The 216596-nt window shown below is 46.1% G+C and overlaps 3 protein-coding genes and 1 pseudogene across 4 annotated transcripts; 1 reads left to right on the forward strand and 3 right to left on the reverse strand.

Moving 5' to 3' along the window:
• The first annotated feature begins 26996 nt into the window (after positions 1-26996).
• On the forward strand, positions 26997-109690 carry MCF2 (MCF.2 cell line derived transforming sequence). Its single transcript, XM_063141603.1, has 30 exons — positions 26997-27004; positions 37875-37943; positions 38601-38715; positions 43549-43639; positions 52339-52458; positions 53474-53590; positions 53928-54081; positions 54605-54725; positions 56431-56545; positions 56724-56843; positions 57408-57599; positions 57999-58190; positions 59325-59496; positions 64267-64355; positions 65854-65942; positions 66356-66422; positions 67624-67739; positions 67827-67896; positions 69166-69258; positions 71414-71506; positions 72295-72420; positions 73790-74011; positions 83162-83254; positions 84659-84737; positions 85062-85125; positions 86333-86439; positions 89515-89627; positions 90850-90962; positions 104900-105000; positions 108486-109690. The coding sequence occupies exons 2-30, from the start codon at positions 37919-37921 to the stop codon at positions 108524-108526; spliced, it is 3210 nt and encodes a 1069-aa protein (XP_062997673.1). The 5' UTR covers positions 26997-27004; positions 37875-37918; the 3' UTR covers positions 108527-109690.
• A 966-nt stretch (positions 109691-110656) lies between these two features.
• F9 (coagulation factor IX) lies at positions 110657-124167 on the reverse strand. Of its 2 annotated transcripts, XM_063141910.1 has the most exons (8): positions 124026-124166; positions 122632-122795; positions 121763-121787; positions 120769-120882; positions 119749-119877; positions 118149-118372; positions 112378-112492; positions 110657-111685 (listed from the first exon to the last, which is right to left on the reverse strand). In XM_063141910.1, the coding sequence occupies exons 1-8, from the start codon at positions 124090-124092 to the stop codon at positions 111141-111143; spliced, it is 1383 nt and encodes a 460-aa protein (XP_062997980.1). In that variant the 5' UTR covers positions 124093-124166; the 3' UTR covers positions 110657-111140. The 2 variants fall into 2 exon arrangements, with proteins under 2 accessions (XP_062997980.1, XP_062997981.1); XM_063141911.1 differs by lacking the exon at positions 119749-119877 and having other exon boundaries at positions 124026-124167.
• A 2482-nt stretch (positions 124168-126649) lies between these two features.
• On the reverse strand, positions 126650-141729 carry LOC134409264 (coagulation factor IX-like). The gene is made up of 10 exons (XM_063141909.1): positions 141677-141729; positions 141121-141153; positions 140191-140309; positions 138859-139022; positions 137526-137550; positions 135909-136022; positions 132709-132837; positions 130363-130562; positions 128458-128572; positions 126650-128113 (listed from the first exon to the last, which is right to left on the reverse strand). Coding segments are annotated over exons 2-10 (1413 nt in total). The 5' UTR covers positions 141123-141153; positions 141677-141729; the 3' UTR covers positions 126650-127568.
• A 74069-nt stretch (positions 141730-215798) lies between these two features.
• Positions 215799-215960, reverse strand: LOC134409415 (U2 spliceosomal RNA; annotated as a pseudogene).
• Positions 215961-216596: the final 636 nt, after the last annotated feature.

Consider the following 216596-nt stretch of genomic DNA (forward strand, 5'->3'; position numbering starts at 1 on the left):
TCCACTTTCCACAAACAGCACTTGAAAGTTTTGCAAACCATTCCATGGCTCAGCCATAAATTTGAACCATGTTCTGTTGCTATAATGACTTTTCCTTTTTTACTTCACCCTGCTGTTCCCGTAACAAGAATGTGGGTCTTTGAAATACACACATACATATTTCTCTCTCCTGATCCGTCCCATCAGGAATACTTAAGGAGTGGGTGGATAATTGAAAGACTTCCTTTTGGCCTCCACTTCCATTGCAAACACTGAGGGCAATGCAATGAAATGCTTGTTCCCCAATTAAGCATGGGTGGAACTTTCCCCCCCTAAAAGTTGGCAAGATGCACAAAATTCTGACCGTTTTAAGAATGTGTTCTTTTCTATGGCTTGCTCCTTACCTCTGTCTTCAAATCACAGTCGGACTGAGCATGTACTCACCTTTGGAACAGTGTCCTTGGGCCATGTAAAAATATTTACAGCACGTTTTCAGCCTCGTCTTAACTTGTGCTTCTAAGGGGCTGTTCACCTCCTTTGGATGCTTTCACCTTCTAATGTTTTCATCGTTGATTAGGCCTAGTCAGTGAAGGATGCAAGCCATGTGTTATTAACCCAGTTCGCTCTCTTCCCATTCAAAAACTGTGGACTTCTGTTAGGCAGTGAGTAAGTGGGAAATCCATCCCTGTGGGTTGTCAGCCCTGCCTTACTTGGGAGGAGACCTTGCCTGGTGTGTGAAGGCAAGAGGAAGACACAATTCTTAAATGTTGGCTTCTCCTTCTCCCAAGCCTGGTGCCTGTTAACAGCCAATAAACACATTGTGTCCTGAAGGTGACCCCTGTAAAACTTTTACACTGACATCTAACACCCCCTCCCCCCAAAAAGTCGTTTTGCATGTGCAACGAATGCATGTTCTCAGCTGCGTGCATCTCACTGGCGCGCATGCATGTACATGCTTTGGCCACCATGTAAGATGCGAAGCGGCTTTTAGGTGCATGTGGGGTTTTCCTACCGATGTGTTAAGACGCAAGGCACTTCCTGGGTGTGTGTGGAAGCTCCAGGAGGAACTGTTGCAATCAGAAATCGAGCTGTAGGCCTCAATTCAACGGGAGCTTCTATGTGAGCCCTAGCCTGAAGTTACCCACAAGTAGGCAATTCCAGAATGGTGGGCCATGCATGGACCCATTAGAATATTTCAGTAGCCATTGTAAGCCGGAAAAGTGGCCACCATTTTGGATGGCTTTAAAAGGGGATTGGACAAATTCATGTAAGAGAAGGCCATCAATGGCTACTGGTCCTGATGGCTAGATGCTACCACCAGTATCAGAGGCAGTATGCCTATGTAGACCAGATGTTGGGGAACATGGGTGGGAGGGTGCTGCTGCACTCATGTCCTGCCTGTGGGTTTCCTGTGGGTAGCTGGTTGGCCACTGTGTGAACAGACTGCTGGACTAGGTAGACCTTTGGTCGGATCCTGCAGGGTCTTATGTTCTAAGTGAGAAGGGGTACACCAGACCAGTCTTAGAATTTGCACATTTCGTTGAAACGTGGCCCATAGACTGCTTCTTCATTTGCATCAATGCTCATTGTTAAAGCCCTTTCGCCATGCGCCTCCCCCCTCGATTTAGAAAACAGGGCAAAGAGATTGAATGCCATTTCCACGAGGCCTACCAATTTCATGCCTGAAAGTCTTGCTGGAAGCTACGGGGGAAGCGTGGCTGGCACTGAACCACGTCTCCCTGGCAGCATCTTGTGTAAGAAATGCATGACGTGACATTATTGTGTTTGCTTTTTCCCTGCCGTACTTCGTGGGTTGATACGTGCAGCGGGCGGCGAAATGCCCAGCGTGCTGATAACATGTTGCACTTTGTTGGTTTTTGAACTGCCAATGCAGCCGCTATGTTTTCCTTGCAACATCCAGTTAAGCCTTAAAAGGTGCTAAATCATAACTTTCTTTTTAATGCCTTGTTCAGTCAGTGTTTACATGATTTCCCACCCACCCCCCAAAACGAATGTTAGAATGATGTATTCTGGCTTTCTCCACCTCCAGGCTTGTGGCTTAACGTTGATGATCAAGAAACACTTCTGAACACTTACTTTCATTTAGAGATATGTGTCATTTTTCTGATTATTTTTTTCTGGAGGGTGGGGCAACTTTTTGTTCAAATTGAGTATGGAGATTAAAAAAAAAAACTCCCCCCAGAAAACTGGGCCAGAAATATGGTTTGTTTTTGGACAAGATTGCCAAACTCACACCTGTGAACAGGATGTGAATATGCATTGTTGTTATTATTTGCTTTTAAAAAGAACAAACCAGCTCTTCCCTTTTGCTCTTACTCAAGCACTGGGGGGCGGGGAGAGAGAGAGAACAAAGGGATTAATCCCCACAAATGTGATGTACACCTAGCAATTTGAGATTTATAAAGGCTTGGAGAAAGGGGAGAAAAATCCACTCAACGAAGTACGGTGTCCATTGGGTAACTTCCAGCTATTCCTTAACCACGTCGTCGTTTTGCATCAGCCTGGGCTGTATTTTTGCTGTGTCCCATTTTGTAGGACTAAAGGCAAAATCCTATGCATGTTTAGAAAGAAAAGGATGTGGAATCCTTTGCATGTTTAGACAGCATGGCTGGCTTGGGAATGCTGGGAATTATAGGACATTCTTTTCCACCTAAACACGCATAGGATTGTGCCCTAAAGATGGGTCAAATGGCAACTGAAATGGCGGCACGCAAACATGATGTCAACCACACTCATCCTAGGAAAAGCTGTTAAAAAAATAAAGAGGGGAGCAGTTGGTTTCCTTGAGATCCCATTGAAATTAATGGGGACTTGAGCTTGGCCTACTACACAGGTAGGAAATTGTGATCCAAACTGGGCTGTATCATTGCAGACGGAAGATGGAGAACCTTACGTCTGAATGCTCCTTCATGGGAGTAGACGGACGCACTGCGCTTATATAAAAAATAAGTGTCCAGGATGGGAGGAAATAACCGACACAGGCTAACGTGCTATTTTTCTCTCTATTCTTTTTCAAGGCAAAAGGAAATACTCAATCTGACATGGTACAGTCCAGGAGTAGATTTACCATATGATGCCCTCTTTGCATAGACTAACTAGGCCTAAACCACTACAAACTGGTATCTCCACTCCATCCTCTTTTGCTTGATGGTTCCCCTGCTCCTTTCCCCAAAGCGATAAAATAATTCCTAGAGGATTGTATTCTGTGATCTGGAACGAACGACGACGCAATTCCACTTTGCACCCACGCCACGCCGCTCCAAAGACCCCGGTGTCAACCGTGTAAAGCTCTTCTAATTCAGCAGTGGCAGAACTTCTTAAAAATACATTTTGTAAATATGGGGGGAGGGGGAAGCCGAGGAGGGTGTAAATTATATACAGATTTTAAGATGCATTTTTCAGCTTCTTGCAAAAGCCGGCCGGACTGCGTTCTTAATTTTTATCACTTCAACTGCAATTTTCTACGTTCATGTTGCTTTATATAATGACGATGGAATGTGAATGTTATCTTTTATGAATGCAACTTGCCCTTTTTTTCATTACAAACAAAAACTTTTTTGTTTTGAAATAATCAATAAACTTTGGTATGTTCTGATTAGATATTGTTCTGATTGGATAAATCTGTGGTCTCTCCGCTTGTGGTTGCTAGCTCAGACGTGTGGTTAGTTTATGACACACAGGCGTGTGAATATCCACTTGTCAACAGCTAGTAAAAATCGCTTCAAGGTAGGGAAGCATTTCCAAAACACTCTGTGTGTGTGTGTGTGTGAGAGAGAGAGAGAGAGAGAGAGTGTGTGAGAGAGAGAGAGAGAGAGAGAGAATGCAAGCAAGCTAACCCATTTCTCTTAGGCTGCAGTGGCTTTGGGGCTGTATTTGCAAGATGGCAAAAAACACAATGTTTTATTTACAGAAGTTGTGTGTTACTTTATTCCATGTACGTGGCTTTCAAAGCAGCTTATGCGCATGAAACAATAACATCCTGAACACAATATTTACATGCACAGGCAGGATTCAATAGTGCAAGGTATAGCTTGCAAGACGCAAATAAAATCAAGTTTCAATAAAACAGGAAGGGCGTAACCCTATCAATTGCACCCTTCCTGCTCGGAAGCTTTTGAACTTTGAGAATTGAGTATGCCCTGCCAGGCTGAAGCTGGCAGGATGGGAGAAGCGGTGGAGGTGATTTGGAGGACCTCTATGTCCTCCAAATATTTTCACTAGACAGGCTTTTTAGCCCTTCCAGCAAAGGAGGGGGGAGGAGGAGGTAAGAGGATAGCTGTATTCTGGCCTCTACAGTCTCCTCTTCTTACTGCTCACCGAAACACCCCCTTTTCCCCCCTTTCAAAAGTCAAGCATTCAACCTTGGAAAGGCAACCAGTGTGGTTCACTCTGGTCCCCTCTTACAAGGTTGGAGCACTGTTCCCCAACCTCAGAGTGGTTGTGTGAGCAATCACGTAGTCCCTGGGACACTCGCTTTCTGTCACCTCATTTACAAAATTCACAGCAAAACACACATTTCCAAAATTCAAAGCAAAACATATAAAATGTGATACAGTGGGCCTAGGCCATCTTTTCAGTGTCCTATGGGAACAGTTATGCCAGTGCCAAAACCTAGGAGTAACACTTCCTGGTACACCTGTTGTCTCTCTCCCCTTATGCCTCATGTTTCAAATTTGGCCACCTGGTACAAGTCCACTACTAATTTTGATAATAGAAGGGGGGAATCTTCCCCCATTCCAGTTGAAAAAGAACAAAATAATAATAATGTCTATAATAAAATGAGAATCTTCCCTTGGAAAAATGAAGGCAGTGTTTTGCCTGTCAGACCTGTGCACTTCTTATCTTAAAAAGACAAAGTGTAATTCTACAACCCACGCTGAACGTAAGAGAACAGACTGAGTGCCTTTTCCAACCTTTTTTGATTTGAAAAGGCAGCTTGTATGGAAATTGAACAAAGGTGCAGTGTACAGTTGCATTCCCTACCAACACACACACACACACACACACTGTGCTGAAAATTCCTTCCACATTTTCTTTGACCAGCCTCATTCAATTTCATAGAAAAGAAACTGCTTTTGGGGGGAAATGTTCAAAGGAAAAGATTTTGGGGGAGAAATTATCACTGCTTGGGTTTGGGTTTCTTACGCTCACCTGATTTATGAAATGGCCAGGGAGTGTGTGTGTGAGTGTCCAGTCTTTCATGGTACAGTCATCTCAGGCAATTTCCCACACTTCAGTTTAAGCCATGAGAAAATAACATGAGATAACTCCTCTTCCGTGGGTTTTTTCGGGTCAAGAAGTTCAGGCAGTCATGGAGGCTACCAAATAATGCGGAGACGTGATTGAAGGGAAGAACGGGGATGGGCACCCACATAGGTTGACCATATGAAAAGAGGACTGGGCTCCTGTATCTTTAACAGTTGTATTGAAAAGGAAATTTCAGCAGGTGTCATTTGTATACGTGGAGAACCTGGTGAAATTCCCTCTTCATCACAACAGTGAAAGCTGCAGGAGCCCTGTCCTCTTTTAAATCTGGTCACTCTAGTATGGTTCCTGAAGCTTTAACTGCTGTCATGAAGATGGAATTTCACCAGGTTCCCCATATATACAAAAGGCACCTGCTTTTCTATGCAATTATTAAAGATACAGGACCCCTGTCCTCACCCTACACCCTCAGGCACCACACAATGATAAGGTAAGCTCAAAACCATCAGCAAAATGGTAGTAGTGAAGAAGAAGAAGAAAACCTTAAGGGGAAAAGGAAGAAGTCCTGCTACCACCACTCCTAATGGTAACTCCACTCTGAGAAACCATTGAGGAATTTCTCATCCCCCTGGAGAAATTTGTGAAACTCATATATAGGGTGAAGAATTTTGAGGAGCCAGTTGTGCACAAGTGTAATGTATACATCATAATTGAAATTGAAAAAATAGTGACTTCTGTGTGTTTGCTTAGTTCATTTTATTGTACTTTGACTCTCTTATCCCTGGAGCTCAATGCAATGAAATCTACTTCTGGAAGAAGAAGAAAATGTATAGGATTACTCCCTTATGTCTGGAATTCTTAGTGTCTCCCCCACTCCAATCCTTAGCCCTTAATCTCTCTCTCTTCTCACCCCCACCCCCAAACTTCCATGCCCCCTTTCAAGAAAAACCTCTGCTACAAATCACCCAGGAAATGCACCACTCACTCACAGTAACAGAAGAGAAGCAAAAGTCATGGGTTCCCTCCATCTAGAGCCTTCAGCTACAGAAGGGGTCCATTCTCCCTGCCCATACATTGAGCTAAAGGGGATTAAGGACTGGGAGCATTGCTCAGTAGTTAAAGCATCTACTTTGCATGAGAAAAACAGCTTTGGAAGATCCAGTCCTCCACAACTTTATTTTATTATATATATGCTATAGGGATGTGCTCCGCTCCGATTAGGAGCGTAGAAGCAGTAGCGGATTGGCCTGCTCCGCCTTACCCAGAGGCGGAGTAGGAGCGGACCGTGGACCCCCTAGAAGCAAGGCGAAGAGAAGCGACCATTTTTTGGAGCTCCGAGTTCAGGCGGAGCGCTCCGGTCGCCATCTTGAAAACATTTCGCCATAGGATTGCATTGCGGCAAATAATCGCGCATAACTACGATGTTTTTGAAGCTATCGCTCTGGAAATTCTTGTGCTCAGAGAGTCGTGGATGGGGGTCATTTTGAGACCACTCTCACCTCTCTGCGTTGTCCGTGTCGCGTGCTATATTTTTTTGAAAATCGGGTCAACCGCGCGGCTCAAACTGCGTTTCGGCTTTTCGCCCATAGGATTGCATTGAGGGAAAGAATCAGGGATAACTGGGGGGGGGTTTAAGCTATCATTCTGAAAATTCTTGTGCACAGAGAGTCGTGGATGGGGGTCATTTTGAGACTACTCTCAACTTTCTGCGTGCTGTGGTTCACGTGCAATATTTTGTTAAAAATCGGGGTTTGGGTTTTTTTATTTATTTTTTTATTTTTTTGGAAGCGATGACAGGCACATTCAACTCCCAATCCTGATGAGAATTGATCTCCTCAGAAAGCATCCTCCTCCAATCCCAGCGTTGGAGGGGGGACTAAGGCAGACCCACCCTGAGAACTTTCTGTTTTGTGTCTCTTTGTGGGTTGGCGTTCGTGGAGGGAACACTTACTTAGCTAGTGCTCCTGCTTTGGACTTTGGAGATAGATTAGGATAGGTTTAGTTTGGCGCGTGTGTGTGTTTGTTTGCTTCTTTCTGACTTGTAGCTTAGTTTGCCCTGTGTTTTCCCCTTACTTTGATTTAATATAAACTTTATTTTTGAATTTTGGAGTGTGTGGTTGGGTTGGTTGCCCCCCCCCTTCCCTGTATTAAAGCCTGACTGTTCTGCTTTTGTGAAAGCTTTCTTTTGAAAGCATACACACACTTTTTGTCCCATTTCCCTACATTTATATTCTTAAACATATTTTATTATATTCTTTCACATAGTCTATTAGTATATATTCTCATACATATTATATTAGTAGTATTCATATTTTGTTCTTCTTATAGTAGTGGTTGGTTCTTTTCCCCCCTCCCCTCTCTTAAATCCTGATTGTGTTTCCTTCTATCTTCTATATACCAAATATACCAAAAAAATTTGATTCTCTTTTTCTTCTCTGTGTAACTTCGACGGAGTGGGCTGCTTTTGTCAAGTTCAACAGGCAGCCACAGATTGAGCATTTTGGGGAAAGCATACGCACACCATTTCCCTATTCTTAAACATATTATTATTATATTCTTTTACATAGTCTTAGTAGTCTATTAGTATACATTCTCATACATATTAGTAGTATTCATATTTTGTTCTTCTTATAGTAGTGGTTGGTTCTTTTCCCCCCTCCCCTCTCTTAAATCCTGATTGTGTTTCCTTCTATCTTCTATATACCAAATATACCAAAAAAAATTGATTCTCTTTTTCTTCTCTGTGTAACTTCGACGGAGTGGGCTGCTTTTGTCAAGTTCAACAGGCAGCCACAGATTGAGCATTTTGGGGAAAGCATACGCACACCATTTCCCTATTCTTAAACATATTATTATTATATTCTTTTACATAGTCTTAGTAGTCTATTAGTATACATTCTCATACATATTAGTAGTATTCAAATTTTGTTCTTCTTATAGTAGTGGTTGGTTCTTTTCCCCCCTCCCCTCTCTTAAATCCTGATTGTGTTTCCTTCTATCTTCTATATACCAAATATACCAAAAAAATTTGATTCTCTTTTTCTTCTCTGTGTAACTTCGACGGAGTGGGCTGCTTTTGTCAAGTTCAACAGGCAGCCACAGATTGAGCATTTTGGGGAAAGCATACGCACACCATTTCCCTATTCTTAAACATATTATTATTATATTCTTTTACATAGGCTTAGTAGTCTATTAGTATACATTCTCATACATAGTAGTATTCATATTTTGTTCTTGTTATAGTAGTGGTTGTCCCATTTCTTGTCCCATTTCCCTACATTTATTAGTAATATTCTTAAACATATTATTATATTCTTGTAGATATTCTTAGTAGTATATATATATATATATATATATATATATATATATTAGTATATTCTCATACATATTAGTAGTAGTATATTTTATTGTTCTTGTCCCATTTCCCTACATTTAAACATATTATATTCTTCTTATACATATTCTTAGTAGTACCTTATACATAGTATTAGTAGTATTAATATTTTGTTAGTCATCATGAAAAGAGGAAGCAGGCGTGCTGAAAGCAGCAAGGCTCAGTCTGCCAGCAGTAAGCAGGCTTCCTCTCCTCCTGTGAAACTCAAACGGGCAACTCCTTGGCTGACTGCTCCAAAACAGAAGCAGGACAAGCAGCAGGCAGAGCCACTCTCTTCTGCAACTTGTGCCCGGCGTTCTCTTTTTGAGGGTGGGAATGGGAAAAGTGCCCGTTTGCAAGAGGCACGTGGCAGCAGTGCCATTAGAGGAGGAGGAGTATCCCCAACTCCTTCATTCTCCTTTCAGCCCACGAGCCCGCTGATGGACCTAGACGAGGTCCTCAGCACAGTGGAGGGGGGGGAGGAGGAGGAGGCGGTGGGCCTCCAGGATGTGGGGGCTGAGGAGGAGCAGCAGCAGGCCGAGGCTCTCTCCCCAGTCTCATCCCACACCCCTGTTTCTGTGGCAACACCAGAGAGCTCAGGCGGGCAATTGGTGGTGTCACCACGGAAACGAAAGACAAGCATCGTGTGGGACCACTTTGAGTTGGGAGCGGATCCCCGCTTTGCTGTCTGTCGCCACTGCAAACTCAGCCTAAGCAGGGGTTCATCGACAGGGCATTATGGAACCAGCAGCATGAAGATGCATCTTAAGAGGCAGCACCAGTCGGTCTTGCTGGGGAAAGAGGCGGGCAAGGCGACTGGTTCCAGGGGAAAGCCGAAGGCGGCTGCTGCTGCTGCTGCTGGCACTTCCAGTCTCAGCTCTCCATCTCCCATCCCCACAAGGGTTAGGCAGGCAACCCTGCCGGAAATGGGGTGGGGGAAGTATGGAACCACAAGATGGCGTTTTCCAACGCCCTCCCAGATCACCACGTCAATCGGTGAGATGGTGGCGTTGGACGACCAGCCATTCAGCCTCGTCGACAACGCAGGCTTCAAGAGGCTGATGGCGCTTGTGGTGCCATACTATAAGCTGCCGTGTCGCACCACCCTGAGCAGGCGGGTGGTGTCTTCCCTGTACCGTTCCTGCAGGGAGTTAGTGCTGGGTCGTCTGTGCCAGGCAGAGGCACGGATGGTGCACTTCACCTCGGACATTTGGTCCAGCGAGGGCGGAGTGCACGCTTACCTGTCCCTGACGGCACACTGGTGGGCAGCCGTGGGGCAGGAAGGATCCAGCACTACAGGGACTGGCAAGGAGGGCTACTGCTGGGCCCTCCTCCACACGCAAGTGATGGACCAGTCCCACACGGCAGCGGAGATTACGGAGGCCATGAACCGCATGGTGGATGGGTGGCTAGCTGGGCAGAAGGTCACCCGCGGTTACATGGTCACGGACGGGGAAGCCAACATGGTGAAGGCGGTGCGCGACGGCGGATTCGAGGGCGCCCATCCAAACCGACAGGGTCCACATGTTGGCAGCCATGTGCGACCCTCGTGTGAAGGATGGGCTTTGTGGGCCAAATAGCAGGCAGCACTGGGTGGAAACGCTGGTGGGCGAAGTGCGGGCGGCATGGGCCAAGAGGGTGGGGCAGAGTGAGGCAGAGGAGCAGGCCACCCCTCCCCGCAGCAGCACCAGCAGCACCAGCAGCAGCCTCACCTGCATCCCTCCCAGCAGCAGCACAGGCGAGGGGTATTGGGAAGAGGCTCTGCACACCGTGTTTGGGCAGAGACCCTCCCCAGCCACCAGCCAGGATGACGCTGCAACCACCGTGCAGCGTTACCTGTCAGAGCCCATCGAGGACTCCTCCATGGACCCCCTGGCCTACTGGTCATCCCGTTTTCAGATTTGGCCGGACCTGGCGCGGGTGGCCATGGATCGACTCAGCTGCCCACCCACCAGTGTTCCAAGCGAGAGGGTGTTCTCTATGGCGGGCGACATAGTGACCCCTCACCGCTCTCGCTTGGAGCCGGACTTGGTGGAGCAGCTGGTCTTTCTGAAGGGCAATCTCCCCCTGCTGGGATACCCCACCCTCAAGCCCTCGTGGGAGTGACAGGCAGGCTCCCTTTAATTCCACCCCTCCTTGGGTTGGCAGGCACACTACAGTTCAGGCAGGCTGGTTTTTTCTTTTTATTATTATTTTAATTATATTTTTCTTATTCTTATTCTTATTCTTATTCTTATTCTTATTATTTAGTGGCTGTGTTACAGTTCACAACATCAACTCTGAATCATTACATTCGTCTCTGTAGGCACTAGGCAGAGTTTGTCACCGTGCGTGTGTGTGACTGACTGTGAGGGCAAAGCACCGCACTTGAGTTCATTTCATTTCTGTGGCGTCCGGTACAGCTTAGTCAACTCATCCGGATAGTTTTCCACCCAGTTCCAAAAGACTCCATTTATTTATTTATTTATTTAATTAATTACATTTATATACCGCCCCACAGCAGAAGCTCTCTGGGCGGTTTACAACCGTTTGTCCATGATTGACTGCACGTGTTTAGGTGAGGTGCAAGCAGGGGGCAAGGCAATGCCTGGCACCACCACCACTAGCCAGGCTGCCTCTCTCCAGCAGTCCACGGGTCGCCCTTTGGAGTGCCCTGGGAGTGGAAGACGTACTCCCTGATCCAGAAGTATGGTTTTGAGAAGTAAGCTGTCACTTCAACTCATGAGCCTCTGTGCAAAAGCTGTCCTTGTGTGTGTGGTTGTGAGTGTTACTGCAGCTGCCTGTCTCGCTGCGAAAATGAAACAGGCAAGTCCTCGCCTTTGAGAAGCAACCTTTCACTTGAACTCATGGAAGTCATTGACTTCAGCACAGCCACCACTACATAGAGGCTGTGGTCCTCTGGATGACTCGATCAGTGTGCTGATTTTGAGAAGCAACCTTTCACTGAAACTCATTCACTTCCCCAATTGAGGGTGAGGGAGGTTAAACTCCAGCAGTCCACGGGTCGCCCTTTAGATAGCTCGGGGATCAAATGGAGTCCTTGATCTGTGTGCTGATTTTGAGGAGCAACCTTTCACTGAAACTCATTCACTTCCCCTATGTGCTTCCACCGATCGCCCGTACCACAGCCACTAGCAAAGCCACTACAGTGGATGCTCTCTTCTCTCTCACTCCTCAGTCTCATCCTCTTCCTCTTCCCCTTCTGCTGTAACCCGTCTTTGAGAAGCAAGCTGTCACTTCAACTGACTGCATAGGGACAGTTTAAGTTTCCTCCTGAGAAGTGAGCACTCACTTCAACTCATGGACTTCCCCAATTGCGGCTGGTACTCCAACAGTCCACCGAACGCCCATAGCACAGCCACTTAGTGCATAGGGACAGTTTACGTTTCCTCCTGAGAAGTGAGCACTCACTTCAACTCATGGACTTCCCCAATTGCGGCTGGTACTCCAGGTGTCCACCGAATGCCCATAGCACAGCCACTTAGTGCATAGGGACAGTTTAAGTTTAATGAGAAGTGAGCTCTCACTTCGACTCATGACAGCCATTGACTTCCCCAATTGAGGGAGCTACTCCAGTAGTCCACCGAACTCCCATAGCACAGCCACTTAGTGCATAGGGACAGTTTAAGTTTCCTCCTGAGAAGTGAGCTTTCACTTCGACTCATGACAGCCGTTGACTTTACCAGCCACTTTGTGTGGGATGCTGTGGTCCTCCAGGATGTGGGGATAAGTAGCAGTCGCTGGTCGAGCTTCTCTCCCCAGTCTCATATGGAGCAATTTTGAGCTCTCACTTCAACTTCAAGTTCAGACACTTGAGCACAGCCCCTACGGTGGAGGCACAGCTGGCCGTGCCTCTCTCCCCAACCACTGACTGCATAGGGACAGTTTAAGTTTCCTCCTGAGAAGTGAGCACTCACTTCGACTCATGACAGCCATTGACTTCACCACAGCCACTTCTCGGTGGATGCTTTGTTCCACCAGGATGTGGGTGAGGAGGATTAGTTGCAGCAGCTGGTCGAGCGTCTCTCCCCAGTCTCGCAATTCAAGTTATCTGAGAAGTGAGCTCTCGCTTCGACTCCAAGTTCAGACACTTGAGCACAGCCCCTACGGTCGAGGCGCAGCTGGCCGTGCCTCTCTCCCCAACCACTGTCTGCATAGGGACAGTTTACGTTTCCTCCTGAGAAGTGAGCACTCACTTCAACTCATGACAGCCATTGACTTCACCACAGCCACTACTGTGGATGCTGTGGTCCTCCAGGATGTGGGTGAGGATTAGTAGCAGAAGCTGGTCCAGCTTCTCTCCCCGGTCTCGTCCCACCCCTCTTCCGCTGTAACCCTGTCTTTGAGAAGCAAGCTGTCACTTCAACTCATGGACTTCCCCTATGTGCGGGTGGTACTCCAGGTGTCCACCGATCGCCCATACCACAGCCACTTAGTGTGTACGGACAGTTTAATTTTCCTGAGAAGTGAGCACTCACTTCAACTCATGGACTTCCCCAATTGCGGCTGGTACTCCAACAGTCCACCGAACGCCCATAGCACAGCCACTTAGTGCATAGGGACAGTTTAAGTTTAATGAGAAGTGAGCTCTCACTTCGACTCATGACAGCCATTGACTTCCCCAATTGAGGGAGCTACTCCAGTAGTCCACCGAACTCCCATAGCACAGCCACTTAGTGCATAGGGACAGTTTAAGTTTAATGAGAAGTGAGCTCTCACTTCGACTCATGACAGCCATTGACTTCCCCAATTGAGGGAGCTACTCCAGTAGTCCACCGAACTCCCATAGCACAGCCACTTAGTGCATAGGGACAGTTTAAGTTTCCTCCTGAGAAGTGAGCTTTCACTTCGACTCATGACAGCTGTTGACTTTACCAGCCACTTTGTGTGGGATGCTGTGGTCCTCCAGGATGTGGGGATAAGTAGCAGTCGCTAGTCGAGCTTCTCTCCCCAGTCTCATATGGAGCAATTTTGAGCTCTCACTTCAACTTCAAGTTCAGACACTTGAGCACAGCCCCTACGGTGGAGGCACAGCTGGCCGTGCCTCTCTCCCCAACCACTGACTGCATAGGGACAGTTTAAGTTTCCTCCTGAGAAGTGAGCACTCACTTCGACTCATGACAGCCATTGACTTCACCACAGCCACTACTGCGGATGCTGTGGTCCTCCAGGATGTGGGTGAGGATTAGTCGCAGCAGCTGGTCCAGCTCCTCTCCCTGGTCTCGTCCCACCCCTCTTCCGCTGTAACGCCCTCTTTGAGAAGCAAGCTGTCACTGAAACTCATGAAAGCCATAGACTTCCGAAGCAACCTTTCACTTCAACTCATTGACTTCCCCTTTGAGAAAAAGCTAAGCTCCAGTAATGCACCGTTTTTCCGTGGGACAGCTCTCTTTCGAGAAGCTGCACTGCATATGCAGCAGTGCCATGGCTTTGAGAAGCCGAGACCCATCCCAGCCACCGGGAACCGGAGGAAAACTCCAGCAGTCCACGGGTCACCCTTTAGATAGCTCGGGGATCAAATGGAGTCCTTGATCTGTGTGCTGATTTTGAGAAGCAACCTTTCACTGAAACTCATTCACTTCCCCAATTGCGGCTGGTACTCCAACAGTCCACCGAACTCCCATAGCACAGCCACTGACTGCATAGGGACAGTTTAAGTTTCCTCCTGAGAAGTGAGCACTCACTTCGACTCATGACAGCCATTGACTTCACCACAGCCACTTCTTGGTGGATGCTTTGTTCCACCAGGATGTGGGTGAGGAGGATTAGTTGCAGCAGCTGGTCGAGCGTCTCTCCCCAGTCTCGCAATTCAAGTTATCTGAGAAGTGAGCTTTCACTTCGACTCATGGACTTCCCCTATGTGCGGGTGGTACTCCAGCAGTCGACCGATCGCCCATACCACAGCCACTTAGTGTGTACGGACAGTTTAATTTTCCTGAGAAGTGAGCACTCACTTCAACTCATGACAGCCATTGACTTCACCACAGCCACTTTGTGTGGGATGCTGTGGTCCTCCAGGATGTGGGGATTAGTAGCAGTCACTGGTCGAGCTTCTCTCCCCGGTCTCGTCCCACCCCTCTTCCGCTGTAACGCCCTCTTTGAGAAGCAAGCTGTCACTGAAACTCATGAAAGCCATAGACTTCCGAAGCAACCTTTCACTTCAACTCATTGACTTCCCCTTTGAGAAAAAGCTAAGCTCCAGTAATGCACCGTTTGTCCGTGGGACAGCTCTCTTATGAGAAGCTGCACTGCATATGCAGCAGTGCCATGGCTTTGAGAAGCCGAGACCCATCCCAGCCACCGGGAACCTGAGGAAAACTCCAGCAGTCCACGGGTCGCCCTTTAGATAGCTCGGGGATCAAATGGAGTCCTTGATCTGTGTGCTGATTTTGAGAAGCAACCTTTCACTGAAACTCATTCACTTCCCCAATTGCGGCTGGTACTCCAACAGTCCACCGAACTCCCATAGCACAGCCACTTAGTGCATAGGGACAGTTTAAGTTTCCTCCTGAGAAGTGAGCACTCACTTCGACTCATGACAGCCATTGACTTCACCACAGCCACTTTGTGTGGGATGCTGTGGTCCTCCAGGATGTGGGGATTAGTAGCAGTCACTGGTCGAGCTTCTCTCCCCGGTCTCGTCCCACCCCTCTTCCGCTGTAACCCTGTCTTTGAGAAGCAAGCTGTCACTTCAACTCATGGACTTCCCCTATGTGCGGGTGGTACTCCAGCAGTCGACCGATCGCCCATACCACAGCCACTTAGTGTGTACGGACAGTTTAATTTTCCTGAGAAGTGAGCACTCACTTCAACTCATGACAGCCATTGACTTCACCACAGCCACTTTGTGTGGGATGCTGTGGTCCTCCAGGATGTGGGGATTAGTAGCAGTCACTGGTCGAGCTTCTCTCCCCGGTCTCGTCCCACCCCTCTTCCGCTGTAACCCTGTCTTTGAGAAGCAAGCTGTCACTTCAACTCATGGACTTCCCCTATGTGCGGGTGGTACTCCAGCAGTCGACCGATCGCCCATACCACAGCCACTTAGTGTGTACGGACAGTTTAATTTTCCTGAGAAGTGAGCACTCACTTCAACTCATGACAGCCATTGACTTCACCACAGCCACTTTGTGTGGGATGCTGTGGTCCTCCAGGATGTGGGGATTAGTAGCAGTCACTGGTCGAGCTTCTCTCCCCGGTCTCATCCCACCCCTCTTCCGCTGTAACCCTGTCTTTGAGAAGCAAGCTGTCACTTCAACTCATGGACTTCCCCTCAGAGAAAAAGCTAAGCTCCAGCAGTCCACCGATCTCCCGTAGCACAGCCACTACGTTTCCTGAGAAGTGAGCTCTCACTTCAACTCGTCTTGTAGTGCGCCCGCCGAGTTGAGCACAGCCACTACAGTGGAGGCGCCTGCCCGCCTGCCTGGGAGCCGTCCTTGTGAGGTAGCTGGATCTGCTGGGACTGACTCCCCCACAGATCTATGGCTTACTTGTGCAAGGTACCAGCTTTTCTGGGCCCACCAACCCATGCCTGCCTGCCTGTCTGCCCGCCTCCCCCGGGGTGCTGCTGTGGTGGGGCATCTGCCAGGACTGACTCCTCGCCTGCTCTGCCCGCCTGGTGCCTGGGAGATGGGCTTTGCGGTTCGTGCCCAGCACCCTCCGGCACGCTTGCTCCCAGTCGTCCTCCTCTGTGCCCCTCAAGGCGTAACTGCTGGCTTAGAAAGAAAGAACCAGCCATCTTTGCCTCACTTTGCGCCCACTTATGGGTTGGTTTGCTATGCGTTAGTGCTCAAGCCATCCTTGCGGCACTACAATGCATGCTGCCTGCCTGCTTTCCCTCCCTTCTCCCCTTCCCGCCTTGCAGCGATGGTGTATGTGTCTTGCTTTGACTCAGGGGAGAAGTCCTTCCTGCGCTCACTTAGACTTTATCAAGTTCAATAATCCCTTTTTCAAATGTGCCAGAAGATTTAGGGTTATCTCGTGGCATGTTGGGATTGCCTTGGAACTGGCCCCATTGAGCTGTCTGCAATTGCAACTTTAAATCCCTGACATACTGGAGTGTTCAAATTTCAAAAGTTCCCCTAACATCAGGGGATGATGGGATTGCCTTGAAACTTGGTGTCCATGGGGACACATGGGTAAGCTGTCATGGGACCAAAGGATAGGTTTCTAACGTGCAAATTGACATAGTTGTAGAATGGGACTTGATTTGGGGTGAGTTAAAAAGTTTAAGCCGCGCCAAAAATCAGGGGATGATGGGATTTGCTTGCAACTTGGCGTGCATGTGGACACATGGATAAGCTCTCATGGTGCCGAGTTTGAGGTTTCTAACATGCAAATTGACAGAGCTATCCCAAGGGGTGTGAATGGGGTGCCCGATTTTCATAAATTCCCCAAAAATCAGGGGATGATGGGATTGCCTTGAAACTTGGCGTCCATGTGGACACGTGGATAAGCTATCATGGTGCCGACTTTGGGGTTTCAAACATGCAAATTGACGTAGTTGTAGAATGGGACAATTTGGGGTGAGTTAAGCCATGCCAAAAATCAGGGGATGATGGGATTTGCTTGCAACTTGGCGTGCATGTGGACACATGGATAAGCTCTCATGGTGCCGAGTTTGAGGTTTCTAACATGCAAATTGACGGAGCTATCCCAAGGGGTGTGAATGGGGTGCCCGATTTTCAAAAATTCGCCAAAAATCAGGGGATGATGGGATTGCCTTGAAACTTGGCGTGCATGTGGACACGTGGATAAGCTATCATGGTGCTGAGTTTGAGGTTTCTAACGTGCAAATTGACGGAGCTATCTAAAGGGGTGTGAATTAGGGTTATGGGTGGTGCGTTAGAGGGTAGAGCCGCGCCAAAAATCAGGGGATGATGGGATTTGCTTGCAACTTGGCGTGCATGTGGACACATGGATAAGCTGCCCTGGTGCCGAGTTTGAGGTTTCTAACATGCAAATTGACGGAGCTATCCCAAGGGGTGTGAATGGGGTGCCCGATTTTCAAAAATTCGCCAAAAATCAGGGGATGATGGGATTGCCTTGAAACTTGGCGTGTGTGTGTATACGCCCATGAGGTGTCATGGTGCCAAACGTGAGGTTTCTAACTTCAACGGAAAAAAAGTTGTTTACTTTTTTAGCTTTCAATGCAACCCTATGGGGGGCAAAAACGGAGCTCCGGATCCGGATCCGGAGCTCCGAGCGGAGCGGAGCGGAAGTGGGCGGAGCGGGGGCGGAGCGGAGCGACCCGCTCCGGAAAATGGCGGATCTGCAAGTGAAGCTGAGCGGAGGGTCCGTGCACACCCCTAGTTTTTATGCTTTTCTTTTAAAAAATTGTATATCGATTTTTAATGTTCAGTCTTTTTAATCTAATATTTTTAATCTTTATAAACTGCCCAGAGAGCTTCAGCTATGCGGTGGTATATAAATGTTAACCTTACTAACCTTAGTTAACTTTACTAACTGTTGGATATGTGCTTTAATTGTTTTAAACGTTAGCTTTTTTTATGCTTTCATTTTTAAAATTTGTATATCAATTTTTAATGTTCAGTCTTTTTAATCTTTGTAAACTGCCCAGAGAGCTTCGGCTATGGGGCGGTATATAAATAAAATAAATAATAATAAAATGTTATTAATAATAATAAATGCCAGCCCATCATGCACAAGGCATACCTGTAATTGGAGTGCCTGCCTATCTCGGGCAAAAGAAGGGTAGAAGGCATACCAGTTTGAACAAAACATCACCAAAGAAAATAAACAAACTTTGGTACAGAGATATATAGATTTTGCAGCTAAGAATCTAGTGCCTGGATTTGCTTCCCTCCCCCTTTCCCCCTCCCCCCTCCCCCATCCCAATCCCCCTTTCCTTCTGTGTCATGTTTTTTAGATTGTAAGCCTGTGGGCAGGGACTGTCTTAAGAAATATTTTTGTAAGCTGCCTTGAGAGCCTTTTTGGCTAAAGGGTAGGATAAAAGTGCTTAAATAAATAAAGGATCAAATATAATCCATCCCAGTATGAAACTCCTTTATGCTACCAGTACAATGGCACATTTCAAAATTTCATACATATTCAATGACAAGAACCCGTAGGAGATTACCCAAACAGCAAAAGTTATTTTGGATTACTTGATTGGCACTAATTATGGGAAAGTTTTAAGAGGTAGAACACTGCACAAGATTTTGGGCTTCCAAATCCTTGGGGGGATCCGCACGTCGCTCCCAGAGCGCTTCTATGCGACCCCAGTGCAGCCCGAAAATGATAGTCTGACTTCCCTGTAAAAGAAATAACGAAGAGCCGTCCATGCCGCCACCGACGACGAGGAGGAGGAGAGCTCTCCACCGGCGAGGAGAGCTCGGCAAAAGAAGGTGGGGTGAAGAGCGGAAGAAGCTCTCTACCCCGCCTTCTTTTGCCGAGCTCTCCTCGCCGGCGGAGAGCTCTCCTCGGCGGCGGCGGCGGCGGCATGGACGGCTCTTCGTCGTTTCTTTTACAGGGAAGTCAGACTATCGTTTTCGGGCTGCACTGGGGTCGCATAGAAGCGCTCTGGGAGCGACGTGCGGATCCCCCCCTTGTCTACTCTCCTTTGACCATAATGTGATCCCACTTGCTGAGCCCACTCCCTTGTACCTGGCTCCAAAAAATGCAAATAGTCTCTTTTGCAAATGCTCTACATCAAGTCCATAACATTCCACGCTCGCTTACTAAATTTGAGAAAGCTTGCCTGACTTATTCTAGAAAGGTTAAAGGGGGAGCTTCTGATATATATCACATGATGTTGAATTGTCAATTCCCAGATAAGGGAGGGTTAAAAATGATTTGGGAACATGATCTGTGCACCAGTTTCACTGAAGGTGAATGGAAAAGCTTATGGCAATCAGCACCCTATAAAACAATATTAGTAAAAGTTAAAGAACTCACTCTGAAAATCACTCACAGGTGGTATATCACCCCTGTTAGACTGCACCATATTAGTGGTAATATATCCCCACTCTGTTGGCGTGGTTGTTCAGTTCCTGGCACTTATATTCATCTTTGGTGGGAATGTCAACAGGTCAAAACTTTTTGGTCAAGTGTTTTCCAAACCATTACAAACATTATTCATGTTGAAGTAGAAACTGATCCAGCACTGGCTCTACTTTCTATTTTTAGGAATGCCAATAGAAACATTATTCCCAAAGCCTTGGTCACCCATTTGCTGGTTGCAGCCAGGTGGGAAATTGCCCAATTCTGGAAAAGCGACAGACCTTTTGACCATCAACGCTGGTTTGATAAGATTTGGAAACTAGCTTTAAATTAGGGGTGTGCACGGACCCTCCACTCCGCCCCGGGGGCTGATCCAAAAATTTTGGATCAGCCTGCTCCGCTCCGCGCCGCTCCACCCATACTCCACACCTCTTCGCCGCGGAGCTCCGGCTCCGAATTGGAGCTCCGCAGTGGAGGGGAGTGGCGCCAGGTAAGGCTGGGAAAGGAGGGCAGGGGGGGTTTACCAGGCCCTGCCGCCATCGCCGCCCGTGCAGCGACGGTGGCAGAGCCCGGTAAGGGACCAAGGGGAAGGGGGGCCTTACCTGCCTCCGTCCACAGTCCGTCGGCTTCTTCAATTGAGCCCGCGGTTCAACCAGGAAGTCTGGGCCACAAGTGCGGCCTAGACTTCCTGGTTGAACCGCGGGCTCAATTGAAGAAGCCAACGGACCGCGGATGGACGCAGGTAAGAGAGAGGAGGGGGGGTTACTGGGCCCTGCCACTGTCGCCACATGGGCGACAGCAGCAGGGCCCGGTAAACCCCACTTACCTTTCCAACGGAGCTCCGGATCGAGGCGAAGGATCCACCTTCACTTCGATCCTCTTCGCCACACTCCGCCGGCCCCCCAATCCTCTTCGCCTCCGCCTTAAGGGCAGGCGAACCCCCCCGCTCCGCTTCTAATTCGCCGGTCCGATTAGAAGCGGAGCACATCCCTACTTTAAATGATAAGTTGACACAACAGAGCAGGTTAGCAAGAGGAGAAACAACATCAGACACATTTGTGGAAAACTGGTTGGACTTTTTCACATTTATTAATATGAATCCTGGCGAACCTAGACCCCCAATGACTCAGGAATCCTTTTGATCAGACGTTCTAACTTAACCTGCATCTTTTTCTGTACCAAGTGCTTATTGAAGGAATGAACACCCATGCTTTTTTATAGTGGTGCTGTGGGAACATTTATATTGTTGAGTGTTTTCTTTTACTCTGTGTGTTTATTGTATTTGTCCTTACTTGAAAATCAATAAAATTGGTATTTTTAAAAAAAAGATAAAACAATGTTATTTTTAAAAACTTCATTCAAGTTTCAGGTAGACACTTCCTGCAATTGGAGGCTTTAAGCTAGAGATGGTTAGCAAATACAAAGACCTCTTTATTAGTAGCACTGTTGGTTCTTTCTCTTTTACTGCCTTGTTTCAAAAGCAGTTACACACTGACAGATAATGGTATAATAAGTAAACCCAATGTAGCAAAATGCCATAAAGATTACAACCAAATAATAGATCTCCCTCTTCTGTTATATGGTATTCCAGAAGGTGCAGAGCATATTCCTCTACCAGTATATTTTTCTAAAACATATGCTAAGGTGAGAAATTGTCAACCTATCCAGGGTCTCTATTGGCTATGTGGACCATGGGCATATAAGAACCGGCCATAGAACTATTGCCTCGTCCCAGTACACACACCAGTTTAACAGCAGACATATAAATAACCGTAGAAAGATAAAACCTAACATGAATATTCATGGGGTAGTGGCCAAGCCCAGGCTGGCTACCATTTTGCAAAGCAACGGTCTCCAACCGCCGCCGTGGCTCCTGAGTGATGCGTTGGCAGGGCCAACAGGGCAGGCCAATGGTGCTCGCGACCGGCCAGAGGAGCGGGGGTCTTTGGGGTTAAAATTTACAGGGTTCCATAGGGGGTATTCAACATATCCTGTATGTGCATACATCTGTTTACAGACACATCTACAAATGCACATGCCGTAGGCAAGCCCCTTCTGTGCATGCATTAAATGCTGTTTATTTCATAGAATAGTAGAGTTGGAAGAGGCGTACAAGGCCATCGAGTCCAACCCCCTGCTCAATGCAGGAATCCACCCTAAAGCATCCCTGACAGATGGTTGTTCAGCTGCCTCTTGAAGTCCTCTAGTGTGGGAGAGCCCACAACCTCCCTAGGTAACTGGTTCCATTGCTGTACTGCTCTAACACTCAGGCAGTTTTTCCTGATGTCCAGCTGGAATCTGGCTTCCTGTAACTTCAGCCCATTATTCTGTGTCCCGCACTCTGGGATGATCGAGAAGAGATCCTGGCCCTCCTCTGCAGGACAACCTTTTAAGTATTTGAAGAGTGCTGTTCCTTGCACTGCAAGTTTTGAGGCTTCACCCTGGCTCAGAAATGGTTTCTTTGTGTCAGCTCTGTTTTTGGACTTGGAGCCAAACTTGATGTGACGTTGGAAGTCTGTGACTGGTTCTTCCAATGTCCTTTTTTTTTTTTTTAGGATTGAAAGCGCTCATGGTAGAGGGGAGATTTAGAAAAATAGTGATCTGCTGCGTTGCCTCGCAGTTTGCTGGAAGGGGGTGAAATGGGTGTGTTTGCTTTCCCTCTGAGAGCACCTCGTCCCAATTTCGCCCCATTAGAGCAAACTGTCAGGGGCTTAGAAGACGTATCCCCCCTTTGAGATTTTGATCAGTGCTGTTGTGCTGGGGGGGGGGGGAGTTAACCCATTTCCCCTGCCATGTTGTCAACCAATACCAGCCTCCCCAATCTCAAAGGTATTATTAACCATGAAGCAAGGGGATTGGCAGGTATTTACACAGATTTTATTCTTTAATTCTATATCCTGTTTTATCGTGAGATATTTTATAGTTTTGATCGTTGCGAGATGCCCAGAAAGCTTCAGCTATTGGCCAGTATAGAAGTGTAATAAACAAATAACAAATGAATGCAAAATCATTTCCAGAATCAAGTGGTTGTTTTCTTTATTTTCACTTGAGAAAACTTTGATTCTTGACCCTGCTGAGAAATGGATGTAAAACTTTCCGAAGGGATGTGACTGCGTTGCCCTCTACTGGCAGGCCGCACATCCAGTGAAAATAAGGCCACTGCTCATCACATGGAATCCTGGGAGTTGTAGTCCAACATCTGGATTGCACCAGGTTGGCAAAGACTGATGCAGATAGAACAAATTGTAATTTGGGAGCTTCAGAGCCAGGGCAGGGAAAATAATACATGACAACCCCCATTAATGGTTTACAAAAATGTCAACTGCTGTGGGCATTTCTTGGAATGTGTGCTCCGCTTTAGGGAAAATGCAACTTCACTAGATGCTGCTTTTTTCTCATCAAAGTACTAAAGAGTGGGGTGAAGCTGCATCCTGGAAAAATTCTCCCTTTCTGTGCAGCTCATTACAGCCAGACTGGAAGCATGCTTTCTCAGAATGAAGTCCAGCAGATGTCAATGGGTCTAACTTACTCATACGAGTGTTTAAGATGCCAGCTTGAAACATAACTTAAAAGAAAATCCAAAAGGGAGTCTTTACCGCATGTTAGAGAAATTAAAAATGGAGGCTGTGTTGTACCTGAAGGAACTGAAAAATGGAGTTTGTTACGTTGAACTACGTATGTGAAATCATAATGGAGCTCTGTGTAGAAACAATGCCAACATTTGCATCCAAAATAACTTTGCTTGAAGTAGATGGGAATTTTTTTTAAAAGCCCAATAAAAAAGAGAATCTAGCCCTCGTCCAACCAGACTAAAGCAAAACAAGAGTCCTCAATTACTAGGAAAAGAGCTCTTGTTTAGAGTGACCATATGAAAAGAAAGGCAGGGCTCCTGTATCTTTAACAGTTGTATAGAAAAAGGAATTTTAGCAGGTGTCATTTGTATACATGCAGCACCTGGTAAAATTCCCTTTTCATCATAACAGTTAAAGCTGCAGGAGCCCTGCCCTCTTATGTATCTGCTCAAGAGGGTGGGGCTCCTGCAGCTTTAACTGTTGTGATGAAGAGGGAATTTCACCAGGTGCTGCATGCATGCATGCAAATGACACCTGCTATCTGTTAAACCTACCGGAGGCCTATCCTCCTTTCCATAGGGTCACCCTAGACACTCAGGACTCTGTGGGGCAGATCCAGGAAATAGATTCGGAGCTGCCACGCCCTAGCAGGCTTCCATAACTGTCACCAGCCAGGTCAATTTATGATGTGCTCATTTTGCTGGGTCACAACTTATATGGGCATCTAGGAGAGTCCTGCTAGATTGGGACAAAAGCATCCTGCTTCCAGCCGGGGGTTTCCATGATGCCCACAGGTAGGGCCTTGGAGCACCATCAGACGAGCATTTTATTGCATGCTCATTACTGGGCACTCACGGATTTCCATGGGCCCCTCTCACGACGACATCTGCCTCCTGCCCCTTCTAGCCTTCTTGGTGCCACCAAAAAACACTGCAATAAGTCTGACTTATTCGCAATCATCTCTGTGCTAAGGGAGGAGCAACAATAGAAACGTACCTCAGAAGAGCTGTTCCCTTTTGAGGCAGGTGCCAATCACATGGATATTTTAAAACTATCCACAGCCCTAGACAAACTGGGGGACACCAGGGCCGATGCCCTCAGAGCCATGAACTCTGAAATGGGGCCAGTAAGGAAATCATTCCTACAAAATAGAACAGTGGAGGGAGCCCAGTGGAACTTTTTAGGATCACTATGGAATTAAATAGTTTGGGGAAGAAGATACTCATGTATGGAGCTATAGCAACAAGGGAGAGGGCCTTTTCAGTGGTGGCCCCCCAATTATAGAACGATCTCCCCAATGAGGCTTGCCTGGCACCCACCTTGTTGTCTTTTCAGCACCGGGTCAAGGCTTTTCTCTTCTCCCAGGCATTTAACAGCATATGCTGAGTTTCCCCCCCTTTTCTTTACTGACCCCAGAATAGTAGTTTTTACATAGATATTGTCTGTTTTTATGGTTTTAAATTTTGTATATTGTTTTTAGGCCAGGATCTCTTCTCGATCCTCCTAGAGTGCAGGACACGGAATAATGGACTCAAGTTAAAGGAAGCCAGATTCCGGCTGGACATCAGGAAAAACTTCCTGACTGTTAGAGCAGTGCGACAATGGAATCAGTTACCTAGGGAGGTTGCGGGCTCTCCCACACTAGAGGCCTTCAAGAGGCAGCTGGACAAGCATCTATCGGGGATGCTTTAGGGTGGATTCCTGCATTGAGCAGGGGGTTGGACTCGATGGCCTTGTAGGCCCCTTTCAACTCTGCTATTCTATGATTCTGTAAACCACCCAGAAATCTTTGACTATGGGGTAATAGAGACATGTAATAAATAATTATAATGATAATAAAGAAGCAGGAATGGCTGGAGCAGAAGGTTGTTGCCTTGGTGTGTCATATTATTCTACCCCTTCAATAGATGAAAACATAGCCCATGGACGCTTTCATCTTGTCACCAAGAATGTAGATGTTACTGGGGACAGATGAGATACTTCAAAGGGAACTAGTCAAAGTTCTGCTCTACTGTCCACCTTCAAAGGTGTGGTTGTCTGGGATGCAAAATTGGGTTTGTTTTACAACACTCAGGTAATGCATCTTCCTCCTTGGTTCCCTCCCTTTTAAGCTATAGACATTCTGTTAAGATAGGTTGGGCAGAGCAACACAAGTTGAAATTATGTCCAGGGAAGGAGGTACGCTGTGGCCACCCTGGCAGATTGACTGCCATGTCTTCCGCATGGGAAGGGAGAAGGGAAGCATGGTGTCAGATAATACAGAAGGTAGGGTGGTCTCTGGCCTGCCCTTTTTGCCATGGCCAGCCATCTGCTGCCATTTTTTCACCTCCTCCACTCATTCTGCTCCTGTCTTCACCCCTGTTCTCGTCCAGCACCTGCACCTGAAATCTAGCAGTGGCCTTCTAGAAGCTGCTCAGTCACTGGTAGAATGGAGCCAGAGCTGGCTCTTGGCCGACATTATTTGGTTTTGCTGTCAAAAGAGGAGTCTTAATTTTTTTATTATTTTTATTTTTGCTGAAGGGCTGGGGAGCTATACCCTGTTTCAAAGGAATTTTAAAATGCACTTACTCTTTTTGCAAGTTGCTCAACAAGTTGTGTTAAACAAACCCAGGGAATCTGAGCTAGCAGACAAGAGAATACTTTTTAATAACTATGGTTATTGTTTATAATAACATTAATTAATAATACTTTTAAAAAGCGGGGAGGGGTTAGACTAGCAGAGGTCTCCAACCGTTTTGGGTGAGTGGGCACATCTGGAATTTTTGAGAGAATGTTCTAGGTGCTGCTCTCACAAAATGCCTACGATGCCAGCTACAAAACACTTATTTCCTAGAAAGCGAACTAGGAGGCAAAACACCCCTGCTAAAGCTGCAGAAGCCTTGCCCTCCTTTGTAGGGAGACCAGCTACAAAATAGGGCAGGGCTCCTGCAGTTTTAACTGTTGCGATGAGGAGGGAATTTCACCAGGTGCTGCAGGCATACAAGTGGCACCTGCTGAAATTCCCTTTTCTATACAACAGGAGCCCTGTCCTCCTTTCCATATGGTCACCCTACTTCTATGGGTGACCATATACTATAAACTCGTGTTTAGGGGCTTGATTGTTTCGGATTCCTCTCCCCCCCCTCCCGTTTCGTCTTCCTCCTCCTCTCTTTGCCACCTTTACTCTCTCTGTGTTAACCAAGAGCCTTATAATTCAGACATGACGCCAGAGACGCGTGATTAGGGTCCTCCCGGCCTCTCTGCTGCTAAGGAGCACCCGCCAGAGGGTGCGCTGGGAACGAGCGGGTGCTTAATCCGGCGCTCCCGGGGCCTTTTTCCGACGGAACCTGTCCCCTTGAGGGCAGAGGCGGGCCGGGAGGCGAATCCCGCATCTCGGGCGCCGCGTCTGAGTTGACCCCAGACGCTGGGGGGGGGGGGCTCGGGGGGGCTCGCCACCCACGGCTGAAGCTCCCCAAGCTTCCGGGCCCGTGCGCCCTGCTCGCCCGGGGCGCGCCGGTCGGTCCGTTGCGCGCAATGCCGTCGGGGGAGCGGGAGCCGCCGCGCGGCGCCAGGCGGGGAGCCCGTTCTCGCTCCTGGAAGGCGACAGGAGGAGGCGGAGGGACGGAGGGAGAGAGCGAGAGAGGGCGGGTGAGCGGGCAGGCGGAACTGGAGCCGGCAGCGGCCCGGGTAGGCAGAGCTGCCCGACGGAGGCGGCGTGTGGGCACCGCCGCCGCCGCCGCCGCCGCCTCCTCCTCCGGCCGGCAGTAGCCGCCAGCTCGAGGCCGGCCATGGCCCTGGACGCGCCCTGGCCGGCGCTGCGCCTGCCGCCGCGGAGCCGCATCTCGGAGGCGGAGATGGAGCGCTACTACCAGCTGCTGCGCGCCGCCGCGAGGGGCCGAGTCCTTGGCCGCCGCCGGTAAGTCAGGCGCCGGGAGCGCAGCCCGCAGCCGCCCGGGGCTCGGGCCGAGGCTGCTGCAATGCAGCCCCGGGACCCGGCGGGGAGGGCGAAGGGAGAGGCCGAGCAGGACGTCCCCCAGGGCCGGGATGGCAACGGCCGGGACGCCTCCGTTAAGACGGGCCAGGAGGAGGAGGCGATCGCAGGTCGTCGTTAGGAGGGGATAAGAAAGCACATCCGGGCTGCTTTGGGCTCCGAGCACCCCCACGTCCACGCACACACCGTGGACACCCCACCGTCCCACCCCTCTCGCGGTACGATGGGCTGCCTGCAAACCGCGAGATACCAGGGTGGGTGTTCCGTGCAGACTTAAAGGTTGCCAACTGACCGGGCGAAACACCCGTCCGGGTGTGCGGTTGTTTATTAAGGAGAGGTTGGAGATCTGCAGAAAGCTGTTCAGGTGCGCGCAGAGGGCTTCCCTCTCCCTCCCCGTGAAGGGAGGCAATGACACCAACCGCACCGAGCAGGATAAAACACTTTGGGGACATTTTGAAAACTGCGTATGGAGTGTGTGGAGAGTGTCCTGGGCCCCAGTAGCTGTCAAAACTGTTATGAACCGTTTTAAAGCAGTAGTGCAGATCCTGCCCAGGATTTGCTGCTAAAACTGGCAGATCAGGTCAAGGCAGGGCTGGTTGAGACGTTGGCAGTGCCAGATGCAGAAGGAGAAAGTGCACAGGCTCTGGTGTCTTCGCGAGGGAAAACCGTCTTTATGGAATCCACGGAGGGTGGCGAGAAAAGTAGAGGCTCCCCTAAACGTTGGGGCCTAAAAGTCATCACTGTTCCTTCTCCCCATGTAGTATTAATTAAAATAAATAGTTAAATGCTGATAAATAATGCATCACGTTGCCTACATATCGGTTTAATTGAAAATAATAATAAATACATAAGACGCATTGTGCTTTTTTTTTAAAGGAATGTTTAAGTTTCCAAAATAAGTCAGCATTTCATCCCTGGACTGTCAACTATAGTTGCATCACCTCCCACCCACCTCTCACACACTCCAAAGTGGTCCACAGCTACAAATATCTCAGGACTTTTCTTTCACATCTGGGTTGCCAACGGGCAGGCAGATTTGGCCGAGAGGCTGTTAGCTGCTGACCCCATTATCTAATTCCAATGTTTGTGTTGATGTTTTACTACACTTTTCAAATAATCTCCATTAGATTGGCAAATTTGGAAGTCCCCTGCTTCTTCCTTTCTGTAGCAATACCGGTGAGATTGCGCCACATGCTCTGAGCCGTGTATGTGGATCAGTGCTGGTTCTCACATGCAAGACGTTGCCTGATCTTGCGCTCTGGGTAAAACATGCTTCTTCCCCACTCCCACCTTTTAGCTGTTTCTCAACTTCAAATAAACAGAGTTCCACTGCAGCCAGGAATCCTGATAAAGCCATGAAATGAATAAAACATCTCCCCAACCCAAACAGTAGTAAACTGGTAGCAAATTTTGGGGGCTAAGAAGGTGGATTGAGCCATCGGAATTGACAGGGCATTGTTTCTTAGCAGGTGGTGGAAACAGGTGTTGCAGAGAGAGGGATGCAAATTGCTGAATGGAAGGGATTAGTGCTTGCCAATTTTGCTGTCGACAGAGCTGTGCTCAGTTTTCCCAAATAGCAATTGTGGTGGTAGTGTCTGGACTGTACCACTTCAAACTGCAAGTGGTGGTTGTTTTGATGGAACATCCCCTCCGTGCGCCAGCCGCCCTGCACGGGACAGTCAGCAGTGTTCAAATTCAGAGGCTGGTGACTATCCAGATAGGGTCACGTCCTAAATGATGGTAAACAAAAGATGGCCTGTTTATATTGTCTTTATGAGGGATAGATAAAACTTGGATATTGACAAATACAATTGCTTTCCCTTGTTATAGTCTGATCAAGGGGGTGAAATTTACCAATTTATTCACCCTAGCCTTTGTCATGGGCATCATTTTATATCCCTGTTAATTTTTGAAAATCTGTATTTTGATGGATGTTAAGATGCCTTTATGGCTATTAAAACCAGGAAAGCAAAGCACAAATGCCTGCAACACTTACTGTCAATACTACTGTGTCTAAAATCACGTCAAGATCCTGTTGCATGTTGAGGGTGTGAAAAGTTTCTATGCCATATGGAGTATCCCACATGTGTGTGTGTGTTTGGACATTATATTGACCCTTCTTTGGATTCCCACTCTACTTTTTTTGTGTATTGATTTGCAAAGCACTCTCTATGGGAGATCATGTAGAATATTTTTTAAAACTAATTTTAAAACTAATTAAAAAATAAAAGGAACGTAGGGGTGTTGAACCTCAAGGCCAGGGGCCAAATCCACCTTAGTCCAGCTAATCAGATGATCACACCCCTTTCCCGTTTGGTGTTTCCTCTGTTTTTGTATGTTACTGGCAGAAAGAGCTTAAAATATGCTGGTCTTTTAGCCACACCCATTTTGCCTTTGGCTCCGTCCACTATTGGAATGCAGCCCTGGAGAAATGGAATTCCCAAAATGGAATTCAGCCTTTGGGCTGAACGAGGTTCAACAACATTGGCGTAGTAGAGCATCCATGTTCAGGGGCAGTATACCAGGTTGCTGCAGGAGGGAATCAGTCATGGAACTCTATGGCCTTCAAGCCCTGTCTGTGAGCTCCCCTGAGACATCTGTCTGGTGACTGCCAGTAACATGCGATCAACAGGAAATCGTGCAATAGCCGCCCTTAACAATGGCCGTTCCTACACCTGCCTTTTCCCCCAGGATCATCCCTGGATCAATCCTGTGCATCTAAATGCCACACAGGGGATCCCGGGAGCAAGCAGGGATGATCCCTTTATTTTCCTGGGATAACTCTTAGGTGTGGAAAAAGGAAAGGAACCTCTTGTGCAAGCACTTGAGTCATTGCTGACACCCAGAGGGACGCCTGCTTTCGCTGACGTTTTCTTGGCAGACTTCATAGCGGGGTGGTTTGCCGTTGCCTTCCCCAGTTGCGGCTACTTTACCCCCAGCTAGCTGGGTACTCATTTTACCGACCTGGGAAGGATGGAAGGCTGAGTCGACCTGAGCTGGCTGAGAACCAGCTTCCGCTGGGATCAAACTCAGGCCGTGGGGAGTTTCGGCTGCAGTAACTGCCGCTTACCACTCTGTGCCACAGGAGGCTCTTAGGTGTAGAAAGGGCCTGTGTTGTGTAAAGCTGTTAAAAGTGATTGTAGGCTTACTAGAGATGGGGCCTCCTCGGCTGTGGAACACTGTCTTTGGTAGCTTAGGGTCCTGGTGAAGGCCATTTTATTGCCCTGAGCTTTTAATGGATAATATTATCTTGCTGTTTTTATTACTGCTTAGCTTTTTTAAAAAATAGCACCTCCTTGTTGCACGGCTGGGCTTCTAAAACACTTCTCTGTGATCGTTCTTGTTCTGGGTTTTAATTGGCTCTTTTGATTACCGCTCACAACTCTGGAATTCTATCTTTGTCCCCCAAAGTAGGCTAGGAATGTTTTAAACCCGTCAGTGAAACGAGCGCCCCAGTAGGAGTGTGTGGAATCCAATGTTAGACTTCCTCGTACAGAAATGGGTCCCTTTGCACATAGGATTCCTGGTGGTGCCCCCTTCCCAGCTTTCTACGCCTCCCCTCCCCAATTGCACTCCTGTGCTCTGTGTCATCTTCCTGCACCACCCCGGTGCCAATTATTTTACCCAAAGCACATAGCTGCGCCTCCCATTAAATATAGATACCTCAGATGCTGTTTCAGGGCTCTCTGAATATAGGGCAACTGTCTCCTAAGAGGCTTTGGGCACTTTTACCAGTACCTGCTTTGTGTGTTTCTCAATACTGAAGGAGAGAGAGAGAGAGAGAGGCAGATGGAGAAAGCCACATGGGGCAGTTAAAATACTACATACGTGTCACATTAGCTACAATCATAATTCCACACTTCATCGTGCTAATTGTTTGCTGTAATTTTTTTTTTAAAAAAACATTCTTTTTTTAAAGGTGACAGCAGGCGTGTGTGGGAGGAAGGCAATTTGAGGCTAGGGGGGAAATATTTCAGTTTCCTTGGCCCTGTTTAGCTGCTTTTATTGCTAATCTGTGCTATGATGAACGGCGAGCAGTGAGGTTTACAGGAATACGTGCCTCGTTTTATCCTTGCTTGCCTGTCCTACCTGTGCTGATTTTGACCTTTAAAGGTCACTGGTTTTGACCTATAAAGCTTTACATGGCTCAGGATCGCAATTTATTTATTTATTTAATTTATTTATTTATTACATTTTTATACCGCCCAATAGCCGAAGCTCTCTGGGCGGTTCCCAAAGATTAAAACCATAATAAAACAACCAACATGTTAAAAGCACAATTACAAAATACAGTATAAAAAGCACAACCAGGATAAAACCACGCAGCAAAATTGATATAAGATTAAAATACCTGAGGAAGCACCTCTCTCAGCATGCACTTACCCAGACACTACAATCAACACTGGAGGCCTTCCTCCAAATGCCACCTCCAAGGGAGGCTCAGGAGGTGGCAACAGGGGAGAGGGTCTCCTTATTGGTGGCCCCCTGGGTTATGGAATGATCTTCCCACTGAAGTCTGCCTGGAGCCAACACTGTCAACTTCTTAGCTCCAGGTTACAACTCTCCTCGACTTCCAGGCATGTGGCAGCATATGAGAGGTTTTTAATCAGGTTATGAGATATTGTTTGGATATGTACATGTGTCTGCTCTATTTATATGTTTTTATCTTTTGCATAATACTGTATGTCTAAGGTTTTAATCATTGTAAGCTGTTCAGAGAACTTTGGGCGGTTATAGAAATGTAATAAATGAAAGGACATGGCAGAGATTGAACGTAGGACTTTCTGTGTGCAACGCGTGAGCACTATGGCTGAACTATGGCTCTTGAAATCCTAGGCAGAGCTGTGGTTTTAAATTCAGAGATCCCACCTTAGCTCTGGTGTAGCTTGGTTGGCGTAACTTTGGGAATGCTTTCGCAAAGAGACACAAGTTCCTTACTTTCTGCGTCTGCGCAACAGTGTCGCAGTGACCTACTTTGCGCATGTCCCCATCTTAATGCTCTCGGACATGAATGACGCATTGCTGCCCCCATCCACTGCGGAAATCCCTTCTGTGGTTTTGTGTAACCCGAACCAAGAGTCCCCATGTGTTCGGGCATTTAGTCTGCGATGAAAGGTATCCTGAATGGTTTTGGGGATCGCTCACAGCGTCCAGCCATGCAGGCTTGAGAACAGTGCTTTACCAAAGGCCTCTTAATGATTTCTAGCCTGTGTGGTGGGATTTGAACGGAGGACTTTTCTGGCTCATGCTCAGCAGCTCTGCTACACCGCCTCCCTGCTTCTGCTAGAAAATGCCCTGCTTAGCGCAAACGTTCTCCTCTGCTAGGTGCTGGTGCCTGGTCACGGATCAGCTATCCTCAATTGAATCCTCGTATCGCTTCATTCTCCAGCTGTCACCTTTTTCTTTTGTGCTTGGCTTTTTCCGCCCGTGGTGCTGTATTGTTAGGAGTGTGCTCACATTTCCGCTTCATATATACTCTGTCCTGGCATGATGAAATGGAAATGTACCCTTTCACGGAGGAGAAAACCCCTTGGAAATGCAGATAGTCAAGGCAAATGCAGATAGTTATTCCTTGAGCATGCGTTATCCATCCAGGTTCAAAAAAGGGTGTGTGGGAAAATATGGGGTTTCCCTCCTCAGGGCGAAATAGAGATCCCAGTCCATTCTACCCCGGAGTATCCTAATAGCAAACTCATTCTCTCCTGTCATGAACCTACCCACACTTTCGACTAGTTAAAGTTTAGAAGTTTATGTAGCCAAAATGTTGCTATCCATGCACAAGAGGGAAGCATGGACAGGCCCAGGGGAATCCCCACGCTTTTGCAGAAGCGCAAAACATCTTTAGGAAAACCAAACAAAAAATTAGGGGAGAGTCAGAACCCCCCAACAGTGCCGTGCGTGAGGACTGAGTGTACTCAGTGGCTGTTGGAGCCCTCCGCCCCTGGGAAAGGGCCTGGCTAGCGCAGAACAGAATAGGTACATTTGACGTATTTTATTTAAGAGATGTTCCAAGTGTGGCTGTTATTATCCAGCTAAAACAAACCCAAAATGCATGCTCACCGTACAATTTATTTATTTATTTATTAAATTTATATACCACCCCATAGCCGAAGCTCTCTGGGCAGTTTACAAAAGTTAAAATCATCTTCTTGGCTCACCGCTCTGACCATGTTACTCCACTGCTGAAATCTCTTCATTGGCTTCCAATTCACTTCAGAATCCAATATAAACTTCTCCTGTTGACCTACAAAGCTTTTCACTGTCTAGCTCCTTCCTATCTCTCCTCACATCTCACACTATTGCCCCACTCGTGTTCTTCGCTCCTCTGATGCCATGTTTCTCGCCTGCTCAAGGGTCTCCACTTCCCTTGCCTGGCTTCGTCCATTTTCTTCTGCTGCCCCTTATGCCTGGAACGCTCTTCCAGAACATTTGAGAACTACAAGTTCAATCGCAGCTTTTAAAGCTCAGCTAAAAACTTTTCTTTTTCCTAAAGCTTTTAAAACTTGATTTTGTTCTGACTTTATACTGTTAGTTTTACCCTACCCAGTGCCTGTTTACCCTACCCTGTGCCTGTTTGCATTCTCTTCCCCTCCTTATTGTTTTATTATGATTTTATTAGAATGTAAGCCTATGCGGCAGGGTCTTGCTATTTACTGTTTTATTCTGTACAGCACCATGTACATTGATGGTGCTATATAAATAAATAATAATAATAATAATAATAATAATAATAATTTAAAAAAGTGCACATTAAAAAAGTATACAAAATTTAAAACCATCAAAAATATAAAAATAACAGTATAAAACAACAGTATCCATTTAAACAACAACGGTTCTAGGGACCATTAAAAAACAAACAAACTTAGCATATGTTGTTAAATGCTGTGAAATGCCTAGGAGAAAAGTTTTGACCTGGTGCTGAAAAGATAGCAATGTTGGCGCCAGGTGAGCCTCATCGGGGAGATCATTCCATAATTGGGGGGCCACCATCGAAAAGCCCTCTCCCTTGTTGCCATCCTCCGAGCTTCCCTTGGAGTAGGCACTCGGAGGAGGACCTTAGATGCTGTATACATGCCTGCCCAGAAGTATGCCCTGCTGTTGTAAGGGGGTATAGGATTGCAGGGTAAGACTGCAATCCTATATAGACATGTACCTGGGGGGTATTGCCCACTGCAGTCAGTGAGGCTTGGCAACTCAGACATATGGATAGGATTGCCCTGATAGGATGGCACCCTGATAGGATTGTGCAACAGAGAAGAATCTTCAATGACCTTAAATTATCCTCTGTTTTAAAGCAGCAGAGTGGCTGGATTTATCCACCATTAAAGCATTAGTAGCTTGGGGCTGTGAAGAAAGATCTGTAATTATGTTTTCCCCATTCGTCAAATTCTCTAATGGTTTTTCAGCCTTAAGGAGGCTGATTCTTAATTACAGCCAGTCGGACGGGATTTTCCTTAGTGGCAAAGATGAAGCCACTTCTTCGGTTTGAAAGAATAGCATTGATACAGCTTGTGGTTTAGGAGGAAAGAAGTCACGAAGAATGAGAGAGGTTATAAGTGTTGTGTGACTTATCCTTGCTGCAAGACAAAATAGTTGGCAGTGGATTACTGGCTACAGTGTTGGACTGGGAATCCGGAGATCCGGATTCTAGTCCCCACTCGGCCATGGAAGCTTACTGGGTGACTTTGGGCCAGTCACAGACTCTCTGCCCAACCTCCCTCACAGGGTTGTTGTTATGAGGATAAAATGGAGAGGAGGAGGAGGATTATGTATGCCGCCTTGGGTTCCTTGGAGGAAAAAAGGTGGGATATAAATGCAATAATAAATAAATAACTCAGGCCGTATATGGTTGCTAGAAAATCCATTTTCATCCAGCTACTATGTGAATTGCGACTCAACTCAGAGGGAATAGGGAAGCTTGATGGATTGGGAAATTATATTAGTGTCCCTGCTAGTGAAAAACTCCTGACACTTCATCCCAGTCAGAGCCCTGTTTCTGCTACACCGCTGAGTTTAGTAGCACTTCCAAGTTCCACTTAACTAATATCTTTTTCAGAAGGCCGGGCTGGAGGTTGGCCCTGGGCTTAGATTTCCCTTGCCTTTCCCTTGTCATCTTTCAGCATCTGCAAACTGGCCATGAGTAAAACACCGGCATCTCCTTCAGCCTTTTCCCCACCCACCCACCTCAGCCCTGGGTTTGCACAGTAGCATCTCAGCTCTTTGAGAACATCCCCTCCCCTCCCTGGCCCTTATTTACATGAAATACGATTGGGATTGTGCTCGGCAAAGAACACTTGATTGGTATCGCGAAGAGTAATGAGTTTTCCGGCAGGTGCGTGGCGCGCCCACTGTGTGCTGATGGCGTCGGCCGTTCCGAAAGGAGAGCCCAGGGCCAACCTCCATCTCTCCCTTCTTAAAAAGAAGTTAATTAAGGCACACAATGTGACTCTGACTCAAACTAATGCTGTAATTGTTGACTGGCCTGTCCTTACCCCAGCCTTGCAGATGAGAACCCAGACTCAATTTTCCAGCCCTCAAAAAATTATTTGAACCAGGCTGTCGGGCCTGCAGGAAGTGAAGTAATTTGTGGCCAGTGGAGGCTGGTGGCTGTGATGACAGCGGGATGGCGAATCCACTGTGGGTTTCAGTCAGAAGCTGTCAGGACTCTGAAGGAGTTATTCAAGGTGCTGAACCCGTTTTGGGGTTAGGGTTGAGCACTTTAGGGTTTCAATTTGTAGTGTGTGATTCAGTTAAAATGCGCATGTGAAATGTGCCTTTCGAGTAAACACAAGGGTCAAATGATGGAGGAGGGAGACTTGGGGTTACTTGTCTTCGGGAGGATACTTGCCCTTCCTCTTCTATCCTGCGGACCACCTAAGCTGAGAGTGTAGTGTGAAGTCATTGGTTTTTGTTGCATGTTGTTTAAATCCTAGACCAGATACAACACTTTGAAAGTGGTTTGAAAACGGTCTGGGCCCCAATAGTTGTCCATACTGTTATAAACCATTATAAAGCAGTAGTGTAGATCCTACCTTAATGTGTTTTAAAATCCTAATCTAGTAGTTCCCTAAAGTACCATTCTCCTCCCCCCACCTACACAAACACACACACACATAACTAATTTACAAACCCTTAGCTAAGTGGCTTTCAAAATTATCTAGGGCACCATGTGGGTCCTTAATCAGAAGAGCATTAATAGTGCACTGTTAGATGGATATTAGGTTTGTTCTGGAGTGTGCACCAAGGCTCACCAATGCCAGTCTCTCTCCACATACACACAAACACTCCACACACCCCTCCAGGACAGTACTGGGCATGTTAGAGGGCCCAGTTACTTAAAATGTAGCAAAGGTGACGCCCAGTAGACCAAAATCATTGACCCGCGTGGATTGCATATGCATTCTGGAACATGCCCCAGCGACCTCTCCGACAAGCCCAGCAGAGAGGTGGACATGGAAAGCATTTCTGGAAGCTTGAAACAGCTGACTTCAGCTCTCCTAGTCTAGTTCAAGTCGAACTGTTGGGTGTGCACTTTTGTCAGTTTGGCTTTGGCCAAACTTTCTGCCATAACATTAAAACTAAAGTATTGACCAGCTTTAGAATGAAGTCTTGGACTGGAAAGGTTATTGGAGCACAGATGATAGCTTGTCAACTGATTTTCAGGATGATGATGATGATGATGCTTTGGTGTATAATCATTCAGCTTTGTGTTGTCTGTTGGAGAGTGTCCAGTAACTGTTCATTTTCCCCTTAGCCTCTGCAGTGGAGGATAATTAATATGGTGAGCTGTTCCCACACAGCCAGAAAAGTAGCTTTTGTATAGAAGAGTGTGGTTGGCTTGCTGTGCACTGGGAACCATTCATACCCAATATCATAAATATTGCTAGATTGTACCAGGTAATAATGACAGCCCATGGTGATTTTAATGCCCTGATAGTTATGTGCAACCTCCAGTATCCAAGGCAATAAGCCTGTGTGCACCAGTTGCTGGGGAACATGGTTGGGAGGGTGCTGTTGCACCATGTCCCGCTTTGTTGGTCCCTGGTCGACAGCTGGTTGGCCACTGTGTGAACAGAGTGCTGGACTAGATGGACCCTCAGTCTGATCCAGCAGGGCTTTCTTATGTTCTTAATTGAGAAAATGTGTAGTAGTGTGTAGAGGGATGCCAATTCTCAAATACTTTTGTTTAACCAGGTATTGAGATCATAGATTTGGAAATAAGGACACCAGCTTGAATTATGTTCATGGCCATGAAGCTTCTGATACTGATTGGCTGGTCTGGTGTGATGTCATGGAATGTTCAGCTTCTCTGAAAACAAAGAAGCTTGCAGTCCAGCTTCTTTGAGAGAAGGGGAGATAGCCAGTTTGGCTGGGATTATAACTTCACAAAGGGGGTGGTTGTGAACTGAGAAGTGATTCTGGGATATGGGAAAACTAAGGGAATCCAGAGGCAAGGGGGCTGAAGGAATGGTGCGGTTTAGGCAATGGGCTGAGGAAAAGGAAGAAGATGGGTAAATTGAGAATGAGGTTCGAAATTGAAGGCAGAGGAGAGGAGGAACTAAAGAAAGAAATCTCCACTGTGCTTAAACTCCATGGTGCTAAAGATGAGGGATGAGTGTAATGTTGGAAGTGGTGTAATGCTAGAGAGATTGTTTGCATCAAGAGGGCTAAAGAAAGGGAAAAGCAGGCAAGTGAGGCAACCATGAGTGGCTGGAGGCTTAGAGTTGGAGAAGACATTACGGCAGTGAATTGCACACTGATTAATGTATGCATTTCATGTTGCTTTGTTTGCTAGAGTCAGCCCTCCCAAGCCGTGCAAGGGACATCGCCGATGACTTGATGAAAAAGTTTGCATTTCTTTCTGGTAAGGATGGTCTACTTTCCTTTGTTCTCCACTGCAAAACCTGTAAGGTAGCCACTTATGCATCAGTACAAAAACAATAGGATGGCAAAAAAATGGATGCTGATTTGTGTACAAATTGCATTACGCTGATTGATATGTACGGATGCACGTTTAGAAAGAATGGCGTACATTTAAATAGGAATGCAGTTCATCTCACTAGAGTGGGGAAGACGAGGTGACCACTGGAGTACCTGTGCTGAGATTATGCACATTGTACACAAATCAGTGCCCACTTTATGATTCTTTATCTGTAAGCTGGACTTGGACTGGATAGCCTGGCAAACAGAGGACACTTTCAGATACAGCACTGTCCCCTGAAAAGTAGGGCACATGACCATACCCTAGGAAAAACTGGATATGAATAGACACAGTTAATGTCTGTTCATATAGCCAAGTTGTAAGGACCAGAGATGGCTGTGCAGAGTGAGACCCAAGCAGAATCCAAACCCACAACAATTACCAACACCATTGGAAAGAGCTGTTTTGAGCTCTGTTGCAAGCACATGTGTATAGTGTAGTTAAACTACTGGATTGGGGATTCTACTCATACTGCCCCTATCTCTCTCTCTCTCTCTCTCTCTGTGTGTGTGTGTGTCTCTCTCTCTTTGTGTCACCTAGGTGGCCGAGGAAAAGACAATGGCTGGATCATAACACTTCCTGAAAATTCCCATTTCAACCAAATGCCGGAAGAGGCTGTGACGAAAGTTTTAACATACTTAACTTGGATCCCAAGGTACAGTTCTTGCCTTAGGGTTCACACCAAGCAGGTATCGAGCTGTGATGTAATCTTGGCATTCTGCAACAGGGACTAGCTTCCAAACTGGTTCTGAGTGAAAGGCAAAATATATAGAAGACCCAGGTTGCTCATCACAATGGCTAGGTAGAAAGCATTGCTTGTGGAGTCTTTTTCAGAATCATATTCCTATTGAGGTCTTAGGTCAATCTCGGGCTCTCAGCCTAACCTACCTCAAAGGGTTGTTGTGAGGGTACGTGAAGTGGAGTGGGGCCATGCATACCACTATGAGCTACTTGGAGAAGAAGCAAGATAAAAATCAGACTGATTACCAAAGTAAGGAACAAGCTGCATAGAAAAGCGTTCTGATTTAATAGAAGGCAACCTCATTTGCAGTTGTTTTGTGTGTGTGTGTGTGTGTGTGTGTGTGTGTGTTAAAATTGACTTGTGGTATTAATTTGCATCATGACAGTGGACTGTATTTCAATACAGAACAGGCACTGAGGCATCCGTGCTGTGGGATGTTGAGCTGTGGGAGTTATCCCTTCACACTCTTGAAGCACCTCAAATTGGGAAAAGGCAGCCAAAAATGTAACAGGAACTGCCTAGCCATTTTCACTGTGGACTAGAAACTTGGCAAAGGGAGAGGGGGTCATTTAAAAATGAATCCCAGGTTTCTGTGCCAATCTACCTGAATTGTGTGTGAGATTTAAAACTCACACACAAAAACATACCTGACTGTACAAATAGCAGCATATGGTTTGCTCATTAATTTCTTTTGCAGATACATTTGTTCCCAAGCTCATAATTAAAAGTAAACACTGGTTTGTTTAACTTACCTTTGTGTAAACTTACAGCCTGTGCCTCTAGGAAGTAAGAATAACCCAAGGGAGCCCCCCCCCCCCCCGGAAATGCAGCCAGTTGAATAATGGTGATCAAACTACCGATACGACACAACAGAGCCATCTTGCTTGATACCTGCCGGGGTGATGTATATCAAATGTAGAAAGGAGGTGATCAGGTCTGTGTTCTGGGTGAGGATTTATGAGCCATCTGCTTCTGCTTTCCACATAGCTAGTCAAGGAGTAGAGTGATTCCTGTTGTGAGTCCAAACATTTTGGTAGGCACTGGGACAGGATCTGCATTGAAACAGTTACCTAGGGAGGTTGTGGGCTCTCCCACACTGGAGGCCTTCAAGAGGCAGCTGGACAAGCATCTGTCAGGGATGCTTTAGGGTGGATTCCTGCATTGAGCAGGGGGTTGGACTCGATGGCCTTGTAGGCCCCTTCCAACTCTGCTATTCTATGATTCTATGAAACCCAAGACTGAATACCCCAAATTCAGTATTTGGAGCTTAGCTATTCATATATAACTCAAGCACTGATTTTCCCCGATATCTTTGAATACCTGTTTTGATATCCTGTCTTGCTGCATCCAGATCTTCACACGTGGTTTCTCTCTGTTGTCTAAGATCGCCAGTTGGCCCATGTGGACTTGGCAAGGGGGTTGGGTGGGCATCGGCGTTAGGCAACTTTCCTGCAATTAATCATCATGCAACATTGGCCAGGCACGTCTGTGCGGACAGTTTTGCTAGGGGAGACGGAGTGTTTGCACTTTTTGTTTCAGCTGTTGGGCGGATAGTAGGACAATTAGCCCAGAACACACACGCACCCAACAACCAAGCAAGGTCCCTCAAAGCCATTGCCTGCTTTCAGGGGATCCTGTAATGGTGTCCAGCCATTTCCTTGAAAGGTTTGCAAGCTATAAATCAGCGGTTTCTTTCCAGGGTCAGTCCAAAGTTCCAGAGGGGTTAAAAATAAGGGCTTTAGGAATACAGGAATTTGCCTGATACTGAGTCAGACCCTGGGTCCATCTAGCCCAGGATTGTTGACACGGACTGGCAGCAGTGGCTCACCAGGGTTTCAGGCAGGATTTTTTCCTTGCCCTACCTGGAGATGTCGTGGATCGAACCGGAGACGTTTTGCATGCAACACAGGTGCTCTAATGCTCATCTGTGGCCTCTTACCACAAAAGTTAACCTGGGTACTGTGTTTGGAGGAAAACTCCTTCCGCTCCACCCCTGCTGGCATTGCCAGCATGCACACCCAAGGCAAGAGCAGCCATCCTTCCACCACACCCTAGGGCAGCCTTCCTCAACCTGGGGCACTCCAGATGTGTTGGACTACAACTCCCAGAATGCCCCAGCCAGCTGGCTGGGGCATTCTGAGAGATGCAGTCCAACACATCTGGAGCGCCCGAGGTTGAGGAAGGCTGCCCTAGAGAGACAGGGTGGCAACAGAGCAAAATCCATGGGAGCGGCCATCCAGATATTTACAAAGAAAGATTCCCCATCCAGCATCCTGGTGGCCTTTTAACCAGAGAGCTGTATTTCTCCTCCCGGCAGGGTAGTGATTAATACAGGGGAAATCTAGGAAGGAACAGGGCTAGCACCAAGGGTCGGCATGGCCATGCACCTGCTGAGGGCCCACACTCCAGGAGGGGCCCACTGATAAAAAGCCCCCTGGAACTGATCTTCTCCATTGCTTGTTCACCTACCTCTCGGTCCGGCTCAAATGATGGAGGTGGTGAGGAGGAGGAGCAGGAGATGCCACAGCCTCCTTGCTGATGGTCTCTCTGCCTGTCAAGCAAGCAATTGGCAGCAATGATGGAAAGAGGAGGAGGAGGAGGAGGAGGAGGAGGAGGAGCTGGTGACCATTGCGCTGTGAAGGAAGACTCACTGAGGGAGGTGCCCCATGGGGGGCGTCTTGCCCTATGGTCCTCTAGAACCCGAAGCTGACACTGTGAAGGAACACAGGCAGCTGCTTTATACCAGAGCAGACGATTTGGCCATCTAGCCCCAGTGTTGCCTGCTCTGACCGGCAGCAGCTGTCCAAGGTTTCGGGCAAAGATTGTCCCCCTTATTTGCTACCTCATCTTTATTCACTGGAGATTTGGAGGGGTTGAACCAAGACCTTTTCCGTGTGGGCCGGGTGCTTTGCTTCTGAGCCATGGAACCCTCTACAAAGGAAGATGGCAATTTGTTTGTCTATTTCTCTTCCCGACCTGACTTTCCTCTCTTACCATGCACTCTTGTTAAAAATTATTTTACGTATTTATTTTTGTGCTTTGCCCATCTCAGAGAAGGTGAGCTTCTCACCTAGATAGGAACAGAAGGGATGAGCGAGATTTCTGCAAATAAGCTCTGGGGATCTGCACTTGGACGCTGTCCACGCTCTTGCCTTGTGCTTGTGCCCTAGCCATCGATCCGCTCACGACCTGCTTGTGACTCCCTTTCTTCTCCTCCTTGCTCACACTCTATCTTGTAAATCATTGCGAGCCTGTGTGCTCTCTTCTGTTTTGCCATCGTGCGCACACACGGGCGTGCACACACACATGTGGTCCTTTCAGTTCTATGCTTCTGCTGGAGCTTTGATCTAAGGAAACGAAAGATGTGGAGTGGATTGCCTAAAACTTGCAGTACTCTATGGAATTGGAAGCCTGATCTCCAAGCAATATTCTTAGTGAAGTGTACCCAGAATAGCCCTTCCCTTGATTGTTTCATGAGGAAATTGGGAACAGTTTTCTCTGAATTATAGTTCCGTTGAAAGTGAGTAATTGAGTTGGGCAGGGCTTGGGTGGGTGTGTATATATATGTGCGTATGTTATTAGATGGTGCATGTGATGTTCTTAGTTTCACTGGGAGAGCCAAGCCCCATGCTACAGGGAGAGGCAATATTTATTTATTTATTTATTATGTTTCTGTAACACTACACCACCAACAGCCAGACCTCTCTGGATGGTTCACAACCATTCAAGCCATAAATCACAACATGATAAAATATAACGTAAAAGTTCAAAGCTACAGTATAAAACAATAATAATAATAATAATAATAATAATAATAATAATAATAATGCCAAATAGAACCTAGCCACAGTGCAAAGACTTTTAAAAAACACAGCAACAAATTGAAAACAACTGAAACTACAACACTAAAATGCTTGGGAAAATGGAAACGTCTTCACCTAGTGTGGAAAAGAACACAACTCTGGAAGCTCATTCGTGCAAATGCCCTCAGAAGTCAACCCAATGAATGGTTTTCCAGCCAGCTGGCCCAAACTCTAACTAGGGACGTACAAAAAACGAAGGACAAAATGTCCATTGAAAGCCAGGGGAGCCAACTGAGGGTTCATAGGAAATAATAACAACATCAGAAGTGCCCTGATGCTGGATCAGACCAAGGTCCATCCTGTCCGGCATTCTGTTCACACAGGGGCCAACCAGCAGCCCACAAGACCCAACAAGCAGGACATGAGTGCAATAGCACACTCCTACCCATGTTCCCCAGCAACTGGTGTACATAGGCGTGCTGTCTCTGATACTGGAGGTAGCTTTTAGCCATCAGGACTAGTAGCCTTTGATAGCCTTCACCTCCAGGGATTTGTCCAATGCCCTTTTAAAGCCATCGAAATTGGTGGCCATCACTACACTGCGTAGTAGTGAATTTTATCCTTCAACTAAGTGCTGTGTGAAGAAGTCCTTCCTCCTGTCTGTCCTGAATCTCCTACCGATCAGCATGGTTGGATGACCCCCATTGAGTTCTAGTGTTGTGAGAGAGGGAGAAAAATGTACAAAACTATTTATGGTGTGGAGGAAATGGAGAGGGAGATGTTTTTCTCCCTCTCTCATAATACTAGAAGCCAAGGGTTCTAATCCGACAAAGCCTTTTCTCTAGAAGGGACAGGAATAATTTGGTTTGATTTTCGCACTTGAATGTGGTTGTGAACAGTGCGGTGTCATTCCCTACCTTTCTGCTCTTTTCTCACATTTTAGCCAACACAAATCCGACAGCAAGTTTATCCTCATCCTGGACAGACGGCTGGATACGTGGACGTCAGTCAAAATGACTCTCCAAAGAATAGCAGTAAGTCCTTTTCCTAGAATCATAGAATAGCAGAGTTGGAAGGGGCCTATAAGGCCATCGAGTCCTACCCCCTGCTCAATGCAGGAATCCACCCTACACCATCCCTGACAGATGGCTGTCCAGCTGCCTCTTGAAGGCCTCCAGTGTGGGAGAGCCCAGAGTTTTGCTGCTGCTGGGAGCATAGGAATGTGACTTATACCCAGTGGTGTAGTGGAAGCACGGCTTGCAGGATCAAAGCACCAAGGCTTTTTTGATTAGCAGGGATGATGAGGCCTCTGCTAGGCTTCCCTGTCTTCCCTGTTCCTTCTGAACTTAGCTGCATGGTATTGTTTCCTGTTTTAATGCAAAGTATTTTGGGACAGCCTGGAAATAAATAGGCCGTTATGACCCATCAGCTCTACAAAAGGCCTGCTTGGCTGAAAACAAAAACTGCTAGAACTGGCTTGTTGAGGCTAGAACTGGTTTGTTGACATGCAGTTGCCTGCCTTTTCAGACTCCTCAGGGGCATGGCTATGGCGTCTATCATGAAAAAGCACCTGCACTCCAAAATTTACCAGTGGAGGCTGGCAGCTTTGATTTCAGCGGGGCTGTGAATCCATTCTGGGTTTTAGTCAGAACCAGCCAGAAGTCTAAAAGTGGCTGGGCTGGGTGCGGACTGGGCCTGAGCTTGGATTTTGGGCAGGGATGGTCAAGATGGGATCGGAAACGAAAGAGGCAGGAGGAAGCTTCGTAAGTTAAGGTACCAGCTGGTTGGGAAAGGAGACCTGGCTGGTTCTTGTGCTGATTTAACAGCAGTTTGAGCTGCCAAATTTTGCAGGTGAAGCTTAAATGGCACGGAGGCAGGTGTTACCTCCCACTAATGGCTGTATATCAGGAAGTGAGGCAGGTGGCTACTAGGAGCAGGGCCTTCTCCGCTGTGGCACCCCAGCTGCAAAACGCTCCCCAGAGAGGTCCGCCTGGCGCCTATACTGTATTTTTTGCGTCGCCAGCTGAAGACCTTTTTATTCTCTCAGTATTTTAACACTTAATTTTAACTTAAATTTAAATTTTACTGTTCTGACTCTGTATTTTAATCTTATATCAATTTTTGCTGCGTGGTTTTATCCTGGTTGTGCTTTTTATACTGTATTTTGTATTTGTGCTTTTAACCTGTTGGTTGTTTTATTATGGTTTTAATTTTTGTGAACTGCCCAGAGAGCTTCGGCTATTGGGTGGTATTAAAATGTAATAAATAAATAAATAAATAAATAAGGAAGCTGTTCAGGGCACAAAGCACAAAGCACAGCCAATGCTAAAACCTTAATTCAAGTCGCTGGTTCTAACTTCTTAGAAGTCTTCGCAGCCTGAGACACCTCCCAAGTACAACCCAAAACTTCCCCCTCCTTCACCTGGCTAAGCTAAAAGCTACGAAAGGCTTTGGATGCGCCTCGTGTCCAGCAGCCATCCACTGCTTGCTCATTTGCATTGGGCATCCTTAGGCGTTCAGATGTCCCAACAATCGAACGGTGCCCTCGCGTTGATTGCTCCTATGGGCGAACACAGTGACTGGAAACAAATGTGCCTTCAATCTTCTGCATTCCACCTTAAAAAATACACAGCTGTTCTTGGCCACAGAGCGTCTTTCTCTCTCTCTCTCTCTCCTTCTTGCCGGGTAGCACAGCCAACGGCCATTCACGACTTTGGCACCCGTGCCTTCTCTGCTCTAGCCAGACTAGGACCAGATTATCTGCCAGCCAGTTTGAGTTGGGGATTAGTGGATTATGGGAACATGTGTAACCCGTGGAACTGATACGGGCAAGGACTTCCCCTGTCTCCTGGGCAGCGATGCTTCTGCTGCTGCAGCCTCTGCCTCCGCCACGGTACCAGGAGAAGCTGCTGTGCAGGCAGCCGGCCACCCCTGGCGATTTTTAAGCACCTCATGAGACACGGGTCCTATTTCACCGATGCCGCATTGACATTTGGGCAAGGGAACGGCTTCCTGCGTGCAAGGGAGATGGCTGAAGCGAGTCCCCCAAGAGTCAAGATGAGGGGCCGAAGGAATGCGGTAAGGGCTCCGTTTGCCTGCAGTCTTTTTTTTTTTTTCCTTCTTCTTCTTGGCAAAGGAGATTCTAAGTTCAGATGCTGTCTTGATGCAGCAGCAGCAGCGAGACAGGGAGAAGGACCGTGGCAGTGCAGTGTTCTAGGACAAACTGCTGAACGCAGCGCTTAGGAACGAGACACGCACGCAACACACAGAGACAACGTTCTTTGCATTTGACATTTTGATGCATTTTCAGTAATCATCCAAACAGCTTGTCAGCATTGATATAGTGAGGTTGGCATCAGATTTAAATAGAGCACCTTTGGGAATATGCTTCTCTCTCTCTCTCCCTCTCTCTCTCTCTCTCTCTCTCTGTGTGTGTGTGTGTGTGTGTGTGTGTGTGAGAGAGAGATGGGAGACTTCAGAATCCCTTTATTCCATCAGTCTCTTGAAGGCTGAGAGAAATAAATCAAACACAAATGTTTCATTCTTTTGGAAGCCTTAAACATAAAATAAAATAGGCCAGGCTTTTACAGCTACAAGCTACTGCAAAAATGCCAGCTGCATGCAGGCCCTTCAACTGTCCGTGCCATTTACCAGGGACAGTCCCATTCCCCCCCCCCCCTTGAAAACCTGCCGCCTCTATTTTTATTTTTATTTTTTGCCTTTCAGGGTATCCTTTTTAACACATCAGGTCACCTGCACAGATGTCTTTTCCCCCTGGGCATCTCTGGAAGTTAAATCAGGTCATTCTAATGCACATGCGTGGACACGCCATGCCAGCACGTTGTCCCCACCCCCTCAAAAAACCCCAACAACCTTCAGCTGCCTAGTCAGATAGTAAATGCTACTGAATGTTTCAGTTGCAAGTATTCCACAAGTGCAGGCAGACCCACTCTGTGAGATAGAACCTGTTATATGAGGTGTGTTGTTTTTGGAGGGAGGGGGGCAGGAGAGCCCTTTCTAAAACACATTGTCTGTTTTAGAACAGGTGGTGCAAGGCAGATGACTGCAGAGTGAGGTGAGGCTTGGCAGGTGAAGGGGCTTTGGGACTGTGTGCGTTGGCGAGCGAGGGAGCCGGCCTGCTGTTTTTGGTTGGAGACCAGGGGAGCTGCCAGCAGCTGTCTTTCCTGCTTTAGAAAGGTTGATTGTACAGCTTCTTGAAGAACGAGGCAGAGGGGGCACGAATTGTTCACCCTCTCAGGTGGCAGAGACATTCCTTTCCTGGGGAAGTTAACTTCTGCAGCAGCCTCCTGCTTGGAGTGTGAGTCCTCCCAAAGGGGAAGCCACGAACTTCAGGATCCGTGGTAAAACAGTTTGCACCTGTGATGGTGGCAAACTTTCTTTGATGAGTCCTCCCCCTCTGCCCTGCTGCCCTGAAATCCATCCTAATCCTTTGGGAAGGTAGCTCCAGTCCTGGTTCTGTCCTAGACCACACCAATATTTGGCACAGAAGGCTGATAGGAAGAAGAGAACATTCAACCTTTTGCGCGCCTCTCAGGGAGTTCTGATTTAAGGTGAATCGGACCCCAAAGAGTCCGATCTTTTACCTCTTCTCTCCAATTTTATAAGAATTCAAGAAGAGCCCTGCTGGGTAGGGCTGAAGACCCACCCCGAGATCCCGTTTCCCACAGTGGCTACAACCCAGCCCAAATTTAAGCATTTTTAAAGTCCTGCTGATCTCAATATACGAAGGTGAAGCAACTTTCTCCTACCAGTAGCAATTCCGAGCCCAATTCAAGGTGCTGGTTTTAACCTATAAAGTCTTACACAGTTTGGGACCACAATACCTGACGGAACGCCTCTCCCGACATGATCCTACCTGCTCACTGCACTCTACATCTAAGGTCCTCCTCCGAGTGCCTACTCCGAGGGAAGCTCGGAGGATGGCAACAAGGGAGAGGGCCTTTTCAGTGGTGGCCCCCCAATTATGGAATGATCTCCCTGATGAGGCTCGCCTAGCGCCAACATTGTTATCTTTTCAGCGCCAGGTCACGACCTGTCTCTTCTCCCAGGCATTTAACAGCATTTAACAACATATGCTAAGTTTTTTTTTTTTTTTAAAGCACCCCAGAACTGTTGTTGTTTAAAATGGATACTGTTTATACTGTTCTTTTTATATTTTTTGATGGTTTTAAATTTTGTATACTTTTTAATGTCCACTGTTTTTTAACTTTAGTAAACCGCCCAGAGATATTCCGCTATGGGGCGGTATATAAATTTAATAAAATAAAATAAATAAATAAATAAAAAATGTGATTTTAAAATGGCCAAGTTTATCCAAATCCCCCCACATGTGTACATCTGCATTACAGGGAGCTTCCCTTCTTTTCCCGGTGTCTCTTTTCCATAGGCCAGTGGTGTGGGCGGGGTGTGTGTGTTCAAGGGAGGCAAATCCAGAACCCCTGGGTCAAATAGATCTAGTTTGGTGGTGTCTCTTTAGATCTTGGCTGAAGGTTTCAGGTATGCATTATTAGAAAGGGGCGTGTGGGTCATAGGAACTCAGGAAATTGCTTTATGCTATGAGAGTCATCACACAAGTGTTTTATAGCCTGCTCGTTGCTGGCTGCTTACGGATGTTTGCAGGTCCTTTGGATGATGCTGTCCACCTCCCGTGTGTCTCCTGCTCCTTCTGTTCCATTTTCTGCAACAAAATAAGACCCGAAAAATCCTTTTTTATGATATTGTAGTGAAACTTGCCAGAAAAGCAGCCCAATAAAAGCACCCTCTGAATGGGCAACACTGTCGTTGCTGCTGCTGCTTTCTTCCCCGTGTGAAGAAAGAGGAAGTTGCTCGTCCCTATTGTGAGACCGAAAAGCGACGGTAGAGAAACACGATTCCACCCCCCCCATCTGATGATGCTCAGAGTCAGAGCATTTGTCCATCTAGCCCAATATTGTCCACACTAACTGGCAGCAGCCTCTCTTCAGGGTTTCAGGCAGGAGTTTTCCTAACTGTTGGAGAAGTCGGGGATTGAACCTCAGACCTTCTGGATGCCAAGCAACCACTGTGCCACTGAACCACTCCAACACCTTGTTGTTGTTCACATAGAAAGCTCCCTTCTATAGCATCAGACCAGGGGTCCACCTAGCCCAATATTGCCAACACTAATTGGCAGCAATTCCCCACCATTTCAGGCAGGAGAATTTCCTGCCCTATCTGGAGGTGCCAGGAATCGAACCTGCAACCTTTCACTTGCAAAGCTCTACCACTGAGCTTGCCAGCCTTCCTCTTGAACCCCTTCCTAGCACCAGTACTACAGAAAGCAGACAGGACCCCCTATTAGGGCCTCTACCAGAGCAACTGTTCTGCAGGGCAACGGATCTGAATGTGTTTCATTGCTTATGTAAGGATAGGAGGCAAGGTATTAAACACACACAAAAGCTACTTCCGTTCCCCCCCACCCCCTTGCTGGCTCCAGTGGCAAATTTAAGGTAGTAAGGATTGAATTCAATGAGTAGCAACCAAAATGAGGATGCCCGGGCCTTTTTGGGTGGGCAGTGAAGACTAATCTTATTAGGTTTCTCCTTCTCAGAAACCTAGCCCTAATAAATAAAAGGTTGATGCAATTTAAATGTAATTGCATTCATACATGCAATGAATTTTATTTGCGCCTGAAGGTGGCCACACACAGATGAGGCTGCTGCACTGCTTTCTGCTGTGGCTCTGATTCATTAGGGTGGCCCTGGGCTCCCTTTTTACAGTCCTCTATTTCAAGGCATCCTGTATTTGAAGTGTTGTCCCAAACAAGGCCAATTTAAAGAGAAGGAAACATTAGAACTGTTTCCCATTAGCTGTTTGCACCTGGACAGGCAGGTGGAGGTACCATCTCCTGCACTATGGTGATATTTCTTTATTTCTAAATAAATTAAAATTTATTTCTAAATCTTTGGCTCAGTTCAGGCAACACGTTTCTCTGCGCAGTGGGGAAACTCCACTCAACAGTTGTGTTTTTAAGGGGTACTCCTGACACAACATGTTCTAACTCCACCGTTGTGTGACTGTGGACTCCTGTGGAGTTGAGTAAAAGGCGATGTGATGTTTGATTGACAGCTCCTCCACTTTCTGTCCTCCCCCAGTCCTCCTGATGGTGTCCCATGAGCCGTTGCTGCAAAAAACCCTCAATCCTGGTGGCTCTCCTAGAGCAGCATTTGTTCCTTTCGCCACTCTTGCCAGAGGACTCTGTAGCCAGTGGGAAAAGTCAATGCAACAGAAAACTCCACGGAGCCCTCCGCACAACATGCAATACAATGGTTGTGCAGGAACTGTCCTCTATACAGTGTGGATATACTTGCCCTGATGGTTGTGTGCTATCTCCAGTATTCGAGACAGTAAGGTTGCATGCACCAGTTACTGTGGAACATGGGTGGGAGGGTGCTGTTGCACCATGTCCTGCTTTGTTGGTCCCTGGCCGATGACTGGGTGGCCACTGCGTGAACAGAGTGCTGAACTAGATAGACCCTTGGTCTGATCCAGCATCAGGGCACTTCTTATATTCTTATACAGCATGGAGTGTTGTCTAAAAAAAACCTCCACCGTGGGGTGGAGTTTTCCCTCCAGACAACACATTTCTCAACGGTGGTGTAAAAATCATCACTGAGAAATGTGTTGTCCGAACTCAGCCCATCTTTGTGTATAAATTAGCACATACAAATTTTATGTAAATAGCGTCCTCTCTTTTTTTGGGAATTCAAATGTGGCCACCCTCTGATCTTTACCCACATTTGAACTGAGTGTGATTGGAGCTTTCATTCTCTCCCAATCCAGGGATGTGACACAGAATGGTGAGTCACCCACAAACACAGCCAGAAGATTCCTCTGAGCTTGGATCATTCTTTCATTTATGCGCCCTCTATGAGTTAACCTTTTTTGGGAGCAGGAGTAGAGCTTGCCCCGAACTTTAATTTAGAGCGGCGGCAACAGAAAGAGAAATATTACAAACAGAAAGGGGAGCTGCTGAAGCATCTTTTTTAGACTCAGGAATAAACCACGCATTCCTGAGAATGGCAAACGGCTTGTGCTTTTATATCGTATTTTATATCACGTTTTTATACTGTTTGTTTTATACTTTGAATGTTTTTCACTTTTGTGAACTTCCCAGGGAGCTTCAGCTATTGGGCGGTATATACGTAAATGCAATAAATAAATAAACCCATGATGCAAAATGGGATGGACCTGGCTTAGGATACACATTTTCCGTTGCCCCTGGATGTCCAATGATGGTTATGTGCTACCTCTAGAATCAGATTCAGTAAGCCTGTGTACACCAGTTGCTGGGGAACATGGGTGGGAAGGTGCTGTTGCACCATGTCCTACTTTGTGGGTCCCTGGTCGACAGCTGGTTGGCCACTGTGTGAACAGAGTGCTGGACTAGATGGACCCTTGGTCTGATCCAGCATCAGGGCTCTTCTGATGTTCTTAAACATATTATTGAGGGTTATCAATGGGTGTGAGGTTTACTGGTTTCGATTTTGGGCCGATATTATCCCACGCGATTGAGCAGCTTGCTCTGGTTAGAAGAGCCAACCCTTGGTCCCTGGCAGAATTCCCCTTGCTTAAATTGGGCCAAGAGTTTGGCAATCAATTTGCTTTCCTTCATCATTTTAAGCCTATGTTAAAAATAGCTTTTGGGAACATACCACGTTTAGGTGGCCACGTCTTGGCCTGTGGAACAATGTGTAAAACGCTACATTCACACCAAATTTCTTCAGGGGGAAGAGAAATTTTACAACAGTTCCTCACAGGTAGAGCTCACCATTGGCAGGGGTTGCAGTTTTTGTCATAAGCAGGGTTTTTGTGGGGGAGGGGCAGGGGTTGCGCTGCAACATTGCGCAGAAAAATGGCTGACATTGTGCATCATTAATGTTGTAAGGAGAAAGTGCCAAAGAAACTAGATACTCTTGTCTGTACCAAAATCCTTTATCTCTGTTGTATCTTGAACGGAAGAAGTCTGGAACTAGAGTGTTACAAGAGTACTGCCTGCACCAGTCCCGGGTCTTCTCCTCTGCTCTCTCACAATGGCATTTCGTATTGTGTTGCGGGCTCTTTGGAGATTCCCGTTGCGTTGAGTTGACTTTACCCACTGGCTACAGAGTTCCCTGGCAAGAGCGGCAAAAGGAGCGATTGCCGCTCTAGGAGAGCCGCTGGGATTGTTGTTTTTCAGCAATGGCTGATGGGATACCATCAGGAGGACCAGGGGAGGAGAGAGGGTGGAAGAAGTGTCAATCAAACATCACAATAGATTTTATTCAACTCCACGGTAGCCCACAGTCACACAACGTTGGAGTTAGAACATGTTGTTTGGGGAGTGCCCGACTAAAACCCTCAACCATTGTGTGACTGTGGGAGTCAGTGTGATGTAGTGGCTAAAGTGTCCGACTGGGAGTTGGGAGATCTGGGTTCTAGTCCCCACTCGGCCATGAAAACTCACTGGGTGACTTTGGGCCAGTCACAGACTCTCAGCCCAACCCACCTCACAGGGTTGTTGTTGTGAGGATAACATGGAGAGGAGGAGGATTATGTACACTGCCTTGGGTTCCTTGGAGGAAAAAAGGCGGGATATAAACACAATGATAAATAAATAACACCACTGAGTGGAGTTTTCACACTGCGTGGACGAACATGTTGTCTGAACTGAGCCCCCCTCTCTCTCTCTCTCTCTCTCCCTGTTAACTTATAGGCCTCTTTCCCTGGCAACCTGCACCTTGTGATGGTCCTGCGCCCCACTGGATTTTTCCAGCGCACTTTTACCGACATTGGATTTCGGTTTAGCCAAGAGGACTTCCTACTCAAACTGCCGGTATGACACCTGCCACCTTTTCCTGCATAACCCTTTTGTTCTTGGTAGCTTCACCTGTGTGGGTTGGTCATTCCAGGGCAGGCTCAGCCATAATGCACTTTAACTACGATCAGTGCAAAGGATGCTTTGCCACCACTGAGTCTTCTGTGAGTGTCAGGTGATGCTACGGGGGAAAAGAAAGCAGTGGTTTCTGACTGAAACCCAGAGCGGATTCACTGCTCCACTGGCATCGGAGTCACCAGCCTCCACTGAAAGAACAGCAGCGTCACTATGCATTGTGGAACTCATTATTTCATAGAATCATAGAATAGTAGAGTTGGAAGGGGCCTATAAGGCCATCGAGTCCACCCCCCTGCTCAATGCAGGAATCCACCCTAAAGCATACCTGACAGACGGTTGTTCAGCTGCCTCTTGAATGCTTCTAGTGTGGGAGAGCCCACAACCTCCCTAGGTAACTGGTTCCATTGTTGTACTGCTGTAACAGGAAGTTTTTCCTGACGTCCTGCTGGAATCTGGCTTCCTGTCACTTCAGCCCGTTATTCCATGTCCTGCACTCTGGGAGGATCGAGAAGAGATCCTGGCCCTCCTCTGTGTGACAACCTTTCAAGTATTTGAAGAGTGCTATCATGTCTCCCCTCCATCTTTAAAAAGATCCAGCAGATATTTGTCTGAAGCAGAGGTGGCTGGTAACGGATGAACCCACGTGGTAATGGAAGCAGTCCAGATGTCCTGGGGACTGGATCTCCTGCTATGCTGTCTTTTTGCAGGGTGCCCTGCCTCCTCCTTTATAGAATCATAGAATAGTAGAATTGGAAGGGGTCTATAAGGCCATTGAGTCCAACCTCCATGAGGTCTCTCCATGGTCCTGGTCAGGCTGAACCCTTATACTAAATCAATGCATTTCCAGGTGTATTCAAGGGCTCCTGTTGGATCAAGTTTCTAGTCCTGTGGATACCAAAATCTGTTTGCTCTGCAGGAATAAGCAATGAGACTATTCTATTTTTCTCTCCTCCAGGTTGTCATGCTGAGTTCGGTCAGTGACTTACTGACGTACATCGACGAAAAGCAATTGACGCCTGAATTTGGGGGCACTTTGGAGTACTGCCATAGTGAATGGGTCATCTTCAGGACGGTACGTCCCTCTCATGTGATATGTGCCATTGATATTTTTGTGTAACTTCGCCTGGGTGATGAGGTTCATATGGTTACCCTCCGGTGTGAATGTGATTGCACATGATTAGAGTGGGAAGTCAGGGGTGGGCGTGTCACTAGATTAAGTTTATGTTCCTTGTTGTATATCAGGGTTTAAATTTTTGTTAAATGCCCAGAGAGCATTGGCTATTGAGTGGTATAGAAGTGTCATGAATGAATGAATAGATATTCACAATCCTTTCCTTGGTGTCGCTTTTACTGAGCTTCAGCACTAGCCTAAGTTCTGAGTTGATGAAGGAAAACCTGCTTCTTCCCAGGCTATAGAAAGTTTTGCCCTAACTGTGAAGGAAATTGCCCAGATGCTGCAGTCCTTTGGCATGGAGCTGGCGGAAACGGACCTGCCAGATGACACCTATTCGATTGAGCGGATTGTGGCCCTGCGCACGGAGAAATACTACCAGCTGAAGGCAAGTTGCATCAGAACCTTTCGCCATTCCTGGGACAGCGTAAAGAAGGTGTACCCAATTTCATGCCAATACTGGAAGTCCACTGCTCCAACGTCCCTGATAGGTGGCCATTGAGCATCTCTTTTGAGCATCTCCTTAAAATCTGTCCCCCTGCAGCTGTGGAGGCTGGTGGCTTTGATGTCCGTAAGACAGTGAATCTGCTACAGGCTTCAGTCAGACTCTAAAGGAGAGATTCATTGTGTGAAACCTGGAGTGGATTCATTGCCCCACAGACATCGGAGCCACCAACCTCCACTGAGACAGGGGTACAGAACCTCAGGCCCGGGTGTGTGTGTGCAAATTTGGGTCAATCTGGGGTCCAAGACAGTTTTCTGGGGGGTTCCCAGATAGACACCCCCATACACATCTTGAGGGCACCTGGTTAGAGGCAGGTGGGTACAGTCATTGGGATCCCAGGGTACTTTGTCAAGAGGTGAGGCATTAATCATCCATTAATCATGCAGAGTTTTGCTCTTTTTCACAGGAAGATATTACGGCTGTCACCAAAGAGGGCAACATGCTTTTGGGTAGTTTGGAAGAGCCAGACATGGATGAAGCCAGTGAAGAGCAACCGCCGGAGAGGTCTGGGGACTGGGAGACCGTCAACCGGTGAGCGTGTTGAGGGTCATACTTTGTTTTTACACCAGGGAGACTGATACATAGTCTCTCTCTCTCTCTCTCTCTCTCCCCGTCTCTCATCCATCCATCCATTCTTTGGTTCATTCATTCTCCCTTGTCTCTCTTGCATGCACACCCACCCACCCACACCCACCTACCCACCCACCTACACGTCCATTCACACCAACATAGACACAGAGAAGGACATAAACAACTACCCTCACCCCAAATCATTAATGCACCATTTTGTATTCTCTCTCTCTCTCTCTTTCCCCCTCCCTCCCTCCCTCCCTCCCTCTCTCTCTCTCTCTCTCTCTCTCTCTCTCTCTCTCTCACACACACACACACACACACACACAGAGAGAGAGAGTGTAGATATAAATGAAGCTGGCGCTGTCTCAAAACCAGCTCATATTACTCCCATCTCCTTTCTTCACTGGTGGAACTGAGGTCTTGTACCTTGTAAAACAGGTATGCAGATTCTCAGCCCTCTGGGGCTCCCAAGTTGACCCTCTAGCTTTAAGCTACAATATGCTACAATATTGGGACCAGGATACGTGAGAGAGCGCCTTCTCCCCTACCAGCCTGCCCAGTCACTGAGGTCATCCGAGGGCCTGCTCCTGGTGGTTCCACCTAGACCCATCCTCCGATTGGAGCCCACCAGGGGAAGAGCCTTCAGCATGGTGCCCCCCCTCCTACGGAATTCCCTGCCTCTGGAGGTCAGGCAGGCACCCGCTTTGTATTCCTTCTGGTGCCTCCTGACAATGTCATTTTTCCAGGAAGCCTTCTCTTAATGACCAGCCATGGTTTATTTTGCTCTTTGTTGCTTTTAAATCGACTTTTAACATGTTTTTGTTCCATTTTATTTTGTCCACTGCTCCAAAATTCTGAATGGGGAGCGGGATATAAATATTGTAAATAAATAATCTATATGCTGGTACTTGGGGGATTCTTGGTCCTGCTCTCTTTGTCTTCAGCCCCAACCAATGCTGGAATGCGGCCCCGGAAGCTTCCTTCGGCCCTTGGACTGGAGTAGGTTCTGTGCCCTGCATTATGGCCCCTTCTCCAGCTGTTTCCCACGACACGCCAGCTGCTCCTGCATTCTTTGAAATGTGCAGATAAATGTCTAGGAAACTTTTACTGGAAATGGATATTGATTTGTTTGAGCCGATCTGGGAGCCTTTTGATTAAAGAGCAGGGTAAAAATGCTTTGAATTAATTCATTAAGTTGTAAATTCCAGGCCAAATACTTTGGAAGTTGGGTTATATCAAAGCCTGAGCTGGAACACTTATTTATTTATTATAGTTTGAATCTGCCCAATTACAGAAGTTCCCTGGGTGGATTATATATGGCTAAAAAAAAATAAAACCCATTACTAAAAACAAAACAGCGGGCCCATTCAGACAACACGCTAACCATGGTTAGGCCTCTAACCCTTTTGCAGCAAATGGTTAGTGAGCAGGTATAAACCGTGGTTATGTAGCCATGGTTTGGAATGGTTCATATGGCATGCTAAGTCATAATGTTTAGCTTAAAATGCTCAACCGCCATGGCTTAGCATGTCATCTGAACAGGGTCAGCACAAAACAAACAAGTGGAATGTTGCGAATTTGTCCCATATTAGAGTTTTTGTCATTGCAAAAGTGTTGTGGAGAGCATCGTTTAAACTAAAAACTCTCTTCCTCTTGGGAAAAGGCTGCTCGCACAGTTGTATGAGATGGAAGCAGCTTTCGATGGATTCTGGGAGAAACATCAGCTGAAGATGGAGCAATATTTGCAGCTGTGGAAATTTGAGCAGCACTTTCAAGAGGTGAGATGTGGCAGCGGTCACTTCAGCCTTTCTAAGCAACTGCATCAGATTATTTTCAACAGATAAAAAAACACGCAACCTTGTTTCTTGCTTATCTGCACCTTGTTTCTGTAAGCTCTGACTTTCAGTGATGTTGGGTCCCCTCCTGTGTTTTTTTCTAAATGTATCCTCCTTTTAGCTCAGCAAAGCCATTGAATTTTTAATGGACCGGCAAGGAGAACTTCCCGATACCGGAGATAACATCTCTCAAGTAAAACAGAGGCTCTCAGACCTGGATAACTTGGACAACATGTCACAGGTGAGGCTCTTTTCCAACCTAATGGTGTGAAACACCCATCCCTACCTGGCTGGAGTAATCCAGATGCTCAGAGTGACCTCATTCAGACAACATGACAAGCCAGAGTACCAGTTGGGTGTGGGTTAAGAACATAAGAAGAGCCCTACTGGATCAGACCAAGGGTCCATTTAGTCCAGCACTCTGTTCACACAGTGGCCAACCAGCTCTCAACCAAGGACCCACAAGCAGGACATGTACCCTCTGGCCCATGTTCCCTGGCTACTGGTGTGCATAGGCATACTGCCTCTGGTACTGGAGGTAGCACATAGCCATTAGGGCTAGTAGCCACTGGTAGCCTTCTCCTCCAGAGATTTATCCAACCCACTCTTGTGGCCATCACTGTATCATGTGGCAACGAATTCCATAGTTGAACTATGCACTATGTGACGAAGCCCTTCCTTTTACCTGTCCTGGATGTTCAGAATGGCTGCCTGCAGAATGTATTGTTTTGAAAGAACCCTCGGGGTCCTTTCCTCTCCCAGTGCCCAGTTTACCAGCTGCTCCTCTTTTTCTTTTCTATTAAAGGATGTGTCAGGGAAGGCTCAAGTGGTGATCCTTCATGGGCACCAGCTGGCAGCCAACCACCATTATGCCCTCAACCTGATCTGCCAGCAATGTAATGAGCTGCGGCACCATTCAGACGTCTTGCTGGAGGAGATCAAAAGGAAACACAACCGGCTCCAGAAGACCTTGGACCTCCTCACCTCCCTACAGCAGGTAATTTCCATGAGCCTTCACCTAGTCCTCCCATGTCTTCCAAGCTTGACATCGGTAACAGATTGTGGGGAGCTCCGTTGCTGCCTGCAGATTGCCGGTTGGCTGTCATCTTGGGGTAGATGATTCAGTTCATGGATCTCTTCGCTGGAGACTGATGGATCCAATTTCGGTGGTGCTGTGAATCCATTCTGGGTTTCATTCGGAACCAGCCAAACCCCTAAGGCAGCTATCCAAGGTGCTGAACCTGTTTTGGGGGTAGGGTTCAGCACCTTGGATAGGTCCTCCAGAGTTCTGGCTTGTTATGACTAAAACCCAGAACAAATTCACAGCCGTACCACCATCACAGTGATCAGCTTCCACTGGATCTCTTTCTTCTCGTGTTGTTGTTTTTTCCATCAGGCCCTGGAATGCTGCGACGAAGGCGCGTATCTTCTAGCCAACCAGCCGATGGATAAATGCCAGTCCCGGGAAGGTGCCCAGAGAGCTCTCCAAGACATCGAGAAGTTCCTCGAGAGCTCTGCGTTGCATTTGGATGCCAATCCTCAGGCCCTGTACTCTGACTTTGAGCTCATTTTAACGCCTGAACTCAAGGTAGGCTCATGGAAGAGCAACCAAAGTCATGACGGCTACGTGGTACCTTAAAGACTTAACAGATTTATTCTGGCATAAAATTTATTCTGACTCTGTCCATTTCGTCAGATGCATGCTGCTGCAAGTTTCTTTGTCGTTTTTGTTGCAACAGACTAGCACGGCTACATCCTGATGTGAAGAGCTCCAGAGAGGTGTCTGTTAACATTGGACCCAACAATCTGTCGATTACAGGGACTTTAACTCAACCTTGTTAGTCTAGATGAGAGGTCATGAATTGGGTTTGTTTCCGTCTATAAGGAGCAGCTTCCAAATTTTGGGGAAGGAAATCTGGACAAACACTTGGTGATTCAGTGGAAAGAAGAGCACTGGTAGTAACATAGTTGCTCAAAGTATTTAAGCAGGTCTAGGATTCACTTGAAGGGTGAAGACAGACAGAACATTTTAAGGGCTCATTTGGGCAGACCCTCACCTCGCTTGATATAGATGTACCTTTTGTTGTGTCACGGTGAGCTCTCAAAAACTTGCTTTGTTAATTCCCAGCATAGATAGTTTGGACTAAGGAAAAGCCAGTTGGGGAAGGCACCTCTTAATCAGTACTGATGGTCTCACCGACAAAACTTTCTACCTTCCAATAATTGAAATGGAAAGTAGGGGGAAGTGAAAGATGGATCCACAATTAAACATATGTGTGGTGCTTCTGTCCTTAGCATCTCCAGGTAGTGCTGGGAAAGAGTCCTGCCTGAAACCCCAAGAGCAGCCTTCCTCAACCTGGGGGCACTCCAGATGTGTTGGACTGCATCTCCCAGAATGCCCCAGTTGTAGTCCAACACATCTGGAGCGCCCCAGGTTGAGGAAGGCTGCCCTAGAGAGAAGCTGCAAGGTGATATTGATGTTATTGCCAGTGCAGACGATATTGACAATATAGACAGACCAGTGGTTGGACTCATTCTAAGGCAGCTTCCTCTGTTTGGGGGCTTGAGCCACTAGGAGACCTCTCTTGTGCAATGAGGACCTGCCTTCGCCTCGTGCCAAACTCAATTTCTCAGGAGCCAGGCCTGAGAAAACCACAGAAAAGTCTCTGATAGCTGATGACAACGGCATTTGGTTACGGTAGTATCCTTTTGGGATCCGCAGGCCCGGATCCAGACCGTCCAGATCAAGCTCGAGAATGTGCGCAGCATGTTCGAGAACAGACAAGCGTGCTTCAAAAAGCTAACGGACAAGCAAGTGCGCCCTGTACAACTGGTAGCCCCACGTCCAGAGACCCTGCCCCGGTCGAAATCCCCGCTGTTTTCTCCAAAACATGGTAACATGCTTTTAAGTTACATCATCCAGAAATGTTTGTGAGTGATCCCTTGGGGAAATGAGTATGAGAACGGGCTTTTGCGTGAGAGATGGAGGCGGGCTGTGGGACATGACAGCTGCGATGGAGGGTGCCTGTTGCCCAGTATTCGTGACATCACCAGGGTCTTTCCCTCCTCTTCACTCCCTGGAGCTATTTTTCAGTACCCTGCAACCACTTCTGAAATGACCAGTGTTGATCATTGTCGAGTTCTCTTGTGACCCCTTTTCTACAGTATAGAGATTATCCCTTCTGCAACCTGTGCTGCTCATTTTTATTGCATCTTCAGTATCTGCCTGTTTAAAACCAGCCATGTGTGAACAATCGTATCTCAGCTTAAAAAGCCAAGACATGAATGAGCCTTTTGTCTGCCCACACAACTCCTTTACTGCTACTCCCTTCGCAACGCAGTCAAACCAGGAAGCCTCGAATCAGCTATAGATTCCCATTTATTTCAAACTGGGAAATGATGTTTACCAGCTTCGGAACAGGTCAGGATATTAAACCATGGTTTGAACTTGGTTTACTATTCTGGCTTATCCTGATGATGGTAACCATCATTTCCTAGTTTGGATGAAATGGTTGCTAATCCACTGTGGTAGATTTCGATCAAGGGTAGGGGACTTCTTTTGGCCTCTTTCAGCTTCTCAATTTCAGAGATGCTTTCAATCTTTTTTAGAATAGGGGGAGAACTGGAATAGCTGGAAAACCACCCAACAATTGGAAGTTGGGTGAAAGGTAGTGGGACCAGAAGAAAGGAATTTATTCATCTGGGGAACCCTGGAAGGCCAAATTGGGACCACAGAAGGTCTGTATTTGACCCACGACCCTGAGGTTCTCCCCCCTGATTTAGAGGCTTCCTGGTTTGCTTGCTTGTGCCGAAGAGGGGCTGTATGTACAGGAGAAAGACTCACAGGGGTTATAGTCCGACATATCTGAAAAGCACTAGATTGGGGAAGGCCATGCTGGCCTCAGCTTGGCTGCTGTATCTGCCAGTAGCTGTCCAGAGATGCCAGGGATGGCAAATGACGACAAAGATGGCGCCAAGCCTGAAGACCAACTCCTACGAGAAAAGGTTGGAGGAGTTGGGTACATCTAGCCTGGGGAAGAGACAACGAAAAGGTGATATATGGTTTGCCACCTACAGATATTGAAAGGGTCGTCACATGGATGATGGAGCAAATTGGTTTCCTGGTACTCCAGAGGGAAGGACCCAAAGGGACAGGTTCAAATTAGAAGAAGGCAGGGACTGAGGCAGAGCATTAGGCAGAATGGCTTGGTGGTATGAGCTTTTCAACCGCAGAAAAGGTGGACTCTCTTTCCTTGGAGGTTTTTAAGCAGAGGCTAGTTGGGCATCCATCAGGAATGCTGCACTCCTGGATCTTCTGCGTTGGTGGTGCATTGGGCTAGATGATCTTTGAGGTCCCTTCCAACTCTGTGCTTCTAGGATGTTCTGCATGCGAAGGAGGTGTTTTTTGCAGCAGACTCCGGCTTCTCTGCAAGAGACAAAGCGATGATTATCTGACCCCCATAGTCCTGTTCTTAAATTCTGTGTCCTCTGCCATCTCTCCAGCACTGTGTTCTTCTCCCCTCCGTTTCTGGCAGCTTGTTTCTTTCTAATACTGTTGTCCGACTTCAATGAGTCCTGTGGGAATAGTAACGTGTAACCATTTTATTTTTGCAACAGCACAGTTTGAAGATGAGGCACCTTCTCTTCATATCTGTTTGCATTCCTCTGCATCCGTTTTTCTCCCTACATCCTTTGCCCATTACTTCATCAAAGGTGCTTCTTCTCTATAAATGATATTCAAACACTAACCTTTTAACAAACAAAACAATGCTAATGCAATTTAGATACTTTTCCTTTGTGCCAAAGGGACGTCTCCTATCTATCTGAAAAGCTCTTTTGGTTGCTTTTCCCTGATTTTGTAGGTATTATAGTGGTTGGAGTGGGGTGGAGGTGAGACATTTAACCTTTATACTTACTCCCCGGTCTGCCTCCATCCTATCTTGGATTTCTTTGTTATTATTTTATTATTATTTATTACATTTATATCCTGCCTTTTTTCCTCCAAGGAACCCAAGGCAGTGTACATAATCCTCCTCCCTTCCACATTATCCTCACAACAACAACCCTGTGAGGTAGGCTGGGCTGAGAGTCTGTGACTGGCCCAAAGTCACCCAGTGGGTTTCCATGGCCAAGTGGGGACTAGAACCCGGGTCTCCCAACTCCCAGTCCAACACCTGAGCCACTACACCACACTGGCTCTCGTATGTACAATATGTTGAAGTGATGCCACTATTATTAACAATTTATTTACTATTACTTTTATATCCTGCCTATAAACCCAGGAAAAATCAGGGGGAAATTCTGTTCCTCCACCCTAGGGATTTTTTGGAAAAAATGGGGGGTTGTCCTCATTTTTCTTATTGTTTAATCATTTTTCCCCAGGGGGTTTCTGGGCCTTCACATCTCTAAGTCTAGCCCAGGTGAAGGAAGACTGTTTTATACAGTCGAATTCCCAAATATTCCCCCGAGGCACCTCTTCCCATATCAAGAGCCTCTCACCCCCGGGCCTTTGGTTTCTCCCTTTCAGGAGGTAAATGTGTCAGTTGGCGGGACCAGGGACTTTTCGGTGGTGACTCTGAAGTTGTAGAGTGCTAAATCCTTATGCTCCCCCCCCCCCCCCATGGTCTCCTTTTATAGGCAGGTGATAACATTTTCATCTATCAGCTATTTGCAGTTACGTGTACTTTTGGTGAGGGGGGGGATTGGTAATAGTTTCTATTTATTTTATTTATTACATTGTATCCCACCTTTTTTCCTCCAAGGAACCCAAGGTGGCGTACATAATCTTCCTCACAACAACAACCCTGTGAGGTAGGGTTGTGCTGAGAGTCTGTGACTGGCCCAAAGTCACCCAGTGGGTTTCCATGGCCTAGTGGGGACTAGAACTTGGATCTCCCGGCTCCCAGTCCAACACTCTAACCACTACACCACACGGGTTTTATGTTATTTTCAATGTTTGTTTTTCCTGTTTTGTGTAGAATCCCCCCCCTATTTTTGTTTTCATTTTTCTGTGGTCATAAATGGTCTTGTCAGACGTTGACATCAATTGTTATAGAGAACCCTCCTCTGAAAACCCACCCCCCACCCCCGGCTTTATTTACCAAGATTAAATGACAATGAAAGAGGGCCTTCACCGTGGTGGCCTCCTACCATCAGAAGGCACCTATGAAACGCTCTAAACTCGTGCCACTTTTGATGTGTGTGTTTTCATGCCAGATGAAGTCCTTTCCCCCCCCCCTCCTCAGGTCTCCAAGCATCTAATTTAGTTGATTTTAACTGTCATTTATTTTATGGATTTGTATCAGATCCAGCTGCCCTGATTTCTTTTCCTGTTCCTTTTGAATTAATGTTACTTCTTATTTACTTATTATTATCCATTTGTTTGTTCATATTTCTATTAATTTTGTATTCGCTATTATGAATTTGACTGGTTGCTAGCTGCCCTGGGAGTTTTTAAACTCAAGGCTGGCAGACAACCACTTCAAATAAATAACATCTTAAGTAGGGTGACCATATGAAAAGGAGGACAGGGCTCCTGTATCTTTAACAGTTACATAGGAAAGGGAATTTCAGCAGGTGTCATTTGTATGCATGTCGCACCTGGTGAAATTCCCTCTTCATCACAACAGTTAAAGCTGCAGGAGCTATACTGCAGCTATACTGTGACCAGATTTAAAAGAGGGCAGGGCACCTGCAGCTTTAACTGGTGTGATGAAGAGGGAATTTCACCAGATTCCCCATATATACAAATGACACCTGCTGAAATTCCCTTTTCTAGGCAACTGTTAAAGATACAGGAGCCCTGTCCGCCTTTTCATATGGTCACCTTATCTTAAGAGCACAATCCTATGTGTCTTTAGACAGAAAAAAAGCCCTACAATTCCCAGTATGGGTGTCTGGGGAATGCTGACAATTGTAGGGCCTTCCCCTCACCCCTATTTAAACATGCATAGGATTGTGCCCTAAGTCAATAAATGCTAGCCCGGCACCAGAATGGTATGTTTGGTGTAGGGTAGACATTGGCCAAAAGGTTTTATACAGTAAATCCCATTACCTCGTACTCATGATCAAGACCAGAAATTTCATTTCCCTGACCAAGTGAGACACTTCCTGGTAGGTGACATTATTGCTCTGTGTCATTACGCTTTGTTAAAATGTCTCAGCTTTTGTTCATTTCAGTTACAGATTAGCACTGTGAAATAATGCTTTTTGTTTCCTAAACAATATTTATTTTTATGCTGATATTTATTACAAATAATATATTTGTGGTTACGACAGTTGTTTCTTTCTTCAGAAGTTCTGTCTGTTAAAAAAATACATTGATTTGATGCCAGTGTTAACAAACTGAATATACCCACTTTTTAAAATGGGTAGTTTCATGTGGTTGAAAGGGCATTATTATTATTATTATTATTATTATTATTATTATTATTATTATTATTATTGCTATGTACAGCTACAGAAGATAATTTTAAATGGATACTGTTGTTTTTATGTTTTTGATGGTTTTAAATTTTGTATAGTTTTTTTTTTAATGTTTACTGTTTTAAACTTTTGTGAACCACCCAGAGTGCTTCGGTTATGGGGCGATATATAAATGTAATAAATAAACAAACAAATAAATAAATAATCTTGCCCTTTTCCCCCTTTTGTTTATGTCCAAGGTGTAGATTTTAATTCCAGTTTGAAATTTTCATTTGATATCTCGCTGCCTGGGAAGAAAACGTCAAGGAAATCTCAAAGCTCACGTAAGGTAGGTAAATAATTAAAACAATATGAAATACAAGTGGGACCTCCAACGGAAAAAAACTAAGTGTAGATTGTTGCTGTTCAGAGTGCCAGCCATCCGCTCCCTTTTCCAGAATACTCCATTTCCCCTCCCCTGACCAGACTCTGAACATTCCATGGCCACTGAGCACAGTCGCTCCTCATTGTACTGTTTTGAGTATTTAGAGCTTTTTTCTAAAGTTTTATTATATTTCTGTAAATCTGGGCATTCCACCAGGACCATGGATTCCTCCCTCTTATGCACGGGTGATGCTATTTTGTGTTGTGCCATTTTGACCCATGGAGAATGGGTTTACTGGGTTAGAACATAGGACTGCCCTCAAATCCTTCCTGAAACTGTACCTTTCCACGCACCCTTTGGAACAAGGGTAGGTGGCCATCAGATGTTGTTGGACTACAGCTCGCATAATCCCTGATCATTGGTCATTGGAAAGGGCTGATGGGAGTTGTAGTCCATCTGGAAGGCTCTAGGTTGCCTACCCCTGCTTTGGAATAACCACTTTGTCCTCCTATCCCACTGCAACCAACCCTAAGGACATGTCATTGCAAGAAATGCATAGATCCAGTTTGGATGTAATGCTAAACGATGGTTTAGTACTATGTGAACCAACCTGGGTTAACCTTTGGCTCACAAGCTTCACCTTCGACTTTCCTCTGGTGCAGTTGTAAGGAAGGGACTGGACAAAGCTATGTCTCAGTGTAAACAAACAGCAGTTAGTTTTTATGTCCAAATGGGAAACAACCGTTCAAATCAATGGTGGTTTCTTGAAACAAGCCAGGATTAGAAAACCATGATTTTTTTTTTTAAAAAAAATCATGGCTTGTTTTATTAATAAACCGTAGTTTGAATTAAATCATGCAACTGGTGCTTCCAGTCTCTTATGCCTGCATCAGAGGAGGGGAGAGTGAATGTGCCTGTGTGTATGTAGCATTAAGTGTGGCTTAGAGTTGCATACTCTTCCCCCTTTTATACCTGTCTCCATTTCGCTTCTGTTTCTCTATTGCCTCTCTTCTGTCAGGTTTAGATTGTAAACCCTTTGGGGACAGGCTTAGATCTTCTTGTTTCTTTCTAAAGCACCATGCACATTGTGGCTGCTATTCATAGAATCATAGAATAGTAGAGTTGGAAGGGGTCTATAAGGCCATGGAGTCCAACCCCCTGCTCAATGCAGGAATCCACCCTAAAGCATCCCTGACAGATGGTTGTCCAGCTGCCTCTTGAAGGCCTCTTGTCTGGGAGAGCCCACAACCACCCTAGGTAACTGGTTCCATTGTCGTACTGCTCTAACAGTCAGGAAGTTTTTCCTGATGTCCAGCCGGAATCTGGCTTCCTGTAACTTGAGCCCATTATTCCGTGTCCTGCACTTTGGGAGGATCGAGAAGATTATTCAAATAATAGATCTTAATAATAATAAAAGACATTCTATGACATCTCTTTTGAACATGTACTGTTTTCTTTCCAGATTGAAGTAATGCACGATTATCAAGAGAAAAGGAATTCCTTGCAGTACTGCATTACAGAAAGTGAGGACAGTTTAGACGTATTGAAAAGGCGAGTTTCTTTTCCAGGCGCTTTGTCTCCATTGGATTGTTTAATTTGGAAAGAAAAGCGAGATCATTCTGCAAACAAACAAACAAACACATCAGCATTGATTGGGGAAACTTCTTTGTTCCGTTCACTTAAGATATTTGAAAAATTGTACCTAACTGGGCAGTAATTGTTAGATCTCAATATCACCAAAATTTACTCTGTTCATTGAAAATTAGTAATAATCAGGTATTGCTCTCACACTTCAATCATCAGGACTAGCACCTTTTATGGGTCATCTTCTTCTGAATGCTGAGATATTTACAAAGCTGGATCCTGCTGCCAGGAGCACATAGTGCTGCTGTTCCGTCTTCCTGCCGAATCATTACCTAACCTCAACCATGATCGATGTTCCTTTTTTTCTTTCTTTCCTTTAGCCATGTGATAAATGAGCTAATAGAAACGGAGCGGGTGTATGTGGAGGAGCTGTTCACCATTCTGATGGTGAGTGTGCCTTCATTTCCTCTTCCTGTTCCCCAAGAAGGAGAAGATTATTGATGACCATTAGGCGTGATGGCTAAATGGATCCCTTGTGTTCAGAGTAGGGAAGTACAGGTTTTATAAAATCCATTCTGACTGTGTTTCAGGTACCTTTCATTCTGCTGTCCTCTCACTGGCAGAATTGGATTCCCCCCCCCAGTTTCCCAAATTTGCCGAAATTCGCATTTGCACAAATTCAGACTTGCGAAAATGTGCACCCCTCCCCACAAATGTGCTGATCTTCCCAAAATGTGCATTTTCATGCTTTAGCCTATGGGAGAAATACACATTTTTGGCCAGTGCTTTTTTTTTAAAAAAAAAAAATTGCAGGTATTTTTCTACAATAAAAAAATTTGCGTAAAATTCTGGAAAGAAAGAAACAGCCTGATGACTCCATGTGACTCTGGAAAAGTCGGTTCGCTGCATAATCTGTGGGTTGGATTCATAGAAATGCAAATTCATTCGATTCCATTGTAGATTTCTCAAACTTTCTAGTTCACTGGCAGCATATAATAATAATAACAACAACAACAACAATAATAATATATTTCTTACCCACGTCTCCCTCTGGATTGAAACGGGGGGAAAACATTAAAAACGACAATACAATACATATAACTGGTTAAAAGAGCATATAAAACCGATACAATATTAAAATAACAATCACAACATCTTAAAATTCTTAGGTTTAAAATTCATCTTGGTAGGCCTGACGGAAGAGACTAGTCTTTATGGCTGTCTTAAACTTAGAGAGAATATTGTGACGAATCTCCTCCGGCAGGCCATTCCACCGTCTGGGAGCAACAGAAGAGAAAGTCCTCTGGGTAATGGTTGTCAGCCTAATTTTGGCTGACTGTAGTGAATTCTCCCCAGAGGACCTGAGTGTGTGGGGCGGATTGTACGGGAGAAGGCAATCCCACAGGTAACTTGGACCCAAACCATGTAGGGCTTTAAAGGTAATAACCAACACTTTATACTTCACCCGGAAACTAATTGGCAGCCAGTGAAGTGATTTTAAAGTAGGTATGCCACTGAATACATGTCGGCTACCCTGTGGCATATGGATGCTAGAGTAGACCAACCTGCAGAAGGTCCCCAGGAAGGTCCCCAACGGGGCGCAAGCGAAATGCACATAATGCTAACTTCGGTGGTGCTGTTGGCACAGGGCTACAGAGCGGAGATGGACAACCCCACGATGGCCTTCCTCTTGCCGCCCCTCTTGCAAAACCACAAAGACGTCCTCTTTGGGAACATGCCCCAGATTTACGACTTCCACAACAAGTACGTTGCCATCCAAATCGGAACGCTTGGTTTTTGTTCCCCGACCTCTCGCCTCCAACGGGAGCTCACAGCCTCCTTTTCTTGCAGGATTTTCCTCCACCATCTGGAGAGCTGCCTTGAAGCACCAGAGAGAGTTGGATACTGTTTCTTGGAAAGGGTTAGTAGACACTTTCTTTGAGCTGTGAAGCCTGCTGGCTCCAGAATTTATTTATTTTTTTGCGGGGGGAGGGGAAGTCTTGGGCTCCCTCTAACTTAGAAGCGGTGGGATAAGCAGACTGATAATTCTTCTTAAATGCTCTGAACAAAGTGGAAATTGTAATACTGTTAGGGCCCTATACTAGGAGTGGGCGAACTACTCCTAGTCCAGTTTGTGCTCTGCTCACTGGACTCCTGCCAGCGCCTGCATTTGGGGCGAGGCCCCAGTTGGTCCATGGGTGCCCGATGAGAACCCGCGTCTTTTTTTTTCCTTTTTCTTTTTTGTCCAAAAGCTGCAATTTTTGCAAATTCGTGGCTGGGAATATTTATGGAAATCACCTTAAGTTTGCATTAAAATGCAGGTGTAAAGGGCCATTTACACCTGCAGTGTTGCTCAAATCACAGTATCTATGGCCGAAATTTTGCTCAAATAGTGATTTCCGTAAATATTCCCAGCCATGAATTCATGCAAATCCCAATTTGCACACACAAAAAAGTGGCAAAAGTGTGAGCTTGTCTGAGTCAGCAGATGCCAAGTTGAGTCAGCTCAGGGTTTTGCAAGCTGGTGTCCAGCTGAGCTGGCAAAAACTCACCAAGCTTCACCCCCAAAACAGATTCCTTCAACATCCCTAACATACGCTAGTCCCATAGCCCTGGCAAATGCCCAACCATGCCACCCTCTGGAGCCAGCCATTGAGCTGCATTTATAGCAGTTCCTTTCACTCCAGATCCTCTGGGTTTCGAGAATGAAATGGAAACCAAAAGGGCTAGTTGAAGCGCCATTGTAATGATGTCAAACTTCTTGTTGTTTATTTGTTCAGTTCCAACTCTTCATGACTTCATGGACTAGCCCATGCCAGAACTTTCTGTCGGCCGTCGCCACCCCTAGCTCCCCCAAGGTCAAGTCTGTCACCTCCAGAATGTCAAACTACCTGGATTTGAAAGAATGTCAAACTACAAAGACTGATATCTAAATGGCTTGGCAGAGATAGGCAGGGGAGAGGCAGAGAAGAACGAGGGCTGGAAGTCAAAAGTATGGAGATCCAGGAGGACCATGGCAAACGCTGTTTTCCTTGGCCTGGTGGAGATTGCAGTGCTGTGAGATAGATTTATTGAACTGGGGAAGAGATATAGTAAAAGATAAGACTTCTGTGCAGATACGATAAATTGGCTTGGGGACTTTAGTAAGGGAGCATTTCACATTATTGTTATTGTTATTATTTTCCTGCAGCGGGAGGATTTTCAAATGTATGAGAAATACTGCCAGAATAAGCCGCGGTCAGAATCTCTGTGGAGGCAGTATGCAGAAAGCCTCTTCTTTCAGGTATTTTTTTTTATTACTACAGTAGTAAGTGAAAATTACTCTTTTTAATAGGGGTTTGCACAGACCCCCCAATCCGCTTCGTGGCCCGATCCGGAAAATCCAGATCGGGCCCGATCCTCTTAGCGCTGTTCTGCCCGTCTCCCGCTCTGCTCTGTGGAGCGAGATCCGGCTTCGCCGCTGTCACTATATGGACAGCGGCGGCGACGCAAGAGAAACCACCCACCCACCCCGCCCCCTTACCTTCCTCCATCGCGGGATTCAATTAAGGCCCCGGTTGAAGCCGGAAGAGGCCCAGCTTCAACCGGGGCCTCAATTGAAGCCGGCAACAGAGGAAGGTAAGCGTCCCTCCTCCTTGCTCCCTTACCTGGCGCCACCGCTGCTGCATGGATGGCGCCGCCGCCGCCGCCAGGTAGGCCAGGCCCCGGCCCCTGCCCCAGCGCCCGCCCCCTTACCTTCCTCCATCGCGGGATTCAATTGAGGCCCCGGTTGAAGCCGGAAGAGGCCTCGGCCTTCACTTCCAGCTTCAACCGGGGCCTCAATTGAAGCCAGTGACGGAGGAAGGTAAGCGTCCCTCCTCCCTGCTCCCTTACCTGGTGCTGCCGCTGCAGCAGCTGCATGGATGGCAGCGCCGGCGGCGCCAGATTAGTCCCCCTCCCCCCCACTTACCTTCAGGCGAAGCTCTGGATTGGGGTGATCCTCTTTGCCTCGATCCGCAGCCCCCCTGACTCTCTTCGCCTCCACCTTAAGGGTAGGCGAAGCCCCCCGCTCCGCTCCTGCTTCTCCGGTTCGAGGAGAAGCGGAGCACATCCCTACTTTTTAACATGGTTTTTTTTAGGTTGATTTGGGGTGTGGGGAGCTGAAATTTGGATATAGGCATGAAACAGTTCAGAGGTGTGCGGCTTCTTCTGGCACACCAAAAATATATCGTGAATTGGAGAGCTCTTTCTCCAAAATTTTGCACATTATTTGAATATGTTTACTTGTGTGCCATTTTCATTTAGTCAAGTCCAAGAGAATGGAGAATATAGATGGCCTAGGAAAAAGATCCTGACACATAGATTTACAAATCACAAGCTGAAACTGTATCTACGGACATAAGAACTCTAATAATAATAATAATAATAATAATAATAATAATAATAATAATGTTATTTCTTACCCGTATCTCCGTTTGGTTGATACGGGTAAGGAGACTATGACCTGACCCACACATAACACTGATCTATGGTTTAATTAACCCATGGGTTGTTGAATTTTGGGTTGTTGTGATGGGTGAAGCCATATGTAGTAACAAATCATGGTTTGTTAACCATGATCAACCCAGGAAAGAACCAATGGTTTTATTTGTTTGCTTGTTTATTTATTTGCAAATTTTCCTGGCTGCCTTTCAGGACAGACGCCCTCCCAAGGCAAAATGGCAATAAAACACATAAAAAACAGATTTATATAAAAATATAAAGTTAGAATATAATAAGAAATAGCAATAACAACAACAATGTTGGGTTATAAACCCTGGATTGTTTAAACCATATATGTAATTATGTGTGAACCCCAAACCGCAGGATGTCCATGGATTGTTTCACCACGCTACATAGTTGGTGATCAAGAGCAGTCTAAACACCCAGCCACTCTCCATACTGGTGCTACAGAAGTACAAAGACGTTAGGGATACAGGGAGGGTGAAGGAGGAAGGAAACAAACAACCCGAGGATTGAAAAAATAAACTGCAGTTTATTTGATCGTCTGCCAGATGGAGCCAGGACAGGACAACAAACCATGAGTTAACAATGAGTTAAATAAACCATGAGATTGTGTTATGTGCAAACAAGGTCTGTTTGTCCATCCCGCCCGGTATGTCTGCTGAAACAACATCTGGCAGGTGTTTTAATCACCTGTTACCTGTTCCTTTTAACAGAAGATACCAGGAATTGAACAGGAGACTTTATGCATATAAAGCATCACAGCTAGCAAGCAATCCTTTTTGTTGTTTTCTTTAGCTGCCCATTCTTGCTTTATGCTGTGCTTGGAGAATTTGGGCATATGATGGATTGAATTTTAAATCATCTCTGCCTGCTGTAAGGTTTACGTGTTGTGAATGTAATCTGTTAAAAAGCCTACACTATGCATTGTATTTTGTTTTTCTGCCGTGTTGCAGGAGTGCCAAAGGAAACTAGAGCACAAGCTGGGCTTGGATTCCTATTTGCTCAAACCCGTGCAACGGTTAACAAAGTACCAGCTACTTCTGAAGGTATTCACACCGTTCACAGATGTAAATCGGTCTACGCCACATTCATATTTCAGCAGTAATTCCAATCTGCTGGACTGTGTCATATTGGAATGAATCATAGAATCATAGAATAGCAGAGTTGGAAGGGGCCTACAAGGCCATCGAGTCCAACCCCCTGCTCAGTGCAGGAATCCACCCTAAAGCATCCCTGACAGATGGTTGTCCAGCTGCCATTCAAATTCTGCCCCACATCATATATTCCCTGTGGGGGCAAGTTGGCATGCCAAATGGAAAGGAGTCCAGCCTTGAGTTTAACATTCCTAGCAAAGAAGACTTGTGTGCCTGGGGCAGTCTCCACCAACATAATGCCCTTCAGAGGTTTTGAATTGCAATTCCCATGATCTCTGACAAGGGCCAATTCATGGAGGATAAGACTACCAATGGTTATATGCCACCTCCAGTATCAGGGACAGTATGTCTATTTACACCAATTGCTGGGGAACATGGGCGAGAGGGTGCTATTTTGTTCATCAGCGTCTGGTTGGTGCTGTGGATACAGAATGCGGGAGTAGATTAACCTTTGATATGATCCAACATGGCTCTTCTTATGTTCCCACGTCCCTTATTTTCTTGACTGCCCACTTGATGACTGGCAACTGAAGCTCTGAATGGACTCAATTTGTAAGAATGTGGGGTCGTGTTGCCAGCAGGCAGCTCTTTGGCACTGCAGGCAGCAAGAGGTCAAATTCGACTCTGCCAACCGGCCCGAGTGTAGATCCATCCTGACTTTGCGATCCCTTGATTTGTAGGAACTGCTGAAGTACAGCACAAGTTGCGAAGGTGTTCAGGAGCTCCGAGAGGCTGTGGTTGCCATGCTGGATTTGCTGAAGTCAGTCAACGACTCCATGCACCAGATTTCGATAACCGGTTATGAGGTAAGTATTTTAGATTGGGGAGGGAGGTAGAGATGGGATGGTATAGTAGAAATATGTCTCAGCATAGTTCCTTTAAGAGAGAATAGATCTCAGTCAGGAGTGAGGAACTGTGACCTGTCTGATGTTGTGGAATTGCTGTCAGTCCCAGCCAGCAGGGCCAACGATGGGATATGGAGTCACACAACATCTGGAGGGCCACCGGTTTTTCATCATTGATCTTAGTCAGGGGTGTTGAACCTCTTCCAGCCATTTCTTCCATTTTGGAGAAGCTCTCACGGTGGGGAGGTGAGTGGGGCTGTCAGGAAAAGGGGCAGAAGCAAAATATAAAAAATGCTAGCCTATTTTAGTTTAAACGTCTTACTGCCAATAACGAAGCCTTAACCATTTCAGCCTTTTAGAATGGAGAAGAACTGCACAAGCTAGAAAACCACCGAAAGACTGGTGGTTGGAGCCAGGGGGAAGGGCCTATGGGGAACCCCAGAGGACTGTATCAGGACCACAGATGGGCCAGAGTGGTGGCTGGTGGCTCCAATTTCAGTGGGGCTGAGAATCCAATCTTGGTTCCAGTCAAAACCATCCAGAGCTCTAATAGGAGCACTGTCCAAGGTGCTGAATCTGTCTGGATAGGCTTCAGAACTTTGGACAGCTCCTTTAGTTCTGACTGACTGAAACCCAGAGCAGAAATTTATTTATGTATTTATTTAGAGTATTTTTATCCCGCACCTCAGCCAAAAGGCTCTCAGAGCGGCTTGCAATGTATCAATAAAGAAGACAGTCCCTACCCTCAGGCTTACATTCTAAAAAAAGACATGACACACAAGGAAAAGTGGATGGGGAGGGAAGAGGGAGAAAATAAAAAGAAATTAAGGAGACTGTTTAGGCTGGTGGGAAGGCCCTGCTCCGTCCTCTCATCTCCCAATGGAGGGGCAAACCAACAGCTCCTTCTTCTTCCCCACAAGGTGAAGATGTTAGCCCTGGGGGCAGGGGTCCAACTGAAGTAGGCTCTGATGGTCCCTGCCTGCTCCAGTCTCCCTCCCAAATCAGAACTACTAGCCTCCACTGCCCCTGGGCCTGATGTGTGACACACCTGGTCTAGCTTTATTAATGGCTGTGAATCTCCTTGTGCAGTGGAAGTCTACCCAGGCTGAGGAAGCTATTTGTGTCTGTGCCAATCACTGTTGTGTCTATCACTATTGTTCGCGCATCACCATGTTTATTGCATTACATTTTGTACTCTGCTACTCTTTTCGTTGTTGTTTTCAAATTGTTTTTATCCTGAAAGTTGCTCTTAGACCCTTTGTCATTGGGTGGCTTATAAAGACCCCAAATAAGTAAAGCAACCCAATGAATAGTTCTTGTTTATTCTCAGGGCGACATCGGCGAACTTGGCAAAGTGCTGATGCAAGGCTCTTTCAGCGTGTGGACGGGCCATCGCAAAGGCCCCACGAAGATGAAGGACCTAGCCAGGTTCAAGCCCATGCAGCGGCACCTCTTCCTGTACGAGAAAGCGCTGGTGTTCTGCAAAAAGAGGGAGGAGCACAGTGACAGCTATGAGAAAACCTCCTCGTATAGTTTTAAGCACTTCTTGAAAGTAAGGAAAAGCTCAGCGTTTTACATCACCTTGACTTTCCACATCTGCGTTTCATTTTTAACTGGGGGGTAAACACCGGCTACAGACAGTGATGGAGTGGTGAATTTGGAAGTGCGTGCGCTCATCGTGATGCTCCACGCATCATTGCCACTTCCCTTTAAAAAGAAAAGACACTCTTCCTTAAATTAATTGGGATGATAGTATTTCCAATTGTGTTGTCTCGGGGGTCAGATAGGGATGTATGAGAAATTCATTTCTGTTTGTTTTCGATCAGGATTTTACTCAGTTCACACTGTCTGAACTGAACACAGGCTTGGCCACAGTCCACGGTTGAAGTCTGTCCATTTGTGAGCTTGCAATGTGATTTGCGGGGACACACACACACCCCTCCAAAAATGTGTTCAACAGCATGCTGATGTTTGAAACATGCACAACAGCAGTGAGTGAAGAAGTCATAGATTTCAAAAATGTACACAATGGCTGTGTACATTCGGAAATCTATGCACAGAAATGCACATGGATTTTGTTGCAGAAAGAAAAACAAAACCAAGCTCACAATCTTACTTGATTCGGAACGAGCTTGGAGACGGCGTTTGAAGCCACGTCCCTACTGTCAGCCATGTCTCCTTTGTAACAGAGAGCCAGTGTGGCGTAGTGGCTAAAGTGTCGGACTAGGAGTCGGGAGATCCGGGTTCTAGTCCCCACTCAGCCATGAAAACCCAGTGGGTGACTTTGGGCCAGTCACAGACTCTCAGCCCAACCCACCTCACAGGGTTGTTGTTGTGAGGATAACATGGAGGGGAGGACGATTATGTACACTGCCTTGGGTTCCTTGAAGGAAAAAAGGCGGGATATAAATGCAATAAATAAATAAATAATAATGAGTCAGCTCAGATCTCCCACTTGCTTCAGGCAAAACAAGATGTGATCAGGGAGAAGTGCCTCTCCATCCCAAACAAACCCACCCCAATACATACACCCACACGCAGGCTAGTGAGGCCTATAGAGCATTTTTTCTAATGACAGTAGCACAGGAGGGGTATTTTTTTCTTTGTTGGGATTGTAGCAGGGGAGGGGAGGGTTAACGCCATCTTCCCCAAATTGGCGCCTTCCAGCTTTGTTCGACCATGACTCCCCCGGCCAACACAATCAATGGCCCTTTGCTGGGAATGATGGAAATTGTAGTCCAAGCCATCTGGCGGGCTGCCGCTTGGGAAAGATTGGGTTAAACTCTTGTCCTCACATTCACAGACTGCAAGAATGAAGCCCCAGACCAAGGGAAAGGAGGTCTCCATGGTCCTTTTTCGGTCGCCCTGCAGCCCCACTGCTAGATAGGAGCCCAGATTACTTCAGTTCATCTGCTAAGTCCAACATGACAGTCACTTTTTGGATCGAGAACAGCACCAGGCTTAACAGAGATAAAAGGATCTGTTGTGAACAATTTTCCTCCTTTTTTATTATTAGTATTTTCCATGCATCCAGTGAAGGAAACAATGTTTCCTTCAGAGGCACCCAGCTGACGGTATGGCGTGTATGCCCAGCAGTGCCTGGAAACCGATTTTGCAGAAACAAAACATAATTTGCGAACAGCTTCCAATTTCCTGAGGCCATCTTTCATAGCTGGTGAAAACTCTGCCAAAAAAACAGAAGAAGAAAAATGAGCCAAGAACAGAAGGTTTGCCCAGGAGTCCTCATTTGCTTAATGCCTCAGCCCATCTGACCGTATTGTTCTATGCACATTGAGGATACAGGGTGTTTTATTACTAAGAACAATAGGAACTGCAAATGGAACATCTATTTATAAACAGCTTATTCATATTGATAAGGGGACCGGTTTATCTGGGTTTTTTGCTCCTCCACCCAGATCTGTAAAGGCACATCATAACTTGTAGATGTAACAATCAGGGCTTTGTGCAGGTGGCCTCTTGAAATTCTCCACCCTATTTGGGGCAAAGAAATTGGGTGTGTGCGGATGGGGGATTTCACTGAATTTCTCCAGGGGGTGGAGAAATTCTCTTAACCATCTCTCGCAGGTAGGGCTCACTGTTTATTTATTTCATTTTATTTTATTTTATGGATTGATTGATTGCATTTTTATACCGCCCAATAGCCCAAGCTCTCTCGGCGGTTGACAGGGTTGCAGCCAAGCTTCTTTCTTTCTCTTTTTTGTGGTAAGGTCTTTTGGTTTTGTGTGTGTGCCTCCGCTGCAAGTGGCAACAGCATCAGCTATATCGGTAGAGGGGCCCGTTTTGCACCCACCGCAATCTAGTGTTGAGGGGGGCGGTGTTGTGTCCAGCACCAGAGAGGTAGTGGATCTCATACTGTGCCAAAATCCATCCTCCAGTTTCCTGACTTTTTTCTTCCCCCATGCAAGAGGCTTCCCTAGTCCTGCCTCAGACTCAGAGTATCCATTTGGTTTGTGTCGTGTTTTTGAGCTTGGTGCTGTGCATGTGTTTTCTTTCTATTAGACACCTCTCCATTGCTTTGCAGGCCTCCAAGCTTCCTGCACTTCCTGATCTGAAAACAAGCCTATGAGGGGGATGATGTTTTCCCCTAGGCTTTAAGTGAAGTGGGGGAAACTGAGGAGGCAGCAGGTGGGGTTGTCCATTGCCGGAAAATCCAGCTGTTTTTGGGCTTGCCAGATTTCTACGTTACCTTTGGCTCAGCTTCCATTTGTGAGCCGAGCCGTGGGTTTCCCCCCAAATCCAGGAAAATTTTCCATTTTTTAAAACAACAACAACGTGTAAATAAAAGTTTCTACAAATTACAGCCATGATTTGAAATGAGCCATGATGTATATTCATGTGGTTTGATTGGCTGCAGGTGCTGATGGTTCATCCAGGTTCCCTCATTGAGGTTTGGCCTGATCCTGACTGGTTCTGGCTCAGTTTCTAAGTGGTTTATATATATATATATATATATATATATATATATATTTATTTTTCTACAATACTTAAACATACACATTTACATTCTCACATAAAACAACAACAACAACATACTACATAATGTTGAAATGTTGAATACATAATATCTTATCTAAATAACATAATCAAGATTATTGATTATTGTTTTACTATGATTTTATTAGATTGTAAGCCTATGCGGCAGGGTCTTGCTATTTACTGTTTTACTCTGTACAGCACCATGTACATTGATGGTGCTATATAAATAATTAATAATAATAATAATAATAATAATAATAATAATAATAATAATAACATACAAGTGCACCCCCCACCTCGGGATCTCATTCCTGATTCCAAAATCTCATACTTTCTTCTGCTGGTGGTTTCCCACTTCCTTTAAAGAACACAAATATTAGGAACTGTTTCCAAATTCCTTCAAAATCATTTGATTTAGCTATACCTCTTCTCCATTTAATATTACATGTCAATTTATCATTAATAGCTATATCCCATACTTCTTTATACCATTCTTCAATAGAATATTCCCCTTGAATCTTCCAGTTCCTAGCTACAATCAACCTTGCTGCAGTCAGCAAATTCGTTATCAATTCCTTGATTTCCTTTTTACATTTAAAATCTTCAAATAGTGACAGTAATGCAACATTTGGTGTTCGTTCTATCTTCATTTCCACAATTTCTTCAATCTCCAAAAACACCATCTTCCAAATTTTTTGAACATAGTTGCATTCCCACCACATATGTAAATACGTTCCTTTACCCCCACATCCTCTCCAACAGTTTGCTGATTGCTGATTATTTATCTTGTTCAATCTAACCAGAGTTAGGTACCACCTCCATTTAATTTTAAAATAATTCTCTTTTATTCTTACTGACATATTTCTCAACGCCCTTTGTTTCCATAGTCCCTCCCAGCCCTGTTGTCCTATTTGTACATTCAAATCTGTCTCCCAAACCATTTTACCTGAATTATCCATCAACCCTTTCTCCACCAGTATTCTATATATTTCACTCACCAACCCTTTTAATACTGTTCTTTTCTCCCTATCATTTTCTTTCTTGACTATTAATTCCTCAAACTTCGTCAATTCTCTACAATCTCCGTTATCTCTTACCCACTTTTTGGTCCACTGTTCTAATTGCCAATAATTTAACCAAGTTAATTTTTTATCTTTAAGGACCTCTTCCATATCCTCTCTTGTATTCATTCCTCTTAACCATTCCCTTAATTTCATTTTATTTTTTTCTATTAAAACTTTACTTAATCTACGCTTTAATTCCTCCAGGAAATTCTTTAACATTATTACCGGTGACAAAGGGGAGCTGCTCGGAAGCAGCTCCCCTTTATATTTACTCCAAATTTCCCAGTGAGACCTCAAAAACGGGTTATCTATACTTTCTATCCATTTTTTTTCCCTTCCCTAAAAAATACATTTTCCAAATTAATCTCTATATTACTTGTAGTTTTATCCTTCATCCAATCTAATTCTCCTATTCCTATAATTGCCTCCACAATATGTCTTAATCTGTTAGCTACATAATATAATTTAATATTTGGGAGACCCAATCCCCCCTTTTTTTTTACTTAGATACCATTTACTTTTATTTACCCTAGCTTTTCTATCACCATTACAATAATTATTTATGATACTCTGCCAACTTTTTATCTCTAATTCTGAAATTTTTATTGGTAGCATCCTAAACACAAAATTAATCTTTGCTAAAATCTTCATTTTTATTAATGCTATTCTTCCAAACCAGGATAAATTTAATCTTTTATATTTTTCCAATTTTGCTAAAATCTTTTTTTTAAACACATTTAAATTCTCTTTCTCTAAACTCTCTAACTTCTGCGTAATTTTTATTCCCAAATATCTAATCTGATTCTTAACTCTCATTTCTCTTCCCTTTTCTTCCCAATCCTTCTCTTCCTTTTTAGTATAATTAAACAACATCATTTCTGATTTGGACCAGTTTATTCTTAACCCAGTAATATCCTCAAATTCTCTCAGTTGCTGTTTAATTCTCCCCATCTTTTCTATTGGATTTTTAATGGTCAGCAGCGTGTCATCTGCAAACATATTCAGTTTAATTTTTTTCATACTACCTATTCCTTCAATCTCCTCATCTTCTCGTATTGCATTCGCCAATAATTTCGCCAATTTTTGTGAACCGCCCAGAGAGCTTCGGCTATGGGCGGTATAAAAATGTAATAAATAAATAAATAAATAAATAATTCCATTACCATTACAAATAGGACCGGCAAGAGTGGACATCCTTGCCTTGTCCCTCTGGCTAGTCATATCTTATCCATCACACCATCATTCACTACCACTACAGCTGTATTTTGAGAGTACAACTGTTCTATTATAGCTTTAAATTTATTTCCAAATCCCATTTTATTTAAAACCGTCTTTAAAGCTTGCCAGCTCAAACAGTCAAAAGCCTTGAAAATATCCAATGCCAGAATTCCCGCTTTAACCTTAAACTTATTTATCACCTGTATTACATTTAAAACTCTTCCCACTAAATTAGGCATCTGTCTACCTGCTACAAATCCACATTGATCCTCCCCTATGTATTCATTTATAAATTTGTTAAACCGCCTTGCTAAAATAGTTGAAAAAATCTTAGCATCTTGGTTTATTAATGAAATAGGTCTATATGAATCAGGGACAGTCAAATCTTTGTCTGGTTTTGGTATTAAAATTATTAATAAATGTTCCCATGATTCTGGTGTTCTTTCTCCTTCCAATATGGAGTTGTACAGCTTCAATAATTTCGGTACTAAAAAAGTTTTTAAAACCTTATAATATTCTGAGCCTAAACCATCTACCCCCGGTGATTTACCCACTTTCAGATTCTCAATTACTTCTTCTACTTCTCTTTGAGTTATTACCTTTTCCATTAACTCTTTATGTTCTATTTTTATTCCCTTCTTTATATACCTTTCTATATAAGCTTCCAACTTCTGTTTTTGAGTAAACTTTCCCTTATACAATTCTTGATAAAATTCTTGAATTTTTTTTATTTTACCCTTCATTGTATGACAATAATTCCCTTGTTTATCCTTCAATATTCCTATCCCATTCCTGGCTTTTTCCTTTTGTGTGAGTCTGGCAAGCAATCTAGAATTTCTATCGCTGTTTTCAAAATACTCCCTTTTCATATATATTAATTTTTTCTGAACTTCCTCTAAATTTAAATTTTCTAATTGCTTTTTCTTTGCTTGTATTTCTATTAATTTATATTTATTTTTAAATTGCCAATAATCTTTCTCCAATTTCTTAATCTCTTCCTCCAATTTTTCCTGCTCTGCTATTTGTTGCCTCCTTAAATTGCACATTTCTCTAATACATATCCCTCTTGTTACTGCCTTCATGGTATCCCAAACTACTGCCCTTATCATTCCTCCCTTCTTATTAATTTCCCAAATCTCTGACAGTTCTCTTTGCATTTTTCTACCACTTTATTATACTTCAAAAGTTTTGTGTTTAATTTCCACCTAAACGCTTCTTTATAATTCTTCCTAACTGTGAACTCTAAACTTAGCAATGCATGGTCTGTTACCTTTATTACCCCTGTTTCCATTTTACATACCTTACTTGCAAACTCTTTTGAAACAAATATATAATCTATTCTAGAGTATGTATGATGAACTGAGTAGTAGTAAGAGAAGCCAGGGTTCACCCCATTCAGTAAACGCCAGCAATCTACATAATCTTTTTCTTTTACTAATTTATTTAGTATAGTAATATTATTTCTCTTTTCCAGATTCGTGGGGTTTGACCTATCCACTCTATTATCCATTACCATATTAAAGTCCCCAGCTAAAATAAGATGCCCCTCCCTAAACTCCTCTATTTCTTTAAATAATTCCAAATAAAACTCTCTGTGTCTCTCATTGGGGGCGTAAACATTGACTAATGTATATTGTTCATTTTCAATTTGTCCCTTTATCATAAGATATCTACCATTATCATCCTTTTTTATAGTTTTTAATATAAATCCACTTTTTTTGAAATCAAAATTGCCACTCCATTTTTTTTTATGTCCCCAATGACTTTTCATAATAGACTGACCACTTTGTCCGTATTTCATTTACGCCGTCAAATTTTTGGTGTGTTTCTTGCATCATAATAATATCAGATCTTTCTTTATTTAACATTTGTTCTATTCTCCTCCTTTTCACGACTGCCCCCAGACCTTTAACATTGAGCGTTGATACTTTAATTTTTTTATCCATATTTACTCTTTTGATTCTTCTTCTGATCCCGTGTGCTCTGCAACTCATAAACATAAACAACAAAAAACACAAACCCTAAACCCCCCTTCAACTCCCTTCCTCCCACCCTATTAAACCCCCCCAGTCTCCCATCCCACCCCCCACTGCATTCCCCCCACCATATCCCCGTGAGTCTACCACTCTGGCCATTAACTACCTTAAGGGAGGGGGGGAGGCGGAGCTCCACCTGAGCGGCAAGATCTCTATACTTAACAGCTTTATGTATTATTTTCTCATAAACCATTCCACATTTTACCCCATCCCAGATGCCCCCGCTTCAGCTCCGTTTCCAGCTTCAGCTCCAAGACTTGCTTCCTTAAGTAACCCCAGACTCTTCAGCAACTCCTTGCCTTGATCCAAAGAGGTTACTCTGTATTGGCTCCCACCATATGAAAACTTTAAGAAAACAGGGTAACCCCAAGCATATTTTATTGCGTTTCTTGTTAACGTTTCAGTTATTTGCTTAACACTGAGTCTCCATTGGAGTGTTTGCTGACAGAGATCATTGAATACTTGCACTGCTTTGCCTTTATACTTTGTCATGGCCATGGACCTCAATTTCTTCATCACTTGCTCCTTTTTATAATAACTGCCAAATTTCACAAGAATGTCTCTGATTGCTCCTCTGTAATTTGCTCCTCCCACCCTATGGATCCTTTCCAGGTCACAGTCTTTTATATCAAGATCAGGCATCATATCATTGAACCATTTCAAAATTGTTTTTCTCAACTCCTCTGCTGGTTCTTCAACAAAAAATTTAATTCATACGTTGGAATTAAAAATACCAACGTACGGGGGTGGGGGGCAGAGCTGGACGCCATGATGGGTAAGATTTCTCCCTGAAAGACTCCCGTACGGGGGGATCTGAAACTTAATTATCTCATTTAAAAGGCATGGGTCGTTAATGAAAATGAAGGAAAATGACTATGATTGCTAAGTGAGGGTGAAAATCTTGTTTTTGGAAGCAGAATCAGTATAAGGAGTGAGAAAAGCAGCCCGGTTTCCGGCTGTAAATTAGTCAGACAGAACGGAGGGGGGAGCGATGAAAATGAAACTGGCTTTGTGAATGTTAAAGCTCTTCCGTCTCCCAGTCTGATAAAGCACGGTGATTTACACTCCTTATCTGAGAAGAATGTCTAATTGGCAGTAAATTCACCCTTTAAAAAGCATCGAAGGAGGAAGTGTTTATCTGCATAGAAAAAGAGACGGTGCGGATTGTATACGGGACATTAAGTGAGAGTTAAAAATAGATCCATGCCGATCGTTAGAATTTTTTTTAAAAAAAAACCCTGGGAAGGCTACCTAGCAGAGATTACGTCCCTCTAATCATAATTTGGCCCGTCTTGAGAAAGTGTCTACAGAAGAAGTTACACAAAGTAGCGGGAGCGAAAGTGAGAGCGACGGATCTGTCAAGATGGCGGAGAAATCTGGCACGGTGCCAACTTCAACTACAATGGAAGATTTGAAGAGGCTGATTTTGGACAGTACAGCAACATTGAGTAAAAAGATGGATGAAAATGCAAAGAAAGCAGATAAGAGGATGGGGGTGCTCGCAGACAAGATTGCCCAGAATGACAGAGCTATAAAGATGCTAGATGTTGAAGTAAAATCACTGGAGAAAAGGCAGGATACCTTTGAAAAAGGTTGTGAGGTGAAGTTCCAAGATCAAGAATTAAAGCTGATCCAGTTGCAGGATCAGGACCGAGTTTCTAAGTGGTATTGCAGCAGACACTTATTTGTGACTGAAGCTGTTGTTTTGTACCAAAACGTTTCATGTTTTATAATCTGATCACATATGTACATGTTTTAAACATTTTGAAGCTAAGTAATTTCACTTTTTTTTAAAAAAAAAATATGATTTATAAGTTTTGAGTGCTGTACTATGCCAATCACATCACCTGAATGTCAGTTGATTCTTGGTTTTTTTATTCTTTCCAGATGAATGCTGTTGGCATCACTGAAAATGTGAAAGGAGACCATCGGAAGTTTGAGATCTGGTACAGTGGCCGGGAAGAAGTCTACGTTGTCCAGGTTGGCTTAATTTTATACCGCCCAAGAGTGTAAGAATTGCCCCATTCAATCAGAGTGTGGCTCCATCGAGTTAAATTGTTCTCGCTCAAACACGCTGGAACGCGTTCAGAGGAGGGCAACCAGGATGATCAGGGGTCTGGAAACAAAGCCCTATGAGGAGAGACTGAAACAACTGGGCATGTTTAGCCTGGAGAAGAGAAGATTGAGGGGAGACATGATAGCACTCTTCAAATACTTGAAAGGTTGTCACACAGAGGACGGCCAGGATCTCTTCTCGATCCTCCCAGAGTGCAGGACACGGAATAACGGGCTCAAGTTAAAAGAAGCCAGATTCCAGCTGGACATCTGGAAAAATTTCCTGACTGTTAGAGCAGTACAACAATGGAACCAGTTACCTAGGGAGGTGGTGGGCTCTCCCACACTAGAGGCATTCAGGAGGCAGCAGGACAACCATCTGTCAGGTATGCTTTAGGGTGGATTCCTGCATTGAGCAGGGGGTTGGACTTGATGGCCTTGTAGGCCCCTTCCAACTCTGCTATTCTACTATTCTATGAAAGCCCATCCTGATGTCTTGGGAAGATCCCAAGTAAGCTACAAGGTCACACCCATGCCTGTTGTTTGCACTTCTAAGACAAATCCTGCTGGATCAGCCTAGGGATGTATGAGAATTTCATTTTTTCCCCTTGCAGAACATGTCGTATTCAAAGCTCATCCACTCAGAGAGCCACCATTTTGTGTAAAAATGGCTGCTCGGGCTTTCCTAGGAAAGTAATGTTATAAAAATGGTGGCCATAAAGGGGCCATTTATGCAACATTATAGATAGGGACCTGGCTTGGTCAGCAATGGACAAAACCGGGTGTAGGGGAGGAGTTTGCCCATCCCTTGCTGTGCTTGGCTGGCCACACCAAAGAGCCACCCTGTGCAGAGAATTTCAGAACATGGAGTAGCCATCAAGAACGCCCTCTCTCATGTTCCCTACGAACATGCCTCCAAAGGCGGAGGGACTGCGAGGAGGGCTTCTCCTGAGGTTCATAAAACCTGGCTAGTGGCTACTGTAAAAAACACACACTCATACATACACACACACACGCACACACACACACACACACACACACACACAGTAGTGATAGGTCAATGTTTCTTTGTGCGTGTGTGTTTTTGGTAATGTTTTGACCTTGCTGTTCATTGGAATAAGGTTCCCAGAGTAGCTTACAGATGTCAGTAATAAGACATTTTTTAAAAGTCGTGACCCAAAGGAAAAGGGTTTTTGGGCAGAGGGGATTTTGATGATCCCAAGTGAACTTGGATGAGTTGGGGTCTCTTTCAACGTTCGGTAGTGTAGAAGCCATGTTCTTGATCCAGAAGGAGCCACTGGTCTTCAGACAAGTTCTCTCTTCTGTCAGGCTCAAACCGTCGATCTGAAGATGGCCTGGCTCAATGAGATCAGAAAGATTTTGTTCAAGCAGCAGGAACTTATCAAAGGTACGTTGGGGGCTTCCAGGCTTGGCTTTGGTTGAGCCTTTTGCAGTTCCCTGTTGAGAATGGGGCCAGCCCATTGGGTTTCCCCGAGGAAATAGTGTAGTCAACAGTAATCTAGAGATACAATTGGTCTGAACAGATATAAGGCAGATTTCTAGGCTAGGTACATGTCCGTGATCCAGTTTCCTTGCTGGATCAGGCAAGGATCCTTTTAGCCCAGGATTCCACTTTCAGAGTTAGAGGTCTAACATTCCCCACCTCCTAGTTTTATGAGCACCTGACAAATGGAAGGTATAAATTTAACACAATTTTCCATCATACTCACAGTTGAGAAGCAGCCACCACCTTCGTGTACAGACCAGATCCATCTTTCTCCTCCACTGAACGATGGGTAAGTTGGCCAACCCAAAATGGTGATTCCTCCCCAGCCCTTCTTGGTTGAGAATGTGGCAACAGTATATACAAAGGTTAAGCAATATGGTGCCAATGTGCCTCCTGGGCACTTTTCTTGGTGCCCACCAAGGTCCCCAACTTCTCCTGCTTTTGTTTTTAATTAATACATTTCCTTACCAGCAGCTTGGGTTGCTGTGGAATAGAATTCTGTTCATGCTGAATGTTGTGGGTTCAAAGGAGTTGTTGTCTCTGTATGTGTGAATGAGTGAGTGTGAGGCTCGGACCTTACCTCTGCCTTTACTCAGTCTTTTGGGAAGGTTACTTGTTCTTTGCCATGCCTCCCATGGCAGCCATTTTGTGGTGGTGCCAGGAAGTTTCTCAAATGGCCAGATGTGCCCACAGCCCCGAAAAGTTGCCTACACCCCATATATACCGCTCTTAAGACAGTTATGTGCTTAATTAAAGGTAATGACATTTGTTTGGGTAATGTCGCAACAGTGCGATATGGCTGCAAGAAAGGCAAATGCTATTTTGGGCTGCATTAATAGAAGTATAGCTTCCAAATCACGTGAGGTACTGGTTCCTCTCTATTTGGCCCTGGTTAGGCCTCATCTACAGTATTGTGTCCAGTTCTGGGCTCCACAATTCAAGAAGGATGCAGACAAGCTGGAGTGTGTTCAGAAGAGGGCAACCAGGATGATCAGGGGTCTAGAAACAAAGCCCTATGAAGAGAGACTGAAAGAACTGGGCATGTTTAGCCTGGAGAAGAGAAGATTGAGGGGAGACATGATAGCACTCTTCAAATACTTAAAAGGTTGTCACACAGAGGAGGGCCAGGATCTCTTCTCGATCCTCCCAGAGTGCAGGACACGGAACAACGGGCTCAAGTTAAAGGAAGCCAGATTCCGGCTGGACATCAGGAAAAACTTCCTGACTGTTAGAGCAGTGCGACGGTGGAATCAGTTACCTAGGGAGGTTGTGGGCTCTCCCACACTGGAGGCCTTCAAGAGGCAGCTGGACAACCATCTGTCAGGGATGCTTTAGGGTGGGTTCCTGCATTGAGCAGGGGGTTGGACTAGATGGCCTTATAGGCCCCTTCCAACTCTGCTATTCTATGATTCTATGATTCTATGTAGGGGTGTGTGGTCATAGCTTGGTAGGTTTCATTTCCTCTGATTCTCTTTATGGACCTTATGTATTTTCAGGAAACAACCAAGAGCCTCTGTAAGCTCAGAGGAGAATGATTCTGAGCGTACCAGCCCTGTAGCTTTGGACAGCATTGCTTCCTCACCGCAGAACAAACCAAGCAGGCGTAAGTGCAACTTAATAGTACCTATATTTACAGTTTTCTGTGTGCTTCCCTGGGTTGGGACATTGCTAGGCCTGTGCCCATGGGACCCAAATCTATCTATTTATTTATTTATTTATTACATTTTTATACTGCCCAATAGCCGAAGCTCTCTGGGCAGTTCACAAAAATTAAAACCATCATAAAACAACCAACAGTCTAAAAACACAAATACAAAATACAGTATAAAAAGCACAACCAGGATAAAACCACGCAGCAGAAATTGATATACGATTAAAATACAGAGTTAGAGCAGTAAAATTTAAATTTGTTAAAATTAAGTGCTAAAATACTGAGAGGATAAAAAGTAGGGGTGTGATCTGCTCCGATTAGGAGCGTAGAAGCAGTAGCGGATTGGCCTGCTCCGCCTTACCCAGAGGCGGAGTAGGAGCGGACCGCGGACCCCCTAGAAGCAAGGCGAAGAGAAGCGGCCATTTTTCGGAGCTCCTACTTCAGGCGGAGCGCTCCGGTCGCCATCTTGAAAACATTTCACCATAGGATTGCATTGCGGCAAATAATCGCGCATAACTACGTTCTTTTTGAAGCTATCGTTCTAGAAATTCTTGCGCTCAGAGAGTCGTGGATGGGGGTCATTTTGAGACCACTCTCACCTCTCTGCGTTGTCTGGGTCGCGTGCTATATTTTTGTGAAAATCGGGTCAACCGCGCGGCTCAAACGGCGTTTTCGGCTTTTCGCCCATAGGATTGCATTGAGGGAAAGACTCGGGCATAACTGGGTTGGTTTTTAAGCTATCATTCTGAAAATTCTTGTGCACAGACAGTCGTGGATGCGGGTCATTTTGAGACTACTCTCAACTTTCTGCGTTGTCCGGGTCGCGCGCTAAAAGTTTTTAAAAAATCGGCGGGAAAAATACCTTTTTCAAAGGGCTGAGGGGCAGAGTCAGCTCCCGGTCATGATCACATGATCCCAAAGTTAGAGGAGGGCATAGGCAAAACGGGTAACTTGGGATTCTGGGAAACTTCTCTTTCTTCATCTGAACGGGCTTTTCCCAATGTTTTTTAAAACAGTAGCCCCACCAAATGCACAAACACAACCTGAAATCATATACTAAGCCAAGAATAAGAGATAGAAACACAGCACTGCTCCCCACCCTAACCTTGGTGAACAACTGAATAGATGTGGTGCAAGGGAATGAGCTCCCCTAGGGCATCTCATCGTGGACGTGCCCCCACTCTCTCCTGCACTGGAAGGCCATTAGAGCCTTCCAAAGAGAGTAAAACGGTGGAGCAATGCCTATCATGAGTCGAAGTGAGCGTTTACTTCTCAGTGGTGGAGCAATGCCTGTTATGAGTTGAAGTGAGCGTTTTACTTCTTCTCAGAGCTGTTGGTGGCTGTCTTGAACTGGCAGCTACTTCCCCCTCCCCCGGGCACGTCCCCCTATTGCTGGTAAAAGACAGATATAGCCTTTTTTAAAAAATTCTTCTTGCTGTTTATTGAGCAACACTGCTGCTTTTAATTCCACCCCTCCTTTGTTTATTTATTGATTTATTCCATTTTATATGCATTACTGGCTTATCCTTGGCTCACTTCCATATGCCCCCAGAAATGCCAGCTGCATGCCTGCCTGCCTTCCCTCCCTCCTCCCCTGCCCACCTCGCAGGGATGTTGTGTGTGGGGTGCTCGATTTTCAAAAATTTGCTAAAAATCAGGGGATGATGGGATTGCTTTGAAACTTGGCGTGCGTGTGTATATCCCCATGAGGTGTCATGGTGCCAAACATGAGGTTTCTAACTTGAACAGAAAAAAAGTTGTATAATTTCTTAGCTTTCAATGCAAGCCTATGGGGGGGGGGGAAACGGAGCTCCGGATCCGGATCCGGAGCTCCGGGCGGAGCGGAGCGGAAGTGGGCAGAGCGGGGGCGGGGCGGAGCGGCCCGATCCGGAAAATGGCGGATCTGCAAGTGAAGCGGAGCGGGGGGTCCGTGCACACCCCTAATAAAAAGGTCTTCAGCTGGCGACAAAAGGAGTACAGTGTAGGCGCCAGGCGGACCTCTCTGGGGAGCTCATTCCACAGCCGGGGTGCCACAGCGGAGAAAGCCCTCCTCCTAGTAGCCACCTGCCTCACTTCCTGCCTTCTATTCCACAGTGTGTCCCTTGATGCCAAAAGGAAGAGTTTTTTCCTCAGCTTATTTACCATGCAGGAAGCAATTTCCAAGGGAGATCCCAGTATTATAGAGATAATACCCAGGAATTGCTCCCATCCTGCTATGCATGCAGGGTTGTTTCTGCATAAACTCCTTTGAAACAGGATGCCCCTGTGTGAATAGCCAGTGACACGTTTTTCTCCCTTTCTCAAAATACTAGAACCCAATGGGGTCACAACCCATGAAGCTGATTGGTGGGAGACTCAGGAGAAATAAAAGGAAGGACTTCTTCACACAGCGCAGAGTTAAACTATGGAACACACTACCGCAAGATGTAGTGATGGCCATCAATTTGGATGGCTTTAAAAGGGGGTTGGATAAATTCCTGGAGGAGAAGGCTATCCATGGCTACTAGCCCTGGGGATTGTGTGCCATCTCCGGTTTTCGAGGCAGTAAGCCTGTGTGCAGCAGTTGCTGGGGAACATGGGTGGGAGGATGCTGTGCTTTGTTGGTCCCTGGCCGACGGTTGGTTGGCCACTGTGTGAACAGAATGCTGGACTAGATGGATCCTCGGTCTGATCCAACACCAGGGCTCTTATGTTCTTATCAGATATGGGGTACATGTACTGGGTTGTGGGAGGTAAAATGCAAACTCACTCCTTCTCCTACAACATTATAGGGCAGTGATTAGAGACGATATTGTCCAACCTGGCCCCTTATTGTTGGCCTTCACCTGGAAGCCAAAGGAAAGGCATGATTTTTGACAGCCCTTCATCAAACAACCAAAGCACACAAAACTGCCTCCTCCTAGCCACTACACCCCTTCATGCAGCTGAGCTATTTCCAGGTTCAAGAGCTCCCCACTTGGAAAGGAAACTCCCTGCCTTGGGAAAGCCAGCTGTTTTGGACCATCATTGTCTCTCATTTCCATGCAGCTTGGCCAGGAATGTCCCATTCTTTGGAAATCTGCGAAGGTCTCGGCGACTGGTCCAGCCACAACTACTTCTCAACATGCTCTGACACCGAAGAAGAAGACGGGAATCAGCTGGTGAGTCGAAGGATTGAGAACCTGCTACAGATGCGCAAGAAGTGGATTGTGAATGGATTCACATTGGGAGTGAATTGTTCACTCCTGTGATCTGCTCTGTGGACGTGGGCGGGGGGCTTTCCTTCTAAAGCCTGCTGCCTATGGAACTTACAAGATGTGATGGTGGTGGCTTAAAAAAGGGGATTTGAGAAACTCATGGTGTGGGAGGAAGGGGAGACATTTATCTATGGCTGTTAGGTCCATGTTCAGGGGGAACATGCCACCGCATACCAGTTGTTGGGGGCAACAGTGGAGTAGACTTCCATGCCCTTTTTTATGGACTTCCTGAAGGCATCTACTTGGCTTCTGTGGGAGGCAGGATGCTAGACTAGGTTGGACTCTTCATCTCATCCAGTGGCGTTCTTCCTACATCCTTAAACCATCCCATGTGGATGTCTCCATCACAATCTCAGTTCCAGTCAGATGGGTGGTTTGTGTGTGGTAACTTTGGCACTTCGCCCATCTGCACTGGATCATTTTGTTCTAACTTTTTGGTCCTTCTTTGATCTCTCTTTCTGCTCCTTCCCATGTAAGCTCCTTCCTACCATCAAGTAATTTCTGTTTCTCATCCCCACCCCATCAACATACTGAAATAATTTTAAAACATCAGATTTTGGAGCCAGAGAAACCCAAGTGCTCCAGCCCGCTCCTGACCAGTGCTTTCCAAACTTGGGCACTGGTAAGAAAACTTGGCCCAATTCCTGCTCAGGAGTGTTACTGTTGTTGTTAATAGTAGTAGTCATAGCACTACTACTACTAGTAGTAAGTAGTAGCCGAAAAAAGACTCTCAGAGCAGCTTTCAAAGATTAATGTCAATATATTCCCTGCTCTCAGGCTTACATTGTAGAAGGCAAAAATGGGGATTGGGAAGGAGGAGGAAAAAGCAAATTTAGGAGGCACGTGTTCTTCGTTACAAAGACCTTATAGGTGTTCTTTCTGGCAGGGAAGGGCGAAGCCAGCTCCCTGCAGCTGTTTCTGCTCTGGCCATTGTATGGAGCCAGGTTGGTTTCCCCCTTGCTGGGATGTTCTTCTACCTGGGATTTGGAAAGGGGTCGGTGGTGGTGTGTCTTCTTCTTTTCCTTTTTTTGGTGGTGGTGGGGGAGGTGTGTTGGCATACTGGGAGACCAGCGTTGCTCTTTGCCAATGATTGGCCTAACCCATCAATGTCTCCTTTATGTTGCAGTCCCCAGGGAAATATAAGGCCTTAGCCGATTGCAAGAAGAGGGATTCAGAGGAGTTGCTGGTGAAGAACGGGGATGTGATTCAGCTGTTGCATGAAGATGGAGAGGGACAGTGGTAGGTGCTCCAGAAGGTCTTCTCTCTTTTTTTGTACAAGGAGCAAAGAAATAGCAATGGAAGCCATAAGACTCTGGTAGTCTGTTGATAGTCCTGTGTGATAGCTAGATAGATAGATAGATAGATAGATAGCAAAGCTGGTGTTAGGGGCAGGCATGGTTGAGCACCTGTCAAGGGCCTACACTCTAGCAGATGCTCCTGGACTTGCTCATCCTCTTCACCATTATAACCTGCTTGTTCACCTGCCTCTCACATTGGCCCAGACAATGAGAAAGAGGAACCACAGATTCCACTACCTACTTGCTAAATGGCTTTCTGCCTATCGCGCAAACAAGTGGTAGCCATGCTGCTACCACAGAGTATCAGGATCCATAGAAGCTGTTGACAGTGGTGGTGAAAAGGTGGGTGTGATGTCACTGACCTTTACACTAGGCCCATTGCATAAACCCGTCTCAGGCCAAGCGCCACCACTTGAAACTGGTTCCTGACTTGGAGCTAAGCAGAAGCAGGGAAGAGCAGCTGGCCCAGCTCAAGTAGGAGCTATAAAAGTAAGCCAGATTCCCAGGGAGCGAGCAAACAGGGAGCGAGCTAACAGGAAGAGCAAACAGGAGTTTGACAGGGGGAGTGTAGGGGAAGAGGAGACCAAGGAAAGGGGAAGAAGAGAAGCCTCAAGGAAACCCAGGAGGCTGCCAATTCAAAGAGGCCGTGTGCTTGCCATGTGCTCCTGAGTGCTGAGTGAGAGGTCGGTGTCTATAGTTGCTGCAGGAGCTGAAGGGGGAGTGGCCTGATTGTCAGTTGGACTCAGCAATCAGTGCCTAATTGCTGTTGATTGTTGTTGATTGTTGTTGGCATTTCAGTGACCTCATTCTGGTTCCTGACTTGGAGCTAAGCAGAAGCAGGGAAGAGCAGCTGGCCCAGCTCAAGTAGGAGCTATAAAAGTAAGCCAGATTCCCAGGGAGCGAGTGAACAGGGAGCGAGCTAACAGGAAGAGCAAACAGGAGTTTGACAGGGGGAGTGTAGGGGAAGAGGAGACCAAGGAAAGGGGAAGAAGAGAAGCCTCAAGGAAACCCAGGAGGCTGCCAATTCAAAGAGGCCGTGTGCTTGCCATGTGCTCCTGAGTGCTGAGTGAGAGGTCGGTGTCTATAGTTGCTGCAGGAGCTGAAGGGGGAGTGGCCTGATTGTCAGTTGGACTCAGCAATCAGTGCCTAATTGCTGTTGATTGTTGTTGATTGTTGTTGGCATTTCAGTGACCTCATTCTGGTTCCTGACTTGGAGCTAAGCAGAAGCAGGGAAGAGCAGCTGGCCCAGCTCAAGTAGGAGCTATAAAAGTAAGCCAGATTCCCAGGGAGCGAGCGAACAGGGAGCGAGCGAACAGGAAGAGCAAACAGGAGTTTGACAGGGGGAGTGTAGGGGAAGAGGAGACCAAGGAAAGGGGAAGAAGAGAAGCCTCAAGGAAACCCAGGAGGCTGCCAATTCAAAGAGGCCATGTGCTTGCCATGTGCTCCTGAGTGCTGAGTGAGAGGTCGGTGTCTATAGTTGCTGCAGGAGCTGAAGGGGGAGTGGCCTGATTGTCAGTTGGACTCAACAATCAGTGCCTAATTGCTGTTGATTGTTGTTGATTGTTGTTGGCATTTCAGTGACCTCATTCTGGTTCCTGACTTGGAGCTAAGCAGAAGCAGGGAAGAGCAGCTGGCCCAGCTCAAGTAGGAGCTATAAAAGTAAGCCAGATTCCCAGGGAGCGAGCAAACAGGGAGCGAGCTAACAGGAAGAGCAAACAGGAGTTTGACAGGGGGAGTGTAGGGGAAGAGGAGACCAAGGAAAGGGGAAGAAGAGAAGCCTCAAGGAAACCCAGGAGGCTGCCAATTCAAAGAGGCCTTGTGCTTGCCATGTGCTCCTGAGTGCTGAGTGAGAGGTCGGTGTCTATAGTTGCTGCAGGAGCTGAAGGGGGAGTGGCCTGATTGTCAGTTGGACTCAGCAATCAGTGCCTAATTGCTGTTGATTGTTGTTGATTGTTGTTGGCATTTCAGTGACCTCATTCTGGTTCCTGACTTGGAGCTAAGCAGAAGCAGGGAAGAGCAGCTGGCCCAGCTCAAGTAGGAGCTATAAAAGTAAGCCAGATTCCCAGGGAGCGAGTGAACAGGGAGCGAGCTAACAGGAAGAGCAAACAGGAGTTTGACAGGGGGAGTGTAGGGGAAGAGGAGACCAAGGAAAGGGGAAGAAGAGAAGCCTCAAGGAAACCCAGGAGGCTGCCAATTCAAAGAGGCCATGTGCTTGCCATGTGCTCCTGAGTGCTGAGTGAGAGGTCGGTGTCTATAGTTGCTGCAGGAGCTGAAGGGGGAGTGGCCTGATTGTCAGTTGGACTCAACAATCAGTGCCTAATTGCTGTTGATTGTTGTTGATTGTTGTTGGCATTTCAGTGACCTCATTCTGGTTCCTGACTTGGAGCTAAGCAGAAGCAGGGAAGAGCAGCTGGCCCAGCTCAAGTAGGAGCTATAAAAGTAAGCCAGATTCCCAGGGAGCGAGCAAACAGGGAGCGAGCTAACAGGAAGAGCAAACAGGAGTTTGACAGGGGGAGTGTAGGGGAAGAGGAGACCAAGGAAAGGGGAAGAAGAGAAGCCTCAAGGAAACCCAGGAGGCTGCCAATTCAAAGAGGCCTTGTGCTTGCCATGTGCTCCTGAGTGCTGAGTGAGAGGTCGGTGTCTATAGTTGCTGCAGGAGCTGAAGGGGGAGTGGCCTGATTGTCAGTTGGACTCAACAATCAGTGCCTAATTGCTGTTGATTGTTGTTGATTGTTGTTGGCATTTCAGTGACCTCATTCTGGTTCCTGACTTGGAGCTAAGCAGAAGCAGGGAAGAGCAGCTGGCCCAGCTCAAGTAGGAGCTATAAAAGTAAGCCAGATTCCCAGGGAGCGAGCGAACAGGGAGCGAGCTAACAGGAAGAGCAAACAGGAGTTTGACAGGGGAGGTCAAGGGGGAGGCCTCTTAAAAAATAAATAAAATAATAAAAAAATAATAAAAAATAAAAATAAAAAAGAGGTGGGGAAAAAAAAAGAAGAAAATCATAAAGAGAAAAACCCCCCACAAAACCACCACCAAACAAAAGCAAAAAAAACCCAGAAGATTACTTTCCCTTAAGACATCCTCATAAAGTTGTGTACCTTCAGAGAGGACACAACAAAGCAAAGGCAATTCTGCTATAATCAAAAAGGAAAAAAACCAAAGCAGAAATCGACAATATGGATGGAAAGGAGTCCCTAGAGGTGGTGACCTGCAAAGGGTGTGCAATGTTCGTGTTTCTGCCTGAGCTCAACATGGCGTATACCTGCAACAAGTGCAAGCTGGTGGCACTTTTGGAAGAAAAAGTGAGGGGACTTGAGCAGCGAGTGTCCACCCTCCAAGGAATAAGAGAAGTCGAGGAGTTCTTAGACCGAACGGTGGAACTGCAACAGCAACAAGAAGCACATGAGATTGAAGAACAACAGCCAGCTGAAGCAGAAGTGGAGTATGCTGAGGGGAGGAAAGCCAATGAAGAGGAAACTCCTTGGAAAAGAGTGACAGTGTTAGGATTGCACCCGAGGAAGCCTCCTCAGATGAAGAGGAGGCAAACTTACAAGTAGTAGAGGGTGTCTCCTCCCCCACAGCCAGACCAGAGACCGGTGCACAGTTGGAAGGGAGTCGTGCAATGGAGGAGGATGCAGGCCCCGTGGAGGAGCCACGGGTCAGTCAGTCAATCCCTCTGCCTGCCTCTCCTGAGGCTGAGTCAGAGACGGAGGTGGTTCGACCACCCAGCCCCCGCGAAAGGAGACGTAGGAAAAGGGCAGAACAAAGGCAGGGGATCAGGCGAAGTACGCGCCTGCAGAACAGGCATGGAGAAAACGCTGAGCTGTAGTAAGGGGAATGAGGCACAGCTGGGAGCTGGGTGGGGTCATGCTGGCAGGGCTTGAAAAGGGGAAATCTGACCGCTGGTCCACTGTAGCAAACACCTTTCGTTCCTCCGGTTGCTACTGTGCCCCACGCCTTACCGTTTGTCTGTGACTTTGGTTTCCTGACCTGGACTGGCTTGATTGACTCTGCTTGAACGTTTATCCCTGGCATTTTGGACGACTGACTTGGCTCTTGATATCGGACTGGACTTGACCTTCGCTTGCTCTTGGCTCCTTGACCCCAGCACCCTCTGTTTGGTTCTTCGACCCGGATCGGTAGGCTTGCACTTCAGAACTTGTCTCTGGCTAGAACTATTGGACTTTACTTAAAGGACTGTGTTTTTCTTAAACTGCAGCAGTTCCCTCCTGCATTCTTGGCCAGAGATTTATGGCTGGGTAATTGGCAATAAAACACTAAAGCAATAAAGCATTCAGCAGAACGCCCTGACTCGTGGCTGGTCATTGAAAGAGTGTTTGCTACCCGGAAAAAAAAAAATGGAGGAGGCAGTTGCAGATGAAAACCAAGTCTTAAGGCAGCAAATTAACCAGCTGGCTGCAGTGGTGACGGCTTTGCAAACACAGCTATCGCAGATACAGCAACAACCCCCTGCACCTCCTCCAGCTTTGGCACCTTCCCGTAAGTGTCCTATTGCCCCACCGGAGAAGTTTGACGGCTCACCAGACAACTTTGCAGCCTTTCTGGCACAATGTGAGTTATACATGCAGCTGCGGCCCCAGGACTTTCCTACAGCTCAAGTTCAGGTGGGGTTCGTGATAAGCCTGCTGACGGATGCTGCAGCTAAATGGGCAACTCCTCTGCTATTGCAAAAGAGCCCACTACTCCAAGACTATAGGGAGTTTGTTAAAGAATTTCGGGCTGCATATGAGGACCCGCAAATGGCAGAAACTGCCAATAGGAGAATCCGGCGCCTCCACCAGGGCCAGGATACTGTTGCCACCTATGCCAGTGCATTCAGGTTACTAGCCCAGGATCTCACCTGGAATGAAGCAGCCTTGATGGACCAGTTTCAGGAAGGGTTGCACGAGGAAGTCCTGGATGAACTGGCAAGAGTGGATCGGCCTGGGACTTTGAAGGCACTTATCCAGTTGTGTCTGCGCATTGATGGGCGCCTAGAAAGCCGTAGGGTGGCAAAACGATCCCACCCACCCCGAGCAGCCACCCCTGCACCTAGTTTCCAGTTTGGGGAAGAGGAGCCTATGCAGCTGGGTGGAGCCCGACCCCGCCTCACGATGCAAGAAAAGGAGAGGTGGCGACGGGGAGGCCTGTGCCTCTACTGTGGCCAAGAGGGGCATTTTGCACGAACCTGCCCTGCCAAAGGGCCACGCCCCATGGTGTCGGGAAACCGGCAACCCCAGCCCTAAAGGGAGTCCTAGGACTGGGGCAGGGATGCGGCCCATCATCGGAGACTCCACCTCGCCACTCCTGTCAGCCACTGGCTCTGCCGGTGACTGTGTGTCAGCTAGACCAATGCCCAGTTCAGACCATGGCCATGGTGGATTCAGGGGCCTCCAGCACATTCATGGACATGGGGTTTGTGCAGCAGCAGGGGTTTCAAGTGTACCCACTTGCCATGCCCCTCAATATTGAGACAATTGATGGGAGGCCTTTGGCGTCAGGTTTGGTGACGCATGAGACCGAGCCCTTGTGGGTGGAGATCCAGGGACACCAGGAGCAGATTCGGTTTCTGGTGGCAGCCATAGCTCATTTTCCGGTGGTCCTTGGAATGACATGGTTGACGTTACATGACCCCCGCATTTCTTGGCCCCGGGGGGAAGTCGTCTTTGCATCAGACTACTGCAGTTGTCATTGTTGGCCGGGGACAGTGAGTGCCGTTCTCGAAGGACCTTGGGGGGACCCGCTTGAGGGGCTGCCGGCCAAGTACCGGGACTTTGCAGACGTGTTCGATAAAAAGGAGGCAGATCACCTGCCACCCCATCGGCCATACGATTGCACCATTGACTTGCTTCCTGGGACCCGGATACCGGCAGGCCGGATTTACGCCCTGTCTGAACCGGAGTTGGCCGCCCTTCGAGACTTCTTGGAGAAGAACCTGAAACGGGGGTTCATTCGGCCGTCTACCGCCCCAGCAGCTGCACCTGTCCTCTTCGTGAAGAAGAAGTGTGGTGAACTGAGGCTCTGCAATGACTTTAGAGCTCTTAACCAGATTACCTGCCGGAACCGCTACCCGCTGCCGCTCATCCCAGAACTCCTGGAACGGCTGCGTCACGCCACCATCTACACCAAACTAGAGCTACGGGGAGCTTATAATTTGGTGCGTGTACGAGCGGGGGATGAGTGGAAGACCTCGTTTCAGACCAGGTACGGCCAATTTGAATATACTGTCATGCCCTTCGGGTTGTGTAATGCGCCCGCAATATTTCAGCACTTTATGAACGATATATTCCGAGATTATCTAGACCGTTTTGTCATTGTCTACCTTGATGACATTTTGATCTATTCAGTTAGTCCCCGGGCTCACGAATCTCATGTGCGAGCAGTGTTGCAACGATTGCGGGAACACCATCTATACGCCAAATTGGAAAAATGTGCTTTTGATTTGGATATGGTGGACTTTCTGGGGCACCGGATATCGCCAAAAGGCGTAGAGATGGACTCTGCAAAGGTGTTGGCCATCGAGTCCTGGCAACCTCCTCGGAATGTAAAGGAGGTCCAGCGTTTTTTGGGGTTTGCCAACTATTACCGCCGTTTCATTCCTGAGTTTGCCCAGGTGGCAGCCCCAATCACGGACTTGCTACGCGGAAAAAGAAAGTTCCAGTGGGGTCCAGAAGCTCAGCAAGCATTTCAATGCCTGAAGGGCCGGTTCACCGCGAAACCCATCTTACAGCACCCGAATCAGCAGACCCCATTTGTGGTAGAGGCAGATGCATCGGATGTGGCTGTTGGGGCAGTTCTGTTGCAGACGGTGGGGAAGGGGGAGACCCTTTTACCTTGTGCGTTTCATTCCCGCAAACTGACCCCGGCGGAGCAGAAATACACAATTTGGGAAAAGGAACTGCTTGCCATCAAGGACGCGTTTGAAACCTGGCGTCATCTACTGGAGGGGGCCCGGTACCCTGTAGAAGTGCGGACAGACCACCGGAATCTGGAGCATTTACAAACATCACGAAAACTGAATCAGCGTCAGATCCGGTGGGCTCTTTTTTTCTCACGGTTCCACTTCAAGGTGACATATATCCCCAGCACTCAGAATAGGCAGGCGGATGCCCTCTCTAGGAAACCGGAGCATGCCGGTTCCCGGCAAGAGGATCCCGCTTCAACTGTGTTACAACCTGAAAACTTCCTGGCGGCCCTATTGCCACCTACACTGCTTCCTCAACTGCAACAACAACAGGGACAAGATCAGTTTGCTCAAGCGCGGCTACGGGAAGTGGTCGGGGCAGGGGCAAAGCACTCATTGCCTTTTTCAGTGCGGGATGGCATCCTGATACACCGGAACCAGATGTATATACCCCCAGGACCGCTGCGGGCACAGATCCTGCACCAATGCCATGATAGTAAGCCAGCGGGGCACTTTGGGCTGTACAAAACCCTTCACCTCCTAACCCGGGAGTTTTGGTGGCCGAGGGTGCATGCAGATGTGGAGCAGTATGTACAGTCCTGTGCAACGTGCCGCAGGGCAAAGCATCAGACAGGGAGGCCCGCGGGACTGTTGCACCCCTTACCCACACCATCGGGACCCTGGAAGGTCGTGTCCCTTGATTTTATTACGGACTTGCCCTCGTCAGAGGGGCATACCACCATTCTGGTGGTGGTGGACCTGTTCTCCAAAATGGCCCATTTTATCCCATGCACGGGCACCCCGACAGCCAAGGCTGCGGCAGAATTGTTCATTCGGCGCATATTCTGTTTGCATGGTTTGCCGGAAGGAATAGTGTCGGATAGAGGGTCTCAATTCACGTCCCGTTTCTGGCAGAGCCTGTTTCGTCTACTGGAGGTGAAGTTACACCTCTCCTCGGCTTTCCACCCACAGTCAGATGGGCAAACGGAGCGCACTAATGCCACCTTGGAGCAATATCTGCGCTGTTATGTGAATTTTCAGCAGGACGATTGGGTGGGGCTTCTACCACTTGCGGAGTTTGCATACAATAATTCGCCCCACGCATCCACACTGCAGACGCCATTTTTTGCAAATTATGGGTATCACCCCTCATTCTTTCCCTCATCAGTGGCCGCCTCCACAGTACCAGCAGCTGATAACTTCATACAGGAGCTGCAAGCTGTCCATGCCGTGTTGAGGGAACAGTTGGATCGGGCGAAGCAGGCTTATAAGCAAGGGGCAGACAGTAGGCGGCAGGAAGGGCCGGTATTGAAAGTAGGGGATCAAGCATGGCTCTCCACCCGGCACCTCCCAGTATCGCAACCCAGCCGGAAGTTGGCACCCCGGTTTATTGGTCCATACCGGATCATTGCCCAGATCAATCCAGTGGCATTTCGCCTGCAACTTCCACCCTCAATGCACATCCATCCTGTGTTTCATCGTGCATTGTTGGCACCGGTGGTACCAGGACACCCACTTCGAATCCAAAAGAGGCTACCACCTCCAGTGATGGTGGAAGGGGAAGAGGAATATGAGGTGGCAGGGATCCTGGATTCTAGACGTCACAGGGGACATCTGCAGTACCTGGTGGACTGGAAAGGGTATGGGCCAGAGGAGCGGTCTTGGGAAAATGCTACTCAGGTTCATGCCCCAGACTTAGTCTGCCAGTTTCACCGCCGGTACCCAAGGAAACCACAGCCCCATGGGTTTTTGGGGGGGACCTTGAGGGGGGGAATAGTGTTAGGATTGCACCCGAGGAAGCCTCCTCAGATGAAGAGGAGGCAAACTTACAAGTAGTAGAGGGTGTCTCCTCCCCCACTGCCAGACCAGAGACCGGTGCACAGTTGGAAGGGAGTCGTGCAATGGAGGAGGATGCAGGCCCCGTGGAGGAGCCACGGGTCAGTCAGTCAATCCCTCTGCCTGCCTCTCCTGAGGCTGAGTCAGAGACGGAGGTGGTTCGACCACCCAGCCCCCGCGAAAGGAGACGTAGGAAAAGGGCAGAACAAAGGCAGGGGATCAGGCGAAGTACGCGCTTGCAGAACAGGCATGGAGAAAACGCTGAGCTGTAGTAAGGGGAATGAGGCACAGCTGGGAGCTGGGTGGGGTCATGCTGGCAGGGCTTGAAAAGGGGAAATCTGACCGCTGGTCCACTGTAGCAAGCACCTTTCGTTCCTCCGGTTGCTACTGTGCCCCACGCCTTACCGTTTGTCTGTGACTTTGGTTTCCTGACCTGGACTGGCTTGATTGACTCTGCTTGAACGTTTATCCCTGGCATTTTGGACGACTGACTTGGCTCTTGATATCGGACTGGACTTGACCTTCGCTTGCTCTTGGCTCCTTGACCCCAGCACCCTCTGTTTGGTTCTTCAACCCGGATCGGTAGGCTTGCACTTCAGAACTTGTCTCTGGCTAGAACTATTGGACTTTACTTAAAGGACTGTGTTTTTCTTAAACTGCAGCAGTTCCCTCCTGCATTCTTGGCCAGAGATTTATGGCTGGGTAATTGGCAATAAAACACTAAAGCAATAAAGCATTCAGCAGAACGCCCTGACTCGTGGCTGGTCATTGAAAGACAATTAGGAGAGGAGGAATTAGAAGGCGTTCTGCACCGGTGGGGCCATTGGAGTTAAGCAACCGCTTTCAGCTTCTGGAGAATGAGACTGAAGGACAGTTTGCAGAGGAGGAAGTACAGGAGACACCATGCAACAGTGACCAAGGGACAGAAGGTAGGTCAACCAAGAAGAAGAGAAGAGTAGTCGTTGTGGGAGACTCTCTGCTGCGTGGGATTGAAACCCAAGTATGTCGTGAAGACCCATGGACTCGCCAGGTGTGCTGTCTCCCTGGAGCACAGATTAGAGATGTGACTGAAAGGTTACCGAAGCTCATAAAGACAACGGACACATACCCCTTTCTTCTCATCCATGTGGGAACAAATGATGTCGCCAAGCAGAGCTATGAAGAAATCATTTCAGACTTTGAAGTTCTGGGAAGGAAACTGAAGAACTTTGGGGCCCAGGTAGTTTTCTCATCCATCCTCCCAGTTCTTGGAAGAGGATTAGAAAGGGAAAGAAAAATACTCCGGATGAACGACTGGCTTCGAAGGTGGTGCCGTCGTGAGAGCTTTGGATTCTGGGACCACGGGCTACGCTACTTGGAACATGGACTGCTGGCAAGGGATGGGTTGCACCTCACAAGGGCTGGAAAGAATGAGTTCGGCCACAGCATGAAGAACTTCATCAGGAGGGCTTTAAACTGAATCTTACGGGGGTGGGAGACGTAAATTTTGAGGCAACAATGGATGAAGGCCAATGCACCACAGTACAGAGAACAGCTCCAACAGTGTCCCAAAATAGTGTCTGCAACAAGGTAGGAACAAAGCCAGACTATAAAACACATGGTCTTCGATGTCTATATACTAATGCCCAGAGCATGGGAAACAAACAGAATGAACTTGAACTCTTATTACATGAAGGCAAATACGACTTGATAGGTATAACTGAAACTTGGTGGGATGACTCCCATGACTGGAATATAGCAATTGAAGGATATAACTTGTTCAAAAAGAACAGAAGAAATAGAAAGGGAGGTGGAGTTGCACTATATGTTAAAAATACCTATCCCTGCACAGAAATACAGGCGGATGAGATTGGGAGCCCCGTCGAGAGCGTCTGGATTAAAATAAATGGGGCTAGGAATAAAAAGAATATGATAATCGGAGTCTACTACCGACCACCCAATCAAGGAGAAGACGAGGACGAAACTTTTGAGAAACAAATTACTAAACTTAACAAGGCATGATCAGTTACTTTTATTACCCCCATTTCCATTTTACAAATCCTCGTTGCAAAGTCTTTTGAAACAAATATATGATCTATCCTGGAGTATGTATGGTGAACTGGGGAAAAGTATGAGAATCCAGGCCTATTCCCGTTAAGTAAGCGCCACGAATCTAAATAATCATTTTCTTTTACTAATGGTGGAAGGAACTAGAGGATCGGCAATCCTTGACTTGTTATTGACCAATAGGGATGACTTAGTGGATAAAGTGGCAGTTACAGGAACTCTGGGGGAAAGTGACCACGTCATACTTGAATTCTTGATTATGAAGGAGACAAAAGTCGAGCGTAGCCATACACGTACTCTGGATTTTAGGAAAGCTGATTTTAATAAACTCAGAACTATAATAAGTAAGGTCCCGTGGCAAGGGAGCCTAAAGAGAAAAGGAGTGCAGGATGGGTGGGAGTATCTAAAAAATGAAATTTTAAAGGCACAGTTACAAACAATTCCAACAAGGAGAAAAGATAGAAGACAACAGAGGAAACCAATGTGGCTCCACAAAAAGCTTATTGATGAACTGAAAACAAAAAGGGATACATATAGGAAGTGGAAGGAAGGCCAGGCTACAAAAGAAGAGTACAGACAAGTGGCGCAGAAGTGCCGAAATGGCGTCAGGAAGGCTAAAGCTGTGAATGAGCTGAGATTAGCGAGGGATGCTAAAAGCAATAAAAAGGCTTTCTTCAGATACGTGAGTAGTAAAAGACAGAGGAAAGAAATGGTGGTTCAGCTGCTTAATGAGGATGGCAAATTGATAACAGATGACAAAGAAAAGGCTGAAGTGCTCAATTCCTACTTTGCCTCGGTCTTCTCCCAAAAGCGGGTCTATGACCCCCCTGGAAAAAGTGAAGCAGAAGTTGAGGGGGCAGGATTGCAGTTTGAGATTGATAAACAAATGGTCAAAGAACACCTAATTTCCTTGAATGAGTTCAAATCTCCAGGGCCCGATGAACTGCATCCAAGAGTAATGAAGGAGCTAGCGGAAGAACTCTCAGAACCTTTGTCTATTATCTTTGCAAAATCATGGAAGACGGGTGAGGTGCCGGACGACTGGAGGAGGGCTAACGTTGTCCCTATCTTCAAAAAGGGCAAAAAGGAGGAACCTGGGAACTACAGACCAGTCAGTCTGACATCCATCCCTGGGAAAATTCTGGAGCAGATTATAAAGAAGTCAATCTGTAAACACCTTGAAACCAATGCAGTGATTACTAGAAGCCAACATGGATTTGTCAGGAACAAATCCTGTCAGACTAATTTGATCTCATTTTTTGATAGGATAACCTCCCTTGTGGACTGTGGGAATGCTGTGGACATCATATATCTTGACTTCAGCAAAGCTTTTGACAAAGTACCACATGACATTCTGATTAACAAACTAGCTAAAAGTGGGCTAGATGGAACAACTATCAGGTGGATCCACAGTTGGCTACAGAATCGGACTCAAAGAGTACTTATCAATGGAACCTTCTCAAACTGGGGAGAGGCAACGAGTGGGGTGCCGCAGGGCTCAGTCCTGGGCCCAGTGCTCTTCAACATTTTTATTAATGATTTGGACGAGGAGGTGCAGGGAACGCTGATCAAATTTGCAGATGACACAAAATTGGGTGGGATAGCTAATACCCTGGAAGACAGAAACAAACTTCAAAGTGATCTTGATAGGCTGGAGTGCTGGGCTGAAAACAACAGAATGAAATTTAATAGGGATAAATGCCAAGTTCTACATTTAGGGAATAGAAACCAATTGCACAGTTACAAGATGGGGGACACTTGGCTCAGCAATACTACAAACGAGAAAGATCTTGGAATTGTTGTAGATCACAAGCTGAATATGAGCCAACAGTGCGATATGGCTGCAAGAAAGGCAAATGCTATTTTGGGCTGCATTAATAGAAGTATAGCTTCCAAATCACGTGAGGTACTGGTTCCTCTCTATTCGGCCCTGGTTAGGCCTCATCTAGAGTATTGCGTCCAGTTCTGGGCTCCACAATTCAAGAAGGATACAGACAAGCTGGAGCGTGTTCAGAAGAGGGCAACCAGGATGATCAGAGGTCTAGAAACAAAGCCCTATGAAGAGAGACTGAAAGAACTGGGCATGTTTAGCCTGGAGAAGAGAAGATTGAGGGGAGACATGATAGCACTCTTCAAATACTTAAAAGGTTGTCCCACAGAGGAGGGCCAGGATCTCTTCTCGATCCTCCCAGAGTGCAGGACACGGAATAACGGGCTCAAGTTAAAGGAAGCCAGATTCCGGCTGGACATCAGGAAAAACTTCCTGACTGTTAGAGCAGTGCGACAATGGAATCAGCTACCTAGGGAGGTTGTGGGCTCTCCCACACTAGAGGCATTCAAGAGGCAGCTGGACAACCATCTGTCAGGGATGCTTTAGGGTGGATTCCTGCATTGAGCAGGGGGTTGGACTCGATGGCCTTGTAGGCCCCTTCCAACTCTGCTATTCTATGATTCTATGATTCTATGAAACCCTGAGGGAGGGTTACGTAAAACCTTTTCCCTAGCTATGAGGGAAACAGGTTTAATGTAGGATCTCTCAAAATACACTGTGGGAATACTGTGGTGTGGGTGTTTAATAACCGTAAGTCAGGTAGATAATGCCAAGCTGACACGTGGTATTTGGTAGCTAACAAAATAATAAATTTATTGTTATTTAAAAGCTTTAAATCAAAATATAATACTTTCAATCCTGCCTGATCTAAGCTCTCCGCACACCAATCACCTCACTGTCTTCACATCAATCCTAAGTCCCTAAAATCTAAACACCTCAATGAACAACTCTCTCTCACACACTCCTCAAACTCACACACCTCACAAACTCCCAACACTCTCCTTATATACAACTTTCTGCCCCCACCTATGACATCACAAACAACACCCACTCAGTTGTAACATTCCATGCTTACCAGACATACTAATCTAGAGATATACAAGATACTCAACTGTGGGGTAATGCCACAGTGGGCTCACCGAGGAACGGGCCCCATTGAGAGTGTCTTACCCAACAGCGCCAGAGCTGATCAATAACAGTCTTTTTATGGCTCACTTCACTACTATTCTTTTTTTCTTCTTTCCCTTTTATCGTTTTGAAGGCTGGTCAAAAACCTCAACCAAAGAAAAGAAGGATGGGTCCCCGGCAACAGTTTGCAGTTAATCCTTGGGGACTGTAGGTTTCGGAATGCCAGAGTTGCAGGTATCCTCTGATGATGAGCAACCCTTCTCTGAACTGTTTTGAAACTGGAATGTGTGGGAGTTTAGAAGCGCCGGCTTCTTTGCTTGCTTGCTTCGAGATATCCTAGCTTTTGGCATCGTTTTTGAATTAAGCTAAGATAAGCCGGTGGAAATAATAATCTAAATCGCTCCGAAACCATTATGCATTCTCTTCCCCCTTCCCACTTTTAATTTGCTCATTATGGTTTTATTTTTTTGCAAAGACTGGACTGGCCAAGACTTGAAAATGTGCTGAACACAGAATTCATCATGTTTAAGTCAGGCAAACATAAATCACTTGATGACTAAATAGGAAGGGGGTATGAGAACTTTGCCTCTGTTTGTTTTGGATCAGGATTTACCCAGTTTTGCACCTTCTGGATCAGATATGGACTCGGATGCAATCTGCGTTTGAAGTCTGTAGCTTTCCAAGCTTGCAATGTGATTTATGCCCCCCCCCAAAAAAAATGTGTCCCACAGCATGCTTACATTTGAAAAATGCGAACAAATGCACTTTAATCAATGGAAGAATGTGTAAGTTTCAAAGCTGCACACAATTAATGTGTACATTCGGTAAAATGCACATGAGAACATGCAGTGATTTTCATGCAAAAGAGGGGGGAGTTCACATCCCTTTTAAATAGTTGTTCCCATGGGACCTCTCCCTTCCTCCCTGGTTCATCGTAGGGCCATTCAGAGTCTGTAGTGGTTTCATAACCATTGGCACAACCTGCACACACATGTTCAGGTTTTTCCCCTCTGTTGACAATGAGGGATAGAAGCATGTTTGCTCATTCAGAACGATAGCTAAGATGTTCTGCTCAGATTCTGTGTGAATGACCTGACTGTATAAAAAGGCTGTATAGGCTATCATCCACGATGCAGTCTTGGCCATAAACATGCCGAGACTCCCTAATTTACAGGTAATTTCATTGTATCCAACCAGAAGAATACATTTGATCCAGTGTGAATGGGAATAGCAAGTGATAGAGGGTAGATGAATGGATGGATGGATGAAGACAAAGACTTGATGTTCAAAGAGAGTGACCAGGAGTCTCACACAATGCAGATACATATGCAAAATCCTTGACCACTTGCTCAGAATCTTTCTGAACTTTTAGTGGGACACTTTTCAATCGCTCCCAATTCATCCACCCTCTTTCCAGCCCTAAGGGCTGCCTACTTGAAAGCTGATTTTTTTTTGGTATTATTTGGCACACTGCCTCTTTCTAAACAAGGTTTCATTTGCCAAATGTTCATTCTTTTCACTGGGAGAGAAGAGCAAGTATAAATATAAGCCAGGAGTTAATGGCTGTGTTTCAAATGTAACACTAAAGCATGGTTTAACGTTATGAGAACAGGTATCAATGAGTCTTGGGCTCGTGTGCTCCCCTCCCCTCCTCTCTATCAGAGTCATGAAGAGGCGACTGGGCACTTCCATTTCAGATGAACCACAGATGAGTGCGTTGTCCGAACCCTACACTGTGGTTAATACCAACTGTGGTTAGTTCAAACAAGGTAGTTCCATAAACCATGATTTGAAGTTGGCTTGTCTCAACTAAACCATAGTTAACATTGACCACAGATTGTCCAGGTTTAGATGACATGACAAGCTGTGATTAATCTAAAGTTATTGGAGGGGCAGAGGAGATGAGGGAGCAGAGAAGCTCAAAGTCTGCAGCTGCTCAATGTTGTAACACTAAGCTATGGTTATGTTCAAGCCACCCCACAGCATGGCACTGAAGACTCCTTTACTTGAGATTTCCTGCTCTCCCTAAGGACAACTCTGAATTAGTTGGGGTCAGACTTCCTGGAAAGGGGCCTCTGGCTTCATTGGGAAGAAACCCATAGCATTTTCAGCCTCCAGTGAAAGCAATCAGGTAGCCAGAGAGCCACCACTGCTGGACAGAATGGACACTCCTGGCTAGATAGACAAATGATGTGAAGTGATACCCAGCTGCCTCCTGTGTACGTCCGTTTCATGCTTCATCCTTTCAAATAGCATCCAGGCAATGGGATGCTCTGTTCCCCTCCAAGGCTGTTCGAAATAGATTTGTGTGCAGCGCATGACGTGTGCATGCTTACATCTTTGATGGCGGGCCAGGAGCAAACATTGTGGTTTGCAATAACCTGGTTCCAAGTGTTCTGAATGAATCCCCACCAGCTTTCCTTTTGTGCCAAAGATCATGTGATTGCTGCTTTGCCAAATCTTGCCTAGAATTACCAAATAAAAAAATAAAAAAAGTTTCCCAGCTATCTGGTGGGCTACATCAGGAATGTTGAACGTCAGCGTGATGGGCCAAATCCAGGTTGCCCGGAGTCCCAGTCAGGGACTCCAGCACTCCCAGGATGGCCATGCTATCTTCTCCTGATCCCACTACTAACACCAATTATTTGGTGACTTTCTGATTTTGTATGCTCCCCCCTGCTTCTGAAAAGGGTTTTAAATGCCTCTGTTAACAGTTAGTTACCGGCAGTAAGAGCCTTAAGTTGAAATACGCTGGTAACTTTGGTATTGGGGGTATTTTTGTGCTGCCTTCTTGCCACTGGCCCCACCCACCACTGGAGTTCAGCCCCTCAGAGTTTTCCCAAAATTGAATTTGGCCCTTGGTCTGAAATCAGTTCGGCACCCCTGTGCTACCTCGTAGCATGGTGTGTCTGGGCCTAGGGCTGCAACTAACGCATGTGCCATAATAGATGTCCACTATTGAAGGTCCCCTAAGGAAGAATGAGCATGTTAGACAGCATCCCTGTGGGAATAGGGTGTGCAGTTCCTTTGGGAATTGGCAATGTTGAATGAGCCGGTATAACCAAGCATGGCTTATATCATCAGCTTATTAACGCTCCCTTCGTTCCCTGGAAGGGGCTTAGACAAAACCTCTATGTGTGACAAGTCCAAGTGGCTGTTCATAAAGTGGGGTAGCTGTCCAGCTTGCATTTTAGCATGAGTGGACAGATCCCATCTTCTTCTGACCTTTGACAACCGTGCTTGATAAGATTTTGCAAGTCTCCATGGGGAACGGTTGCAGCCAGACACCAGTCGGTAAGATGACAAAGCCATTTAAATGCAACAGATTGCACTTTTTACGGACTTTATGGATTTAAGCCTCAAGCCTCTGCACAATAGCCTTAATTTATGACATGCCTGTGGAATGCAAAGTCGTCGGGTCTAGATTTTTGTTTTGCTGGCATTTGAAGCAGACAGCAGCCCTCCCACTCATGCTCTTCTCCATAAATGTCATACAGTGACTTGTGCTTCGATAACGGAGAAATGATTATTAGCAATCATTATCTGGGGTTCTTTTTCAGCTACGACTGCAGTCTGATGACCATGGTGTGTATTCCTGGGCTTTCACTTAGGTGGGGATTTGGCTGTGATTGTGTATTATTATTATAAGAATGCTGCCTGCCATGTGTTCTTAGAATACCCTCCTTCTAACATTAACAACACTCTTCATTGCTTTATAGACGCTGCCCTGTATAAGATGAGAAAATTAAGCTCCCCCTGAATTTAAAGGGAGAACTAATCTCATGTCTGTTTTGAATGCTCCAGTGGCAGTTTGAAATGGTTGTTCAAGAGCAATTATACCGTTTTTGGACATCCACTGTACTATCTATCATCCATCAACACTTGCCGCACATCACAGCTTCATCAACATTCGCCGTGACCATCAAGGAAAACCATTCTTTCCTGTTTTTCATTGTTTTCTCCCACCAATGGAAAATACAACACCATTTTGTTCAGACACGGGGGGTGGAATTTCCCCCTCCTCCCCATGACATCCATGACGACTAATTTAGTAGTTTTCTGGGCTTTTGATAAGGTGATTGATGCTTTTTCTTGCAGGCACGGAAAAAAACATTCTCGTGGTTGGTAGGTTCGTTTGGGTTTAGACCAAACGATAGTCGTTATAAGGTAGATTTTCTTGTTCAGTTGATTTTTATTTTTTCTGGAATGAGCGTGAATATATTCCAGTAACATCAGCATAAGGCCATCTTTGGGGCTGGATGATGCGTGGCAATTCAGTCATGTTGGGAAGGGAGCAGGGTCTCCTTTTGCACTAAGGGTCTGGTCCAGAGCTCATAATGTCTATAGGCTGTGGTTCAAGATCTTATTGATGGTCAACTCAGGATTGTCAAAACTCGCTCTGGGTTCATCTGTGCGCCCAGGCTATCGAGTGAAGTGTCCAAGTTTACATTGTCACTTTTGGGAAACACACGTGCCATAACTGAGAGTTCGATATTCACATTTGCACTAAAAGGTAATGTTCTTGTTTGTGATGACTGTACTCTGCAACATCTGTATTGAGAATGACTTAATGTTGAGATGGGTGTAGTATGTCTTCTCTCTCTCTTTTTTTCTTTTTTTTAAAAAATGACGTTTACATAATTTATTTCCTATTTTGTTTCTTTGTTCACCCACACCCCCTATGGTGCTTCCATGTCTATACACTTAATTATGCGCCTACATAGAATGTGCACAAATCTAAATTCTGATGGCATCCATAAAGACAGGGTAAGCGTTGTGATTGGACCACTCACAACAGCCTGAGGCAGGGAATCAGTTGCATGCATGCAAACAAAAACAAAAACAAAACAACAACAACCCAGGCTCAGTAAACTGGTGTTAATTTTTTTCTTAGATGCCACAGAAGGGAAATGGATCCTTAAAAAAAAAAAAAAAAGTTCACACTTTGTTTGTGAACGAGATTCCAAGTTGAATGACAAGCTTTTGGGCGAGAGCAGATAATTTATGAATTTTAGTTCAAGACTGTTTGTTAACCCCTATATATTACTTGAAATGAAAATGATATAATAAACCAGCTGCCCCCAACATGGCACCCTGCAGATAACTTGGACTACAACTCCCATCATCCCAGCCATGCAGCCAGTGGCTGGGGGTGATGGGGGTTGCAGTCCAGAATATCTAGAGGGTATCATATTGGGAAAGGTAACTATAGACCCATTATCTCTTCAACACTGGGATGCTACAGTTCCTTGTAAGGATTCCTAATGGACCATTTTAACAGATATTCCTGTATACGTGTATTGAATTCCATCAATAGTAACACACAAGTTCAAAGATTAAAAAGGGGTCTAGTTAATTACTACTGTAGGGCCAATCCTATAGAGGTAGGTCACTTTCCCCCCCTATACATTTTGTCTTAACAACGGCAAAGCACACAACACATCTTGGTCTTTTAATTGTGTCTTCCTGGTTCTGAATCTTACGCACTTTTATTTATTAAAAAAAAAGCTAGTTTTGCAAATCTGAATGTACAGTCTTAGGCTGCAATCAAATACCCACGTACCTGGGAGTAGGCTCCATTGAACTTGCTTCTGAGTAGACATGTATAGGATTGCACTGTTAGACTTTTAAAACTTTGCACAAATTGTTGATGACATCTTAAAAGTAGACAGGTTTACCACTTGAGCTGTAAAATGTATATGGTACTCCAGAGGGGGGGTTCCCCCCCGCCTAGAAATTTAAATTATACTGTAAATGTACTTGTAAAAATGTGTTAAATCTATATTGAAGAATTATTATAAACATTGTTAAATAAAGAAATATATATATATGAAAACGTTTCATTTTGTGGTGCTTGAATTCAAAACAACAATCGCCCGTTTTTGTTTTTTTAATGCAGTATTTTATTTGGGGTTTCATCATACTTCGTAATACAGACATGCAATGTGATTTTGCATTTTAATGCATTTGCCATGCTAATTTCCTAAGCTTCATTACTATCCAGTCTTTTGCCTTCACAACTCCCCTGTGAGGTAAGTACTTAAAAAAAATCTTTTGGAGCGATCTGGAGCTATTAGGGCTTGTTGAAAGAGTGTTGGTTTCAGTGACCCAAGCCCAGCAACTCTGCCTGTCGGTTGGTATTATGGTTATTATGATTTGATTTGATTTGATTTTCTGTACGACCCAATAGTTTGAAAACCTCTGGGCTGCTCACGGCAATTCAATACTACCTCTCATTTTCCTAGTAGCAATTCCCATGTAAACCATTTTCTAAAAGAAACATACGTTCAATTGTTTTAATTCTGTGGAACTATTTTGGGGGGTGGGGGGAAAGGACGAGGTTCCAGGGCACACCCTCTTTCCACATCCCTAATTCATCTAAGCCTTGTTTTTTCTCTTAACCACTTACTGTACCTGGAAACTCGGGTGTAGATGCCAAACTTGTCCGTCTGAGCACATTGCTCACCCCAGCTGGTGATCCCTGTGAGAAACCAGGTGTCCTCAATGTCGGTGGCGTGCGGACCTCCACTGTCACCTTGGCAAGTGTCCTGCGCTTCACCCGGATTGCCCGCGCAGAACATATTTTGCAAGATGGGGTACCTGCTGTTCCTCAAGCAGTTCGCCCGCTCGATATACTGAACCCTCAGCACTTGGAGGATGTTGGCCAGTCTCCCTTGGTGGAGGAGCGTGCCCCAGCCGCTCACCGTGGCTAATCCAAGTCGGAGCAGCTTGTTGGTGAAATCTCTGTCTGCGATGCAAATCGGAGTGACGTAATGGTTGAATTCCAGCGGCGACTCCAGCTCGAGGAGGGCAATGTCATTGTGGTACTTATTGGTCTTATTGTAGGTGGGGTGAGGGATCACCTTTATGACCCGGCGGCGCTGTTCAGTGTGGTCGTCAACATCCACATTATATTCACCTGGGTGAAAGAGCCCATGAGTCTTTTTAAAATCCTCCTCCTCCTCCTCCTCCTCCCCATCGTTGCATTCTGTGTGTGCTCTCACTAACTGTCTGAAGATCTCACTGGGTCCATCCCACAGTCTACGAGATTCAGTGTTGTACCCATAGACAGAATCAGGGGGGCAGGTATTTCTTAGGACCCTTAAGCCTCCCACCCTGCCAATCTTTTTTCCTGGAGCACAAATAGTCGCCGTGGTTTTCCTTGCACAACATCAGCAAATGCCTAAGAACGTAAGAAGAGCCAAGGGGTCCATCCAGTCCAGCATTCTGCTCACACAGTGCTCAACCAGTTGCCGTGGAAAACCCACCAGCAGGACACGAAGGCAACAGCCCCCTCCCGTCCATGTTCTCCATCAAATGATGTACAGTAGAATGTTCTACTTGCACTAATTTTGCATCAGTGCTAATCTGCATCAGTGCTAGTACACACATGTGAATTAGCACAAATCCCCCCCAAAAAAACTTAAAAACCAGCCCACAAATTTGCACAATCCATGTGACTTGGGGGACTGCAATAATCCACAGGCCAGATACCTAGAAATTCAAACTCATTTAAATCCATTCTGGATTTTTCTGACAGGCCTAGATTTGTGACAAAAATATGGCAAGGAAGAAGTGTCATCCCCACAGTCAGCTTGCTCCATTGCGTACCTGCTACAATACTGTGTATCTGAACCTCAGTGCAGTGAGCAGCGGTGACAATCCACTTCTCATTAATGATCGAACCTCCACAGAATCCTTTGCCGTCAGACTTCAGCAGATAAACCTGTGAGCAGAGAGGTTGTACCATCTCATGGGAAATTCATAAAACAGGTGGGGAGTCGTCTAACTCGGGGCAAGCCTCCGAGTTAGAATGCTGAGCTTGGCTGATGGCAAAAAGTGGAACTGAACGGCAGAACTGTATTTATAACACTTCATTGGTAAAGCGTGTGTGGTGTCTCCAGGGCAGTGAATATAGGCTTCCCAACAGGTTCTGGTGGGTGGGTGGGGAAGGCAGTGGGAAATTGGATGTCAAACTAGACCAGCCGTTGCTCTAATCCATCAGGGTTCTGGAAATCTGACCAGACTGAGGGCCTAGCTAGACCTACTGGGGAATCCGTGTGGGAGGAGGGGCCAGCCCGTGCTAAAAGTAGTGTGGGCCGTCGCCACTATCTACACGTAAGACGCGATGGGCTGCTAGAAGGACCCGTTGCGGCCACCATTTTTTTTTTAGTTTAAAGGGGCTGCGTGCGCAGGAGCGCACCACCGGAAAAGGTAGGTGGGTTTTTTTAAAAAAAATTGGGTCCCCTGCTCCCCCCTTCACCCGATGTACATTAATGGTGCTATATAAATAATAATAATAATAATAATAATAATAATAATAATAATAATAATAATAATAATTTCCCCTCCCCATGATCTCCCCTGGCCTCCAATCCCCCCGATCTCCCGATGTCCTCCATTTCCCACCCACCCCATGTCCTCTAGCCTCTGTTTCCTGCCCCCTCATGTCCCCTGGCCTGCAATCCTGCTGCCGCCGAGTCCCCAGCCTGTGATGCCGGCGCTGCCATGTCGCTGGCCTGTGATGCCGGTGCTGCCATGTCGCCAGCCTGTGATGCCCGGCCGGGGGACATGGCAGCGCTGGGCATCACAGGCCAGGGATGCGGACGTGGTGGGATCGCAGGCCAGGGGACATGGGGTGGGTGGGAAATGGAGGCCAGGGGATGCAGCGGTGGAGGCCAACACAGGCCAGGGGACTCAGCGGCAGTGGGAGCACTGCGGCCCGTCCACCGCTTTTCCTGGCTACTCGCATGTAAATGCGGTAGCCGGGAAATGCGGTGGAACGGTCCACATGCCCGCGGTCCCGGCCTCAGCCCGACCTGAGGCCGGGACTGTGGGAAAAACCAGGCTAAAAGGGAGGTTTCACCCCTGCCTAACCCAGGGATCCCCTGTGCGTCATCTGGATGCACAGGGGCGAGCCCGGGGCAAGCACCAGGCTAAACCTCCTTCTAGCAAGGCCCTGAGTGAATGTTGACTGTTCTAAGAGAATGGAGTGTGGGCCTCAAAATACCCTGGTCTGTGTTGATAGTCACCCAGGTACAATGGTCAGCATTCCCAGGTGTAGGCTCAGTAAGGTGGGGAAATAGTATATTTGGTTTTGGTCATTGACAAGTTTTGCCTGGGATTATCAAAGTTCGCATGCGAATGTCAATGGTAACCGAATTTTAGAAACCACTGTCCTATTGACTGAGACTAAGGCTGTCATCCTATGATCCCTGAGGCAGCACTCAGGAGCCAAGATATATGTGGGTCTCCCTCTCTGAAGTCAGGAGAGCTCTGAGCTCAATTCCCCATCTGCTCTCTGCAGGAACATCCATCTTACACAACTCTCTGATATTGGAGAAGGGAGGACCAGGGGAGTGGTGAGGGTGGTTTGGGGGAGTGGATTCCAAGCCTTCACAACTCCCAAATGCTCCCCCAACATGGGAGAAGATGGGAGGAATCTTGCTTGCAATGGGACGGAAATAGTTGGCTATTTGGAATGGAGGCAAATGCTGCAAATGGCAGGTTGATGTCTTGGTTCACACATAAGACTGCAAACCTAGGCATTCATAGTTGCAAGTAAGACCCTTTGAACATAGTGAGGGTTATTTGATTCATTCATTCGTTTACAAGATGTGTACAAGAGATGTGATGCATCTTGTAAAAGTATACGTGATCTGAAATAGATTCAGACCACAATAAAACAAAAGCAGCATTTCTGTATATAAAAATGGTAAATATGAAATGTTAAAAAGTAAAAGCAGTGTTAAAAACAGAGGAAGGATGTTTTTAACACAAAAACTATTGACTAAACCAATGTTCCATCTTGATGTTTTGGACATCAATTCCCACCAGCCTTAGCCAGCATGGTAGGAATTCTGGGGACTGTACTGTAAAACATCTAGGAGGCATCAGTTTGGGGAAGGCGTCAGGGCTAAACAATAACACATCTTTACATGGCACCAAAATGGGAACAAAATCAATGGCAGCTGAGTGTTCCTTTGGAGTGCACACCACAAACATGGCAGCACTGCCACTGAGAAGGCCCTGCCCCCACCCAGTTCTCTTCTGCAGGTGGCCTCACCTGGGCCAGGAAGTCTGCTGAACATTTTCAAGAGCAGTAGGCTCGTAAGGGAACTTGTGGATCTTCAGCTACCCTGGATTCCTTATCTGAGTGGCACTGACACAATCATGTATCCTAAGGATCAGCAGTCTTGGGAAATAATTCTCCTAAGGTCAAAGGGAAGCCACTGATTTCCAAATTTCACAGTTCTGGGCTAGATGGGCCAGTGATGTGACTAGATGGGACTGAGAGCTTATCCCTATTTAGATATGATTTGTGCAACTGTTGCAGCGAGATTAAAAGTAGTTATTATGAGAAAATATCTCTAGAGGGCAGCAGAGGCTGAATGGTAGGCATTTAACAGACATAATAACCGGACAAGGAGTAGAAGAGGTTTAAGAAAGAGAAAGAAAGAAAGAAAGAAAGAAAGAAAGAAAGAAAGAACACAAGGTAGGACTTACAACTAATAGAGTTGGAAGGGGCCTCTAAGGCCATCCAATCCACCCCCCTGCTCAATGCAGGAATCCACTTTAAAGCATACTTGACAGATGGTTGTCCAGCTGCCTCTTGAAGGCCTCTAGTGTGGGAGAGCCCACAACCTCACTAGGTCATGGGTTCCATTATCAAAGTGCTCTAACAGTCAGGATGTTTTTTCCTGATGTCCAGCCGGATTCTAGCTTCCTGTATCTTGAGCCCATTAGACCATGTTCTGCACTCTGGGAGGATCGAGAAGAGATCCTGGCCCTCCTCTGTTTGACAACCTTTCAAGTATTTGAAGAGTGCTATCATGTCTCCCCTCAGCCTTCTCTTCTCCAGACTAAACATGCCCAGTTCTTTCAGCCGCTCCTCATAGGGCTTTGTTTCCAGACCCCTGATCATCCTGGTTGCCCTCCTTTGAACCCCCTTCAGCTTGTCTGCATCCTTCTTGAAGTGTGGTGCCCAGAACTGCACACAGTACTCAAGATGAGGTTGAACCAGTGCCAAATAGAGGGGAACCAATACCCTGCACGATTTGGAAGCTATACTTCTATCAATGCAGCCCAAAACAGCATTTGCTTTTTTTTTACAGCCACATCTGTTGGCTCATATTCAGCTTGTGATCTACAACAACTCCAAGATTCTTCTCACTTGTAATACTGTAATCAGCAAGCACTCTCCTCATCACTGCTGCAGCCCACTCTCTATGAACTGGGCCACAAGAGTCCCCGCTGAGTGCTTGTGATGCTCATGGGTGTATCAGCAGCCGCTCGCCCTGGCTTCAGGCCCTTCCTCTCTGCTGTGTTAATGGTGTCCGCCTTTCACGGCTTGGGACCACAATACCTAATGGAACACCTCCCAACATGAACCTACCCGCTCACTGCGCTCAACATCTAAGGTCCTCCTCCGAGTGCCTACTCCGAGGGAAACTCAGAAGATGGCAACATGGGAGAGGGCCTTTTCAGTGATGGCCCCTTGACTGTGGAATGATCTCCCTGATGAGGCTCACCTAGTGCCAACATTGTTATCTTTCAGCCCCAGGTCAAGACTTTTCTCTTCTCCCAGGCATTTAACAGCATTTAACAACATATGCCAAGTTCGTTTGTTTTTTAATGGACCCCAGAACTGTTGTTGTTTAAATGGATACTGTTGTTTTATATGGTTGTTTTTTATATTTTTGATGGTTTTAAATTTTGTATACTTTTTAATGTTCACTGTTTTTAACTTTTGTAAAAACAGAGCTTCGGCCATGGGGCGATATATAAATTTAATAAATAAATAAACAAATAAATAATAAATAAATGCACGTGGGGGGAATGGGCACTTCCCAGATCCTCTGGAAATTGTGTGGTGAGAGGCTGTTCCAATGAACACCGCCCCCCCTAAGCACAGGTCTGCACTCGCACTGAGCACGTCCAACTGGGTCCGCAAGGGCTGGACGCAGGGGATGCGCTGTACATGTGGACCCAGTCAAACACTTGCACCATCCCTATGAACAACTGAGCTGTCGGATAAGTCCCAGTGAGACAAAAGCAGAACCTGTGCCAATATGAAGCAGGTACTCCAAATGGAATTTCCAATGGTGGTCAACTCAAATATTTTGATTTCTTCTCAAATCTTTGAACTCAAATTGGAGACCAGATCCATCAGCCCCATCCAACTCAAACAGTGCTAGCGGAGCTCTGCTGAATTTTTCTGTTGCAAAAGCTACAGAATTTTTCTGTTGCCCATTAACCTTGCACAACTGGTTGTATAAGCAGTTGTTCGATGGGCACAAGAGTGGAAAGTGGTTGCACAACCCATTGTGCAGTGTCTGCAGGCAGAATGCACAACATTTCACAAGAGGTTGCACAATAAAATACGGAACTGCTTGTGTGATCGCACTTGCACACACATAACTTTAGTTGGAGTCTTCTCTTGCTGGGGTTGCCATATTCTGAATCCACAAAACTGGGACAATTGTGTGTGTGTGGGGGGGGGGGAGGCTATTTAAAAAAAACACCAAAAAACTGAGCAATGTATAAAGGTCTAGGGAAAGCACAATTTTTGCAAAGCCCAGTTTTACAACTGTAAAACCAGACATCTTAAATCCACTGCAACTTACTTCCAAGTAACAGATTTGAGGCTTGCAACCCAATTCCAAGAAGGTGGATTTTTGAAGGGTGTTTTTTGGGGGAGTGACTTTTCTTTCCTTTCTCCCCTCTCTCCTTTCCTCTCCTTCACCCCCTCGTCCCCCACTCGCTCGCTCCCTCCTGTCCCCCACAAAACTCTCTTTCCTCCCCCACAAATAACCCAGCAGCTCCGCCCCACTCTTACCCTAAAGGTCTGACCACAACCAGCCAAGCGCACCAAACTCCTTTGCATGGCTGGGACTCAGGTAGCCTGAGGAGGGCACGTGCGCCTTTCCTCGCTGTTGTTCCTCTTCTACGCAGCCGCAGGCGCAATAAGGTGAGTCATGGTGAGTGACTCAGATGAGCCTGTGGAGGAGCGGTGATGCTCTGGAAAAGGTGCCAGATTGATGCGACTTTTTCTCTGCTGCCGCCGCTCCACTAAGCAGGCTCAAGGCACCATTTTGGAAGTCAGAATTTCTCCAGCCAGCTGGACCAGGAATCTGGGATTCTTGCCCAGCCGGTCAGGACATTTCAGAATCTCCTGGAAATCAGGACATTCCCAGTTTTCCAGGATGTACGGCAACCCTATCTCTTGCACATGCATCAGAACATAGAGCAATGGCACACCTGGATAGTGCATATGAGGGATTATATTTTACAAGAGGGATCGGTCCTCTTACAACTGCTCGATGGCCATTGCACGATTCCGGCCCCCCAGGGCTGCAAAACAACACCACTGATGGTCCTACCTGCCAAGGCACTTCCCCCTTCTTGCTTTCGCGGCCACCAACCACTCGAACACCGATGGCTTTCCTGGAAACTATCTGGGTGGCATTCTCTGACTCTTCTCCTGCCTCAAGGTCATTGTCGGTAACATTGGTGGAGATGTTCCAGTGCTCAATTAGGTTTGGGCTGCGGGTGAGTTTATTGTTTGTTGCCTCTGGAGCTGTAATTCTTCCACATGGAAAGGGAACTGTGGTAGGGGGAATAAAGCAAAAACAAGAAGGCCCCTGTGCATCTGACAAAGTGGCCTCTAGCTGATGGAAGCATGGCACGTGCAGAAAGTAGGACATGACCGACAACTAGACCTCTGGGTGATTTGCTGTTGAAGGGCAGGGGGTAGTGTCGTGACTCCCAATAGTTTAATAATGGCAAGTAACACACTTACAACTCCTCTGCCATGGCTAGCATGCTAAATCAAGCATGGGCAACATGTGGCCTGCAGGTTGCAAAGCCCCTGAGCCTTTTTTTGGTCCCTTTTTTGGCCCCGCATGGGATCTGGGGGTGGGGGAATGCAGCCCCCCCCCCGATCCCATGTCTGGAAGTCATGCCATCCCATGCTAAACGCCCATCACTTATCTCTCAACTTTCATCTTCCTCACTTGTAGAATAGGATTCCTAATTGGTTGCCTTTGGCCAAGCCTTAGAGTCATTTGCGCTAGGATCCCTGTTGTGCTGTACCACAGTTGCAGATTTGTATTTCTCTGTGCAGCTTATTTTTGATCAGGGATCCTAACACTCTGTACCAAGTTCTCTCTCCTTTTCCTGAAGTGTGTATTGTTTCCCCTACCTCTTCTCCACATCACTGCTTGCTGCTGGTGAGGGTGGACAAATGAAATGGGTATGTGCACCTAAGTCGAATGTCAGTGCAATGACAAATGATGAGAAGGTGACTGACACCCCCTTCTTTTGGGAAGAGCCATCTTCCTATCGAGGTAATGGAATGCATCTGGCTGATGGAGTAGCTCTCCTGGCATGAACCTATCTGAACTCAACTCTCATTGTCTAAGGCTCTCTTCCAAGGCTGGGAAGGTGGCAACCATGGAGAGGGACTTCTCAGTGATGGCCACCCCATTACGGAATGAATACCCCAGCAAGGCCCACCTGGCACCAACATTGCTATCTTTTTCTTGTCAGGTTAAGGCCTATTCCAGGCATTTGGCAGCATATGATAGATTTTTAATCAGCTTGTGGGATATTTTTTTGGATATATACGTGTGTCTGCTCTGTTTATGAGCTTGTAGCTAAGGTGATTTTATGTTATGCATCATGCTGTATTTTTTATGGTTTTAATCTCTGCAAACCACCCAGAGAGCTTTGGATCCCGGCAGTATAGAAATCTCATGAATCATAGAGTTGGAAGGGGCCTGTAAAGCCATCAAGTCCAGCTCCCTGCTCAATGCTGGAATCTAGCTGGAATCTATCTCAAAGCATCCCTGACAGATGGCTGCCCAGCTGCCTCTTGAAGGCCTCCAGTGTGGGAGAGCCCACCACCTCCCTAGGTCATGGGTTCCATTGCCACTAGCACTTCTCATGCCACTTCTTGGCTTTCCAAATGCTTTGGCCTACCTGTGGGTTCACAGCCCCTCTTGTCTTTCATCAGTCTGTATCCAGGAACACAAGCACACACCGCCTTTTCGGGTGGGCTGGTCTTACAAATCTGTTTGCAGCCCCCATTCCTCATGTCACAAGTCGCATCTGAGTGGAGGTTACAGGGAAGGAGAATCCAATTTAACTACAGGTAAGGATGCCTAAAATATGAGACTAGAAGAGACTTCATAGAATCATAGAATGGTAGAGTTGGAAGGGGTCTCTAAGGCCATTGAGTCCAAACCCCCTGCTCAATGCAGGAACCCACCTTAAAGCATCCCAGACAGATGGCTGTCCAGCTGCCTCTTGAAGGCCTCTAGTGTGGGAGAGCCCAAGACCTCCGTGGGTCATTGGTTCCATTGTTGTTCTGCTCTAACAGGAGGTTTTTCCTGAGGTCCAACCAGAATCTGGCTTCCTGAGCCCATGATTCTGTGTCCTGCAGTCTGGGATGATTGAGAAGAGATCCTGGCCCTCCTCTGTGTGACAACCTTTCAAGTATTTGAAGAGTCCTATCAAGTCTCCTGTCAATCTTCGCTTCTCCAGGCTAAACTTGCCTAGTTCTTTCAGTCTCTCCTCATAAGGTGTTGGGGGGTGGTGGAAGGGAGACAAGATGGGGGTTGATGAAGAAATCTTGTCATTGGTCATATTTTGGAGCGGTTCACCCAGGCATCTTTAGCACACGAGGACTTTGGCAGATATGCCCCTCCCCAAAGCCCTGCCCCCTGAAGCTCAGCAGGGAGAGGAACCCCCCCCCCCAGTGTATCAGTGATTGAAGATAACAGCAAGGATTCCCTTTCACTCACCTCCCCTATTGGGAAGGTGATTGGCACACTAAGTGCTTTGCCTTCCTTGTGTGGGGCAGGTGAAGCCACTCCACATGAGGACTGGCTGGAGCAGCGCTCCTCCAGATGGGGCAGCTTCACTTGGAGATTGCTGGTTACTTAATGCCCACTTGATTCATGGCGCTGAGCAATGGGGTAACCACTTCCGTTCACACACCTAATTCGCAGTTCCTTCCTTCATAACCAGGCGGGCACCAACAGAGGTAGTTGCTAATATCGTCTTGACACCGAGCTCCATTCTGACAGGGATTCGAATCGCATTGATCTCCATCTTGGAAATGAAGGTTGAATTGGAATTGTAAACTGGATCATCCCGAGAGTAATAGTATCAGTTCTACATCACTATTCACATACTCTAAAGCCACTTTCACCCATCCCGGTGCCGTTCAGATGTTTTTGATTACAACTCACAACATGTTTGACCATTGGCCATGCTAGCTTTAGCCGATGGGAGTTGAAGTCCCACAATATCATTGGGCAATTTAGTCTGGCCTATACCAGAAATGTGTTAGTCTTTAAGGTACCACAGTACTTTTTGTTGGTTTCAGTGTAATTCTGCAAGATTTTCAAAACGATGGCAAATTTGATTGCACTTCTTATCATATTTGTGATATGAATAGATGTGATTAGAGCAACCATATGTGCAATACTGTTTTTATTCATCGTATCCCAAAACTTTGACTAACAAAGAAGTCAAATGTCTTCCATGTAATGGCCTTTCCATGACTCCTACTTGAATATAATTGCTCTATTTTGAATATTAAGTTAGGGTGACCATGTGAAAAGGAGGACAGGGCTCCTGTATTTTTAACAGTTGTGTTGAAAAGGGAATTTCTGCAGGTGTCATTTGTATATATGGAGAACCTGGTGAAATTTCCTCTTCATCACAAGAGTTAAAGCTGCAGGAGCCCTTTTAAATCTGGTCACTGTAGTATAGCTCCTGCGCCTTTAACTGTTGTGATGAAGAGGGAATTTCACCAGGTTCTCCATATATACAAATAACAACTGCTGAAATTCCCTTTTCTCTGCAAGTGTTAAAGATACAGGAGCCCTGTCCTCCTTTTCACATGGTCACCCTAATTAAGTACTGTAAAGTATTTGAAGTGAGATTTATTTATTTTTGTAAAAAGAAAAAAGAAAAAAGGACTTACCAAGATAGACCAGCCAAAATTCCCTCTACAAGGAAAAAAATATCAAATTGAATTCAAATGTAAATGCAAGCAGAGAATTAATTAATGTGTATAAGCCAAACTAGTTAATATATGTAAGTCATTCATGCTACATATATGTGGAGATCCAGCACTTATACTCTGATGCTAATCATGTCTTGTCAGAAATCATCAGGGCAGGGCATTTGCAAGAAAATCCAGAATACACTATTTGTCATAGAATTCAGATTCTACTTTTATTTTATTTTTTTAAAAAATCTAGTAATTATTGATGCAAATGTACATGTGAAAGTGTGAGGAGTGATGTTAAAATTACAAAAGCCAAGCATCCACTGAATAATATTCCCTCCAGCTTTAGTGACTCACACAATTCCCTGACATGCCCCATGCCCAGTGAAGCAAAAATTATATCACATTTTTTAAAAATGCAGAATACATTAAACAATAAGAGTAATAACCACACACTTTGCTTAGTGACAGGAAGTCATACAACCAAGAAGAAATGGGTTATTGGGCAGTTAAATGTGCAATAAATAAATAAATGCACATAATAATATTGATCTTAGTAAAAAAAATCTGGATTTACTTTAGCAGAAAAACTGTGTGTGCGCGCATGTGTGTGTGTGCATTAAGTCCCATGATGTTTAATAGGGTTTACATAGGTTTGGAGTACTAATTATGTTTCGTGAAGTACCCTAACATAGCTATTTAGATGTAAACACCCTGGGCTCAATGGGACTTACTTCTGAGTAGACATATATAGAATTGCATGGTGTGCTCTTTTTCTTGCAAATCACAAAAGCACCGAATGGCACCATTTTAGATCTTTCATTCTAGCAATCGAGACTGACCGTTTTCTCGTCGTTTTCAAAGACTTCCCTTGCTTCCTCATAACTGCATTTCTCTTCGATGCACTCACGTTCAAGGTTATCTCGGACCATTTCCTCCAGTCGTCCAGCATTGTACCTTTTATAGCGGTATAAAACGGCACTCGCTTCTTCCTGGTTTATAAAAACTTCAAGATGCAAAGAAATGATGTGGAGAGAGATTGAGAGAGAGGAATGTAGAAAAATTAACTTCAATTGTGACTGCCCCAAATTCCTGCTCCTATTGTGTAGCTCCTTTGAAAACCCATGGGTGTTAAGATGCTTTTCTTGAGAGTGATGTAGGGCTGGAGATCTCACCACAGTCACAAGCTCACCTGGTTGGCCTTTGGCAAGCCATTATTTTCTTAGTTTCAACTCAGACATAAGCTGCTACATCAGAGGTCCCCAACCTCTTGCTTGTTCACATATGATGTCTGAACTGTGAAATACAAGAGTGGTGCGATCCAGGAACAAGACGGGATGCTTAAGCCATACTGAAAACCTATCTAAGGATTCCTTTTCTAAGGATTTTGTATCCCCTCCCCTTATTACGATAATAATTAAACTTCTTTTTTGTGACCTCTGGCTTATTGGCCAAAGTTAAGGCACAACAATCCATGTAGACGAAATTAGATGCTTGCTAGTCTGATTGATTAGAAGGGCAGAGATACCGGCAAGGTTGGAGGGTTTACCCTCCCATTGAAAACAAGGAGACTTTATGCTCATTGCTTTGGCTCCTAGTTTTAGTACATAGTCATGAATGCATCCTAAAAATGGACACAAGGAAAACATCTAAACATTGAACCAAGTAGGATATACTTTATGTGGGCTGGGTTTTTTAAACAACAACAACAACAACATATTCCTCATCCACTCCATCTGCTAAGGTAAACGCCAAAATTAGCATAGACATAAAATAAGATACAGATAAAACAGTAATGTGCTTGAAGTATAAACTCCATGGACATGTTCCAAGTTGTAGTTAAAAAAATATCCCCTTGCAATTATGTTCCAATGTTGACATAATTGCGTTGTTTTTTCTTCATTATTACTGGTCTGTAACTTCAAGTTAATTGTAACTGTTAGATTGCTTCCTACTTCTGTATTTCATGAGGGATTATATCTAAACGTAACACTTTACATTATGGATTTTAAAGCTCTCCAGAAAAAGCCCCCAGCTCTTTAAAGGTGGGTCATATATATGTTATTTCTATAGTAACTACATTTTCTTCAGTAGTTCTGCAAAAAAGAAGAAGAAGCTATCCGGGAAACATTTCATGTTATTTGTAAATGATTGATTCCTTATCAAATGGCAGAACCTGCTCTTATCCCAAGTCGAAAGAAACACAGATGACTTGTTAGCTTTAAAAGGAGCCTACCTGCACATTTGGTGTGGAGGAAACATCCCAGCAGACAAACGGCAAGCGCGAAGAAGCTATTCAACATTTTCTTAAAACGGTGCAACTGCTTTGCTAATGCATCACCAACTGGGAGCTACTGAATCAATTGTTCCAAAGTGCAAGTACATATTTGTTTTGTTTGGGGCTCAACTCTGAGGTCATCTTTGAAGGGGCAGATCCGGAAGTTTCTAAAATGGCTCTTCCCCATTTTAGAATAATTAGCCAGGACAAAATTTCACATGTGGCTGCTCCTACTATTTACATAAGAGCATAAGAAATAGGGATGTGCTCTCCGCCCCGCAATTATCTGGTAACTGCAAACATCCATGGAGCATTCAATCTTCCAGCGTGGAGATTGGCCGCTTCTAAACCCATCAGATAATGTAATATGCCAATAGCTTTGACAATTCTTGCAACATCAAGTGGGCCTTAGCATTTGGCAAGCAGCCAGCTTGGATGACTACTTGACCATCCCAGATAATGTGGATAGGGAGACCCTTTTCTCCTTCTCTCAAAATACTAGAACCCAATGGGGTCACAACCCATGAAGCTGATTGGTGGGATATTCAGGACAGATAAAAGGAAGGACTTCTTCACACAGCACAAAGTTAAATTATGGAATTCACTACCACAAGATGTAGTGATGGCCACCAATTTGGATGGCTTTAAAAGGGGATTGGATAAATTCTTGGAAGAGAAGGCTATCCATGGCTACTAGCCTTGATGGCTATGTGCTACCTCCAGTATCCAAGGCAGTAAGCCTGTGTGCACCAGTTGCTGGAAAACATGGGTGGGAGGGTGCTGTTGCACCATGTCCTGCTTGTGGGCTTCCTGGTTGACAGCTGGTTGGCATACTATGTGAACACAGAGTGTTAGACTAGATGGACCCTCGGTCTGATCCAGCAGGACTGTTCCGATGTTCTTATGAAGGAGAATGGTATACAAGTCCCCAGAACATTCCCGGTGGAGAACCTCGCTGTAGACCTAAACTGGAGAAGGTGCTTGAAGGGATGTAAACATGGTAAACTTACTTGAGCAGCATCTACACTATTGCTTTAAAATGGTTTAGAACACTGGTGACAACTGATGGGGCCCAGAACACACTCCATATACAGTTTTCAAACCATTTTCAAAGTGTCATGTCCTGCTTGGTGTAGATCTGGCCTCTGTCGTTTATTCTTGATTAATATGATTCTTTAGCCTTCAACAATTAGTAACCATCATCTCCAAATCTTAAAAGTACTGTTACCTCTAGGCAATACAGCACGTGCACATTTTATGTAGATGGCATCCTCCTTGGTCTTCCTCTTTGGTGATGCATTTTGTCTTTGTTTGCAATGTGTCAATGCCACCCTGCCCACATAATGCTCTGCCATTATTATTTGATTTGATTTGATTTAAGACATTTTATTCCACTTCTTAGGCAGAGCTATATAAAAGAAAGTTTACAGTTAATCATTAAGACATCAGTCGGTTGTGATGTTTTGCCCTCTCACTAAAGCCTCCTCCAGACAGGGCTACTGTTTTCATCTGAGATCAATTCCCATCGTGAATAGTCACTCCCCCACCCTACCAAAGTGGCAGCCAGGTAATTTACAGATTTGAATGCTTTCCCCCACGCCAAAGGAAATCCCTGCATGTAGAAAGCTAGGACATCAGCGAGATGGGTTATAGCATAAGTGGGCAACTCATTGCCCTTGAGCCACATGCAGCCCTAAGAAACTTCCCCTGTGACTTGCCGCAGGTGTTCACATGGCTGCCACTCCCACCTTGAATTCCCACCCCCTTCTCACACACACTGTGTCCTTTGCCCCAGCACAATCTTCATCAGGGCCATGGGTGGGAGAAAGGAAAACCCTATTTTGATCAGGATAGATGGTGTGTGAGGAGGCTGATGCCTCTCCATCCCTGTCCATAATTTAACCTGATCAAAATAGGGCTTTCCTTGCTGCTAGCAGCAGCAGAGATACAGCAATCCTGAGAGTTGGAGGGGGAGAAATAGTGGTCCTATTTGTGTGTGGGTGTGGGTGGGTGGGTGGACAGGGGATTAAATGGTGTGTGTAGTTGTGCCCTGTGACTCGCCCAAAAAGATGCTATAAAATGAAGGTGGGAAAATCTGGAAGCGAGGGATGAACTATAGGGAAAAAGGAGCAGAGAGAGGTTCATTATAGTTGGCAGATGAATAAACCAACAATTCAACAACAACACTTTACACATAAAAGGCAGGCCCTAAATACTTCACCTTAACAACTCAAATGCATTTAGGATATCTTGTTCTTCTAATCTTGTCTTCCTAGTTCTGAACCTTGCATGCTTTTGTTTATGAAACACTAAAACTGAATGTACATTCTTAGATTGGCAGAACTTGGCACAAATCCTTGTGGATCTTAAACAGTTGTGCAATGTACACGGATCTTCATCCTACAATGGAGGAGGCAGTTCCTTCTTGTCTTGGAAAAAAAAAATCTATACCGTACATCTGATGATTAAAGCTATATCTAAATGCCTTATACGACCTTGGAAAATGAATAAATGTCGGCATGAAAACATTTGATCTTGTGTGGAGTTAGGTTTGTACTGGTTCCATGCACAAGAAGGATATATTCTTTTTTCATGTTGTAATTTATTTGTGGTTTCATTATACATCATTATACAGAAATGCACTTTCTGCCAATTTGCCGTTTTAATGAAATGTCATCCTGATTTTCCAACGTACATTACAATCCTGTGTTTAACCTTCTCAACAACCTGGTGAGGTAGGTACTTCTTTAATTGTTCGGGAACTAAAGCTGAAGTGTCTCATTGAAAGCCTCACAGTGAAGGCGCTAAATGTGGATCCTGGCATTGGAAGCCAACTGCTCTACCCAATGAGCTGTACTACCTCTTAACTGGGCATATTTAGCCTGGAGAAGAGAAGGCTGAGGGGAGACATGATAGCACTCTTCAAATACTTAAAAGGTTGTCACACAGAGGAGGGCCAGGATCTCTGCTCAATCCTCCCAGAGTGCAGGACACGGAATAACGGGCTCAAGTTAAAGGAAGCCAGATTCCGGCTGGACATCAGGAAAAACTTCCTCACTGTTAGAGCAGTACGACAGTGGAATCAGTTACCTAGGGAGGTTGTGGGGTCTCCCACACTAGAGGCGTTCAAGAGGCAGCTGGACAACCCTCTGTCAGGGATGCTTTAGGGTGGATTCCTGCACTGAGCAGGGGGTTGGACCTGATGGGTATTATAGGCCCCTTCCAACTCTACTGTTCTATGATTCTATGATTTTCCTTAATCTTCCAAATAATCCCTGTGTAAATGGCTTTCTAAAAGAGTGCTGGACTGGATGGACCCTTGGTCTGATCCAGCATCAGGGCACTTCTTCTGCTCTTAAGTGTGCATTCAATCATTATTATTACTCTTAATTCTGTCAAACTATTTCAGAAAAGAAATTAGGCTAATTATATTCCCCTCTACTTCCCACCATCAGAGGATCTTGGGGAAAGCTATAGGAAAATATTTTGGCTCTGGCTTAATTATGGAAGCGCTGTTGTGTTTTTTATCCACTGAACGTAGTCTCCTATATTTGCATAGAGGGTATATTCCCCATTTCCAGTACACGCCTCACCACAGGTAGTTATCCCTGTTAGGAAGCTGGTGTCATCAATGTTTGTGGTATACGGACTTCCACTTTGCTCTTGGTGGGGTTTCACAGCCGCAGCAGGGCGGCCTGCACAGAACGTGTTTGGAAAGATGGCGTCTCCAGCCTCCCTTAGACAACGGGCCTGATCAACATAATAAACTTTCAGAACTTGGAGGATGCTAGCTGTTTTCCTTTGCTCCTTCAGTCTCCACCAACCGCTCACGGTCCCTAATTCATCCTTCACTAGGTTGTCCGTGAATGCTTTGTCCGCGATGCAAATCGGGGTGACGTACGAGTTCATGACCAACGGCGAATCGAGCTCAACAAGAGCAATGTCATCGACGTACTTATTGCTAGCGTTGTAGGCAGGATGGGGAATTGCCTGGACAATGCGACGGAGTTGTTCAGTGTGTTCATAATTCTCCGTATTATGTTCACCTGGCAAAAGAGCCATCAGACACGTTTTAAGTAGGGAGAGACAAATGTGTCAATTTGGGTTCCTCTCAATTTCTCTTCCTCCACCCTGAGAGCAACACAAAGCCTACTGATTGGGAGTGCCAGGAGCTAACGCTGTAGAGCAGGGGTGAAGAACCTCTTTTAGCCCAAGGGCTTAACAAGCTCTCGGGGGCCACAAACTGGGACTCCAATCGGGTCAGGTTTGTCCCTGATCAGGCCAGATTTGATTCTCTACACCATCCTTGCCCCCTTGCTTGGGCAAACAACCCAACCTCTGTCTAGGCAAAAATGGAGCAGTTCCCACATTCAAGTTGCCCATGGTTTACCTGCCACGACAGTGTGTGGTTCATGTTCAAGGCAGTGTGCTGCAGTGATGACCCACTTTTCGTTGAGGATCGCTCCTCCACAGAACCCTTTCCGCTCGAAGCTATACATATACACCTGTAAGGGAGGTTTATGAGATTGTGGGCCATTTATCAAACCAGGGTCAAGAGTAGTCTAACAAGTCTCATTTCACAAAGAGAATGCTGAGCTTGGAGGCTGGCAATGGACAGGACTCAAAAGTACAGCTGTATCTATAAGACTTCATCAGAAAAGCCTGTGTGGCGTCTCCATTACTATGAATATTGGCTTCTCAACAGGTGCTGGTTGGGGCCCCAGGAGAAACAGGAGGTCATGCTAGAAGAGACCCTTCTTCCAATCTATTAAGGATCTGGAGCTCTGACCTGCCCAGGTGAATGTTGACCATCTGGGGCCTTAGCTACACCTAAGGTTTATCCCAGGATTGTCCTGGGGTCATCCCTGTTCATGTAAATAACACACAGGATATCCTGGGAGCAGGCAGGAATGATCCCGGGACGATCCTGGGATAAACCTTAGCTAAAGCCTGAGTGAGATATGTGGTGTGAGTGCCTCAAAACTCAGAGATACACTCGTCTGCTTCGATAGAAACCTAGGTGCGATTGTCAGCCTTGTCAGGGGAAATTTATATATTTGATTCTGGATAGGCACACAGTTTGTCTTTTGGATGGCAGCTGCCTCTAGAGGGCAGCAAAGGCTGAGCGCTACATCATTGTATTGAAACTACCAACCTGTAAACATACGATTATCGAATCAAAAGACTTTGGGGTGGGGGGGAATGAAGCAAAACAGTGCAGCAGTTACAATGTTAACAAATAACAGATCTGTGTAAAGACTGTTGTAACTGCACAGATATGAAGGTGAGCCTTGGAATGAAAATCTGAGAAACCCTGACCCAAAACGTTGTAGGCTGCAATCCTATACGCACATACCTGGGAGTAAGTCCACTGAACTCATTGTAAAGGCCTATCTAGTTCAGCATCCTGCTTCTCGCAGTGGTCAACCAGATGTCCAAAATGATGCTCACAAGCAAGACATTAGGACAGCAGCCGTCTCCCATTGTTCCAACAGCCAGTGTTCAGAGGCTTACTGCCTCTGGTTCTGGAGATGGTGTAACACCATCCTCATCACTCAGCGGGCCTTACTTCTGAGTAGACATGTAGGGATCTGCATGGTACATCACCTTTCAAATATTTAAGCTTGCTTTGTATTGTTGCTTTTGGAGATATATACACATTCTTGAATGGATATGCCCTTTGGGTGCCATATTGGAAATCCCTATAATTTACAAAAGAAATTACCACCCTTCAAAAAAGAAGAAGGGGGTATTAGACCACAACAAGTTAAAGAACGTACCTCCCAAACTGAAAACTAACAGCCAACGAATTTTGAATTTGGAAAATTCACCAGAATATTGATTTAAACCTGGCAAAGAAATGGCTGCCTCATAATATTTCAGTTATTCAGGGATTGACCTGAGCTGGTCCACCTGAAGACAAAAGGGTTATGAAGGAGTTTCCATGCCAAAGCTAAGGGGACCCTGGCATTTAGAATGACAGCCTCCCTCCAGTAATGTATTTGGTGCAATCTGTCCATAGATTATCAGTTTGTTACTAATGCTACCTACTTTTGCACTCTGCTGTGCGGTAGCTGGCTGGTTTCTGAGAAAGAGGTTTGGGTCTGGGACAGTGTTGGGCAACTTGTTTTGGACTCCAATTGCCATCAGTCCTAGTGAGCACAGACTATGGTGAGGCAAGACAGGAGTTGTAAGTCAAGATATCTGGAGGATACTAGGTTAATGAAGGATGGATTGCTTCTCTCCCAAAGGCAGGAATACCAGCATTGCAAAACAGCTCAATTAATTACACTACCTGCCATGGGATTTCCCCTTTCAAGCTGTTCATGTTTAAGAACTCCCTGTTAAGAGTTGATGCCGTGGGGCCATCTTGGGTGGCGTTGTCCGATTTTTCTTTGAGGCCACCGGTAGTGCGGGAGGAGCACCTGTCCAACGAGCGGGTGAGATTACTCTTCACTACTTCTGGAGCTGTAATCCTTCCACATGGAAAGGGCACTGTGGGGAGCATACAAAAGCACACGTGCATATGAATGTAGGCTCTGGATTGCCAAAGTATCTGCTGCAAGAGGTGGGTTAGTCTATGCTTGACAAGTGCATGAACTTGAACATTATCATCAGTTTATTCTTTGAATGCCATCCGCCCCCCAGTAAATTAGGCCCAAGGTAGCTGACACAATGAGTGTCTGTTCCAAATCTCTGAGGGCAAAACACCCTCCATGCCCCTCCTTCCTCTGTGAGCTGGCCCACCTTATAGAATTATAGAATAGTAGACTTGGAAGGGGCCTATAAGGCCATTGAGTCTAACCCGCTGCTCAGTGCAGGAATCCACCTTAAAGCCTGACAAATGGCTGTCCAGCTGCCTCTTGAAGGCCTCTAGTGTGGGAGAGCCCATGACCGCCCTAGGTCATGGGTTCCACTGTCATACTGCTTTAACAGTCAGGAAATTTTTCCTGATGTCCAGCCAGAATCTGGCTTCCTGTAACTGGAGCCCAGTGTCCCGTGCCCTGCACTCTGGGAGGACCGAGAAGAGAACCTGGCCCTTCTTCTCACCACCATTGTCACCAGCTGCTCTTGCTCCTCCTCCTCTTTCTCATCTGGGCTACCATTTGCATTCTTGACAGGGAGAGAGCCCATGAGGAAGCAGGCCATGGCATCTCCTGCTCCTCCTCCTCACCATCTCCGTCATCTGGACCAGAGTAAGGCAAGTGAACAAGCCAGCTGCAATGCTGGATAGCAGGAGCAACTCCAGGGCTCTCTTGTCGGTGGGACTCAGTTGGGATGTGGGCTCTGGGCAGGTGCCCAACCATGCCTATCTTTGAGGCTGGTCCTGGACACAATAATCCCAGAGTGGAATGCAACAGGAACTCCTCCCCCCCATTCAGATCCCCTATGCGATTAGAATCACGTGGAGGAGATGACTGCTCTCGCTCCATCCACTCCATCGCTGTCACCATATGCCTCCACAAGTTGGAAGGCAAACGTCTACCGAAGAGGGACGACTTCGCATGTGGAGATGCCCTACATTGATGTTAAACCCTGGGGAATCAGCTCTGGCAGCTCCTGGCATTTGACCAAAGGCCATCCTCCCAATGGGACTGGGAGAAAGCCAGCCCCAGCCCAAGGTACATTGCTGCCTCCACCTGCCTGCACTCACTCTCTCACTGGGCTGGGATCTACACTACTGCTTTAAAATGGTTTATAACAGCTGTTGGGGCCTAGGACACACTCCATAAATAGTTTTCAAGCTGTTTTCAATGTGTCATATTGGGGTAGTTCTGTCCCAAGTCCATTCTTCTACCACTGCACCCCCCCTCCCTGTGAGGGTTCCCTTCCCCTTGGCCACACATGGCTGCCTTGGCATTTGGTGCAGGAAGCACCAGTGAGCCACTCTCCCGCATGCCAGGTTGGCGCAGGGCTGGGCTGGAACTGGGCTCAGGGCTGCCGGCGATGGCACCGACCTCACCCAGAAGGCCTTGCCTGGTACACCCTTCTCAAGCCAAGCGCCACCTCTTGAAAAGCCCGAGGAAATGGTAAAAACAACACAACCTCTCCCCTATATGTGAGGGAACAAGGTAAAGGGTTTTGGCAAATAGGTTCTATTACTGAGGTACTGAACTGCAGGTGTATTGTTAGATGTTTTACACTGTGTAATATAGCAGGTAATAACTCCAAGCTGGTGCGTGGTTTGTCGTAACAGAACACAAAGTAAAGTTTATTGAAATTTAACAAATCTTTAGTATTTCAATTTAGATCAAACCTGCATATTTTTATATTTAAAACAGTAATCCCAAGTCCCTTAAAATTCTATCTCTTCTCATTCCTTACACCAAACACTCTCATGAAGCACAAGCTAGATTAAAACTCCGAGACTAAAACCAAACCTCAAACAACTAAACTCACAATCCCCTCAACCAACCTATTTATACTCCTCCCTGCCCCTCTCTCACCGCATCACTAGCCACACCCACTCAGTCAAACATTTCGCATTCACTAGACATACAAACTCAGCCATACCTAAGGGACAGAAAGGTAGGTATCGCCACACTTGCCCTTCTCTGGAACGCATGCAGCGCGGCAGCCTTAATCTGCTAGAAGAGTAGGGGAATCTCAGACTCTCATCAACACCACAACTTTGCTTTACCTGTTGGTTCGCAGGTCTTCTGGTCTTCCTTCAGTCTGTATCCAGTAACACAGGAGCAGATTCCTTTCCCAGTTGGGCCGTTCTCACAGAGCTGCTTGCAACCTCCATTGTACGTTGAGCAGCTACTGTCTGATGTGGAGTTGAAATCAAATTTAATTACAAGCAAAACTTTCTAAAATATAAGAATAAGCTGGCGATATGAAATCCTGAAACTTCAGTTGGGTTAAAATGTGGCTGCCAGGGTTCTGAGGGGACCAGTCAAACAGATTTATTTATTTATTTATTTATTTATTTATTTATTATTTTATTTATTTATTACATTTTTATACCGCCCAATAGCCGAACCTCTCTGGGCGGTTCACAAAAATTAAACGCATGAAAAACATAAAAACAACCAACAATCTAAAAACACAGATACAAAAGCACAACCAGGATAAAACCACACAGCAAAAATTGGTAGAGGTTAAAATATGGAATTAAAACAGCAAAGTTTTAAATTTAAGTTAATAGGTGTTAAAATACTGAGAAAATAAAAAGGTCTTCAGCTGGCGATGGAAGGAATATAGTGTAAGCACCAGCCGAACCTCTCCGGGGAGCTCATTCCACAGCCGAGGTGCCACAGCAGAGAAGGCCCTCCTCCTAGTAGCCACTTGCCTCACTTCCTTTGGCTCACAGAGAAGGACAGATCACATTACAGCTATCTTTTATCAGCTGCACAACTTTCCACTTTGCTCCCAGGCTCAATTTGAAGTTCCAGTCGTGACTGGTCTAACTGGTCTGGGATCAGGATATCATAAGAATTGTGTCCCTCCTCGTAACAGCCCCCCCACAAACATCATTCCATCACTGAGGACCTGGTTCATATCCCCCACTATCAGAAGGACAGCAGGTGGGTACCCAAGCAGGGCCTTTTCAGTCATGGCACCCCAAATGTGAAAAAAACCCTCCCAAGAGCCCTAATAACTGAATACATGTTTGAATACATGCAAATACGAACAGATTGGAATGTCCTTGCTTAACACCCACCTGATTCGTGGTACAGACCATATGAAGCACCCACACACTTTTAACTAGGTATGTGCTCCGCTCTGATTAGGAGCGGAGAAGCAGTAGCGGATTGGCCTGCTCCGCCTTACCCAGAGGCGGAGTAGAAGTGGGCCGCAGACCCCTAGAAGCAAGGCGAAGAGAAGCGACCATTTTTCGGAGCTCCTAGTTCAGGCGGAGTGCTCCGGTCGCCATCTTGAAAACATTTCGCCATAGGATTGCATTGTTGGAAATACCCGTGGATAACTAGGTTGTTTTTGAAGCTATCGTTCTGAAAATTCTTGTGCACAGAGAGTCGTGGATGGGGGTCATTTTGAGACTACTCTCACCTCTCTGCATCGTGCAGGTCGCATGCTATATTTTTAAAAAAATCGGGTCAACAAACAGGGACAGTGCGGCTCAAACGGTGGTTTTCGGCTTTTCGCCCACAGGATTGCATTGTGGGAAAGAATCGGGGATAACTGGGTTGATTTTTAAGCTATCGTTTTGAAAATTCTTGTGCACAGAGAGTCGTGGATGGGGATCATTTTGAGACTACTCTCACCTCTCTGCGTCGTGCGGGTCGCGCGCTAGAATTTAAAAAAAAATCGGCGGGAAAAATACCTTTTTCAAAGGGCTGAGGGGCAGAGTCAGCTCCCGGTCATGATGATCCCAAAGTTGGAGGAGGGGATAGGCAAAACGGGTAACTTGGGATTCTGGGAAACTTCTCTTTCTTAATCTGAACGGACTTTTCCCAGTGTTTTTTTAACACAGTAGCCCCACCAAATGCACAAACACAACCTGAAATCATATACTAAGCCAAGAATAAGAGATAGAAACACAGCACTGCTACCCACCCTAACTTTGGGGAACAACTGAAAAGATGTGGTGCAAGGGGATGAGCTCCCCTAGGGCATCTCATCATGGACGTGCCCCCACTCTCTCCTGTACTTGGAAGGCCATCAGAGCCTTCCAAAGAGAGTAAAACGGTGGAGCAATGCCTATCATGAGTCGAAGTGAGCGTTTACTTCTTAGTGGTGGAGCGATGCCTGTTATGAGTTGAAGTGAGCGTTTACTTCTCAAGTTCTTGGTGAAGCAATGGCTTTCTTGAGTTGAACTGGCAGCTGCTTCCCTCTCCCCCGGGCACGTCCCCCTATTACTGGTAAAAGACAGATATAGCCTTTTTTTTAAGTTCTTCTTGTTGTTTATTCAGCAACACTGCTGCTTTTAATTCCACCCCTCCTTCGTTTATTTATTTATTTATTTATTTATTCCATTTTATATGCATTACTGGCTTATCCTTGGCTCACTCCCTTATGCCCCCAGAAATGTCTGCTGCCTGCCTGCCTGCCTTCCCTCTGTCCTCCCCTGCCTGCCTTGCAGGGATGTTGTGTGTGTCTGGCTTTGACTCAGGGGAGAAGTCCTTCCTGTGCTCAAGTTCCAAATCCATTTTTCAAGTGTGGAAGAAGATTCATATAGGTTGATCTCTACTCCCCAGTTCATGGCATGTTGGGATTTCCTTTGAAATGGCCCCATTGAGAGGTCTGCAGGTTTAAGCCCTGCCAAAAATCAGGGGATGATGGGATTGCCTTGAGTCTCAGCGTGCATATGTATCCCTGGATAAGCTTTCATGGTGGTGAGTTTGAGGTTTCTAACGTGCAAATTGACGGAGCTATGGAAAGGGGTGTGAATGGGGTGCCCGATTTTCAAAAATTCCTTAAAAATCAGGGGATGATGGGATTGCCTTGAAACTTGGCGTCCGTGTGGACACATGGATAAGCTATCATGGTGGTGAGTTTGAGGTTTCTAACGTGCAAATTGATGGAGCTATGGAAAGGGGTGTGAATGGGGTGCCCGATTTTCAAAAATTCCCAAAAAATCAGGGGATGATGGGATTGCCTTGAAACTTGGCGTGCATGTGTATACGTCCATGAGGTGTCATGGTGCCAAACGTGAGGTTTCTAACTTGAACCAAAAAAAAGTTGTTTACTTTTTTAGCTTTCAATGCAACCCTATGGGGGGAAAAAACGGAGCTCCGATCCGGATCCGGAGCTCCGAGCGGAGCGGAGCGGAAGTGGGCGGAGCAGGGGCGGGGCGAAGCAGCCTGCTCCGAAAATCGCAGATCTAGAAGTGAAGCGGAGCGGGGGGGTCCGTGCACACCCCTACTTTTAACTTACCTAATTCGCAGTTCTTTCCTTTATAACCAGCTGGACACCAACATTTGTAGTCACCGATTTGATGGCGACACTTGCCTCCATTAATACAGGGATTTATCATGCATGGGTCTCCATCTTAGAAAGGAAGATTATATTGTAATTACTAATAGAAAAAAACCCACTTTCAATAAATAAATAAATACACCAATTAAAGTATTCTGTTAAGACTATTGGAGAAATGCTTTACAGTCCACTCTTTCAAAGTGGAGACAAAGATGTTGCTGGCCTTGTTTCCATTTAATATGAAAATTCCTCAATTTTATCAACTCAAGCCTGGTCTATGGTATTTAGTAGAATTCTTATTTTTATTCCTGGTACTGAAAATTTGGCTTTCTAAAGGAGCAGTCGTATGCCCTCTAGACAGTGTCTGGCAGGCCTTAAGAGAGTCCAGGGGTTCAGATTCCTGGATCCCAGCACCCGTGCCCACCTGTTCCTCCTTGTAGCCAGCACAGAGAGAATTACATTGCTGCTTCTCTGAGAGTGTTCCCATGAGCAGGGATGGGGGGGGGAGGGACTGCGGAGGCCGGTGTGCTGTCCTGTTTCTCAAAACTTCCCGCCTTCTTAGGAGACAATAACAAAGCCTGCTAAATAATCCACAAAGCTTTATTCAAGCAATAAACATCTCTTCCCACCTGAAAAGAGTCTAATCTCTAAGACCTTTCCCCTAGGCAAAGCTATGCAAACTAAGAGAGACAATTGTCCTTTCAAGAAGAAGGGAAAGCTCTTTCCCAAGATGCGTTAACTTCAGAGAGACTAGTTGTGTCTGACGGGACACTTCTGACGGGACACCAGCCAAGCCGACTTTCTCTCGCCTTCCTTTAACTCTGCCCATTTTAGTCTGCGGCGTACTCTAGGATCAGCTAACCTCTCTGTGCTTTCCCCCTCGGAAGAACGTTGGCTTCCCACTGACTGTGTATTGCTTGTCCTTGAGGGGATAAGCTCTGGTGAGGGTTCACTCCCAGCTAGTGAAGAGCCCGCTTTCTCCCCCACTGGTACAGGCTGGCCTGTTTCTGGCGCTGACTTCTCTACTTCAGAGTCTGATTCTGATTGATCACCTGAAACACCTTCTTCCAACCCAGGGGGAGCAGGGCTGGACATGACACATACAAGGAATACTCTGGCTTCCCCTGCCTCCTTCCTATCCCCTCCCTGACACCTCAGCTAGACAGGCAAAAAAGCCCGTGTTGCTGAAATGCAGAGTGGCAGGAGAGTGGAAGCAAAGATAGGATAGCTGTACGCCTCCAAGTTTATTTATTTATTTATTTATTTAAGGATTTTTATGCCACCATTCAGCCAAAAAAGGCTCTCACAGCGGCTTACCAAAGTATTTCTTGACAGTCCCTGCCCACAGGCTTACAATCTAAAAGACAGGCTTACAATCTAAAAGTTTGGAGGCTTATGGCCATCTCTCCATAGAATTGCACCCTAAGTGAGCTAAGCATCTTCACCTAATGGATATTACAATGGCCTTTCTATGGGCTGCTATTTGAATTTGGCCACCAGTATAGAGTCATGCCATCTGACTGAATAATAATAATAATAATAATAATAATAATAATAATAACAACAAAAACTTACATTTATATAGTGCCCAAAATAGCCGCTAGAAGGGAAATAATAAAATTAAATTCAAACGTAAATTCAAGCAGAGAAGTGTTTGATATGCATATACACTAGGGCTGTGCATGGATCCCCCGAACTGCTTCATGGCCCAATCTGGATCTTTCGGATCAGGCCTGAACCGCTTCAGGTCGATCCAACCCTCCCCCACTCCGCTCTGCGGAGTGAGATCCGGAGGGGCGAATCGAGATTTTGCCTCCCTTTCCCTACTTATTTGCCTCGAGGTGGATGGTGGAGGCAGGTAAGTGGGAAAGGGGGGACAAAATGGGGTCTGAATAAGCCCCCCTCCCCCTGCCCCCTTACAGCTCCACTGCTGTCACCACACGGACTTTGGTGATGGAGTTGGGTAAGCCCCCCCCACTTATCTGCCTCCGTCGCGATCTGGTGCAGGCCTCAGTTGAAGCCTGCACCGGACCACGATGGACACAGGTAAGCCCCTTACCAGGCTCCATCACCATCACTGCACGGACTGCGGTGGCGCCGGCTCCAGGTGAGCCCCCTTCTCCCCCCACTTACCTGCATTCGTTGCTCCGGATGGAGGCAAACCGCTTCGCCTCGATCCGCAGCTCCCCTGACCCGATTCGGATCTGCCTTTGGAGGAGGCAGATCGGGTCACTCCACTCTGGATTGTGATCCAAACCAGAGCGGAGAACAGCCCTAATATATACCATTCATCTGACATTTGTATGGAGATCAGGCACAGCACTTATTTATTCCTGGAAGAGGTTCAAGGCTTTTATAACACAGCTCACCCCTTACACATGTAATCTGAAAGAACCAGGGCACCGTGCTCACAGGAAAGCCCCCAATGCACTGTTGGTTATAGTATCCAGCTTTTGCTTTCATTGAAATAAAATAAAATAAAGCCTCTAGGCCTATTTGATTGAATGGTTTTATCTACTGAAAATTGTAGCAACCAAAGCAGCCGGTAAATAAGACTTCCGTGGCTGTAGCGTCCCCAGAACATCCTTGCTACTTCCCAGGTCAAACAAAACAAGAGTTGTGCCAAATAGTAAACACTGCATGATGCACTGTGCAGATTAAGAGCAATCATGCACATTTGCATAGTGTCTGCAGGCCACGTATGCACTCCTTGGTGCAGAATTTGGATTAGCCTGGCACATTATGTCTGTGTTTGAAAGCTCCGGGAATAAGTTCCAAAAAGTTAAGTGGGATTTACTTAGGGTTGAAACCCTAGTTACATTTGGTAAAGGACGTGAACAGTTCTTTATCTGCCAATTCAGGAAATCACCCAATGGCAGGCCCTGAGATCTCACGTGACAGTAATCACCGTTCGTTCGTCGTCTTCAAAGACTTCCCTCGCTTCCTCATAATCACATATCTCTTCTATGCACTCGCGTTCAAGGTTTCCTTGACGTAGTTCTTCAAATACACCGGTATTCTCCCTTCTGTATCGGTGCAGAACACTGCTTGCTCTGCCCTGATCAATAAAAACTTCAACACGAAAAGAAATTAGAGGTTTTTGAGAAGAATGTGCTCTGTGCATAACTACCCCAACCAACAGCCTTCAAACACTCCATTTCTGCTTGAGGATGGAGCTGCAGAGCCGTCATCAAAAGCTATTGTGGCATCTTAAGGGCAGACAAATTGACTCTGGCATAAGCTTCCATGGCCTGTAGCCCAATTCATCTGAGGCATGGAGCATTTTGGGAGAGTTTCAGGTTTATATGCAGAACATATGGTATGTAAACCTGAAACTCTCCATAATAGTCCACGCATCTGATGAAATGGGCCGTGGTCCTCAAAAGCTTATAGCAGAATAAATTTCCTGATGATTAAAAGGATCAGGGCAGGTCTGGGGAGGGAATTTATTCCTTTCCTCCTCTGCTGTGGTCCTGAGGAAAACACCTCTTCTAAAACTGGTATTTGCATTTATTTTAAAAGTACATTTTTAACTATGGCCCTTTCTACACCTAAGGGTTATCCCAGGGATCCTCCCTGCATGCTCCCGGGATCCCCTGTGTGGCATTTGGATGCATAGGAATGATCCCGGGACAATCCTAGGATACAGGGCTGGGGTAGACATGCCCTGTATTCCCCACACCATCAAAAACCTTTGAAGCAGATGCTGGATTTAAAACAGCCACATAAAATATCCACTTGCTACAATTAAACCATTGTGTGCTTTAATGTAAATGTTTCAGTTTGTATTTTAAATATCTTTTTGAGTTTAAGCTCCAAAGTTGAAATAATTATGCACATATTTGGGTGGTTCCCCCCCTTAAATTATGATAAGCTTATACATTAGCTACTAATTGCCTGCTTTTTTGTGTTCCTTTTGTATGTCCCAAGTGGTTGGATTTAAGTCCACCTTCTATGCTACGGACGGACATGAAGGTCATACAAATCAGACAAACAGCTGATATTCTTTATGGCTGGAATTCTGCCCTATAGCCTTATGCGAACAAGTCCGGTGAAGCATAGTGGACCTGATTGCATAGGAAATAACTGTAATGTTTTTTCTAGCAGTGCGGTTCTCGTTAGAAACCAGCAGTCAAACACTTCATGTTACTTGCACACAATCGGTTCCTCATCAGGTGACAAAACCCAACTCTTAGCTCAATTCAAAAGAAACAAAACCGACTTATTAAAATGAACCAACCTGCACATTTGGTGTGGAGGAGACATCCCAGCAGACAAACGGCAAGAGCGAGGAAGCTGGTCGCCATTTTCTTAGGACAGCAAAACTGCTTTGCTACTGAATCGTGAGCTGGTTGCCCCCTGGATCAATTGTTCCAAAGATCAAGTACATATTTGCATTCTTTTGGGATCAACTTTGAGGTCATCTTTGAATTGAAGGTCCCTGGATGGCCAGTTCTCAGAGGATTAACTCAGTCTCACCTGCTTTAGAGAGTGGTTGAAAAATGAGCCCTTTATTCCGTATCCTCCCAGAGTGCAGGACATGGAATAATGGGCTCAAGTTAAAGGAAGCCAGATTCCAGCTGGACATCAGGAAAAACTTCCTGACTGTTAGAGCAGTACGACAATGGAATCAGTTACCTAGGGAGGTTGTGGGCTCTCCCACACTAGAGGCCTTCAAGAGGCAGCTGGACAACCATCTGTCAGGGATGCTTTAGGGTGGATTCCTGCATTGAGCAGGGGGTTGGACTCGATGGCCTTGTAGGCCCCTTCCAACTCTGCTATTCTATGATTCTATGATTCTATGGCCATGCTCACACCATCCTGGGTTCAGATGTCACAGTAACAAATCCTTTCCTGGTTAATTTTATCTTCCTTCTGGTGATGGTTTATCTTTAAACCAGACTTGGAATGGACAGTCCTCCAAAGTAGAGGACACCTCCAAAACAGCAGGCAGTCCTTCAGCAGCACATCAGACAGAGGACTGTCCTCTTTAAAAGAGGGCACTTGGTCACTCCGTTGTCTTGGATTGCTGCTGTGATTTCTCTTTACTACCCATTTCAATGTGGAGAACAGATCGTTCATAGAAATAAAAGTAGATCTCAGTCATTCAGCAACAGTTCTCTGGCATTTACGTATATTTATTCATTCATAATAAAGTGTATAATCTCACATGTTCCTCTCCAAATGGAGATCTTCAAAGCATCTACAATATCCAAAGAAAATAACAAAAGAGGTTTCATGAAATGGTACATCTCACATACAACAGTATCAAGATTGTTATTAGGGCTGTGCATTGACCCCCTGAACCACTTCATGGCCCGATCCGGAAGTTTTAGATTGGGCCCGAACTGCTTCGGGTTGATGTGACCCTCCCCCGCTCCACTCTGCAGAGCAAGATCTGAAGGGAAGGATCGAGATTTTACACCCCCTTCCCTACTTACATGCCTCTGCGGCAGAAGGCGGAGGCAGGTAAGTGGGGAAGGGGGGACAAAATGGGGGCCGAATAAGCCCCCCTCCCCCTGCCTCTTTACCTGGCTCTGCCGCCGTCATCGCATGGACTACGGCGGTGGAGCCGGTAAGCCCCTCCCCCCACTCACCTGCCTCCGTCGTGGTCCAGTGCTGGCTTCAACTGAGGCCTAGGCCTCAGTTGAAGCTGGAGCTGGACCGTGACAGACACAGGTAAGCCCTCTCCCCCCGCCCCCTCCCCCCTCCCCCCGCCCCCTTACCTGGCTCCACTGCTGTCGCCGCAAGGACTGCAGTGGCAGTGCCAGATGAGCCCCTCCCCCCCCATTTACCAGCATTCGGAGCTCTGGATGGAGGTGAACCTCTTCGCCTCGATCCGCAGCTCCCCCGACCCGATTCAGATCCGCCTTTGGCGGAGGCGGATCAGGTCACTCCGCTCCAGATTCGTGATCTGAATCGGAGCAGAGCACAGCCCTAATTGTTATTGACTTAGTCCTTAAACTTTGGATTTTACCGTAAGGCCTGTTTCTTCCCTGTATGAGTTTATCCCTGATACTTATCTGGTATATTTACAGTTACAGATTGTCCAGTCAAGGCTAAAAGCTCACATAAAACTAGCTGGATCTGTTCCCCTTGCTGAGTTCTCTAAAGCCATGTCCATAATTCAGGGGCACACAGGTCGTCCCTCCTGTCTCATTACTTTCCTCTTAATTAGATTTCTGGAGGAGCTCACAATCCCAAACAAGTTTTGCCATCCTCTGTGCAATATTTACAAGACATAAAAGTCAAAGGAAAGCAATCCTTCCTCAACTCAACCAAAATAAACAAAGAATAAAACAGCTTTGAAATGCCTCTGTTCAAAGGCAGCTTTCCTTGTTGAATGATGCTGCTGATAGAGTTGAAATTTTCCTGATGAGATGAGTAAATACTAAATACCATTATTAATTCAATACAACTGCAGGGAAGCCAATAATGTTCTATCCTATTTCTTTAAAACACACACACACACGTCTTCTAAGATTTTGTTTTTTAGCTTCATCACACCAGGGTTATACTGTGCAATCACTGCAAATTGTGTGCAAAGGACTCCGAAGTTTTCCAGTTTATAATCCGCTTTGACTATGAAGTACTCCCATGAATCCTGCTTTAATTGTGCTTCATATATAAAAGAACTGACCTATTTAACTACCTCTTTAGGAGCAAATCTTTTGTATTCTCCGAGCGGCCACTGGGGGTGCAGGAGAATGATGTGATATGTTTAAAGTACAAATTAAACAAATGCTTACACCTGCGTAAGTTTTAAAGCTAAAAACATCAGAATTGGCACAGTAATAGATATTAAGGAGAGCTTTAAGCATACCAAATTTGAATCGGATTGGGTCATCTGTTTTTTTTTATGATTTTTTTTACATTTCTCCCCCTTAAACCCTGTCCTGGTATGCAAAGTCTCTTAGGAGCGCTGCCGCCCGGGGTGTGATTTAGCTAACAACAACGATGATGACAACAACAGCTTTACACTATGGGGATAATTCAAGGGAAACAGGTTTGTGTGATGAAGCCCTAATCTGCCAATAATGGGCTCTTCTGGAAAGAGAAGCAGATGCATGGATAGGCTTTAAGCTATCAGAAAACTACATTCAGAAACCATTTTCATAGTTTTCGGCACCCTTCCATACATTCAATGAAGGCACGGAGAGTTGAGGGTAAAGCATGATGCCATGATGCTTTACACCTCTCCCTGTACATGCACATTATTTATTTATTTATTTATTTATTTATTTATTTATTTATATAGCACCATCAATGTACATGGTGCTGTACATCGAAAACACCGAGAGATCCTGATTGTATGAAATGAGTGAATGTGCCACTGTCAATCCCCCCCACCCCCAATGTGCTCCTGGGGTGATTTCCATTTCTAATTTCTACATTGTTGTTGTTGATCCATAATTGTTACATCTATTTGCCTGCTGTGAACTTTGCGAAAGCTGTTTTGATGCCCCCTGGTGGAGGACATATAATGTAGAAATGCAAATTGTCTAGAATCAGCGATTTGAGATTGTGGTGCAAAAGATCCCCTCTTTCTGCCTTTCCCCCTTTCATCGCAGTGAGCTGACCTACTTATATATATTTAAATCTTAAAAGGGAAAATTAATTGCATGGCTATGTGCAAAAAGGAAAAAGGGGGATCCTCTGCATGACAGTGATGTGGAATAGAAAATATGGGGCCGTTTCTTGCTACTCTACTTCTCCTAGGTCAATCTGCCACCCAGCATGATCTTCTCAGTCCTTTGGGCCCACCGTTGACCTTCGCAGCTGGTCTCAGATCAGAAATGAGTTTAGAAGAAGAAGAAAGATGAGTGGACATTTTCTGTGGGGTGGGGGAGAGGCAGAGATTATTCTAATGTGGACCTGGTGGTACCATGGGAAGAATATTTCTGGGCAGCGAGGCCTGTGGCTCTACATAAGGAGCTGGGTTGTTCCTTTAAAAGAAATAGATTGTGTGTGTGTGTGGGGGAGAAGTAGTGAAAAAGAAGTCCAAAATAAAGATCAACATTATTCCTTTTCCGTCTTCATAACCATATTTTTTTGGGGGGGGATACCCATGCCATTTCACTGATTTAGCTATCTTTGACACAAAGACAGTTCGTAATGCAGGAGGTGTTGACGGTCCCAAATCACATCCTTCTTGCTATGTTTTTCTTCCATCAGCCTGTCCTTCTTCCCCCTAGTTGAACATCAACAAGCTTCACGTCTCCTTTGTCCTGACAGAATGCTGAATGCCCAAGCAGGTCCCTGTCGGTGCTGATTCCATGCCAGTTCCATCAAGCGCATGTGTAAGTAGAACACAAGAAACTTCCCCATGGACACAGAGTACATCTGCTTTCTGACAGGCTCACCCAAGAGTGACCTGGCTCAGGGAAACCCAACAGCATACCACTTCTCCAAACAGCAGGGCTAAAAGTTGTGAGTTGGTACTTGTCTTTTGCTCCCCGCCCCCATGGTACACCTTCTACCAGTTTCAAAATGTAGCTGTAGCTCTGTGCTGGACGAGAATTGGCCGATTCATACAGGGCCAGCTGCAGATTTGGGAGAACCCTCTGCAAGTGCCATCTGGAGCAGAAACTCCTGCATCAGTGCATGCCCCTAGTGGGCTTATTTGGTAGTGGCATCCAGCAGTAGTTTTTGCTCCAAGGAGTCACCATGGGGGTGGTTGGTTGGTTGGAAGCTTCCATCTTAATTTTCCAGACCTGCACTGGGGGGCCGGCCACCATTTTAATTTCCTACAGTGCTCCAGACCAACACTATACCTAACCCATACAAAAATGTGCAGCCCTGTGGGTGAGTGTGTGGATTATCAGAGTCACATGGTGCTATGCACTGTGTGGCAATATTGCACTGCATTTGTACATTAAAGTTATCATGCTTCTCTAAAGGCGGAGTTACTGACGGTAAGAGCTTGAAGCTAAAATGCACTGGTATTTGTAGCCCCACCTCCTTGGCCTTCAGTTTGACTCGCCTTGCCTTTGGCTCCACCCACCACTGGCATGTAGCTCCTGAGAGCTTCTCTGGAATTGAATTTGGCCCTCGCGTTGACAGAGGTACCCCAACTTTGACTTAAATCATAGATTGCAGAAATAACTTCTGCCACCCTGGTGCATCTGTTACCTTTCAGGAAGCGTTTAAAAGATGTCACATTTTCTGCCTCCCGAAATGCTCGACGGAAGGTATTCCAGAGGGTGCCGCTATGGAGAAGTTCTTCCTGCCATCAAAGTTCTTCATGGCAACATTCCGTTCAGTTTGGAATGACAAGCGAGACCTCCTCTGAAGATCTTAAACGTCATTTGGGTGTATACAAGGAAAGGCGGTTTGCTAATCTACATGGGGACCCTAGCAAGGGGGTAGGAGAGCTTTAACCTCCCTCCCTGGCCCCAATCTGGATTGGGCCTCCTGCACCTGCAGCTCCAAATGAAAAATAGTGATCCATAAAGGAACTGCTTTTCGTTACACTTGCACTCAGCCCACTGGGGCACCTCGTTACACGTGCCGTGCTTCGGATTACAGAGCATGTTGCCAGCATCTGTGCTAACTTGAGCACTTACAGGCCCTGCCTCTACCTGGGGCCAATTCAAGGAAGCTGGATTTCGCATTCTGCAGAGAGACGCATCCATTTTTATGTCACTTTCTCCTACCGTACTCCTACGGCAAAACGTCGCGTAGCCGTTATCACCCAGGCATGCGCTTGAGCGCACGATTAAAAAGAACAAGCGACCAAGACAAAAATCTGAAATAGCTAAATGGAGCATCGGAAGAATGGCCGATCGCATCAGCAGCACGCTGTCGCTCAACAGCAAAGTACTTCCATTAAAATGGCATTATAAGGTAATTGATAGTGAAAACGGATCAAGTCGAGGGAAGAACTGACACAGGAGAAGCATGTTGCCGAAAGCGTGGAGCCAGGATGAAAAACTGACACATCCCTGAAAGCAGCTGCAGCCTCCACCCATAAAAGAGGTGAGCGTGAACTGAAATCCAAGGAAATACAATCAGGTGGAGGAAAAGAAGGGGAGCACCCACACAGAGCTCACAGCTGCTGGTCCACAGCATCCTTTTCAATATCGACTGCTTCTGTTGATTCCTGCCTGGGTTGTTTGTGTTTTCAGAGGAAACAAGGACAGGAAGACTACAGCAGTGGTCAGGGGCTGTAGCTCAGTGGTAGAGCTCCTGGTTTATATCCAGAAGGTCCCAGTTCAATCCCTGGCAACTCCAGGTAGGGCTCAGGAAACGTCTGCCTCTAACCCTGGGCACCTCCTGCCAGTCGGTGACAACCCTACTGGACCAGATGGACCAAGGGACTGACTTAGTATAAAAGCAGCTTCCTATGTTGGAGAGACAGTCTGGTGTAGTGGTTAGAGGGTTGGACTTGGGAGTCGGGAGATCTGGGCTCTAGTCATCACTTGGCCATGGAAGTTGGCTCCAGTCCATCCACTGTACCATAATCCCAGTACAACACTTTAACCACTACACCACACTGCCTCTCACAAAAGTGGCTCTCGTACTGCCTGCTGCCACCGGACATGCCTCTGAAGATGGTGGTACATGAAAAAGGGCCTCCCTTAAAGATGCTCAGCCCTACCTTCTGCTACAGGAGAAGGTAGGGCTGGTCCCAAGTGTGTCATCTGCTCAAGACCAGGTCTACCCTTAGGCAAAGTAAGGTGACTGCTTCAGGCAGTGGATATTTGGGTATATAGGGTAGAGTAGGAGCTTCCAGATGTTTCCCTCTGTTGGAGGAGAGAACTGTAGGGAGGGGGCTCCCTCTGCCCTGCCCTGCACCCCTAAGCTAGCCTGTAGCCCTCAGTTAGGGTGTTGGGGGATGCTTCTCATTGCCATGGTTGAAGTAAGATTCAACCACCAGTCTGGTTAGCTTCTGTACTTGGAATTCGGGTGGGTGGGGGTGTATTATCATCCTTGAGCAAAATATCTTGGGCCGTCCCTGTCCCTAGTGATCCTCTGACTTCCTCAAAAGTAGATTTAGTTGACTATTATTATTATTATTATTATTATTATTATTATTATTATTTATTTATTTATTTATATAGCACCATCAATGTACATGGTGCTGTACAGAGTAAAACAGTAAATAGCAAGGCCCTGCCGCATAGGCTTACAATCTAATAAAATCATAGTAAAACAATAAGGAGGGGAAGAGAATGCCAACAGGCACAGGGTAGGGTAAGCAGGCACAGGGTAGGGTAAAACTAACAGTATAAAGTCCGCACAACATCAAGTTTTAAAAGCTTTAGGAAAAAGAAAAGTTTTTAGTTGAGCTTTAAAAGCTGCGGTTGAACTTGTAGTTCTCAAATGTTCTGGAAGAGCGTTCCAGGCGTAAGGGGCAGCAGAAGAAAATGGACGAAGCCGAGCAAGGGAAGTAGAGGCCCTTGGGCAGGCGAGAAGCATGGCATCAGAGGAGCGAAGAGCACGAGCGGGGCAATAGTGTGAGATGAGAGAGGAGAGATAGGAAGGAGCTAGACTGTGAAAAGCTTTGAAGGTTAACAGGAGAAGTTTATATTGGATTCTGAAGTGAATTGGAAGCCAATGAAGAGATTTCAGAAGCGGAGTAACATGGTTAGAGCGGCGAGCCAAGAAGATGATCTTTGCGGCAGAGTGGTGAACAGAAACCAACGGACTAATGTGAGAAGAAGGAAGGCCAGAGAGAAGAAGGTTGCAGTAGTCCAACCGTGAAATAACCAGCGCATGAACAAGAGACTTGGCAGAAGAGACAGACAAAAATGATCGAATCCTGGCAATATTATACAGGAAAAAATGACAAGATTTAGCTACTGCCTCAATATGAGGAATAAAGGAGAGCGAGGAGTCAAATATAAAGCCAAGGCTACGAGCTTCCTTGTCCGGAGTAAGCGTAACATCATTGACAGTAAGAGAGAATGAGAGATGAGGAGAAGGTTTAGGAGGAAAAACAAGCAATTCAGTCTTTGCCATATTAAGTTTCAAACGACGATGAAGCAGCCAAGCTGAGATATCTGAAAGACATGCCGAGATACGATCGTGAACATCAGGAGAAAGTTCCGGAGATGACAGATATAGTTGTGTATCATCGGCGTACAGATGATATTGGAGGCCATGAGATTGAATAAGCTTGCCCAAGGGCAACATGTATAAGGAAAACAACAACTGGCCAAGCACTGAGCCTTGCGGAACCCCTACTGAAAGGGGAAAGGAGGAAGATGAGCTGCCATTAGCCAACACGCTGAAAGAGCGACCCGCTAGATAGGAGGCAAACCAGTTATAGACGGAGCCACAAAATCCAAGGTCATGAAGGGAATCTAAGAGAAGATCATGATCAACCGTGTCAAAGGCTGCAGTTAGATCAAGGAGAATAAGAACGGAATAATGGCCTTTAGACTTGGCAGTAAGGAGATCATTGGTGATCTTAGTAAGGGCTGTTTCGGTGGAATGCAGAGGACGGAATCCAGATTGAAGTGGCTCCAAAGCAGAGTTACTAGAAAGAAAGTCAAGACAGCGAGAGTAGAATCACAGCAAACACCCCACCCTCCCAAATTGGAAGTTGCACAAGAGGCAGCCATGTTGGATGCACGCACATGTCCCTATAGGAGAGTCCTCTTTTTGCACATGATCCCAGATGCTCCCAAAGACTTTCAGCTTAGGTTTTAAAATGAGCAGTTTTCAATGTTTTTGTTTGCTGTTTGGTTTTATTATTTTGGGCGGTTGCACAGTACCTTGTTGGCTTTTTAGCAAACAAGGCAGCATATAAACAATGATGATGATGATGATGATGATGATGATGATGATGATGATGATAGAAGGGAAGTGAGAGACATGGGAACATTCACCCAGTGTTCTGAGGTGATACAACATCCATCCACCTGTGAGTTTGGAAATCTTCGACTTCCTTCTGTTTTTCTTACGTAGCTGTTACATTGAAGATATTTAGTGTAACGGAAAGTATTCAAGCAGGCTCAGATGCAGATTTTTAATTAATGCCTCCTTTTTTCAGGAGTGTAATGGGCAGCTGGGGAGAGAAGAGAGAATTTAAAGGGGAGGTGGAAACGTGGGCATTAGCCGGTGATCTCCTTTCATAAAAGCAAACAACGAGAAGAAGAACGCGCCCATTAGCTTGCAGAGAGGAGAGCTTTTGTAGCAAGCTCAAAGATGAAAAATCTAACGAGATTTTGTTTGTCCCCAAACTCTGAGCAGGAAGGTTATGTAATGCTTGTTTTTACACTTGTATTGCAGGCTCAGATTAGCACCTCACTGGGGAATGATCACTTCAAATCTAGCCATAATAGCTAAATATTAAATCTGAGCTCCCGCAGCGGTCCCGTCGCGTGTGTTTGATGGAGCAACAGAAACTGCTTTGCCACACCCTCCCTCTACCTTTTCAAAACTCTCTCCCTCTCTCTCTCTTTTGATGCCCGGGGTGAGGGAGATGATACTAGTTCTGATGGGTGCCAGTTGCTGAAGAACACGGGTGGGAAAGTGCTGTTGCCCTCATGTCCTGCTTGTAGGTTTCTACAGACAGCTGTTTGGCCACTGTGTGAACAGAATAGTGGACTAGGTGGACCTTTGGTTGATCCATCTTGGCTCTTCTTATGGTCTTATGGAGCCTGAGACGTCACCCCCAATCCCATGCAGAGAAGTCAACTGGATTGGCTGTCTAATCTTACTTTTACACTGACAATCGGACAGGATGCCTCACTGTAACTGAGGGCAAAAGTAGGGATGGCCCTCACCACTGGGAAAGCTGACCCTTTGGGGGCTCACTGGATTTCCATGGCACCCCCAAATTGGCCAAGCTGCAGGTTTGCCCCAAAATCCAGGAACTTTTTCTGTTTTTTTGTTTTTTTGTTCTGTAAATAGAAAGCTGTTTGCATAAATTACGGCCGAAATCTGTACAAATTACAGCTGAAATTTGCGTAAATTATGGCTGAAATTTGTGCAAATTAAGACTGACATTTACACAAATGTCTATTTATCAGCTGAAGACCTTTTTATTTTTCTCAGTATTTTAACACCTAATTTAACTTAAATTTAAACTTTGCTGTTTTAATTCCATATTTTAAGCTAATTCAATTTTTTGCTGTGTGGTTTTATCCTGGTTGTGCTTTTTATATTGTATTTTATATTTGTGTTTTTAGATAGTTGGTTGTTTTTATGTTCTTCGTGGTTTTAATTTTTGTGAACCACCCAGAGAGTTTCGGCTATTGGGCAGTATAAAAATGTAATAAATAAATAAATAAATAAATAAATAAATAAATAAATAGGAAAACCCATGAATTGGCCCAACTCAATGAAGATTGGGTCAGGTCAACTTGCGGGAAATGAGACAAACCTGATGAAAGTTCAGCAAGCTGACGGATTCCTCAGGCACCCCAAGGCAGCAGACGAGCTCAGGGGGGTTTCAGGGCAGCCTTTGTAGCATCCACAACTCTGCCGTTCTGCCATGGCCAGCATTGCTCCATGTTGTCTAGCCTCAGCCACCTTGGGTGTTCACTTATGAATTGCCCCAAAGAAGGAAATGCATCAACCCAAAAAGGAGGAAAAAGAGGACAGTGATCTGCATAATATTGGCATATGCTAAGGTATATGTATAGATGCATTTTTTTTAAAAAAAAATTGAATTTAAATAGAAATACAGTGCATCTTGCCATAGTAGAGAAGACTGTGACGAGGTGACCTGTGATCCCTACCTGTTCAGTCTGCTGTCCAGGTATTATGGATGGGAAACAGTGTTTATGGTTCCTTCAAATAGAGGACACCTTCAAATGGAGGACAGTCCACTGTAAAAGAGGACACCTGGCCACCATAGGGGCGGCTCTGCCTATACTACCTAATCAACGGTATCATTTGCCATGGCTGTTTCCCCCAACCTCAAATGTACGCAGGGACCCTTCCCTCTTCCTTCTTCTTACAGCCATAATGAATGGGCAGCCAAAACGTTGGTCCACATTCTCTAAATACGCCAGTCTCACTGTGCCGGTTCTAAGCAAACTGTGGCAATGTGCTGCCAATCCACAGCGAGAGAGACTCTGAAAGCAATTTCTATTAATTTCATTGTATCCAAGAATATCTTTGCAGTCATGCTTGGGGAATCTTTGAAAGAAGGAGGAGTGGGGGGGGGGAGTTGACAGCTAACCCTTCCACTCTGTGCTGCAGCAAAGAAATCACTGAGGTTTCGCAGAGCATAGCTAATTGAAAGCAGGAAAGAGACATTTGCTTGACTTCTTCGTCTTCTTTTTCTGGTTGTTTTCCCCCAGCTTCTTATGCAGCTTTCAAATGATGGATTGAAACTCCAAACAAAGCACAGCTTTTCCATTGGTTCTCTGGAGTCAGCGGGAGTCAGCCGGGTATCAAAGAGATAGCATCAAAGGGTTCGTTTTCCAGCATCCATAATGCAGTTGAATTATTATTATTATTATTATTATTATTATTATTATTATTATTATTTGCATTCGGATGACAGCATTCAGGATGCTGTTTTAATCGTTGGCATTTTGCACTGTGAGATCTATTTCAGGCAAGCGGTGGAAAATCCTGGTGATATCTTCACTTGTGTATGATGCAATGTGCCTGCCACCTATGTTAGTATCGGTGGAGCCTTCTGCCTTCAGGGCTTGCTCATATGGGTGGAGCAAGAATTCTAATCTCTAAAAGTGATTGAGAATATGGAATCTAATTCATAGATATTCTGGATTAACTGTTCTGGATTCATGCCCTGATCTTGTGTATACTCCTTTTTGGGAGGGACAGTGAATCAAGGGAGTATTGGGGTGGAAGAGAGAAAAAGTTGGGGATGTGTTCATAAGAAGGAAAGGAGAATACTGGCCTTAGCTAGACCTAAGGTTTATCCCGGGATTGTCCTGGGGTCATCCCTGTTCATGTAAATGACACACAGGATATCCCGGGAGCAGGCAGGGACGATCCCGAGATAAACCTTAGGTCTAGCTAAGGTCTAAGAGTGAAATGTGGGTAAAATAAAGACAAGGGAAGAGAGAATGTATATGATGTCCCCAGGGAGAGATTTCATCTTTCTAATGAATGTAATGTGCCAAGGGTTAAAGATGGCTTCTCTGCCAAAGAGTGGCTACATGTGGCTACATGCCAGATTTGCATTCCTTAATGGTGGACATCATGGGCCTTGCTAGACCTGCCGGGATAAGCCGGCAGGGAGGCGGGGCGACGGCGTGCAAACTTTAACGCGCGCCGCCCAGCCTCCTAGACGGCCGACCCGCAGGGACGACGGAAGCCCTGCAGCGTCGGCCATGTTTTTTTTTTTTTAAAAGGGGCCATGTGGGGCCCGAAGCCGCCGGAGAAGGTAAGGGGTTTTTTTTAATTTAATCCCCCCCATCCGCCCCCCTCGCCGTCTCCTTCGTCGCCCTCCGCCCCCCCCACCATCTCCTTCGTCGCCCTCCGCCCCCCCAACATCTCCTTCGTCGCCCTCTGCCCCCCCCACCATCTCCTTCGTCGCCCTCCGCCCCCCCACCATCTCCTTCGTCGCCCTCTGCCATCACCTCATCGTCTCCTTCGTCGCCCTCCGCCCCCCCCCAACATCTCCTTCGTCGCCCTCTGCCATCACCTCATCGTCTCCTTCGTCGCCCTCCGCCCCCCCCCAACATCTCCTTCGTCGCCCTCTGCCATCACCTCGCTGTCTCCTTCGTCGCCCTCTGCCATCTTCCCCCCCCCCCGGATCACCCACCTCCTGGCACGATGGGCACAGCGCATCGTGCCAGGTCCGTGGCTTTTCGCGGCTCCTCGCGAGTAAGCGAGGAGCCGCGAAAAGCCGCGGAACTCTCCACACTTTCCCCAGCTCCGGCCTGAGGCCGGAGCTGGGGAAAAGGCGCGCCATAAGCGACTTCGCTTATGGCGGGTAAGACCAGGCCTCAGCGCGGCCTGTCTGCGGATTCCCCTGTGCGTCATCTGGACGCACAGCAGGGAAGCCGGGACAGAATGCGCGCTAAGGCCTCGTCTAGGAAGGCCCCATGTCCTAGCAGACAAAGGGGAAAACTTTCGACCAATAGAGCATCCAATGTAACCTATGACTTGTTGAGATTGTGCACCTTAACTTGAAAACTGAATGTAACTTAACTTGCTAATCCAGAACTGACCAATAGAAGAGTTAGAAAGAGACTAACACCCTCTTGTAGTCAGGGCCTATATGTACTGTGAGATTCGTTTGTTCCAGGTGCCTCCATCTTGTGGAACCGGAGCGCGCCCCTATACTGCAGTATCGGAAGTAAATGGATTAAGTGTATTCTCCAGCCTCGTGTGTTTGATTGGCTATTAACGCACCGGGGAAGCGGGCCTTTAAATCACTGGTTAAGGGACAACATATAGAAGGCACTGGGGAAAACAAGGGGTTGAGAAGAGAAGCCAGGCTCTTGGGCTCTTACATTGGGCTAAGATTGTGGCCGTGCCAGTGGTTCTCTTATCAGGATGCACTGTAAATCTTGAACCAGTGACCTGAGGAATGATGGATGGATATCACCTTGTGTACCACGCCTTAGCCAAAGGAAGGCACTGCACAGAGGTCTGCCACATTAGCCAAGGACGTTTCGTAGGACCAGTAGCTGCAGCAGATGATATTCCCTGACCCCTTTGCTACCTGGTCTGAACAACCATGAGCCCTGTGCCTACCTGCAGCTACCTGGCTCCAGTAAGGGATCTGTTAGGTGCTACCTGGCTCCAGTAAGGGATCTGTTAGGTGCTACCTGGCTCCAGTAAGGGATCTGGTAGCCAGAGATGAGTTTGACTCTGACCTCCGAAATTAGCACCAGTGCTTTCCATCATGTGCTTCCTGGTGGAGCTAGCTTGGAAAGACAGCAGACATCATTTTAGTCCTCCCAACCAGGTACCTATGGATCTCTCAAGCATGAAAAAAAGGTTCCTCCGGTGGCGGCTGGCAATGTTGTTAAACATGGCTGGGTTTAAAATACCAACGGCATGCTATTTTTAGCACAGCCGGCACCTCTCCAGCCCTCCCCTCCCCCCGGCCCCATCCTTCTCCGTTTAGACGGCTTATCAGAATGAAAGAAATAAAGGCAACAGTTACAGCTGGGAAGGAGCTCAGGCCTCAGTTTCCATGACATCCGATCTGTTATCATCGGCATCCTGGACGGAATTTGCGATCAGCCCCCGGGACGGTGGAGGGGATTTTCAGTGTTTGTAAGGGAAATATCCTGTGCGTGTTGTACCTGAACATCTTCCATAAAAAACCCAGAATGAACAGATTCCGTGTGATTTTTCCACCCATCCATTCTTATTATTAATGATGGATTCTTTTTAAAAGAAACACAGTCTATTTTTAGAAGCATTGTCTGCTTTTAAGGTAGGTTGTGGCGTATTATTGCTAATTGTATGAAACTGGCCAGTCATGGGGAAATTTGAAACTGTAATTCAGGCCAGTAGCATTGGGAAGGCAGAAGATTAACCTCGTTCCTCTAAGCAAAGCCAGAAAATAGGTAATCTAATTAATTTAGGGCACAATTCCATGGGGACGTTCTTCTACTGTGCAAGGCCCATTGAAATGAATGGGAGTTTCCAAAAATAACACGATGTGTACAAAAATGCCTTGCCCTCATTCATCTCAATGGAGCTTGTGCTGGAGAATTTCCTGGTGTCAGTCCTATAGACCTTAAAAGACAAGATGGCACTTCTGACTCTTGGTTATGCTCTACTTCGCTGGGCAAATAATGTATGAGGCTACTCATGATGTAGCATGTGATTTGCAGAGATCAGCTCCAGGATTCCTTGCATTATCACAAAGGATTCTGGGAAAGGATATTCAGATTCTGTGCAGCCAGTACTGAGGTTGTTCTGGGGGTCAAAAGAGCTATAGTAGCAGGGAAGGAAAGAAGGTGGCCAGGTGATTAAATTTACAAGGACAATCCTCTATTTTAGAGAGCAGGCTGAGGACAGTTCTTTATTTTAACATGTCCTCCGTTGGATGCGTTCTACAGTCCAAGGGCCTTCCTAGACGAGGCCTAAGCGCGCTTTGTGGGCCGGTTTCCCTGCTGTGCGTCCAGATGACGCACAGGGAAATCCGGTGCCAGGCCGCACTGAGGCCTTCTCTAACGCGCCATAAGCGAAGTCGCTTATGGCGTGCCTTTTTCACAGCCCTAGCCTCAGGCCGGGGCTGCGAAATGTCTAGGAAGGTCCGTGGCTTTTTGTGGCTACTCGAGTAGCCGCAAAAAGCCACGGACCTGGCACAGCACTCATATGAGCGCTGTGCCCATCGTGCTGGGGGGGTGATCCGGGGGGGAGATGGGGGAGGGAAGGCTGGACCAGCAGGAGAGGGGATGGCGGAGGGCGACGAATGGGAGACGGCGAGGGGGGGCGGAGGGCGATGACCGGGAGACGGCGAGGGGATGACAGAGGGCGACGACTGGGAGATGGTGAGGGGGGGGCGGAGGGCGACGACCAGGAGACGGCAAGGGGGGCAGAGGGCGACGAACGGGAGACGGCGAGGGGGGGCGGAGGGCGACGACCGGGAGACGGCGAGGGGATGGCAGAGGGCGACGACTGGGAGATGGTGAGGGGGGGCGGAGGGCGACGAACGGGAGACAGCGAGAGGATGGCAGAGGGTGACGACCGGGAGATGGTGAGGGGGGGGCGGAGGGCGACGACCGGGAGACGGCGAGGGGATGGCAGAGGGCGACGACTGGGAGATGGTGAGGGGGGGGCGGAGGGCGACGAACGGGAGACAGCGAGGGGATGGCAGAGGGCGACGACTGGGAGATGGTGAGGGGGGGCGGAGGGCGACGAACGGGAGACGGCGAGGGGGGCGGAGGGCGACAAACGGGAGACGGCGAGGGCAGGCGGATGGGGGGGCTTAAATAAAAAAAACCCTTACCTTCTCCAGCGGCTTCGGGCCCCACATGGCCCCTTTAAAAAAAACAAAACATGGCCGACACTGCAGGGCTTGCGTCGTCCCTACGCGTCGTCCGTCTAGGAGGCTGGGCAGCGAGCTTTAAAGTTAGCGCGCCGTCGCCCCGCCTCCCTGCCGGCTTATCCCGGCAGGTCTAGCAAAGCCCCAAGTCTGTTTTAAAGTCAAAGAATCATATGGAGGGCAAAACAGGTGCTCTTGCACTCAGCAATGAATGGATGACAGGACAAATGACACCAGACAATGCCCCTAACAAACAGAACAGGTCTAACAACAACCACAAGGTAGAGCTGGATCTAGGTTGGCAAGGATTTCAATGGCAGTAACAAAATGACGCACACACACCAACACACACCTGGTTACACCAACACTAACTCAGATTTCCTTGCAGAACTCCCAGCATCCCCAGCCAACATGGGAGTTATAGTCCAAGTCATCTGGAGGGCACAAGGTTGGGAAAGGCTACACTAAACTATGCTATTAAAATGATGAAGGTTTAGGGGTAACCAGGAACAAATTTCTGTGTGAAAGCTCAGTGAACTCTAGTCCTTAAACACATTCCTGGGCTCAGAATTAATTTATTCTTATCGCAGGACTTTTGCACCAGGCTCCGATTGATGGATCTCGGTAAAAACACCAACGTAATAGATCCTACAAGCCTGCAATCTGCCTGCCCCTGATTGTGCTATGAAAGATCATATATAACTGGATGGCCTGTGGTGGTGGATGGGGTGGAGGAAATAAGATATGCGCACCATTCTCATGTCAAATGAGAAACACCCCCCCCCCCCGAACACTCCTATTAATAATGTTATTTTATTGCCTCAGAGTTTTATTGCTAAATCTTTACCTTACATGCTTTTTTCTCACCTCGACTGATTAAGTCTCTGGAGGGCTTCGTGGATCTCTTGTAAAACACAAAGAGATTTGCTTTGATTCCACTATAATTTATTTCCCCCGTCTTTTTTCTTTCTTACACAAAGCAATCAGAGGTGTGGTGGGGGGAAGGGGGGAAGACTCTTGATTGTATTAAAGAGAAGGGGGGGGAAACCCCACTAATACACATTCAAGCATATCTGAACGGGGGAAGGAGGTGCAGGTGGAAGGTTTATATAATATAAGGATAATGGATGAGTGTAGAGTCAGACAACCAGCTGGTGGCTTTTTAGTTTAGAAAAAGGGCCAACAAGGAAGCATGCTAGACGTACATAGAATTATGCATGTGGTGGAGAAAGTGGATTGGGAGAAATTTATCTCCCTGTTCTCATCATACTAAAACTCGACAGGTTCGTACAATACAGCTGTACAGGGAGTGAGGAATTCAGTGCAGTAAAAGGGATGTACATCTTCACACAGTGCAGGCAGAGCTCAGTTATGGAGTCTGCTGCCACAAATGTGAGAAGGCGCACCAACTCCGATGGCTTTAAAAGTGGATTTGACAAATACGTGGATGATAAGGCTATCAGTGACAGTGGCTACTAGTCACGATGGCTATAAGTCACCTCTGGGAAGTGTGCTTATCAATCCCAGTCACTGGGGAACAACCGTAGGAGAAGGCTGTTGCTCTGCAGTCCTCCTGATTATGGGCTTTCTGGAGGCATTCAGCCCAACACCTGCATTCCATTTTGGAGAAGCTTTTGAGAGCCACGGTCTGGTGGTGGGTGGGACTAAAGGCAAAAGGGCAAGGGCAAGCTACCAAAAGTAACAAGAATATTTTAACTGAAACTCTTCTTGCCAGTAACTAAAGGATAGGGGTGTGCATGGACCCCCCGCTCCGCTTCACTTCCAGATCCGCAATTTGTGGATTGGGCCGCTTCGCTCCAACCCCGCTCCACCCATGCCCGCTCCACTCCACTGCGGAGCTCTGGATCCGGATCGGAGCTCCGTTTCCCCCCCCCCATAGGCTTGCATTAAGCTTAAAAAGTATACAACTTTTTTTCTGTGAAAGTTAGAAACCTCATGTTTGGCACCATGACACCTCATGGAGGTATACACACGCACACCAAGACTCAAGGCAATCCCATCATCCCCTGAATTTTGGGGAATTTATGAAAATCCAACACCCCATTCACACCCCTTTCGATAGCTCCGTCAATTTGCACGTTAAAAACCTCAAACTCGCCACCATGATAGCTTATCCAGGGATACACACGCACGCCCAGACTCAAGGCAGTCCCATCATCCCCTGATTTGTGGGGAATTTATGAAAATCCAACACCCCATTCACACCCCTTTCGATAGCTCCGTTAATTTGCACGTTAGAAACCTCAAACTCACCACCATGACAGCTTATCCAGGGATACACATGCACGCCCAGACTCAAGGCAGTCCCATCATCCCCTGTTTTTTGGCGGGGCTTAAACATGCAGACATCTCAATGGGGCCATTTCAAAGGAAATCCCAACATGCTATGAATTGGGGAGTAGAGATAAACCTATATGAATCTTCTTCCACACTTGAAAAATGGATTTGGAACTTCCAAAACTCCAAGTGAGCGCAGGAAGGACTTCTCCCCTGAGTCAAAGCCAGACACACACAACATCCCTGCGAGGCGGGCAGGGGAGGAGAGAGGGAAGGCAGGCAGGCAGCAGACATTTCTGGGGGCATAAGGAAGTGAGCCAAGGATAAGCCAGTAATGCATATAAAATGGAATAAATCAATCAATAAACAAAGGAGGGGTGGAATTAAAAGCAGCAGTGTTGCTGAATAAACAACAAGAAGAACTTTTTTAAAAAGGCTATATCTGTCTTTTACCAGCAATAGGGGGACGTGCCCAGGGGAGGGGGAAGCAGCTGCCAGTTCAACTCATGAAAGCCATTGCTTCACCATGAGAGCTGAGGAGTAGAACTCTCACTTCAACTCATGATAGGCATTGCTCCACCAGGTTACTCTCTTTGGAGGGCTCTGATTGCCCTCCACGTACAGGAGAGAGTGGGGGCATGTCCACATGGGATGCCCTAGGGGAGCTCATCCCCTTGCACCACATCTTTTCAGTTGTTCCCCAAAGTTAGGGTGGGTAGCAGTGCTGTGTTTCTATCTCTTATTATTGGCTTAGTATATAATTTCAGATTGTGTTTGTGCATTTGGTGGGGCTACTGTTTTAAAAAACACTGGGAAAAGTCCGTCCAGACTAAGAAAGAGAAGTTCCCATAATCCCAAGTTACCCGTTTTGCCTATCCCCTCCTCCAACTTTGGGATCATGTGATCATGACCGGGAGCTGACTCTGCCCCTCAGCCCTTCAGAAAAGGTATTTTCCCGCCTGTTTTTTAAAAAATTCTAGCACACGAACTGCAGCATGCAGAGAGCTGAGAGTAGGCTCAAAATGACCCCCATCCACGACTCTCCAAGCACAAGAATTTTCAGAAAGATAGCTTCAAAAACAACACAGTTATCCCCCTTTCTTTTCCGCAATGCAATTCTATGGGCGAAATGTTTCAAGATGGCGATTGGATCGGATCGCGGAAACCGGAGTGCTCCGAAAATGGGCGCTTCTCTTCGCTTTGCTTCTAGGGGTCCGCGGTCTGCTTCTACTCCACCTCTGGGCAAGGCGGAGCAGGCCAATTCGCTCCTGCTTCTGCGTTTCTAATCGGAGCGGAGCACATGCCTACTAAAGGAGAGGCATTTCATCTTTCTTTTTTTTTAGAATGGAGGAAAAAATCCAGGATGCCACCAACTGATTGGTGAGGCCAGGGGAAGTGGCCGTGTTTATCTGAGAATCCCGAGAGGGCCAGATTTGGCTTGGAGGGCTGAGGTTCTGCAACTCAGAGATAAATCTTTGGTCTTATTTCACAGTGCTCTTCTTACGCTCCCAGTAAGTGTGTTGATGGGCCATGGACTAAGGCAGGATTGTCGTTGCTGCTGGCTTCTGTTTATTGAGAGATCGAACTCAGAGAAAGCCAGGCGATTTTCCATCCAGGGATGAATGAATGAATGAAAGGTGGGGAGTGTTTCAGATCTGCAGTATGAGACTTTGGGTAGTCAGTGCCATTTTCAGGATCCATTGTGACTGAGGATCAGGATTAAAATAAATACATAAATGAATAAAATGTTTGTGAGCTTCCCATAGAAGGGAGTGTGTGTGTGTGTGCATGTGTACGTATTACATAGCTGGAGCCATTGCTGTGGCTTGGAACGAAAAGTGTTTCTAGTTATTCAGACTTAACTTACAGCGGTTGAAAAGTGCCAAGGGATTGGTCCTGTGGAACAGCAAATCAATAATACAAACTCTCCCTGTCTTCTGAGCTAAGAATAAGCCCCAGCTGGGTGGAATGGCTCCTTCTGTCAAAGGAGGCACCCAAGGGGTCGCTTTAGCACACTCTCAGCGATTATAGGTCAATAAAGTCTAGATCATGTTTGACTTTCACACTGCTGATTTAAAAGGAGATTCCCTTCCCATTCTTAGGAGATTAATGCTGAGCCCTCTGTCAAGTGCGCAGTGACAATATTTGGAAGCAATTGTCTTCAGCTACAATTTTAAGGTGCAAAGGATAGATATGTCATGCACATACTCGCCGGTATTTCACAGACAACGTGTAACATCCAAATACGGATACCTAGGAAAGAGGGGGAAATTTGTTTAATTGGTATTTTAATGCAAACAGAATTTGTACTTTCTGAACCAAGACACAAAACAAGACACAGTTATCTTCCAGTATCCACACATGCAATTTCTTAGTGTTTATGTGCACGTTTTCACATAGCTGTGCATTCAAGACAAGATGAACCAGACAAGCACCATTCAGAAATGGCCAATACCAGAGAAGGATGAATGAGTCTGTCGGTTATGGTTTTCTCTCCATTATGGCTTCTCTCCATTAAGGATGGGTGAACTCACCCAACTCCCGTTAGGGGGTTGATCGCCGGACTCCCACTGATTGCTGAATCCTGGGCCACAGCTAGACCTAAGGTTTATCCCTGGATCATCCAGAGGTCAAACCTGTTCATCTAGGTGACACACAGGGGATCCAGTGCTCAGGCAGGGGTGAACCCTGGATGATCCCAGGATAAACCTTAGGTCTACCTGTGGCCTTAGTGTGTGTGGGGGGGCGTGAGCCACTTTTTAAAAAATGTATGCAATTTTCCTAATGTAATGCATTTTGAAGAGTTATTCCCATTAATATATGCATTCCGTGTTTACTTTCCCCTAACAAAAAAACATTCTTGTATGCAGTTTTGATTGGCAAACTCATCTGCAAAATTCAGGGAAGTGTGAATTTTAAAAGGCAACTGAGTTGCAGTTCGTGTGTTGGGTTAAAAGTGCAAAATTAGTTAAGTTTGCATTAAAATGTGAAGCAAATGAAGTTCTCCCCCATTCCTAATCCTAGGGCACCTCAAGGTTTTCTTTCTATGACATGGTCTACTCTCCGTTTTCCAAGCACAAATGAGGTTTTTCTTTTTCTTTTTTCTATACAATCAGCTGGGTGGTTTTGGTTAGTGCTGCTGACGATTCATATGTCTACTTTCCCTTTTTTCTTTTTCTTTTTGCTATTTAATGATTTATTTTTATTTATTTATTACATTTTTACACCACCCAATAGCCGAAGATCTCTGGGTGGTTCACCAAAATTAAAACAAAGAAAAGCATAATAAAACAAACAACAGTCTAAAAACACAAATACAAAACACAATATAAAAACCACAACCATAGCGTGACCATATTTTGGAACCCAAAAAGGAGGACAACGTGGCTCAAGGAGGCATGCCCAACCCAACCTGCTCAGCCCCAAAGGTGGGCCCATCCTGATATGACCGGCCCCAAGGGGGCGTGGCCTTCGTCACATGTCTGATTTTACAGCTCACAATTAAGACAAACGTGTTCTACAAAACAGGTTAATGTTAAAACCACTGAAATAAAGTGAGCCATTCAATGTATCTGAAATTAACATGAATTTTTAGTTGCTGTAAAAATGTCTTTGGGGAGGTTCTATTTGCTGTCCTCATACCAGATCAATGCAAAAGAAAATCTATAATTTTCCATTTTTCTAAAGAAAACAGGTCCTGGATTAGAAAAAACAAAGGCTAAAGAGCACTGGGGGGGTTAGGACCTGGTACACAACTGCTAGACTAAACAGAAAATGGGAAACTGACAGTAAGGAAAGAAATGTCCTACAACTCCCAGCACTGCACAGACAGCATGCAAAGGATTGTGCCCTAACCAAAAGCGAGCCTCACTGAGATTAATAGGACTTATTCCCAGACAAGGGTGGAGAAAGAAAAGAGGAAGAAGGATTGGGTCACTGCAGCAATCTTTTCTCAGGCCCATTCAATGTGATTTAATAGTGAGCAAGAAAGAGCGTCTCTCTTTAAAACATCGTAACACTTGAGATGTAATATAAACTAGATTTTCACAATTTCTATTAAAGGTCTTGCTCCAGGCATAGCCTTTTGCAGATGTTTATCTGTACAATAGTGGGAGAACTGGTGAGAAGCACCCACCATAAGGCCTCAGTGTTGCGTTTCTACCAAACTCTGTTACTACCACTATCAAAACATCTGACTACAAGTTACAAGAGTTAGGATTTATTTATTTATTTATTTATTTATTTATTTATTTATTTATTTATTCCATTTATATCCCACCATTTTCCCTCTAAGGAACCCAAAGCAGTGTACATAATCCTCCTCTCCATTTTATCCTCACAGCAACAAGCCTGCGAGGTAGGATGGGCTGAGAGTCTGTGACTGGCCCAAAAACACCCAGTGAGCTTCCATGGCTGAGTGTAGACTAGAACCCAGATCTTCCGACTCTCAGTCCGACACTCTAGCCACTACACCACAAACCACAAGTCAGACATTTAATATGCTAGCACTATTAAAGGGATAGTCAGTGTGAAGTTCAGGTTAATTCTGGTTTACTTTGTGTGAATGACTAGGCAGTGTAGCCGAATCCTACTCAGAAGTAAGTTCAATGGAGTTTAGTGAACACAAAAGAAGACGAAGCGCTCCATCTGCTTTTCTTCACCTCTGCTCCCCTTTCTCCAGCAAGTGCAACCCCCTCCTGTCAAGGGAGGTTTGCCATAGGATTACATTGGCCTAAAGAAATGTCTATAACTTTTTTATTTTTAATGATATAAAAATGAAATTTGGTGAGCTTACAGATACCTAGGAGATGCTTAAGCATTTCCAATTTTAGACAGATATGTCCATCAGCTTTCTTGCAATGAATTTTTTAAAATGTGAGTTCCAGTCACTTCAAAGTGCTATAACTTCCTCATTTTTCAAGAAACACACATGTAACTTTGCATTGTGATAGAACCTAAGCGGGGCTTGATGCATGGCAATTTTGAAGCACATATGTTCATCCACTGACTTTTAGAATTATTTTTAAGATTTTACCCTCAAGCCATCCCCCCATTTACAAAAATGCATGGATCACCATCATTTTTTAAGGTAAACACACATAACTTGGCAACCAGATAGCTTCTAAATAGGGGTGTGCACGGACCCCCCGCTCCGCTTCACTTGCAGATCCGCCATATTCGGAGCGGGCCGCTTCACCCCGCCCCCTGCTCCGCCCATTTCTGCTCCGCTCGGAGCTCCGGATCCGGATCGGAGCTCCGGATCCAGATCGGAGCTCCGTTTTCCCCCCCATAGGGTTGCATTGAAAGCTAAAAAAGTAAACAACTTTTTTTCTGTGAAAGTTAGAAACCTCATGTTTGGCACCATGACACCTCATGGGGGTATACACACGCACGCCAAGTTTCAAGGTAATCCCATCATCCCCTGATTTTTGGGGAATTTTTGAAAATAGGGCACCCCATTCACACCCCTTTCCATAGCTCCGTCAATTTGCACGTTAGAAACCTCAAACTCACCACCATGACAGCTTATCCAGGGATACACATATGCCGCATGCCGAGACTCAAGGCAGTCCCATCATCCCCTGTTTTTTGGCGGGGCTTAAACCTGCAGACCTCTCAATGGGGCCATTTCAAAGGAAATCCCAACATGCCATGAACTGGGGAGTAGAGATCAACCTATATGAATCTTCTTCCACACTTGAAAAATGGATTTGGAACTTGAGCACAGGAAGGACTTCTCCCCTGAGTCAAAGCCAGACACACACAACATCCCTGCAAGGCGGGCAGGGGAGGACAGAGGGAAGGCAGCAGACATTTCTGGGGGCATAAGGAAGTGAGCCAAGGATAAGCCAGTAATGCATATAAAATAGAATAAATAAATAAATAAATAAATAAACGAAGGAGGGGTGGAATTAAAAGCAGCAGTGTTGCTCAATAAACAACAAGAAGAACTTTAAAAAAAAGGCTATATCTGTCTTTTACCAGTAATAGGGGGACGTGCCCGGGGGAGAGGGAAGCAGCTGCCAGTTCAAATCAAGACAGCCATTGCTTCACCAAGAGCTCTGAGGTAAACGCTCACTTCAACTCATAATAGGCATTGCTCCACCGTTTTACTCTCTTTGGAAGGCTCTGATGGCCTTCCAGTACAGGAGAGAGTGGGGGCACGTCCACGATGAGATGCCCTAGGGGAGCTCATCCCCTTGCACCACATCTTTTCAGTTGTTCCCCAAAGTTAGGGTGGGTAGCAGTGCTGTGTTTCTATCTCTTATTCTTGGCTTAGTATATGATTTCAGGTTGTGTTTGTGCATTTGGTGGGGCTACTGTGTTAAAAAACACTGGGAAAAGTCCGTTCAGATTAAGAAAGAGAAGTTTCCCAGAATCCCAAGTTACCCGTTTTGCTTATGCCCCCCTCTAACTTTGGGATCATGTGATCATGACTGGGAGCTGACTCTGCCCCTCAGCCCTTTGAAAAAGGTATTTTTCCCGCCGATTTTTTAAAAAATTCTAGCGTGCGACCCGCACCACGCAGAGAGGTGAGAGTAGTCTCAAAATGACCCCCATCCACGACTCTCTGTGCACAAGAATTTCCAGAATGATAGCTTAAAAATCAACCCAGTTATCCCCGAATCTTTCCCGCAATGCAATCTTATGGGCGAAAAGCCGAAAACTGCCGTTTCAGCCGCACTGTCCCTGTTTGTTGACCCGATTTTTAAAAATATATAGCATGCGACCCGCACGACGCAGAGAGGTGAGAGTAGTCTCAAAATGACCCCCATCCACGACTCTCTGTGCACAAGAATTTCCAGAACGATAGCTTCAAAAACAACCTAGTTATGTGTGATTATTTGCCGCAATGCAATCCTATGGCGAAATGTTTTCAAGATGGCGACCGGAGCGCTCCGCCTGAACTAGGAGCTCCAAAAAATGGTCGCTTCTCTTTGCCTTGCTTCTAGGGGTCCGCGGCCCGCTTCTACTCCGCCTCTGGGTAAGGCGGAGCAGGCCAATCCGCTACTGCTTCTCCGCTCCTAATCGGAGCGGAGCACATGCCTACTTCTAAATATATCCTTACGAATGGCAATTTTGAAGCACATGGCTTCATCTGCTACTTTTTAGGGTTTTTTTAAAGTTTGAGTTTTTAAAATTATTCTTTAAAAATACGCTGTCATTTTTCAAGATACACACCTGCAATATTGCAGCATGATAGAACCTAAGTAGGGCTAGATGCATGGCAATTTTGAAGCAAATAGGTTCATCCGCTGATTTTTAGTAGTTTTTTAAAAAGTTTTACCATTCTCCTTTTACAAAAATGCATTCATCTCTGTCATTTTTAAAGGTAAAGCCATGTAACTAGGCACCATGATAGCCTCTAAATATGGTAGGTCTTTATAAGGGCTTGATGCATGGCAATTTTGAAGCATATAGGTCCATCCACTGATTTTTAGTGATTTTTTAAAAGTTTTAGCCAAGTTCAGAAAGCTCTGTGTGTATTGGCAGCCGACAAGTTCTTAAATGAAACTTCCTCTCAGCAGGAGTGTTAACCACTTCAAAGGAACACAGGCAATACTAAGACAGGGAGGCCCAGTGGTTTGGCCCAGTATTAGGGGATTACCAACACATTCACCTGCGGCAGCAAGTGGGCTATCACCTTTCTTGCAGGGGGAGGGGTACTACCGAACAGAAGATGCAGCAGAGACAACCAGCTCAATTATATGTATTGATTTATTCGTATTTATAGAAGTTTTAAATCAACAGATTTCAGTGTAATGAACCAAAAACATAAAAACATAAACATATAAAAACTACGTTGGGAATACAATGCTGACATCAACTGATGTGTCTTCTTCCCAGCAGAACCCAGAGAGGATTGGAGAATGTCCTGGATCCCTCAGGAGAGTGGAGTGTACATAGTGGATGAAACAAGACCTCTGCCTAGGCCACGTCGCGAACTGTGCACGCTCCCCAAATTCGTCTAGCTGCCATGCCAACTCCTCAGCCGAAACAAGTGCCGACCAGCCTGCCGAAGGTGGTGGAGGCCTCCTTCCAAGGCCCGTGATTGAAAGAAAGACCCCTTGGCCGAAGCCAGTACAGGGCCCTTGGCAAATGCCAGTAGAGAAGCCTGTGCCGCCTCCAACAACGGTACAGAAGCAGTTGCCGCCTCCTGTGCGGAGCCCAGATATCACCAGGTGGCCAGAGCCACCCCACACGTCTACCCCGAAGCCGGTGCCTCCCCATCTGCAGAGCCTAGTGACAACTTCGCCGCCAAAGCCACACCTGACATCTCTCCCGACATCGATGGAGGCCTGCGTGGAAAAGGCCGTGGCAAAGCCAGGGCTGACCGATGGAGCCAAGCTGGATGTAATCAATCCTATGGCACTCTGGAAAAATGAAGGCATAACATGTTAGTCTTCCATTCAGACAAAAGGGTTTTCAAGTGATTCTGTGGAAGAAACTTAAATTATCTTGACTAAGGAGGAATACGGCCCTGAAATGGACTTTGTTGCCTAAACCGTCTTCTCTGTTTCATACCTTGCCAGTAGAGATTCCTGGAAATGAGTTCAAATGTTGGCAACAAGCTCTAGCCACGTTCAGTGGAGGGGGCAAGCGCATCTGTGTCAATCAAGCGACTCTCTTCCGGCCAACTAACCTGGGGGGGTTGGGTGTCCCAAATCTTAGGCTGTACCATGATGCCTTTCAATTGAGGCAACTACTCAAAATAATTAGGAACAAGACCGCAATCCCGTGGGTGTCAATTGAAAGCGCCCCCTGCATCCCTACGATCAGGGCGATCCCCTTTCTTCCAACACTGAAAAAACATGTACAAACAATTAAAAACCCGTTTTTGAAAGCAAATGTAAAGGTATGAGCAAAATGGGCAAAATGGTTTGCAACAACCCCTTCCCCCTAACCCTGATTTATCAATAGGAATCCTGGCGAATCCTTACAAATGTCGTAGTCTTGTCACGGACCTGTGCGGTGGCTTTGGATAATAAAGCCGCATTGGCCTGGATGAATTGGAAGGTGGTGGGTTGGGTCCATCGGTCTTTTGCCAAGGCGTCTCTCCCAGTTTTGCCGGAGCGGCCTTTTCGACACAGGTCGCCATCGACTTTCGGAGAGATGCCCGGTGTGGCTTCTTCAGCAAAGTTGTTCCTAGGCTCTGCGTTGGGGGTGTCACCGGCTTCAGAGTAGATATGTATTGTGGGTTGACCCACAAGGTGGTGATTTCTGGGGTCCGCACACGAGGCGGCACCGGCTTCTGTGCCATTGTTGGCGGCGGCACAGGCTTCTCTACTGGCATTGCCCTAAGGAACGAAGAGATATCACTTTCGTTCAGGGGCCTCGGCAAGGAGGCCTCCACCAACTTCGGCAGTCTGGACGGCACTTTTCTCGGCTGATAAGTTGGCCATGGTTTCGCTGGAAATAGACTGGTTTTGCGGTACGACCACTCATCATGCCGTGGCCTTGGTAGAGGTGTTTCTCCCATGGTCATTCCTCTCTCCTGAGGGATCCGGGGCAGTCTAAAATCCTCTCTGGATTCTGCTGGGAAGAAGACACATCAGTTTATGCAAGCGTTCTGTGTGCAATTCATCCTACACTATACATACAATCTATAGCCGGTGGCAGACTACTTTGCGCCCTAGGCAAGGTGAGCTACTTGCACTCCCCCCCCCCGCCCAAATGGCCAACTTTGATTTTTAAGAACAGATGTTTTGTAGAAAAAATAAAAAGCACAAAACTTGAACTTATTCTGTTTTTTCTTAAAACAGCTAATTTGTATAAAACGGTGACTCTTAAAGGGCAGTACGGCGCCCCTCTGAGGTCTGCGCCCTAGGCGGCTGCCTGGTGGGCCTAATGGGAGCACCGGCCCTGCTTCTCCCAATACGTTGACCATTTCTTGCACCCCTTCGTGGCTCAAATGCCTTCATATTTAAAGGAGACCTCTGATTTCATCTCTAAAATAGAGGGGAAATATATTCCGCCCGACGCCATTATGGGAATTTTGGACGTCAACTCCCTCGACGCTATCCCCCATATTGAGGCACGCAATACTGTTGAATGGGATCTCAAGAAACGGGATAATCTTTCTCCACCTACCTATGTCCTATTAGAACTTACTGAGATCATATTAGAAAAAAACTATTTTAGGTTTGATGAAAAACAATCCCTGCAGATTCGAGGCGTTGCCATGGGAAGCCCTTTTGCCCCGAGTGTGGCCCATTTAATCATGGCTTTTATCTCTCATCCAGCTCAAAACCCCTTCTGTAAGGAAATACTATTCTGGAAACGATACCTAGATGATATTTTTTTTTAATTTTTGCAAATCCACATAGTTTCATTGACTTTTTAACCTGGATCAATACTATAGCAACATCAAATTTTCCTCTCATCAAGATAGAAATGAGACTGCATTTTTGGATATGTGGGTTTATTGCCATTATGATCACTTATATCTAAAAAAGTTTATAAAACCAACAGACAGAAATTCTTTCTTACATTATTCCTCATTCCATCTTCCACATCTAAGAAAAAAATTCTTACCTGCCATGATGCTGAAAAGGCCACAACTCTGGAAGTTTCCCAAATGCTGGAGAGTCACGCAGCTGCAGTCCTTACCGTCCCAAAGTCCTGTAAGGAATAGGCCACACACTTGCAATGATGTAAAACTGTTTATGGCTGTTCCCATGGTAACCTGGGATTTGTGAGGTGGGCTCAAGGAAAATATTCAAAGTGGGATATGGTGATGAAAGACGGTGTCATAGCAGAAGGTAGGGTGACCATATGGAAAGGAGGCCAGGGCTCCTGTATCTTCAACAGTTTTAGAGGAAAGGGAATTTCCCTTTTTATCTCAACAGTGAAAGCTGCAGGAGCTATACTAGAGTAACCAGATACAAAAGAGGGCAGAGCTCCTGCAGGTTGAACTGTTTGATGACAAGGGAATTCCATCAGGTACTCCATGCATACAAATGACACCTGCTGAAATTCCTTTTCCTCTACAATTTTTACAGAAGCCCTGTCCTGCCTACAGAAGGCAGAAGAGCAGACCAAGGGCTAAGAATTCAGCTAGGCAGGGAAGAGAGTTAGTGGTTCACAGACTCCCTGTATCTGTCTGTCGAAGAGTCAGTGATCTCCATCTTGACCTCTAGAGAGCAAGGCCTAGTCTGAGATGGCTGAGATATTTCAAACAGAATCACTTGAAACCCCTTTTGTTTGAATGGAAGACTAACATGTTATGCCTTCAGGTTTCCAGAGTGCCATAGAAGTGAAGGGTCCTTTTGGAAACCAAAAAGGAGGACAACATGGCCGCCCCATGGGGGTGTGCCCACCAACATGGCTGCCCCATGGGGGTGTGCCCACCAACATGTCCAGCCCCCAAGGGGGCGTGCTCACCAGCATGTCCAGCCCCCAAAGGGGCGTGCCCACCCAAACATGGCCTTGGTCACAGGTCTGATTTCACAGCACACAATTAAGACAGACCTGTTCTACATTACATCTTAATGTTAAAATCATAGAATCATAGAATAGCAGAGTTGGAAGGGGCCTACAAGGCCATCGAATCCAACCCCCTGCTCAATGCAGGAATCCACCCTAAAGCATCCCTGACAGATGGTTGTCCAGCTGCCTCTTGAAGGCCTCTAGTGTGAGAGAGCCCACAACCTCACCAGGCAACTGATTCCATTGTCGTACTGCTCTAACAGTCAGGAAGTTTTTCCTGATGTCCAGATGGAATCTAGCTTCCTTTAACTTGAGCCCATTATTCTGTGTCCTGCACTCTGAGAGGATCGAGAAGAGATCCTGGCCCTCCTCTGTGTGACATCCTTTCAAGTATTTGAAGAGTGCTATCATGTCCCCCCTCAATCTTATCTTCTCCAGGCTAAACATGCCCAGTTCTTTCAGTCTCTCTTCATAGGGCTTTGTTTCCAGACCCCTGATCATCTTAGTTGCCCTCCTCTGAACACGCTCCAGCTTGTCTGCATCCTTCTTGAATTGTGGAGCCCAGAACTGGACACAATACTGTAGATGAGGCCTAACCAGGGCCGAATGGAGAGGAACCAGTACCTCACATGATTTGGAAGCTATACTTCTATTAATGCAGCCCAAAATAGTATTTGCCTTTCTTGCAGCCATATCGCACTGTTGGCTCATATTCAGCTTGCGATCTACAACAATTCCAAGATCCTTCTCGTTTGTAGTATTGCTGAGCCAAGTATCCCCCATTTTGTAACTGTGCCTGGAATAAATCACTGGAATAAAGTATAAGTGAGACATTCAATGTATCTGAAATTAAGTTCACTCATTCCTACTTCGGTAGCTTTTGCTGTACGTTGAAGCTTTTGCTATACTGTGTGCTCAGCTACACCAAGAAGCGTATTCCACTATGAAAGCGGTATATAAAAGTCAGGAGCCACACTATTACTTTATAGAGGTATTCAACTGCACTGCAGGAGCTACACTACTGCTTTATAGTGGTACTGAAGAGCACTGACAACAGTTGGGGCCCATGACACATCTACACCAAGCAGGATATAACACTATGGAAGTGTTATGAAAGTGGTATATGGTATGTGTCATGGGCCCCAACAGTTGTCAGTACACTTCAATACTGCTATAAAGCAGTAGTGTGGCGCCTGGATTTTCTATACCGCTTTCAGAGTGGAATATCCTGCTTGGGGTAGATGAGCCCTGTGTGTGATACAGTCTTCCCTTCCCTCAAATATCTTTTCTGACTGCAAATCCTTCACTGGATGACCATAGTCTAACCTTTCCTAACATTTAACACTGTTTCCCCATCACCTTACTGCATACTGCTACCACTGAACAAATGAAGCAGTTGACAAGTATACAACAACCAAACATTCAGAAAGAGCATAAACTACTATTAGCCTTGTTACAACGTAGCTTCTGTGAGCAGTACTGACTCCATTTTGAAGTGACCCAAAACCCCACCTATAGACTGCGAGCATTCACAGAAGGCCTAGGTCGAGTAACTATTTCCTGATAGACGTCTTCAAATGCCTTCCCCAGAGACAAAGGTAGGGGTAAAACTAAGCAGAATATGAATGCTGGATGGCAAGAGTTTTACCTGGTCATACACATGCTAATGTAGCCCTGTTGCTGAACTCCAAGCTGCATCAAGTACAGCCATCATCCCCAAATCACCCTCTTTTGTTCCCATAGCAAGTAGACCTTTAAACAAGATCATACCAAGACCCCCTAAAGGGGGAGGGGAAAGAGAGGCTAGCTTCTTCTTTTTGAGCTTACTACAGATTCCAGCTTGCGAGAGCAAGCTGCCATGCTTTGCCTCGCTGCTTTCCTTTCCTCTTCACTTAAGACCAAGGCCATACCTAGACCTAAGGTTTATCCCTGGATCGTCCAGGGGTCAAACCTGTTCATCTAGGTGACACACAGGGGATCCAGTGCTCAGGCAGGGGCAAACCCTGGATGATCCCAGGATAAACCTTAGGTCTAGCTGTGGCCCAAGAGTTGCAATGCTCCACAGTTCTGCTCTATAAGAAAGGGCTGCAGCCCAAGGAGAGGTATATTACCTTTAAAGATTCCCTCTACTCTTTCCCCTGCTGTCTCTGTGTATATGCTCTTAAGTCTCAAAAGGTCTATTTTTCAATCTTGAAACTGCTTCTAAGCCTTTACTTGCTCAGCTAATTTCCCCAAAACTAGTTTGTGCCTTTGTATTTGTTTCAACTAGGGGTGTGCACGGACCCCCCGCTCCGCTTCACTTGCAGATCTGCCATTTTTCGGAGCGGGCCCCTCCACCCTGCCCCCGCTCCCCCCACTTCCGCTCCGCTCCGCTCGGAGTTCCGGATCCGGATCGGAGCTCCGTTTTCCCCCCCCAAAGGGTTGCATTGAAAGCTAAAAAAGTATACAACTTTTTTTTTGGTTCAAGTTAGAAACCTCACATTTGGTACCATGACACCTCATGGGCGTATACACACGCACGCCAAGTTTCAAGGCAATCCCATCATCCCCTGATTTTTGGCGAATTTTTGAAAACCGGGCACCCCATTCAGACCCCTTGGGATAGCTCCGTCAATTTGCATGTTAGAAACCTCAAACTCGGCACCAGGGCAGCTTATCCATGTGTCCACATGGACGCCCAGACTCAAGGCAGTCCCATCATCCCCTGATTTTTGGCGCGGCTTAACTCACCCCAAATTGTCCCATTCTACAACTACGTCAATTTGCACATTAGAAACCTATCCTTTGGTCCCATGACAGCTTACCCATGTGTCCCAATGGATGCCAAGTTTCAAGGCAATCCCATCATCCCCTGATTTTTGGGGAATTTTTGAAAATCGGGCACTCCAGTATGTCAGGGATTTAAAGTTGCAATTGCAGACAGCTCAATGGGGCCAGTTCCAAGGAAATCCCAACATGCCACGAGATAACCCTAAATCTTTTGGCACATTTGAAAAAGGGATTATTGAACTTGATAAAGTCTAAGTGAGCGCAGGAAGGACTTCTCCCCTGAGTCAAAGCAAGACACATACACCATCCCTGCAAGGTGGGAAGGGGAGAAGGGAGGGAAAGCAGGCAGGCAGCATGCATTGTAGTGCCGCAAGAATGGCTTGAGCACTAACGCATAGCAAATCAACCCGTAAGCGGGCGCAAGGAGCAAGTGAGGCAAAGATGGCTGGTTGTTTCTTTCTAAGCCAGCAGTTACGCCTTGAGGGGCACAGAGGAGGATGACTGGGAGCAAGCGTGCCGGAGGGTGCTGGGCACGAACTGCAAAGCCCATCTCCCAGGCACCAGGCAGGCAGAGCAGGCGAGGAGTCAGTCCTGGCAGATGCCCCACCACAGCAGCACCCCGGGGGAGGCGGGCAGACAAGCAGGCAGGCAGGCAGGCAGCGGGCATTTCTGGGGGCACAAGGAAGTGAGGCCAGGATGGCTGGTTTCTAAGACAGCACTGCAGTTAGTCACGCATTGCAAACACAAACCATCCCAGCGAGTCGGTCACCGAGGAGGAGGACAGGCTAGCAGAGGGGCAGGCAGAGTGACATGTCATAGATCTAGTATTGGGGAGGAGTCAGTCCCGGCAGATGCCCCACCACAGTAGCACCCTGGGTGGGCATTGGAAAACGCCATCTTGTGGGTCCATACTTCCCCCACCCCATGTCCTGCAGGGTTGCCTGCCTAACCCTTGTGGGGATGGGAGATGGAGAGCTTAGAGTGGCAGTGCCAGCAGTAGCCTTCGGCTTTCCCCTGGAACCAGTCGCCTTGCCCGCCTCTTTCCCCAGCAAGACCGAGTGGTGCTTCCTCTGAAGATGCATCTTCATGCTGCTAGTTCCATAATGCCCTGTAGATGAACCCCTGCTTAGGCTGAGTTTGCAGTGGCGACAGACAGCAAAGCAGGGATCCGCTCCCAACTCAAAGTGGTCCCACACTATGCTTGTCTTTCGCTTCCGTGGTGACATCACCAATTGCCCGCCTGAGCTCTCTGGTGTTGCCACAGAAACAGGGGTGGCAGCGGAAGAGGGGTGGGATGAGACTGGGGAGAGAGCCTCGGCCTGCTGCTGCTCCTCCTCAGCCCCCACATCCTGGAGGACCACCGCCTCCTCCTCCTCCCCCTCCACTATGCTGAGGACTTCGTCTAGGTCCATCAGCGGGCTCATGGGCTCAAAGGATAATGAAGGAGATACTCCTCCTCCTCCTCTAATGGCACTGCTGCCACCTGCCTCTTGCCACCTGCCTGCTTACTGGTGCCAGCCTGAGCCTTGCTGCTTTCAGCACGCCTGCTCCCTCTTCTCATGATGACTAATAAAATATTAATACTACTAATAATATGTATAAGGTACTACTAAGAATATGTATAAGAAGAATATAATATGTTTAAATGTAGGGAAATGGGACAAGAAGTGTGTATGCTGTATAAGAAGAATAAAATATTATACTACTAATAATATGTATGAGAATATACTAATATATATACTACTAAGAATATCTAAAAGAATATAATAATATGTTTAAGAATATTACTAATAAATGTAGGGAAATGGGACAAGAAGTGTGTGTATGCTTTCCCCAAAATGCTCAATCTGTGGCTGCCTGTTGCACTTCACAAAAGCAGCACACTCAGTCCAAGTTACACAGACAAGAAAAAGAGAATAATTTTTTTGGGGTATTTTTTGGTATTTTTTGGTATATAGAAGATAGAAGGAAACACAATCAGGATTTAAGAGAGGGGAGGGGGGAAAAGAACCAACCAAACACTACTACTAATATGTATAAGAAGAATAAAATATTAATACTACTACTAATATGTATGAGAATACTACTAAGACTATGTAAAAGAATATAATAAAATATGTTTAAGAATATTACTAATAAATGTAGGGAAATGGGACAAGAAGTGTGTGTATGCTTTCAAAAGAAAGCTTTCACAAAAGCAGAACAGTCGGGGGGGGGGGGCAACCAACCCAACCCACCAAACACACACTCCAAAATTTAAAAATAAAGTTTATATTAAATCAAAGTAAGGGAAAAACACAGGGCAAACTAAGCTATAAGTCAGAAAGAAGCAAACAAACACACACACACGAGCCAAACTAAATCGTTCCTAATCTATCTCCAAAGTCCAAAGCAGGAGCACTAACTAATAGGGGTGTGCACGGACCCCCCGCTCCGCTTCACTTGCAGATCCGCCATTTTCCGGAGCGGGTCGCTCCGCTCTGCCCCCGCTCCGCCCACTTCCGCTCCGCTCCGCTCGGAGCTCCGGATCCAGATCCGGAGCTCCGTTTTTGCCCCCCCATAGGCTTGCATTGAAAGCTAAAAAAGTAAACAACTTTTTTTCCGTTGAAGTTAGAAACCTCACGTTTGGCACCATGACACCTCATGGGCGTATACACACACACGCCAAGTTTCAAGGCAATCCCATCATCCCCTGATTTTTGGCGAATTTTTGAAAATCGGGCACCCCATTCACACCCCTTGGGATAGCTCCGTCAATTTGCATGTTAGAAACCTCAAACTCGGCACCAGGGCAGCTTATCCATGTGTCCACATGCACGCCAAGTTGCAAGCAAATCCCATCATCCCCTGATTTTTGGCGCGGCTCTACCCTCTAACGCACCTCCCATAACCCTAATTCACACCCCTTTAGATAGCTCCGTCAATTTGCACGTTAGAAACCTCAAACTCAGCACCATGATAGCTTATCCACGTGTCCACATGCACGCCAAGTTTCAAGGCAATCCCATCATCCCCTGATTTTTGGCGAATTTTTGAAAATCGGGCACCCCATTCACACCCCTTGGGATAGCTCCGTCAATTTGCATGTTAGAAACCTCAAACTCGGCACCATGAGAGCTTATCCATGTGTCCACATGCACGCCAAGTTGCAAGCAAATCCCATCATCCCCTGATTTTTGGCATGGCTTAACTCACCCCAAATTGTCCCATTCTACAACTACGTCAATTTGCATGTTTGAAACCCCAAAGTCGGCACCATGATAGCTTATCCACGTGTCCACATGGACGCCAAGTTTCAAGGCAATCCCATCATCCCCTGATTTTTGGGGAATTTATGAAAATCGGGCACCCCATTCACACCCCTTGGGATAGCTCCGTCAATTTGCATGTTAGAAACCTCAAACTCGGCACCATGAGAGCTTATCCATGTGTCCACATGCACGCCAAGTTGCAAGCAAATCCCATCATCCCCTGATTTTTGGCGCGGCTTAAACTTTTTAACTCACCCCAAATCAAGTCCCATTCTACAACTACGTCAATTTGCACGTTAGAAACCTATCCTTTGGTCCCATGACAGCTTACCCATGTGTCCCCATGGACACCAAGTTTCAAGGCAATCCCATCATCCCCTGATGTTAGGGGAACTTTTGAAATTTGAACACTCCAGTATGTCAGGGATTTAAAGTTGCAATTGCAGACAGCTCAATGGGGCCAGTTCCAAGGCAATCCCAACATGCCACGAGATAACCCTAAATCTTCTGGCACATTTGAAAAAGGGATTATTGAACTTGATAAAGTCTAAGTGAGCGCAGGAAGGACTTCTCCCCTGAGTCAAAGCAAGACACATACACCATCGCTGCAAGGCGGGAAGGGGAGAAGGGAGGGAAAGCAGGCAGGCAGCATGCATTGTAGTGCCGCAAGGATGGCTTGAGCACTAACGCATAGCAAACCAACCCATAAGTGGGCGCAAAGTGAGGCAAAGATGGCTGGTTCTTTCTTTCTAAGCCAGCAGTTACGCCTTGAGGGGCACAGAGGAGGACGACTGGGAGCAAGCGTGCCGGAGGGTGCTGGGCACGAACCGCAAAGCCCATCTCCCAGGCACCAGGCGGGCAGAGCAGGCGAGGAGTCAGTCCTGGCAGATGCCCCACCACAGCAGCACCCCGGGGGAGGCGGGCAGACAGGCAGGCAGGCATGGGTTGGCGGGCCCAGAAAAGCTGGTACCTTGCACAAGTAAGCCATAGATCTGCGGGGGAGTCAGTCCCAGCAGATCCAGCTACCTCACAAGGACGGCTTCCAGGCAGGCGGGCAGGCGCCTCCACTGTAGTGGCTGTGCTCAACTCGGCGGGCGCACTACAAGACGAGCTGAAGTGAGAGCTCACTTCTCAGGAAACGTAGTGGCTGTGCTACGGGAGATCGGTGGACTGCTGGAGCTTAGCTTTTTCTCTGAGGGGAAGTCCATGAGTTGAAGTGACAGCTTGCTTCTCAAAGACAGGGTTACAGCGGAAGAGGGGTGGGACGAGACCGGGGAGAGAAGCTCGACCAGTGACTGCTACTAATCCCCACATCCTGGAGGACCACAGCATCCCACACAAAGTGGCTGTGGTGAAGTCAATGGCTGTCATGAGTTGAAGTGAGTGCTCACTTCTCAGGAAAATTAAACTGTCCGTACACACTAAGTGGCTGTGGTATGGGCGATCGGTCGACTGCTGGAGTACCACCCGCACATAGGGGAAGTCCATGAGTTGAAGTGACAGCTTGCTTCTCAGGAGGAAACTTAAACTGTCCCTATGCACTAAGTGGCTGTGCTATGGGAGTTCGGTGGACTGTTGGAGTACCAGCCGCAATTGGGGAAGTGAATGAGTTTCAGTGAAAGGTTGCTTCTCAAAATCAGCACACAGATCAAGGACTCCATTTGATCCCCGAGCTATCTAAAGGGTGACCCGTGGACTGCTGGAGTTTTCCTCCGGTTCCCGGTGGCTGGGATGGGTCTCGGCTTCTCAAAGCCATGGCACTGCTGCATATGCAGTGCAGCTTCTCATAAGAGAGCTGTCCCACGGACAAACGGTGCATTACTGGAGCTTAGCTTTTTCTCAAAGGGGAAGTCAATGAGTTGAAGTGAAAGGTTGCTTCGGAAGTCTATGGCTTTCATGAGTTTCAGTGACAGCTTGCTTCTCAAAGAGGGCGTTACAGCGGAAGAGGGGTGGGACGAGACCAGGGAGAGGAGCTGAACCAGCTGCTGCGACTAATCCTCACCCACATCCTGGAGGACCACAGCATCCGCAGTAGTGGCTGTGGTGAAGTCAATGGCTGTCATGAGTCGAAGTGAGTGCTCACTTCTCAGGAGGAAACTTAAACTGTCCCTATGCAGTCAGTGGTTGGGGAGAGAGGCACGGCCAGCTGTTCCTCCACCGTAGGGGCTGTGCTCAAGTGTCTGAACTTGAAGTTGAAGTGAGAGCTCAAAATTGCTCCATATGAGACTGGGGAGAGAAGCTCGACCAGCGACTGCTACTTATCCCCACATCCTGGAGGACCACAGCATCCCACACAAAGTGGCTGGTAAAGTCAACGGCTGTCATGAGTCGAAGTGAAAGCTCACTTCTCAGGAGGAAACTTAAACTGTCCCTATGCACTAAGTGGCTGTGCTATGGGAGTTCGGTGGACTACTGGAGTAGCTCCCTCAATTGGGGAAGTCAATGGCTGTCATGAGTCGAAGTGAGAGCTCACTTCTCATTAAACTTAAACTGTCCCTATGCACTAAGTGGCTGTGCTATGGGCGTTCGGTGGACACCTGGAGTACCAGCCGCAATTGGGGAAGTCCATGAGTTGAAGTGAGTGCTCACTTCTCAGGAGGAAACGTAAACTGTCCCTATGCACTAAGTGGCTGTGCTATGGGCGTTCGGTGGACTGTTGGAGTACCAGCCGCAATTGGGGAAGTCCATGAGTTGAAGTGAGTGCTCACTTCTCAGGAGGAAACTTAAACTGTCCCTATGCAGTCAGTTGAAGTGACAGCTTGCTTCTCAAAGACGGGTTACAGCAGAAGGGGAAGAGGAAGAGGATGAGACTGAGGAGAGAGAGAGAAGAGAGCATCCACTGTAGTGGCTTTGCTAGTGGCTGTGGTACGGGCGATCGGTGGACTGCTGGAGTACCTCCCGCACATAGGGGAAGTGAATGAGTTTCAGTGAAAGGTTGCTTCTCAAAATCAGCACACAGATCAAGGACTCCATTTGATCCCCGAGCTATCTAAAGGGCGACCCGTGGACTGCTGGAGTTTTCCTCCGGTTCCCGGTGGCTGGGATGGGTCTCGGCTTCTCAAAGCCATGGCACTGCTGCATATGCAGTGCAGCTTCTCGAAAGAGAGCTGTCCCACGGAAAAACGGTGCATTACTGGAGCTTAGCTTTTTCTCAAAGGGGAAGTCAATGAGTTGAAGTGAAAGGTTGCTTCGGAAGTCTATGGCTTTCATGAGTTTCAGTGACAGCTTGCTTCTCAAAGAGGGCGTTACAGCGGAAGAGGGGTGGGACGAGACCAGGGAGAGGAGCTGGACCAGCTTCTGCGACTAATCCTCACCCACATCCTGGAGGACCACAGCATCCACAGTAGTGGCTGTGGTGAAGTCAATGGCTGTCATGAGTTGAAGTGAGTGCTCACTTCTCAGGAGGAAACTTAAACTGTCCCTGTGCAGTCAGTGGTTGGGGAGAGAGGCACGGCCAGCTGTGCCTCCACCGTAGGGGCTGTGCTCAAGTGTCTGAACTTGAAGTTGAAGTGAGAGCTCAAAATTGCTCCATATGAGACTGGGGAGAGAAGCTCGACCAGCGACTGCTACTTATCCCCACATCCTGGAGGACCACAGCATCCGCAGTAGTGGCTGTGGTGAAGTCAATGGCTGTCATGAGTTGAAGTGAGTGCTCACTTCTCAGGAAAATTAAACTGTCCGTACACACTAAGTGGCTGTGGTATGGGTGATCGGTCGACTGCTGGAGTACCTCCCACACATAGGGGAAGTCCATGAGTTGAAGTGACAGCTTGCTTCTCAAAGACAGGGTTTCAGCGGAAGAGGGGTGGGACGAGACCGGGGAGAGAAGCTGGACCAGCTGCTGCAACTAATCCTCCTCACCCACATCCTGGTGGAACAAAGCATCCACCAAGAAGTGGCTGTGGTGAAGTCAATGGCTGTCATGAGTCAAAGTGAAAGCTCACTTCTCAGGAAACTTAAACTGTCCCTATGCACTAAGTGGCTGTGCTATGGGAGTTCGGTGGACTGTTGGAGTACCAGCCGCAATTGGGGAAGTGAATGAGTTTCAGTGAAAGGTTGCTTCTCAAAATCAGCACACTGATCGGGTCACCCAGAGGACCACAGCCTGTACGTAGTGGCTGTGCTGAAGTCAATGACTTCCATGAGTTTAAGTGAAAGGTTGCTTCTCAAAGGCGAGGACTTGCCTGTTTCATTTTCGCAGCGAGACAGGCAGCTGCAGTAACAGTCAGAACCACACACACAAGGACAGCTTTTGCACAGAGGCTCATGAGTTGAAGTGACAGCTTACTTCTCAAAACCATACTTCTGGATCAAGGAGTACGTCTTCCACTCCCAGGGCACTCCAAAGGGCGACCCGTGGACTGCTGGAGAGAGGCAGCCTGGCTAGTGGTGGTGGTGCCAGGCATTGCCTTGCCCCCTGCTTGCACCTCACCTAAACACGTGCAGTCAATCATGGAGTCTTTTGGAACTGGGTGGAAAACTATCCGGATGAGTTGACTAAGCTGTACCGGACGCCACAGAAATGAAATGAACTCAAGTGCGGTACTTTGCCCTCACAGTCAGTCACACACACGCACGGTGACAAACTCTGCCTAGTGCCTACAGAGACGAATGTAATGATTCAGAGTTGACGTTGTGAACTGTAACACAGCCACTAAATAATAAGAATAAGAATAAGAATAAGAATAAGAATAAGAATAAGAAAAATATAATAAAAATAATAATAAAAAGAAAAAACCAGCCTGCCTGAACTGTAGTGTGCCTGCCAACCCAAGGAGGGGTGGAATTAAAGGGAGCCTGCCTGTCACTCCCACGAGGGCTTGAGGGTGGGGTATCCCAGCAGGGGGAGATTGCCCTTCAGAAAGACCAGCTGCTCCACCAAGTCCGGCTCCAAGCGAGAGCGGTGAGGGGTCACTATGTCGCCCGCCATAGAGAACACCCTCTCGCTTGGAACACTGGTGGGTGGGCAGCTGAGTCGATCCATGGCCACCCGCGCCAGGTCCGGCCAAATCTGAAAACGGGATGACCAGTAGGCCAGGGGGTCCATGGAGGAGTCCTCGATGGGCTCTGACAGGTAACGCTGCACGGTGGTTGCAGCGTCATCCTGGCTGGTGGCTGGGGAGGGTCTCTGCCCAAACACGGTGTGCAGAGCCTCTTCCCAATACCCCTCGCCTGTGCTGCTGCTGGGAGGGATGCAGGTGAGGCTGCTGCTGGTGCTGCTGGTGCTGCTGCGGGGAGGGGTGGCCTGCTCCTCTGCCTCACTCTGCCCCACCCTCTTGGCCCATGCCGCCCGCACTTCGCCCACCAGCGTTTCCACCCAGTGCTGCCTGCTATTTGGCCCACAAAGCCCATCCTTCACACGAGGGTCGCACATGGCTGCCAACATGTGGACCCTGTCGGTTTGGATGGGCTCCAGCCTCCGCGTCACGCCGTCCCTCAGCCTAGTCACCGCTTCGCGGACCTCGGGCTCGAAGCGCCTGCCGGTGACGGGATCCCTGTACTCCAGAAAGTCACCCATCTGTTTCTGGAGATGCCTGCATACAGGGATCACCTGGCTGAGGAGGGCAGAGCTTTTGCTCAGGGTCTCGGTGGCGTTCAGGAACGGCTTGAGGACCGCCACCAGCTGGGACATGGCGTCCCACTGCTGCTTGCCCAGGTGGTGGACGCCCATGTCCCTGACCCTGAACAAGTCGTGGATGGCACGCTGTTGCTCCACCATCCGCTCCAGCATCAGGTAGGTGGAGTTCCAGCGTGTCACCACATCCTGCACTAGCCTGTGCTGCGGGAGATCAACTCCTCCTGCTTCTCCCGCAGCAAGCGACTGCCCTTGACGCTGTGGTGGAAATGGCCTGCCACCTTTCTGCAGCTCTCCAGGAGGTTACGGATCCCGGACAGGGGACCGAGGTTGGGCTTGCTGCTGCCCATCCCAAGGCCATCCCTCACCACCAGGTTCAAGACGTGCGCGATGCAGCGGACGCCCTCGAATCCGCCGTCGCGCACCGCCTTCACCATGTTGGCTTCCCCGTCCGTGACCATGTAACCGCGGGTGACCTTCTGCCCAGCTAGCCACCCATCCACCATGCGGTTCATGGCCTCCGTAATCTCCGCTGCCGTGTGGGACTGGTCCATCACTTGCGTGTGGAGGAGGGCCCAGCAGTAGCCCTCCTTGCCAGTCCCTGTAGTGCTGGATCCTTCCTGCCCCACGGCTGCCCACCAGTGTGCCGTCAGGGACAGGTAAGCGTGCACTCCGCCCTCGCTGGACCAAATGTCCGAGGTGAAGTGCACCATCCGTGCCTCTGCCTGGCACAGACGACCCAGCACTAACTCCCTGCAGGAACGGTACAGGGAAGGCACCACCCGCCTGCTCAGGGTGGTGCGACACGGCAGCTTATAGTATGGCACCACAAGCGCCATCAGCCTCTTGAAGCCTGCGTTGTCGACGAGGCTGAATGGCTGGTCGTCCAACGCCACCATCTCACCGATTGACGTGGTGATCTGGGAGGGCGTTGGAAAACGCCATCTTGTGGTTCCATACTTCCCCCACCCCATTTCCGGCAGGGTTGCCTGCCTAACCCTTGTGGGGATGGGAGATGGAGAGCTGAGACTGGAAGTGCCAGCAGCAGCAGCAGCAGCAGCAGCAGCCGCCTTCGGCTTTCCCCTGGAACCAGTCGCCTTGCCCGCCTCTTTCCCCAGCAAGACCGACTGGTGCTGCCTCTTAAGATGCATCTTCATGCTGCTGGTTCCATAATGCCCTGTCGATGAACCCCTGCTTAGGCTGAGTTTGCAGTGGCGACAGACAGCAAAGCGGGGATCCGCTCCCAACTCAAAGTGGTCCCACACGATGCTTGTCTTTCGTTTCCATGGTGACACCACCAATTGCCCGCCTGAGCTCTCTGGTGTTGCCACAGAAACAGGGGTGTGGGATGAGACTGGGGAGAGAGCCTCGGCCTGCTGCTGCTCCTCCTCAGCCCCCACATCCTGGAGGCCCACCGCCTCCTCCTCCTCCCCCCCCCTCCACTGTGCTGAGGACCTCGTCTAGGTCCATCATCGGGCTCGTGGGCTGAAAGGAGAATGAAGGAGTTGGGGATACTCCTCCTCCTCTAATGGCACTGCTGCCACGTGCCTCTTGCAAACGGGCACTTTTCCCATTCCCACCCTCAAAAAGAGAACGCCGGGCACAAGTTGCAGAAGAGAGTGGCTCTGCCTGCTGCTTGTCCTGCTTCTGTTTTGGAGCAGTCAGCCAAGGAGTTGCCCGTTTGAGTTTCACAGGATGAGAGGAAGCCTGCTTACTGCTGGCAGCCTGAGCCTTGCTGCTTTCAGCACGCCTGCTTCCTCTTTTCATGATGACTAACAAAATATTAATACTACTAATACTATGTATAAGGTACTACTAAGAATATGTATAAGAAGAATATAATATGTTTAAATGTAGGGAAATGGGACAAGAACAATAAAATATACTACTACTAATATGTATGAGAATATACTAATATATATATATATATATATATATATATATATATACTACTAAGAATATCTACAAGAATATAATAATATGTTTTAGAATATTACTAATAAATGTAGGGAAATGGGACAAGAAATGGGACAACCACTACTATAACAAGAACAAAATATGAATACTACTATGTATGAGAATGTATACTAATAGACTACTAAGCCTATGTAAAAGAATATAATAATAATATGTTTAAGAATAGGGAAATGGTGTGCGTATGCTTTCCCCAAAATGCTCAATCTGAGGCTGCCTGTTGAACTTGACAAAAGCAGCCCACTCCGTCGAAGTTACACAGAGAAGAAAAAGAGAATCAAATTTTTTTGGTATATTTGGTATATAGAAGATAGAAGGAAACACAATCAGGATTTAAGAGAGGGGAGGGGGGAAAAGAACCAACCACTACTATAAGAAGAACAAAATATGAATACTACTAATATGTATGAGAATGTATACTAATAGACTACTAACGAAGACTATGTAAAAGAATATAATATAATATGTTTAAGAATAGGGAAATGGTGTGCGTATGCTTTCCCCAAAATGCTCAATCTGTGGCTGCACAAAAGCAGCCCACTCTGTCCAAGTTACACAGAGAAGAAAAAGAGAATCAATTTTTTTTGGTATATTTTGGTATATAGAAGATAGAAGGAAACACAATCAGGATTTAAGAGAGGGGAGGGGGGAAAAGAACCAACCACTACTATAAGAAGAACAAAATATGAATACTACTAATATGTATGAGAATGTATACTAATGTAAAAGAATATAATATAATATGTTTAAGAATAGGGAAATGGTGTGCGTATGCTTTCCCCAAAATGCTCAATCTGTGGCTGCCTGTTGAACTTGACAAAAGCAGCCCACTCTGTCCAAGTTACACAGAGAAGAAAAAGAGAATCCAATTTTTTTGGTATATTTGGTATATAGAAGATAGAAGGAAACACAATCAGGATTTAAGAGAGGGGAGGGGGGGAAAAGAACCAACCACTACTATAAGAAGAACAAAATATGAATACTACTAATATAATATGTATGAGAATATATACTAATAGACTATGTGAAAGAATATAATAAAATATGTTTAAGAATATAAATGTAGGGAAATGGGACAAAAAGTGTGTGTATGCTTTCAAAAGAAAGCTTTCACAAAAGCAGAACAGTCAGGCTTTAATACAGGGAAGGGGGGGGGCAACCAACCCAACCACACACTCCAAAATTCAAAAATAAAGTTTATATTAAATCAAAGTAAGGGGAAAACACAGGGCAAACTAAGCTACAAGTCAGAAAGAAGCAAACAAACACACACACGCGCCAAACTAAACCTATCCTAATCTATCTCCAAAGTCCAAAGCAGGAGCACTAACTAACTAAGTGTTCCCTCCACGAACGCCAACCCACAAAGAGACACAAAACAGAAAGTTCTCAGGGTGGGTCTGCCTTAGTCCCCCCTCCAACGCTGGGATTGGAGGAGGATGCTTTCTGAGGAGATCAATTCTCATCAGGATTGGGAGTTGAATGTGCCTGTCATCGCTTCCAAAAAAATAAAAAAATAAATAAAAAAAACCCCAAACCCCGATTTTTAACAAAATATTGCACGTGAACCACAGCACGCAGAAAGTTGAGAGTGGTCTCAAAATGACCCCCATCCACGACTCTCTGTGCACAAGAATTTTCAGAATGATAGCTTAAACCTCCCCCCCAGTTATCCCCGATTCTTTCCCTCAATGCAATCCTATGGGCGAAAAGCCAAAACGCAGTTTGAGCCGCGCGGTTGACCCGATTTTCAAAAAAATATAGCACGCGACACGGACAACGCAGAGAGGTGAGAGTGGTCTCAAAATGACCCCCATCCACGACTCTCTGTGCACAAGAATTTCCAGAGCGATAGCTTCAAAAACATCGTAGTTATGCGCGATTATTTGCCGCAATGCAATCCTATGGCGAAATGTTTTCAAGATGGCGACCGGAGCGCTCCGCCTGAACTCGGAGCTCCGAAAAATGGTCGCTTCTCTTCGCCTTGCTTCTAGGGGGTCCACGGTCCGCTCCTACTCCGCCTCTGGGTAAGGCGGAGCAGGCCAATCCGCTACTGCTTCTACGCTCCTAATCGGAGCGGATCACACCCCTACTAACTAACTAAGTGTTCCCTCCACGAACGCCAACCCACAAAGAGACACAAAACAGAAAGTTCTCAGGGTGGGTCTGCCTTAGTCCCCCCCTCCAATACTGGGATTGGAGGATGATGCTTTCTGAGGAGATCAATTCTCATCAGGATTGGGAGTTGAATGTGCCTGTCATCGCTTCCAAAAAAACAAAACAAAAAACAAACCCTGATTTTTTAAAAAATATTGCACGTGAACCACAGGACGCAGAAAGTTGAGAGTAGTCTCAAAATGACCCCCATCCACGACTCTCTGTGCACAAGAATTTTCAGAACGATAGCTTAACCCCCCCCAGTTATCCCCGATTCTTTTCCACAATGCAATCCTATGGGCGAAAAGCCGAAAACGCCGTTTGAGCCACGCGGTTGACCCGATTTTCAAAAAAATATAGCACGCGACCCGCACGACGCAGAGAGGTGAGAGTGGTCTCAAAATGACCCCCATCCACGACTCTCTGAGCACAAGAATTTCCAGAATGATAGCTTCAAAAAGAACGTAGTTATCCGCGATTATTTGCCGCAATGCAATCCTATGGCGAAATGTTTTCAAGATGGCGACCGGAGCGCTCCGCCTGAACTAGGAGCTCCGAAAAATGGCCGCTTCTCTTCGCCTTGCTTCTAGGGGTCCGCGGTCCGCTCCTACTCCGCCTCTGGGTAAGGCAGAGCAGGCCAATCCGCTACTGCTTCTACGCTCCTAATCGGAGCGGATCACACCCCTAGTTTCAACCTCAATAAATGTGCCATTGTGGCGTTATCCCCTTCAGTGCTGTAAGTTTTTGAGTTAGAATCGCCTTACTTCGCCACAGACGCTCTATTGCCAATGTCTCGGCATGTCTTCCAGATATCTCAGCTTGGTTGCTTCATCGTCGTTTGAAACGTAATAAGGCAAAGACTGAATTGCTTGTTTTTCCTCCTAAACCTTCTCCTCATCTCTCTTTCTCGCTTACTGTCAATAATGTTACACTTACTCCAGTCAAGGAAGCTCATAGTCTTGGCTTTATATTTGATTCCTCACTCTCCTTTATTCCTCATATTGAGACAGTAGCTAAATCCTGTCGTTTTTTCCTGTATAATATTGCCAGGATTCGATCATTTTGTCTGTCTCTTCTGCCAAGACTCTTGTTCATGCATTGGTTATTTCTCGGTTGGACTACTGCAACCTTCTTCTCTCTGGCCTTCCTTCTTCTCACATCAGTCCGTTGGTTTCTGTTCACCACTCTGCTGCTAAGATCATCTTCTTGGCTCGCCGCTCTGACCATGTTACTCCACTTCTGAAATCTCTTCATTGGCTTCCAATTCACTTCAGAATCCAATATAAACTTCTCCTGTTGACCTACAAAGCTTTTCACGGTCTAGCTCCCTCCTATCTTTCCTCTCTCATCCCACACTATTGCCCTGCTCGTGCTCTTCACTCCTCTGATGCCATGTTTCTCGCCTGCCCAAGGGTCTCTACTTCCCTTGCTCGGCTTCGTCCATTTTCTTCTGCTGCCCCTTACGCCTAGAACGCTCTTCCAGAACATTTGAGAACTACAAGTTCAACCGCAGCTTTTAAAGCTCAGCTAAAAACTTTTCTTTTTCCTAAAGCTTTTAAAACTTGATTTTGTTCTGACTTTTATACTGCCTGTTTGGTGCATTCTCTTCCCCTCCTTATTGTTTTATTATGATTTTATTAGAATGTAAGCCTATGCGGCAGGGTCTTGCTATTTATTGTTTTACTCTGTACAGCACCATGTACATTGATGGTGCTATATAAATTAATAATAATAATAATAATAATAATAATGTCAAAAGATTCCTTAGAAGTGGGTGTAAGTCTCATTAGAACGTGTGCAAGTTTGTACACGGGTCTAATGAGAGCACATCACGTAATAGATCTGCTGGAGAATGTGGGCAGACACGCATCTGTTCATACACACATTATTATTATTATTATTATTATTATTATTATTATTTATATAGCACCATCAATGTACAGTATAGAGGTTCACTGTATGAATGCTTTCTTGTTTTCTGTTTCCAGTGCTGGGTAACACCAATGTGTTTGAAGTAATATTGCATGCAAAATGTTTTGCTTAGCCTAAATGTTTGCTAGAACTGTGATTTTAGAAACTGCTTTTTAGAACTGCAAAAATTAGAATTGCTAGAATTGTTTTGCAAGGCCTTGGTGTCTTGGTGTGTTGAAGGGGCTCTCCTTGTGCCTTACAAGGGACTACCCAATGCGTGTAATTTTTGTCTACTCTCTGGTGGCTGCACTTTGAGACTATTTAGAATCATAGAATAGCAGAGTTGGAAGGGGCCTACAAGGCCATCTAGTCCAACCCCCTGCTCAATGCAGGAATCCACCCTAAAGCATCCCTGACAGATGGTTGTCCAGCTGCCTCTTGAAGGCCTCTCTTAATAGATTAGAGAGAAAACTAGGTTAATTTTTAAATTTAATTCAGGTTTGAGGTAGACTCTTCTTGCCGTTGGAGGCTCTATTTTTGAAGTTTTTCTGGTATGAACAGCTTGCTTATCAGGAAGCAACAGCTGGTTTGCAAACACAATGTTTTCTTTACTAGACTTTGCTACTAGTTCAGAAGACAAAGCAAGTTTTGCTTCATGCTCTTGAGAACTTTCTTGTTGTTTTATGCAGCATTCTTTAACAAGCTTTATATTTTTAATTTCTATTTCTGAGCATGCCATAGGAGTTTCTTTACAACTTGGCATGGCAGAAACATTCAATTGGGTTTTCTCTTGAACTTGAGATTGAATTGGGGGAGCTTTTAAAACTGGTTGTTCTATGGGCTTACTTGGCTCTGTAAGTGAAGCTTCAGTTTCTCTAGCGGTGCACTAGACACAGCAAGAGATTGCTTAGGAGAGTTTTGGGGGGCAGTTACAGTATTGCTTCTCTCTGTAGCTAAGGTTTTAGGGAGAGTCTGCATTTCTGTTTGCTGCTTTGGGGAGTCTAGAAACTCCTATGGCATGCTCAGAAATAGAAATTAAAAATATAAAGCTTGTTAAAGAATGCTGAATAAAACAAAAAAGTTCTCAAGAGCGTGAAGCAAAACTTGCTTTGTCTTCTGAACTAGTAGCAAAGTCTAATAAAGAAAATATTGTGTTTGCAAACCAGCTGTTGCTTCCTGATAAGCAACCTGTTCATACCAGAAAAACTTCAAAAATAGAGCCTCCAACGGCAAGAAGAGTCTACCTCAAACCTGAATTAAATTTTAAAATTAACCTAGTTTTCTCTCTAGCCACCAGAGAGTAGACAAAAATTACACGTATTGGGTAGACCCTTGTAAGGCACAAGGAGAGCCCCTTCAAGACACCAAGACAGAGCATAGCATTTGCCTAACTAAAGCTAAGAGTGTCCTTAGCTTGCAGTCCAAAGAATGGAAAGTAAAGCCCCCTGACTATAAGCCTTTTTCAATTGCAATTACTCAGTCAAGCTTTGCACAAAGAGCACCAGTAACTTTCAGAGTAATTGCTTTAGTTTTCTTTATTCTAGCCAGCCATGCAAGTATGTTTAAAGAACAAGAAATGCTGCCACCCCCAAAGCCCCCTGATTGAAAGTTTCACTCAGCTTTAACTAGCCCTTGGCAGCCTAGCCAAGAGCATGTGCAGAGTAAAAACTTAGCCTCTAAATCTTAAGGAGAAAAAAAAAGAGATGCACAGATTCATGTACATAGTTATTGTTTTGTTATTGCTCTTCATCCAGCAATGAAGAAAGTCCACACCTCTTTGTAGTTAATTTCCTATGCAGGTTTTTGCCAACACCATCATAACCCTAAAGAGATGCAAGAAGTCTTCTCAGAAAAGTAATAATGAAAGATGGAACCCAGATGAACTGCAGTACAGAAGACCAGAGTCCATATGACACCAGTTGCCAAAGTCCAGATGACTTCCAGCATCCAAAGACTACAAGAGCCCCAAAACAAGCAGCTACCCAATAATTCCATATAGACGATTTGCTCGTCAGTGAGAAGACCCACAATAGACTGTATGCAGCGTTCCAGATAACTTAGGCCATTGCTAGACGAGGCCTTAGCGCGCTGCGAGGCCCGGTTTCCCTGCTGTGCGTGCAGATGACGCACAGGGGAATCCGGGCCCAGGCCACGCCGAGACCTGGTTAAAGGCGCCATAAGCAAAGTCGCCTATGGCGCGCCCTTTCTGCAGTCCCGGCCTGAGGCCGAGACTGCGGAAGGTCTAGCAGCATCCATGGCTTTTTGCGGCAATTCACTTGCTCATGAGTAGCCGGGAAAAGCCACGGCGGGAACAGTGCGCCGGGAGGGGATCCGGGGGGGGGAGGCCAGACCGGCAGGAGAGGGGGACAGGAAGGGCGGCGGAGACAGACAGGCAGCACAAACACACACGGGAGGATGACTGGGAGGGCGGCGCGGACATCGGGGCTGGGGAGGGAGGGTGGGGAAAGAGTAGGCAGGGGGACTGGGGGGGAATCAGGAGCGGGATGGGGGTTTAATTTTTTTAAAAAACCTTACCTGCTGCGTTGTCTTCGGGGCGCATGTGGCCCCTTCAAAACAAAACAAAAAATGGCAGACACTGCAGGGATAGCGTCTTCCCTGCGGCTTCTGCGTCTGGAGCCGGGGCGACGCACATTGCAAGAAAACTTGCTTTTGAAGAAGCTCTAGAAATTTCAGTCCCATCAAGAACTGATATCTCAGCTGAATAAAAATAGAACTTTGAGTGAAATTGTTTTACTCCTGTATAAAGAAAGATGTGCTCTCTTCCAATTGTTGTTTTTCCAAAACATTTAGAGTGTTAATATTGTGAAGTTTACCCCATGCTTCCCTCCTTAATAGCAAGTTTCTTTGTCTATCCTAGTACATTCAACTCTTCTTCCATTCCCTCCACCAGCTAATCACCATACATAGGCAGTCACACATAAGCAATAAGCAAGAATGAAAGAATCATATAAAATGTGTTCCCCCACCTCAGAAAGAATATGGTTAAGTGCCACAGTTTTTATACTGTCAGTAGTATTGTGTATTGTCAGATTATCACTTTTGTGTTTTCAGCATGAACATGTTTTTGCAATACTGTATCCTGTTTTAAGGATAAATTCTAATTGGCTATAAAGTCTAATTAGAAAGAGTAGTTACTATGATTCTAGACCAGTGAAATAAGTCTCCAGTTCCAACCTGTATAATTGTTGTGATGACGCCACCAATAAGATTGGTTTGTCATCAATGGGGGGAGTTGTTACAAGGTAGCTTCTGTGAGCAGTACTGACTCCATTTTGAAGTGACCCAAAACCCCACCTATAGACTGCGAGCATTCACAGAAGGCCTAGGTCGAGTAACTATTTCCTGATAGACGTCTTCAAATGCCTTCCCCAGAGACAAAGGTAGGGGTAAAACTAAGCAGAATATGAATGCTGGATGGCAAGAGTTTTATCTGGTCATACACATGCTAATGTAGCCCTGTTGCTGAACTCCAAGCTGCATCAAGTACAGCCATCATCCCCAAATCACCCTCTTTTGTTCCCATAGCAAGTAGACCTTTAAACAAGATCATACCAAGACCCCCTAAAGGGGGAGGGGAAAGAGAGGCTAGCTTCTTCTTTTTGAGCTTACTACAGATTCCAGCTTGCGAGAGCAAGCTGCCATGCTTTGCCTCGCTGCTTTCCTTTCCTCTTCACCTAAGACCAAGAGTTGCAATGCTCCACAGTTCTGCTTTACAAGAAAGGGCTGCAGCCCAAGGAGAGGTATATTGCCATTAAAGATTCCCTCTACTCTTTCCCCTGCTGTCTCTGTGTGTATGCTCTTAAGTCTCAAAAGGTCTATTTTTCAATCTTGAAACTTGCTCAGCTAATTTCCCCAAAACTAGCTTGTGCCTTTGTATTTGTTTCAACCTCAATAAATGTGCCATTGTGGCGTTATCCCCTTCAGTGCTGTAAGTTTCTTGAGTTAGAATCACCTGACTTCGCCACAGACGCTCTATTGCCAATGTCTCGCGCCAAGCTAAATCCTAATCTATCTCCAAAGTCCAAACACAGCAGCAGCACCTATAACTAACTCCTCTCTCTACGAACGCCAACCCACAAAGAGACACAAAGCAGAAAGCTCTCAGGGTGGCTCTGCCTTAGTCCCCCCCTCGAATGCTGGGATTGGAGGATGCTTCATGAGGTGATCAGTTCTCATCAGGATTGGGAGTTGAATGTGCCTGTCATCGCTTCAAAAAAAACAAACAAAAAAACCCAAACCGCCGGTTTACCGTGCTGTCCCTGTTTGTTGACCCAATTTTTTTAAAAATATAGCACGTGAACCGCACCACGCAGAGAGCTGAGAGTAGTCTCAAAATGACCCCCATCCACGACTCTCTAAGCACAAGAATTTTCAGAAAGATAGCTTCAAAAACAACACAGTTATCCCCCTTTCTTTTCCGCAATGCAATCCTATGGGCGAAATGTTTCAAGATGGCGATCGGAGCGGTCCGCCTGAAAGAGGAGCTCTGAAAAATGGGCGCTTCTCTTCGCCTTGCTTCTAGGGGTCCGCGGTCCGCTTCTACTCCGCCTCTGGGCAAGACGGAGCAGGCCAATTCGCTCCTGCTCACACTATTGCCCCGCTCGTGTTCTTCGCTCCTCTGATGCCATGTTTCTCGCCTGCCCAAGGGTCTCTACTTCCCTTGCTTGGTTTTGTCCATTTCCTTCTGCTGCCCCTTATGCCTGGAACGCTCTTACCCTACCCTGTACCTGTTTGCATTCTCTTCTCCTCCTTATTGCTTTACTAGGATTTTATTAAATTGTAAGCCTATGCGGCAGAGTCTTGCTATTTACTGTTTTACTCTGTACAGCACCATGTACATTGATGGTGCTATATAAATAAATAATAATAATAATAATAATAATAATAATAATAATAACTACAAGTTCAACCGCAGCTTTTAAAGCTCAGCTAAAAACTTTTCTTTTTCCTAAAGCTTTTAAAACTTGATTTTGTTCTGACTTTATACTGTTAGTTTTACCCTACGCAGTGCCTGTTTACCCTACCCTGTGCCTGTTTGCATTCTCTTCCCCTCCTTATTGTTTTATTATGATTTTATTAGAATGTAAGCCTATGCGGCAGGGTCTTGCTATTTACTGTTTTACTCTGTACAGCACCATGTACATTGATGGTGCTATATAAAGAAATAATAATAATAATAATAATAATAATAATAATAATAATGCTTCTGCGCTTCTAATTGGAGCGGAGCACATGCCTACTAAAAAGCTAACATTGATGACGCCAGGCGAGCCTCATCGGGGAGGTCATTCCATAATTGGGAGGCCACCACTGAAAAGGCCCTATCCCTTGTTGCCATCTTCTGATCTTCCCTCAGAGTAGGCACTTGGAGGAGGACCTTAGATGTTGAGTACAGTGTACAGGTAGGTTCATGTCGGGAGAGGTTTTCCATCAGGTATTGTGGTCCCAAGCCATGTAAGGCTTTATAGGTTAAAACTAGCATCTTGAATTGGGCTTGGAAACGTATAGGCAGCCAATGCAAGCAGGCCAGAATCAGTGTTATATGTTCGAACCTTCTTGTTCCAGTTATCAATCTGGCTGCTGCATTTTGCACAAGCTGCAGCTTCTGAACTGTCTTCAAAGGCTGCCCCACATAGAGGGCATTACAGTAGTCTAATTTGTAGTCAATCTGCCGTGGAATCCATGGGACAGATTCATAGGAACCTGAACTTATATGATCCCATTGCAGATTTCTCTGACATCCCTATGAACCCCAGGAGACGAGAAGGGACGCACGAATGCTACAGCACCCTCCCGCCAATGTTCTCCAGCAACTGATGTATACAGGTATACTCTCTGATACTGGAGGTAACAGGTAGCCATCAGGAGAAGTAGCCACTGATAGCCTTATTTTCCATGCAGGTGCTCTACCACTGAGCCATGGTTTGTCCTCGGCTTGTATGTCCGTGCGTGTGGTCCCCCTACCCACCCACGCAACCTGTTATTTAAGAGTTTCAGTCCCTTCTTACAAATCCTGTATTCCTATTTCCCCTTGCAGAATTCTGAACTTTAGGATGCCTTAATCAACCATGCTGTGTCCTTTCCTTTCCAGACACCAGCGTTAATGCTTCCTCCTTTAATAACTTGTCTTTGAACCAGTTAATTACCTGTCACAGTTTTCCAGACCAAAGCACTGGGGCCCCAATCAAAAACGATCAAAGAGGGGATTTGTGCCTGCCCATCCAAACAAGAGAGTCGTGCAATCCTTTAGCAATTATGATAATGGATTGGCATTCGGAGGATAACTAATTGCTCTTTCGACTGAGTTCTGCTCAAGTTTGCTGTAGAGATTAATTACTTAGCATATGCAGTATGCTTCATGATGGAGCAAAAAATGGATTTTCAGAGAGGGTTCCATGGAGAACATCGCATGTACCCAGAGTTGTGGCCTCTCCCACACTAGAGACCTTCAAGAATCAGCTGGACAGCCATCTGTCAGGGATGCTTTAAGGTAGATTCCTGCAATGAGCAGGGGGTTGGACTCGATGGCCTTACAGGCCCCTTCCAACTCTACTATTCTATGGTTCTATGAATTTTTAGGTATAGCATGAGCTTAGTATGGCTTCCAAAAATGAGGGAATGTTTTGTAAACTGGACCAAAGACTCCTGCTGCTAGTCTGGGTGGGAGATCTCAGCCTACATAATGCACCAGGGGGAAGGTGGTGATGGTGGTAGTGGTTATCATTTCTCCTAGAAGCAATGGGTGCTACTCAGCAGTCTCTGGAAACTGGGAAATGTTTAAGGCCACCTAGTTATGACACTAGCTAGGATTAAAACATCATTTTAATGTGAACCTCTTTGGGCTTTTAATATATTAAACAGTATAGAAGTATTGGAAGGAAGGAAGGAAGGAAGGAAGGAAGGAAAAAAGGAAGGTATAGGTCCTAATCTGATTTCAGTAAGAAGGGGTTCTCAGAGTGGTTTGGCCTGATTCAATACCTGCAAAAATAAACTTGGGCCATGGACACTGTTGTTGTTAACAGATTTGCCTCCTACTCTTTGAATGCTCACTGGGCAAATAAGAAAGGTCGTCCAAGGGGTGGCCTTGCCATCTTGGTGTCCTCTTCACTGATAGCTAAGGTAACTGAATTAGAAAATTGTGAACAACTGACATTTGGAATTTGTTTGGAAATTAATGCTAGTCATTTTATTTTTGTGACTGTTTATATCCCTCCTGCTAAATCCAATGAGCAGATCAAGAAACTCTGGCATAAAGTAGAGAGCTATTTATCCACTCAAATTATTAGGTTCCCTGATGCATATTTATATATTCTGGGTGACTTTAATGCCAGGATTGTCTCCAATAACAACGAGCTAGACGCAAGATACCCTGTCTTGAGTGAACTTAGGGAAAATCGAAATTTTCCATGCAGAAACTCAAAAGATCAGTTTCTGAATTACGCCGGCTTTTGCCTGGCTCAACTTCAGCTCAGTCTGGATTTAATTATTTTAAATGGGGTGGACCATTGGGAAGGCTCAGGTGAATTTACCTTCTCAAATTTATTTGGTTCAAGCACAATAGACTATGGGCTGGCATCTAGAAATGCCCTCCAGTTAGTATACCATTTTTATATAGGTACAAGAACCTGTAGCGATCACCAGCCTTTAACCCTTACTTTATGTGCCCCAACGCTTAATCTACGACTACCCCATACCCACTTAACTGATGTCCTGTCCGAGTGCCCACACAGAATAAGGGTAAAATGGTCTGATAAATTAAGCAGTCTTCTAGAGGAATACCTGCAAAACAAATCCCCAAAACAACCGTCCAGAAGTGCTACCAGGACAAAAATAATTGCCTAGAACCATTCCCAAAGTTTTCCTTTTGCTCAGTAATGCAACAAAGTCCTTTTGCGTGGTTAATAAGATTGCAGCACAAGTCTTCCGTTCATCTCATTATTACCCATTTTTCATTACTACACTCCAAGCCGTTGTTCTAACAGATTATTTAAAAGACCAAGAAGTAGTACCGACTGATGTGAGCAAGACAGGGCAATTTAAATTCTCTTGAATTTTTTAGGAACCAATAAATCATCTGGCTAACAAGATGAACTCTGGTGGTACACTACACACTATACATAGAAATAGTGTTCTGGATACCTTTAGAAAAACACACGTGCACCACTCTCTTGGAGCTTAGTGTGGTGGAGAATATTCATAATTCTTTAAAGCCACAATAGGACAATGCTTATGTAATGCACAACCTATTTTTTCTGGGTGCATATATAAATTTTGTATCATATCTTTTTTAAGAAGGTTGAACAGAAAAGCACCCATATCTTAAAAAGTTTGCATCCACTCCCAACTTGTGTACATTTGGATGGCTTTTAAATGGGATTGGACAAATTAACAGGGGAGAAGGCTACCAATGGCTAGTAGTCCAGATGGCTATATGTTACCTCCAGCATCAGTATTTTATGTTCTTCTGCCCAAAGTTCAATCCTCAGCATCTCCACGTAGGGCAGTTAAAACCCACCTGAACCACAGAGCGCTTGCTTTGTATGCCAAAGGTTACAAGTTCAATCCCTGCCATCTCCAGGTACAGTGGGGAAAGGCTCCGTCCTGAAACCTTGGAGAGCCACTGCCAGTCAGTGCTGACAATACTGAGCCAGATGGACCAAGGGTCTGATTTAATAGAAAGCAGCTGCCAAGATTGTCCAGCTTCAACCTGGATCCATGTGTTATCCTTCCTAAGAAATGTATCTTTTCTAATACATAGACGAGGCTAGAAGTATATTCTTTAAAGCAGCCTTTCCCAACTTGATGCTTTCCAGATGTGTTGGACCACAACTCCCATCATCGCCAGACAGCACAGCTGGTTGGAGAAGGTTGATCAATCAGAGGCTTGTTGAACATCTTTTGGCCTTATTCCATTTCAGAGTATATGAATTTCAGCCATTTACTGGGGGATGCTAGGTTTACATTGCTACAAACTGCTGCTGTTTTCAGTTTTGTAGTAGGTTATGGCTTTATTTATAGATCCAAAGAACTGACTTATGTGAACCTCCTTGGGAGGTGGCATATAAATATTGGCATCAATGAATAAAATGTGGCCATGATTTCTCTTGCATCAAGAGTGAGGCATTTTCTGGGTTGGCATTCTCACATCTACACAGGACGTTTAATTGTAGTTCTGACTCCTGATTACTCATAACAAGACCAGATGTGCAAGGATGAAGGAAAAAAGGTACTTGTCAGCCTCAGAGGCTGTCGTGTAACTGCTTAACTAATCACAGACTGGCAGAGACATTTGTCTTCTCTAACATGTTCTGTGGAACATTGGTCTCGACCCAAAGATGCACTACAAGACAAACCGTTTCTTTATTGCATCTTAAATGAAGTTCGGTAGTCTTTTCTGGCACTGGTGAGATTATTTTCTGAGCTGGCAGGGAAAGGCCTTGAAGGAAGCCAACCAGCAATCACAGTACAGCTTGACACAATATGAGCCTTTATTTTTTTACAAAACTAGCAGGACTGAGAAAGGCTTTGGGTGGAAGGAAACATTAGGCAAAGAGAAGCAAAATACTGGGGATAGCGGAGAATTGATATATATCACGGAGTTGGTCTTTCAGTGAAGTTACATGAAGCAATTGTTTTTTCATTGGTTGCAGGTTCTTGAGTGTGGTGGTACCATTTTTTTTTAACTTAAAGCCACAAAAGCCCCCTGGTGTCTGACTATGCTTCAACAAAGTGCCTTCTGTAATAGAAGTGTGTGTGTCTCTGTGTGTTGATTTTTGTGAGACATCTGCTGAGAACAGACAAAAAGCCACTGATGAATATTTCAGTTTACAATGTAGTGGAAGAGCATCTGTATTGCATGTAGAAGGTCCAGAATCTCCAGGTAGGGCTAGGAAAGGATCCTACCTGATGGCCTGGAGAATTGCTGTTTGTTTGTTTGTTTGTTTTAATTCCCTATGATGGTTAGCTGCTTTGAGTCCCATTTTCTTGGTGGAAAGGCAGGGCACAAATTGAATGAATAATAATAATAATAATAAAAAATAGTCCAGGTAGATCAAACTTGTTGAACCTCAGGCCCATGGGCCAAAACTAAGACTGAATCCTTGCAAGACAGAAGCCCTGTGGATGAATGGTTCCCGAGTCTGGGAGACAGGGTCATTGCCTGTTCTGGATGGGGTTGCACTGCCTCTGAAAGATCAGGTTTGTAGTTTGGGGTTACTCTTAGACCCATCTCTGTCACTGGAGGCTCAAGTAGCCACCACAGCTCGGAGTGCCTTTTACCAGCTTCGGTTGGTTCGCCAACTACGGCCTCTCCTGGACAGGGATAGCTTGGTCATGGTGGTACAGGCATTGGAAACCTCAAGGCTGGATTACTGCAATGCGCTCCATGTGGAGCTGCCCTTGAAGCTGCTCCGGAAGCTGGAGCTAGTGCAGAATACTGCAGCTTGGCTGTTGTCTGGAGCTGCCCCTTTCCAGCATGTAACTCTTCTGCTGAGGGAACTGCACTGGCTGCCTATTCGCTAGCAGGCCAGGTTTAAGGCTCTTGTACTTGTGTACAAAGCCCTGAACAACTTGGGACCAGGATACCTGAGAGAGTGCCTTCTCCCCTACCAACCTGCCTGGTCACTGAGGTCATCCGAAGGTCTGCTCCTGGTGGTTCCACATAGATCCATCCTCTAATTGGAGTCCACCAGGGGAAGAGCCTTCAGCATGGTGGCCCCCCTCCTGTAGAATTCCCTGCCTCTGGAGGTCAGGCAGGCGGCAACTTTGTACTCTTTTCGGCAACTCCTGAAAACATCTTTATTCCAGGAAGCCTTTCCTTAATATGCAGCCTTGAGTCTCTGTATTTGCTTCTTTTAAAATTTGTTTAAAGTGTTTCATTCTGTTTTTTATTTTCATTTTATCTTGTACACCACTCTGAATTTTTTCAATGGGGAGCGGTATATAAATATTCTAAATAAATAAATAAATCTAGCCTGCTTCAGGTCCCACTCTGACCTTCTGGGATTCACCAGATGGCCACGCCTCCTTCTTTTGGTCCCACCTCTTTCTCCTGACCACCAGGAAATCAGTAGCTCCCCATCTTTGGAATGCTTTTCCCCATTCGAAAAGGTTGGAATGTTCTTCTAAGGCTCAGTTACTAAGAGCTTCAGCCTAAAGTATGCAATTTTGGAAGTTGGGCTACACCCATTTGGCCACGCCCACCTGTGGAATGTGGGCCCTGAAAACTGCTCCAAAAACTGAATTCTACCTTTGGGCTGAAAGAGGTTGAACTCTGCTGGCCTAAGTCAATATTTACCACTGCACCACTGGGGACGTCGTCTCCCTTGCCCCACACCCCTCTGTGATTTCTGATCTCTTAATGAGGCCCTGTTGGCCTTCACGAGGTGCAAGACCTTTTCTGCCGCAGTGCCGGTACACCTCTTCATGCCAGGATTTTTTATTAATTACGATTTTGCTCAGAGCATCTATAAAAAGTGTTTAAACAAATGCAGGGTTTCAGAGTACCTGGGCAATGTCTTTACTCTCTATGTAGCTACGCCCAGTTTTACTGCTAGACATGTTGTCAATGTTTTGTTCACAGCTCATTCTCTCCCCGGCTATTCAGAAGCGACAACAGCACCACGAGAGCCTCATCCTAATGAGCACCTCAAGATAATGAGGTGGAGAGAAAGAGAGCTATCACTGACTTAATGTTTTTGTTTACATGCATCTGCAATTTGCAGAACATTCCCATTCTTTTGGAGGTCATCAACAATGATAAGATGCAGCTGTTCTCACTCAGACATTTATCTAACCCAGATGCTTGAGTGAGCTCTCTTGAAATATCTGAAGGGTTGCATCAGAGAAGAGGACAAAGATTTGAGTTCTGCTGCCTCAGAAGGCGGGGCTGTCTTGTAACTTAGGGCCATAGCTAGATGGGGTGAAATCCCAGGATCATCCCCAGGATCGTCCCTGTGCGTTCAGATGATGCACAAGGGATCCCGGGATCAGGGAGGGATGATCCCTGTTTTGCCTGGGATCTCACCCTCCCATTTCATAGAATCATAGAATAGCAGAGTTGGAAGGGGCCTACAAGGCCATCGAGTGCAACCCCCTGCTCAATGCAGGAATCCACCCTAAAGCATCCCTGACAGATGGTTGTCCAGCTGCCTCTTGAATGCCTCTAGTGTGGGAGAGCCCACAACCTCCCTAGGTAACTGATTCCATTGTCGCACTGCTCTAACAGTCAGGAAGTTTTTCCTGATGTCCAGCCGGAATCTGGCTTCCTTTAACTTGAGCCCGTTATTCCGTGTCCTGCACTCTGGGAGGATCGAGAAGAGATCCTGGCCCTCCTCTGTGTGACAACCTTTGAAGTATTTGAAGAGTGCTATCATGTCTCCCCTCCATCTTCTCTTCTCCAGGCTAAACATGCCCAGTTCTTTCAGTCTCTCTTCATAGGGCTTTGTTTCTAGACCTCTGATCATCCTGGTTGCCCTCTTCTGAACACGCTCCAGCTTGTCTGCGTCCTTCTTGAATTGTGGAGCCCAGAACTGGACGCAATACTCTAGATGAGGCCTAACCAGGGCCGAATAGAGAGGAACCAGTACCTCACGTGATTTGGAAGCTATACTTCTATTAATGCAGCCCAAAATAGCATTTGCCTTTCTTGCAGCCATATCGCACTGTTGGCTCATATTCAGCTTGTGATCTACAACAATTCCAAGATCTTTCTCGTTTGTAGTATTGCTGAGCCAAGTGTCCCCCATCTTGTAACTGTGCATTTGGTTTCTATTCCCTAAATGTAGAACTTGGCATTTATCCCTATTAAATTTCATTCTGTTGTTTTCAGCCCAGCACTCCAGCCTATCAAGATCACTTTGAAGTTTGTTTCTGTCTTCCAGGGTATTAGCTATCCCACCCAATTTTGTGTCATCTGCAAATTTGATCAGCGTTCCCTGCACCTCCTCGTCTAAATCATTAATAAAAATGTTGAAGAGCACTGGGCCCAGGACTGAGCCCTGCGGCACCCCACTCGTTGCCTCTCCCCAGTTTGAGAAGGTTCCATTGATAAGTACTCTTTGAGTCTGATTCTGTAGCCAACTGTGGATCCACCTAATAGTTGTTCCATCTAGCCCACTTTTAGCTAGTTTGTTAATCAGAATGTCATGTGGTACTTTGTCAAAAGCTTTGCTGAAGTCAAGATATATGACGTCCACAGCATTCCCACAGTCCACAAGGGAGGTTATCCTATCAAAAAATGAGATCAAATTAGTCTGACAGGATTTGTTCCTGACAAATCCATGTTGGCTTCTAGTAATCACTGCATTGATTTCAAGGTGTTTACAGATTGACTTCTTTATAATCTGCTCCAGAATTTTCCCAGGGATGGATGTCAGACTGACTGGTCTGTAGTTCCCAGGTTCCTCCTTTTTGCCCTTTTTGAAGATAGGGACAACGTTAGCCCTCCTCCAGTCATCCGGCACCTCACCCGTCTTCCATGATTTTGCAAAGATAATAGACAAAGGTTCTGAGAGTTCTTCCGCTAGCTCCTTCATTACTCTTGGATGCAGTTCATCGGGCCCTGGAGATTTGAACTCATTCAAGGAAATTAGGTGTTCTTTGACCATTTGTTTATCAATCTCAAACTGCAATCCTGCCCCCTCAACTTCTGCTTCACTTTTTCCAGGGGGGTCATAGACCCGCTTTTGGGAGAAGACCGAGGCAAAGTAGGAATTGAGCACTTCAGCCTTTTCTTTGTCATCTGTTATCAATTTGCCATCCTCATTAAGCAGTTGAACCACCATTTCTTTCCTCTGTCTTTTACTACTCACGTATCTGAAGAAAGCCTTTTTATTGCTTTTAGCATCCCTCGCTAATCTCAGCTCATTCACAGCTTTAGCCTTCCTGACGCCATTTCAGCACTTCTGCGCCACTTGTCTGTACTCTTCTTTTGTAGCCTGGCCTTCCTTCCACTTCCTATATGTATCCCTTTTTGTTTTCAGGTCATCTCTAAGCTTTTTGTGGAGCCACATTGGTTTCCTCTGTTGTCTTCTATCTTTTCTCCTTGTTGGAATTGTTTGTAACTGTGCCTTTAAAATTTCATTTTTTAGATACTCCCACCCATCCTGCACTCCTTTTCTCTTTAGGCTCCCTTGCCACGGGACCTTACTTATTATAGTTCTGAGTTTATTAAAATCAGCTTTCCTAAAATCCAGAGTACGTGTATGGCTACGCTCGACTTTTGTCTCCTTCATAATCAAGAATTCAAGTATGACGTGGTCACTTTCCCCCAGAGTTCCCGTAACTGGCACTTTATCCACTAAGTCATCCCTATTGGTCAATATCGTCAAGGATTGCAGATCCTCTAGTTCCGTCCTCCACTTTCTGTAGGAGAAAGTTATCACCCATACATGTCAGGAATTTCTTGGAAGGGCCGCTTTTGGCAGTAATGGTCTCCCAACAGATATCAGGGTAATTGAAGTCCCCCATCACTACTACATCACACTTCCTTGAAACACTGGTAATTTGTTTCTCAAAAGTTTCGTCCTCGTCTTCTCCTTGATTGGGTGGTCGGTAGTAGACTCCGATTATCATATTCTTTTTATTCCTAGCCCCATTTATTTTAATCCAGATGCTCTCGACGGGGCTCCCAATCTCATCCGCCTGTATTTCTGTGCAGGGATAGGTATTTTTAACATATAGTGCAACTCCACCTCCCTTTCTATTTCTTCTGTTCTTTTTGAACAAGTTATATCCTTCAATTGCTATATTCCAGTCATGGGAGTCATCCCACCAAGTTTCAGTTATACCTATCAAGTCGTATTTGCCTTCATGTAATAAGAGTTCAAGTTCATTCTGTTTGTTTCCCATGCTCTGGGCATTAGTATATAGACATCGAAGACCATGTGTTTTATAGTCTGGCTTTGTTCCTACCTTGTTGCAGACACTATTTTGGGACACTGTTGGAGCTGTTCTCTGTACTGTGGTGCATTGGCCTTCATCCATTGTTGCCTCAAAATTTACGTCTCCCACCCCCGTAAGATTCAGTTTAAAGCCCTCCTGATGAAGTTCTTCATGCTGTGGCCGAACTCATTCTTTCCAGCCCTTGTGAGGTGCAACCCATCTCTTGCCAGCAGTCCATGTTCCAAGTAGCGTAGCCCGTGGTCCCAGAATCCAAAACTCTCACGACGGCACCACCTTCGAAGCCAGTCGTTCATCCGGAGTATTTTTCTTTCCCTTTCTAATCCTCTTCCAAGAACCGGGAGGATGGATGAGAAAACTACCTGGGCCCCAAAGTTCTTCAGTTTCCTTCCCAGAACTTCAAAGTCTGAAATGATTTCTTCGTAGCTCTGCTTGGCGACATCATTTGTTCTCACATGGATGAGAAGAAAGGGGTATGTGTCCGTTGTCTTTATGAGCTTTGGTAACCTTTCAGTCACATCTCTAATCTGTGCTCCAGGGAGACAGCACACCTGGCGAGTCCATGGGTCTTCACGACATACTTGGGTTTCAATCCCACGCAGCAGGGAGTCTCCCACAACGACTACTCTTCTCTTCTTCTTGGTTGACCTACCTTCTGTCCCTTGGTCACTGTTGCATGGTGTCTCCTGTACTTCCTCCTCTGCAAACTGTCCTTCAGTCTCATTCTCCAGAAGCTGAAAGCGGTTGCTTAACTCCAATGGCCCCACCGGTGCAGAACGCCCTCTAATTCCTCCTCTCCTAACTGTCACTCTTTTCCAAGGAGTTTCCTCTTCATTGGCTTTCCTCCCCTCAGCATACTCCACTTCGGCTTCAGCTGGCTGTTGTTCTTCAATCTCATGTGCTTCTTGTTGCTGTTGCAGTTCCACCGTTCGGTCTAAGAACTCCTCGACTTCTCTTATTCCTTGGAGGGTGGACACTCGCTGCTCAAGTCCCCTCACTTTTTCTTCCAAAAGTGCCACCAGCTTGCACTTGTTGCAGGTATACGCCATGTTGAGCTCAGGCAGAAACACGAACATTGCACACCCTTTGCAGGTCACCACCTCTAGGGACTCCTTTCCATCCATATTGTCGATTTCTGCTTTGGTTTTTTTCCTTTTTGATTATAGTAGAATTGCCTTTGCTTTGTTGTGTCCTCTCTGAAGGTACACAACTATATGAGGATGTCTTAAGGGAAAGTAATCTTTTGGGGTTTTTTTGCTTTTGTTTGGTGGTGGTTTTGTGGGGTTTTTTTCTCTTTATGTTTTTCTTTCCCCCCCCCACCTCTTTTTTATTTTTATTTTTTATTATTTTTTATTATTTTATTTATTTTTTAAGAGGCCTCCCCCTTGACCTCCCCTGCCGAACTCCCCCTGTCAAACTCCTGTTTGCTCTCCCTGTTCGCTCGCTCCCTGGGAATCTGGCTTACTTTTATAGCTCCTACTTGAGCTGGGCCAGCTGCTCTTCCCTGCTTCTGCTTAGCTCCAAGTCAGGAACCAGTTTAGGCCCGGTTTTTCTGTGGTCTCCCTGGAATGTGTGGCTGGGCACCTCAAGAGCAGTGCGCCAATCAGGGCTGGGGTGGGGGGAACAGGGGAAGTATTTTTTTTTTTAAAAAAACTTTCTTTTGTGCGCAAGCATTCGTGCACTGCTGGCCCTTTAACTGGAAAAAATGGTGAGCGTGATCGCCGCACATCACATGTAAACAGAGTGGGGATCGCGCGATAAAACCATCGGGAGATCTTCACCCCTCTGTCGCGGACTAAGAGGTAGGTCTAGCTAAGCCTATGTTACATGGTGGTAGGTTTCTGTTGAATATTAGGAAAACAGATTTGGGACAAAAAAAATTCCAACTTCATGTATACACTGATGGGATCTGAGCTAGAAGTGATGGACCAAGAAAGAGATCTTGATGATGTGGTGGAGAGTTCGATGAAAATCTTGACCTAGTGAGCTGCTGTGAAAAAGGCAAATTTGATGTTAGGCATAATTAGGAAATGAAGCGAAACTACGAAGATCATACTCCCCTTATACAAATGTATGGTGCAACCACACTTGGAATACTGTGTACAGTTCTGGTCACCACACTAAATAAAAAAAGAGGTTTTTGTAGAGTTTGGGGAAAGTGCAGAAAAGGGCAACTAAAATGATTAAGGGGTTGGAGCATCTCCCCTATGAGGGAAGGTTACATCAACTGGGATTGTTTAGCTTGGAAAAAAGGAGGCTGAGGGGAGACATGATAGAGGTGTACAAAATGATGCATGGTGTGGAGAATGTGGACAGGGAGACATTTTCCCTCCTTCTCTCAAAATACTAGAACCCAATGGGGTCATCCCATGAAGCTGATTGGCATAATATTTGATGCTTATGCTCAAGTTAACCTTCTATTTGGTTTACTTGTACCTTTTAGCCCCCAGATTAAGAACACATATTCATGCATTCACACATGTCCAGGATCTTAAAACCTATTCTTGCTAGATACCAGAGCCGTTCCCTGTTGGTTCATTTTTCCTGGACATCCACACACTAACGTTTCCATGTAGAACATCGTAGCCTACAGCAACACACACTTTCCCCAACCCATCCATTTCTTCCTCTTGAAATCAAACTGTCTCTTTACATCACTCTCTTCAATAATTCGAGGTTGAGTGCTGTACCTTTTTGCTTTTACAAAACTGTGGCACTGCAATGAAGTGGAGGCCAAATCCTCGGTGGCATGGGTTTTTTTAATGGTGCCAAATCATCTTGCAGTAGCCCCAGGATGTGTCTTACCCCAATAAAAGCCTGTTCACAGGGACTGTGAGGCTTGCAAAAAAAGGAGGCTAAGGGGAGACACGATAGAGGTGTGCAAAATTAGGCATGGAGTGGAGAATGTGGACAGGAAGACATTATTCTCCCTTTCTCATAATGCTAGAACCCAACGGGGTCACATCCCATGAAGCTGATTGGTGGGAGATTCTGGCCAGGAAAAAGGAAGGACTTCTTCACACAGAACATAGTTAAATTATAGAATTCTCAATCACAAGATGTAGTGATGGCTTCTAATTTGGATGTCATTAAAATGGTGACAAATTCCTGGAGGAGAAGGCTATCAATGGCTACCAGTAGTGATAGCTATGTGCAGTAGCAGAGACAGTATGCCTGTCTACACCAGTTGTTGGGGAACATGGGTGGGAGGGTGCTATTGCATGTCCTACTTGTGGGATCCTGACAGCTGGTTGGCCACTGTGTGAACAGAATGTTGGACTAGATGGACCCTTGGTCTGATCCAGCACGGCTCTTATGTTTTATTTGCTGCAGGCTGCCTCAGATCCCTCTCTTTCTTTCTTTCTTTCTTTCTTTCTTTCTTTCTTTCTTTCTTTCTTTCTTTCTTGGCAGACTAAGAGGCCTTCTGATATATAAGGAGCCAGGATGCTAATGTTGTCATTGCCACATTCTGAGCAGGGAGCAAATGCCTGCTGCTATTTAAGTCAGCAGCCAAGGCACCGCTATTTTCGTCGGTCCCTCCTGGGTGTTATTTAAGACAGCTCGGAATATGGTGCTTCTGCGTGGCCCTGCAGACGGGGCCCTGAAGCCAAACCTTTATACAGGGAGCCCAGTTGCCTTCCTGGGGCCCCTTCTGGTTCATAGGAAATCCAAGAGATTGTCAAATGTAAACTTGTGGACAGGTTTTGCTCTTTTGAAGACCGTAACTGCACACACACACACACACACACACACACACACACACACACTGCAGAGCAGAACAAATTCACATCTGGATCTCTGGGGTTCCCCAGATGGCCATACCCTTCCCCCAATCCCATCCTATTTTCCCCTGCCACCAATCCTTCTGTGTTTTCCTGTTTTGGTTTGTTGTTGTTGTTTTGTGCAATCCCTCCCTCCCACATTCTAAAAGGTTGGAATGACCCTTCTAAGGCTTAGTTACTAGCCAGAGAGCTCTAAGCTAAACCATGCTTGTATTTGGGGGTATGTTGACCCCGCCTCTTTGCCTACGACCCTGCCCACGACTGGAATTTGGCCCCCAACAGCTTCTCCATAATCAAATTTGGGTGTCAGGCTGAAAGAGCTTCAACACTCTTGCTCTAGAGTAAGAATGTGTCTGTGCAGATTCTCAGCCACTCACAAGTACAGCTTGTATTCTGCACTCATAGGAAGCAGGTATACTGAATCAGGTCATTGGTCCATCTAGCCAAGGACTCTCCACACGGACTGGCAGGGGATGTTCAAAGTTTCAGTCAGGAGGTTTTCCCAGCCCTACCTGGAGTTACTGGGCATTGAACCTGGGAACTTTTGCATGCAAGGTGTGTGCTCTATCACTGACCTAGTGTTCCTCTTTGCATAGATAACTGTGATGTCTGCTGGATCACCATGTCTTTATTAGGATAATATCTCTCTCTCTCTCTCTCCCCCTCCCCCCCCCCCCAGATTATGCTACAAGTCTAGCACAGGCTGAAAGTATCCACTGACAGGGGAGGGAGTCAAATATCTTCTAGCCTGCAAAAATCACGGAAATGTATTGAAAAAACAACAGATTCTGAAGGGTTCCAGTTCCATTTTGGGAAACATTTCCAGCAAAGCTGTATTTTTTCAACATCCAATACAAGCAGTTCCTGTGAGCATTATTTGTGCCACTTAACCAGCCTGTCTGCACTCTCTCTGTCTCACTCCATGCTCCAACCCATTACCTCCAGTGGTCTATTATAACATGAAAATAGAAAGGTATCCAAATTCTTCTCCAAAAATATAACCATGTCCCTCTGTCTAAAGAAAGGCCCAGTGTGTTCCCAGCAATGTTTTTAAGGAGTCTCCACCTTAGTTGATTATTCCCATTCTGAGGCATGGTGGCCTACCTATAACATATTCCTATGTCTGGTAGCTAAAGAGAAATCACTGTATGCAAATAATACCATTCCTCGCTATCTGGGTAGCATGCAGATTCATTTCCCCGAATAGTTTCACTAAGTAAACAACAATACTCCCAAGAGAAATAACGCTCAGGTTCACGAAACAATCTCCCCCCCCAACCTAGTTTGGATACGGTTGGAGAGGGGATTTCTTCTGTTCACATTTTAGTTGCTGCTGTGCCAAAAATGTCTCCTGCATCTTTTTAGACCATTCTCATTCAATTTTATAGTAAAGAAATCACTTCTGAGAAGAAAATTTCAGAGAAATTCTTATGGGTTGGATTCTACCATCATTGCTGGGAGGAATCTTAACTAGGATACCAGCTCCTCCCAGCTTGCCGTGTGCTGTGCACGGCACCCTTGACTTCCTCATAAGCTGGTGAGTCCCCTGCTGTTACTCTGCCAAAGGCTTGTTTTCCTGTGTGGAGAAAACCAGCAAATATCACTTGGCGTGTTCTTAATTGGTTTCTCTGGCCCACGCAGTAATATGACCTACCCGTGAGCATTGTTCCTTGAATGCAGCTCCCACACTGCTGCTGTTTGTCTTTGGGTGTTTCTGTATTTTTGTGTGGAAGTGATAAAAAGATGCCCGGTGCACAGGAGCATTGGCACCAGTCCGCCATTGCCGTCACCAAGAAGAAGTACCAGCTGGGCTTTGTACAAGAATGGCCGTCTTTTGCTTTTCTTGTTGAACGCTGCATGAACCTAACGGTCGGCCAAATCAGAAATGAACAGGCAATGAACAAGGAAAATAATACCCCCACCCCCCAAATTCCCCCAGATGTGTTTTGCCTGTTCCACCAAGGCTGGACACCAAGGCAACGCTTAGCTTGGCCAGATGAAATGAACCATAACATTCTGCGTTGTTACTATAAAACCACACAACTCGACACAAAAGCATCAGGATACGGAACAGAACTTTAAAGGCTATTTCCAGAGGTCTACCCGCACCTCATGGACACTGTAACAGAACAAAGACTATTAGATAAAAAAAAGAGAGTTATAATCAGCCACAGAAGGTTAATGGAACATGACATTCAAATAATTAAAGAAGAAATAGCACAACAGAATGCCAACAACAAGAGAGAGCGCCTTCTCCCTTACCAACCTGCCCAATCACTGAGGTCATCGGAGGGCATGCTCCTGGTAGTTCCATGTGGGCCTGTGGCCTGATTGGAACCCACCAGGAGAAGAGCCTTTAGTGTGGTGGCCCCTTCTCTGTGGAACTCCCTGCCCCTGGAGGTATGAGTTGTGAAAGTAGTTGCAATCTTAAAAATATGTTGTGGTTACGCAGGAAGCCATGAACTTTATGATTTATAGAGCTACGGATTTATAGAGCCATTTTCCTATACCTGTGGGCATGGGTAAAAGAACCACCCAGCTTGATTTCCTCAACACAGGCAAGTGCCAATACTAGGCTGCTTCTGAAACTCAGCTAAAAACTTTTCTTTTCCCTATAGCTTTTAAATATTGAGTTTGTTCTGACTCTATACTGTTAGCTTCACCCTACCCGGTGCCTGTTTATACTTCCCTGTGCCTGTTTGCATTCTCTTTCCCTCCTTATTGTTTACTACAACTTAATTAGATTGTAAGCCTATGCGGCAGGGTCTTGCTATTTACTGTGTAATCTGTACATTGATGGTGCTATATAAATAAATAATAATAATAATAATAATTTGAGAAGCCTTCCTCAACTGATCAGCCACTGTTTCTCTGCTTCCTTTATTTTTCAGTTGAACAATTTTAATTGGCTCTTTTAACCTTCTTTCTTTTATTGTTTATACCTATGTTCACTGCTCTGTAATCTATGTTAGATAATTGAGTGATATATAAATATTGTAAATCATCATCATCATCATCATTATCATCATCATCATCATCACACAAACACTCGTATAAGAAAGAGCAACCTTAGACATGACAACCTCACCAGAGGATTCCCAGACAACAACACAACCGGAAACACACAACGACACAAGAAACATGAACATAGAACAGCAATTGACAGAAGAAATTGATATGATGATGATGATGATAATGATGACGATGACGACCTGCATGGAAACAGAGCACAGTGATGGCACACTGCCTGCTTTGACATTGCAAGGATTTGCACAAGCACCTCGGGTGTGCAAAGGCACCGTTGTCTCTTCCACCAGCCCTTCCTCAGTGCTTGCAGTCATCACATGTGCCTGGCTGGCTCCCAGAGACGGATAAGCCCGTGACAAACACACACACCCTCCTTCTTCTCCAACGATGATGCTTCACTCAATCTTTTCGCACCTCCTCCCTGCCATCATCTGTGGATGGCAGCACCTGTTGCCAGGTTTGCCTCTACATTACACATCCGATCGGGTTTCAGCGCGCATCAGCCAACGGGATGCTTTGGTGCACATTAAACGTTGCCGCTGAGTCAGGGCTCTTGTAACTGTCCGGGCCAGAGGGAAGAGGTTTGACAGCAGGGATTTTCTAGAGTGGAGGCTGGTGGCTTTGATGTCACTGGAGCAGTGAATCAATATTCTACTGAGGCTGTCAGAGGAAGGCAAAGAAGCGCATGCGTGGCAATCCGCATCTGCATGCCATGCATCAGAGCAAATGCACCTGGCTGTGGGGGGATTTCTCTGTCCATGTGGGTAGGGGAGAGGCAGGGGGTTGTCACCCCTTTCACCCCCAAAATAGAGCCATGTCTATTCTCAGTTGGTGAAAATATGAGACAGGGCCTTTTCGGTGGCAGCACCTTGGTTATAGAATTCCCTGATGGTCTTTTGGCAAGCAATGAAAACATTCTTATTCTACTTGGCCTTCAATGGTTTTTAATATATGATTGAAGGTTTGAATTCTGCTTTCTCTTTTTTATTATTTTAAGTCTTCTGTTTTAATTTTTGTTGTGTGAACCATTGGTCAGGGACTTGTTAGGACAGTGAAAAGTGGTCTAAACATGTTGTTGTTTTTATGAACGGGATAATAAATCAGTAAATCTGCCGTCAGGTCACGGAGCTGAGCAAGCGTCCCTTATTTGCGTCTCTTTCTCTTTTCCCATCCTCTCTCCTTCCAATGTATTTCTTTCACTTCGAAAGGCTGTAAGGGGATCTGGCCACAGCTGCCTCCTCCAGCACTTCGAGGAGAACAACTTGGGAAGTCAAAACAACTTGGGGAATTCTGTTTCGCTCAAAATAGCCGCGGGAGGCACCCTGTGACTTGCGCCTTCTTTGGTTTGGCCCGGTGGGCCTCCAAAGCAGCAGCCGGCCTGGAGGTCTCCAGAGCCAGAGGGGTTGTGCCTCTTTGGAACCTTCCCCTCCTTCGAACCTAAAACTGGGAGAATTTAAGCACGGAGATTTGCCTTTTGGTTTTGGGTGTGTCTCTGTGGTTTTTGTTTTCTTTTTAAAGGACATTAGGTGTGTGTGGGGGGGGAAGAGCACTGTGACAAACCACAGGATTAATCCAGGATTTCTCTTAAGAGTCCTGGGGACCCTTGGCACAAGAAATAGCTTCTAAGCTCCCAACCCTCCCCGGTTAAGGTAGGTGACAGTATTAATCAAGGGGAGGGGTTAGGGTTGCATGGAAAGAAACCCAACTTATTGGGGTGAATGTCCTGCAAAAGAGAGAGGGTGGCCGGGTGGGGAACAGCTGGTACATGAAATTGGAGTGCTGGAGTAATTCCATCTCAGGACTAATCTTAAGCTCCATCTCTCTCTCCCACCCCGCAATGCCCTCCTAGATGAGAACAAAACCCACAGTGGCTCTGAGAAGCCCACAAGCAGGACATGAAGAGACTCACCTTCTCCTGTTGTTGGTGCAACCCAGGAGATAGCATTCAGAGGCAAATGCCAGTACTGAACCTTATAGCTAATCATGTTCCTCCACCTCTTCAATAAATTTATCTCATGGTGGAATTCCATCCATACGTACTCAGAAGTAAGTTCCATTATGTTCAACGAAGCTTACAGCCACTTTCCCAGGAGTAAGCCTGATGGGGATCAGTGGGATTGACTTCCGAGCAGGCCTGTTTAGGGTTGCACTGTAAGCCACCTTTCAAACCCCTCTAAGTCAGTAGGCATCACGAAATCTACTAGTAGAAGCAAATTCTATCCATAATAATATTTGTGTGCTTGGGGAAAGGAGAACTTTTGTCTGTCAATCCTAAATCTAGTGCCCATCAATTTTCAGTGCATGATCCCAAGATATATAGGACAGTATGTAAATATATAAGCAAAACAAATAAAACAAAACAATCAAGTTAATAAATCAGGGAAGAAGTCCTACAACTCCCAACCCAGGCAGTTGAAGGAATGCTGGGAGTTTTAGGACTTTTTGTTCTGTCTAAACATGCGTAGGAAGTTGCCTACCCCCATTTGACATCCAGAAGCTACCTTTCACGTGCAGCGAAAGTGTTCTTTCCAGCCCTTTCACCCCTTTTGGGTTATCTGGATGCTCTGATATTTAGCTGCCTTTGTTCCACCATCTTCCATGAGAGCCGCCCCTAGCTTTCCAAATCTCCATGCTCCCTGTGTTTGTCAACATCCCCACCCCTTGGCAAAAAATGCAGTGCAGTTCCTAATTGGAAACGGTGACTCTTCTATCTTGGGAAAACTGGGGAACAGCCAGTTTGGGTGGGTGGGTGGGTGTCGGGTTGGCATATCTGTTTCCCAATGTCCTTTTTGTCCTGCCCCATTTGATTTCTGAACAGCACATTACGAAGATAAGGCCAGTCCCTTCAATGAAGATGTCTACTTCTTGCATACTTACTATTCGAAGACTTGGGCATGACAACTGACCAGGAAAAAAAATGACCTGGCTACTCCTGTGACTCTATCACCATAGCTTGATCTGCTACCAAACTTTCAAAATTGTTTTTATTTATTACACTTTTAAAACATGCCCTTATTTCAAGGTTCTCAGCATTCCTCCCAGCAATTTTGTCCTCACCACAATCCTGTGAGGTAGGTTAGGCTGAAAGTGAGTGACTGAGCCAAGGTCACCTAGTGAGTTTCATGGCTGAATGGAGATTTGATCCTTCATCTCCACCAGTACTTGTCCAATCTTCTAACCAGTCTGCAATTACTGGCTCTCACTTTATTGCTTTGCTTGAAGCAGAGATGTCCTTCAGGTGTTAACAGACAAAGAAAACTCTGAGCCATGATTTTGATAACTCAATGTGGCAGTGCTGATAATTAAAAGAACTATTTCACTCTAAACGAGCTGTCTTCCCTCTTGCTTTCATGCAACCCACTGAGTATCACAGCTCTCCTCAAAATTCAGAGTGATTATTTAGATCACTGGACAACTTGATTGCAACCTAATGTTACACTGGGGCACTCTAGAAGTATTTTTGAGAGAGATGGACAGAAAATGATGGATGGAAAGAGAAAGGAAGAGGGGGAATGAAAAAAAGGAAGTCCCATATAGCAGGACCTCCCCTTTTTTCCTTCATTCCAACATGAAAGCATAAAGGTGTTCTCTTTAGTAAGGACTTTTAAAATAATTAATTTTTCAAAAAGTTTTTGTAAACCACCCAGAGAGCTTCAGCTATGGGGCGGTATATAAATGTAATAAATAAATAAATAAATAAATAAATAAATAAATAAATAAATAAATAAAGGTGTAATCCTATGCATGCAAAAACAAGCCCTACAGCTTCCAGAATTTCCCAGCAATTATGGTTGGCTAGGGAATGTTGGGAGTTGTCAGACTTTTTTCAGTCAAAACTGAAACTTTCTGCTCCGTGAATTTCACTGTTTCCTCTTCCTTCATCCCTGCATTTCACTTTCTTTTTTCTGGTGTACTGTGCACAGAGCTCTAGCCAATTTTTCAATGCAAAAGCAATTTAAACAAATCTCCAATGCACAACATTAAACAAACAAACATTCAAACTAATGAATGAATGGGGGGAATTTGTGACTCATAAATTAAACAGTTCCTCGGGTAAAGCTCATTTTAAAACCAATTCTATTTTATATGATCATACTTATACCCCCACCCACACACTTCTTTTATTCTGAAACTAAAATAGCATCCTTGCAGGTACCCAAGTGGTGTCTCATCTTGACACTGACCAGATAAATACCTGCTTAGCTTCAGCAAGGAGGCTGTATTATTATGTGCCTTCAGATGGTGGCCTGACTTTGAACTTAATGGAACCTTTCCAAAAAAAATGTGCATTGGTAGGGTGACCCTATGGAAAGGAGGACAGGGCTCCTGTATCTTTTACAGTTGTGTAGAAAAGGGAATTTCAGCAGGTGTCATTTGGATGCATGCAGCACCTGGTGAAATTCCCTCTTCATCGCATCAGTGAAAGCTGCAAGCGTCCTGCCCGCTTGAACAGATACAAAAGAGGACAGGGCTCCTGCAGTTGTAACGGTTGAGATGAAGAGGGAATTCAACCAGGTGCTGCACTCAACAAATGACACCTGCTGAAATTTCCTTTTCTATGCAACTGTTAAAGATACAAGAGCCCTGTCCTCCTTTCCATAGGGTCACCCTATGCCTTGCTGACATGCCAAATAAAACCACATCCTAAACATGCAATAATTTTGGGTGTGCTAAATATCCCAAGGAGACAGGAGTGAGTATGATAGTTCAAGGTGGCTCATATCTGCATGCAGTTCTGCCATCTTCTATGCCAGGAATGGCAACGCGTTTTTGAAACATGAATTAATTGCCGCCTAGCCAGACAGCTCCAGAAGGGAAATATTTCCCGCTCATTAAATTCTGTCTGTGACATTGTTCCTGGGTCAGGCTGTTGGGGTTCTGACTTTCATACAGCAAATTGAGCAATGAAGCAGAAAAGCTCCGTCAGCTGGGATTGGCTGGGGAAGGAATGACATCAGCTGGGAACACACACCTCCTTATCATCATCATTATTGGCTACTCTTAAAGTGCCAGCACTTTCTGACAAGCTGTGCAGGGATACGGAAAAACTTGTGCATACATGTACACGCACGCACACACACAGAGAAAGAGAGATGGGAGGGAGGAGTCAGTAAGCGTTTATTGCTTAAGAATATGAACATAAGAACATGCCTTCTACTGAGTCAAGCCATTGGTCCATCTAGGCCAATATTGTTAACACTGACTGACAATAGCAGCTTTCCAGGGATTCAGGCAGGGTCATTTCCAAGCCGCCCTACCTAGAAATGCAGGGGATTGGATTCCATGTCCAAAGCAGGTGCTCGCTCACTGAGCTATGACCCTTCTAAATAGGGCTAATTTAGGGCTGATTCCAGCACATGCCTGCAGAAGTTGTGACCCATGGTGCAGCTCACCAGCTACACATGGCAGCTTTGAGGTAAGACCCCTATTTCCAAGGCCCACATGCCGGCAGGGTGTCATGCATGGGCTGTGTTCAGCTCGGGGGCTCATTTTCTGTGTACTTTCCTTCCCTTTGAAAGAGCTGGTGCTTACCGCCCTTCTGGGTTGATGCATAAGCATGCATCTATGCTCTGACTCCCTTCGAATGTGCATTATTATTAAAACCGGAGCTTGCTGCCTTCTGGGAAATCTTCAAAGGGAGCATTGATGTATGATCTCCATGAGGTTGGAGCCCTTAAAGCACAATTAAGGTCTTTTAGTAGTGATGAAATCTTCTCTGTGTGTGTTAGGTTAGGGTTAGGGAGCTTCGGCTATTGGGTGGTATAAAAATGTAATAAATAAATAAGAGTTGTAAACTTTAATCTCAGGGGTTCCCAAACTTTGGTGGGCACATTTGGAAGTGTGTAAGTGTGCCACGGGATGCTGTCATAAAATAGCTACCCTGGGGTACCTTGCCCATTCATAAAATGGTTACCCTGGGGTACCTTGCCCATGAAGTCCTACAACTCCCAACATGAGCAGTTGGAGGAAAGCTGTGAGTTGTAGGACTTTTTGTTCTGTCTAAACATGCATAGGAAGTTGTCCTAACTTGTTCAAGAACCTACGAACAAGGCAGTGGTAGGTTCTGAGCTCCAAAACACAAAACCACTCTGTTGAACCCAAAACAAGATGGCTGCCTGGAGGGCAGCACTTTGCTTGGCAGCCTGCCAACCTCTTAGCTAATTGGTTAACAACAGCAAATATATCAGTAGGGCAGAGAGCTTGGCACAGCCCAAGAGAGGTATCTGGGGGCACATTGGCAGCAATGAATCCATTAATTCCCACTTTAAATCAACAAATTAATCCTGTGGCATTTTTTTCCTTAAAAAGAAAAGAAAATAATTGTAATATTTAGTTATTTAAACTATTTTTATACCACCTCCCAGGGCAGTTCACAAACACAAACATATTTATTTATTTATTTATTTATTTATTCATTCATTCATTTATTTATTTATTTTATTACATTTATATACTGCCCCACAGCCAAAGCTCTCTGGGCAGTTTACAACAATTAAAAATGGTAAACATTAAAAGTATACAAAAGTATACATCAAAAACATAAAAAACAGTATAGAAACAACAGTATCCATTTAAAAACAACAATTCTGGGGTCCATTAAAAACAAACTTAACGTTGTTAAATGCTGTTAAAATGCCTGGGAGAAGAGAAAAGTCTCGACCTGGCGCCGAAAAGATAACAATGATAGCGCCAGGCGAGCCTCATCGGGGAGATCATTCCACAATTGGGGGCCACCACCGAAAAGGCCCTCTCCCTTGTTGCCATCCTCCAAGCTTCCTTCGGAGTAGGCACTCGGAGGAGGACCTTAGATGTTGAGTGTGGTGTACGGGTAGGTTCATGTTGGGAGAGGCGTTCCGTCAGGTATTGCGGTCCCAAGCCATGTAGGGCTTTATAGGTTAAAACCAGCACCTTGAACAGTTCCAAAAATCCATTTAATATATAATCCTCAAATAGAGGACATATCAGATATTAAACTGATAAGAACAGATACTACACTTGATCTTAGCCAAAAGGCCAAGAAGCCTAGGTAATATGCATACACACATTACCCACGTATAGATTAAGTAAACAGAAACAAACAAAGAATGAAAATGTTCTGTTTCAATGCAAACCAACAAATAAATGAAAGTGAGAAGTAGAAGTAGCAAATTGCAAAATATAGGCCAGTGTCATCACACAATTAAAAGCAGGTTGGAACATCTCATTCTCTTTAAGGCCCATTTAAAAACAATTAGAGACGGGAGCTACGTCAGAAGCTCTTGCATGGAAGGGCATCCCATAAGGAAGTGGAAAGGAGAAGATGCCAGGCACCGTCTCCTTGGGGGACAAGCTAAACACAACATCATGGATGCTGTAAGAAGGAGACACCTTTGTAAATGGAAGGGTCCTGCAATAGGACTATGCTAGGATTGTTTATCTTGGAAAAAAGGAGGCTAAGGGGAGACGTGATAGAGGTGTACAAAATGATGCATGGTGTGGAGAATGTGGAGAGGGAGACATCTCTCTCTCTCTCTCTCTCTCTCTCTCTCTCTCTCTCTTTCTCAAAATACTAGAATCCAGTGGGGTCACATCCCATGAAGCTGACTGGTGGGACATTCAGGATGAATGAAAGGAAGGACTTCTTCACATAGCACATAGTTAGACAAGATGTAGTGATGGCCA

The sequence above is a fragment of the Elgaria multicarinata genome, chromosome 15, assembly GCF_023053635.1.
Source record: "Elgaria multicarinata webbii isolate HBS135686 ecotype San Diego chromosome 15, rElgMul1.1.pri, whole genome shotgun sequence".
Lineage (NCBI taxonomy): Eukaryota > Metazoa > Chordata > Lepidosauria > Squamata > Anguidae > Elgaria > Elgaria multicarinata.

Excerpts from the sequence above, each read along its gene's own strand:
- LOC134409264 (XM_063141909.1), bottom strand. Across the intron at positions 130,563-132,708 it reads GAAGACCTGCGAACCAACAG|TGCCCTTTCCATGTGGAAGG; the intron begins GTAAAGCAAAGT and ends TGCTCCCCACAG. Across the intron at positions 128,114-128,457 it reads ACCACACACTGTCGTGGCAG|GTGAACATAATACGGAGAAT; the intron begins GTAAACCATGGG and ends CTCTTTTGCCAG.
- MCF2 (XM_063141603.1), top strand. The coding sequence starts at position 37,919 with ATGAAAAAGTTTGCATTTCTTTCTG. Across the intron at positions 59,497-64,266 it reads GCTGTTTTCTCCAAAACATG|GTGTAGATTTTAATTCCAGT; the intron begins GTAACATGCTTT and ends TTTATGTCCAAG. Across the intron at positions 86,440-89,514 it reads GCAGAACAAACCAAGCAGGC|CTTGGCCAGGAATGTCCCAT; the intron begins GTAAGTGCAACT and ends ATTTCCATGCAG.
- F9 (XM_063141910.1), bottom strand. The coding sequence starts at position 124,092 with ATGTTGAATAGCTTCTTCGCGCTTGCCGTTTGTCTGCTGGGATGTTTC. Across the intron at positions 121,788-122,631 it reads TTGAAAACGACGAGAAAACG|AGGGAATTTTGGCTGGTCTA; the intron begins GTCAGTCTCGAT and ends TTTTCCTTGTAG. Across the intron at positions 112,493-118,148 it reads AGGGGGAAGTGCCTTGGCAG|GTTTATCTGCTGAAGTCTGA; the intron begins GTAGGACCATCA and ends CTCTGCTCACAG.